The sequence below is a fragment of the Panthera tigris genome, chromosome D4 (assembly GCF_018350195.1).
Source record: "Panthera tigris isolate Pti1 chromosome D4, P.tigris_Pti1_mat1.1, whole genome shotgun sequence".
NCBI lineage: Eukaryota > Metazoa > Chordata > Mammalia > Carnivora > Felidae > Panthera > Panthera tigris.
The window spans coordinates 83,418,324-83,706,681 of NC_056672.1; the positions used below are offsets into that span (position 1 = coordinate 83,418,324).

At 43.5% G+C, this 288,358-nt stretch overlaps 7 protein-coding genes, 1 non-coding gene and 1 pseudogene across 30 annotated transcripts in view; 6 read left to right on the forward strand and 3 right to left on the reverse strand.

Moving 5' to 3' along the window:
• Positions 1-3,390: 3,390 nt before the first annotated feature.
• Positions 3,391-33,263, reverse strand: PPP6C (protein phosphatase 6 catalytic subunit). The gene is made up of 7 exons (XM_042963320.1): positions 33,094-33,263; positions 12,597-12,692; positions 8,300-8,365; positions 7,150-7,291; positions 5,643-5,722; positions 5,261-5,470; positions 3,391-4,381 (listed from the first exon to the last, which is right to left on the reverse strand). The coding sequence occupies exons 1-7, from the start codon at positions 33,166-33,168 to the stop codon at positions 4,133-4,135; spliced, it is 918 nt and encodes a 305-aa protein (XP_042819254.1). The 5' UTR covers positions 33,169-33,263; the 3' UTR covers positions 3,391-4,132.
• LOC122232924 (mitochondrial import inner membrane translocase subunit TIM14-like) lies at positions 19,221-20,259 on the forward strand. Its single transcript, XM_042963321.1, has one exon. The coding sequence runs from the start codon at positions 19,696-19,698 to the stop codon at positions 20,017-20,019; it is 324 nt and encodes a 107-aa protein (XP_042819255.1). The 5' UTR covers positions 19,221-19,695; the 3' UTR covers positions 20,020-20,259.
• Positions 33,264-33,329: 66 nt separating the features above from the next.
• RABEPK (Rab9 effector protein with kelch motifs) lies at positions 33,330-59,742 on the forward strand. 4 transcript variants are annotated; one of them, XM_042963319.1, is made up of 9 exons: positions 38,958-38,982; positions 40,953-41,011; positions 42,080-42,150; positions 43,432-43,589; positions 47,954-48,106; positions 52,916-53,077; positions 56,642-56,791; positions 58,681-58,830; positions 59,414-59,742. In XM_042963319.1, exons 2-9 carry the CDS (start codon positions 41,009-41,011, stop codon positions 59,704-59,706), a joined length of 1,140 nt encoding a protein of 379 aa, XP_042819253.1. In that variant the 5' UTR covers positions 38,958-38,982; positions 40,953-41,008; the 3' UTR covers positions 59,707-59,742. The 4 variants fall into 4 exon arrangements, with proteins under 4 accessions (XP_042819252.1, XP_007094461.2, XP_007094460.2 ...); XM_042963318.1 differs by lacking the exons at positions 38,958-38,982; positions 42,080-42,150 and adding an exon at positions 33,330-33,562; XM_007094399.3 differs by lacking the exons at positions 38,958-38,982; positions 42,080-42,150 and adding an exon at positions 33,566-33,641.
• Positions 59,743-60,978: 1,236 nt separating this feature from the next.
• On the reverse strand, positions 60,979-65,415 carry HSPA5 (heat shock protein family A (Hsp70) member 5). 2 transcript variants are annotated; one of them, XM_007094395.3, is made up of 9 exons: positions 65,315-65,415; positions 65,010-65,233; positions 64,676-64,907; positions 64,117-64,254; positions 63,679-63,791; positions 63,188-63,578; positions 62,824-63,061; positions 62,335-62,502; positions 60,979-61,885 (listed from the first exon to the last, which is right to left on the reverse strand). In XM_007094395.3, exons 2-9 carry the CDS (start codon positions 65,129-65,131, stop codon positions 61,323-61,325), a joined length of 1,965 nt encoding a protein of 654 aa, XP_007094457.1. In that variant the 5' UTR covers positions 65,132-65,233; positions 65,315-65,415; the 3' UTR covers positions 60,979-61,322. The 2 variants fall into 2 exon arrangements, with proteins under 2 accessions (XP_007094457.1, XP_007094459.1); XM_007094397.3 differs by having other exon boundaries at positions 65,010-65,204; positions 65,315-65,403.
• A 150-nt stretch (positions 65,416-65,565) lies between these two features.
• LOC102954897 (hypoxanthine-guanine phosphoribosyltransferase) lies at positions 65,566-72,367 on the forward strand. 5 transcript variants are annotated; one of them, XM_042965239.1, is made up of 4 exons: positions 65,566-65,678; positions 65,930-66,120; positions 67,473-67,498; positions 70,988-72,367. In XM_042965239.1, the coding sequence occupies exon 4, from the start codon at positions 71,081-71,083 to the stop codon at positions 71,735-71,737; it is 657 nt and encodes a 218-aa protein (XP_042821173.1). In that variant the 5' UTR covers positions 65,566-65,678; positions 65,930-66,120; positions 67,473-67,498; positions 70,988-71,080; the 3' UTR covers positions 71,738-72,367. The 5 variants fall into 5 exon arrangements, with proteins under 5 accessions (XP_042821173.1, XP_007094462.1, XP_042821174.1 ...); XM_015543115.2 differs by lacking the exon at positions 65,566-65,678 and adding an exon at positions 65,699-65,733; XM_007094400.2 differs by lacking the exon at positions 65,930-66,120.
• Positions 72,368-75,934: 3,567 nt separating this feature from the next.
• GAPVD1 (GTPase activating protein and VPS9 domains 1) lies at positions 75,935-147,276 on the forward strand. Of its 7 annotated transcripts, none has more exons than XM_042965232.1 (26): positions 75,944-76,028; positions 101,856-102,073; positions 103,884-104,727; positions 106,477-106,563; positions 108,358-108,492; positions 108,638-108,827; positions 112,956-113,116; positions 115,223-115,352; positions 116,490-116,615; positions 119,170-119,343; positions 120,986-121,126; positions 122,208-122,342; positions 122,815-122,934; positions 126,884-126,961; positions 127,097-127,467; positions 128,429-128,516; positions 129,521-129,601; positions 133,152-133,274; positions 134,830-134,959; positions 135,988-136,097; positions 136,297-136,456; positions 137,312-137,499; positions 138,198-138,411; positions 140,608-140,680; positions 141,615-141,812; positions 143,244-147,276. In XM_042965232.1, exons 2-26 carry the CDS (start codon positions 101,889-101,891, stop codon positions 143,382-143,384), a joined length of 4,383 nt encoding a protein of 1,460 aa, XP_042821166.1. In that variant the 5' UTR covers positions 75,944-76,028; positions 101,856-101,888; the 3' UTR covers positions 143,385-147,276. The 7 variants fall into 7 exon arrangements, with proteins under 7 accessions (XP_042821172.1, XP_042821166.1, XP_042821167.1 ...); XM_042965233.1 differs by having other exon boundaries at positions 115,223-115,289; XM_042965237.1 differs by lacking the exon at positions 141,615-141,812.
• Positions 146,283-149,413, forward strand: LOC102951452 (annotated as a pseudogene).
• Positions 149,414-189,466: 40,053 nt separating this feature from the next.
• Positions 189,467-189,579, forward strand: LOC122233362. Its single transcript, XR_006210911.1, has one exon. It is a non-coding gene; the product is annotated as a U5 spliceosomal RNA (small nuclear RNA).
• Positions 189,580-199,647: 10,068 nt separating this feature from the next.
• Positions 199,648-288,358, reverse strand: part of MAPKAP1 (MAPK associated protein 1) — a 272,555-nt gene continuing 183,844 nt past the window's right edge. For 6 of the 9 annotated variants that reach the window (XM_042964083.1, XM_042964082.1, XM_042964079.1 and 3 more), the window contains 6 exons: positions 274,705-274,863; positions 262,652-262,759; positions 243,609-243,749; positions 227,820-227,957; positions 206,280-206,377; positions 199,648-201,303 (listed from right to left, as the gene is read on the reverse strand). In XM_042964083.1, coding sequence (XP_042820017.1) covers positions 201,178-201,303; positions 206,280-206,377; positions 227,820-227,957; positions 243,609-243,749; positions 262,652-262,759; positions 274,705-274,863 — 770 coding nt within the window. In that variant the 3' untranslated portion in view covers positions 199,648-201,177. Of the gene's footprint in view, positions 201,304-206,279; positions 206,378-222,885; positions 223,132-224,406; positions 224,501-227,819; positions 227,958-243,608; positions 243,750-262,651; positions 262,760-274,704; positions 274,864-288,358 lie in introns of those variants that run through there. The other 3 variants (XM_042964084.1, XM_042964085.1, XM_042964086.1) reach the window with 3 other exon arrangements.

Sequence of the window (288,358 nt, forward strand, 5' to 3'; positions counted from 1 at the left end):
TAAATAGCAGCTTCGGGCCAGGGACCAGGTGCTTTATGCGTGCTGTTTTTAATCTGGAGGTTAACCCTGTATGGTATTATTTTAGACACAGAATTTTAGGATCTAGAGAACCCAACTCACTCAGGATCATACAGCTACAAAAACCAATAATGCTTCAGATGGCTTAAGAGGGTTTAAGATGTACTCTTGCATATCCTAAAGGAGTTGAAGTTCCAGCTCTCCTATGCAACCTTGGACAAGTTACCTATCCTAAGTCTGTTTCCTCATCTGAAGGGGCAGGGGGGCAGGGCACAGAAAGAGGTAATATAGTGATAGAACCATAGTAAAGGTAAACACAAAATAGGGCATGTACATCATTTAGCTAAGTTAGCTATTACTGCCTGGCAGAGCTGAGTTTTTACATAGATCTGATCCCAGAGCCTATATTCTTTATGCTATTCCATAACGCCTCCATGTATTCTTTTATATCTCATTCCCATTTATACCCAAAAGCAGAGTGCTGAGAATAGTGGATGTCCAGGGTTTGAGTGGAACATACTTAGGTAGTAAGTATTTTTGTTGATACACACAAAAAAATCTTCACAAATTTCATGCAGTTTTGAATAAAGAAAATATTTGAGTGATCCAAGTCAGAATAGTCTTACTCTCCTGAGGGTAAAAAAGGCAATCACCAACTGATTGGTAAGGAAATAGAAAATTAAGAAGAGGGGAATAAGGAACAAACAGTCCCCCAAGCATCTACTGTATCGGACACCATGCTAGGGGACTTTGCAAATGCTTCTGGGTGTTTTACTACTGTATACTTCATCAGCAGGAATACACACTGTAAACACACAATTGAAAGAGTTGTGACATCTCGTGATGCATGGTTCTGGGCATGGGGTCCAGGACATAACAATGACTACTTCCTTTAAAGAACTGGAACACTTAGCTCAAAGTCAAATGCAAAACAAGAAAAAGTTTCGCTTCTGTTTACTAGTCAAGCAACCAAGTGAAGGAATAAGCATTTTTTAGTTTAAATTGTGTTATATAAAATGCTAACTTTTGGTCGGGACATGCTACAGACTATGCATCAGATAAAATTTTCTGACAAACTTCCTATAATCTTTTTATTAATTTACACTGAGAGAATATAGCACCTTTCATCCAAGGAACTGAAGGTGCTTTACAAACATTAGCATTTAAAAAACAATTACAATGAAAAATCTGGATTCGTGCTGTTAAATCTCTTTGACTCCAGATACACAATTTTCTGGAGGCTGATGGAAAGCAATTCTATTTCTGACAACGAAAAAGGCTCAGAAAGAGTTCAGATTTGCTTTCACAATACAGGCATTTCCAAAACCTGGTGCTGGGCTCACAAAGCAAAAACACACAAATCTTAATGCAATGAACAGTATTTCAAACCTTATTTCAAAAGCAAAACCCAGGGCTTAAGACGTCACAATCTTCCAACAGTTCTAGTCATCCGGACGGAGTAGGAGCTGATGCATGTTGCATATGAGATGTGCTCTTGATCCAGGCTTTTTACGTTCACAGCCAAATGAACACATTTAAAGTGGTGACATGTTTCAGAAAAAAGCATTAACCTATAAAAAGCTAGCCAAGAGCGTATCAGGAAGAGGGGAAAGGGAGTCATTGGCAATTAAAAGTAGACAGTTCTCACTAGAGCCTAGGACACTTTATTAGAAACCAAGTATTATCATCAGCAAATAAAAATAGTTATCACCCCCATTAATACAACATAAAGGATTTTACATTCAGCCTAGATACAGGGAGTAACAGATCCTCCTGCCTACAAATCTATGACTTGCAAGTATCTTCCACTACATGATTACTCTATATCGTACATAGCCCTTATTTAGTAGAGGGATCCAAATATTCCTTTTAGGCTTACAAAGTCCAATACATTCACTCTCTCTTCCCTTTACATGTCTAATAGTAAAAACTATTTTTTTTTCATGCAAAAAAGCCGTTATTCAGCTGAAGAGAAAAAAATCAGACAAAATAGAGATGGCAATTAAGGAATGGACAGATTATTATTGGCACATGCCCAACTAGTGACAAACAAATGCAGTACACCATGACTTAAAAATAAAGGTCACATTACAGGGATAACTAAAACAACTACATCAATCTGAGCTAGGGAGTGTCAAATGGGAAGGGAGGGCTGAGGTTACCGATTTTATTGATACAACTTCAAAGCAGAGGAGCAAGCACTTAAATACAATTTATGGTAACAGAAAAAAATACTGCAGAGAGCTGTTCAAAGACCACACCAAGTTGTCTGTATCATTAATTTCCAGTGTTTCACAATTAGTAAAATACATAGCTACATATCCCTGTAAGATAAAAATACCTTTCCCCCTGAATTACACTGGGGTCAGGGCAGTAACACAAAGCTACTGACCCAACAGTTCAAGTGTGTGCAGCAAATGTCTGAGCCACTTCTTTCATATAGCTATACAATTAGAAACTAAACAAGGAGCTAGGTGGTTGTGGAAAAAAAAACAAAAAACAAAACATTATTGTGCTCATTTAATAAAAAGGAAAAAAAAAACCCTGATGAAAAATTATGTGCCAAGAAGCTTAGACTATAAAGATTTTTTATTGCATTTTTAGGTAACCTGGAAGTTCTTATCCTGAAGGGGAAAAGTTGGTTTTCAAAACTACCTGAACAGATACTAAAGTGCTTTATTAACTGGCTGGCTTCACAAAGATTTCCTGGAATGACAAAAATTAATTATAGTAGTAAAGGGATACCAACTATTTCACAAAATAGTAAATTCCGACATCACTTATGACCAGAGTCATAAGAGACACTGGAACACTTGTCCTTATTAAGTGGACAGTTGCATATAAAGAACTGATCATCACACCCTTTGGATATTCAAATTACTTACACAAAGCCGAAACATGGTATCACAGACCTTTACAAAAAAAGGACAATTTGTTTCTTCCTACACTTTTTTAAATTTTGCTTCCAATTACAGTTCACAAATACAAGAGTCCTGACTTTTCAACCTTTCCAGTTGCAGTTAAAAAATGAACACTTTCTAAAAGTTAAGGTCAAGTGTTACAACAAGAGAAGAATGATTCCCATCGAAAAGTACACAGATTTTACTTAATGATACTCATGATAGTTTGTAAACTGGATCGATCACATTCTACTCAACTGGTATCAAATGAACACATCAGCATTACAAGTATTAAATGTTTTTCTATTACTCTAGAGAATATAAACCAAAACATTAATATGGCAGTTATGTTCTTTAGGCACAGTTTAGTGATTTTTTTTTTTTTTAAATAAATAGTATTGAATTTCAGTTGAAGTTTTAAACTCAATAACCAAAGGGTCAAGAACTCTGATTAGGAGGGGGGGGGGGGAAGAATAACTTTAAACTAACAATGTAAGCTGTTTAAAATTTCTAACACTTTAACCTATCTGGGTTTTATTTAAGAGTACTTTATTAAAAAATACAAGGAATCTGAAAAAAGATCAATACAATTATCTTACTGTACAAAGTCGTATGCTGTAGCAGTTTTAACTAAAATTTAAAAACACAACAAGGAGGGCAGCCCTTTAGACCAATTTATTTTATATCCACTTAAAATATCATCCAACAAAGGACAATGACGTTTACATCTGGGACAGGTATACATAACTCGAGGCATCTGCAGTCCATCGTGCCCACTGAATAACAACTTTGCTGCTGAAATTTCTTAAAACTTACCAAACTAAAACAAAAGGCTGAATGATACAAAAGGAGGAGCATTTCGGTGTAGTCTGTTCTGTCAATTGGCTTTTTAAAAAGAGGAAACACATCCTGTTTCCCCCAGACCAGTAAATAAGCAAGAGCTACATGCAGCAGTGTGAGTATTAAGACATTTCTCAAGTCTTTTCAAATGAGTCCAAGGTGGGGATGGGATGGGAGAGAAAATTGATAGAAAAACATTGCTATAGACACCGTAACAAACAATAAATTTAGATAATTTAAAATTAAAAAAAAAAAGGCAAGAGGCAGCATTTCAGCAGCAAAGTGCTCGATAAAAAGTATATTGAAGAGGGTAATACACGAGAGTTGGGGTAAGAAGAGGGCAGAAAAATGGGTCAGCAGGATGGGCGAAGGCCTCAAAGGAAATACGGCGTCGTCGTTCTGGGAGGAATAACACGTTCTGAATCTGGAACTGCCCGGAATAACTTTGGTTCTCTTGTATTTACATCTTTGAAGACCATGATCGAAGCAATATTTCCACAACGATAGCAGTAATTAGGAGCTGACCATACTGTTACCAGCTTCTCATCAAACATAAATTTATAGCCTTCGTGCACTAGTTGGTGTGCTCTGCAGATGAGTTTTAAGTTGTTGATATGAACAAACTGCAATTTAGAAAGGTTTTGTTAAGTAACCAGCACACTAAAAAAAAATCATGCTACATCAATAAAAGAATAATATCTAATGAAGTATAAATCCTGTTACTACTAGAGTTCTCATGATTACAAAACCCATTCTACTAGTTATCCCCCAAAATTCCAGTAAGTTACACACAAATACACCTACTTTGGCCTAAGTTATGGAAATCATCCAGTCACGTGATTATTTAGAAGTTTCTGGACAAAAAAAAACATTCTATAAGTACTAGCAGATATGAAAAAAGTTTTTATGGTGTAATAATAAGTATATTGCTATTAATATCTATCATACTGAGGGTTTAGTATGATCCTTAAAAGAATTCTGAGATTTATCGTCCTTCTTTTGTAACTTAACAGAAGCTCAGAGAACATAAATAACTTACTTCAATTATGCTGAACCCAGCTCTTTCATTCCATTATGCTGGATTACTTCCTTATATAAGCTCATCCCTACATGTGTATGTAATGTGTGTGTATTTTTTTTAACTGAAAACAGCCTAACCTCAAAAGTTGGCTTTTCACTATAAATACACGTATCAAATCATCATGATGTACATCTAAAACTAATACAATGTTACACGTCAATTACATCTCAATTAAAAATATAGTAAAAATTGTTTACCTGTGTGTGTGTGTGTGTCTATCTTGCCCTTGCTATATTAATATTTAATTGCAATATTTGAAAGAAAAGAAACATTTATTTTATACATATTACCAAGTGGATACTGAGGAAGACATACATGATAAGCTAGATGAGAAACAGACGATTGTTATCTATAGCCACATAGTTCTTTAAGTAGTCTACTAGCAACCAACAAACCATTTTCTCAAAAAAACTGGCTTTACCTCATTTGTGACCTTTGCGCCAAAAAGCCAACCTGCTCCTCGGGGACTGATTGCCCAAGTATCCACATCTTCAGGATCTGACCAAACCAGATCACAAAATGCTCCTTTATGAGGAATTTCCTGATTCCGTTCAATGGTTCGAATTTGATCCAGTGTTTTGATATCAGGAGATAAACCACCATGAACACACAAAATCTGCTCATCTATTAACTAGCAAAAAGGATAACAGAGTTGAAAGTGTAATAATAAACCCAGTCATATCTAAATTCATCGATGAATGCTAATGATAACAATATAATTGAGATGGCAATTGGATGAAAGTATGCAAAGTGTTACTGGCAGGAAAATACTTAAGCTTTTACAAAGATTTCCATAAACTTACAGCTGCTACTGTGAGCATGTCGAAAACTTTGGTACAGTATCTCCAGGCATTAGCATTTCCATATTTGGTTTGGCACTCATCTATCAAAGAAACAGAAGAGTTCTCATTAATGAAGTTCTGAATCTGCTGATAAAAATAAAGAATACTTCCAATAATAAAGAAGTTTAGCTTAAACTAGGATGGCAAATTATGACACTTATTGAGCCCTGGTAGGTCTTCCATGTAGAGCCATGAAGGAGACGAGTGTTTAACTAGTCTAAGAATGTGGTCCTGCTTTTCATTCGAGAAGCAGCCCTACAAAGCAGCTGAAATCAACATGCTATAATCAGGGAGAGCTAAATATTAAATTCACATAACCCCAAACAAATGCTTTTATCTAGTATGTTATTCACACTGGACAATTCTATCAAGCTGAGTAATTTCTTTAATGTGAAGACCTTATTCTCCTAGGGTAAACTGATTAGAGGACCCTTAATTACAGGAGCATGGGTAATTCCTATCTCAACATTTCTCAGGCCTAGATTGTCTCCTCGGAGATTTCTGCAAATCATGCAATGAAATACTTGAGCTTCAGTAAGTACACCTGCAGTCATCACTGGGAGACAGACTGCCAATCAGGTCCTTACATATTCCTAGCTGAACACTTTCTATGCTGTCTACAACAGTTAATAGGATATTCATCTCTTCTTTCAATTAATACCATGGAAGTTCTGTTCTTTGACTTCTTCCTTAATTTTGAAAAAAAAAAAAAAGTAACATATCGTTATTACAATGATATAGAAGACTACAGGGTATGGTCCATCCTCATGATTCTCTAAATTACATGTCTGTGTGAAGCAGGATCCTTATGTAAACTCACCATGAGAGAGAGAGCCAAAGCATAAGAGACTCGTAAAAACTGAGAACAAACTGAGGGCTGATGGGGGGTGGGTGATGGGTACTGAAGAGGGCATCTTTTGGGATGAGCACTGGGTGTTGTATGGAAACCAATTTGACAATAAATTTCATATATTTAAAAAAAAAAAAAAAAAAGAGGGGCGCCTGGGTGGCTCAGTCGGTTAAGCGTCCAACTTCAGCTCAGGTCATGATCTCACAGTTTATGAGACTGAGCCCCACAATGGGCTCTGTGCTGACAGTGCAGAGTCTGCTTAGGATTCTCTCTCTCCCTCTCTCTCTACCCCTACCCCACTCTCATGCATGCTCATGCTCTTTCACTCTCTCAAAATAAATAAGCAAGCGCTTAAAAAAAAAAAAAAAAGAATAGTTCTCTCTCCATGGTAAGGTTCTTGATTGGGGAAAGAAGAGGATTTAAAGGTTGAGAAAGTAGGGGTGCCTACGTGGCTCAGTCAGTTGAGCCAAAGTCATGATGCCAAGGTTGTGGGATCGAGCCCCACATCAGGCTCCACACTGAATACAGAGTCTGCTTAGGACTCCGTTTCTCTCTCCCTCTGCCTCTCTTACTCTCAAAAAAAAAAAAAAAAAAGAATCAGAGAATAGAAAGTCTTACCATAAAATCCATACACCTGTGTTATCTGTCTACTCTCATGATTTCCTCGCAAAAGTGTAATACGATCAGGCCATTTAGCCTTTAGTGCAAGAAGGTAAGTGAAGGTCTCCAAACTATAGTAGCCTCTGTCTACAAAATCACCCTGTAAAATAAAAGTTTACAGTTAGAAACAATAGCAACAATATTTTTTTTAATTATACCAAAGTGTACAAACTCAGAGACCCAGTCAAAAATAACAAAAATGAAGAATCAAACATTGAATTATTTGAATATTGGATTTTAACAAAAAATTCAAATTGAAGTAAATAACTATTTCTACTAAATGTCTGTGCTAGTCTTAGGATTCAAGAGCAGTGCAGGAACCTGCTGTGCAATTCTCTCAAGGATCTTCCCTGGAAAATCACCATTTTTCCAATTCTCTATCGCCTACACTAGCAGATATTTCTAAAAGGTCATGTGTGAATCAAAAAATTTTAGATGAATTTCAAAAATCACTTTAACTGCATCAGAAAAGCTACCAAATTGAAGAAATAGTATTTTTGTAAAAGCAGATACCAAAATTATACTACTGTTCTGGGTTCAGCTTTGTATTTAACAACTGCATGTAAAGCCATACTAATTACACTTCTCATTAATGTCTTACTTGGGACAATATTAGAACAATAGGAAGACACCTAAAAGAATAGGAAAGTGACCCACAAACCTTTAGAAGGGAGGAAAATGACAGGATTCAGACAAAATTCAACAGTAACATTACATTCCAAAAGGAAACTAAGCAAATATCCACCTTAATACTAAATGTGTATATGCCTATATTCATCAATCCACAGATTAATAAACGATGAAATTGCTCAAAAAGTGTGATAAAACAACAGTAAAATTAAGATTTGTGTCTTAAATCTATGGTTCTGGGCTATATTTGTGCCAGTCACTACTTAGGGCTACAACCCAGTCCTATGCACACAGCAATTTACTAAAGCAATTATTTTCAACTAGATGACATGGCAAAATGTAAAAAAATACAGAATCACCTTTTCATATATTTAAATAGTGAATGTCACATGGCAATGAAATTATTACATAATTTACATGTAGCAAGTCAGATCCTTTCCATTTTAATAAATATTTGATATCATTGGGGTTTACGTACCATAAATATGTAGTTTGTGTCAGGAACCTGACCTCCAGTTCTGAATAGCTCACAAAGGTCATAAAACTATAAAAGAAAGGCAATATATGCTGATTACAAATTCCTGTGAAGGAGTAAAATAATAAAACTGAGAGCGAAATGTGTAAAGAAGCATTTAATTAAGACCTCAAATATTTACACTTACAAAAAGAAATTAAGTGTGAGCAAAACTGCCAAGCACACAGCTCTCAAGCTTAAAAAAAAGCACTAAAATAAATCTCACAATTACCATTAAAGTCATTCCTAGATCATTAATATTACAGGCCTTCCCCCTCAAATTTCTGTCATTTATCTCCCCATCTATCACTTGAGAATTTTTTTTTTAAGTAATTTCTATGCACAGCATGGGGCTTGAACTCACGACTCTGAGATTAAGACTTGCATGCTCTACAGACTGAGACAGCCAGGCATTCCATCACTTGAGTATTTGAAATAACTGATCATTTATCTAACTTGTCAATAAGCTAACCTAACCACCCCACCACATACTCAGTATCTATTTTAATGAGACAAAAGATAAGAAAACAAGTGGATAAGAATTTCTTTCAAAGAATAAATTTACATGATACTTCATAGTATCTTGAAGAGCAAATCAACCTACCTTCCTACACTCTACTTTGGAGATGTGTGTACCCTCAGGCTCTACAGCTATGGAGTGTCTTCTCAACAATTAGTAAAACAGAACTGTTTATTTCATCATATTCTATTTGACTGAAAATTGGAAACTGATAAATTGTCCATTTGGTAACTTCAGTCAACTAGATTATCTTAATCCTAATTTCTAAAGAAAACTTCACAGTTTTTCTAAGAAAGGATTTTGAATTAAAGGAATTGACTGTAATATACCAACTACAACTAATTATTTCCTATACAGTTATCTTCTACACTTGAAACTAAAAAATTATTACTTAAATTTCTAACACTTAAAACAGTACAGAAATCTTAATCACAGTGAAAAAAACTGAAATTTAAATGTTAACTACTAAAAGAAATAAAGCACTACTCTTTATAATGTTTCATAAATCTGAAGCGTTGTTACTTGCTTAGAGTTAAGAAAAACTTTAACAAGTTTACAATAAAATTTTCCTATCTTCTTAAAATTAGCAAGCAAATAAATGAAACAAATGTTCAACTCAGTCAAGTGGTAAACTTTTGTCCAAAGTATTTGCTGTCCATTTCTACTATGTAAAGACCTTCCCTTTGAAAGTATACTTCTCAATTCCCAACCCACAGATGTATATATGATATATATACATATCATTTGCATAGTATTTATATATACACACACACACACACACACACACACACACATAATATGAGCATGTGTGTGTGTGCGTGTGCACACACGTGTTACTCTGGCCTAATATTTCCACTTCTTTGACTATATCCTAAGGGCAAAAAGAAGGAAGGAAGGAAGGAAGGAAGGAAGGAAGGAAGGAAGGAAGGAAGGAAGGAAGGAAGGGAGGGAGGAAGGAAGGAAGGAAGGAAGGAAGGAAGGAAGGAAGGAAGGAAGGAAATATATGCTGTGTGAAAATACAGAAAATGTGTTACAACATCATTTATAACAACAAAAGAAACAACCTTCACGACTAACATAAGACACTATTTTAACAAAGTATGATCTACCAACTCAAAGGCCTGGACCAATCGTGAATAATGATTATAATGCCTGGGTGGCTTGTCAGTTGAACATCCAACTTCGGCTCTCATGGTTCATGAGTTCAAGCCCCATGTGAGGCTTTGCACTGACAGCATGGAGCCTGCTTCAGATTTTCTGTCTTCCTCTCTCTCTCTGCCCCTCAACTCACTCTCTTTTAAAAATAAATGTTAACATTTTTTTCTTTTAAATATTAATGGTTATGATGGAAACTATGTAGCAAAATAAAAAAAACAATTAGGGAAAAGAATGTAACACAAAAGTTTACCTATAATAAACTACACAATTTTGTTATGTAAAAATTGAGTATGTACACACAGAGAGTTAGAAAGGGAACATTTAAAAGTTTTATAAAACAGTTGCTTTTGTAAAGGTATGGTGGAAGTGTCCTTTAACTCCTATTCATGTTTATAGTTCTTATAGTTCTTATAGCTATATGTTCTTAAATAAAAACTTTTTAAGTTCCCATTTACCCTATATACATTTAAAAGATGATCAAATATTCTGCTTTAGGGACCCAACAGTTCCTGCCCCAGAATGGAAGTTTTGTCAGAATTAACGAACATAATAAACATTTACTGAGAACATGTGAAGACAACTAAGCTTGTCCTACATTACTGGAAGCTCACCTCATCATTTCACAAATAATCTCTAACGTGTATTATGTTTTCCACATCACAGAAACTCTATAAATGTTCTCATTTTAAAACACAAGCAATCCTGAAGTGGATTTTATTCCATTGTTTGAGGCAAGGAAACAGCTGGCTAGCTCAGTAGTTTTCAAACTTCTTAGCTTCAGGAACATTCATAATTCATATTCTTAAAAATCAGAGGTCCCCAAAAAGTTTTTTGCTTTTATCAACTGCTATTAACCATATTAGAAATTAAAACTAATCACTTTTTAATATTTCATTTTTTAAATCAGTAACAACTCATTAAATAGTAACATACACAGATTTCTAATGAAAAATAAACAATGTTTTCAAAAACAAAACAAATTTAATGTCTGGCTAAATAGAATATGGCTAGATTTTCATAACCTGACTCTACATTCAACCTGTTGGGATATTTTTATTTTACAAAAGAGTATTTTAAGAACTTTAAGAAATAACGGTACATATTCTTTTAATACATCAAAACTTGACAAGTGGTCTTTTCCTACTCTGTTAGTAACAAAGATAGACTGGTCTAACACTCTCAGTAGCTAACACACTGGTCATTTGGAAAACAGAAATGATATTTCATTATACATCACCAAAAATCATATTTGTTAATATCACACTAACAGAAAAGTAAGTAAGTATGTATGTATGTATGTATGTATGTATGATTTTCCAAAAAAGTCTTTAAGTATCAGAAGCTGATAGCCTCAGGGCACCCAAGTGGCTCAATCGGTCACCTCCAACTCTTGATTTCATCTCAGGTTATGATCTCACAATTTGTGGGTTCAAGCCCTGCATTGGGCTCTGCACTGTCAGAGCTTGCTTGGGATTCTCTCTCTCTCCCTCTCTCTGCCCCTCCCCTACTTGCTCACTTGCGCTCTTGTTCTCTCTCTCTCCCTGGCCCCTCTCAAAAAAAAAAAAAAAAAAGTGACAGCATAGGCCTGTCACAAGCTAAAGTAGCCTCTTTTTTTATGGAACACTATTTTTACTTGAGATAATGAAAGACATACTATGGGTATTTGGCAAACATCTTTGCAACAGTGAAGGAAGTGAGCCAGTCACTTCAAGGAAACAATTGACAGTATTTATTGCCAATGACAAAATTTGAGTTTTCAAATGAAAAAAATAGGATTGAAAATTTGAGTCCACAAAACTGTTACTGTATCATATGTCTTACAGCCACAATTCCATTGTATGTATACAGCAGACTGAGTGAGTGTTTTGTTCAGCTTTCACTCCCAGTTTAAAACCAAAAAACAAAAACCAAACCAAAAAAAAAAAAAAAAAAAAAAAAAAAAAACAAATACAAATACCTCTACAAAACACAGAGGGTTTCCAGCTAGGCTATATGGTGACAGTAAGAGTCTAAAGATGAGGTGTACTCCTCCTGCCACTGCTTTGAAACTCTTAAAAAACAAACAAAAACCTAGCAGATGAGAAAAGGAGACAAATCCTCCTCCTCCTATTCTAGCAGTGACTTGCTGTGAAATCACGCACCAACAATTTTATCTTTCTGAACTTTTGCTATCTCATTCCCACTAAGGAAATGATACATTAAAATATGACATGAATGAGTAAAGTGAATAAATAGAAATGAATAGAATAGAAAATTAGTGCCTAAAACCAAAGCACCTCCTGTTAATCACAATCACTGTGAACTGTCCACATTTATTTTCTCTCTTCCCCATTCCACAGAGCAATAATGCTACATTCTATCCACTTTGCAAGTATAATTTCAACAAATTCCATGAATAATTTGATCACTGCTTTTACTCACTGTATTAGTAACCAGGAATCATTAGTGTCACACAGACTGAGGCAATCTACCAAATGACCAGCTGTTTTTGTTGTTTTTCCGGTGGCTTTTTCGCAGCACAAATGGAAACACACATGGACTATGGACAGTACAAAAGCTAAAAATCTGCTCATGAAATTTTACCTGTCCGTGTATGTCTCCACACACTGTTACTGGTGTTGATACTGGCTGGACATTTGACTCTTCTAAGAGGAGGTCACAAACATAGTCACATAGCCGCTGTAGAAAGAGAAAATAGAACGCAACTTTTCACTACAATATTAAAACTAAAGATCAAATGCAAAAAAGACAAGAACTAATATGTATATTGTTTCATAGGAAAGGAAACTACCCTTTAATGATTCTATGATATGATTTCTGTCTGTTTTTTGCCTTCATCTCATAATGCCTGCGAACGATACAATGGCTATTCCAAAATACAAACTCCCTGGCTACACAGACAATAGGTTTAAGAAAACATCTTTAAAGAAACTGTAAAATGATGTTTGTCACCAAACAAATAAATGTAAGAGTAAATAATTTTAACATGAAAAGTTTTTTATCTACTAATTTCTATCTACTAATTTTTAAAGTAAATTGCAAACCATGCACTTACCATATGACCTAGCAACTGCACTCAGCAATGAAAATTTATGTCCACATAAAAATCTGTGCACAAGTGTCCACAGAAGCTTAATTCATAACAGCCAAAAACTGGAAACAAATCAGTGTCCTTCAACAAGTGAATAACTGAATTAACTGCTATATTCATTCCATGGAATACTATTCAATAATAAAAGAAACTACTGACACATAACAACATGGATGAATCTCAAGAGATTTATGTTGAGTGAGGAAAAAAAAAAAAAAACCCTATCCCAAAAGGTTACATAAGGTATGATTCCATTTATATAACACTCTTGAAGTAACAAATTTATAGAAATGGAGACCAGCTTAGTGATTGCCAGGGGTCCAGAAGTTAGGAGGAACAGGAGGGGAGTGGGTATGATTACAAAAAGACAAAATGAGGAATCCTTTTGGTAATGGAAATGTCTGTGTCTTGAATATGGGGTTGGATACATAAAACTACAGATGTATTAAGATTGCATAGAACTGAATACACACACACACACACACACACACACACACACACAACACAAATGAGTACAATAAAAACTGGTGAAATCTGAACAAGATCATGGGTTGTGTCAATGTCAATATCCTGGTTGTGGTACTGCTACCACAGTTCTACAAGACCTTACTCCTAGGGAAAACTGAGTAAAGGGTACATAGGATCTCTCAATATTATTTCTTTCAACTACAAATAAATCCAGTTATTTCGAAATAAAAATTAAAATTTAATTAATTACAAAATGTAAACCTAAAATTGAGGACTCACCCTACTTTTTAAAAAGAACTGTAGGGTCACTTGGATGGCTCAGTCGGGTGAGGGCCCAACTCTTGATTTCAGCTCAGGTCATGATCTAAGGCTTCATGAGTTCCAGCCCTGCATCAGGCTGTGTGCTGGCAGCACAGAGTCTGCTTGGGATTCTCTCTCTCCTGCCCCTCTCCCCACTTGCTCTCTCTCTCTCTCAAAATACACATTAAAAAAAAAAAAAAAAGAAAAACTATTTGTCTTCTGAAAACATATCAAAAGATTTTGTAGAAGGAAAATGATTCTCCCAACAGTGCTATGGAGAAGGAAGTATATCATCTTGCTCTCCATGGAGAACTGGAGGAGAACCTACTTTCCAAGACCAGTTTATACTACAGTCAGAGGCCCTACTGGATTTTATGATAGGTCTGCCAAGAAAGGAGAAATTAAACTACACAAGCATTAAAAAAGTATTTTATTATTTTTTTTAATGTTTTATTTATTTTTGAGACAGAGAGAGACAGAGCATGAACAGGGGAGGGTCAGAGAGAGGGAGACACAGAATCTGAAGCAGGCTCCAGACTCTGAGCTGTCAGCACAGAGCCGGACGTGGGGCTCGAACTCACGGACCGCGAGATCATGACCTGAGCCGAAGTCGGCCGCTTAACCGACTGAGTCACCCAGGTGCCCCTAAAAAAGTATTTTAAAAATTTTACTTACTTAATTAATTAAAAGGGGAGGAACCTCACTGGCTCAGTCAGTAGAGCATGAGACCCTTGATCTCAGGGTCATGAGTTCAAGCCCCAGGTTGGGTGTACAGCTTACTCTTAAAAAAAAAAAAAAAAAAAAAACCTATACAGGCATAATGAAATTATTTTAAACATTAAAAAATCTAAACGCAACAACTTACTTAAACATATGAGAGACACACTTTAACAGCTATAGCTACTGTATACAAAGCCAAGCATAGGAAAGAACTCACAATGAGAGGGCGGGGGGGTGGGAGGGGGGTGGGGGGCGGGGGAGGCCCCTTGAAAGAAAATGAGGGGAAATATAGCTGCTCAGAAAATTTCAAAATAAAATGGCTTTGTTATTATTCCTAGGGTAAGTTCATGATCTTCAAATACCACCTCAAAGGCAAGATCTTTCGTTTGGCCTAGAGTCCTTCTGGCCTTGGGTGTCTGTGTAGCTAGCTCCCTCTTGGGTTGAATTTCCCACAATCTTCAGATGCTTCACCGATCTTTACTCCTGCCAATAATCCATCCACTATTCATAACAGGAATAGACACCAGTGAGTAAAACAATGTTTCTGAACTCAGAGCCTTACCTTTTACAATAAAAGATGGTCTCTCAAGGTTCTTTCAGTTACACAATCCTGGCTTACATTTGTAAAGGAAAAAAAATCCAGCTTTTTCTTTCCTATGTAGGGAAAAACTCAGTCTTCCCTAGTGTGTGCTTCTTTCCTGTGTGTTTCCTTTACTAGTCACACAGAACATTCACATTCTGGTCACCAGATGTGCAGAGGTTTTTTTCCCCCCACAACAAGAAATTCTCTGTGACACCAGCTGGCTGTCCTACAATTTAACTCAATTCTGCCACTACCCATCCAGATCCCACAAGGGCTCAGTCCCACAAGACTGTGCCACCTCTTCCCCACCACAGACACATACTACAGACATCAATCACAAGTTCAGGTTATCACCTATGTTTCTGACCAACTGGCTACAGATCAAAGGTTATGGAGGTTACAAAGATCTCCTCCTTGGGTTTAATTAATTTGCTAGAGCAGCTCACAGACTCAGGAAAACATTTACTTACATTTATCAGTTTATTAAAGAATATGACAAAGAGAATGAATGAACATCAGATGGAATGTTCCCCCATACTTCGGGGATTTTATGGAGACTTCATCATGTAGACATGATCCATTATTAACTCCATTTTCAGCCCTTCTCTCTCTGAAAAGAATGGGGGGCAGGACTGAAAATGCTAAACTTCTAATCACGGTTTGGCCTTCCCGGTGACCAGCCTATATCCAGGAGCCATGTAGAAGCCCACCCAGGGTTACCTCATTAGAACAAGACATTCCTATCACCCAAGACATTATAAGGGTTTCTGTGATAGGAACTGGGGGCAGAGACCAATATACATTTTCTATTATATCACAGCATTAAAGACCACCTATGTCAGGGGGGCCTGGGTGGCTCAGGTCATGATATCACTGTTTGTGAGTTCGACCTGGCACCAGGCTCTCTGCTTTCAACTCAGAGCCTGCTTCAAATACTCTGTGGCCCTCTCTCCCACTCGCATGCTCTTTGTCTCTCTCTCTCTTAAAAATAAATAAACATTAGGGGCGCCTGGATGGTTTAGCAGGTTAAGTGGCCGACTTCCATTCAGGTCATAATGTCATGGTTTTTAAGTTCGAGCCCCAGGTTGGGCTCTAAGCTTTGCATTTTCTGCCCATCCCCCACTTGCATGTGCACCTTCACCCCCCCCCTCAAAAATACATAAACATTTAAAAAAAAAAAAACCCTCCTAAGTCAAATCTCTCACTGGACCCAGATGATAAGACTGAGACCCACAAGCATTCAGGTCACAATGTTACTTAATTTTTCCAACAGATCTGGGATCCTGGTTACCTACCTCTTTTCACTGTACTATCTTGAATATTCAGCTGTTCAACACAACAAATATTTAATGAGAGTCTAATATGATTACCAGTTATTATTCTAGAAACAAAGTAAATAAATAATAATGACCAAACAGAATAAAAGCCCTGATCTCAGGGGCTTATACTCTAATAAAGAGAGGTATAGAAAATAAACAAGTAAAAAATATATACATATTACTTTTTCAGATAGTAATAAGAGGGAAGGAAAAAAATGAAGCCCTGTAATAGGGATAAAAATGGCAGAGGTGGGAAGCAGGTACTGATATTTTAAATGGGGTGAGCACAGAAGCCTTACTGATAAGCAACTTCTGAGCAAAAATCTAAGAAAGGTAAGTTTATGGGGGAAACAGCACTGAAGCCAGAGAGAACAGTAAGTAAAAAATGCTCAGAGGTAAAAGCATGCTCGGTGTTTCAGAAACATCAAGGCTGGTGTAGTTGGTGGATTGAATGAGGAGAAAAACAGAAGTGCACCACAGAACACTTAGGTCCTTTGGGGTGAATGTAAGGACCTGGGCTTTTAATAGGAAGCCACTAGGAGGTCCTAAGCAGAAGAGTGATATGATCTTATGTCTGCTATGTTAAAAATGGTCTATGAGGAACATGGGAGTAGGGAAGAGGCAAAGGCAGAAACAGGGACACCAGTTAGGATGCTTCTACAATAATCTAGGTAAAAGTTAATACCGGCTTGGACTAACATCATGAAAATAGGAAATGATCACAAGTGAATGGATTCCAGATGTTTTCTGAATGTAGTATCCACTAGGTTTGAGAACAACTAGATAGAGTGTTGAAAGAAAGGAATCAAGCATGACTCAATGTTTTTGGCTTAAGTAACTACAAGGATGTTAATAGTCTTATCAAGATGGTTAAGACTCCAAGTAAAGATTTTCTTATTGTAGATTCTTTGGGAGAGAGAGAATCCCAATCAGGCTCCACGCTGTCAGGATGCAGTCCAATTAGGGGTTCGATCTCACAAACCCTGAGATCATGACCTGAGCTGAAATCCAGAGTCACACTCTTAAGTAACTGGGCCACTGAGGTGCCCCAGTTTTTTTTTCTTTTAAATAGATTTAATGTTTAGAGCAATTTTAGGTTCATAGTAAAATTGAACAGAAGATATAGAGAATTCCCATATATCTTCTGCTCACAAACACATACAGTTTCTTCCACTACCAACATCCCATATCAGAGTGGTACGTGTTACTAATGAACCTACATTGATACATCATTATTATACAGAGTCCACAGTTTACATTAGGGTTCACTCTTGGTGTTATACATTCTATGGGCTTTGACAAATGTCTAATGACATGTATACAGAATAGCAGTATCATACAGAATAGTTTCACTGCCCTAAAAATCCTCTGTGCTTCATCGATTCATCTTTCCCTTCCCCCAAACCCTGGAAACCACTGATCTTTTTTACTGTCACCAGTTTTGCCTTTTCCACAATGTCATACAGCTTGAATCATACCTTAGTCTCCAGATTTTCTTATTTCATTTAATGATATGCATTTAAGATTCCTTCATTTTTTTTAATGCTTATTTATTTTTGAGAAAGAGAGAGAGCATGCACGCACAGAGGACGGGTAGAGAGAGGGGAAGACAGAGCATCCGAAGCGGGCTCTGTGCTCACAGCAGAGAGCCTGATGAGGGGCTCAAACTCATGAAACCTGAGATCATGACCTGAGCCAAAGTCGGACGCCTAACTGAACCATCCAGGCACCCTTCCTTCATGTCTTTTAATGGCCTGATAGCTCATTTCTTTTTAGTGCTAAATAATATTCCATTGTTGGGGCACCTGGGTGGCTCATGAGGTTAAGCGACTGACTCCTGACTTCAGCTCAGGTCATGATCTCACAGTTCTTGAGTTTGAGCCCTGCATTGGGCTATGTGCTGACAGTGTGGAGCCTGCTTGCGATTCTCTCTCACCCTATCTCTCCGCCCCTCTGCTTTCTCTCTCAATCTCTCTCAAAATAAATAAATCAAATTAAAAATAATTTTAAAAATAATAATGATATTCCATTATCTTGGTGTACCTACTTATTTATCCATTCACCTAATAAAGACATGTTGGTTGCTTCCAAATTTTAGCAGTTATAAATAACACTTCCATAAACATCCATATATAGGTTTTTGGGTGAACATAAGTTTTCAATTAATTTGGGCAAATAGTAAGGAACATGACTGCTAGATCATATGGTAAGAGTTTGGTAAGAAACTGCCAATCTTCCAAAGTGGCTATATTATTTTGCATTCCCATTAAGCATGAATGAGAGTTCCTGCTGCTCCACAACTCTGCTAACATTTGGTGTTGTCAATGTTCTGGATTCTGGTCATTCCAATAGTCTTGTGGTGGTATTCCACTGTTGTTTCAATTTGTATTTCCCTAATGATGCATGATGAGGAGCACCTTTTCAGATGCTTATTTGTCATTTGTATATCTTCTTTGGTGAGGTGTCTGCTCCTGTCTTTGGCCCATTTATTAATGGAGCAGTTCTCTTATTATTGAATTTTAAGAGTTCTTTGATTTGCATATTTTTTAAAAAACTTTTTTTAAAATTTATTCATTTTTGAGAGACAGAGTGATCAGGGGAGGGGCAGAGAGAGAGGGAGACACAGAATCTGAAGCAGGTTCCAGGCTCCAAACTGTCAGCACAAAGCCCGACATCGGGCTCAAACCCACAAACTGTGAGATCATGACTTGCACCTAAGTCGGATGCTCAACTGACTGAGCCACCCAGACACCCCTGATTTGCATATTTTGGATGAAAGTCTGGTATCAGATGAGTGTTTTGCAAATATTTTTCTCCCAGTCTGTGGCTTATCTTCCCATTCTCTTGACAATGTCTTTCACAAAGTAAAAGTTTTTAATTTTAATGAAGTCTAATTTATCAATGATTTCTTTCATGAGCAGACTGTTTTGATTTGTTTGAGTTTAGTTTGAGGGATGGGGAATGAAGAATTCGATTTTCAACAATTTCATTGAGATATAATTCACATACCAAAAAATATCTCCAAAATTCAGTTGTTTTTTAGTATACTCAGTGTTGGGAAACCATCATTGTAATTAATTTTAGAACATTTTCGGTGCCTGCTGGTGGTGGCCTCATCACTGTGTGGGAACTGGTTGGTTGCAAACTCTGGGCAGGGAAGGACCACGCTCTCAGTGGAGGTGGGGGAACCAAGCCAAAGCCATGGCCAGTGCAGCGGCAGCAGTCAGACTGACTGTTGCTGCTGCAGGATTTGCAGGCCGTTATGCTTTGCAAGCCTTGAAACACAATATGGAACCTCAAGTAAAACAAGTTTTTCAAAGTCTACCAAATTCTGCCTTCAGTGATGGCTATTACAGAGGTGGGTTTGAATCCAAAATAACAAAACAAGCAGCAGCATTAATACTAGGTGTAAGCCCTACTGCCAATAAAGGAAAAATAAGAGATGCTCATCAACAAATTATGCTTTTAAATCACCCAGACAAGGAAGGATCTCCTTATATAGCAGCCAAAATCAATGAAAGCTAAAGATTTACTAGAAGGTCGAGCTAAAAAATGAAGTAAACGTGATGAATTTTAAGTTCTTGTTAGTTTATGTATACAAGTGCCAGCTTTTTAGAATAAAATGCCTCAAGCTACAAACTAAAAAAAAAATGTTCATCAGCCCTAAAAAACTATGTACCCAGTGGTAGTCACTTCCCACAACTCCACACCACCGCACTAGGCAATTACTAATCAATCTACTTTCTGTTTCCATGGATTTGTCCATTCTGGACATCTGGCCTTTTTTTTTTTTTTTTTTTTAATGTTTGTTTATTTCTGAGAGAGAGTGCAAGAGCACAAGCTGGGGAGGGCAGAGAGGGACAGAGGATCTGAAGTGAGCTCTGCACTGACAGCAGACAGCCTGATGAGGGGCTCAAACTCACAAACCATGAGATCATGACCTGAGCAGAAGTTGGACACTCAACCAACTGAGCCACCCAGGTGCTCCTGTCCATGTGGCCTTTTGTGGCCTTTTGGCTTCTTACACTTAATATAATGCTTTTCGGGTCCATCCATATTGTAACCTGTTATTATTTTGTTCTTTTTTATAAATAAATGATATTCCATTGTATGTATTTACCACATTTTGCTTATCCATTCACCAGTCGCTAGACATTTGGGTTGTTTCCACTATTTGGCTAGAAGAATCTGATTTTGACATATTAAGTCTGAGGTGCCTATCAGATTTCCAAGTGCCTCAGATGTGCTGTAAACAAGTGATCAAATGAGTTTTGAGTTCAAGGAAAAGGCTATGGGTCAGAGAGACCAATTTAGAGATTGTCAGGATATACGTACGTACATACGTACATACATACGTACATACATACATACATACATGAGACTAGAAGATATAACTAAAGTGGTAGCTACAAGCAGAGAAAAGGATAAGATCAATAAATGATCCTTCAGATATACCAATATTTAAAAGTTAGGCAAAAAAGAAGGAAAAAGCGAAAGAGACAGCTTGGTGAGACAGAAAGGCAACCATTACAATGTGGTATCCTGGAAGTCCAGTAAACAAATGGACTCAAAAGAGGAGTGATCAAGGGCGGGGACAAAAAAAAAAAAAGAAGAAGAAGAAAGAAAAAGAGGAGTGAGTGATCAACTATATTCAATGCCACTGCAAGGTCAAATTTTGGAGAAACAGCATAGGGCTGAGAGGCAATACTCCTTTATTCCTAATCAACAAGTACTAATCCCAGATTATTTTATCCTCTAAGATAGAAAAGGGGCACACCAATTAATGCCACAGCATAGTTCAGAGGTTAAGAGCACAGCCTTTGAAATAAAAAAAAGACCAGAGGCCAAACAATCAGCTCTATCTCTTACAGATTACTTAGCTTACTGTCCATTACTTAGCTGTGTGTCCCTGAGCAAGTTACTTGATTTCTGTGTCTCAGTTTCTTCATCCACAAAACAGAGACACCTACCTGGGGATATTCTAAGTATTAAATGAGACAGTGCATGCAAAGTGCTCTGCAGAGTTTTATACACATACATACACAGTTATATCCTCGATCTATACATAATAAGTGTACAATGAATTATATAACACATGACCCAGAAGGAGGGTGGTGCCTGGGTGGTTCAGTCGGTTAAGCACCTAACTCTTGGTGTCAGCTCAGGTCATGATCTCACAGTTCGTGAGATCAAGTCCCACATCAAGCTCTGCACTGACAGCATGGAACCTGCTTGGGATTCTCTCTCCCTCTCTCTCTGCCCCTCCCCACCCCTCTCAAAATAAATAAATAAACATAAAAAATTAATAATATATATTTTAAAAAGATTTTTAAAATTAAAAACTTAAAAATAAATAAACAAGGGCACCTGGCTAGCTCAGTCAGCAAGAACATGCGACTCAGCGTTGTGGGTTCAAACCCCATGATGGATGTAGATATTACATAAAAATACTTTTATAGGGACACCTAGGTGGCTCAGTCAGTTAACCATCCTACTTCAGCTCAGGTCATGATCTCACGGCTCATGAGTTCGAGCCCCATGTCGGGCTCTGAGCAGGCTCTGTGCTGACAGCTTGGAGCCTGGAGCCTGCTTCAGATTCTGTGCCTCCGACTCTGTCTGCCCCTCCCCCACTCACACTCTGTCTCTCCTTCTAAAATAAACATTAAAAAAAATTTTAATAACATCTTTATAAAGAAATAATCTTAAAAATAAATATAAAATATTTTAAAAATTAAAAAACTTTTACAAATAAATTAAATTTTATGATATAAATTACTCAATAAGTCTATTTTATATATATATATACATATATATATATGTCTTTATGTATATACATAACCTGTTACTGTAAAACAATAATAATAATAATTAGGGGTACCTGAGTGGCTCAGTCACGTGAGCATCTGACTCTTGATTTTGGCTCAGGTCATGATCTCACAGTTTGTGAGATCAAGCCCGCATCAGGCTCCGTGCTGACAATGTGGAGCGTGCTTGGGAGTCTCCCTCTCCCTCTTTCTGTGCTCCTTCCCAATGTGTATGCATGCACTCTCTCTCTCTCAAAAGTAAACAATAATAATAATAATAATAATAATAACCATCTTGATAAAAACCACTTAAAATCACTCCTTATGGAGATGGCTGCTCTTCCAATTTCAAACATTTCTGAAATGTTTTTTCTGATATTATACAATTTTTTTAAATAAGAGAATATAATGATTTTTAATTTTTTTTAATGTTTATTTTTGAGAGAGACAGAGCGTGAGCAGGGGAGGAGCAGAAAGAGAGGCACACAGAATCCAAAGCAAGCTCCAGGCTCTGCACAGAGTCCAGTATGGAGCTAGAACTCACAAACTGTGAGATCATGACCTGAGCTGAAGTCAGACACTTAACTGACTGAGCCACCAGGCACCCCTACAGTGATGTTTTAAAGTACCTATCTTGGGACCTCACCCACCTTATTTAGATATAATGCCTTGTCTAATTAATATTTGTACTATTTTTTCAAGTACACTCACCAAACCTTCTCAAAGAGAATTTCACCAATGTATTTATAGAAGTACTTTGCTGATCTGTATAAGACTGGGCAGAGTTTTCTGTGTGTTGCCCATGAGGCCTGCATCTTTTCAGGCATTTGCCTCATTCACACTCCCTTCTGGATTTTACACCTTTTAAGAAAAGGCCAAACTTCCATCTGTGAAGGTCGGAACCCATACCAGGAGTTTCAATGTTTCCCCCAATACATCCTCTGACACAAGCTGCCAAAGAAGCTACCTCCCATTCTTCTCTCCATAATGCATCTCTGGAAAAGTTCTCTATTTCCTACCATGTTGATCAGGCTACTTGCCCACTCTCACGAAACTGTTAGTTACTTGTAAATTTGGAGGCTCCACTGTGTACATCCCTTTGAGGATCAGTTACTAAAATGTTACCCAAACAAACCTACAAACCTACTACAAACTCCATCCTGAATTAAGCCAATCTGTCCTTCAAGGAGGCCTGTCCTCACCCTGCATTATACTACCCTCCTTTCCCAATTGCTTTTTCCCAAATTACAACACTCTCTCTATAGATAGATAGATATACATATACATATATATTTTATTTATTATTATTTTTTTAGTAGGCTCCACACCTGATGTGGATCCTAAAATGCAGGGCCTGAACTTATGACCCTGAGATGGAGACATAAGCTGAGATCAAGAGTCGGATGCTTAACCAACTGAGCCACCCAGGCGCACCTCCCAAATTTATACTCTAACATCATGCCATACAACTGTGGTAAGGGACATTCTAGGAAACAGAGCTGGTCACTGTGTAGACTATAAACAAGGTGCATAGGATGCTATTATTAAACAGTTACCTTCAAGGAGGACCCAATGGAGGAATGTCTCTTTGCTCCCTCTATCAGGGATAGGTGTGATTTCCCTGAGAAGATTGTGTTTGCACCTTTGAGACAAAGACAAATCTTTGGTGAATTTTTTAACTGATCAGTTTCTGTCTTTCAGTAGACTCCTAGAAAACTTAGGACTTAATCTCAAAGAAGTAATCTAGTCATCACAGCTTTTATTTTGTATACAATTCTTACTTTTACCACTGGCTCCATCTTGGTTTCCTATCTTTACATTCTTTGTCTCATTTTTCTTACTTATTCTAAATGTAATTTACCTTGCTATATTGAATGCGCTTCATAAGCCATTCTATATTCTTTTGGGAACAAGGTAAGATATCATTAACATTTTGAAACTAATGACAGCACAGATTCCTGAGAGACTCCATGATTCCCATGTTGAATGTGCCAGAATTTGCACCCACATATGTCTGGCTCTCTTACCCCATAATGCCCCCTTAACTGCTAGCCACCCCTAGTGACCGGCCCATACCCCTCAGGGCTCATCTGAAAGTGACAGTAGACCATAAACTCAAGAACATTACTGTGAAACCTTGCCAATCTTAAAAGCTGGTGAGTGTCTAGGGAACACATGTAAACTACTTAGGCAACATCTTCAACCCAAGGCCAGGCACACTACCTGGAGTAAAATAACAGCTGCCTCTTGTCACTGACACTTCTGTGGTTCCAAATGAGGACTTAAAGAGCTGAATCTCTAAGCCAAAGCTATTTCCTCTCATCTCTCCAGTTCAGCAGTAGCTTACAAGTTCAAACCAAGCACATACAAAGTAAGAAGTCTATGAAATCTCAGTACAAACTCTACATGAGTCAGCCAACTACACACACAGTGGCCTCAAGGAGTGTACCCTTGCCATGGGGAAGACACACGACCCTTTCTTCCAAAGCCCTTTACAGCTTTGTTCTACTGCTCAGTTTGTATGCAGTGTGGTTTCTCTTATTGCTCCAAAACAGTCACTGAGGCAGGATTCTCAATCTTCCCCAATCTTAGGGCAAACTACACCCATCTCTCCCCACAGTGCCCAATGAATTCCCAATCCTTGGACAAGTAAGGGTTCATAGCCCCCTTCTTAGATGAACCTATTTCCCTTCTCTACCTTTCCCTCAAGATAGTCCAGGTTCCATTCTGTTCTCTGCTCCTATCTTCCTGTTCCCTCTTGCCCCTCAAATTTAAAACACTGGGCTTTAAATTTTGTAATTCTATGTTTAGCTGCTCTTGTTAGCTAAAGCATACTATTTCCTTTAACATACTGGTATTTATAAAATCTCTTGGCTTAAGAAACAAATATCTATCTAAAATTATTTTTTATATAGCCTTTGTATAGAACTTCTACAAACCACTGGGAATGAGGAGCTGGAATCCAAAATGACAAGAACATTCACACCTTTACAATGCAGAAGGGAGTATCTGTATCTTCAACCTAAACCACAGTTTCTTAGCCATGGCACTATGGATAATTCTTTGTTGTGAGGGGCTGCTGTCCTGTGCATTATAAGATATTTAGCACCATCTCTAGCCTCTATACCCCCTAGATACCCACAGTAACTCCCTAGCTGTGACTATCAAAAACGTCTCCAGACACTGCCACATATCTTCTCAGGGGCAAAATCACCCCCAGTTCAGAACCACTGGTTTAGACTTTTCTCTTGAGTTAAAACTATTAGAACTATTAGTGTCTGAAAACACATTTGACAATCAATAAATATTTGTTACCTAACCAGCCTGTGTATCTAACAGTCTTCTGGCCATCTCTACCTCGATGTCTTGACTTGGCAGCATCTCAAACTCAGTATGGCCCAAACCAAACTCCCTTACATTCCTTAATCTAGTTTCAGTATTTACTAAGTAATCTATGCCAGAAACTGAGGTTACGTTGAACTCCTCTCTTTCTCGTAACCTAGACCTAACCTGTCAACAGGTCCTACTGTACCTTCTTCATCTCCTTTTATTTAGTTGTTTTTTTTGAAGTTTATTTTGTTTTAGTAATCTCTAAACCCAACATGGGACATGGGTTTGAATTTACTACCCACAGGTCAGAGTCGCATGCTCTTCTGACTGAGACAACCAGGCGCTCCCATCTCCTTTTAAACACCACAATCACTTGTCACTGTCTTACGTCAAAATCTCCTGTCATTCGGCCTACCGCTTCTGTGACATTTTTGTCCCATTCCAAACCATGGTCTACAAATGCTGCCAAACTATTTCTTTTCTTTTTTTTTAATTTTTTTTTTTTTTTACTGTTTTTATTTATTTTTGAAACAGAGAGAGACTGAGCATGAACGGGGGAGGGGCAGAAAGAGAGGGAGACACAGAATCGGAAGCAGACTCCAGGCTCTGAGCCATCAGCCCAGAGCCCGACGCGGCGCTCTAACTCATGGACCACGAGATCGTGACCTGAGCTGAAGTCAGACGCTTAACCGACTGAGCCACCCAGGCGCCCCGATTTCTAAAACCTACTGTCACAGTCCTCCTTAAAAATCTCTCAAAGGTACTCCTCTGTCTATGGCAGTGTTTCCAAAACTCTATTCAGGTAACATCTTCATGATTTTTGTCATATTCCCACCACATACAACAGTGTATGTTGTATACACTATAATACAGTGTATTCCTGTAACAGTTTTCTTTGAATCTACTTTTCTCTTTAGTTAGCTATATTTTAAACAACATCCCAAAGTCACAGTATGATTTGTTTTCCCCTAAAATATAAAAGCATTTCAAAGTGTTTATACATATACCACCTAAAAGACAAAAATCCAAGTTTATCAGCCTAATCTTCCATGATTTGGCCTCTGCCTGCCTTCCAAGCACCATCTCCAGCCAACCAAACCACTAGAAGTTCCCTGAACTGGTCATGTTCTTTCAGATTAAGCTATACCACTGCATATGGTATTTATTCTGCTTGAACATTCTTTCCTTCCTGTTTTGTCTACCTGAACAAACTCTGCTCATCCTCTCATTGTTCCTTCTGTGTGAAATCATCTCTGGCTCCAGTTAGATGCTGCTTTTAATATGCTCCTCAATATCCTGAACAGCCCTCTATTATATCACCTAACACACCATGCAATAATCATTTGTTTATCTATTTCTTTTACTATATTGAGAGCCCCTCAAAGGTAGAGAGAAGTATCAGATTCTATCTCTAGCACCCATAGGGAACAGTACTTGACAAAAGGAGACATCTGAAGAAATGTGTGTTTGTAAAACGGTATAAAATTACATTAAAAAAAATTTTTAATGTTTATTTTTGAGAGAGAGAGAGAGAGAGAATGTGGGGGGTGGGCAGGCAGAGGGAGAGATGGAGACAGAATCTGAAGCAGGCTCCAGGCTCTGAGCTGTCAGCACAGAGCCCGATGCGTGGCTTGAACTCACGAACACGAGATCATGACCTGAGCTGAAGTCAGACGCTTAACCGACTGAGCCACCCAGGTGCCCCTATACTTTACTTTATTTTTAAGTCTATTTATTTTGAAAGAAAGAACACGTGCACAAGCAGGGGAAGGGCAGAGAGAGAAGGAGAGAGAGAATCCTAAGCAGGCTCCGTGCTCTCAGCACAGAGCCTGATGCGGGGCTTGAACTCACAAACTACGAGATCATGACCTGAGCCGAAATCAAGAGCTGGACGCTTAACCAACTGAGCCACCCAGGCGCCCCCAAAAACCAGTATACAACTAAATTCAACGAACCTTAACTACCTGTCTATCACATACAATGCAGTGTTCTCTAAGACTATGGAGAATACAAAAATAAACATACGTGATCCTGGCCCTCAAGAAACTTGTAGTCTAGGGGCACCTGGATGGCTCAGTCAGTTGAGTGTTCAACTCTTGATTTCGGCTCAGGTCACGATCCCAGGGTCATGGGATCAAGATCCACATCAGGCCCCACGCTGAGTGTGGAGTCTGCTTAAGATTCTCTCTCCCTCTGCCTCTCTCCCCTGCTTGCACTTTCTCTAATTAAAAAAAAAAAAAAAGAAGAAGAAGAAGAAGAAAAAATATAAGCTTTGCAGTCTAGTAGAGACTGACATATCTCCTACCACAGAAGACAGAGTGGTAAAGTGGAACAATAAGGTGCTATGTGGCAAAGGTCAGTGCAGGAAAAAACAAACAAACAGGATTTCTAAAAAAATTTTATGGTAATTTATTCTTGAGAGAGACACACATACAGCGTGCAAGCGGGGGAGGGGAAGACAGAGAGAAGGAGACAGAATCCGAAGCAGGCTCTAGGCACAGAGACCAAAACAGGGCTTGAACCCACGAATTGCGAGATCATGACCTGAGCTGAAGTCAGATGTTTAACCGACTAAGCCACCCAGGCACCCCCCAAAACGGGAATTTTTAAGAGCAAATAAATTCAGGTATATACTCCGCTGAGTCACTATAGCAAAACCCACTTAAACCTCATCAAGTCTTGGCTCTGATATTTGTTTTGCCTTACACAACTGTGTAAATGATAAACATGAAGGTACCCTGAAAACTGTAAGCAGCGATGTACATTCTAATCATTGCTAATAATTCTGACTGTAGAATCCAGGAGCTCTGCATAGAGAAAGTGGCATCTGAGCTAGAGCCCAAAAGGGGCAAGGGGGGTACTGTACAGAAGAAATATAAGTGATAGTTATAGATGTGAACCCTGGACCCAGACTGCCTAGGTTTGAATCCTAGCTCCTCCACCTACTTCCCAGCTTTGTTAACTTTGGAAAGTTACTTAACCTGTCTGTGCTTCAATTACCTGTCTACAAAATGGAGCAAATATTATACATAACTCATAGAGTATTAAATGATTTAATATTTGTGTTATGTAAGTATTTAAAAAGTAGGTGATAGAAACAGACTGAGCAGAAGCAAAGGAGGAGGAAAGTACAGAGCATGTTGTCAGAAGAGAGCAGTCCAATGTGCTTAGAATGGGAAGTAAAAAGGAAAGTAAAGTGGAAGATGTACCTAGAAAAGCATACTATTTGTCATCCTAAAAAAGCTATTAACTGCATCAGAAAGAGCTCTGAATAGGGAGGCTTTCCAACCTAGTTCGTTGATTAGGTGTACATCCTTACGCAGATCATAAACTCTGTGGAGCTCAGTACCCCTCAGTAAAGTAAGAAGGGTACAGAACTAGAAGAACTCTGATTTACTCTTAGCTCTGAAATTCTAGAAAAGGGACTAGGGAGTCATTAGAGACATGCACTGTTCCATAGGACATCTACAGCTGCATGCCATTAGTCCAAATGTCGATGTGTCATAAACGTAAAATATACATATTTCATAGACAGTACCCCAAAAAGGATAAAATATTAAATTAATAATTCTATACTGATTACATGTTGAAATTGGGTTAAATAAAATATTACTAAGATTAAAAAAAGGGGGGGTACCTGGGTGGCTAGTAAATAAAATATTACTAAGATAAAAAAAAGGGGGGGGTACCTGGGGAGTCGGATGAGCATCCAACTCTTGATTTTGGCTCAGGTCATGATCTTACAGTTTGTCAATCGAGCCCTGCGATGGGCTCTGCACTGGCAGTGCAGAGCCTGCTTGGGATTCTTTCTCTCCCTCTCTGCCCCTCCCCTGCTCACTCTCTCAAAATAAATAAATAAACTTAAAAAAAAAAAGATTAGGGGCGCCTGGGTGGCTCAGTCGGTTAAGCGGCCGACTTCAGCTCAGGTCATGATCTCGCAGTCCGTGAGTTCGAGCCCCACGTCGGGCTCTGTGCTGACAGCTCAGAGCCTGGAGCCTGTTTCAGGTTCTGTGTCTCCCTCTCTCTGACCCTCCCCCGTTCATGCTCTGTCGCTCTCTGTCTCAAAAATAAATAAACATTAAAAAAAAAAAAAAAGATTAATTTCAACTATTCCCTTCTATTTTTTTTAAATTTGACCTTTCGAGGCTCATGTTTCTGACCATTTTATTTCTACCAGACAGCACTGTTGTAGACTATTTTCATAAGCCATAGAAGACTGATTCTGTGGCCAAAAAGATAAACAAAATGGCAGATATTACCAGAGAGGGTCTTGAAGACACTCTTCTAGCCCGATACAAAGCCATAATATATTCCTATCTGCCGCATTGGGTTTGATTTTCCTTACTTGAAAAAGATACAATGAAAAACCACTCAGGTAAACAGAATGATCAATAACACAAGCACTAAGGTGAGTGACTAAACTAATGGGTTGCATACCGTTTATGATGAGAATCTATAAAATCAGAGTTTGAAATGAGGAGGTGCAAAATCTCAGAAAAAATCCAGGCAGAATTTTTTGAAGCTTTATGGAAGCATTTCAAATAAAGATACAACTTTGCAGACCCAGGAGCCTTATATGAAAAACTCAGAGATGGCTCAAACTAAACACAAAAATGAGTTCCAAAAAGATTACATTAACTATTAATTCACAAAAGTGGTTATTATGGAATTGCACAGTTCCTTGTGCAATTTCTTTACTTGCATGTCATCTTTAAGAACAGTTCAAAAGATCAATCTACAAACTATAGAATCCCTACTCCCCAAAATTCTTCAGTATTCAGTAAACCTGCCTTTATCATTCGTTCTTCCACTTGGCCAGATATGGAATCTGTATCTCCTATGATCCTCTCTGAAATCTTTATTGTAGATGAGAACCACATGAGCTCTTTTTTAAGAAAGGTTATGTTTTGGCCCACTCACTTTCATATATTTCATCTTTATTCTTACAAAACAACTTTGTACATTCAATCCAGTACTAGTGATCTGACCACTTCCAATTCAGATATAGAGAAATCGTGATTAGATCTAAAACATCCTATGCATTTATTATTTTATTTAGTGCCTCCAACTTCTAATCAATTTGAAAATACAGGTGAATTGCTGTCTTTTCTACCAGAACAAACCATTAAGTAGCCCCAATGGTTTGTTTTTTTTCCTCTGACACAATCTTTTATTTTGGCTCTAAAGCCTCAGAAAAGGTACTCCTGAAATACTTTCTTGGCTTGTCTAATTTTAGTTTCTAATTCATGCCAAGAAATAGAAACAAAATTAAATTTCTTTAAAAATACTCCAGACAGGAACAGCACAAGGACATTAATCTGATCAAACCATTTCCAAGACAAAGAAGAAAAGCCTCCACTTACAGAGAAAAATTCAGAATTCTCTCTTCCCAGTAGTTGCCCAGAAGGTTTTAAAAAAAAATTGTTTTTATTAAGAAACAGATACATACTAAGCACAGTCCAATAGTGTTGCAAAGAGAAATGAAATGGTTTGATATCTATATTTCCTTAAGATGGGAAGGAAATCCAATGTTTATCAAACTAAAAGTTTACCTAAAGAAAATCCGGGGCGCCTGGGTGGCGCAGTCGGTTAAGCGTCCGACTTCAGCCAGGTCACGATCTCACGGTCCGTGAGTTCGAGCCCCGCGTCGGGCTCTGGGCTGATGGCTCAGAGCCTGGAGCCTGTTTCGGATTCTGTGTCTCCCTCTCTCTCTGTCCCTCCCCCGTTCATGCTCTGTCTCTCTCTGTCCCAAAAATAAAATAAAAAACGTTGAAAAAAAAAATTTAAAAAAAAAAGAAAAAAAAAAAGAAAATCCAACTGATCATCTTTCAAATAATTTCAACAGCCAATCTCAAATTAATATCAAGACATATTGTAATAAGCAACGTTTTATTAATTATAAACACAAAGCTTAAAACAGCTTTATATGCGCTAAAGAACAAAAAAGTCCACATCAAATCACTGGTATGAAAAAATCAACTTCATCTATGGAATTAACAACGCTACCACAAGACATCTGGTTAGTTTTCCACTAATTAGGTCCCAATGTTGGTTGTATCCTCACTTCCTTAAAAAAGCATATAACAGAAGGAAGCTACAAAACTCATGTCTGAAAGACTCAGATGAACATAAATAAAAGCTACATTTCTAGTACCGGCTTTGTCCTCGTTTTCATCAAATTATCCTATTAAAAAGGGGAAAATGCACACGAATGGCTCCCCCATCATACAGCACATATAATCAACAAGTACACTTAACTTCCATCCACCAGAGCTGATGTGACCTTAAACATTTTGCATACTTGTTGACTGATGTTAAATATCAACTTCCTGTATCAACAGAGCAAAAGAAAAAAAACAGTAATATCTTCCTTAAGAGAAAGAATTTACAAAGATAAACTGCTTTAAATCCACAGATGAAAGAAAAAAAAAAAAAAGGACTCAAAACCATCAACAGTTTACCCACTTACTACACAGCAAATCAAAGTTAACTGAACACGTAAAACGGGGACTAGGACTCACCGCTAAACACTGTCAGACATCTAAGCGCTGGTTTTAACAAACGCATGGGAACACTTGTCAGAAAAGCAGTAAACCCCAAACTGAATTCCTCTTCTCTTACATCCATTCTTTACCCACACATACACGCACTGTTGTTACTCGGACTAAGCAGTAGCAAGGAACGACTCGTCTCCTTTTGGAAACCAAGAAAATGAAATCTTGAGTTAAGAAGGGATTATGAGGAAACAACACTTAAGGAACAGAAAAGTATTTGCATGGAAGGCCTACTACTTTACACACTGAAATTAGCTCAACAACCTACTGGAAAACGGGTTCCTATCTGAATTAGCAGAAGGAAAGCAACGCTCCTACCAAGCAATTGGGACGCGGGGTATGGAAAGAGGGAAGACCTGGCGTTCTCTGACATCGCTACCCGACCGCCCTGGCCCACCGTCTTCTCACTCCGCCGAGACCTGAACACACTGGGGTCGCGTTCCGGGAGCCGGTGGCATCTCCTGTCAGACGCCGGCCACCCCACGCTCCTGTCACCACTTCTGAGGGATGACCCCATCCCGAGGGCACTGTCCGCTGGGACTCGGTCGGCCTCCGGGAGACCGGGGTCGGGGAGAGGGGAGAGGAGTCCTCCAAGCAAAGCTGTCAGGGCTCCGAGCCCTGGGGTAGTCCGAAGGCCAAGAGGGGCAACCCTGGGGCAGAGGCCGCGACATCCCTCGGGATCCCCTCCAAGGAAACTAGGACAGCATTTGGGGGACTTGGGCTCCCTCCCGCTCTCCGCGTGACGCCTGGTCTGACCCGGTCGCTTCGCCCCGCAATAGGCCCTCCACCGGAACGGGACCGGACGGGATGCCGGCGGGGGTCCCGCGGAGAGAGGAAGGGCGGGCCGGCGGGAGCCCCACTGCCGGAAGGGGCGAGCCCGCAAGCAGCGCTCCCGCCCCGGCTGGACTCACCTTCAGGTCGTTCTCCGGGAGGTACTTGCACAGCCGCGCTATCTCCACATACTTGTCCAAGTCTAGGGGCGCCATTTTAGAAATAACAAGCCCCGACGGCGACGGCGGCAGCGGCGGCGGCAGTAGTAGCGGCGGCGGCGGCAGCGGCGGAGGCCGAAGCCGGAACTCTTCCTACGTCACGTCCGGCCCGTGTGAGGCGTCTGCGCAGCGGCGTAAAGCTTGACCCGATTCTCCCCGCTACCTCCGCACGGCATACGCTCTCTTCAGCTGAACCCAGGCTGCAGGTTCCTAGAGGCGAACCCTAGTTCAGACCGTGAAACCTACTGGGACCCGTAGTTGTCTGCAGCCTGGGGTTCTGGGATTTGTAGTTTTTAGTAGTGGCCCGCTACTTCTCTTTTACTCCCCTTCCCTTCCTTTAGACTTTCACTTCTACCGGCCCAGAGAGACTTTTCCGATGCAAAAAGACAAAGTAGGTGACTCTAGCCATTCCTTGGTTTCTCAGTTCGAGCCTTTTAAGCATTCTGTCACCAAAACATCTTAAAAATTGGGTAAGCCTCGCCATAATTACCTGTTTGTACTTATCCAAGTCCTCGTGAAAACCTCGTCTAAGCCTGTCAGGGACATCAGGCTACCAATCTTGCAGCCTTGGAGAAAAGGAAACAGTGATTAAGCGTTTCTGATGCTAAATGATATATAAATGCTGTTTTTCCGTTTAATTCTCATAACAGTTGATAGGAAACCAAGGTTCAGAGAGGTTAAGTAACTTGCCCCCAAACACACAGGAACTAGGCATAGGAGCCGAGGTTGGAACATAGGTCTAACTGGTTTAAGTATGCTTCAGTGTGAGTCTGATGATGGCAGGGAGTCTTCTGTTCTACTCCCAGTGCAAAAAACAGAACCTGGCACTTAGTATAACCAACAATTGTTCATTTAGCAGCTATTTGTTGAACACCAACTGTATGCCAGGTACTGTTGTAGGCCTTTAGGATATTGAGCAAGCAAAATAGACAGAGATCTCTATCCTCTGTCTGTAAGTACATTCTAGAAGAGGAGACAGAACATAAACAACATAATAAATAACTACAGCATTTTAGAAAGTGCTAAGTGCCGGGGTGGGGGAGCAGTATAGGGAGATGGGGTGATGTATTTCTAAGAACCACCAGAGGTAGGGGAGTTAGCCAGTCAGACACTTGAGGGCAATTATAGGGAAGAGGTTGGCACAGAGAACTTAAGGTGGAAGCATATCTAGATGGAATTTTGGAAATGGGAAGATTAATGTGGTTGGAGCAAGAGGAGAGGAGATGAGAGAAAAGAATGGTTTTACTTTTAATCTAATAGGGAGTTACTTCAGGGTTTCGAGCAGAGGAGTAACATGTATAACTCATTTTAAAAGGATCACTCTCTGGGGTGCCTGGGTGGCTCAGTTGGTTGAGCGTCTGACTTCGGCTCAGATAATAATCTCGCTGGGTTTGTGAGTTCCAGCCCCGCGTCAGGCTCTGTGCTAACAGCTCAGAGCCTGGAGCCTCCTTCAGATTCTGTGTCTCCTCTCTCTGCCCCTTCCATGCTCATGCTCTGTCTCTCTCTGTCTCTCAATAATAAATAAACGTTAAAAAAAATTTTTTTAACAAAAAATAAAAGTATCACTCTGGTTGCTGTATGAGATTGTAGTAGGTAGTTGTTGCAGTTGGGAGACCACTTAGGAGACTTATAAAATCCAAAACTAGCAGGTGCTCGATATTTGTTCAAGTGACCCAGGACTGGATCTTCTTGCGCTAAAGTGTATTTGGGGGACATTTGACTAAACTTTAATGAGATCTCCGAGTGAAGTTCTTTCCAACTATTCTGTAATTGTGAAATTGTTTCAAAGTAAAATTATTTTTTTTTAAGATTTTCTTTTTAAGTAATCTCTACACCCGATGTGGGACTCACACCCACAACTCCGAGATCAAGAGGCACATGCTGTAGTGACAGCTCAGTAGTGACTGAGCCACCTGGGCACCCCTAAAATTAATTTTTAGTTTGTTGCAGAGTGCCCGGGTGGCTCATTTGGTTAAGCATCTGACTCTTGGTTTCGGCTGGGTCATGACCTCACAGTTCTTGAGTTTGAGCTCTGCATCTGGCTCTGCGCTGACAATGCAGAGTCTACTTGGGATTCTTTCTTTCTTCCTCTCTTTCTCTGCCCCTCCTTAAAAAAAATTTTAAGTGTGTTACAGAATGAATGATGCCCACAAGTATACATTTCTTCATTTATTCACTAAATAGTTATATAGCACTTATAATGTGAATGAGACAGATATGATCCTTCCTCTCATGGAGACAGAGGAGACAAATGATATAAATATAAATAAGCAAATACCTAATTGCAGTGTGTGATTAGTGCTAAAAAGGGAAAGGAGGGGTACTGTAAGTAAGAAAAATGGAGTGAAAGAAGCCTACTTTAGGTTGACGGTATATTTTTCTTTTAAGTTTACTTACTTAAACTTGGGGAGGTGCAGAGAGAGAAGGGGAGAGAGAGAACCCCAGGCAGGCTCCGCACTGTCAGTGTAGGGCTGACATGGGGATGGATGAGGCGGGGAGGGGACGGCAGGGCTTGAACTCACAAACCGTGAGATCATGACCTGAGCCAAAATCAAGTCAGATGCTTAACCGGCTGGTCCACCCAGGCACCCTAGGTTGGCAATATAGTAGAGGTAAAGTGTGCAGACTCCAGCACCAGATGGTCGAGTTCAAGTCTAGGCTCTACTACTCGTACCATGATTTTGGCAAGGTTATTTATCCTTTTGGTGCCTCAGTTTTCTTGGCTTCTCTATGGAGATAATAACTGCCATCATATCGTATGGAGATGATAAGCATAATACTTACTGTATAGACTTGTACTGAGGGTTAACAGAGTTAATATATAGAAAGGGCTTAAAATGATAACATGTACAGAGTGAGTGCAATGTGTTAGCTCTTAGTATTAGGTGAGCAGGAAAGGCCTTTCTGAAGAGGTAACATTTGAGATTTTAGGGGAAAAAAAACAACATAAGGATGGCATGCTCAGAATTTCTTGGAGAAAAAATTCCAAATGAGGAAAAGATGCTATTATTTTTGAGGTTTTAAAATTATTATTACAGTCCTCTTTAGAAAGATGGCAATTCACTTTTTTGGCTCTGAACCTCAGTAACTGGGAATTAGTCCTACTCAAGATACTTTCTCAGAACTGGGAAGGAAGGCAAGTAGGGGGATAGACATGACTGTTCTTTACAAACTATAATGTGCTTGAAAGGAAGGTGTCATCAGCATCATTGTTTCCCTCTCCGATACGTCAGTGAACAGGTAGGTAATGAAAGCAGATGGTATCCCCTTGCAGCGAAAGCAGGTGGCAGTTCCCACATTACCAAACCATCTGGCAAACTCCCTCCTGCAGCCCCACCTCATTCAGTGAACCTCACTCTTGACATCCACAGCAGAGAGAGATGAGGGAAGCATTCTTCAGAGTGTTTGGTGAGCTCTTAGAAGAGGTAATAGACACACCGGTCATTTACTTTGAAAACTGTACAGAACATGCTGACTGCCATGTGTTCTTTTTTTCTTTTTTTTTTTAAAGTAGACTCCTCCCCCAATGTGTGGTTCAAACTCAGGACCCTGAGGTCCAGAGTCGCATACTCTACTGACTGAGCCAGCCAGGCGCCCCCTGGAATGTGTTCTTAGTGTTCCTTGGCAAAGCAGTAAATCCAGGCTCCTGTTTCTGCCATTTATGTAGGCTAGTTATTTTGTAAGTTCTCTGGGCCTCAATTTCCATTTTTTAAAGTTTTGTTTAATGTTTATTTAATTTTGACACAGAGAGAGAGAGAGACAGAGACAGAGACAGAGTGCGAGTGGGGAAGGGGCAGAGAGAGAGGGAGACACAGAATCCGAAGCAGGCTTTAGGCTCTGAGCTGTCAGCACAGAGCCTGACGCAGGACTGGAACCTGAGCCAAAGCTGGTCACTTAACTGACTAAGCCACCCAGGTGCCCCTCAATTTCCATTTTAAAAATAGATCTCAAAATTTCCTTCCAGCAATTTCTGAAATGTGACTTCTAGTGTAAAGCATAGGTCTCACAATGAAAGTTGGTTGCCGTTTTGCCCACAGACCTCTTCCAATTTTTCTTATTTATGTGCAACTCCAGTTTGGAATCTTGAAATGGAGCTAGCCAAAAGACACAGGGCCCATCAGAGCATTCCACAGCTCTGAGCAGAAATCTCCATCAAGATGTACATGGACATATGGCAGAGCCAACTTAGCCTTGGTTTTCTTTCCTGAAGGAGAGCAGAATGACTGAATGTGGCAGACAGCAATGGAGATTTTTCCACTAATAATGGGAACTCATAAAGACTCCAGGTGTTTGAAATAAGATATTTGAGCAGTGAGGAGAGCTGCAGACCTCGAATTCCATTTTGTCAATAAATTCCTGTTATAGGGTAGCCTGAGTTGTTCAGTCGGTTAAGTGGTAGACTTTGGCTCAGGTCATGATCTCATGATTTGTGAGTTCAAGCCCTGCATTGGGCTCTCTGCTGTCAGCGCAGAGCCCACCTCAGATCCTCTGTCCTCCTCTCTCTGTACCTCCCTGCTATGCTCTACCTCCCTCTCTCTCAAAAATAAACATTAAAAAAAATTTTAATGTTAATAAATTCCTGTTATAATTTCAAGAATTGGTATTCAAGGTATTATGATCCTATTCAAGAGATGAGGAAAATAGGGCTCAGGAAGAATCACGAACTTGGTAAATGTCAGGGTTAGATGGTTAGTGCTGGAGCCTGGATTTGAACCCAAGCATGGCTGTCTGGTTCCCACTAGGCACTATACTTCAGGAGCTCCTGAGATCTCCTTCCTTAGCTTTTTCCTGTTTCCTATGACACAACAACTGGCCTCAGCCCTCCTAAGTGATTGTGGGATTCTCTGGAACATATACATAGGTGAGTCAGCTCTGCATTTTCAGGAAAGCTGCAGAGAACCTATGCTCATGGAGATCAGAGGTAATGCAGATGAGCAGTCTAGCTCAGGACTAGTGTCTAGAGTTTATTTATAGGAATAGCATTATACTTTGCAGAGGACCAGCTCTATGCCAGCGACTGTGAACTGAGCGTTTTATATTCATTAGCTCATTTATTCCCCGCCATAACCTTGTGACAGAAATCTTACCAGCTCGATTTTACGGATGGGTGACACTGAGGCCCAGAGAAAAGTAACTTCCCCCCAAATGCTCTCGTCGATGAACATTTTATTCCTTGCACTTTTTGCAAATGTACCTAATTATTTTTCTGTTTAATCTCGCTCTCTAGTTAGACTGTAAACTCCAGGAGGCCAGGGGCCACGTTTGGTTCAGCATAGTGCCTGCCATAGTTACAAACGCTAATTATGGAATGAGTCAGCTGCTTAAGACACCAAAGCTTGAACTGACCTAAGACCAAGCAGGGACATTTCACACCTAGGAAAGGGTCTTTGAAACCATTTCAAAAACCATTTATAACATCCGCTGGAACTGAAAACACCCTAGCTCCTTCAGGGGAGCCCAGCTGCGGAAGGAATTTGGGTCCTCTAAGCCGATGCCCAACCCCCTGCACTTCGCTTGTTAAGTCGTTTCCAAGGAGCCCTGGCTTATTTACTCCGCCGGGGAGGAAAGGCCCCAGGGACGGCCGGCCAGTTTGGCTCCCGAGACACGCACAGCCAGGCCGACATTCCTGGCGGGTAGGAGCCCTCCCGGTCCCCTTCCAAAGGGCGCGCCCTGGGGACCGGGCCAATGACGCGGGGAGACGGAGAGCGGTTGGCAGTCCCGCTCTTCCGGGCCTGGGGGAGGGGCGAAGGCACAACCCCCGCCCATGTTAGGGGCGGAGCCACAGTCCGGGACCATCCTAAGCTGCCGCAGGTAATGCGGTTCGGGTCTGGGGGTGTCCGGGCCGTGGGTTTGACGCGATCCTGGGCGGGAGCCGCCGCATCCTTTCGGGGAGTGGGCCCGGGCCGGGTGAAGAGCCCTGGGGAGGGCGTGCTCGGGTTCCGGCCCGGCCTCATTGACGGAAAGAAACCAGCCTGTTCTCTCCCGACACTGTGTCCTCTGTCGCTGCCACGCGGGGATGGAACTGGGGGATGGGACTGGCAGAGGTAGCTGCAATGAAGTCCCCGCTCATACGAAGTTTACCCACTGGGCTTTGGGGACCGCGGTCAGTGGCTTAGGCCAAAAGTTGGATTTGTTCTTTCATCTCCCAGAAATCTCATCTATGTTCTTTCTTCATTCACACATACCTCAATTCTACTCTAAGCCGGGGCCCATTGGTAGGTTCTTTGAAAGAATCTGAGAGGCCCAGCTCTGTTGGAATTTACTCTAGAATCTAACCTAGGGACTTTTAAATGGATAATCACATTCAGAGTGATCCCTGCAATGATGGTGACTTCATTGATAACCTTCAGAGGGAGAAGGAAGTAACTTGAGGATGTAAATGGAAAACAACAAATCAGGGAAGGTTATACTGAGGGAGGGACTTTTGAACTGGGCTTTGGAGGTTGGGAGTTTCCTAGTTGACCAGAAGGGAAGGGACATTTCAGGTACCAGAAGTAGCACGCAGATGCGAGATATGAAAGGGCCTGACATGTTAGAAACAACAAATATAGCAACAGTAGCCCACTATAGCAGTGAAGGTGAGTCCCTGGGAAAAAGGTTGAGTCCAGAAGGCTTTGAATGCCATGCTGAGGCATGGATTTATCCCAGAGATCAGTATTTCTCAACCTTTTAAGGTATTTTATCTTTTGGGGTGCCTGGCGGGCTCAGTCAGGAGAACATGTGAGTCTTGATCTTAGGGTTGTGAGTTCGAGCCCCGTGTTGGGTGCAGACATGACTAAAAGAAATTTTTTTTAATGTTTTTATTTTATTTTTGAGAGCAAGAGAGAGAGAGACAGAGCGTGAGTGGGGGAGCAGAGAGACACAGAATGTGAAGCAGGCTCCAGGCTCCGAGCTGTCAGCACAGAGCCTGATGATCTGAGTTTCGAACGCACAAACTGTGAGATCATGACCTGAGCCTAAGTCAGACACTCAACTGACTGAGCCACCCAGGTACCTCTAAAATAAATTAATAAAGCTTAAAAAAAAATAAAATATAAAATATTTTATCTTTTGATGAGTATAAACATCTTATGACCCTTGCAAATATTTTTTTAATGTTTATTTATTTTGAGAGAGAGTGCTAGAGCATGGGGGGGGGGGCAGAGATAGAGGAAGAGAGAGAGAATCCGAAGCAGGCTCTGTGCTGTCAGTGCAAAGCCTGACATGGGGCTTGATCCCCCCAACTGTGAGATCATGACCTCAGCCAAAATCAAGAGTCAGGCGCTTAACTCACTGAGCCACCCAGGCGCCCCACCCCTGAAAATATTTTGACATATGTCCCTTCTCCATGAAAATCACAGACACACAGAAAACTTTAGCCAAAAAACCTCTGTAATTGGGGGCCTCTGGGTAGCTTAGTCAGTTAGGCATCTGACTTTGGCTCAGGTCATAATCTCACAGTTTGTGAGTTGGAGTCCCACGTCATGCTCTTTGCTGATAGCTCAGAGCCTGGAGCCTGTTTCGGATTCTGTGTCTCCCTCTCTCTCTGCCCCTCCCCTGCTCACCCTCTGTCTCTCTTTCTCAAAAATAAATAAAACATAATAAAGAAAAACCCTGTAATTGTGTCAATAAAGTTGTGTTATATTTGCCTCCCAAATTTAAGTTTATATCAAAAGGTTGGTAATGCTTATTCAGATGAACCAAGCCCTAGAAATCGGCACATCAAAAGGAAAGGTTTTAAAGAAGGAAGTGACCTGATTTGTCCTGTGTGTCTAAAAAGTGCCTTTTTTTCTTATGCATAGGAAACCATGAAGCTGCTGCCAGTCTTGGGGCCTGGAGACAAGCCCAGGAAAGCAACATGGTCTGTAAGGAAGGATTCAGACAGAGAAAAACAAGAGTTTTTGTTTCATTTATAAGTAGTTTACTAACATATTTGATCATCTCTGTGAAAGGGTAGAGACGAAGCTGTCTGTAGTTGCTGGTAATTAGACTCAAACTGTCTGAAAAGGTCTTCAGAGGAAAGATAGTGGGGCAATAATTATCACAGAGCAGATGTTGATTTTATTAAAATCCATTTACTAGGAAGAATAAGGCACTGACCATCTGGCATCCACAGCTCCAACACTGTGTCTTCCCTCAAGCTGTGACTCATTTTTAAGATTCTCAGGGAATTGGATTTGGATTAAACTGGCCTTACTGCTTCTTGGTTGCTTGCTCAACCAACGCTTTATTCAACTAACAATGGCCTGACGGGCAGCTGCTGTGTAGGTGCTGAGGGTACAAAGGTGAATAGTCTCCTAGTAGTGGGGGTTACGGACTAAGCAGGTGATGGCGGTGAGTGTGATCAGTACTGAAGGAGGGCTCACAGAAGGCTGTAGAGAGGAGACAATGCTTCTGCAGGACCTTGGAGAGGAGGGTCTCCAGTTTGGCTTCCCCATGTCCCCTCCTGCTCTCTAGCCAACGTAAATCTGCTCCTGGCATTCCCTGGTTTAAAACCCTTTTGTGTCTCTTTGATCTTAAGATAAAAACCAGAGTCCTTAAAATGGCCCACCTGTCCCTGCCTGTCTTTTCCAACCTCAGGTACCCTTACTCATCCTTTGTTCTCTTTCTCTTCGTTAACATGCCTTGCACTGCCCACTCAGGTACTGTATGTGCTGATCTCTACCTGGGTCACTCTTTCCCTCCATCTTTTCATTCCTCTCTTTGTCCACCTAACTTCTCATAATTCAGAGCTCAGTTCAAATGGTGCTTCTTCAGGAAGCCTTCTCTGACCCCCTCCCTCTCACACCTCTCCTTACAGGCTGAGGTCCCCTTAGGATATGTTCTCATAGTATATATCCCTATATATATCCTGTACTCCTTTATAGCACAATTAAAATAAAATGGGTATTTGTGAAACTACCTGTTTAATGTTTCTCTTCCCAACTAGTCTGTGAGGGCTCTGAAGGCAGGGACTTTCTGTCGTATTCACCACGTATCTGGGTGGCTGTGTGCTCTTGGGTAAGTTATTTAACCTTTCTAAGTCTCGGGTTCTCAGTTGTAAAAATCAGATGGTGATAATAGTACCGTCCTCAAAGGGGTTTTGTACAGATTAAGGGAAACCAGGATTGTAACGAAGTTCACAGCCTACACGGTACATTGTTAGTAATCATCAGGTGATCATAGGGTATGTGAATCTGGTTATCAGAAGAGGGATCTGGAAAAGAAATTGAGACTGGAAATCGCTGATGAGTATGTAGATGGGTGGTAAATTGAGACCATCAGTGCAGATGAACTTGACAGGGTAAGTGAACACAGACTGAGAAGAGAATCCAAGGGTATTAAGGGTTAGGAGAAAGCTGGTAGGAAAGGAGTCAGAGCAAGAAAACAGAAAAGAGCAGCCAGAACAATGGGTAGAGAACCAAAAGGAAGGGATGTGGGGAAGCCAGGTGAGGAGAAAGGTACAAGAAAGAGGAAAGAGTCAGGAGTACCAGATGCCTGAGAGGTCTAATGAGCCAGTGCCTGAAAAATAGCTACCGAATTTTCTTTTCCAACCGGGAAGTTTGAATTATGTTTTTTGGTTGGCATTCAGAGTGACTTTAGAGAATGGGATGAATGGATCCTGTATTTGATTTTTTCAGAGTCCTAGCTCTGGCTTCTGAGTCAAGCTTTCTGAGTAATCTGGAAAAGCTCTTAAAATCTATACATTTTGGAGAATATTCCTTGACAGAGCATCATGGGTTAGCGGCAGGATCGTTGGGGCTGTAGGTTCCTACGTGAGAGGCCATATAGCTCTAGCCACCATTTACTGAGTCCTTCCCTGCACTGTTACAAGACTTCATCTTACCTTCACAGCAAAGAACTATTGCCAACCTCACTGTCCAAATGAGGAAACTAAGGTTCAGAAAGGTTAAATGACTTCTAAAAGGTCACACATCTCAAAAGCACCTGAGCTGGGAATTCACAAACCATGCTCACAGGTACCATCTCGTGCTGGGACACACCACTGAACTTCTCTGGGTGTCAGTTTCCCTGTCTGCCAAATGGGGACAATTACTAGTCCAGTGCAACCCCATTAGGTTAATGTGAGCTACAAGTGGGGACAAAATTGAAAAGTCAAAGGTTATGTGCAAATGTAGGGACAATTATCAATGAGGGAAATACTGCCTTGGTGGATACAACTTAAGGTGGGTGTATGTATAAGACTCTTCATTCTGGTGAGTATTTCATGAGGAGTGGAAAGAACACACGGCCCCGTTTATTCTCCGCTCAGGTCTCCTGAATACATCCTTCCTTTGGCAGGTACACCTTGACCCCCACTGGAGACAGCCCCTGTGCTCGGGTTGGCCACAGCTGTTCATATTTACCCCCAGTTGGTGATGCCAAGAGAGGGAAGGTCTTCATTGTTGGGGGAGCAGATCCAAGCAGGAGCTTCTCAGATGTGCACACCATGGATCTGGGTAAGACCAGCAGCTGCGGAGCCCGTGCCCTGTGGCCAGAGAGCAGGGCTTGTGCTACCGGCCATGACCAGACCATTCGTAAGAACACTGGTTGAGACCAGAGAGCAGGGTTTTCCTCTAAGAAAATGAACGTCACTGAGAGGCCCCTAACGTCTCAGCAGACGTCCACCAACCAATACCTCATTTTGGGGGGTGAAAGAGTCTCTATAGAGCCCCGGACATCCAACCATTGCTTCATCAGATATTTTTCTGGGAGATATTGATGGCTCCACCTCCTCTTCCATCCACATAATTCATTAATCACCAAGCCCTAAACGTCTCTATCTTCATCCACATCTGTCCATTTCCACTACTACGACTGCAGTCCAAGCATTTTTACTTCTCTCTCTTTTTGTTTTAAAGCCTGTCTGTTTTTTTAAAGAGTTTTTTTAATGTTGATTTATTTATTTTGAAAGAGAGCGAGCAAGCCAGGGAGAAGGGCCCAGAGAGAGAGGAGAGAAAATCCCAAGCAAGCTCCACATTGACAGTGCGGAGGCCTTTGCGGGGCTCAGTCTCAAGGACCGTGAGACCATGACTTGAACTGAAACCAAGAGTCAGACACTTAACCACCCAGGTGTCCCTGAAGTTGTTTGTTTATTTTTTTTTTAACTTTTATTTATTATTAAGAGACAGAGAGAGACAGAGCATGAGCATGGGAGGGGCAGAGAAAGGAGGAGACACAGAATCCGAAGCAGGCTCCAGGCTCTGAGCTGCCAGCACCGAGCCCGACGCAGGGCTCGAACTCACAAACCGCGAGATCATGACCTAAGCCGAAGTCAGATGCTTAACCGACTGAGCCACCCAGGCGCCCTTAAAGTTTGTTTGTTTGTTTGTTTGTTTGTTTGTTTGTTTGTTTTGGGGGGGGCGGGGACAGAGAGAGAGGGAGAGAGGGAGAAAATCCCAAGCAGGCTCTGCACTGTCAGCACAGAGCCCAGTGAGGGGCTCGAACCCACCAACAGCGAGATCATGACCTGAGCCAAAATCAAGAGTCAGACACTTAACCGACTGAGCCACCCAGGTACCCCTAAACATTATTATTACTCTTCAACTGGACATAACAACAGCCTCTTTTCTGGTCTCCCTGCTTCCAAGTTTACCCCGTAAATGCACCGTACGTGCATTTTCCATACCTAGACAGTATTGTCTAAAATACAAATCTGACCATGTCATTCCTACATTTCAAGCCTTTCCCAGCTCCTTTCTTGGCTCTCCCAAACCCATATTTGCTACCCTGAGTATCTTTCAGTTCCTTGAACATGTCTTAAATTCTGGCCTCCAAGCCTTTGCACCTATAGTTCCCTCTGCTTGGAAGGCTCTTCCCTTTCCTTATCACCTGGCTACTATTCCTCTTTCAGATCCCACATTAACTGCCACTTCCATCAGAAAGCTTTCCCTGATACTTCTGGGCTAGTTTAGGCAGTACCACTGGAAAGGAGAAATCCTGTTTTCCTTCTCTACTCCTGTCTATCCTCCCAGCACTAGTCTCAATACTTTATTTCTGGCCACCAAACGTCTGGGAGTCTTTCCCCATACCAAACAATTCTGCAACACCCGCTGGGTGTCCTACAACTCGATTCAGTTCTGACAAGATCCAGTTGGACTTAGCATCACATTCTCACAGGTTAAGGGCTCGGTCCCATAGAACTGTCCTGCCCCTATCCCACTGCAGATGCTAACCCCAAGTCCAGGCTGTTGCCTATGCTTCTGACCTACCAGCTATACATTGGAGAGTCCCATGATCCCTACGGTTCCATTAATTTGCTAGAGTGGCTTACAGAACTTAGGAAAATAGCTTACATATTAGATTACTGCTTTATTATAAAAGGATATAACTCAGGAACAGCCAGATAGAAGAGATGCATAGGGCAAGGTATGGGGAGAAGGGCACAGAGCATCCTTACTCTGAGGGTGCACAATCCTCCCAGTACCTCCTCATGGTTACCGACCTGGACGCTCACCAAATACCTGGTTTTTTCTGGAGGCTTCTTTATGCAGGCATGATTGATTAAATTACTGGCCATTGGTGATTGATTCAGCCTTTCGCAGAGGTGGATGTGGGAGGCTAGGTGAAAGTTCCAACCCTCTAATCATATGGTTGGTTCCCCTGGCAACCAGCCCCCATCCTTAGGGCTTTCCAGAAGTCACCTCGTAAACATAAATCCAGGTGTGGTTGACAGGGGCTTTTTATAAAAGACACCCTTTTCAATCTTATCACTTGGGAAATTCCAAGGGTTTTAAGAGCTCTGTGCCTGGAACTGACAGAGATCACATATATATTTCTTCCTTCCTCCCTTCCTTCCTTTCTTTCTTTCTTTCTTTCTTTCTTTTCTTTCTTTCTTTTTTATATTTTTTATTTATTTTGAGAGAGAGACGGGGAGAGGGAGAATCCCAAGCAGGCTCTGTGCTGACAACAGATGCGGGGCTCGATCTCACGAACCGTGAGATCATGACCTGAGCCAGAATCAAGAGTCAGATGTTTAACCGACTGAGCTACCCAGGTGCCCCAAGATCACATATATATTTCTTTTTTTTTTTTTTATTTTTTTTTAACGTTTATTCATTTTTGAGACAGAGAGAGACAGAGCATGAACGGGGGAGGGGCAGAGAGAGAGGGAGACACAGAATCGGAAACAGGCTCCAGGCTCTGAGCCATCAGCCCAGAGCCCGACGCGGGGCTCGAACTCACGGACCGCGAGATCATGACCTGAGCCGAAGTCGGACGCCCAACCGACTGAGCCACCCAGGCGCCCGAATTTCTTAATATAAATCACAATGTCACAACCACCCTCTATATTTCCATAGTATCCTGTACTTCCCCATCCTTATTCCACTTCACGGCTCTTACCACGTGTGATTATTTCTTATCCGTCTTCCCCACAGGAGTATAAGCTCTTTGGAAACAAGGAACATGGTTATATTACTCATCACTGTACCCCCAGCCACTACCATAGCACCTGGCACAGAGTAGGTGCTTTCTAAGTATTTGGATAGATGGATGATGAATGGAAAACGAACGGATGGTGACCACCATGTGCTTTACACGATGGCAGACCCCCATACGTGTTTTGTTAGGCCCATGCAAAGTCGCTATTATTGATTTAATCTAAGTTGTTTACCAACCAAATGTACAAGGGTCTACATATAAAAATTGAGATGGTTTGGCTTCTCTTGATGATTTTGGAAGCTCTGACATCAGTAGGCCTGTATGTCTACATGGCAACAGATTTTTGGCACTGAGCTGCCCCGCCTATCAAATGGGGTTCTCATCCCCCAACTTGCCACGTTCCCTCCTATGTAGGCACTTGAATTTCTACACCCTGCACTAGGAATTCAAAGGCAATTAAAATTTCTTCCAGCCCTCAAGAAACTCGCTGAGTAGTCCGCTTATATTTTTGGTGTGACCTATTATTACTAGCTTTGTGACTCTGGTTAACCTGTGTAAACCATTTGGGCTTCAGTGTCCTATAAAATGGGGCTACTGTCTTACTTCCCTGAGCAGTTGTGAGCTTGTTTTAGCCAGAAATCATTTAGCTGCAGGTAACAGAAACTCTCTTAAACCAGCAAAAAAAAGGGAAGAATCTAAACATAGGAGATAAAGCCTAGACTCAGGAGAGAGTAGAAGCAGGAATTGGAAAACTGTCAGAGATCATCTACCTCCTCCCTCATCTCTGAGGAGATCTTTTTTTTTTTTTTTTTGTAGTTATTTGGTATTTCTTTTCTTTTTTTTAAATTTTAACTTGTTTTATTTTTTATTTTTTTTAAATTTACATCCAAATTAGTTAGCATATAGTGCAACAATGATTTCAGGAGTAGATTCCTTAGTGCCCCTTACCCATTTCGCCCATCCCCCCTCCCACAACCCCAAGATCTTCTTTATGTAGATGTTTCTTTCTTTCTCTTCTCCATACTTTGGCTTTGGCTGCTTCTCCATACATGCAAGAAGAAATCCAGAAATCTGTTCGAATTCCAGATTCTCTGGAGGGAAGATCTGATTGACCCATTTGGGGTCAAGTAACTACCTTTGACCCAATGAGCTGAAGCTAGAAAGTCAAGGTGTAGTACAAACAGATCTTCTGGGATCTCTACCCCCCTGGTTGGGAGAATGGGGACAGTTTCCATAGAGGAGGGTTTATAGACTAGGCAGACAGCCCCCGAAATTCTATTATAGAACTTTTTGGAATTTGACCATATTCCCTGCCAGTGATCTGATGGTTGTGGTGGTTACGCTTTCGACTTTTTCTCCTCACTACTCTCCCCCAAGTTTGTCAACTGACATAAACTACAGTGGCAGTTCCAGTGCAGGAACTGAGTGAAATGTTTTCTAGGAACACACCGGTGGGATTTAGCCACCTCGGAGGGCCTCTTGCCCCGGTACGAGCATGCCAGCTTTGTTCCCTCTTGTGCTCCTCATACCATCTGGGTGTTTGGAGGTGCTGACCAGTCAGGAAATCGAAATTGCCTTCAAGTTCTAAATCCTGGTAAGTAGCCAAAGGTTCTTTTATTTACCTAAGGAAAGAAATCCAATTCCAATTCCTATAGCAAAACTCATTTGGATTGTACTGAATAATCTGTTTAACTTGCTGGCCTCATAGAAAACAGAAATTTTAACTTCTGGCAAAATCTGAAAAGAACAGAACTGCATTTCCTCCACCCCCTCATCTCATAACATTTGCAATTATCAATTTGTTAAAAGCCAAAACTGGAAGAAACTTCAGAGAACAGTTATGCCAAGTGGGCGACCCAGGTCCAGGGGAAGTGACTTTCCTAAAGTCCTAAGAGAGTCAGTGACTAAGCTAGCCTAGAACCTGTCAGCTAGATCAGGGGGTCTTAACTGGGGGCGATTGTGTCCCTCAGGGGACAATTGGCCATGTCTGGACACATTTTGGGTGATCAAACGTGGAGCATGGGCAGTTGCTACTCGCATCTAGTGGGCAGAGGACAGAGATGCTGCTGTCCCCCCTGCAATGCCCAGGACAGCCCCCCAGAATAGCGAATTATCTAGTCTCAAATGCCAATGGTGCCAAAGTTAAGAAACCCTGACCTAGATCCTCCGATTATGTTTCTTTTAGCCAAACAGTGCAAAGTTCCTACCCAGTCTCACTGGCAGTTTTCTCACTGACAAAGCAGTTTGGGAACATCTCTTCTAAGAGATTGTTGCTGAACCACCCATGGGAGGTAGACTTGTCTTTTGTTACAAATTATAATTAAAATTCTGTTGTTGTTTTCTCTTTATAAATATAATAAAGGGCGCCTGGGTGGCTTAGTCGGTTGAGTATCCGACCCTTGATTTTGGCTCAGGTCATGATCTCACGGTCGTGGGATTGAGCCTGCACATCAGGTTCTGTGCTGAGTATGGAGCCTGCTTAAGATTTTCTCTCTCTCCCCCCCCCCACCCCTCTCCCTCTCTAGCACAGGCTCTCTCTCTCTCTCTCTCTCTCTCTCTCTCAAAAAATAAATACATATATAAATAAATATAAGTAAGTAAATAATAAATAAATAAAATTCATTTTAAAATATTTGAAAAGTGGGGGCAGCTGGGTGGCTCAGTCAGTTGAGCGTCTGACTTCAGCTCAGGTCATGATCTCGCGGTCCATGAATTCGAGCCCCGCGTCGGGCTCTGTGCTGACAGCTCAGAGCCTGGAGCCTGTTTCGGATTTTGTGTCTCCCTCTCTCTCTCTGCCCCTCCCCCGCTCATGCTCCATCTCTCTCTCTCTCTCTCTCTGTCAAAAATAAATAAACACTAAAAAAAATTTAAAAATAAACATTGAAAACAAATTAAAAAAAATTTTTGGAAAGTGTAAATAAATGGACAAAAAGCATCCACAATCCTGTGACATTAAGGCTACTGAGAACATCTCAGTACTTCCTTTCTTTTATTTCTCTGCATTTTTGTAAGCCTGAGTTCATACTATTTCACCAGCACACTGTTGTACCTTTTTCCTTTTAAAATTCATAATTACTGCAGAAATTACTTCCTGCTGACATTGCTGTAACATCACCTTTAATGGCTGCATGATACTCCATTTTGTGACAATACCATCATTTGGTTGTCAGATTTACACCATTATAAATAACAAAGCAGTGAACATCTTTGCTCAGAAGTCACTGACAATTATTTGCTTAGAATTCATGCCTAGGAATAAAAAGACTATATAAAACATTGAGCCTGACAGCCTTTCCTCTGCTGTTCTGCCTGCCATTCCATTGTGGTATATTCAGTAAACTTCTATCTCCTTTGTTCTGCTAAAACAAAACAAAACACTGTGAACTTTAAGACTTTTGATACATGCTACCCAATTGCTCTCCAGAATTTTCCAACTGCTTCTCTCTCCAGCTGTGTTTAATAGTGCATTTTCACTCCTGGCTGACTTTGAATTTATCTTTTTTTAAAAAATATTTTATTTTTAAGTAATCTCTATGCCCAAGGTGGGGCTTGAACTCACAACCCCGAGATCAAGAGTTGCATGCCCCACTGACTGAGCCAGCCAGCCACCCTTGAATTTATCTTTTTTTTTTTTTTTTTTGAGAGAGAGAGAGACAGTGAACAGGGGAGAGGAAGGGGAGGGAGGAGAGAGAATCCCAAGCGGGCTCCATATCCAGCATGGAGCCCGACGTGGGGCTCTGTCTTACAACCATGAGATCATGACCTGAGCTGAAACCAAGAGCCAGATGATTAACTGACTGAGCCACCCAGGCGCCCCTGAATTTATCATTTTTAAACACTGCTAATTGGGGGCGCCTGGGTGGCTCAGTCGGTTAGGCATCCGGCTTCGGCTCAGGTCATGATCTCGCGGTCCGTGAGTTCAAGCCCCGCGTCGGGCTCTGTGCTGACAGCTCAGAGCCTGGAGCCTGTTTCAGATTCTGTGTCTCCCTCTCTCTCTGACCCTCCCCCGTTCATGCTGTGTCTCTCCCTGTCTCAAAAATAAATAAACGTTAAAAAAAAAATTTTTTTTTAATAAATTAAAAAAAAAATAAACACTGCTAATTGGATAGCCCAAAAAGCTTGTATCTAATTCTTTAACTATGCACTTTGTTAATGATTAGCAACCGGGACATTTTTCACATGCCAGTCAACTCTTGCCCAGTGCTCTATCACTAAGATGCTTGTTTGCAGACAGTTGGTCTTCTGTCATTTGGGGATAGTAATAGTTTCTACCTGGCTAAGTTTGGCAAGGATTCAAATAAACTCAGTATCTGGCACATGGTTAATGCTCAATAATTGTGGTGATGGCGGTTGACGTAACTGTGGCTTGGCAGATGGAAATCAGTTCTGGATCCCTGGGCTTCTGACTTTCAACGATGGCATCCATTTGAATAAAATACAGAGAATTTGGAAAGCGTCTGTCAGAGGAATTGATTTTCCACCAGATCCGTTTTCTCTCCTAGATAGTATAATTTGACACCATGCCCAAGATATAGGAAAAATGTGAGCGAATCATTAGCTGTTTTGTTACTAAGGCTAGTCCGCCAAATGGCTTAGGAGTCCTTTGAGATTATTTGTGCCAGCGTTTGACTTGGCAGCAACACAGTCCTAGGATCTTCTGGTCCTGGAGGTTGAGCATTGACTAACCCCCCACCCCCAAGATCCAAAAGCTCTCCAAGGTCTGTAGCTATAAAGATAATGACATTTTGCTTTAGATATAGGCTGAGACTTGTTTCATCTCAAGGTTCATGTTTGAGTCCAATACATATTCCAGATGCTTCCTGTGGTACTCTGTGTACTGAGTGAAGACCTTTACAAAAGACACAGAATTTCCTAGACAAGAAATAATCCCTGGTGTGTTGCAGTGCACGAGTGTGGGAGTCTTGACAGAACTGAGTTCAAACCTCTGCTCTGCTACTCACAAGCACTGTGACCTGGAGGAAAGAACTTGCATGTTCCGAGCTTCAGTTCCCTCATCTGCAAAATGAGGATACTTTCCAGCCACCTGCTAGAGTTGAGTGGATAATGACAAGACAGAAGGTTAAGGGCAATGATTCTGCACAAGGAAGATACTCAATGTAATGCATCTGTTTCTATAAAACTCATGCTTCACTCTAAAAAGAAATAAGCTTCTGTGCACCTCCCAAGGTGGTGAAATTTTATTCTCAAGTCAGACGAGTGGAAAACACCTAGATCTTGGTGTTATCAAGATGGAATTTGAATCCCAAGTCAGCCATTTATTAGCTATGTCCCTTTATTTTTTTTTATTTGTTTTTTTAAAAAATTTTTCAATGTTTATTTTATTTTATCATTTTTTTAAATTTAATTTTTTTATTTTTTTAAACTTACATCCAAATTAGTTAGCATATAGTGAAACAATGATTTCAGGAGTAGATTCCTTAATGCCCCTTACCCATTTAGCCCATCCCCCCTCCCACAACCCCTCCAGCAACCCTCAGTTTGTTCTCCATGTTTATGAGTCTCTTCTGTTTTGTCCCCCTTGTTTATTTTATTTGTGAGAGAGAGAGACAGAGCATGAGCAAGGGAGGGGCAGAGAGAGAGTGGGACACAGAATCTGAAGCAGGCTCCGAGCTGTCAGCACAGAGCCCGATGCGGGGCTCAAACCCACAAACCGTGAGATCACTACCTGAGCCAAAGTCGGACCCTTAACCAACTGAGCCACCCAGGCGCCCCAAGATTTTATTTTATTTTTTTAAGTAAATCTCTACACCCAACGTTGGGCTCAAACTCACAACCCCAAAATCAAAAGTCACACGCTCCACTGACTGAGCCAGCCAGGTGCCCCTAGCCATGTCATTTTAAACAAATGACTTCATATGTCTCCGCTTCAATTCTCTTATCTGTAAAATGGAGAACTACTATTTACTTAGCACTTACTATTTATAAGGAACTATTATTATTACTACTGAAACTGTGATAACTTTGTCTACTTTCTTTTAATGCCACATAGTCTGGGGTAATTTGGCACATTTAGTTCTCACCTCTAGTGGGTATGCATTTTAGCAGATGTTGGTCTCCTCTGAATGGGCACAGGGCAGGGTAGTCAGCAAAGCAGAAGAGCGTTCAGAGAGGACGTTTGAAGGAAGGCCTCCAAAATCAAATCGACCTCATTCTAATTGCATGTGTGACTTTTTCAATCTTGGGGATTTGCCTCTATCTGGGAAAATTCTAAGTATCACCCGCTACCCCTCCTTGACTTTGGTGGCACAAGAACCCTGCCTAGGCCTTTGCTGTCCCCCTTGGGGATAGGGGTATGAAAGGTAACCCTGCCTGGCCTCAGAGTCAAGATGAGAGGCCCATCAGCCTGGATATTTTAGGTGACTGCCTTCTCTCTCTAAACCAGAAACCAGGATTTGGACCATGCCGGAGGTGACCAGCCCCCCGCCATGCCCAAGAACATTCCACACATCGTCTGCAGCCATTGGAAACCAGCTGTATGTCTTCGGGGGCGGAGAGAGAGGCGCCCAGCCTGTGCAGGATGTGAAGCTGCATGTGTTTGACGCAAGTATGGACTGGAGGGCACCCCAGGGTTGCCACTTACCAGGTCAGAGCCACCCTGGCCTACAGCTTACCTGGTGTAGGAAGAAGAGGTTAGAAAATGACACTTTGTCTGAGTGTCTCTCTTCTAGATGTCTTCGGTGTATCCCTTAGCTAATATCTTCTTCCCACAGCAAAATTTGCATTTAAAAAGGTATAAATGATCACTTTAACATAAAGTGTCATTTATAAAGAAAATAGTATGAGTTTCCCCTTTAGCTTTTCCTTCCCACTACATAAACAGAGGTAAACATTGTTAGCAGTTCCTAATGTCTCCTTCCGGACATTCTTATGCGTTTATGAAGTTTCTATGAATTTTGAAGTTACATAAAAACTTTAAAACACATACATGGAATCAGATAATAAATACAGTTCTATAGCTTACTTTTGCAGGGGTGAGGCTAAATCTTAGTAGTTGAAAACATGCCCTTTGTAGCCACATAACCTGGACTCAGGACCAGATCTGACACATACTTTCTGTATTGCTTTTTTTTTTAAGTAGGCTTCACGCCCAGTGCTGAGCCCGACATGGGGCCCAACACGGGACTTGAACTCACAACCCTGAGATCAAGACCTGGGCTGAGATCAAGAGCCAGATGTTTAATCGACTGAGCCACCCAGGCACCCCTGTATTACTTGTGACTAGTTAATCTTTCTAGGTCTAGGTTTGTTGATCTGTAAAATAGAAATGGTAATAGTGCCCCTACTAAAAAGAACTGGGAAGATTAAATAAGATAATGTCATACAGTGCATAGCACAGTGCCTGGCATATAGGGGGCACCCAAGGGACATGAACTGTGTTATCATCCCTTCATTTAATCATCCATCATGGATGTCTTCTAAGTCACAACCGGTTTCCTTGTAGAGCATATCCTGTGGGTATTCCTTATTTATTCAGTCATTTTCTTACTGATTGACTTTTTGCTGACAGCGCCACAGTGAACATAAATTAATTTTTGTATGTGTTACAAACAAGGCTCCAGGCTCTGAGCCATCAGCCCAGAGCCCGACACGGGGCTCGAACTCACGGACCGCAAGATCGTGACCTGAGCCGAAGTCGGACACTCAACCGACTGAGCCACCCAGGCGCCCCTCGTGTGTGTTTTTTAAGAGAGATGTAGCCTTTTGTTGAGAAGATACAGTAAGCAAACTTTCAAACTTATAAAGTGAAATTGGAAGCCTGGAGACAGAGTATAGTATGACTTTTCTCTTTCCAGAAAGAATGGTGTTTGCAATTCTTTTAAAGCACTTTTTATTTCAAAAAAAGTTTCGTAAGTTTATTTATTTTGAGAGAGTGAGAGTAGGGCAGGGGCAAAAAGGGAGGGAAAGAGAGAATCTCAAGCAGGTTCCACACTTGTGAGTACAGAGCCTTATGTGCGGCTTAAACTCACAAACCGTGAGAACATAGTGACTCTTAATCTCAGGATCATGAGTTCAAGCCTCACATTGGGGGCAGAGCTTACTTAATTAAATTTTTTTTTTTACAAAATAGCAGAAATAGGGGCGCCTGGGTGGTTCAGTCGGTTGAGAGCCTGACTTTGGTTCGGGTCATGATCTCACAGTTTGTGGGTTCGAGCCCCGCATGGGGCTCTGTGCTGGCAGCTCGGAGCCTGGAGCCTGCTTCAGATTCTGGGGGCTCCCTCTCTCTCTGCCCCTCCCCTGCTGGTGGTCTGTCTGTCTCGCTCTCAAAAATAAGTAAACATGGGGCGCCTGGGTCGCGCAGTCGGTTAAGCGTCCGACTTCAGCCAGGTCACAATCTCGCGGTCCGTGAGTTTGATCCCCGCATCAGGCTCTGGGCTGATGGCTCGGAGCCTGGAGCCTGTTTCCGATTCTGTGTCTCCCTCTCTCTCTGCCCCTCCCCCGTTCATGCTCTGTCTCTCTCTGTCCCAAAAATAAATAAAAAACGTTGAAAAAAAATTAAAAAAAAAAATAAGTAAACATTAACAAATATTTTTAAAAATAAAAGTTAGGGGCGCCTGGGTGGCTCAGTCGGTTGAGCGTCCGACTTCAGCTCAGGTCACGATCTCGCGGTCGGTGAGTTCGAGCCCCGCTTTGGGCTCTGGGCTGAAGGCTCAGAGCCTGGAGCCTGTTTCCGATTCTGTGTCTCCGTCTCTCTCTGCCCCTCCCCCGTTCATGCTCTGTCTCTCTCTGTCTCAAAAATAAATAAACATTAAAAAAAAAAAATTAAAAAAAAAAAGTTAGAAAAAGCAGAAATAATTTCATATGTAATATTTGTGTCTTGTATTTTTCACTTAAGCACAGTTCTCCCGTGATCATGAAGTCTTCAACAATTTTATTTATTTATTTATTTGTTTGTTTGTTTATTTTAAGTAGGCTCCACACCCAACGTGGGGCTTGAACTCATGACCCTGAGATTAAGAGTCACATGCTCTACCAACGGAGCCAGCCAGGCGCCCCAATCTTCGACATTTTTTTTTTTGCTTTTTTTTTTTAAGTTTATTTATTTATTTGAGAGAGAGATAGAGGGAGAAAGATGGTGAGTGGGGGAGGGGAGAGAGAGAGAATCCCAAGCAGGCTCTGCACTACCAGCACAGAGCCTGACATGGGGCTCAAACTCGCAAACCTGTGAGAACATGACCTGAGAGGAAATCAAGAGCCAGAAGCTCAACCGGCTGAGCCACCCAGGGACCCCTCCACTCTTCAACATTTTAAATAAATGCACAGTATTCTATCACGACTGTAGCAATAACAACTATTCACTTGTCTGTGCACTTAAGCTATTTTCCATTCTTTATTACAAACAATGCCATGATGAACGTGTTTATGCATAAACCTTTTTCAGATTATTTCAGATTGTATTCCTTTGAAAGGTGGGGCTCCGTGCACAACCTTCAGGGGTACCACAAACAGTAATTCTCACACAAACTCTCACGTATTGAATACTTTGTGCTTATCTCATTTGATGCATACTTCAACCCTGAGAAGGAGGTATTATCTCTATCCCCATTTTACAACTGTAGAGGCTAGAGCTTAGAGAATTAACTGGTGCAAGGCCACGAAGTTATTCAGTGAAATGACCCAGTTTTCACTCCAACTTCCCTGGTCTGTTATCCTATACTGCGGCTCCAGCAGGCCCTGCTAACTTCAAAAGTAGCCTTATTTCCCCATGCTTCCAGCAAGTCAATTAAGGGTATTGTCTTGGGAAAGAAAAAAAAAAGACTCTGAGGCCTGTCACAGAAGAAGCAGACTATTCTTTTTAATTTTGCTGCAGTTCCAGGCTGAAGCTTAAAGGAGGTCTTTTTAAATTCAAAGCGAGGAATGGTTTCCCAAAGCCCAGTAGAATGGGCAGGCGTGGTAGGTAGTGAATTCTCCAGCCCTGAAAATGTCCAAGCAGAGGCTCTACAGGTTGTAGAAGGAAGGAGGTCTGGATTGAGTTGGCAAGTTGGAGTGAATGTCCCCAGGTCACTTTTTGCTTTCAGCGTCTCTGCTTGCTGGGGAGTGAAGCTTGGGTGTATTTCTCATGTTCTTGCTTCATAGCTTTTTCATCTGATGCCAATGACTGCTTTTCTAGACACTCTGACCTGGTCACAGCCAGAGACCCTTGGAAAACCTCCATCCCCCCGGCATGGTCATGTGATGGTGGCAGCAGAGACAAAGCTCTTCATCCATGGAGGCTTGGCAGGGGACAAATTCTATGATGATCTCCACTGCATTGATATAAGTAAGTAGGGTAGAGGGCATGGGCAGTTATCTGCTTAAAATAAAATAAAATATACTTTGATAGAATATAGCCTTGCTCTTAAGTGTGGGTAATTTGGCCAGCCAGTGGAATCTTGGCTAGATTTCTGGCAAATGTGGCCTAAATAATAATAAATAATAATACCAATGAAAGCAATAATTTTCTGAGTACTTGCTATGTACCAGCCATTAGTTATCTCTTATGCTTCCAACAACCCTGCTCTTTCATTAAAACTCATTATGCTTTGGGTTCCCTGACTGGATTCCCTGACTGCCATTAGCCATTAACCCTATGCCCGTGAGGGATATGTGTGTCCTCGGAGTATGTCTGGGCATTGGGGACCAGAATTGCCATGCTAAATGGTTAAAAACCCCTGGAAGAGGAAAGCTGGGGAGAATGTGAGAATCGTCTTTCAGTGTCTGAAGGGCTGACATGTCTTAGAGATCCTGGACTCATTCTGGGTTATTCGTTTAGATGATGAGCTCCCTTAGGGCAGAGGCTTTTTCTGTTTCCCCGGTATGTTTCCAGCACTTAACACAGTATCTGGCAGATTGCAGGTGATGAGTGTGTATCTTGGGTGGACAGACAAGCAAATGAACATGTTCTGCATTGCCCTAGACTATAAGAATTGGAGCTGTGGGCAGAAGGCATGAGAACTGCTGCTCAGTGTATTGGGCTGCCTTGCCCAACAATGAGTTCTCTGGCTTGGTGACATCTGAGGCCAAGTGACACTGGCTGGGATTCTTATATTGGCTAGAGTTTTGGCTGGGCTGAGTGATTCTCCCTTCCAACCCTGAGATGCTGGGCCCCTGCCTTGAAGTGACAAATGGAAAACATCTTCACGGAAGTGTTCCCTGCAGCGGTCAGCTGGGGTTGTAATGCTTATTTAGAAAAAAGAAAGTCCTGGGGTGCCTGGGTGGCTCAGTCAGTTAAGCGGTCCAACTCTGGATTTCAAGTCTTGATCTCACTGATCGTGGAATTGAACCCGTGGGATCGAACCCGCAGCGGACAGCAAATCACTATGCTTGCTTGGGTTTCTCTATTTCCCTCTGTCTCTGTGCCTCCCCTACTCACATGCACTCGTGCACCCCTGCGCTCTCTTTTCCAAAATAAACTTAAAAAAAGAAAGTCCTATTTCCTTGTGCTGAGGAGCTACTTCCTGGTTATTTCTCTTCCTTTCCTACTCTAGTAATTCTCTAAACCTAAAATCCAATACTATCTTGCCTCATTTCAATGCTTGTTTGAAAAGACACAAATATCCTTGCACAAATAGGTTGGGAGTAGGTGTTGGAGGCAGCACATTACGGTGGAGAGAACACAGGTTCTAGAGTCAGACCGGAGTATCATGGCTGTGCTTCTTGCTAGCTGTGGGATCTCGGACAAGCCTCGCCCTCTTTAATTCCATTTCCTCAAATGTAAGAACGAGGGTAGACAGAAGTAATAGCAGTTTCTTGGGGCTGTTAGGAGAATTAGGCGAGCAAAATATTTAGTGCCTAGCCAGCACTCACAGAGTTGCTAAGGAACTGCTAACATTTAAAATGCACACACGCAGACATGGAACTCCCCTCCTGTGGGCTCCAAAATAGTAAATGGTGAGTCACCAAAGACAGTATCACTCAGTGGGCTCCAAAGACCACTTACCTCAGAATTACCTGAGGTGCTTGTTAAAACTACAGATTCCGGAGCCTCTCCTCCCTCCCCGGACCACCCAAACAGAATCTCAAGCTCCCCCAAGTAATAAACCTTGTAATACTTCTCAGAGTGCTTGGTGAATGAGCTTCAGTGATCGGTCTGCCAACTACAAAAGTCTGACAAGTAAGGTTGAATCCATATTCTAGGCCATGTTGTACCCACTTTCTTTCTCTTGGCAGATGAGATGAAATGGCAGCAGCTAAGTCCCACTGGGGCATCTCCCGCCGCCTGTGCTGCCCACTCAGCTGTGGCTGTGGGGAAACACCTGTACATCTTTGGAGGGATGACTCCCACAGGAGCACTGGACACAATGCATCGGTATCACATAGGTGAGCAGGTGTTCACTGTGGATCTTTAAACTAATGCGACCATTCTTTGAAAAGTATCACAGCGCTTTAGTTTTTCATTTTGGTCCCTCCGCATCTAAATCTAAAGGAATCAGGGGTGCCTGGGTGGCTCAGTGGGTTAAGTGTCTGACTCTTGATTTTGGCTCTGGTCATGATCTCAAAGTTTGACGAGTTTGAGCCCCGTGTCAGGCTCTGCACAGACAGCACAGAGCCTGCTTGAGATTCTTCCTCTCTCCCTCTGCTCTTCCCCTGCTTGCAGTCTCTCTCAAAGTAAATAAATTTTTAAAAAACCCAAAACTTAAAAATAATTCTCCCTCTCCCTCTGCCCCTCCCCTGCACACATGCACACACTCTCCCCCGCTCTGTCAAAAATAATAACCCAAAGGAATGAAAACCAAACTTATAGGGAATGACATCATGAAAGCAGTAACACTGCCAATAGATTTTTTTTTTTTTCCTTTTATTTCTTATTTCTGCTAGTACTTAGTGATAACAGCAAATCACTGAGCATTTCTGGAAATTTTTTGACGCAGAGCCTTTGTGTATATTGTTTTTTCTAACACAGAAAAGCAGCATTGGACCTTGCTTAACTTTGATACTTCTCTCCCCCCTGGACGATTGGATCATTCCATGTGTGTCATTCCATGGCCAGTGATGTGTACTTCTGAGGAAGAAGATTCCAATTCTCTCACTCTGAACTGTGATGCTGAGAAAGGGGATTCCGCCAGCAAAGGAGTGACCCAAGGTGGTGACTCACATGAGGAAAGTCAGACTGACACACTGCTTTGTTTTGTGTTCGGCGGGATGAATACAGAAGGGGAAATCTATAGTGACTGTATTGTGACTGTAGTTGACTAATCCCACATTTTTATTAAATGACAATTTTTCAGGGAAGTTAAATGAAACCTTAGCTATTTTATACCTCCAAAATATTTTCTGCACTATATACCCCTCTAACTCTTACCTAATTTGGGAGGTGAAGAAATGGATAGCCCAGTGCAAAAACCTCTATTATATAGAGGTTTTACCAGCAATACAACCTAGGTGGTAAGTGTGATTGGTCAAGATGCTGATCACAAAAATGTTGGAGAATTAAGCTGTAGAAACCATAGTGTGGACATTTACAGGTTGAAGCCTATCTTTCTAGTATTCATCTAGTAGCTGCTCTCCAGAAAGAGGTGCAGCCTGTTGGCATGTGAGAGCCACTGGGGACAGGGATGAAGACTGGCCCTTGTCTTTCCTAACCACCTGCTAACCCCACAACATACAGCACTGCAGGTCACTTTTAACCGTTGTATTGAACTTGGCCTGAACACCCTTGGTATTATACTCCATGCTTGTCCAAATGCTTCTGGGGCACTGCAGAAGTGTGGGCCTCCGACTAAAAACAGTCATGCCATCAGGTTCCAGTTCTGACACGTTAGAAAATTAACCTTTTAGCCCATTGCCCACCCCATAAAATATCTACTATCCTTGGGCAGTATTGAGTTTCATATCAGCACCAGAGAGCCTGCCCTTTTTGATCATGTAAAATCATTTATCTAGATCATCCTTTTCCCTCAGGAAGCCAATCCAAGTAACCTTGAACCTCCCTTGATACAAATGACTACCTTTGATCCACAGTTGTAATAGGGCTTAAAGTAATTTCTCACCATCCTAGACCCCACTCCAGACAACTAGTAAGAAATTTCAGAGATGAAGATTCTGACATAGTGGAAGTTAAAATATACTTTTATAAAAAATAATAAAATACTTTATATCCTAAAATTATGAACTGAATCTCAGTGTATAAAGTTAACATCAGTGATCCATCACTCAGCAAGTCTCAACGAATTCTAGCAGCTACAAAGCATTATTAGTAAAAAAAGCCCCCAGAAAGTTTTAAAGGTAAGGGGAAATTGGAAATTTCGACTATGTTCAAGAAAATTCTGCTCTTGGGCATGTGAAATGACTCTTGCCTAGGTAAGAATGTTTCTTACCTTTCCCACCCCTTTCTTAAATTAACGTTAGGGCAAGATCCCTGAAACAACTAAATAAAAAGGTTTCTTTACCTCAAAACCCCACCAAGTAAGAATGTGACCTTGAAGCAACTGACTTAACTAGAAGCTTATCACAAAAATTAGACCAGTGTAAATAACAAACATTTATTGGTGTCACTTATGGTAGAAAAAGTTCCTACACCAGATGCGCATGACCCAATTGTTAAATAGAACATTTCCAAGATGAACACACGCCCTAACTCAGCTTTTTTACCCACTTTTTAAGATAGCCAATTCTTCCTCCCCCCCCACCCCCAAGACATGTGAGCAACTGCTAATGAAAAGCAGTAAACAGCCACTTGGGCTATAGCATTTTCAACTCCACTCCAAGGTGAAGATTCCAATTACATTCGAGACTTAAGTTCTCTCAATTTTCTCCTAACGAAAGTTCCTGAGTCCAGTATTTACAATATTACAGCACTAGCAGAGCAATGTCTACAACTCATCTTTATCTGCTGGTTCCTCATCACCAGTTGGGGGAGGGCCTGCACTTCCATAGAGTTTGCTGATAATTGGCTGAACAATTTCTTCTAGTTCCTTCTTTTTAGCTTTGAAATCTTCAATGTCAGCATCTTGGTGACTTTCTAGCCATTCAATCTTTTCCTCTACGGCTTTTTCCATGGTTTCCTTGTCTTCAGAGGAGAGTTTACCTCCCAGCTTTTCTTTATCTCCAATTTGATTCTTTAAAGAGTAGGCATAGCTTTCCAATTCATTTCTAGTATCAATGCGCTCCTTGAGCTTTTTGTCTTCCTCGGCAAACTTCTCAGCATCATTAACCATCCTTTCAATTTCTTCAGGTGTCAGGCGATTTTGGTCATTGGTAATGGTGATCTTATTTTTGTTGCCTGTACCTTTGTCTTCAGCTGTCACTCTAAGAATGCCATTCACATCGATTTCAAAGGTGACTTCAATCTGTGGGACCCCACGGGGAGCAGGAGGAATTCCAGTCAGATCAAAAGTTCCCAGAAGATGATTGTCTTTGGTCAGGGGTCGTTCACCTAGAAGGTATACACACACACAAAAAACTTGTTAGGAACAACTAACAACATTAGTATTATCTGGATCCTTACACTGTTAGAGCCTACAGTGGCAAGGGCGTGTTTATCAAGCTAGAAGGGGGTCAGTCAGTATTGCTCTACAAGGAATTTCAAGTGGGCCCAACTGTTACATTACTACTAAGTTTTAATTGAATTTCATCTACAGCATTATGAACTCTATTCTTATGGTATTCTAGGAGCCAGCTCAGAAGTTACTTCTAATGGCAAAGAATGCTAGATAGCTAGATGATAACTATTATTTTAGGACTGACTCTACCAAACTCAGCACCAGTTAAATTAGGGACCCCTGTCTGAAACCAGCAGATTCTTTCTTTCCCTTCTGTTTTCAATACAATATATTAAGAGATCACTTTCCACAAACATACCATGTCATTAACAAAGAGTATTACCTTCATAGACCTTGATTGTAACAGTGGGTTGATTATCGGAAGCTGTAGAAAAGATCTGAGACTTCTTGGTGGGCACCACAGTGTTCCTTGGAATCAGTTTGGTCATGACACCTCCCACAGTTTCAATACCAAGTGTAAGGGGACATACATCAAGCAGTACCAGATCACCTGCAAAGGTAAATTAACCAAGGTTAAGTTCTAATTTGAGTCACAGGAGCACTACCAAGCAGTCTCCCCATGAACTATGTAACTTTATCTTCTCCATCTTGCCATTTAATGAGAGGTTGTATGCAAAATCATTTCAGAAGTAGTAAATTAAATGTAATTGCTAAGGATCTTGAAACTGAGCCAGGTCTTGTCCTCACTTTACCCTTCACCAGCTGTATGACCTTGTTATACATACTCTCTTGCTTTCTAAAGCAACAGCTAATTGTACTCTTTCTATCAAGCTATTGAAATACTGTGGAAGATGCTGTGACACTGACTTACCTGTATCTTGATCACCAGAGAGTACCCCAGCCTGGACAGCAGCACCATATGCTACGGCCTCATCTGGGTTTATGCCACGGGATGGCTCCTTGCCATTGAAAAATTCTTTAACCAGTTGTTGAATCTTCGGGATTCGAGTAGAGCCACCAACAAGAACAATTTCATCAATATCAGACTTCTTTAAGTCAGAATCCTCCAGCACCTTCTGGACAGGCTTCATGGTAGAACGGAACAGGTCCTAGAATAGGAAACAATTACTGTGATGATGCCTATTATACCTAGATACTGTCTAAATAGCTAAATGCAGTGTCCCCAACAGAGTCTAACTAAATCTCGTTAGCAAAGCAAAAAACAAGGAACATACCATGTTTAGCTCTTCAAATTTGGCCCTGGTCAGAGTTTCAGAGAAGTCTTCTCCTTCATAGAAAGACTCAATTTCAATTCTTGCTTGATGTTGAGAAGACAGGGCCCGTTTGGCCTTTTCTACCTCACGTCGGAGTTTCTGCACAGCTCTGTTGTCTTTCCTGACATCTTTGCCTGTCTTCTTTTTGTAGAGCTTGATGAAGTGTTCCATGACACGTTGGTCAAAGTCTTCTCCACCCAGATGAGTGTCTCCATTAGTAGCCACAACTTCGAAGACACCATTATCAATGGTGAGGAGCGACACATCAAAAGTTCCACCACCGAGGTCAAACACCAGGATGTTCTTTTCCCCTTCCCTTTTATCCAAGCCATAAGCAATAGCAGCTGCTGTACTATTAAGAGAATGAAAAAGAAGAAAAAAAAAAAAAGTTTAGTCAAGTTTACATTATCCCTATTTGGCAAATACACCATACTTCTGAGTTTAACACTTACGGCTCATTGATGATTCTCATAACATTCAATCCAGCAATAGTTCCAGCATCTTTGGTTGCCTGGCGTTGGGCATCATTGAAATAGGCTGGTACAGTAACAACTGCATGGGTAACCTAAGAGAATAACAAAAGATAATTAAGTGTATTTTATCACATCGTTTAACTCATACGTTGCACTCCAACCTTCACTTTAGTTTCTGACACAGTTTGTTAGACACAACATACATAATCTTATACCACGGATTTGCAAGCATTAAGTGATAACACGTGAAAAGTGCCTAGTATTTTGTTTGGCCTACAGTAAGACATACAAACAACTAAAACTGAAATACACAGATATCATTCAGATTCTAATTATTAAACCAGTGAAGGCATCTACGCAACACAATCAATCAATAGTAAAAACAAAATTACTTAACACTGTTCTAGAAATATTTACCTTCTTTCCCAAATAAGCCTCAGCAGTTTCCTTCATTTTAGTGAGAACCATGGCAGAAATTTCTTCAGGAGCAAATGTCTTTGTCTGCCCACCTCCAATATCAACTTGAATATATGGTTTAGTTTTCTTTTCAACCACCTATTTTAAAGAATGAATTATTATTTTCAGACAGAAGAACATTCAAAACTCTAAATAAAGAGGATGGTCTGAGGCCCACTTCCTCCCCCATTATTTGGTTTACTTTGGTTGCCTGGAGCTAAATAGTGACCAGCAACACTTAAGGAGCATGAGGAGTGCCTTACAAAGGCAAGCATATTCAGTTTCAATCAGGCTATCAATACTAAACGATGCAGACGAATAGTTACTTGTGACATTTCTTCGTACGCCAAGCTTACTTTACCAGATTTTGTAACATACTAAGATTACTCAATAAAAATTATTACATATACACCACGTTCGCATCCTTTTTGTTATCTCAACAATTTTTCAGTAGCTTATTAATCCTAAATACTCCCACCACCACCCACTTTCTATCCGGGTGACAAAAACCCCGTCGGACCTTGAAAGGCAAGAACTTGATGTCCTGCTGCACAGATGGGTCGTTCCATGTGCGGCCGATGAGCCTCTTGGCGTCGAAGACCGTGTTCTCAGGGTTGGAGGTGAGCTGGTTCTTGGCTGCATCGCCGATCAGACGCTCCCCTTCAGGAGTGAAGGCCACATAAGACGGCGTGATGCGATTGCCCTGATCGTTGGCGATGATCTCCACGCGGCCGTTCTTGAACACCCCGACGCTGGCGGAAAAATCACCAAGAACGGAAAGAATCAGCACTGCGATCCTCACAGCAGCCCAGGAGACCACGCCCCATTCCCCCCTTTCCACAAACCCCACTTACCAGGAGTAGGTGGTCCCCAGGTCGATGCCGACCACCGTGCCCACGTCTTCCTTCTTGTCCTCCTCCTCGGCCCGCGCCGCGCCGAGCAACAGCAGCACCGCAGCCACCAGGGACAGCTTCATCTTGCCGGCGCCGTAGGCCAGTCAGTCGGTCAGCAGGCAGGCAGGACCTCAGAGGCAATCCAACGACAGGCCGCTGCACGGGGGCGCACCGAGGTTACTGATCTGAGGGTACAGGGCCCGGGGTGAGCAGGAGCAGCTGAAAACGCGAAGGGCAGGTCCGGAAAGGCAGGCCGCGGCGCTTACCTCTCGGATTCACGAAACCTCCCAAGCCGTTGAATCTGTGATGTCTCGGCCAGCGTCGACCGCGCCGTCGCCGACGCCGCTTATATACCCTCCCCCCAGCCCCGTCGTGGAGGCCACCGATTGGCGAAGGCCCTGCTCGTTGGAGGCCGCTGATTGGTCCAGGCCACCAAGCTGGCCGCAGCCGATTCGAAGCGGCCTCCTCCGCAGCTAACGTCACCGCTACGCCCCCCCGGCTGGCTCATTGGCTGCTGGTCGCGCCCAACAGTCACCAACGGAAGGCAACATCCTCCCCAAGCATAGGCCCCATTGGTTCAGCAGCTGCCTGTCCCTCATGCGACCTCTCACCCGGAGGCCGTTTCCGCCGGTAATTGCAGAAGTCCCGCCTTCAGGCTGGGCCCCGGGGGCCTGTCCAGTCTGGAGTGCGTGATTCCCCCGAGGCGGTGGGGTTTGAGTCCTTGCTTCTCCTTTTCCGCTGCCCTCTTGTCCATCCTTCGTCCCTCATTTCGAAGCGGGAAGCGTCTGTTCCTTCTTCCAGCCTCCATCCCATCCCAGGCAGGCAGGTCTCAGCGTAGATGCTGTGATTACCTCAGAAAAAAACTTTTCTGTCCTTTATAGCTACTACGGTTCTGGAGTGTCCGAGCCTCAGGGCCTTTTGTTGCTCTCCGGCCCGCAGCCCTCGAGCGGAGGCCTGTCCGGAGCACCGCCCAGCTGCGGATCGTGGCTCTTAGCCAGTTCTGTCGGCCCTGCTCTCCCTAGCCAGCTAGTTTTGTCTATACCAGGTTTTCTCCACATTGCCCTGCCCCACGGTAAGTGACAGGCCTGGCCAAAGTAACTGCCTCCTCGTCCTGAGTCCCCACCCCAGTGTGGCAACCCTGTCCTGAAGAGCTTACTAATGCCATCGCTCACACCCTGCGATGTATCATTTTTCTAGCTTGGCACCCCTTGCTTTCCCCTCCTCTGCCCATCTTTCTCCTTTGTGGCTTGGGTTATCGTTTGCAAGGCCTTCCTGAGCCTTTATTCTTGATGCCTTTCTAACTTCACTCTTCCTAGAGGAGGTCAGATTGTGCTTAAATCCATCTGATAGAGATGTCTTGATATTGCTTTACTCTTGTATAGCCATCCTGTAGCAAAAGATAATAGAGGCTACTGTTTACTTTAGGCTCACTATGTGCCAAGCATGGTTCTGTTTCCTGTGTCTTTCAGTTTAATACTTGGCATTTCCCATTTTCCAAATGAGAAAATTGAGACTGAAATATTAAATTATTAGCTTAAAGTTGTATAGCTGGTGAGTGATGGAGTTAGAATTGATATCCAAGTCAGCTTGGCGCTGTAGCCAATGCTCCTAACAATTTTTTTAAGTACTTAATTCATTCAACAAATCTTTTTGGAGGACCTGCTATCGACAGACCCGAAGGCCTGATACAAGATATTTTGAGGTGCTTACAGAAAACGCATGGGAGATTGTCACAGTCAGGAACTGATGGCTCCAGTATTTTTCCCACTAGATGTATTTTTGAGATTCATGGGTATGCACAATACCATGTTCACATAGCATTGAGACCTCTTACATACAGTTTCCTAAGATGCCTAGGAGTCAGTACTCAAGAATTTTCCTTTCTCCTTCAGTGCTTCTGAAAGGTTATGCTGGTGACTCAGAATTGACTATAGAAATTGCATCACCCTTCTTACAACAGGGCTTGTAATACTGCTGTGACACTGACCCTCTGTAGGTTGCATCAGTTCATTATCAGGATAGAAGTCACTATTCAGCCACATTACAGCTTCATACCATTTCAAACAAACTTTGTATGTATAACATCCATTTAAAACAAAGCTCCTAATTTCAGCCTTGTCCTTGATTGATGGGAGTAATCTTCTGCAACTCTGTCTTTTCTAAGATTTAGAGAAGTGATAGCTAACTAACTTCCAAAGGGAACGAGTATATTGGTGGTTGTAGTGTAGTATATCCAAACTGATCATTTATGGATTGAATAGAAAAGCACATAGGTAAATCTAGTTTCCTGAATGTTAATGCCAATAATCGTATTGGTGCCAAATTATATATATTTAAGTACCAGACACTGTGTTAAACACTTTATGTGCATTATCTCTTTTACTTTTTACGAAAGCATTTTTTTTTTTTTTATCCTTATTTTAGAGCTAAGGAATCTGAAGACCCAAGAGGTAAAGAAACTTGCCCAGGAGTTCACACAGCTGAGAAGATAGGGATCCGGGATTTGAGCTTTGGCAATTTGATTTTTAATTTCTGTAGTCTAGATTGTCATCCTGAGCTTTGGGTTTATAAGATTTGTATCTTTTTCTTACTCTTGGTTTATTTATTTTGAGAGAGAGAGAGAGAGAGTGAATGTGTGCATGAGCAGGGGCAGGACAGAGAGGCAGAGAGAGAATCCCAAACAGGCTCCATGCTGTCAGCACAGAGTCTCACTTGGGGCTCGATCCTACAAACTGTGAGATCACGACCTGGGCTGAAATCAAGAGTTGGGTGCTTAACTGACCGAGCCACCCAGGCACCCCAAGATTTGTATCTTGCTTAGGATATAGGGGAGTTACATAGTTTGCAAATATTTTGGTAATGAGTGATAGACAAATGTAGGTTTTTATCCAGTAGTTTAAACCAGCTCGCTTCACTTGTGCTCCTATGGATAAGAAAATAGATTTCTATTTCCCATCTGATCTCAGAAATCTAAGCAGAGCTAGGATTGATTAGGATTGGATGTCATTGTCATTTAGTTCCTAAATCTTCCTATCTGAAAGGGAATTAAAGGCACAGAACAGGAAGGAAGAGGAAAAGGCTTATATAACTGACAAATTGAATGTTTAGACCCTGGTAATTGAGAATTTTCCACATCTGTTGTTGGTGAGAATATTCAGCTAAGAGTTAAAGCACATAACCTTGGAAAAAACTAACCTACCAGAGTCTCAGTTTCTTCATCTATTGAATGTCAGGGATTTCTGTCCTGTCTTATTGGCTTGTTAGGATTAGATGAGATACTGTATGTGAAAGTGTTTGGAAAGTTGTAGAATAATAGGGAGGCTATTAATCATATGAATATACTGTGAGATGGGTTTGTGTTTTTTTTAAATATTTTTTAAGCTTATTTATTTAAGTAGTCTTTACCAAATGTGGGGCCTGAACTCATGACTCTGAGATCAAGAGTCACATGCTCTTCTGACTGAGCCAGCCAGGTACCCCTGTGAGAAGAAATTTTAGAAGCCCTTCAAGAAAACCACCTCCTGAGTGTCAGTTTTCAACGTTTCTTTCAATGGGAAATAATGTTTGGTGGTTTATGTTGAATTTGACAGATTTTTGGAAATGCTTTTAAAAGTGCTATATCTAATTACTTTCTTACATTGGCCACCCAGATGCCTTTTTTATAAAGGGAGTGGGAATAATTTCTCAACCTTCATTAAACAACTCAGGAGTAAAACAAAAGTATCTCCCTAACACCTGAGCCAGGAACAATACTAGGTATAAATCATGTAGCATTTTTTTGTGCTTTTGAAAGTGCAGTGTGCTATGCAATTAAGTCTCCCTCTTTGTATTGACTTTTTTTTTTTAAGAATTTTATAATTAATAGGGAACCTTCCCCACACAAAATGAAGTTACAAGCAGTGCATCTTCTACTCTTCACTTTTTTGTTTGTTTTAGTGGAAGGCATTTAGGAGGGCATGCAGTGTCAGATAGTATGATAGAAAAGCCCATGGAGTTTGAAAGCATAAAAACTAGAGTTCCAGTTCTGTCACTTAACTAGCTATGATTTAGGGCAAGTCATTTAATCTCTCTGAGGCTCTGTTTACTAATCTGTAAAATGTACTAATCTGTAAAATGTATATAATTTTGCCTCAACAACAAGGCTGTTGTTACGATAAAGGTATTTGATTAGTTGTAAAGCCTTTTGGTTTTATACAGAAAATCCTTTAATTCTTCTGTTTTAAATTGTCTTTTGAAGTAAAATAAGCTACTAAGTATAAAGAGCTACCTCTGTAGAATCTGAGTGGTAATATTCGATATGTATTCTAAATTTCTACATTTAAAAATTAGGAAATATAGGGGTGCCTGGCTAGCTCCATCAGAGGAACATGAGACTCTCGATCTCGCGCTTGTGAGTTCGAGCCCCACATCGGGTGTAGAGAGTACTTAAATAAATACTTAAATAAAAATAAAATCAGAAACATAAGTACATAGTATAAAATTAGAAGGGTACAACCTGTAATATACAATGAAAATAAGTCTGCCTACCACCCGATCCCCAGCCTTGTCCCTCTACACTGGTGAAGGTAACCACTGTCACCACTTTCTTGTGTAGTCTTCTAGTGCGATTTTATTCATATTCATATACAGGATGTATATCCCTGTTTTAAAACTAGTGATGGAGCATGCTACACATGTGGTTCTGCTTCCATGCAGTTAGCTGTATTTCTTGGAGATTGTCACAAATCCACTGCCTCTTTCTTTTTTTAAATGTCAATAGTAGCTACCTTTAATTGAGTATCTACTATGTGCTGGATGTTTTACATATTTTAAACCTTTTTTTTAATAAATTACTATGTGAATACAGAAAAGTTCATAAATGCAATTGTACAGTTTAATGAATAATCATAAAGTGAATCCCTAGGTATTCAAGTCAAGAAAAAGAATGTTGTCAGCACCCGGAAGTCCTCACTTTTTCACCTCAGCTGATCCTAATTCCCTCTTCCATAAAAAAGTTAACTTTTCTTTATTGTTACAGTCTTTAGAATTTTACCATTTATCATATTAGCTTCTGTCTTAATTACTATAGTTTGATATCCAGTAGAACAGGTCCTTCCACATTGTTCTTCTTCAGGAGTGTTTTTCGCTATTCTTGGCACTTGTATTTCCATAAAAATTTTAGAATTTGCTTGTCAAGTTGGCATAACAAACCTTTTATACATTAAGTAAGAAAAGTAGGTTATTCAACAATATGATAATACTATATCTTTATTTTTTTAAGTTTATTTATTTAGAGAGAGCATACATGCAAGCAGGGGAGGGGCAGGGAGTGAATGAGAGGGAGAATCCCAAGTAGGCTCAGCTGTCAGTGTGGAGCCCAACTTGGGGCTTGATCGCACAAACCCTGAGATCATGACTTGAGCTGAAATCCAGAGTTGGATGCTTAACCGACTGAGCCACCTAGGCACCCCTACTATACCATTATTTTTAAATAAGCTTTACAAAGTCTTACATCTCAATTTCTGTATTCTAGGATTTTTTTAAAAATTGCATGAGTTTAGCATTTAAAATTTATCAGGAATAAACAATTTTTATTTCAAAATCATAGATTGATACTTCAGTATGATGAAATATTATGTAGCTATTAAAATTGTTGGGGCGCCTGGGTGGCCAAATCCAATCTGATTTTGGCTCAAGTCATGATCTCCTGGTTTGTGAGTTCGAGCCCTGCAACGGGCTCTGTGTTGACAGCTCAGAGCCTGGAGCCTGCTTCAGATTCTGTGTCTCCCTCTCTCTCTGCCCTTCCCCTGCTAATGCTTTTTCGCTCGCTCTCTCAAAAATAAACATTAAAAAAATTAAACTTGTTGATATCTATGTTTTTCAAAGAGTAAATCATAAGTATGTTACTTTTTTAATCTACATTTTCTTGTTATTAAAAAAAATCCCTGTTTATCTATCAGGAACTTACCAAGCTTGAAAAACTTAAAGAACTTAAAAACTAAAAGTAATACAGAAGAGAACTGCCCTCAGTCCACACACCAGCCAGCTCCATTATGGCAACGCGGAGCCCCAGCATTGTGATTAGTGATGATGAATCGGGTTATGATCTAGATTTATTTTGTATACCTAATCATTATGCTCAGGATTTGGAAAAGGTGTTTATTCCTCATGGATTAATTATGGACAGGACGGAACGGCTTGCACGAGATGTGATGAAGGAAATGGGAAACCATCACATCGTAGCCCTCTGTGTGCTCAAGGGGGGCTATAAATTCTTTGCTGACCTGCTGGATTACATTAAAGCACTGAACAGAAATAGTGACAAATCCATTCCTATGACTGTAGATTTCATTAGACTGAAAAGCTACTGTAATGACCAGTCAACAGGGGATATAAAAGTAATTGGTGGAGATGATCTCTCAACTTTAACTGGAAAGAATGTCTTGATTGTTGAAGATATAATTGACACTGGCAAAACAATGCAAACCTTGCTTTCCTTGGTCAAGCAGTATAATCCAAAGATGGTCAGGGTTGCAAGCTTGCTGGTGAAAAGGACTCCTCGAAGTGTTGGATACAGACCAGACTTTGTTGGATTTGAAATTCCAGACAAGTTTGTTGTAGGTTATGCCCTTGACTATAATGAATATTTCAGGGATTTGAATCATGTTTGTGTCATTAGTGAAACTGGAAAAGCAAAATACAAAGCCTAAGATGAGTGTTCCAGTTGAGTTTGGAGACATCTAGAGTCCCCTTGAAATCACTAGTAAAATGATCAAATGTTCTACATCTGTGGCCAGCTGCTTAGTAGACCTTATTGCATATATCTTCTAAGAATTTTATCTGTTTGATATTTTTGTTAGAAATATCATTTGCTGTTTCCTAAAGTCTTTATTCGCACTGGGAGTCTATATAGATTATTGATTCCCTTTGGGTGCATTGTTATTTGACTTGTGAGTGAAAAATCTCTTAAACCACACCACTGTTGAATGAAAATATTGAAATTGTATCTGTAGGAAATATTTAAAGAGGAGATATATTCATTTTTAATTGGTATTCTAATTTTTATATATTCAGGAAAAAATAGTATTGAATATTGTTAATTATACCACTGTTTGTTTAGAAAAGCAGTCCATTTTTGTTTCAATGACAGGATTTAAGAAGTACTGTTTTGTCAGACAAACCGTGTAGGCTTGAATTATTTTACTGTTTCAGTAGTATTAACTGTATTTTCCTTCTTGTTCACATTATTTCTGGTGAATCTTTGTCAACGGTTTCTTTTAAAAACATTAATAAATCCTCCAAAAACCTTAAAATGTAAATAAATAAAAGTAATTTAAGAGAACAAAAAGGTTGTCAGTAAAAGATGTGTAAGATATAATTATGTTAAAGATATTTCATACATTATAATTAGTCATAGGTTAAATGAAATACAGATAACACACCAAAATTTTATGTTGCATTAACATGATGGTTCCCATCAGTGTGGACATCCTGATACTAATTTCACTTTGCTGAAGTGTGAGTTACATGATTTATGATGGTTCAATAGGAGTCATTTTCCTCCTTATTAAGTTCTAGGCTTTTATCTGTTGTCCTCAATTTAGCCAATAATTAAAATTTCTTTGGCAGATGTCACAAAACCATATTGACTGTGAATTGCTTGGGCCTTAGAAGGATCCCCAGGCAAGTGAGTGGCCCTAAATCACGCTTCATAGCAAATCCACCTCTGAGTACTGCTACTATTTCTGAGCCTGCCAGTGGGGGCCACTGTAGGACAACCAAGGGCCCAAAACACGAAGTAAGACTGTGACTAAAGTCTTGTCCTTTACTTTCAACTGGGATGTTCCAAAGAGCAAAAAGCATTTTATAAAGGAATACTTTCTGCCACCTGTGTATAGAACAGCTTCCATGCATGTCTTTCTGGATTTTTGTTTGCTTACAGATTTCCAGAGCTTTAGAAATTTTTTCCCTTAAAATTTTTTTTAACTATGTTAAAAAATATGTAGTTAATTCATGTGAATTTTTCGTTATTCAGAATATACAGTCAATCTAAATGTCCATCAATAGGGGATGCTAATCAGCTGTGGTAAGTGATTCTATGGAAATATTGTGCAAAGGTTCAAAACAATGAGGTGGCTTTTTATGTATTGATATGGAATAAAGCTCGGGATTTATTTTTTTTAATTTTTTAAATTTTAATTAGAGAGCAGGGGAGAGGGACAGTGGGGGGGAGAGGAAGAGAGGGGGGTGAGAGAGAATATATTAGGCAGGCTCCACGCTTAGCGCAGAGCCCAACCAGGGCTCGATCCCAGGACCCTGGGATCATGACCTGAGCTGAAATCAAGAGTCAACATTCAATTGACTGAGCCACCCAGGCATACCAGGATTTACTTTTATTGTATGTATGTATGTATGTTTGTATGTATGTTTATTTTTGAGAGAGAGAGAACATGAGCAGGGGAGAGGTGAAGAGAGAGAGAGAGACACAGAATCTGAAGTAGGCTCCAGGCTTTGAGCTGTGAGTACAGAACCCTCCACAGGGCTTGAACCCATGAACCGCAAGATTATGACCCGAGTCGAAGTCATATGCTCAGCCGACTGAGTCACCCAGGCGCCCCTCAAGATTTATTTTTAAATGAAAAGAACAAATTACAAAACACTGTATGTAGAACATAATCCTATCAGGGAAGGCTGAATGGTGTAGTGGAAAACAACGAGCTTTAGCCAGGGCTCACTGTTTATTCATCCCATTCGTTGAAAAGAAAACAGAAACAGAACAAATATGTATTACATCCTAGGCAGTATGCCAGGTTCCAGAGGGACAGTGGGGAACAAACGGGTTCTCTGCCCTCAGGGAGTACTATGTATTGATTTTGAGCATCTTTGCACCTCTTTTTAAAAAAAAAAAATTTTTTTTTTTATTTATTGAGAGAGAGTGTGTGTGTGTGTGAGAGAGAGACAGAGAGAGAGCAGGGGAGGGGCAGAGATGGAGGAGGGGCAAAGAGCAGGAGAGACAGAATTCCAAGCAGCCTGTCACTGTCAGTGCAGAGCCCAATGCAGGGCTCCATGAATCTCAGGGTTCGTGAGATCATGACCTGAGCCAAAGTCTGATGCTTAACTGACTAAGCCACTCAGGCACCCAGAGCATCTTTTCACCTCTTGCGTTCACTCCTCCATGTGTAAAAGGTGTTAAGAACACTACCTTCTACATATTCCACCAGAATTACTGTTGTAGTGATCCATTGTTCTAATGTGGGGGTTGTGTTCCTTGAGTGTGCTAGGTGGGAAAAAAGTTGAAAACCACACCTATTCAAGTTATTCATTTATAGATGACAGAGTAGGGCTCAAAACAATTGACAATCCCAGTGCTCTTTTCACGACCCTCAAGAACTTTTTGCAACTTTTGGGGTCCTTTTCTTCCTCTCCTCCATGGCGTGGGTGTGTGTGCTCCAGCCCATCTAGAGTACTCAGTGTTAAGGGAAAGCAAACAGTGAATGTGTTCATTTACACATTCATTTTGCTTAGGATGGGTTCTTCCTTAGCAATCCTCACATGCCATCTCCCTTCTTGAAATCCAGCCATCCAGTAACTCCCCAGTATCATCATCTTCTTACAGTCATGGCCCCTCAACTTGATGAAGCTTTTCTCAGGGATTCTCATAGAACTACCCTAGATTGTAAATTGTATCTAGTGGCTTTTTTTTTTTTTTTTTCTCATTCCCCTGAGGCTTTGGGCAATGCTTTAAAACAAAGTTGATATATGGTCTTTGGTTGAACTGAATTCTTGAATCAGTTGAATGGCAATATGACAGTGATAATAGCTGAGTAGCTAACTATAGAATGCTATCGTGGTAATAAAATGAGGCAATAAATACAAAGCAAATTTTGACAATTTTTAAGGGTAATACATCAAAGAGAATGACTAAGTGGAAAGCAGTCTCAGAGCTGATTCATATTTGAAATGGTTGGAAAACTATTATTACTTTTTTTTTTTTTTTGACTGGAGACTCTCAGTGTTGGAGGATATAATCATCGTTTTCAATTTTTTGAAAGGCTGTCAAGTGGAAAACATTCTAAATTGTTCCAGGCATCATAACTACTAGCAGCGGAAGGAAGTAAAAGGGAAGCCGGTTTCAGTTCACACAAGGCAGAACTTTCTAACTTTTAGAGCTGTCCAACAGTGGAGCAGGCTGTCCTAAGATTTTGAGGTCCCTGAAATTCGGATTGTTGAAATAGAAGTTGGAAGACCATCTGGCTGCCATGTACAAGAGCGAATTCCTGCCTGGGCGGGAGTTGGACTAATGACCTTTAGGGTGTCTTCTGATTCTAAAGTTTCTATGACTGCGGCTAGGTTAACTTCACATTTGAATGTATCTGAATTGTTTTTGTAAAATGATAAGTCAGTCAACTCAAACTGCATGGTCAAATTTACAAAGTAAAACGATAAAACGAGGACTGGGAAATCAGGTTTAAAACCGGAAATCCAGATACCACTGAAGGCAATTTGCGACACTTTTAACAGAAAGGGAGAGGTGGTGTGTGTGTGTGTCTGTGTCCTGGGCAAGTGACACTTGTTAACGAAAATGTAAAAGCTCTAAATTGTCTTACTTTACACGTATCTCTTCCTGAGGGTTTTTCACATTTAGCAGCACCGTATGCGCCAGCAAGTGCCCGCGTCTCCTGAGGAACGACTTTCGGGAAGGCGCTTCTCGGTACCGCAGGTGCCCACGACCACTCACGCCAGGGGCGGACCGGGCTGGCTAAAGCGGAAGGACTCGGCGGGTCGTGCGCAAGAACCACCAGTCCCAGGGGCCCCCGCGGCGCCGCGCACGCGCGATGGCGTGGCGGCAGCGCCGCCGCAGGACGCAGGGAAGCCAACTAGCGAGTAGTGGCGGCGGAGGCGGCGGCAGCGGCGGTGGCAGTTCGCGGCGAGGGCGACGGTTCCGAGACCGAGTGGCGGTTCGGCGGAGGCCTGGGTGCCCTCCTCCGTGTGATCCTCTTGGTGAGTGCGTGTCGCCGGTTAACCATCGCGGAGTGCGCGGCTCGCTGCCTGGCGGCCGGGCTGCTCTGGCCTAGGGCCTCAGCCTGCGCCTAATGGCCGGACCGCCCAGTTCAGCTGACCCCTAGGCCCCGGGCCTTTCCCTCCCGCGTCGGGAGACGTGGGGGTCGGGAGACACACGGTTAGACCCAGGGGAGAGATTCGGCGGCGCGCAGGGGCCAGGGCGCCCTGGGGCAGATGGGAGGGAGGGACGCGTGGGGGATGGGATGGGAAGGGACCGGAGAACCGCGGGGCGGCTTCGGGTGGGAGCCACAGGCGAGCGACCTGGAAGGTAGAGAACTGAGTATAGGGGGCGAGAAAGAGGTGGAATGTCTTCTGGGTGCCGCTGGTGAAGATGTCATGCTTCCGGGACTCTTGACAAGCTGGACTCACGGATCTGGGGGTAGCCCACCTCTGAAACACACACACACACACACACACACACACACACACACACTCTCTCTCTCTCTCTCTCTCTCTCTCTCTCTCTCTCTCGGCATCTTTTCACTTGCTGTTGGATGTCTTGGAAGTGAGGGACTGTTGGTTGCCTCCATCTCCTTTCCTTTAACTTCACCTTTTATTGACTGTCAAAATGTAAATGAGTGCTGCTTAGGCAAACCATAGAAATTGGGTTCTGTGTATAAGTCTGCGGAAAAACAGGCATGGTGATAACGTTCAGATGAGAGGTCAAAGGAAGAATCATTATTTTTATATTAAAATTTGTGGCAGAAGTCAGTTTGCGCACGCTTTGCACTAGAAAGGATTTCTAACCTGGGATTTCACCATTTGGTGGGTAGAGTATAGGGGATCTTTGAAGTAGAATGGGGATAAAATCACATCTGTTGTTATTATCTGATAACTAATTTATTAGTTCTTTCAATTATAAATGTAGGCATTAAACCATAGTAGAATTAGCAGTGCCTGTGACTTTGTCACCAATAAAAATTACCACTATTTTTGTATCATGTTTGCAGTTTTTGCAGATATCTTAAAATTTCATTTATGCTTATTTCTTCGAATTTATGGCATTATTAGACACACTGTTAGATCTTGTTATTTAATGTGATGTTAAAGCTGCACATACATTACCGAATTACGATTTTTAAATTGGTTTGCTAATAGTTCAGTATAATTGGTTTCTTTTGTAATTTTGAATATTTAATTATGCATTTAAAAGCAATCTGAGGGGCACCTGGCTGGCTCAGTCAGTAGAGCATGCGACTCTTGATCTTGGGGTCATGAGTTCAAACCCCATGTTGGGTCTAGAGATTCCTTAAGAATAAATTAACTAAAATAAAATAAAAATAAAAGCAATCTGAGAGAGAGTCCATAGCCTTCAGCAGACAGATACATGGTACATAAAGACTAATAATTCCTGAAGTAGAAGTAAGTGTTTGGGGATCTATAAGTCTGCCTGGAAGGATATTTGAATTACTATTTTTTTATTTTTTTACTTTTATTTTTTTTAAACATTTTTTTCTTTTTTACATTTATTTATTTTTGAGAGACAGACAGAGTATGAGCAGGGGAGGGGCAGAGAGAGAGGAAGACTCAGAATCCGAAGCAGGGTCTAGGCTCTGAGCTGTCAGCACAGAGTCCGATGTGGGGCTCAAACCCATGAACCATGAGATCATGACCTGAGCCGAAGTCGGACGCTTAACTGACTGAGCTACCCAGGCACCCACCCCACCCCTTTTTTTTTTCTAAGATAGAAGACAAGGCAGAGATGCCAGGGTGGTTCAGTCAGTTAAGTGACCGACTTTGGCTCCGGTCTTGATCTCGTGGATTTTAGCCCCGTGTCGGGCCCTGTGCTGACAGCTCAGAGCCTGGAGCCTGCTTCAGATTCTGTGTCTCCCTCTCTCTCTGCCCCACCCCTGCTCACACACACACTCTCTCTCTCTCTCTCTCTCAAAAATAAATAAGCATTGAAAAAAATTGTTTGACAAAAAAAGACAAGGCAGATAGTATTATAGTTTAGATGAAAGGGAATTTTGTAAATAGGGAAGTAAAAGAAAAGATTTGACTGGGTCAGGGTATAATTTTGAAAAATAGACTGCAGATATTTCATTCAGGGTACTGGGGAATCAGCAAAATAAACTTAGGAAAAAAGGGAAGTGAACACTTTGGCCCTTCGATTTTTTTCTAGTAAGGCACCTCCTTGTTCTAAGTGGTTGAAGCCTTCTAAGCTCTTGTGTAAGCCCGTGGAAGGAAATTTTAATGCGTGCTGGTTTTCTTTAAATCGTGTAGGTAGGTAGTGTGGCTTTTGAAAGAGGGGTATACTCCAAATCTTTTACCCTTAAGTAAAAACTACAAGATCTGTCTTCCAATACATTTTCCTATTGCTATTATTCTTTTCATGTATGATAGGAAGTAAATGTGCAGGTGATAGAGTTGGAGAATTGGTAAGTCATTTTCTTGAAATTCTATTTTATTTATTTATTTAAAACAGTTTTTTTGTTTTGAAAATTTTTAATGTTTATTTTTGAGAGAGGGAGAGAGAGAGAGAGACAGAGTGCAAATGGGGGAGGGACAGAGAGAGAGAAACAGAATCCAAAGCAGGTTCCAGCCTCTGAGCTGTCAGCACAGAGCCCGACTCGGGGTTGAACTCACAAAGTGTGGGATCATGACCTCAGCTGAAGTCAGACACCCAACCCACTGAGCCACCCAGGTGCCCCTTGAAATTCTATTTTAAATTCTGCAGTTCAGCTCCATTTTGGCATCAAACTCCTTACTGACAAATCAGTTGTAACATTTCTAAAAAAAATTTTTTTAACATTTATTTATTTTTGAGAGAGAGGGGTGGGGGAGGGGCAGAGAGACAGAGACAGAATTCGGAGCAAGCTCCAGGCTTTGAGCTGTCAGCACAGAGTCCAAAGCAGGGCTCAGACTTAAGAACTGCGAGATCATGATATGAGCCGAAGTCGGATGCTTAACCGACTGAGCCACCCAGGCACCCTGTGTAACATTTCTTTAGAATATGTGTGACTTGAGGGGCGCCTGGGTGGCTCAGTTGTTTAAGAGTCTGACTTCAGCTCAGGTCATGATCTCATGGTTGGTGGATTCGAGCCCCACATGGGGCTCTGTGCTGTCAGTGGGGAGTCCGCTTGAGATTCTTTGTCCCTCTCTCTCTGCCCCTCCTGCACTGTCTCTCTGTCTCTCTCAAAATAAATAAATAAACTTAAAAAAAAAAGTTTCTTCTAGAATATGTGTGACTTGAAACTTGAATCTGTTTGTGACGCACCTGTCAATATCTTGTGTGAATTTTTTTTTCCTCTAAGATAATAGCAATAATGGAAAAGCCAGTGCAGCAAACTGTTTTGGGTTTTTTTTGGAAAAAATAAAGGGGAGTAAAGGAGAGTATTTTATGAAACGATGTTGGTGCTGAAATACTTCATGTTGAATTAAACACACCATGTTACAAAATCACTGCCTTGGAGGGATCTTGTCTTGCAGGGGTCTTGCCTGGTGTTTTTTTGTGTCCTTAGGCTGCCTCCTTTGTCATTCTTCGCCCCGTCCCTTCATTTTTTTATAGAATGTATTTATCTGATCTTATGTTATTTGTAGGTATTTTTGTCTCCCCATTAGAATGTTAGCTCTGTGAGAATAGGGACTTTGTCTTCTCCATGGTGCTGGAATGGTGGCTGGCCTGTAACAGGTATTCAGTAAATAGTTGCTGAATAAGTAAATAAATCAGTTAATTTATAATAGCTAGGTTATTTCTGGGAATAAAACCTATTTATTTTTTAAATCTTCCAAGGAGTATTATGTATGCTGGGTTGGTTGAATTTGAATCTTTTCTTCTTACACTTAAAAAAAAACAATTTTTTTAAGTTTATTTATTTTTGACAGAGAGAGAGAGAGAGAGAGAGAGAGAGAGAGATAATGAGCAAGGAAGGGGCAGAGAGAGACACACAGAATCTGAAGCAGGCTCCAGGCTCCAAGCTGACAGCACAGAGTCCGATGCTGGACTCAAACTCACAAACTGTGAGATCGTGACCTGGGCCGAAGTCAGATGCTTAACTGCCTGAGTCACCCAGGCACCCCACTTCTTACATTTTTAAAAAGACAGATTATTTCCCAAACATTATGTGGGAGTTTTTGTGGGCATTTGGTTCATGTGGGGACTAATCGTTCTTAATACATGTTGCCATGTTTGATTATTTTTAACTTTCTGCAGTGATGTGATGAAAGGAAGGGTCTGTGGATGAAGGTCTTTTTTTTTTTTTAAGTTTATTTATTTATTTTGAGAGGGAGAGTACGAGCAGGAGAGGGGCAGAGAGAGAATTTCAAGCAGGCTTTGTGCTGTCAGTGAAGAGCCCAACATGGGGCTCGATCTCACAAACCATGAGATGACCTAAGCCAAAATCAAGACTGGGATGCTTAATTGACTGAGCCACCCAGACACCCCTGTTGATGAAGTTCTTATTTTGCTAATGCTCTTTTACTTTGCGATCCTAGATTGTTATAAATGACACCGAATTGTTCACATCAAACTGATAAAAAATTTTAATGTCTGACAGTATCAAATATTAGTGAAGAGGTCGCTGAACATGGTAATTTAGAAATTGCTGGTGGAGTTTAAATTGGTACAGCTGCCTTGAGAGACAGTGTTTGCAGTATTTAGTAAAGTTGAAAATGGGCATACCCTACCTATAATTTCCCAGCTTCTGGCAGGCAATAAGAATGGGTGGGGCAAAGGGGATGATCCTGTAATTTTTTTTGAAAGACTGAAAGCAACTATGGCGATGTTAACAGTTAATTCTGGGAGGCAGAATACAAGTACTAAATCATCTTTGCACCTTTCCCTATTTTCTGTTGATTTTGTTGTTTTGAATCCGTAATTTTTTTTTTTTTTTTTTTTTTTTTTTTTTTTTTTTTTTTTTTTAAGTAATCTCTACACCCACTGTGAGGCTTGAACTCATGACCCTGAGATCAGGAGTTGCATGTTCTCACTGAGCCTTCCAAGCACCCCTAAATCCATAACTTTTAAATATTGTTTTCCAACTCTTTGAAAAATCCTAAGCCTACAGAAGGGTTGCCACAGTAGTGTCATAACAACACCTTTGTACTCCTTACGTAGATTCGATAGTTGTTAGTTTTGCTCTGCTTGCTTTATGCACTAGTAGACACAATTTTTTGCTGAAGTATTTGTGAGTTACTTTCACAACACTTTACCCCTAAATACTTTTAGCATGTATTTCCCTAGAACAGACACTTTCTTCTGCATATCTGCAATTAGTAATCACCCTCAAGAAATTTAATGTGGATATTATTTTTTAATGTATAGTACATATTCAAAATTCCCCAGTTGTCCCAATACTGTCTTTAGATGTTTGATTTTGTGTTTGCCCCAAGATTCACTTAAGGAGCTTACATTGCATTTAGTTGCCTGCTTGAATCTGGACTGGTTTTCTAGCCTTTTTTTTTTTTTTTTTTTTTTTTTGTGGGGGAGGGGAGGGGTCTTTCATAACAGTAAGTATCTAGACCAGTTGTATTGTAGGATGTCCCTCAATTTGGATTTGTCAGAATATTTATGATCACATTATGTTAAACATTTTTGGTTGGAATGCTGTGTAGTTGATTTTATGTCTCAGTGTATCACATCAGAGGTGATGCAAATATTTCAGTATTTCATTATTGATGTAAATTTGATCATTTGAATAAAGTAATATCTAATAGACTTATATTGTAAAGGCACTCTTTTCCTTTGTAATTAATAAGTAATCAGGGGGGTGATTATTTTAAAACTTTCTCAAACTCATGAGTTGTTAATACAGGTTCCAGTACAAAGAGTCAAGAAGATTTAGACTGGAGATACTACTGAATGGGAGAGTGGAAGATTAGGGAATGCTGTGTGAAAGACATGACATTTGAACTGGACCAACTATCATAGATGTAATTGGCACTAGGGCTATCGGAGAAAGGCCCGAGGTGTAGGGAACAACTTGAACAAAGAAGAGGAATTTGTAAATTAGAATATCCAAGTCTCCTCCCCCCCCCCCTTTTTTCTTTTTTTCTGGCTAGTGTGTTAGGTCTGTGAAATGGAAAAATGGGAGGAAAGATTGTAAAGATAGCTTGGGATGAAGAAATACTGGAAAATGGGGCTACCCAGATGATAGTATGTGATCATTTGCCTACAGGTATATCACTTCCTTCCTAGTGCTCACTGTGGTGAAACTTCTCACTGAGAGCTTGAAGTCAATAAAGAGCCAGAGAGGCAGCACAGGGAAGTGAAAAGAGTGTGGGCTGTGAAATCAAACAAATCTAGTTTTGAATTCTCTGCTGCATGATAGCTGAATGATTTGTCAGTAAGTTATTTGACTTTTCTAAACCTGATTCCTCATCTGTAAAGTGGAGGTGATAGGATTGACTAATAACAATACCATATGAAAAGCATCAGGAACGTGGCTTTCATTCAGTAGTTGCTAGTTAATCTTTTGATGCTTCAGCTCTCAATCTTTCACTTTCCCTCTTTGGCACCATATCCCTGACTTTAAAACAAGCCTTACTCTTCTCGTGCATTCTTGGACACTGTCACATTGCTGTCACTTCTCAGTTGACTCAGTTGGCTCCACTGTGAGTTTGTGAGCTGCTTTCCAGTGATGGCACAGAGCACTTCCCACCTTAGAGGTGATGCCTGATAATGGCATTCTGAAAATTGCAGCAGGTTAATTTATTTGGAAAAATTACCCCTAATTTTTATAGAAAATTGAAGAGGGAAAGTGGTTATATTTCCAATACTAAGACATTTCACATTATTTAAAAAAAATTTGCGGGCGCCTGGATGGCCCAATCATTTAAGCATCCAATTCTTGATTTCAGCTCAGGTTGTGGTCTCATGGTTGTGAGATTGAGCCCCTCCCCCATGCATGCACTCAATCTCTCTCAAAATTAATAAATAAACTTTTTTTTTTTTTTTAGAGTTGTATTAGGCAAAGTTGGTTACTTGTTACTCTAGGATTCTCTAAGGTAAAATGTAATTTTTTTGTTTGTTTTTTTGGTAAAAGTCTTATATAAATGGAATCCCTTTTATTTACTATGGAAAGACCAGTACTTGAAAAAGAATTTCTCAAATGGTTAATTAATTTTTTTTCCCTTGCAGTTTTCTGTTTTTTCACCACATGGAATTCCTTCTCTGGAATTAATTTTTTCATAGGCATGAAGGATTTTAGTCATGTACTTTTTACATTTGAACTGCTCAAACTTTTATTTTCATAGAATTATTGTGACTTTGGGGCACCTGGGTGGCTCAGTTGGTTGAGCGTCTGGCTCTTGATTTCATCTTAGGTCATGATCCCAGGATGGTTGGATCAGGCCCCGAGTTGGGCTCCATGCTCAGCATGGAGCCTTCTTGAGATTCTTTCTCTATCTGCCCCTCTCCCATGCTTGTGCTCTTTTCCTTTCTCTTAAAAAAAAAAAAAATTATTTGTGGATTTAACTCTGTAAGTAATCCTAATCAAGGTATTTTCATTTTTAAAGGAACTAAGCCCAATAATTTCTGTATCATGTATACATTTTAGAAGAGGCTTTAGGGACTGAGCTGTTTGATTTCTTGTTTTTAAATTATAGTTTGTTAAAATTTCTTTATACTTAACCTATATTTTCCAATTTGGGGGAGTATGTTTCAATATGTATTACGATTTTTTAAAAAGTTTTCTTTCTTTTTTTTTTTAACGTTTGAGAGAGAGTGCCAGTGGGGAAGGACAGAGAGATGGGGGAGAGAGGATGCGAAGTGAGCTCCAAGCTGACAGCTGTGATGCAGGGTTTGAACTCATGAACTGTGAGATCCTGACCTGAGCCGAAGTCAGGATGCTCCCCCCCCATTTTTTTTTAGTTTTAAAAGCATTTCCAGTAGGGCAGTTTTTCACTGCTCCTAAGCTGAAACCCAGTTTTGTTTTGTTTTAAAGCTTTATTTATTTATTTAAAGTTTATTTGAGAGAGAGACTGTGAGCACACACAGGTTGGGGAAGGCCAGAGAGAGAGGAGGAGAGAGAGAATCCCAAGCAGGCTCTGCACTGTCAGCACTGAGCCAAACTCGGGGCTTGAACCCACAAACCAACTGTGAGATCATGACCTGAGTCAAAATCAAGAGCTGGACACTTAACCGACTAAGCCACCCAGGCACCTCTTGTTTTGTTTTTTAAGTTTTTTTGTTCAATCTCTACACCCAACATGGGGCTCGAACTGGACCAAGAGATTAAAAGTTGTATGCTCTTGCACCTGAGTCAGCCAGGTGCCCCTGAAATCCAGTTTTGAACTCTGCAATGTAGTAGTCAGAAGTGGTGAGTATCTGTTGATACTACAAGTTCTCATATTCACTATATATAAATAAAAGGTTAAACAAATGTTTAAACAAATGCTAACAGTGTAATTTTATATATGTGTATATATGTGTGCATGTGTGTATGTGTATATAGACAGATATAAATCAAGCCAAAATTATCTTTGTATATACCTTTTCATATGCCATTTTTAAAATATAAGGCTTTAAGCATAATGTAACTGTAAAAGCAGCGAGATATCTGCTCATTAATCTTTGTGTCTGAAAAGATGCTTGCTTGGTCTTGCTCCCATGTAATGCTGGTACACCCACCCTAGAGATTAGTGGGAAGCATGTCATCAAACATGTTCAGCTCGTCTTCCTTTTTTTTTACTTACTAATTTATGTTTTCAGTTTATTTTCTGTGAATCTTTGATTAAAATTGGAAAATTTTAAGGAAAAAAATGTTAGTCAAGGGATATTAGCCTGTTTCTCTTTTTATAGGATCAGAGTCAAATTATCTTCCCAAGCAGTCTGAATTTTACCCAAATACATTCATTTTTAAAGTTTTAAGGACTTAGGCTAACCTCACCTATTTTTAACCCACTCTGAACTGTCTTCTTTCACTTTCTAATGCAAAACTGACCCATCTCTTGATTTTACTTTCATTACTTATAAATCATGACTAGCTGATAAAAAATACATTTGGTCTAAAAATCGTAACGCAGAATTGCAAAATGTTTACAAATACAGATTTTTGTACTAGAAGAGCTTAAGAAAGCATAGGTGAATTATTTTTGCAGAATTTGTTTCATCTTTATCACCTCCTTTAGAACCCAAGGAATTTTTGAGTCCTCTAAAACCAAGTATTTTTTGATAAATAACTATTCAAGGTTGTGATGGGCCAGCTTGGATTCTGAGAAAGTGACCTATTAAGTGTCCTTATGAGTAAATTTCTGTTCCATCATTAATGATAATAGTAATTGGCATTTATTGAGTTCTTTCTCTCTTTGTAGACATTAGGTAAACTAGTTAAAATTATGAATTCCATAATTCTGTGGAGGGATCTTAATGATTGATTTCTTTTTGAAAAGCTATTTTAGGCAACTAGATTTATTTATTATTTATTTTTATTTATTTATTTTTTGTGGTCCAGGAGGTTCCTTTTAGGTAAAACATAGTCAATGGTAATAAATAATGCTGCTTGAAGTTTGATAATATTTATAAATTTATGGGGTGTCTGGGTGGCTCAGTTGGTTAAGTGTCCGACCAACTCTTGATCTCGGCTCAGGTCATGATATCAGTTTGTGGGTTCGAGCCCTGCATAGGGCTCCATGCTGACGGTGCAGAGTCTGCTTGAGATTGTATCTGTCTCCCTCTCTCTCTGCCCCTCCCCTGCTTGCTCTCCATCTCTCAAAATAAAAATAAACTTTAAAAAATATTCATAATTTTATGAGATACCATTCTGGTAAATTTGATGAAATGGACTGACAGCCTGCTGTTTATTATACCTTCCCTAATTTTGAGGGTGGACTCTTGGATCTTGAAACAGGCTTTACCAGTATTACAGCTCAGCAAAAAATGCAGCTGAAGCTCACAGTTCTCTTTCTGTTTGGTTGTTTTGTACACCCACTGTACTTATGGAGGAAGCTAAGTTTATGCAGGGACCAAAGCTTCCTCAAAGCATGTGAGGTGGTGAAATCATTCTCTCCAAAATTCTCAAAGGGCTCTTAAGGACTTTAGGTTTTTTTTAATTTAAATTATGTAGTTTATCTTGAGCTCCAGCTTTATGTATGTCTAGTGAGTTGTCATTAGAGATTGTTGAATTGGAAGAAATTAGATTTGGTGGTATTTAATTTCAGACTAATAAAATTAATGGAGATTTATCTAATTGTGAAAGTTCCTGATATCCATTTCTAGATTGGTGCCATTGCAGTTCTGCTTATTAGTGTATAGCTTGTTATTGTTGAACTGTGTCCATAAGTACTGTCCTTTTTGTTGCACTTGAAATTTTTCACACTTATGGGGCACCTGGGTGGCTCAGTCAGTTGAGACGTCCGACTTTGACCCAGGTCATGATCTCACAGCTTATGGGTTTGAGCCCCGCTTTGGGCTCTGTGCTGACAGCTCGGAGCCTGGAGCCTGCTTCTGATTCTGTGTCTGTCTGTGTGTGTGTGTCTCTCTCTCTTTCTCTGCCCCTCCCCTCCTCACACACACACACACACACACACACTCTCTCTCTCAAAAATAAATAAAACATTAAGAAAAAAAAAAAGCATCTGATTTCAGTCCAGGTCATGATCCCATGGTTTGTGGGTTCGACCCCTGTGTCAGTCTGTATGCTGACAGCTCAGAGCCTGGACCCTGCTTCGGATTCTGTCTCTTCCTCTCTCTCTGCCCCTTCCCCACTCATGCTTTGTCTCTCTCTCTCTCTCTCCCTCTCAAAAATAATAAATGTTAAAAAAAAATAAATAAAAATTGCCCATGTGTAATATATTATTATTCACAGAATTTGTCTGGTCCTGAGTGTTTAAGTAATTGCACTAACAGATCATTTAGCGGAGGAATCTTAGTCCCAAGTTTTTATTTAAAAAAAAAAAAAAAAATTTTTTTTTTTTTTAGTTTATTTATTTTTGAGAGAGAGAGAGACAGAGCATGAATGGGGGAGGGTCAGAGACAGAGGGAGACACAGAATCTGAAGCAGGCTCCAGGCTCTGAGCCATCAGCACAGAGCCCGACACGGGGCTCAAACTCACGGACCATGAGATCATGACCTGAGCCAAAGTTGGAATTTCAACTGACTGAGCCACCCAGGCGCCCCATGTCCCAAGTTTTTATTATGTTTTCTTTTTTTTTTAATTATGAAAGTAACGTTCTTTGTTTAAAAAAAACCTAAAAATACAAAAAAATGGAAGCTTTTCTTCCCCACATATATATGCACATGCTATATGTTTTCAGTTTTTCTTTTCTTCCCCCAGAAATTGTCAATACTTGTAGTGCTTTACATATATTAACTTGTTAAACTTTTACAGCCCATGAACATACCTTATGAAGTAGATTCTATTTTATATCCTTTTGTAGATGAAGAAAGCAAGGCGAGGAGAATTATCAAAGGTTGCACAACTAGTGAGTGGCCAAGCTGATATTGGAGCACAGGGAGCCTTGCTCAAGGGTTTGTGGTTTAGCTGCCTCTTGGGTCTTACCTTGGGTATCATTCTTCAGTGTGCTTTTTTCCTGTAATGGTACACCATGGACAACTTTCTGTGTACCTCTCTCAATAATTATGTATTGCTTCTCAATAATTATGTAGTACTCAGTGACAGAGATGTACCATAACAATGTTTTTCAAAATTAATCTTGTTTAATATTGTCAGTTACATTAGTAATGATTTCAAGTAATACTTTTTTTAGGGGTGTCTGGGTAGCTCAGTTGGTTAAATGTCCAACTCTTTTTTTTTTTTTTTTAATTTCATGTTTATTTTTGCGAGAGAGAGACAGAGCGTCATCGGGGGAGTGGCAGAGTGAGAGGGAGACACAGAATCCGAAGCAGGCTCTAGGCTGTGAGCTGTTAGCACAAAGCCAGATGAGGGGCCCAAAGTCACAAGCCTTGAGATTATGACCTGAGCTGAAGTCTGATGCTTAACCGAGTGAGCCACCCAGGTGCCCCCCAACTCTTATTTATTTATTTATTTATTTATTTATTTATTTTGAGAGAGAGAGAGAGCACACGTACAAATGTGAGTGGGGGAGGGGCAGAGAGAGAGGGAGAGATTCCCAAGCAGGCTCTGCACTGTCAGCCTGGAGCCAGACTCAGGGCTCAATCCCACAAACTGTGAGTTCATGAGCTGAGCTGAAATCAAGAGTCAGACACTTAATGGACTGAGCCACACAGGCACCCCAAGCACCTGCTTGGGACTCTCTATCTCCCTGCCCCGCCCCCACTGTGTGCACGTGTGTGCACTTGCTCTCTCAAAATAAGTAAATACATTAAATAAATAAAAAGTCAAGGTTTTCGAACTGGAATAAGTGAGGATACATTAGTATTTACTAAGTAATGCATATTTGCTGTCCAGGGATTTTGATATTCTCTCAGTTGGGTTGTGTAATAAAATCTGAGCTTAACCCACGAGCCATTTGGTATGCATGAATTCATTATTTTTGTGGTTAGTCTGTCTTCTTTAATTCTCGAAAATTAGTAGTGTATTGGGGGCAAAAAAAATCGACATCTGTTTGGATTTTATTTATTTTTGGCAGGCTGTAGAATTTTGGTGTCATAGCAAGAAGTCTGGTTTGGTGTTAATTTGAGATGTGAATACTGTCTGGCTTTATATGACTTGCATCTTCAAAGTAGTGTGCCTTTCAGTTCCTTGTACTTGTGCCAGGAATAGTTGGTACTAAGTCCTTTTTTTCCCCCTACAGTGTTTCACTGTTTTTTCAAATATACCAACTAAAGATAATTAAAGTATGATTTGCTTCCATTTTTTTTCCTCATTGACGGTTATTTTTTATTTTTATTTCTTTGAAAGTTTATTTATTAATTTTGAGAGAGAAAGTACGAGCAGGTGAGGGGCAGAGAGAGAAGAGAGAGCAAGAATCCCAAGCAGGCTTTGCACTGCCAGCGTGGAGCCCGGTGTAGGGCTCGAACTCACAAAATGTTCAGTCATGACCTGAGCCAATTTCGGACACTTAACCAATTGAACCACCCAGGCACCCCAATAGCTATTTTTTAATTGTGAAGAAACACGTCATTCAGTCATTTGTGTAATAATTTTTTATAAATTCAGATGTTAAACGAGTACCTGCTAAGTGCCAGCCTGTCTGCTAAGAAAATGGGGATACCAAGATGACTATGTCACTCCTTCAGGTAACTTGGAGTTTTGTTGAGAAAACAACACTTTGTTGCAAACAGTATAAAATATGGAAAGCTATGATAGAGATGAGCCCAAAGGAGAAAGTATGAGAATGGCCAGGAAAGACTCCTTGGTTTGAGCTGGGCTCTGATGCTTAAGTGAGATTTAACTGGCCAGTGACAAGCATGGGTCAAGAATTCCAGAGGGTATGTAGAAATCTGGTCTGTGGAATCTATTCAGATTTGTTATGATCACATATCCCTGTGAGAATGAGGGCCCCTCAAGAGCAGACTTTGCCTGTCTTGTTCATTAGTGCCTAGCACATTGTAGATCTTTAACAAACATTTGTTGAATGAGTGAGTGGAGGAAGTGTGTTAAAGTTTACTGTGCTTGTCCTTTTTTTAGAAAGAGATGAACTCATTATTTTTAATACCTGACGATTTTTAGATCATGTAATTTAACAAAACATAAAATGAGTAATAAACTGTTCCACACTGAAGGAGGTTAAGTTTTATAAAAGGAAACACATGTAGACAAATCCTTGTAATTCAAAATGGTTATTTATGAAAAATATTTGCAAAAGATGTCCATCTCTTGTATGGATTGGTTAGATCCCTGAAAAGTGGTGGGTAATTAAAATAAATCCTCAAGGGGTGCCTGGGTGGCTCAGTCAGTTGAGCTTCTGACTTCTGCTGGGGTCATGGTCTCGTGGTTTGTGGGTTTGGGCCCCATGTTGAGCTTTGTGCTGACAGTGCAGAGTCTGCTTTGGACTCTCTGTCTCCCTCTCTTTGCTCCTTCCCCGCTCACTCTCTCTCAAAAATAAAGAATAAACATTAAAAAAAATTTTTTAACAAATCCTCAAATTTAAATTATTTGATTGATAAACCATGGAAGCTAACATTGTGGTAGGTCATTAAAAATTGGCAGTCATGTCCTTTTTGCCGTATTGGGTTAATACGGTATCAGTGAGAGAGTGAATCTTTTTTTTTTTTTTTAATGTTGATTTATTTATTGTTTTGAGAGAGAGTGTGTGTGTCAGCCGGGAGGGGCAGAAAGAGAGGGAGAGAGAGAATCCCAAGCAGGCTGTGCACTGTCAGCACACACCACACCCTGACATGGAGCCCGATCCCATGAACCATGAGATCATGACCTGGCTGAAATCAAAAGTTGGACGCTTAACCGACTGAGCCACCCAAGCACCCCAATTAAAAAAAAATAATGCTTATTATTTTAATAATAAACACACACATTTTTTACTGTTTACTTATTTTTGAGAGAGAGAGAGAGCATGAAAGGGAAAGGGCAGAGAGAGAGAGGAAGTCATAGGATCCGAACTGCTGACAGCAGAGAGCCTGACGAGGGTCTCGAACCCACGAACTGCAAGATTATGACTTTAGCCAAAGTCAGACGCTTAACTGACTGAGCCACCCAGACACCCTGACAGTTTGAAACTTTCAAAGAAAAAGGGACTTGTCCAGATACTGACTCACCAATGAATAGTTGTTGAAAGACTGGGGCGATTAGAAGTGGCCTTGACTTATGAATTACAGCACTCACAGATGGTGTAGTGGTAAGAGCTCAGTGAGTCACATGTACTTGGATTCTGGTTTCATCTTTGCCAGTTACTAATTTGACCTTGGGCAAATTAATTTCCTCAGTTTCCTCACCTGTAAAACATGGATAAGAATGCCTGCCTTTCAGGGATGTTATACAGATTAAATGAGAATATTCATTTAAAACACCTGGTTGGTGCCTAGTACATGACAAGCCTGAAATATATGGTAGTTATTATTTGTATTTACTGAACACTGATACATTTTACTATGACCAGTTAATTAAAATTCTTTTCAAGCTCAACCATTACTATTTATATAAAATTTTTTAATGTTTATTTATTTTTGAGAGAGAGCACGAGTGCAAGTGTTGGGGGCGGCAGAGAGAGAGGGAGACACAGAATCCCGAAGCACGTTTCAGGCTCTGAGCTGTTAGCACAGAGCCTGGTGCAGGGCTTGAACTCATGAACTGCGAGATCATGACCTAAGCTGGAGTCGAATGCTTAACCAACTAAGCTACCCAGGTGCCCCTCAACCATTACTGTTTATAATGCAGTTTTTAAAAGTTTGCTGTTATATGGAAATTGATAGGGGCACCTGGGTGGCTCAGTCGGTTGAGCATCTGACTCTTGTTTCGGCTCAGGTCATCATCTCGTTCATGGTCTGTGGGTTCAAGCCCTGCATCAGGCTCTGCTGACAGCGTGGAGCCTGCTTGGGATTCTCTCTGCCCCTCCTGTGTATGCTCTCTCTTTGTCTCAAAGATAAATAAATGAACTTTTAAAAACTTTAAAAATTTATATATTTTTAGAACAGTTTAAGTTTTACGGAAAAATTGAGAGAATAGTATAAGGAGTTCCCATGTACCTAGCACCAAGTTGCCCCTATCATTTACATCTTACCCTTAGCATGGTATATTTGTTACACTTAGTGAATATATATATATATATATATATATATGTATATATATGTTTTTTTAAACGTTTTTATTTCTGAGAGCAAGTGGGGGAGGGGCAGAGAGCGAGGAGGACAGAGGATCTGAAGCAGGCTCCACACTGACAGCAGAAAGCTTGATGCGGGACTCGAATTCACAAACTGAACCATGAGATCGTGACCTGAGCTGAAGTTGGATGCTTAACCAACTGAGCCAGCCAGGGGCCCCACTGAACCAATATATTGACACATTATTATTAAAGTTCATATGTTATTTAGATTTCCTTAGTTTTCACCTGATGTCCTTTTCCTGTTCTAGGATCCCACTTTATATGTAGTTGTCATTATCTCTGTAATATTTTTGAAGTTTTTTTATTTTTATTTTTAATGTTTATTTTATTTTTGAGAGAGAGAGAGAGACAGAGCACAAGTGGAGGAGGGGCAGGGAGCGAGGGAGACACAGAATCCGAAGCAAGCTCCAGGCTCCAGTCTGTCAGCACAGAGCCTGACGTGGGGCTGAGACTCATGAACCACGAGATCATGACCAGAGCTGAAGTCAGATGCTTAACCAACTGAGCCACTCAGGCGCCCCTATTTATTTACTTTTAGAGAGAGAGAGAGGGAGACGATCCCAACCAGGCTCAGCATTGTCAGCACAGAGCCTGACCTGGGGGTCGAACTCACAAACCGTGAGATCATGACCAGAACCAAGATCAAGAGTCAGACACTTAACCAACTGAACCACCCAGGTGTTCTGAGAGGTTGTTTAACATAGTGTTGGATGTTCTTGCATCAGCAATCAGACAACAAAAGGAAATCAAAGGCATCAAAATTGGCAAAGATGAAGTCAAGCTTTTACTTTTTGCAGGTGACATGATACTATACATGGAAAACCCTATAGACTCCACCAAAAGTCTGCTAGAACTGATACATGAATTCAACAAAGTCACAGGATGCAAAATTAATGTACAGAAATCAGTTGCGTTCTTATACACTAATAACGAAGCAACAGAAAAAGAAACTGATCCCATTCACATTTGCACCAAGAATCATAAAATACCTAGAAATAAACCTAACCAACGATGTAAAAGATCTGTATGCTGAAAACTATAGAAAGATTATGAAGGAAATTGAAGAAGATACAAAGAAATGGAAAAACATTCCGTGCTTATGGATTGGAAGAATAAATATTGTTAAAATGTCAATACTACCCAAAGCAATCTACACATTCAATGCAATCCCAATCAAAATTGCACCAGCATTCTTCTCGGAGCTAGAACAAGCAGTCCTAAAACTTGTATGGAACCACAAAAGACCCCTGAATAGCCAAAGTAATATTGAAGAAGAAGACCAAAGCAGGAGGCATCACAATCCCAGACTTTAGCCTCTACTACAAAGCTGTAATCATCAAGACAGCATGGTATTGGCCCAAAAACAGACACATAGACCAATGGAATAGAATAGAGACTCCAGAATTAGACCCACAAGAGTATGGCCAACTAATCTTTGACAAAGCAGGAAAGAATATCCAATGGAAAAAAAGACAGTCTCTTTAACAAATGGTGCTGGGAGAACTGGACAGCAACATGCAGAAGGTTGAAACTAGACCACTTTCTTACACCATTCACAAAAATAAACTCAAAATGGATAAAGGACCTGAATGTGAGACAGGAATCCATCAAAACCCTAGAGGAGAAAGCAGGAAAAAACCTCTGTGACCTCAGCCGCAGCAATTTCTTACTTGACACATCTCCAAAGGTAAGGGAATTAAAAGCAAAAATGAACTATTGGGACCTCATGAAGATAAAAAGCTTCCTTTGCACTGCAAAGGAAACAATCAACAAAACTAAAGGCAACCGATGGAATGGGAAAAGATATTTGCAAATGACATATCAGACAAACGACTAGTATCCAAACTCTATAAAGAACTCACCAAACTCCACACCCGAGAAACAAATAATCCAGTGAAGAAATGGGCAGAAAACATGAATAGATGCTTCTTTAAAGAAGATATCCAGATGGCCAACAGGCACATGAAAGGATGCTCAATGTCACTCCTCTTCAGGGAAATACAAATCAAAACCACACTGAGATACCACCTCACGCCAGTCAGAGTGGCTAAAATGAACAAATCAGGAGACTGTAGGCGCTGGGGAGGATGTGGAGAAACGGGAACTCTCTTGCACTGTTGGTGGGAATGCAAACTGGTGCAGCCTCTCGAGAAAACAGTGTGGAGGTTCCTCAAAAAATTAAAAATAGATCTACCCTATGACCCGGCAATAGCACTGCTACGAATTTACCCAAGGGATACAGGAGTGCTGATGCATAGGGGCACTTGTACCCCAATGTTTATAGCAGCACTTTCAACAATAGCCAAATTATGGAAAGAGCCTAAATGTCCATCAACTGATGAATGGATAAAGAAATTATGGTTTATATACACAATGGAATACTACTTGGCAATGAGAAAGAATGAAATATGGCCTTTTGTAGCAACGTGGATGGAACTGGAGAGTGTGATGCTAAGTGAAATAAGTCATACAGAGAAAGACAGGTACCATATGTTTTCACTCTTATGTGGATCCTGAGAAACTTAACAGAAGACCATGGGGGAGGGAAAGAAAAAAAAAAGGTTAGGGAGGGCGGAAGCCAAACCATAAGAGACTCCTAAAAACTGAGAATACACTGAGGGTTGATGGGGGGTGGAAGGGAGGGGAAAGGGGTGATGGACATTGAGGAGGGCACCTGTTGCGATGAGCGATGGGTGTTGTATGGAAACCAATTTGACAATAAATTTCATATTAAAAAAAGATGAAAAATAATAGCATGTTTATATATTGGTGAGAATATCCAGTAGAGAGCGAAATATGGATGGGGGGATGGGGTAGTTGTGATTACTGCAGTAATATTCTTGAGTAGATAGATGTGAAGGGAGGAAATTAGCATAAAAGTGAGGGTTGGCTTTGATCATGAGAAAGGCAGTCCATTCAAAATAAAAGGTAGAGCATGTGTGTGTGTGTACACACACACACATATATATATATATATATATATATATATATATATATATATACTTGTAGTTACTTGTAGTTTAGTTGTTCCTGGCGTCGAAGTTGACTAAACTTTATGAGGACGGAGGCTTTGTGTGTTCTGTCTTGTACTATTAGTGCCTGGTACAATGAAGACATTCAGAAAATATTTGTTGAATTGAATTAAGTTGGAGAAGATGGCTTTTAACAGCCTTACCAATTCTAAGATTCTTTTTTTTATTTTTCTTTAATGCTTTTTATTTTTGAGAGAGAGACAGTGCATGAGTGGGGGAGGGGCAGAGAGAGAGAGGGAGACACGGAATCTGAAGCAGGCTCCGGGCTCTGAGCTATTGGCACAGAGCCTGAAGCAGGGCTCAAACTCCTGAACCATGAGATCATGACTTGAGTGTAAGCCGGACGCTTTACCGACTGAGCCACCCAGGTGCCCGCCCTTTAATTTTTTTGTTAATGTTTATTTAAAATTTTTTTTAAATTTTTTTAAACGTTTATTTGTTATTGAGAGACAGAGAGAGACAGAGCTTGAGCAGGGGAGGGACAGAGAGAGAGGGAGACACAGAATTGGAAGCAGGCTCCAGGCTCTGAGCTGTCAGCACAGAGCCCGACGCGGGGCCCAAACTCACAAACTGCAAGATCATGACCTGAGCCGAAGTCGGACGCCTAACTGACTGAGCCACCCAGGCACCCCTGTTAATGTTTAGTTTTGAGAGACAGAGAGAGAGACACAGAGCACGAGCAGGGGAAGGGCAGAAAGAGAGAGGGAGACACAAGGAACCTGAAGCAGGCTCCAGGCTCTCAGCTGTCAACACAGAGCCCGATGCAGGGCTCAAACCCATGAACCGTGAGGTCATGACTTGAGCCGAAGTCAGACGCTTAACCAACTGAGCCTCCCAGGCACCCTCACTTTTTTTTTTTTTTAATTTTTTTTTATTTTTTTAAATTTTTTTTTTTTCAACATTTATTTATTTTTGGGACAGAGAGAGACAGAGCATGAACGGGGGAGGGGCAGAGAGAGAGGGAGACACAGAATCGGAAACAGGCTCCAGGCTCTGAGCCATCAGCCCAGAGCCTGACGCGGGGCTCGAACTCACGGAGTGCGAGATCGTGACCTGGCTGAAGTCGGACGCCCAACCGACTGCACCACCCAGGCGCCCCTTTTTTTTTTTTTAAAGAGAGAGCACGAGTAGATGAGAGCACGATAATGAGTGATAATTGAGCATTTTTTCATGTGTTGGTTGGCCGTCTGGATGTCTTCTTTGGAGAAGTGTCTATTCATGTCTTTTGCCCATTTCTTTACTGGATTATTTGCTTTTGGGGTGTTGAGTTTGATAAGTTCTTTATAGATTTTGGATACTAACCCTTTATCTGATGTGTCAATTGCAAATATCTTCTCCCATTCTGTTGGTTGCCTTTTAGTTGTGCTGATTGTTTCTTTTGCTGTGCAGAAGCTTTTTATTTCGATGAGTTCCTGATAGGTCATTTTTGCTTTTGTTTCCCTTGCCTGTGGAGGCGTGTTGAGTAAGAAGTTGCTGCGGCCAAGGTCAAAGAGGTTTTTGCCTGCTTTCTCCTAGAGGATTTTGATGGCTTCCTGTCTTACATTTAGGTCTTTCATCCACTTTGAGTTTATTTTTGTGTATGGTGTAAGAAAGTGGTCCAGGTTCATTTTTTTGCATGTTGCTGTCCAGTTTTCCTAGCACTACTTGCTGAAGAGACTGTCTTTATTCCATTGGATATTCTTTCCTGCTTTGTCAAAGATTAATTGGCCATAAGTTTGTGGGTCCATTTCTGGGTTCTCTGTTCTGTTCTGTTGATTTAAGTGTCTGTTTTGGGGCCATTATCCACCTGTATTTTAAATGAGTGTAAACTCAGATGAAGTAGATATCACTAGAAGCCAGTTGAAGTAAAAACCAATAGATAAAAGGAACTTTAAGGAGTCAATTATTAACAGAACTGAAAATTAAGGTAGATGTGAGTGACAAAATGTTTAGGTTAGTCTGTTGAGAGCAAGGGCTGTTTTTGAATCAGAACTGAGTCAGTGTGAATTTTGATGTAGCTACTTGCTAGATACATCAACACTTTTCTCAACTGTTAAATGAAGTTAATGAGAGCACAGTCATCATAGGGTTTTAAGGATTCAATGAGGAAAAAATAGCAGTGCCTGGAATAATAAAGTTCTAAATAAATGTTAGCTTGATAGAGTATTATTGTTTGTTTGATATTGACAATGTTGTTACTTTTCAGGATACTAACTTATTTGCAGATGTTTGTACTTTCCTGTTGTCTTCAGTATGGTAAAATTTCCCACTTTTAGTTGTTTCTGCCTATATTTTATTTAAGCTATTTCCCGGTAGCTGTTAACTCCTCTTGTGTTATAGGGTGCCTTAGAAGAGCAGAACAATTTTATAGACTTTACTTTTTACATTCTCCAACCCTCTTTTGGCAACTGTGGGTTTTTTTTTTTTTTGCTTTTTTTAATGTTTATTTACTTTTGAGAGAGAGAGAGAGAGAGACAGCGCAACAGGGGAGGGGCAGAGAGAGAGAGAGAGAAAGGGGACACAGAATCCGAAGCAGGCTCCAGGGTCCTAGCTGTCAGCACAGAGCCCGATTCAGGGCTCGAACCCATGAACTGTGAGATCACGACCTGAGATGAAGTCGGATGCTTAACCGACTGAGCCACCCATGTACCCTGGCAACTATTGTTTTTAAGCAGTGACCTGTTAGGTATTATTATTTGTGTGTGTTTTGGGGGGGGGGGGAGTATTTTTTTTTCAGAATGTGTGAGCTAATAATAATCTTGGTGCTGTACCTGATTTGAGTTCACTTAACATGATTGAGCTCCTCCTACCTGCCATGAGGTATGTTAGGACACAAAGTTGAATTCTCTCCCTCAGTGTTTACAGTCTAAGAGGAGAGATAGAGATGTAATATCATTATACTCCAGTGTGTGGTACATGTTGTATAAAATAGTATTCAGCATATGAATTCAATTTAGGTAAACTGGACATAAATATAGGTCAGAGTTAATATTTTTAACCTCTTAACATTTTACCCAGTGGTTTACTGACATTTTCTTTTTTTTTTTTTTAATTTAATTCAATTTTTAAAATTTACATCCAAGTTAGTTAGCTTATAGTGCAACAATGATTTTAGGGGTACATTCCTTAATGCCCCTTACCCATGTAGCTCATCCCCCCTCCCACAATCCTTCCAGTAACCCTCTGTTCTCCATATTTAAGAGTCTCTTATGTTTTGTCCCCCTCCCTGTTTTTATATTATTTTTGCTTCCCTTGTGTTTATCTGTTCTATGTCTTAAAGTCCTCATATGAGTGAAGTCCTATGATATTTGTCTTTCTCTGACTAATTTCGCTTAGCGTAATACCCTCTAGTTCCATCAATGTAGTTGCAAATGGCAAGATTTCATTGGTTTGATTGCCATTTACTGACATTTTCTTATGTTTATATGGTAATGAGAAGATTATGGATTTATACAATAATATTTTATTTTATTTATAATTTTTATTTTTATTTTTTTATATAATAATGTTTTAAAAAGTATCATCTTGTATGGTAACCTATTAACCTGTTTTTTTGCCACCACTCAGACCAGCTAATTATAGAAAGAAAAAGTACTGAAACATACAATTCTTGAACTTGATGAAAGGAAAAAAAATGCTTAGCAAGTTTGTCTAGACTTACCTAAAATATCTTTGATTTGGAGCTATTGAGGGATTTAGAAGGTGAATTCTTGTTTAGATTAGGTGGAGCATTACTTGCATGTGTTAAATTTTTTTTAAGTGAAGCTATATTTGAAGGTTTTAATTTCTAAATTGCATAAATTGGTTCATATTTTGCTATGTCACTGGAAACATTTTATGTGTCCTCTCTATCTTGAACAGTATTTTGGTTATAATTAGACTGTGAGCTCCTTGAGATTAGGGGACCTGGCTAAGCTCCAGAAAAGCTCAGTAATATATTTGTTGAATTAAATTGTATTAAAGCAGCAAGAATGGCACAGTTTGAGAATTTCTAAAATATTTTTTCCTATTTTTTATTATGAAAAATTTCTAACATAACTGAAATTGTTGAAGGATAGTATAGTGATCATCAACTACCCTTCACCTAGATTCAACAATTGTTTACATTTTGCTGCATTTAAAAAATCTCCTGGGGCACCTGGGTAGCTCTGTTGGTTAAGCGTCTGACTTTAGCTCAGGTCGTGGTCTTGTAGTCTGTGGGTTTGAGCCCCACGTCGGGCTCTGTGCTAACAGCTTGGAACCTGGAGCCTGTTTCAGAGTCTGTTATCTCCCTCTCTCTCTGAGCCTCCCCTACTCATGCTCTGGCTCGCTCGCTGTCTGTCAAAAATAAAGAAAAAATTGTTTTTAATCTCTTATTTTTTTGCTGAACCATATACAAGGAAGTTGCAGACATCCTTAACACTATACTTTTATATACTTGAGCATGCATCTCTTAAAAATAAGATATTCTCCTGAGTAACCACAGGATTTTTGCATCATTCTTGTAGGGATCAGGGTAATAATAATGGCGTACTGGCTGTATCATCTATCTACCACTTGTGTGGCCCTGAGCAAATTACTCAGCATCCCCGAGCCTCAGTTTCCTGGGCTTCAGAGCCCTTGTTTCAGAGGGATATTATGAAGAGGGAATGTTTAAAGTTCCTAGAAGCACACCAGGCACCATTTTCAGTTTATAACCTGTTTCTCCATATGATACTCAACTGTGGTGAATAATACCATACCTACTCTTGTTCCTAGAGTTGGAAACTTTTACCTTATTTTCCCCAATTGTGATGAACAAATCTTGTGTTTCTGCCTCGTAACATGTCCCAAACTTGTCCTGTTCTTTCTATTGCTACTGCATTTCCTGCCTACCAACAACTTTGTTGTCTCTCTTCATCTAGTCTTATCCCCGTGTCCTCATTTTTTTCCTTACTGCTGGAGTTTATGTTCTCAAATATAAATATTATCATAATAGGAGCTTAAACTCCTATTTAAAACTTTTCCCAACACCTACAGTGCAAAGTCTAAGTTTCTTGACTCTGGCTTTTGTGTACCTTTTGTCTCTGCAGCCTTATCTCTCATTTTACCCATTCTCCACCTCTCCCCACCTCACTGAACACACAGACACAGTCCCCCAGACTGTAGGAAGCCATGAGTAACTCTCTAAATGTACTCTTCGTTATACGCCTCTGTGCCTTTGCTTGGTTCTATCTGGAACTCCACCCCACCCACCATCCTCTTTATGTCTGGCAAATACTCGTCTCTCCCCTCCCCAGCCCCTCAACTTGCCTTTCAAGACTAGGTGCAGGTATCTAACTCCTCAATCGTTTCTTCTCTTTTTGTCCCCCCGTCCACATTGTACAGTCTTCTAGCATAACACCCATTACATTTTCGGACAGCCATTTGCTTGCGCGTCTGCTTCATTCTGCTAGGTTAGGAAGTTCTTGAGGGTACACATTAGATTTTATTCCTTTTGTATTTCTGGTACCTAATGTGTTGCTTGTACCAGGATGATAAATGTAGATATTGTGTCCACTTTTTATGGGTGAAAAAAATCTGAGGTTCAGAGAATATGCTTTATGTGCCCAAGTAATAGCACTAATTAATGAAGTATTCAGGTCTTTAAGAGCCCATTTCAGTACTGTTTTCATTAACTGTAATACTTCTTACAATTGCAATCATTTATTCAGTGATTCTGTTCTTAGTCTATGAACCTAGAGCCCCCTAGAGGATGTTAGAGTTCCCACATGGAAGTCTACAAATTGTCTGTAAACTGAGTTAATATGATTTTATAAGTATATGTCTGTATGTCACCAGTTATTTTTTGAATGTACCCAGATACTTTTGTTATTAACAATGAATCATCTTAGTGGACATACTTACATCTTTTGAGAAGAGAGCAATATGAAGGCCTTCATGATACAGGAGATTTAGAATAACAGCTTCGTGTGGTTTGCTGGGGAATTGATAAAGTATAAGAGAGTGGTCTTTGGAAGCAATAAGATTCAGGTTAGATGGTAATATCTGAAATTTTCCTAGTTTTCAGTAGTTCATTAAAATAAGAAAGTTAAAAAAATTCCTGAAATGAAAATTATTAATTGCTAAACCTGTTTGTGTCAGGCAGCTTTAAAAAAACATTTCTAGCTGCTACCATAATGTTTAATTCTGTTTTTTTGGTCTTAGCACGAAAAAAAAAAATTTCAATATATGAGCAGTTTTTTTTTTTTAATTTTTTAATGTTTATTTTTGACAGAGAGAGAGAGCGAGCAAGCATGAGCGGGGGAGGGGCAGAGAGAGAGGGAGACACAGAATCCGAAGCAGGCTCCAGGCCCTGAGCTGTCAGCACAGAGCCTGACGCGGGGCCTGAACTCACAGACTGCGAGATCATGACATGAGCTGAAGTCAGTTGCTCAACCGACTGAGCCACCCGGGCGCCCCATATGTGAACAGTTTTTAATGGATCTGTAAACATATTGAGAGCTTTGAGGTCTGGGTTGTCATCTCCGTTAAAATGTGAATTCACTACAAACGTATTGTTTGTAGGAAAAGTTTTCAATTCCAAATCCATTAAGGTCACTCATGAATCTGATTGGCTGGGACAACTTTTTTCCTAGCTTTATTGAGATATAATTGACATATAACATTGTGTAAGTTTAAGGTACATAATGTGATGATTTGATACACAAACGTATTGCAAAGGTTAATAAGGTTAATTAACACCTCCTTTACCTCATATAATTACCGTTTTGTTGTTGTAGTTATGGTAAGGACATTGAAGCTATACTGTCATAGTAATTTTCAAGTGTACAATCGTAATGTTAATTCTTTTTTTTTTTTAAGTTTACTTATTATTCGAGAGAGAGAGTGAGAGAGAGCATGAGCAGGGGGAGGGCAGAGAGAGAGGGAGAGAGAGCAAGCCCCAGGCAGGCTCTGTGCTGTCAGTGCTGAGCCCTACTTGGGCCTCAGTCTCATGAACTGTGAGATCATGACCGGAGCTGGAATCAAGAGTCGGACACTCAACTGACTAAATGCCCCTAAATGTAGCCTAATTCTTAATGTATTCTCCTACCCCTTTTGATTTTGGAAAACAATTTAAGTGACATCAAATTTTTAAATTTGTCTTTTTCCTCTTAGTGATTAGCCTTTGTACCTGCCCTGCATTTGAAGATGGTGAAGCTGGATATTCATACTCTGGCCCATCACCTCAAGCAGGAACGCTTGTATGTAAACTCTGAGAAACAGCTCATTCAGAGGCTAAATGCAGATGTACTTAAGACGGCTGAAAAGTTGTATCGGACAGCATGGATTGCTAAGCAGCAGAGAATTAATTTGGACCGGCTTATCATAACCAGGTAAAGAAAAAGTTTTATGAACCACTGGAGTTCTGTGCTCACTGGTAACTGTAAATCTATTTCCTACAAAGTGCATGGTTTCAGACAGTTTGAGTCAACATTAAGGTGAGTTTTTGTCTATTAATTAAGCACTGTTACAGAGAATTATACCTTTAGTGTTAATATTTTATACCACATCAATTAATTTTGTCTCTTTATATATGTAACATTTTATTGTTGCTGAGAGTAAATTATCTTGTGTTCCACTTTTTCATTTTTTTAAGTAGGCTCCATACCCATCATGGGGCTTGAACTCATGACCTGAGATCAAGAGTTTCATGCTCTACCAAGTGAGGAAGCTAGGCACCTCTCTGCTTTCCTAATATTACAGTTATTTTAGAGATGAAAAAAAATTTTTTTAAGTTTATTTATTTATTTTGAGAGAGAGAGAGAGAGAGAGAGAGAGTGCGTGCGTGCTTGTGCGTGCAGGCAGGGGAGAGGCAAAAAGGGAGAGAGAGAGAATCCCAAGCAGCTCAGAGCCCAAGGGGCTTGATCTCAAGAACCTGTGAAATTATGACCTGAGCTGAAATCAAGGGACACTTAACCGACTGAGCCATCCAGGCGAGTGACCCAGTTTTTAAGTAATCTCTACACCCAACGTGGGGCTTGAACTCATAACCCTGAGATGAAGAGTTGAGTGTTCCACTGGCCAGCCAGACATGCCCTTTTTTCCTAATATTATTTAACATATAGTTGGCTCTTGAACAACAAATAGGTTTGACCTTGGCGGGTCAACTTATATGTGGATTTTTTAGAGTAAAGTACTGTAAATGTATTTTTGTCTTATGATTTTCTTATGACATTTTCTTTTCTCTAGCTTACTTTATTGTAAGAATACAGTATATAATACTTATACAAAATATGTGTTAATCGACTTTATGTTATCTGTAAGGCTTTCTTCTGGTCAACAGTAGACTATTAGTAGTTAAGTGTTTGAGGAGTCAGAAGTTAGACGTGGATTTTCCACTGCACCCGGGGTCAGTGCCCCTGATGCCTGCATTGTTCAAGGGCCAACTGTATACATTTCCATGTTTTGATACTATTTGTCTACTTCTTCGTTTAGAAATGTTTTTCACTGTGTTAATACCTTATTGTTCTATTGTTCTAAGAAGCAGTTTTTAACTGTAAGAAGAGTGGTGCTGAGGTATAACGTTGAGAAAAGCGAGACACAGAAAAGTACATACTGTATGATTCCATTTATGTGACATTGAAAAAAAATAGGACCAATCTTTGATGGGAGAAATCAGAATAATGGTGGGGCGCCTGGGTGGCTCAGTTGTTTGAGCATCCGACTTCGGCTCACGTGTTGATCTCACGGTTTGTGGGTTTGAGCCCCGCGTTGGGCTCTGTGCTGACAGCTCAGAGCCTGCAGCCTACTTCGGATTCTGTGTCTCCTTCTCTCTCTGCCCCTCCCCTGCTTGCACTGTTTCACTCTGTCTCTCAAAAATAAATAAATGTAAAAAATAGAAATATAATTAAAAAAAGAAATCAGAATGGTTATTTTTTTGATACTTTTCATTGGACCTGATTTAATATGAGGAATTTGTCCTCCTTTGTACTTTTGGTTTTGCCTTTCTTTACACATTGAGATGCTGGTGGGCTGAAAGATTTGAGCACTTTGGAGTGATCTCATTGCTGGGACTATAATCAGTCTACGTTTCAGTGGAGTTTTAGTGGAGTTTCAGTGGAGTTTCAGTGGAGTTTCAATGGAGTATATGTGTTATATTATTGTTGTTGATTTTGTTGTTTTGCTTGTCTGCTCATTTTTTAGTGCTGAAGCTTCCCCTGCTGAATGTTGCCAGCATGCCAAGATTTTGGAAGATACACAGTTTGTTGATGGATATAAGCAATTAGGATTTCAGGAGACTGCTTATGGAGAATTCTTGAGTCGGTTAAGGGAAAATCCTCGTCTTATTGCCTCCTCTTTGGTTGCTGGGGAGAAACTTAATCAGGAGAACACACAAAGTGTTATTTACACAGTTTTTACCTCCCTCTATGGCAACTGCATTATGCAAGAAGATGAAAGCTACCTCCTTCAGGTTTTGAGATACTTGATTGAATTTGAACTTAAAGAAAGTGACAACCCCAGGCGACTTTTGAGGAGAGGAACTTGTGCCTTCAGCATCTTATTTAAACTTTTTTCTGAAGGACTGTTTTCTGCCAAACTTTTTCTCACAGCTACTTTACATGAGCCAATCATGCAACTACTTGTTGAAGACGAAGATCACCTGGAAACAGATCCAAACAAGCTAATCGAGAGGTTCTCCCCATCTCAACAGGAAAAACTCTTCGGAGAGAAAGGCTCAGATAGATTCAGGCAAAAGGTTCAAGAGATGGTGGATTCCAATGAAGCCAAACTGGTGGCTTTGGTGAACAAATTCATTGGTTATCTCAAACAGAACACATACTGCTTTCCACATAGTTTGAGGTGGATTGTGTCACAGATGTACAAAACCCTCTCCTGTGTAGATAGACTGGAAGTTGGGGAAGTCAGGGCAATGTGTACTGATCTCCTTTTGGCCTGCTTCATCTGTCCTGCAGTTGTCAATCCAGAACAGTATGGAATAATTTCTGATGCTCCTATTAATGAGGTGGCAAGATTTAATCTGATGCAGGTATGCTTTTGCTATTATTATTAGTGTGGCGTTCAGTTGAAAATCATTTGATTAGGTAGATGCGAATAGAAAATACGATGATAATATTTATATATTCTTACCATTCCTTTGCCTCAAACTGCCTTAAATGTTTTCTTCTTAAGAAATGGAAGCAGTTATTATATTGGGATTTAAAAATATTGTCAAATATTTTAGTCATAAAATATTTTGTGTTAGTTTTTAAATAGAGTCCTCAGATTTGAATGTATAGTTGGTTAGATTGTCTAGAACAGGGCCACCGTCCCTTTCCCATGATTTCAAAACCTAGCATGATTGAAAATCTTTATACATCATTTTCTTTCTTTTTTTTTTAATGTTTATTTATTTTTGAGACAGAGAGAGACAGAGCATGAACGGGGGAGGCTCAGAGAGAGAGGGAGACAGAATCTGAAACAGGCTCCAGGCTCTGAGCAGTCAGAGCCCGACGCGGGGCTTGAACTCACGGACCGCGAGATCGTGACCTGAGCCGAAGTCGGACGCTTAACAGACTGAGCCACCCAGGCGCCCCTATACATCATTTTCTATACATTGTTTAGTAGCAAAACTTAACTTGAACTCACATGAGGCTGTTTATCATCGTTACTCCATTTGCTGCTAATGAATATTCCTGTTTTGCTGCAGAAATGTTAATACATTTGATTACAGAATGCCACCCTTAATACTGGCTGTGTTACATCTATGCACTGATCAGCCTTTCAAAAATTACAAATTTTGAAATCTGAAACTCTTCAGGACCTAAGAGTTTTAGAAAGAGGAGTTCTGTGTGTGTATTAGCATTCCTTACCGCCCCCCCCCCCCCCCCCCCCCCCCCCCCCCGCCAATCATCTGAACTACTGAAATCATGTTACTTCTTAAGACAATCTTTTAATCATATCCTATCCCACAGAAATACTGTGAAGAAGAGATTGAGTTTATTTGGAATAGATTATATCTTTGGATGATTTTATTTTTAAACGATAAGCTTTTTTTTCATGGTTAGTTCTATTATATTGGTATGTTTAGCAATTAACTATAAAGAATCCCCAAAATAAAATTAAAAAATTTTTATTACCTGTGAAACACTAAATTTATTCTAAGATAGTGTAGTTGTAGTTTTTATTTTTGTCGTTCCAATAAAGATTGAGTCACTTATTTTCAAAATGAGCAAAAAGGGGAATTGTCCCAGATATTAAGATAATGCTATATTAGTTTTCTCCAAAGTGTCTTTAAAGAGAGTAGATTAACAGTTCTCTCTTACCAGTAAGAAACTTGCTCTGTGAATTAATATTTACCTTCCAAGCAGCTATGTTCTGTAGGATTTTTAAATCTAGAAAAAAAAATTCTACCTTGAGTATTTTATGAACTATATAAGGGAAAAGTACTTCATATTAACTTGAAGTAGTTTGAATTTTTGCAAATGAATTTTAAGATTTCTAAATGTATGAAAAGTATAATATCAGAAACAAAGGTGTTGCATTTTTATTTCATATTGTCAGTATAATGTATAAAGCAAAATTTTCTGTTTATTGTCCATAACTCTTAATCTAAATATAGTAAAAGCTGATGTAGAGAAGATACACGTTTTATTTGGGACCCTCTTTTGCATGCTTGGTCAGATTGTGTGAATATTACTATGAAACAGATGTTTAGACTAGAATGAAAGTGCTTTCATAGAGAAGAATCTGTAAGTATCTATAGCCTGTGTCTCCCTGCCACTGCTTTGGGTTGCAGGTTGGCCGCCTTTTGCAGCAATTGGCAATGACTGGCTCTGAAGAGGGAGACCCCCGGACAAAGAGCAGCCTTGGAAAATTTGACAAAGTAAGAATGAATACTGTCTCGTGTGAAATACTATTTATAGACAATTTTGCCAGAGTATTAGTGAACTTAACTACTGTCTTTATTGTCTTTCGGTGGTGTATAAATTAAATATTCATTTCAATTACCCTTGGTATAGCCATAGAAGGATACAATATTGGATCGGCAGCATTCATTTTTTTCATTTTAGAGAGAGAGAGCGTGTGCACGTGTGAGCGGGAGAGAGAGGTGGGAAGGAGGGTGGGGAAGGGAGGGAATGGAATCTCAAGCAGGCTCCACGCTCAGGGAGGAGCCCGATGCAGGGCTCAATTCCATGACCCTGGGATCATGACCTGAGCTGAAATCAAGAGCTGGACACTCAACTGACTGAGCCACCCAGGCACCCTGGATAAGCAATATTTAAAGGAAGATGTCATGGGGCACCTGGGTAGCTCACGCTGAGCATGGAGCCTACTTGAGATTCTCTCCTTCACTCCCTCTGCCCCTCTCTCCTGCTCTTGTGTATGTGCACACACACTCTCTCTTTCTCTCTCTAAAATACAAAAAGTTTAAAAATGATGATGTCACTAGAGATTACTTATTCTCAATTAATGAAGTGTTGAGGAGATGCCATAAGAGAGCCAAAGAGCTATTATTTTAAAAAGTTTAATTTAAGGCATCTGGCTGGCTTAGTTGGGTAGAGCATGTAACTCAGTCTCAGGGTTGTGAGTTCAAGCCCCATGTTGGGTGTAGAGATTACTTTAAAAAAATTGAAAATGTTTAAGTAAATAAGTAGTTTAATTTTTTAAAAAGTCACTAAAGTTGGGAGCCTGGGTGGCTCAATTGGTTAAGCATCTGACTTTGACTCAGGTCATAATCTCACAGTTCGTGAGTTAGAGCCCCATGTTGGATTCTCTGCTATCAGTGGAGGGCCCACTTTGGATCCTCTGTCCCCTTCTCTCTCTGCCCTTCCCCTGCTCACGTTCTCTCTCAAAAATAAAAACTAAAACTTTTTTTAATAAGTTACTAAAGCAAACAAGAGATAATTGTATAGTTTTAAGTGTATTTCATAAATATGTTTTATGGCATTGTTCACTTTAATTAAGTTAGATTTTAATTAATCATAGTCAAGTAGGCTATACATTCTACTTTGTTTAAAATTCAGAGGTTATATAGTCAAATTCTCCTTCCACCTCTGATTTCTAGCCTTTATTTCCTCCCCAAAAGATTCTTCTTCTTTTTTTCTTTTTTAATGTTTATTTATTTATTTTGAGAGAGAGGGAGAAAGCACATGCATGTGTGCAGTAGGGGCAGAGGGAGAGGAGAGAGAGGATCCCAAGCAGGCTCCATGCCGCCAGTGCAGAGCTGGATGCAGGGCTCAGTCTCATGAACTTGTGAGATCATGACCTGAGCCAGAATCAAGACTCGGATGCCTAACCAACTGAGCCGAGCCACCCAGGCACCCTTCCTCCCCAGAAGGTTCTTGATGTTCTCAGTCTTTTATGTTTTCTTCAAGAGGTCTATATGTAAACAAGCAAACTCTTACATATATTTTCCTAGGCACCCCATCCCTCCCTTTTCACAAATGGTGGTGTAGTGTGCACTGTTCTGTGTCATGTTTGTTTCACTTACCAGAATTTTGTGTAGACAATGCTATATTAATTCATGAAGAGTTTAATTTGAAACAAATTGAAACAATGTTGGGTTTAATATAATTTTCAAGAATAACTTTTTGCATGCTTGTCCCCCTTGATTAGACATTTTGTTCCCTTCTTTTAAAGGGGAAATATTTCACTTTGATTTTTCCCTGTTTAACAGAGCTGTGTTGCTGCTTTCCTTGATGTTGTGATTGGGGGCCGCGCAGTGGAGACCCCTCCAATGTCCTCCGTTAATCTTCTGGAAGGATTGAGCAGAACTGTGGTTTATATAACCTACAGTCAGCTTATTACTCTGGTAATGGCTTTATTCTTTAATAGGATTTTCTCAAAAGTCATTTATCTAAGCATGGGCAGAGTCATAGATGAGTACATTGTGTGAGAAATATATATTGTATTTGAAAAATTGATCTCACTAGCTAATGTCCTTTTACTTTTGCCAGGTGAATTTTATGAAGAGTGTAATGTCTGGAGATCAACTAAGAGAAGATAGGATGGCTCTTGACAATTTATTGGCAAACCTGCCCCAGGCAAAGCCAGGAAAAAGTAGCAGTTTAGAAATGACTCCCTATAATACTCCTCAGCTGTCTCCAGCAACCACTCCAGCAAATAAGAAGAATCGATTGCCTATAGGTAAAGAGAATTTCTCATATTCAGGCTCTCCTTAATTTAGTATATATATATTTTTTTGGCTTTTGTTTCTGTTCAGTGTTTTGCAATATGGTTTTGAATAATTTGGGAAAGCCTTTCTCTTTATGTTTACTGATACTAATGCAATTTTTAAAAATTGCACCAATTAGTTATGGTTTATGAGTAAGTTCTAGCTTTATCTAGACCTACTTTTCATAATTAATTGAGATCATGCACCAACAGTATACTTTGATTATATTTTAGTAACTTTTCTTGGAAATCTGGATGTGCCATTTGTTATAAGTAGTCAGTATTTGGATTATGTAGCCCTGTCCTTTGTTCAAAGTTCTAAATAATAAAATAATAACTTAGTAGTTTCTGTCAGTAAAGTGGGAAATACACAGTTACTATTTCCCCAATATTGTTTTTTTTTTTTAACATTTATTTATTTTTGAGACAGAGAGAGAGCATGAATGGGGGAGGGTCAGAGAGAGAGGGAGACACAGAATCCAAAACAGGCTCCAGGCTCTGAGCTGTCAGCACAGAGCCCAATGCGGGGCTCGAACTCACAGACTGCGAGATCATGACCTGAGCTGAAGTCGGACGTTTAACCAACTGAGCCACCCAGGCGCCCCCCCAATATTGTTAATAATGTTTTATCAAGTGAGCTAAGATACCTGTATTTTATAAAATAAAGTTTCTTTTTATTTAGTCAAGCTTATTTAAAACAATTGGGTTTAATTAAGTTCTATTCACCTAGTAAACTTCTATTATCTATCTATAAACACACTCACACAAATTGATTCAGAATTACCATGTACCAGACTCTGGATGAGCACTTTATAGATGTAGTTTCATTTAATCATGCAAAAAGTCCCCACAAAAAGAGTAGGTATAATCACTATCCTGCGGGGCAGGGGTGGGGGCACTGTGTTGGACACTGGGAATGCAGAGAGCATTAGGATAGGCTGCTACTCTCTAGTTGCTGATAGTCTATTGGGGAGAATAAGAGGAGACCATTTCCCTTCATTATACTAAGTGTCTGATGGAGATAAGCATGCATGGAGGTTTATGGGGCACCCATGTTGTCCAAGTGGTGATAATGTCAGGAGATGATCCTAGAACAGGTGAAGCTAATACTTCCTCTTGAAGGATGAATGGAAGTGAGACAAAATAGCCAAGACAGGGAGGGAAAGAGTGTTTAGGCCAAGAGAGCAGTATTTTAGTGCCATTTTTTTAATGAAAATGAGGAGGAGCTCAGCAAGTTAGTGAACATGAATAGGTACTTTATTTTATACATTTTACAGAATGGGATTTCATTTTTAAACTTCCATGAGCTGATTTGTTATGAACTGTTGATTTCTTTTTAATTTTTTTAAATGTTTATTTTTGAGAGAGAGAGACAGATTGCAAGCAGGGTAGGGGCAGAGAGAGGGAGACACAGAATCTGAGGCAGGCTCCAGGCTCTGAGCTGTCAGCACAGAGCTCAGTGTGGGACTTGAACTCATGAACTGTGATCACTACCTGAGCTGAAGTTGGACGCTTAACCGACTGAGCCACCCAGGCGCCCCAAGAATTGTCAGTTTCTTAAAATTAATCCATCTTACATTTAATAGAATAATATCAACAAGAATATGATATCATATTCTTCAAGTCTTTGGCTTTCATCATCCTGAAATGTCAGTTTTCAGAATTAAAAATAGAAAAAAGATGAATTTTGACACTGGGTGATTTTTTTTTTGACACTTGGGGATTTTTAATATTATAGCCTATTTGCACTTTTTTAACAAGAAATGAATGATTTTTGGTAAATCAGAGATTTTTTTCCTCCATTATTCACTCCTGCACATGAGTTCTTTCATTTCTTGTCATCTAGAAGTGTCATTAAATATGGGTATAACGGAAAGTAAATATTCAGATGTTTGCCCCATATACTTTGTATAGTCGTATGACCTGGTCACTGAATTTATTTCATATTTTTAAAAAATGTGCCCATTATTCAGAGGGTTGATTTTCTTTCTGTTTAATGCTTTTGCAACCCAGGACAACAGTTAGCAGCCATCACTCTCTGGGATTCCTCAGCCACTAATCTAACTGCTCATATTACTCTAGTAACCCCATTTTGTGCGTAATAGGCTGTTCTTCCTCTTCTTATATAACTTTCATTTAAGAAATAGTTTATGAAGCTGTGCTCTGTGTGGATGTTGCTTTTGCTTTATGTAAATTGCTATATGGATTTTTGTTACTTGCATTTTTATAAATTATAAAGTTTGTTGCTTAAGATTCATAAGTTGTTCATGAAGTTGAATTTAATTTCACAGTTCGTTAGAAAACAGTGAGTGAGGGTCAGCACATAAAGGTGGGAGTGAACCTGGGTTACACTTTGGGAAATTGATGTGTGCTCTGAATTTTGAAAGTAAGAGTGATTAATGAACACATCTACAGCATTGTGTAGAGAGGATTCTTTATAATTCTGTCTTCAAGTAGGTCAACTTTCATTCAAAGTGAGGTTGAAAGACCTGTTGCTACAGAGCGTTTTTGCTTTATGTCTGTACTTTTGATTATTTTGCACTGAAATAGAATTTCTGTTTAGTATTCTAGTTGTACCAAATTTTATTGCCCTCTGAAAGAAAATTGAATTTATCACAGGAGACTTAAACTTGTAGAGAAATTGTCAAACTAAGTCTTTCAGTGTCTAAAAGTTCTTGTAAGATGTGTGGGATGGATTATTTGTTGTATTTTTTTTTTTAAGTTTATTTATTTTGAGAGAGAGAGAGAGAAGAGTGTGTGCAAGCAGGGGAGGGGCAGAGAGAGAGAGAGACAGACAGACAGAGAATCCCAAGCAGGCTCTGCCCTGCCAGTGCGGAACCCTACCTACGGCTTGAACCCACGAACCTGAGAGATCATCACCTGAGCCAAAAACGAGTCAGATGCCCAACCAACTCAGCCACCCAGGCGCCCTGACAGATTATTTTAGAAAAAAGTATTACTTGTGTACTTATAGGTAGGAGGAAGAAAAATCCCAAAATAATTAGATTTTTTACTAATTTAGAATGTTTCCATAAAGCAGAGGAGAAACTTCTACTCAAACATAGGGAAATCTTTTTTTCTGCATCTTTGAAAAGAAGTTCATACTTTTCAGGAAAATCAATGTGTTTTCAAAAACTGATTCTGATTTTGTCAACGATTGTCTAATTAGTATACGTTATATGGCTAGCAGATTTCTATATGAAATTTTCTTTTTGATGTTTATTCATTTTTGAGAGAGAGAGCGAGAGTGAGAGTGAGCACGGGGGAGGGGCAGAGAGAGAGACACACACACAGAATCTGAACCAGGCTCCAGGCTCCCAGCTGTCAGCATAGAGCCCAGTGTGGGCCTAGAACTCATGTATCATGAGGTCATGACCTGAGCCGAAGTCAGACGCTTAACCGACTGAGCCACTCAGGCGCCCCTCTATATGAAATTTTCAAATGATTGTAAGTTCAGTTATTAGTATGGGAGACCTGTGGCAGTTCAGTCATTTTCCAGGAGAAAGAGTTGAAGGTACACTGATAAGAAATAAGGTAATGCTTTTTTTGTCACCCCAAGTCTTCAGTTGAGAGATGTGTTTGCTGTTTTGCAGGTGCGCTCATCTCTGTGTCACTTCCTGGTAGGTGCACACAGATCAATGTTTCTATCAGTTTTGTTTTAAATCTTTTTTTTTCTAATTTTTTTTTAATGTTTATTTATTTTTTGAGACAGAGACAGAGCATGAACAGGGGAGGGTCAGAGAGAGAGGGAGACACAGAATCCGAAGCAGGCTCCAGGCTCTGAACTGTCAGCACAGAGCCTGACGCGGGGCTTGAACTCACAGACGGTGAGATCATGACCTGAGCTGAAGTCGGACACTTAACCGACTGAGCCACCCAGGCGCCCCTGTTTCTATCAGTTTTGAAGGAGGATCTGTGTTAGTTATCAGCAGAGAACTGGGAAGGTGGAGGGTTTTGTTTTAATTCATATTCTCACCACCCTTTTTTTGTGCATATGCAAAAGTCCTACATTAATAGAAAATATATTTTTGTGTTTAGTGTACCATTTTCTTTGTTTTGTCTTGTTCTCTAAATTATTGTATTTGAAAATCTTTTTATTAGCAACTCGGAGTAGAAGCCGCACCAATGTGCTAATGGACTTACATATGGACCATGAAGGGTCATCTCAAGAAACCATCCAGGAAGTGCAGCCTGAAGAGGTGTTGGTCATTTCCTTAGGGACAGGTCCCCAGCTCACTCCAGGGATGATGTCGGAAAATGAGGTATGAACGTATTGTTACATTTAACTTATAGCCATCAGTGTTAAGAAACTTACTTCTTTTTTCTAATTAATGGTCTCTTATGTATAAGTCAGTATGTGTTTAATGAATGCATTAAATGCCAAATTCCCTATGAACGTTTCAGGGGCCTTTCACATTAACATATCAATAGCACTGTCATTGGTGATTAGGTCCACACCAGGAGGAATTTTCCTAATAGTATAGAAGAGATAGGAAGCTGGGAAATTGTGGTATGGACATTGACCTGTAGGAAATTTTTTTTCTTTTCTTTTTAATGATAAACTAGTGGTATTGCTGCTTTAAAGAGCCAGACATTCTTTAGAAATATTTTCTGTTCTTTGGTTTGTTAGGAAGAAATGGAAGAGATAACTGAAAAGAAAACTAAGAAAGTAAAATATTTTAAAGAAATGGACTTGGGGTGTGGGCATCACTTTTAAGATATTTGTAAACAGAAGAGCTTGGGACAGAGGCAAAAGGAAAGAAGAAATATAAAAGAAGCATCATTTTATATTCAACAGTGACTGCTTATTAGTCAAGAAAAATTCCTGGCCTGGGACAAAGGGACCAGTTATAGTGGTTGATAAAGTGACGATGGTGGTTGGTAAGGCGGTGTTTGGAACTGTGTGTGGCATGACCCATACGAAAGAATTCTGTCAAACTCCAGAACTCTGTCCACACACACACACACACACACACACACACAGACACACACACAAATGAGCTGGCAAAAACTGTCAGAATCAACTTTTTAGGAACTCCAGAATGTAATAAAAGCCTTACCAGAACCAGGGGAATGCTGAATGAGGAAAAACAACCACTGAATTTCAGCCAGGGAACTCTGTGGCACTCTGCCTTCCCTGTTAGCCTTCCCCCAGCTCACAGTTCTGGCATCCTCGTGGACAGCAGCCTGTATCCCCTTGCAGGGCAGTCTCTCCACTGTGGTAGGAGGAGCCTTTTGTTTGCCGTTAATCAAATCGCTCTCTAGACCTTTGGATAGATTTTTCCTGAAGATTCTTTACACATTGCTCACTAGGAGTTTAAAGATCCAAGTTATCTTAAAAATACAAAATGTGAAAGTTTTATGTCCACGTTTAATTTCCAGCAAGTAGGAAAAAAATTCTATTTTTAAATGACTTTAAAAGCATCACCTGAGTCAACGTATAGAGTCGTTAAAAACCCTTTAATTTACTCATTTAAATGCAGGGCCAAAAGCACCTAGAGCGGTTGTTTGTTTTTCCTTTTCATGGGAGGATACTATTCTTCCTTCATGTTTTACCAGTAGCCTAGGAGCACGGTGGCTGTGATTTTGAGTTCCGGGTGTGCTTAAAACATGCTGACTTCCAGCAAAGCCCTCAATTCTTCATTCAGTTGAAGATACACATATAAAGCTGAGTTACGAGGCTTGTGGGGATTGAAAAGTAATTATGTTATTTGGGAGTCATCTAACAAATAGAAAACATTTTTAAAAGGCCATCAGCTCTAAGCTAGAGATGGCTCTGAAAACACTGTAGCTTCTGGTATGGACTTTTGTGGCTGTGTATATGGTGATCAAGGCAAGGTTCAAACTAGACTGATTGAATTCTGATGCCTACAGAAAACAGGATGTTCCTATGTTTTCTTTCTGTTGAATTAGTTTATTAACTTTTGAAAAAATGTACTGCAAATTTAATGTCATTTTACCGTGCAAAATGATTTCTGTGCATTTTTTTATTTAACCCTCAACAACTCCATGGCATGCATACTGTTACTATTGCTGTTTTAGAAATCAAGAAACTGAGGTTTAGGGTAAATAAATTTACCCAAGATTACATAGTTGGTATATGGCAGAACCAGACAGACCCCACTGCTGATTCCGAAGCCTTTTGATTTTTATGATCCTACCCACCAGTCACTGATACCTGATTGTTCAATCTCTGACACTGGGTGATGGAAAGGCATAGGTTCAGGTTTTTTTTAAGTGATAAACTTTTATTCTAGGGGTACTTAAAAGCTTGATCAGAATCTCGTAATATGCATTTGTTGCGGTCTGTTTTCATATCAGTAATCTGTCTTTCAGTTGTGATAAACCAAAGGCATTTTATTTTTCAGGTCCTAAACATGCAACTTTCGGATGGAGGACAAGGAGATGTCCCTGTCGATGAAAACAAACTCCACGGTAAACCTGATAAAACCTTGCGCTTTTCCCTCTGCAGTGATAATCTGGAAGGAATATCTGAAGGTGAAGGGTTACTTCATTCAAAGAGTTGTGTGATTCAAGTAATACTTTGTTTTGCGATCTTTAAAGGAGCCTTATAAATTATAATTATACCATCTGTTTCTCTCCCTGGGGAGAGTAATGAAGTTTTCTTCTAATGATCTTGAACAGTTGGCTATAAAGATTGTTTCTAGAATAAATTAAGATTTTAAGAAAAAAATTTAAAAAAGAAAAAGATTGCAAGAGACCTTTGATCGTATACAATGGAGAAGATATGTCTTTATTGAGGCTTGAATAATACCAAGTTTCTGTAGTATTGATATATACCAATGCTTATAGAGCTCCTTTAGAGGATAATGCATGTCTAAGTGGGAAATAAATGGACTCACTAGTATTTCAGGATGTTGTGTATACTTTTAATGTTCTGTATTTCTTTATTCACACACTCATACCTTGATAAAGCAGGAAGATAGAATGGAAGTAGGAATAAAATAGAAAGTTGAAAGCTAAGATTGAGAATTCATCATTTCATGGACAAGGACAAACTTTTTTAATGAAAAAAGCCCAAGTTTACTATCATTTCAAACATAAAATAATAACTTCTTTTTCTCTAACTTTTCAGAATAGGTAGTATATAGTCATTCTAGAAAATGCAGAACATAAATGGAATCATCTGTAATTTTACCATTCTATTAGTAACAGCAATTTGGTTTATTTATAGCCAAATTAGGTTTATGTTTTTTTGTAACCATTTTTTGTCTAACAGTATAGCAGTGATATTTCTCTTTGTAATTTAACATTCTTAAATAGCCTAGGTTTTTAATTTTTTTTCTTTAACTTCAAATTGGCATAATTTACTTAAACGTTCTTCTGTGGTTAAACATATAGGTTGCTTCCACTTTTCAAGAATTATAAAAAGCCCTTCAACAAGCAACCTTACATGAATTTTTGAATTGTTTTCTTAGGATAAATTCTTAGAAGCACAATTGCTGGCTTAAAGGGCATTTATATTTTTAAGGTACAAATGCAGTATTAAAAACACCTTAATAAAAACAAACAAATGAAAGCATCTTAATCTGTTGTCTGTTATCAAGGCATGAAAAGTTGCATGGTGGCTCACGAGTATTAAAAAGCTCACTCACAGTTGAAACATTTCTCTAGGTCCTTCAAATCGCTCCAATTCGGTATCTTCTCTAGACCTGGAAGGAGAGTCTGTATCAGAACTTGGAGCAGGACCTTCTGGGAGCAATGGAGTCGAAGCTCTACAGCTATTGGAGCATGAGCAAGGTAAAGTTAAGTTGAACACAGTTGCTCAAGTAGCAGAGAATTTACCTGGTTGCGAGATAAACTGTGTTTCCATGTAGGCTAGCTGTGTTCAGTAAAAGAATAAATTTAAGCTGATTATATAATGACCGTTAAACCTGCATTTATACATGGTTCTTTGAGTTCCTAAAAATGTTTGGATGGTAAATGAATTTTTTAGGCTTAAATTACATAGAATAATTAAAATGAATTGCTTGAATTCTATAATATTTGGCATTTTAGTTCTGTAGTACTGACATTTTAAAGGATATGAAGATAAATACTTAGGGCTTAAGGAACTTAAGATAGGGAGAGGATGGTACACAAATAATTAACAGTATCATAAAAGTGCTTTAGCAGTTCTGAGTTAGAGATACATGTGGCTTAAAGTGTAGGGAAAAGCTTAGTGGGAAAAAATGCTAGCCTTAAAGTCTGGCTGGCATTGTGTTGGCAGAAACGAAAGACAGGGCATTCTAGGTGAAGGAATAGAGTAGTATAAGCAAGTCGTAGAGGTGGGAAACCATAGTACTTACTCAGGAACTAGCAGGTAGGGGAATAATGCGGGGTAAGGACTGAGAAGTAGATGGATCCCTTTTGTGCTCTAGGAAGATTAGTTTGAAAAAGTTGTTTGGATTTGTCCATTTAAAGATCATGGGGAGCCTGGGTGGCTCAGTCAGTTAAGCATCCGATTCTTGATTTAGGCTCAGGTCATGATCTCACAGTTCGTGGGATCGAGCCCCACCTGGGGCTCTGCACTGGCATTGTGGAGCCTGTTTGGGATTCTCTCTCTCCCCCTTTGTCTCTGTCCCTGCCCTGTTCATTCTTTCTTTCTCTCTCTCTCTCTAATAAGAAATAAATAAACTTAAAAAAAAGATCACTGATGGCCTTCAAAGGAGTGTTGACGGCAGATGCAGATCAACTGGGTCTGAGGCAATGATTCTGAGACCTGAGTGAGCATAAAAATTACCTGGGAAATAAAAAAAAAAAAAAAAGGCCATTTCCCATATCTCATTTCCAGAAATCCTGGTGCAGTCCATTTTTAGAAAGGAAAAGAGCGTTGCTAGTTGGGATATGTGTGGCTTGAATAAATGTGATGTTAAATTTTACTGAATTAGTTTGTCCTTGTGTCAATTAGGTTTAAATTTTCTGCAAATAAGAGAGAAACCTAGGGGCGCCTGGGTGGCTCAGTCGGTTAAGCGTTTGACTTCGGCTCAGGTCATGATCTCACAGTTTGTGGGTTCGAGCCCCGCGTCGGGCTCTGTGCTGATAGCTCAGAGCCTGGAGCCTGCTTCACATTCTGTGTCTCCCTGTCTCTCTGCCCCTTCCCTGCTCATGCTGTGTCTCTCTCTGTCTCAAAAATAAATAAACATTAAAAAAAAAAAATAAAAAAAGAGAGAAACCTAAAATAGTAGCTTAAGACAGAAGTTGAAAGAATATTACCTTTTTTTTTTTTTTTAAGTTTATTTATTTTGAGAGAGAGCATGAACAGGAGAGGGGCAGAGAGAGAGAGAGGGAGAGAGAGAATCCCAAGCAGGCTTCGCACTGCCAGTGTAGATCCCAATGTGGGGCTCAAACCCACAAACCAGGAGATCATGACCTGAGCCAAAAGCAAGAGTCGACGCTTAATCGACTGAGCCCCAGGCGCCCCCAAGAATATCACTTTTTTAACAAGCCCTCTAGGTGATTGATCTTGTAAGTGGTTGGTGGACTACATTTTGTGAACACTAGGTTAAGAAGTAAATTGAGGCAAATTATAGACTGCTTGTCATTAGTCAAGGGAAGAGAGAAAACTAGTATCAGGTGGATGTATTCAAGTCAAACAAAAGTTTTTTTTTTTTAGTATGGATTTATCAGTTGATTATCGCCAGAGTAATGCTACATACCAAACCACCTCAAAACTTAGTGACTTTACAACAATAAACATTTATTTGTGCTCTCAAGTCTGTGGGTCAGCTGGGAGGTTCTGATTTGGACTGGGCAAACTCATGTATCTGTATAGTCACCAGTAGGGAGCTCTGCTAATCTTAGCTGGGGGACAGTTGGCCCGTGAGGAGCTGCTCTAGGATGACCTTTGCTGTGTTTTGTGTGGTCCCTCATCCTCCAGCAGATTAATTTAAGCTTATTCTCATGGGAGAAGCAAGGGTGAAAAGAGAGCAGAAGTTTATAAGGACTTTTAAGGCCTAGCCTTGAAACTGGTACACTTCCTCCTTACTCTTTTGGCCAAAGCAAGTAACAAGGCCTTTGCAAAGACAAAGAGGGGAATGTTTCCCGTTTTTTTTTTTGTTTTTGTTTTTGTTTTTGTTTTTGTTTTTGTTTTTTATCAAAGTCACACTGCAGAAATTACCCCAGTTAATCTACCAGAAGTGGGGGTACATATTGCTGAAAGTTCAGAAGGTGAAAGAGTACATTTATAGGGCAATGATGCAGTGTTTTGGTACTGCATGCTCTGTGTTAATGATAAAATATGTATCTTTAAAGTTGATTTAAAAAATTATAGCTGTGCTACCATTTTTAAAGTGCTTAATTTTGTTTTTGATAGCTACAACACAAGATAATCTTGATGATAAGCTAAGAAAGTTTGAAATACGTGACATGATGGGACTGACAGATGATAGAGATATATCAGAAACAGTGAGTGAGACGTGGAGTACAGATGTCTTAGGAAGTGATTTCGACCCTAACATTGATGAAGATCGCTTACAAGAAATTGCAGGTAACTACTGTTAAATTTCTCTGGAAGATTGGTATTTAGTTATTCATATCCACCTGCCCTTCATGGGTGGGAACTTCAGCCTCTGACAGACATGGTGTGTGTGTTCGCACTAACTGGGGAACTGAGAAAAGTGTATGTAACCAGGCACTTGTGTATTTTTTTTCTTTGCCTAAATGTAGGTAGTGTTTTCCCTGCCTGCACTTAACTCCCCCTCCCCCACCAAAAAAGAAACTAATCTTCTGAATTAGCTTCTTGTTTTCAGGACATAGTACATATTCTTAGGATATTCTTTTGAAACTAAGCACATTACGTGAAGATGGAAATTCTTAACAGATTATAGCCCTAAAACTTTCAGAATAATATAATATTGAGATTCTCCAAAAATTGAATTTAATGTGGCACCTGACTGGCTCATTCAGTAAAACATGTGACTCGTGATATCAAGTTCATGAGTTCAAGTCATAGAGCTTACTTAAAAAAAAAAAAAAAAAAAAAAAAAAAAAAATTCCCGGAAGGATTAATTCAGTTCCAAAGAGTAACTACTTTTTTCTTTTTTTTAGTACCAAGTTTATTGAGGTACAACGTCCATACTTTAAAATTCACCCTTTTTAGGATACCGTTTTGTGAGCTCTGAAAGGTTTCATACAGTCTCATAAGCACCATCTTCGTTTTCTCTTTAAATCATGGAACCTCTCAGGCAGATACAAGAGAGAATAAGGAACTCTGTGCACATCACTCGTTTTCAACTATTACACAGACACAGGTGGCTGGTTTTGTTTCATCTCTTCTCTCACCCACTACCCTTTTATCCTCTCCCCAACCCAACCCAGTTCTGTTTACGCAAGTTCCAGACATTATTTTATTTGTAATTATTTCACGATGTATCTTTAAAAATGTAACTTTTACCAGTAACCGTTTGCCAAAAGTTTTTTCAGGCACTGAAGTAGCATTGTTCTTTTATTAGGCGTAATCAGAAGTAGTGGAGCATTCTGAACTTGAGTATTTTTAACACAGGTGTATTATAATGTTCAGTCCTTTCTATTGGTATTTTTCAGTGGTGTAAATAGACTTGTTAATTGGTTCTGCATTACTTTGCTTCTGGTGCCAAAGTAGTATTTTTTCTGGCAATAAGCTCTCTTTGAGCAATGAGCTATATTTGCAGTGGAGTGAGCGTTCCAGAAGATGTGTATTTTCCTGCAAATATATTTTATTGCTCTGAATATGTGGCTGATGTGCCAGAAGAAAACGTATCTGGCCAGTATACCTTTCTGTGGTTAAGTGTCTCTGTTTGAGAGGTTTTAATCCCTGTTAGGACTGTACATTTTAGATACTCAGGGACACATGTAAAAATTTGCTAAAAAACCAAGATGAAAGCTAGCTGAAATGATCTAATGTGTGTTTTCTCTATGAAGAGTCCAAGGTGAACAGGAGGAAACTGAGGAAAAGGAGCATGTACCTTTGTGACCAAAGTGGGAAATTTGTGATTTTAGTGGTGTTATTGATTGAAATCACACTTACCTTGGCTTCCTTCTTGTGGGTAGAGTAGAGATTATGTGTTGGTTTAGCGTTTGGTCCTTCTCCATGATCACTGCTCTTTCCATCAGGATCTTCGTTAACCCTTTGCTCCCCACTGGTTATACAGGTGCAGCAGCAGAGAACATGTTAGGCAGTTTACTGTGCCTGCCAGGTTCAGGGTCAGTGCTTCTTGACCCCTGCACTGGTTCTACCATATCAGAGACAACAAGCGAAGCTTGGAGTGTAGAGGTATTGCCAAGTGACTCAGGTTAGTATGCCGTCATTGTTTGCTTTCTGATTTGCACAGAAGTTTTAAATGTAAGGTATCTTAATTTCTGTATCATGTACATTTTGTTAAGTGTGAGGCAATCACATTGCTAAGAATTTCAAATGGACAGTTAGGTTAAGGCATTTTCTGTCCATCAAGAAAAAATGCAGTGTTGCGGGACATAGGCAAAGATGGCAGGTGCTTTTTGACTCTGTGTGTAGTTACTTGTAAGCATTTGTTAGCAACTCACCGGAGTTCTGTGTGGGACATTGAGTTTGGTATCTCCCACTAACTCGTCACGAAATAGGAATAGCAGTACAACTTGGACCCTGAGCGGTTGGGTGTCTGGTAAGCATGCCTAGATTTATCCTGGGGAGAACTTGACTCTTTAAAAGGTATCTAGTATATTTTTGAAATGTACTGAAATTGAGACTCTGGAGTCCTGAGAATTATTTTGTGCAGGATTATCATAAATGCATATAAAGTGTTTTGTACTTTCTCTTTTCTTACGTATTGCATTTCTGCTTTGCTGATTATGAAGATAAATCTTTGCTTTCAATGAAATGTCAACTACCAAAATGCAGATTTAAGTAACTGTATGTCTGAATTACATTCTTTGTGATCTGCTCGGCTCAAGAATAGTTAAGTGATTCTGATGTGTGTTTTATAATATTAATGCATTCAGACGTGCTAACCTTTAGATAAGGAGACAGTAGGATTAGCTTACCATCTATTGAGCATCCATAGGAGTTATTTTTTAGAAAATAGTTGGTTTAATGCTAAGCTATTCTGTATTTTCTTGTTGAGTTTACTTGTTAACCAACAGCATACTTTATGAGATTAGTGATCTGCAGGCGGAGTTTTCACTTTTGCACGATAGACTGGCTCATATTGGGATGAAAATCACAACCTCAACTTCTTTAACACTCGATCTGATCAGCTGTGCTAACTGGCCCAGACTTAGAAATCTGTTTACAATGATTTCATTCATGCTCTGGTAGCTTTCCTCATCTGGGTCACAAGCTGAAACTGTGGCATACTAACAGAATCACTAATGTGGCGCCTCATGTCTTCTATTTAGAGGCCCCGGATCTAAAGCAGGAGGAACGTCTACAAGAACTGGAGAGCTGTTCTGGACTGGGCAGCACATCTGATGATACGGATGTCAGGGAGGTCAGTTCCCGCCCCAGCACACCAGGCCTCAGTGTTGTGTCGGGTATGTCTGTCTTGTTTTAAGGAATAAGGATTGCAAGGTGTGTTCCCACCTCCCCATTTATAAAATTGCTAACAGAGAGAGATGTTTTATTTACGAGTTGAGGAATTTTCTGGAAACAGAATTGTTTCTGAGGGACCTTAAATCTCTGAGAACTTAATACGTGGCTCTATGGAGTCTGTTGAAGTAATTGGCCAACGGTCTGTGCGTGTTCTCTCTCTAATTCTATCTGTTCTTGGTGGCCTCTGCTACTGTATTTAGATACCACATGATACTTGTGATTATGTTGTACAAATCAAGGTAAACATATTTAGGCAGTAGTACAATAAAAAGGATATGATACCCAATGTCTCACATGTATAAAACTGGGACACAAAAAATTTGAGAATATTTACATTTCTCCAAACTTCATATACTTTTTGTGTGGTTATTTTGTTCTTCTTGCTATTTATTTTTTACTTTATTTATTTTAAAGGCATAAGTGCAACCTCCGAGGATATTCCCAATAAGATTGAAGACCTGAGATCTGAGTGCAGCTCTGATTTTGGGGGTAAAGATTCTGTCACTAGTCCAGACATGGATGAAGTAACTCATGGTAAGAAGTAGAAATGAGAGTGACCTAAAAATGATCCCATTCATGGGTGACATTGGCAGTCTTCCGTGTCTGTTGGTGATAGTACCAGTTGTTCTAGCACTTTGGGGCATGATTTGGCAGCAGGATAGAAGGCCTTGAAAATCCAAAACTCAATGTGGTTCAGTTAGTCCACTTTAGGAATGAATCGTAAGGAAACAGTTCCATGTATGCAGAAAGTCTTGTGCTTCTAATAGCATTTATACTGGTGTTGTCCATAACATTTATACCGGTGTTCTCCATAACATTGATTCGGCAGAAAACAAGAAACAACCTGAGAATTGGAAACTAGAATTCCTACATGCATTTTGATGCAACCACTCAGAATTTATGCAACTGGATTTTAAATCCTCTAAAGCATGTGAAATAACATGGAAAATTTTGGAAAATTTATCCTAAAGAACTTCCACATATAAGATAATGAAACATTACAAAACCGATCATAGAGAAAGTTCAGGAAAGAACTACCAAAATGCTAGCAGTAGTTTTTTGTACTGAGTACTGGGTGTTTAGATTCTTTTTCTTTTTTATAAAAAAATTCTTTGTTTTTTCTGAACCAAGGTTTCTGATCCTCCACACTATTGGCATTTGGGGCCAGGTAACTCTTTTGTTACGCAAGCCCGTTCTGTGCATTATAGGATGTTTAGTGGCATCTCTGGCCTCTACCAGGAGCACAGCACCCCTCTTCTTCCGCTCTGGTTGTGACAACCAAAAATGTCTCCAGATAGTGCCAAATGATCCCTTGGGGCACAAAGTAGCCTGATTTGAGAAGTACTGTTCTAAATGAGCAATTTTCAGAGTATAGTCTTCATGGACCACTAAGGGCTCTTAAGGCCCTTTTGGGGGCTGCAGGGTATGATGTCAGAACTGTTTTCATAATAGTAAAAGGTTGTTGTCTTTTCTCTGTGTCGACATTGACACTGATGGTGCACAGGCCAAGGTGGGTAAATTTGCTGGAGCCTTAGCATGAAGCAGAGCAGTGATAGCAAAGTCTTAGTGGTCACTGTATACTCCGTTAGTTAGAAAGCTTTACTTAGAGTGTCTTTCATGAAGCAGTAAAAATTATTTAATTACATCTCAACCCTGAGTACACATCTGTCTAAAATTCTGAGGAAATATGAAATACCCCTAACGCATTTCTCCTGCATTCTGAAATGTGGTGAAGTGTCTCAAGGAAAAGCACTTGTATGGTTATTGGAGCTGTGAGCTTAACTAGCTGTTTCTTTTCTTGTTTGTTCTTCACAAAACACCATTTTTGCTTGAAAGAATGACTGACAAAAACTGTAGTTATTCAGATTTGGGTATTTGGCAGGCATTTCTTGAAAATTTACAGAGTGAGCCTATCGCTTCAAGGAAAACAACTGACAATAGACTTTATTGCCAATGATAAAATTCACGCTTTCATATAAAAATCAGAATTTCGGAAAACTTGTATCCACCTCCATGACCTTGACAGCTTTCTGATACGTAAAGACTTTTCTGGGGAGATTGGTGGTATTATTAAGATTGTGGTTTTTTAATATTATGTATTGAAATGTGTCAACCTGTGGAAGATCTGTGTATCTAATTACACCAATATTTTCCAGGTGATGAATACATGATGTTACAAAAATCATTTAAAGTGCAAGAAAGACAGACCAACTAATTTTAATGTAACAGAGTACAAAAAGTTCATTGATTTGGTGTCACATTCCAAATTGTAGCTTACCTTTAAAATACTCCTTGTCAAGATTTGGTGTGGTAGCACAGAGGAATGTCCCCAGTTATCTGAAAAGGCTGTTATATTAAAATATCTTCCCATTTCCAACTACATGTCTGCGTGAGGCCAGCTTTATATACTTCAACCAGAATACATACCGCAACAGATTGAAAGTAGAAGCATATGAGAATCCAGAGGTGTTCTGTTAAGCCACATGTTAAAGGAATTCGTAAAAATGTCAAACAGTGTCACTCTACTTGTTTTTTACTTTGGGAAATACTTTTTCATTAAAAAAGAGTTATTTGTGTTACCATTTAATGGATATGTTTAAATGAATTAATATATAAATATTTATGTTTGTTTTCAGATGTAATTTATGATCTGGTAACTATCAATAGGCACAACCAACATAAACAGGCTCTGAGGGGCAATAGTTTTTAAGAATGTCAAAGTGTCCTAACAACAACAACAAAAGAATGTGAGAGAGTCCTAAGACCAAAATGTTAGAACTGATATTCTAAGCTGCCTTTCATAACAATACACTATTTTTATAATTTTAATAAAGGAAGGTGAATATAAGACCTAGAACAAAAGAAGAATCAAAAGGCTTAAAATCCAAGTACTAGCATTCATTATCATGAAAGAGCTCAGACTCAAAAAGTTTAGAGTAATAGTTTCTTTTATATATTTAAAAATTTTAGCCTCTACATACTTAATTAGCTGTTTCAATATTTCTGATTTTGGCTGTGTAGACATATGCTTAGAGGAGTCATTTTTACTCTGTAGCTGAAAATACTTCGAGTTTGTTTTGTGGTGTAATGTAGTATTATTATTCATTTTTGTTATGAGTTCTTTTATAAATTGTCATTTGCTGAGAACAATATCAGAATTTCAAATTTTACAACTTTCTATTTATACTCCTTCTAGGTAATATTGCCCTTACTTTTATAGGTAGAAGGAAGATGAGACTCAGGGAAGTTGTGACATTCTGAAGATTTTGATGTGATTTACATTTTTTGGCTCTACTCTTTACATTAAATATAATACAGTTTGGCCATTAAAAGTAATCAACATGAGGATGCTAGACCACTTAAATGTCATTAAAATCCATGTAGGTAGATAAAAACATACCATGAATTTGAAGTAATCAGAATATATTAGGTTCTTTTTTTGTTTGTTTGTTTATTATTAAAAAAAATTTTTTTTAACGTTTATTTTTGAGAGACAGAGACAGAGCACAAGCGGGAGAGGGGCAGAGAGAGAAGGAGCCACAGAGTCCGAAGCAGGCTCCAGGCTCTGAGCCGTCAGCACAAAGCCCGATTTGGGGCCTGAACTCACAAACTGTGAGATCATGACCTGAGCTGAAGTTGGATGCTTAACCAACTGAGCCACCTAGGTGCCCCCTAAATGTTTATTTATTCCATTTGAAAGTGTGCACGAGCAGGGGAGAGTCACAGAGAGGGAGAGAGAGAGAATCGCAAGCAGGCTCGGCACTATCAGCTTAGAGCCCAACGTGAGGCTCAATCTCACAAACTGCAAGTCCATGCCCTGAGCTGAAATCAAAAGCCAGATACTTAACCAACTGAGCCACCCAGGTGCCTTGTTTTCTCCCTCCCTCCCTCCCTCCCTCCCTCCTTTCCTTTTCTTTCTTTCTTTCTTTCTTTCTTTCTTTCTTTCTTTCTTTCTTCTTTCTTCTTTTCTTTCCTTCTTTCTTTCTCTTTCTTTTCCTTCCTTCCTTCCTTCCTTTCTTCCTTCCTTCTTTTCTTTCTTTCTTTCTTTCTTTCTTTCTCTTTCTTTTCCTTCTTTTCTTTCTTTCTTTCTTTCTTTCTTTCTTTCTTTCTTTCTTTCTTTCTTTCTTTCTTTCTTTCTTTCTTTCTATGTTTATTTATTTATTTATTTTGAGAGAGAGTAAAGAGGACCAAGCAAACAAGGGAGGGGCAGAGAGAGAATCCCAAGCAGGCTCCTCCCTGTCAGGGCAGAGCCCGAAGGGGGCTCGAACTCCCGAACCATGAGATCATGACCATCTGAAATCCAGAGTTGGATGCTTAACTGACCAAACCACCCAGGCACCCCACATTCTTTTTTTTTCCTGATATGCCCCTCAAGTTTTATTGATCAGAAAAGGAAAACCTTGGAAGAATGCTAGAACCTTTTTCACTGTGTAGGAACTGAGTGATGAGTTCTGATTTCTTACAGTTTGCCTGTTTGTTTTAGGCGCCCACCAGCTGACCTCTCCTCCTTCTCAGTCAGAGTCTCTACTTGCCATGTTTGATCCACTGTCTTCACATGAAGGTAAACTAGTCAAATGAGCTTTTTGACTCTTACCCTGGGCAGGAGAACAGAGCCAAAATCCTTTGTTAATGCCTTTTTTGGCATTAAAATGCCTAGTTCTGTCTCAGTTGCAAACTTTTTTTCCTCTTGTTCCAGGGGCTTCTGCTGTGGTAAGGCCAAAGGTTCACTATGCCAGGCCGTCGCATCCACCACCAGATCCCCCAATCCTGGAAGGAGCTGTGGGAGGAAACGAGGCCAGGTTGCCAAATTTTGGTTCCCATGTTTTAACTCCAGCTGAGATGGAAGCATTCAAGCAAAGGCATTCATACCCTGAAAGATTAGTTCGCAGCAGGAGCTCTGATATAGTCTCATCTGTCCGGCGACCTATGAGCGATCCCAGCTGGAACCGACGTCCAGGGAACGAAGAACGAGAACTCCCTCCAGCTGCAGCCATTGGTGCTACTTCTTTGGTGGCTGCACCTCATTCATCATCTTCATCCCCGAGTAAGGACTCCTCAAGAGGAGAGGTATGGGACACAGGCCATATCGAAGAATTGTGCTGATTGTGGTCAGCTTTAGTGTTCTGCCTGGCTGTCTTGTTATCTGAAATTAACATGGCATATATAAATCTAAGAGGAAGGACAGACAGTAGTCATGATTAAGGGTGATCTGTCCATCTAGTTTGTTCACAACTGTGGTCCATGGGAAACCTGTACTGTTTTGCTTTTGTAGTAATATGTTATGCATTTTTGTGACACTTTCAACTTTTCTGCAAGCAATTTTTTATTTAATTTCATTTAAACTTTACAGTTTCCTTCTGAGTTGAGAAAGTAAATGATTTGTCTGAGGCCACATGATAGGCCAGTAAAGGAATTACAGTTTCTGCTCTTTGACATGTGATCTTAATAACTCATTATAATTGGTGATCAAAACAAGAACTCTGAAGTTGGTTGGATCTGGGTTTGAGTCCCAGCTATGCCACAGGCAGACTATGTAACTTTGGGGAAGATGGGGAGATAACCTTTTTTAGCCCCTTATTTCTCATCTATAAAAAGTTTAATAGTAGTATTTATCTCCTAAGGTGACTGTGAGGTTTAAGTGGGACTATATATATCCTTACACTCAATATTTGTCACGCAGTGCATACTCAGTTTTATTAGTACTACTGCTGCTGTCGTCTCTGCTACCCCTCTAGACTTTATTTGCATTACGCTTACACCTTCCCTAAGTATTTATTGAGTGCCTGCTGTATGCTAGGCTCTGTATTAAGGTTTCAGTTTATTAACAGTAATGAGATAGTGCCTGCCCTCAAGCAGATCATAGTCTGGTGCTTAAAAGGTGTACTTCCATATTTCAGAAGCGATAAGAACAGTTTGCTTTTAAGACAAACAAGAGTGGTTTTTGTATTTCACAGACAAACTGAAATCCTTTTCATAGTAATTTATCCTGCTGTCCAACTCCAAATAAAGCATCAAACTTTTTCTACAGACTGAAGAACGCAAAGATAGCGATGATGAGAAATCAGACAGGAACAGACCTTGGTGGAGAAAACGTTTTGTTTCTGCCATGCCTAAAGGTAATTTTATAAAATATTAGAATTATATTAGCAACAAGAAGCAAAGCCCCCAAATCTCTTCCAGAGAGCCAGTATGTCAACTTCTCTGTGAGGCTTGCTGGGCCTAAGTTTCTAGCTGTTTTGAGGGTATAGAAAATGGTTTCACTCAGGTGAATGCTAAGACAGACCTTTAGAAATGATAGTTCTTGTTCATTGCATGAAGTGGTAGTGGTTTCATACATGGAAGTCAGGCAGGTGACGGTTGTTTAAATATCATATATTGTTGAAGTTAAAGATAGGACTTTTGACATATGTATTGCTAATAATTATTGCAGGAAAAAGGGGTGCTATTGGTAATAAAACATTGAAAATTTATCCTTTACATTCCTGGAATAACTTAAGCTTTTTATGGTTATGTTCGTTGAGAATGTTTATATCCTGAATATTAGTGAGTATTTTGGAAGGCAGTTGTATAAAATCGTTTTATTTGCTTTCTCTTTTTTTTTTTTCCTTGTGAATAGCCTGGCATTGTACCAGTAGATATTGAGAATTGAGTTGACAAAAGCGTCTCTTCCTGCAAGGAGAGATCGTCCAGGATTAAAGCTAGGGACTTCTTCTGAAGGCCTCTTCTCGGCACTGTGGCACTCAGGAGCTGAGGAACACTGCTTTCACGCCGCACTCAAGCCCACTTGATGAGGAGAGAATGAGACTGAGAGCTTTGAGTGTGTTGTTTTTGAGCAGAGGTTAAGAGGCAGTGGTTTTGATTTAGTCCCAATAGATCCGAATTAAATCATTCTTCCTGTGGCAGATGACCCCAAAGCAGATTCTGCAAGCTTCTGTAAGAACCTTCAATGCTATCTTAAGAACGATGATCAGTTGACACTCGGGATTTCTTAGCTTTTAAACTTTTCACGTTCCTTTCACTTAGAAATGTTGGCACACCAGTTAATACTCCAAAATGACTGCTGTCTTCCGAGTAGTGCAGTATGTTATATGTCACACTACTGACTTTATTTAATTTCCAGCTCCTATACCATTTAGAAAGAAAGAAAAACAAGAAAAAGACAAAGATGATCTGGGGCCTGACAGATTCTCAACACTCACAGGTTTGTAGACCATGGACTTCCTGGCTCCTTCATTCCCAGAGCACATATTTCATAACACTTTTTCTTGGGTGCCATAAGCGTTGCCTTTCTAGAAGAATGTGTTTGTGTGTGTACAGTGGGGAGTATGTTCTTCATAGCTCTGTGGTATCCAGTTGGTGGCCACAGTGAATCTCAGTGTGCTCTTCCTGCAGACCGCCACCACCATCATCATCCTCATTATCATAACTTCTGTTTATGAGGAGGCTCCTGATCCTGGGCCTCTAGGCATTCCCTACAACTCGACATGTCAGTGGGATGATGACACGCAGTGCCTTTTAGGAGAGTGTGGTGATGGTTCTAGTGCGATGCATGCCACATCTTTGGAACGTTGATTGTATAGTTTTCGCTAATGTTGATCAGAGAATTCTAAATTTATTTCCATCTATAGTTCTTGATTATTCGGGATCACAGGGAAATTCTGCTTGACCTAATCATTTCCTTTTTGTGTGATAAAATGTTCAAACAATATCATAAATTTATGAACTTTGCCAGTTTTTTACAGCTTGAATCCTTTTAACATTGCTGTCTGGCCCAAGGAAAAGACACCTAGGGGTTGGGTTTTACTTTATTCAGCATTTGTATTTTTGCAGCTTTCTGTTTGGCATATTATGAATGAGCACCCTAAAAGGAATGAGTTTGAGGAGTAGTGTTAATGACCCAAGCTTGAGTCTGATAGCTTTGTACTGTTTCCAAGGACTGTCGAGCATCTAGAGGGAAATTAATTTCTCACCTCCTTTTTTTCTTACCTTGGTTTTCAATTATGTTATCCCACTAAGTTAAAATGAAGATTTTTATTAAAAAATGGCATAGGTTTCCAAAGAACATCCTCCTCAGAGAGCTCAGTATAGTACAGGTAGAATCCCATTTTAATGCATGTTATTCTAATATCTGGCTCTTTCTAATTGGATGTATTTCCATGGTCTAGCATACCGTCTGGTGAGGTGACTTTGTGGGAATGAAGGGCTTTGGAGAGCAGGCGCTGGGCTTCCAGGCCATGGTTCTGTGCGAGAGCCAGCAAGCCTCTCTTATTCAATCAGCAAATACTTTCTGAACATCTGACTCGTGCCAGGCACTGTGCTGAGTGTTGTAGTTATTAAGTCAAATCACATGTCCCGTCTTCTTCAGGAATTACAGTCTGATTGAGAAGAATTGGAAACATTTGTTTCCTGTCCATGTTCCTAGTATTAGAACACCACCAGCATTTATGGAGGGAAATTCTTATAATGAAATCTGTTTTTAAAATGTCGAATCAGTCATTGGAGAAGTTATAAGTTATTTTTTACTTGTGTCTTTGGGCAAACATATTTCTTGGTTCTTGGTGCCTAATCTAGAAGCTAAGTAGGGTAAGTTTTTTTTCCATAAGATACTTCATTTTCTTTGTATTTGATTCAAGCAACTTAGATTCCCTACTAATGTAGAAATATTTCTACCCAGTTCTAATTAGTTACCTGTTGAAAATTATCGTTAAAACAATTTTTAAATGTTATGAAAGGATATTTCTTAACAGTCTGTCCATAATCCAGTCACCCTAACTGTTCTTTTTTTTTTTTTTTTTTCCCCGTGTTGTTTCCCAGTCTTTCCATATCTGTATGTGGCTTTTTCATGACGGAATCAGATTATGTGTGTAACTTTGCATCCTTCTTTCACCAAATGTGATTTCATAAACCCTCTCCAGTTTCTACTAGACATGGTTGGTTTTTAATAATTTGTAGTGACTCACAGATAATCTGTCATATCATTTTATGGCCTCCTGAATGTTCTCTTACTTTTGGATACTTAAATGGTATCCAGTTTTTTACTGTAAAAATAATGCTCACAGCTTCGTATATACAGCATTTTTTGTTTATTTCCATTATTTTCCTGGGATAAAATTCTTTTTTTTTTAATTGCTAATGTTTATTTGAGAGAGAGAGGAAGAGAGAGAATCCCAAGCAGGCTCTGTACTGTCTGCACCAAGCCCAGTGTGGGGCTCGATCCCACCAACTGTGAGATGATGACCTGAGCTGAGGTCAAGTCAGATGCTTAACCTACTGAGCCACCCAGGTACCCCTTCCTGGAAAAAAATTCTTAAGAATGGCATAGAATTAGAGGTTATAAGTGACATTATGGCTATACGATTAGCCAAATTTTATTCCCTTTTTCAGAGCCCTCAACAGCACTCAAAACCAATAGCAAAAAGGTACTCGCCTTCCAAAGAAAGATTTTGTAATGATAGATGTTTTATCAGTTTACATTTTGAAGATCAGATTTTATTAGAACTCTTTTCTCATGAATTCAAATACCATTACAGCAGAAAGATTCAATTACTTTGGAAATCCTCTTTTTCTGTAATTTACTGCAATTATACAGAGACATGGATACTAAATTTTATTTTCCATGGAAACGGAAGAGCCCATGAGCATATACTGCTTAACCTTTCTATACCTGATTTCCTCCTCTCGAGAGTGAAGGTGATAAAAGTACCTCCCTGTAGGGTTGTTGTGATGATTGAGATTGTTCGTAAAAGGTGCTTAGCACAGTTTCTGGCATGTGGTAAGTGCTCAAGAAATGTTAGCTGCTGTTATTATTAGCTGCTATTACGCACCCACATATATAATCTAGTGATTTTTTATGTGTTGTTAGACTTCTTGAAAAATGGGATTCTACCAGAATATGGACATTTGTGGTTACCTGCTTGGTCTGGATCTATCTCAGGAGTTTGCATTTCACTATAGAACTTTATTTTGTCCCATAGATCTGTAGCAGCTCTTTGCTTTGATGACTGTTAATTAATGACTCTGGCATCTTAGGCTCCAGGAACACATTTCAGTGTGCTGATTTTGCTGACAGGATAATGGTCCTGAAAGTAAACAGTGCTACATCTGTGATTGTGATAAGCTTTTTCTCCCTGTACCCCGGGTACATTTCCAGCACTCTCCAGCAGTGGCTAGATTCACAAAAGTGCTCTCTTCCAGCAGCTTCACTGTCGTGGTCAGATTTAGTGAGACGGAATATTAATATCTAAAGGTTTGAAATGTGTAGAGAGAGAAAGTCATACAGCAAGAATGGAAGAAGGCATTTTTTTTTTTATTTAAAAGGGATTAATTCTAAATTTGATACTTTTTTTTACCCTTCAGCATGGAGATGTCTGAATAAATGAATCTGCCTATAACAATGCATTGTTGGAAGTTCTGTTAGCATGCATTGCTAATAACAGTGACTTGAGTTATAAGCACTTTAGAAACCCATCATCCATTTAGTCTGCACTGAATTTCTTAACACCATCATGCAGAATTTTGGCGATGATGAGAAAGTGGAGCTAATCCTCCCAATTGCGTGCTTTGGCAAGGCTCTCAGACCTAGAAATGGGACGAGCAGGCAGCTGCATGGTGCCTCTTAACATTGAGATATGTGCTCTTTTTAAGTCTCACCTCCTAATCCGTCTTTGGGATTATGCTACTGGTATCATACTAACATCAGAGTTGGTGCAAACCAAGGGAAGCTAATTCTCTCACTCTCCTTTCCCCTGCAGATGATCCCAGCCCTAGACTCAGTGCACAAGCTCAGGTCGCTGAGGATATTCTGGACAAATACAGGAATGCCATTAAACGAACCAGCCCCAGTGAAGGAGCAATGGCAAACTATGAAAGTACAGGTGATAATCATGATAAAGATTTGAATATAGTTAACCCTAAACAGTGTGGGGGTGGCGGGTGGGAAAGGGGGTAGGGGCACCAACCTCCTGCATAGTTAAAAATTTATATGTGACTTTTGACTCCCCCAAAACTTAACTGCTAATAGCCTGCTGTTGACTGGAAACCTTAACAGTAACAAATAGTTAACACATATCTATGTTACACGTTTAATACACTGTATTCTTACCGTAAAGTAAGCTAGAGGAAAGACAGTGTTGTTAAGGAAATCATTGTTAAGGAAATACAGTCACAGTACCGTATGTATTTATTGAAAAAAATCCATGTAGGGGTGCCTGACTGGCTCAGTCGGAAGAGCCTATGACTCTTGATCTTGGGGTTGTGAGTTTGAGCCCCCGCTTTGGGTGTAGACATTGCTTAAAAATAAAATTAAAAAAAAATAAGGAAAACAAATCCATATATATGTGGACCCATGCATTTCAAACCTGTGTTGTTCAAGGGTCAACTGTACTAACTTTGGTATCACAGTGAAAAAAGTGATCTGAATAAAAAGTAGCTTTTTAATAGCTACTTTGAATAGTGTTCAGAAAAATATGGTATGATCCCCATGATGAAGAGGAGAGGAAAAGTATATAAAAGCATAAATTGTATGCACATGTGTTTATGCTTGTATGTGCACAGTGTCTCTGGAAGAATCTGACAAACCTGTAATGTGAGCTGACTCAAGGGAAATTCATAGGGAGCGCAGTGGGAAGCCGGAGTAGAGGAGAACTTCCCATACTTACTATTTTGAAAAAATAAGTAACAAAAGATTTGAAAGAATAGTACAGTGGAGGTCCATATTCCCTCTACCTTTATCAGGTGTTAACATTTTGCCACCTTCTCTCCATGTATTTTTTCCTGAAGCATTTGAAATTATCTCCTAGTAAACATATTTGCTCTATGTAAGGGCAGGATCTTTATTATACTAATGAATTTTTATTCCTTTTGATTTTGTACATGAACATATTCTCTAAATTGGTTAATTAGAAACATAAAAACCGCTGCGGGAACCACAGATCGGTCCTGGCTGCATTTGTGAGTTCGTCCCAGCTCATTCTTGGGCAGTGGGAAGGGCGCTCAGGTCTCCCAGCCTCCTTACTAGGGCGCGTGGTTCACCTCAGCAGCCAGCTAGCCCAGGGCTTTACAGCAAGCCGCTTTCTGATTGGGCAAGACCCCATGTCTATAAAAGAGGGTTTTATGTAGAATGATTTTTGAGGCTCCTCTTGGTTCTGTGGTTCAGTGAATCTGATTAGAGCATTATCTGTTTAGTCACAGACGTTTGTTGTTTTGAGTTAAGATTGGTACAGGAAGTAAAAATCATTCACTTCTCAACAACTGCTCCCTTGATTTATTGTCATTGCTATCAGCTTGTTTAAATGAATGCTTTTCCTTCTTTCTCCAAGCACTCCGGCTGAAAAGCACAGTGCAAATTTATTGTTGAGTTGCTCTGAACACGTACTAGTGCTAGACCCCCAGGTTAACCTGCTTATCCTCTCTGGGGGTGGGTTTGTGTAGAGGTCATGGGTGATGGTGAGAGTGCACAGGACTCTCCTCGTGAGGAAACACTGCAGAACATGTCGGCTGATGATCTCCCGGACTCCGCGAGCCAAGCGGCCCACCCTCAGGACTCCGCTTTTTCGTACAGGTATTTCTTTGAGAGGATTGCGAATTTGTGGGTTTGGACTTTCCATCAGCACTGCTGTCACTGCAAGTCAGGATTCATTGAGCCATCTAGTAAATGTATAAAGCAGGGGAGTTGTCTGGGTGGCTTGTTTTCAGTTGAGCATCTGAATCTTGATTTCGGCTCAGGTCCTGATCCCATGGTTGTGGGATCGAACCCAACATCAGGCTCTGTGCTGAGTGTGGAGCCTGCTCAAGATTATCCCTCTGGCCTTCTCCTTCGTTTGTGCTCTCTCTCTTAAGAGAAAAAAACCAAACCAAAAAAAAAAAAAAAAAAAAAAATGTATAAAGCAGAGAGAATGAATGAAATGCAGTTTCCTGAGAAAACCTTGCTTCACTTTGGATTCCATACATCAAACACTGTAATTCAGGAGTGAAGAAACATCCACCTCGTGTGCTCATAGGGACCACATACGTCCTTTAAATGAAACAAGTGGCAGTGCCTTTGCAGACCCCAAGCTCTCTGCCCACGTGGGAAATGCTGGGGGAGACCAAGTGGGTGGTAGGGTGAGCCGCAGTTTCAAGCAGTAGAGTGATAGAAAGGGCTTCTTGTCGAGTGGTGAGCTTGTCTTGTGTCAAGATCAACTTTTCTCAGGAGACCTGGTGGACAGTGTCCTTAGTTTGGATGGTGAGATGGTTCTGGTGACTTCTGTGGTCCCTCCTGACCCTGGCATCATGGCGCTTTCTCATTCTCCTCCCAGTGGCCATTGTGGGATTTGGTTTATGTTACAGGGTCCAAAAGGATTTGTTTGATTCTGGTGACTTTACAGAATAGTCCTTGCCCAGAGCATTTTTATATAGCCTTGCTCCTCGGGTAACAAGTAAAGCCTGTTCCTTTAAGTGAGCTGTCAGTAAATTAAAAATTAATTTTTTATTTATTTCTGCTCGAAACATCTGAGTCCTGAGGTAGCATATTAGTTTGTATAGTGAGTGTTCATAAAATATGACCATCTCTGGATAAAGAAATTAATGTACTTTTGGTTCATTCTTCAGAGATGCAAAAAAGAAACTGAGACTTGCTCTTTGCTCTGCGGATTCCGTTGCTTTCCCAGTGCTAACCCATTCAACAAGGAATGGTCTACCAGACCACACAGACCCAGAAGGTAAGTTTTTCCTGTATTTATAGGTTGGATCATATGAAACCGCCTGTATTCCACTGTATTTAAGCTGTGTAACAATTCCATGTGGTTTAGTTCTGCTGATCCATGGTAGAGCAGAATGGGATATCCCAAAGGCTGAGGGATGGTATACAATGGAAATTCTCAACAATAACAGAATTCTTTTGTTTGTTTGTTTGTTTAGACAATGAAATTGTTTGCTTCCTAAAAGTTCAAATAGCTGAAGCAATTAACTTACAAGATAAGAACTTAATGGCTCAACTTCAAGAAACTATGCGCTGTGTGTGCCGCTTTGATAACAGAACTTGTAGGAAACTGCTGGCCTCTATTGCCGAGGACTACAGGTAATTGCCCAGCTTGCTTCACTTGTCAGCCTATTTTCAGCTCCACGTGTCTTTTTTTATTTCACAAGTGAATCTGGGCTTACTGCAATGTGCTTGGCTGTGTTTACCCGGATGACGAACACGTTTGGATATTTATCTGGAAGTGTAGTTGTAAATGAGCAGTTCTGACTAACAGAGAAATTCAGTTTCCTTCAGCTTTGCACAGAAGCCGTGCTAGCAGAGGTGAGGCCAGAATAGCTAGGATATCCTTCTCCTTTTTTTCGGGGTGATAGGAAAAACTATTTCCTGGAGTAGGGAAGGAGTAGGCCTAAAAATTGCTGCCCTCTGTCTGCTGCTAGCCCTTTGCTAACAGTTCAGGAGAAGAATGTAATAGAGATCCTTGGGAAATGAAGAGGCCCCTGGGCTTAGGGAATGGGCACTTTAGTGATTGTTACAATTAGACTATAAGCAAATAATTGATGATACGTTTAATGGTCTAGTGGTGTATTAACCTATATTTTGTAATTATTTTAGTCTTCTATAGCTATCAATTTCCTGTGAAGTATGAGGTCCTATCCTACCAACATGGAGACTGTGGGCCAAGATAAAATAGACCAACGATGCCAAGGGACTTAGCAACATTTAGTGAGTTGGGTAGCTAAGTGTTCAGCCCAGTAGACGTTATTCTTCACAAATACGCACAATGGTTCTGTTTCTTAAGCAGGCAGCATTATTAGTCCTCAAGACAGTTGTCTGTAGCCTGACGTGGCTAATTGGTAAAACCAAAGTCTATGAGAGAAAAAATTAAGACTCTTAGTCTCCAAAAAAGTGTGCACTGTACGTATGTGATGTCCTGCAAAGCATATTTCCTTTTAGGAAAAGGGCCCCCTATATCGCTTATCTCACTCGCTGTCGGCAAGGACTGCAGACCACGCAGGCTCACCTGGAAAGGCTACTGCAAAGGGTCTTGCGGGACAAAGAGGTGGCCAATCGATACTTTACCACCGTCTGTGTAAGGTTGCTGCTTGAGAGCAAAGAAAAGAAGATCAGGGAATTCATTCAAGGTAACTAAAGACCTTTAGCTGAAGCATCTCTTCAGCCATGGATTCGTGGGGAGATTTGGAAATTTTTGTTTTGCTGATTTGAGTATCTGCATGTCTACAAGTAGTCCCTTAAATTCCCACGTGTTTTATGGATTCTTAATTAAACCTTAATGTCCAACCAATACATTCCATTTTTATCCTGGATCGAATATCTGTAGTTTATACAAAATTGGGAAAATTGGTTAGAGTTTTGGATCCTGTGTATGTTTTTCTCACATTTAAAAATAAAGCATATCATTTTTAAAAAGCTTTTAACTTTTTAATTTTTTAAATTCCACTATAATTAATATATATATGGTGTTCTATTAGTTTTAGGTGTACAGTGTAGAGATTCAGTAAGTCTATACATTAGTGAAAGTATGTCATTTTTATATCGTTTTTAAATTTTTATTTTTTTTCTTAAAGTCAAAAAAACCTTTTTTTTTCAAAGTATGTCATTTTTATGACAAACCCCTTGCTTTTAAACTTTTGCATATCTCTTACCTATCTTCTGATTTTAATGATCTGACCACATTCTCCTAAAATAAGCCATATCCACATACACTTTTGGCTTTAAGAACATAATATCTGCAGAGCTAGTGGTTAAAATGATTTCTGTAATTTCCTTTTTAAGATTATTCAGATAGTATATTATAAAAAATTATTATTTTGCATTGGAGACTTTCAGAAACTCACAGCAGCTGATGATAAAACTGCTCAGGTAGAGGATTTTCTGCAGTTCCTTTATGGTGCAATGGCCCAGGACGTCATATGGCAGAACGCGAGTGAGGAGCAGCTTCAGGATGCTCAGCTGGCCATTGAACGAAGTGTGATGAATCGGATTTTCAAGCTTGCTTTCTACCCTAACCAGGATGGGGACATACTTCGTGACCAGTGAGCACTCCCATGTTTACCGCACCTGTGTTGACCACGTAGGGGTACATCAGCCAGTCCCGTGTTTTACACAAGCTGTGCATGAGACTTAGTGATGCCAGTAAAGGCAGTGCGTGCTATCGTTTTCCCCCATCTGAGTGACAAGGGAGAAAGAAGGCTAGCACTCTGTTTTCAGGGAGTGGGGAATTGGGCCGGAGGGCATATCAATCAGTATGGCCTTCCTGGAAGACCCTGCTGCTATTCTGCCTTAGCTGTTCTCCCCTTCTTTCCTCTTCCTGCTCTTCCTTATCCTTCACATCTTGACTGCAGCACCACTCTTCTGACCTTTCTGACCAGGGTCAGTCCCTGGCAGGGCTCTCTCGGACCTGCGTACCTTTCTTTAGCACTTGCCACTGTTGGGGTTTCACATCTGGTAGAGTCACAGTTCCTCGGCCTGGCACTACTGGCACGTGGGGCAGGTAACTCCTTGGTGTGGGAGGCTGCTGTGTGCCTTGCAGGATGTTTGGCAGCATCTCTGGTCTGTACACAGGAGATGCTGGTAGTTCCCCACCAGTTGTAAGAACCAGAATGTCTCCAGACATTGCCAGATGTCCCTCGGGAGGAGGGGAGGTGCAGAATCACCCCCTTAGTGATCCCTGCTGTGTGTGGTCATCTGGTGAACGCTTCTCTCCTCCACTGGATTGTCGTCTCCGTGAGAGCAGGAACATAACGCTGTTAGTTACCACTCTGTCCCAGCATCAAGCACAGGGCTTGACTTCTGTATGCTCATTATTTATTTATTAAGAATGAAAAGCTGTATGTTTGAATATCAAAAAATATCTGGAAATCTATGATGTATGAGTCATGTCTCGATAAAGCTGGTTTTAAAAAGTAATCCTAAAAAAAATTTATCCTGGGGAAAAAAAAAAAAAAAAAGAAACCTGGAGTGGTAACAGTGGTTATATTTGGGGTAATGAGACTATGGGTGATTTCTCATTTTCATTTTCCCTCTCTTGCACTTTCTTGAACACTGCTTCACAACCCTGTTTCTGCCCCAGGCATGTTGAGGTGACTACTCTGTCCCCAGCAGTAACACCAGCTTACTGTGCCAGTGACTCTCAAGGGGTCCATGTGATAGGACCTCAGGATGAGTCATGAGTGGTTAATAGAAGCTTTCTTTCACAGAAATGCTAAGGTCTTACATGTATGTTTGAGAGCACTCACTCTTCTGTGAATGGGTTAGGGTTGTTCTAGCCTGCCTCTCCCGCTCTTCATAGTCTAAGAGGCACACCCCATGGGGCGCCTGGGGGGCTCAGTCAGTTGAGCATCCGACTTCAGCTCGGGTCATCTCACGGTTCGTGGGTTCGAGCCCCACGTCGGGCTCTGTTCTGACAGCTTGGAACCTGGACTGCGCTTTGGATTCTGTGTCTCCCTCTCTCTCTGCCCCTCCCCCGCTCACGCTCTGTCTCTCTCTCTCTCAAAAATAAATAAACGTTAAAAGGCACACCCCGGCTTCTGTGCCTCATTCACCAAATGGGACATATTTTCTTTCCGGAGACCAGTTTTTAGCTTCCAGAATGGGATAAATGGGAGTAGGGGCATTCAAACTGTATTTCCTGCAAAGAGCAGTATTAGGTACCCTCTCCTCCGTGGCATGTCTTCAGGTTTTATAGAGTGCACAGTTAACCAGTGCTCCGGAAAAAACAGTAGAAGCCAGGAAGGCTGGGTTTAGCCCCTGCTGCTAACCCTTGTGTGACCTCAGGCAAGCCTTTCACCTGTCTAAGCCTGATTATTTTCATCTATGAAATAGAGAGGTTGAGTGTTCTCAGAGTCCCTTCTCTGTCTGAGCTTCTGTGGTCTTTGGTTTCTGGCTTTTAATCCCTCTACTTCCTCTGTGCTTTTTACTAATGAGTGTGTCCAGGTGGCTTCTGGGCTAGGGCTCCTCCCCTTTCTCCTTTGGAATGCTGAACTGGGCTGGGAAGGAAGGACGTCCCTACTCTCCTTGCCTCCCCTCAGCCCACTCAGCATTTCTAAGGAGATCCTAAGTGTGAGACACTTTTGACAAGAGGGAATACTTACAGCTAAGCGTCTCAACTGTAATTGTAATCTGTCTCTCGAAAGAAGTCTTTAATGTTTTAAATGTTTTGAAAAAGAACATTTTTTATGTGCCTTTTTTTCTGAAATATGTATTTACATATGTGTTTTTGGGGTTTTCAGAGTCCTTCATGAACATATTCAGAGATTGTCTAAAGTAGTGACTGCGAATCACAGAGCTCTACAGATACCAGAGGTAATACAGTTTTATGTAGTATTAGTAGTTGCTTGATAACGCCGTATGCACGTTCAGAACATAATAAATTATAAAACACAATTTGCATTCAAGGTATTTCTAACTTTAAAGTTCTCAGAGGTCCTAGGATTAACATATCCTGGCATGGAAGGGGCCTTGGGGAGAGGAGGAGGAGGGCTGCACTGAGGGGCCCCTGCCCAGATGCCCGTACTCAGCGTGCGGGCGGGGCTTCTGCCTACACCTGCTCCGCCTGCAGCAGCCTTGCTCTCCAGGGATGTTTTTATAGCCAGGTTTCTGCAGAAATGTCCCATTCCAGTAAGGGATCTGGTGGCACTCCACAGAATGTGACAGCTATTCCAGGGGAACAAATTGAATCTGAATGTGACATCAAAGTTACCTGTTAGTGTCATACAACGTCTACAAAATAATGGAAAATTTCAGGTATTTGACTTTTCTGGTTGTTTTATTAGTGTCCCCACTAATGAAGTGTCAGTATAAGTTTATAAATTACCTTGGTTTTTTTTAATCTGTTCTTTCTAGAACTACTGCAACAAAGGTAACATATTTTTACGATATTTTCCTTCAGAAGTAGCTTGTTTGTACTTTTAGAATCAGCTGCTCCTTGTAGATAAGTTCCATTCTAGCTCTTTAAGAAAGATAATTGTTTGGCATTTTATGAGGTCTAGGTTGGTGTTATCATATGTCCTTTCCTCCATTAATGGAGGATTGATTCATTTGAAAATGCAAAGCAAATTATTTAAAAATTTACTAAACTTCAGTCTTAGTGGAAGGGAGGGAACCACAATCTGGTTTTACAGAAGAAAGGAAAAGGCACCAAGCTTACCCTTCTGCTTCCTGACATGGAGGTTGTCCTGGTCGCTTCCTGTAGTTGCTGTTGAATTCAAGATTCGGGTCTGTTTGTGATCTCGCTTAGGTTTATCTTCGGGAGGCACCATGGCCATCCGCACAGTCGGAAATCAGGACAATAAGTGCTTACAAGACGCCCCGGGACAAAGTGCAGTGCATCCTGCGAATGTGCTCCACGATCATGAACCTCCTGAGTCTGGCCAATGAGGACTCCGTCCCCGGAGCAGATGACTTTGTCCCTGTTTTGGTATTTGTGTTGATAAAGGTGGGCCCCTCACTACTATTAATGAAGAGAGTTTATTTGGCGGTTCCAAGCAGGTTGGTGCGGGGCTTCACGTGCTCTTCCCAGTCTCAAGCTCTGTGTTACCCAGAAAGAGTCTAATGTGAAGTCTTGTTCTGTCCAAAAGTTAAGATTTTCGAAAGAAAGGATAGGAGGACCAGATTCCTAGATGAACATTTTCAACTTTTACATGCCTGAGGTTCTTGGTTGGGGCTCGGTATGTAATTATTGAGTGAGTGAATGAGGGAAAATTCTTTTTATTGTGCTCTTACCATCTTCTTCCACACTGAATTCCTCATAGTCCTTGTCACCTGAACCGTCAAATCTACCAAACACCTGTCTCCATGTTATCTTTTTAAAGGTTTGTTTATTTATTTTGAGAGAGGGAGAGAGAGCAAGCAGGGAAGGGATAGAGGGAGGGAGAGAGAGAATCCCAAGCAGGTTCTGGGCTGTCAGCACAGAGCCTGACGTGGGGCTTGATCCCATGAACTGTGAGATCATGACCTGAGCCGAAATCAGGAGTCAGATGCTTAACCTACTGGGCCACCCAGGCGCCCCTGTGCCATATTATCTTAAAATGTACTGGTGTCTCTTGTGTTTTTTTTTTTTACTTTAAAATTGAAATGTCATCGTTTAAATGGTTTATTGTGAACATTTTCAGGGGAACCATGCAGTTTGAGCGCACACAGCTGCCAAGTGACTGTGTCACTTATGTGTTCCAGTTAGCTCAGACCACCTGTTGACGTCTAAAGTATATCTGACATATGTTTTACTAATTCTTGATATTGCGGTATTTCTGCAATCTGAATTCTTAGCTCAGTCGACAGCCTATAGGATCAGTGTGCGGTCAGCCTTCCCGACTCCTGCTGTCGGCCGTCGTCCTTGTATCTTCCAGGTGTGATGTGTCTCGTTCTTTGCAGAGCCAGTGCGAGCTCGTTCTGGGGCACAGGCCTTAGTGTGTCCTCCCAACCACTTACAACGCCTGTGTCTTTTCTGTCTATGTGAAGAAAGTGAAAAAGCAGGCAGCTCACCATATTATCTTTTTAGTTTTTTTTCTTTCTCAATTGGTGTACAGCCTTTATTTCCTTATCTAACATTCTGGAATCCTGGGATGTGTTGAGTAAAGTCCACTAGGATTAGTTCAGCCTCCATAAGGACCAGCAAGCTTCATTGACTTACAAGGATAGAAAGGTCTAGATAGTTCAGCTGGCATTAGAACCTGAGTTGCCTTTCCAGTATACCGTTGTTACTCATAGTGGCTAAGGTTTATAAATTGCTCCCGAAGAAGACTTTGGGGATTATTTTCAAAAGGACTGGTGTCTCTTTCATAGGAAGACATTGGAAGATGTGAGCTTAGAGGGTTTTCGCAGAGTTGTACATCTGAGTAATTGACTCTCTTCGTTTTCACTTCTCTAGGCAAATCCACCCTGTTTGCTGTCTACCGTCCAGTATATCAGTAGCTTTTATGCCAGCTGTCTGTCTGGAGAGGAGTCCTACTGGTGGATGCAGTTCACGGCAGCGGTGGAATTCATTAAAACGATTGATGACCGGAAGTGACCAAGACCAAGGCCCACCGAGGCAGCAGACTGTTAGGCGGGCAAACAGCTCTCTTAGAAAATGTACCAGCTGCTTTGAAGGCTGAAGATTGTTTTTGTATAATATTGTACAGCGTTCAGACATTTTAAAACAGATCTTTACTAAACAGATTAATGAGCTAACAAGCAGGTTCTCTTTTCTTTGGGCTCTTTTCTTTTCTGTTGCATATTTGGTTATTTTCTTGTCCCAAGTAGAGACTAGTACTGCAAAAAGGGACCACATTTTTCAGGTATTTTGAAATATTAAAAAACAGAACAAAATCTAGAAAATTCCTAGATCTCCATTCACGAATACCCATTCTTTCCTTTTATTTAAAAAAACAAAAAAGAAAAAGAAAAGAACAGTACACCTCTTTTTAGATGCTGCGTAATCTTCTATGCATCTAATGGAAGGAAAATAGCAGTTGCACTGAGGATTATAATAGTGGTGACATTAGTGGCATTATATAAATACACTCACCTAGATCGAAAAGCTAAGAAGGAAATGTAAATATAATATATATTTATATTTGATGTAATATGGACATCTTCAGATTCTAATAAACAAGGAATATTGCTGATAGTAGGTTGTGACGTACCCTCTTGTGAAATGGTTTCCTTGACAAAGTTTAAGCTGAGCTTAAAAGCAACAAACAAATACACAGAAATATTTATTAAAGTGTAAAACAGTTTCTTGAACTTTCTAGGTGTGGAGTTTGATGCCCAAGGCTGCCTTTGATGAGGGGTATAACAATCACTTAGACATTCCTCACCACAGACGTCTTTGAGCCTGCAGGAGGAGCGAGGTAGACTGTTTAATCGCCATGCGTTACATACAGAGGAACAGTAGATACCTAACATGTTACTGTGGTACATACTAAATACAGTGTAGAAACCCCAAACAGAACTCCTTTTAAACCTTTCATTGTAATATATTTTTGATGATTATTCACATTGAATGACAGACCAGGAATTCAGTGAATGTCATTTTTTTAAAAACTAATTTGTATTGTCTGCTCTAGTGACACAAGTTTTACTAGTGATAAACTATTTTAATCAACCATATTATTCTTATGGAAAAAAATCTATTTTGGCAGGTTTCTGTGCCTTTATTTCCCTCTTCTGAACAAAAGTCTGGGTTTCAGTATTTTGGTTTGATTGTATATTGATAATTAATCAGGAATGGGTGTTGGTGTGTGAGAAATTGGCTAGGGAGGCACACCAGAGCTTCAAGCACAAGTCTGGGGTGTAAGTCATCCCCGACTGCTCTCACTCTGTATGTTTCCTAAACTTGGTTAGCTTCTTTTATAACAAACTCAGTCCCATACTTTGAGTCCCTTGTTGCTAGCAGCATTTCTAGGCATTTTTAAGGGAACTGTGACAAACAGCGGTGAGCAGATGAATCCGGAGGCCATCTTCTTCTCTCCGAGACCTCTGTGTTTAATTGTGCCTAAAGAAGCTGGATTTTCTTTATGCTCCCATCTCTTCTCATTCATTTATTTTAGAATACCGAGATAAGTTACATAGGAGTGTGGGATGTGGTTTCTGCCTTTTAGGGAGAGATCAAAATTAAACTAGTACTACAAAATGTCCTTTTGAATGTTAGGTCAAGAAATCTGTGTAGAGTCCTGTGCTTCGTGGGCTGTGACTGTCAAACCTGCCTACGTATTAGAAGTCAGATCCTGTCATTAAATACTTTACAAGACAAACAGTCTGACACGATTTCTAAGACCTAGGGCGAGTCCATTTATTTCAGTATTTGATTCAATAAATGTTAAGTCAATAGAAGACTTGGAATAGTTGAAATTCATTTTTATGGGCTTTAACGGATTTTTTTTCCTCTCCAAATGGTTGCTAAATCCATTCTGTGTTATCACTATAGAAATAAATACGAAGCTGTGAACATTGCACAGGGCTCTTTTCTGTGGAGAAGGTGGTGAGTTGTGGGTGTAGGGCTGTGCTGGAGGCAGGAGGTAAGAGCCATGCAGTGCTGGGGCCAGGGGTGAGGGTGGAACCCCAGGGAGCTGGCATCCGATTACACCTCTGAGACAGAGGCCGGGGCCTGGGGCTTAACTCCGGAGCTGGCGGAGAAGCACAGCCCGGCTCTTTAAGGAGTAGCTACATCTCCCTCTGCAAACCCTTTTAGGAGCAAGAACCAATCAGCATCAGCCATTTTGCTGGCTTGATTTCATGGCATGATTTTCTTATAGTGTTGATTTCTGAATTTAGGAGTTGGTGACTATCTGCGTGGCAGCGGTAGGGTGGGAGACAGGGAGTAATTTGACTTTGCTCCTTTGGGAAGGAGGGATAGTTGTTCTTTGGTTCTTACTACATTTCCTCCCAGCACTTATTTTATATGAGGGATTAGTGCAAAAGTATAAAATCACCCATAGGAAACAGTAGCCGCTGAGTATTATGTGGAATTTGCAATGATGTTGTTAAATGGAGAGAGAGTGGCTCAGTTCACTGAAATATTCTACAGTTAACTTCTCTAGTGAAAAATCAGTTTATGTTTTGTGTTAATATTCTGCTTCCTGAAAGTTAAGCAGGAGAAACACAGACTGAGGATTGTCTTCATAAAATTACTATTTTTTTTTAAACCTGGTAAACGTTTTTGTTTTCTTTCTCCGCTTTAGTTTACGTCTCAGCCCCAGGAATTGCTGGCTTCTGCTTTTTCTTTTTAAAACCTGCTTATGAAAGCCTTTTTTTATACAGATATTAAATTGCTGTAGTAAGAGAATTAGGCTTCGTGAGGGATTGAAAATAGATGTGATGCATGGTTTTCCCTTTTCCTGTTGCGTCCTGGAAGCCTTTGTTTAATCCAGACTTTCAATATACACGTTGCTGAGGTGCTAAGCCAGAGAACAGGAACCTGGCCCAAATGGTAGTGAGGCTGCGCTCTCGTCAGACCCAGCAGCTGAGCGCGCGTGCCCATCCAGCACCATCTTTGTGTAACCTGCCTTGCGGATTCCAGTTTGAGCCAAGTAAAGGTCAACTTCATGTTTTAAATGGGTGAGGCTTTAAAGACCCCGTTCTCTGATGTGATTGGGTGTGGAAAGGGAAAAGGAGGACCACACTTGCTCAAAATCATTAGTGGGTTGCATGGGAGGGATAGAAATGTAGCGGGGTTAGCTTCTTAAACGTTTTCCTCCTGCTTCTCCGTTCCTGCTTTATTTCTTTAAGGAAAAGCCTATATTTGCCCTCTTTCTAGTTCTTTTAAATCTAGTGAATTTATTCTGTATTTGATTGCCATAATTCGGGGGGTGGGGGGAAATCAGAAACCATCTTGAAGCTCAAAGAATTTTTAGTAAGTAGATTAACAGTGACGAGGTATTTTAGATATTTTGAATGCCAAAATGCTTGAGAATTTCCCAGGTTAATACTTAATATACCTTAGAATGTAGGTTACCCAAGAAGTAAGATGACCAGGAACGGCTTTATTACCCTGGAGAACACTTAGAGAAAGGGAAACATAGTTTGCGCATTGTCACGGTTGGTGTGGTTGAGCTATGGAGTCACGGTGGAGCTCATGTGTCCCACAGGCCTGCGCTCAGCAATGGTTAAGTTCGAGAGTGGGGAGGTCCTCTCCACTTGGTTAATGGCAGACAGTGTGGGCAGGGGCCACACGCCTTAAAAATTCACCCCTGCTGAGTTGATACTCTCTGTCTTGTTTACCGTATTCTTGTGCTTCTCCTGTACTAAAAAGCTTTGTACTGCCTCTCCTCTCGAAACTGATAAAACCTTACCTAAGCCTCAGTTAATGAGCTTGCACAATCTTGTATATGTACAGGAGACTCATCCTGTCTTCTAATGTGATCACTAATGTACAGTCTCATTCTGTAAAACTGATTAAAAAGGGAGAGCAGTTGAATTCACTGCGTTTTATGTTTCCATCATCTATTTTGTACGCAGAAGCATTTCTGAAAGTTTCTTTCACTCCAAATATTACTAATGTTCTCCAAGACTTCACACTTGCCTTTTTTTCATCTGAACATCTAAGGATATTTGTTAAATGTGGTCCAGGAAGGAATTAGAATGAGCTAGCGGTTACTAACGAGATTGTGAACGTTTACTGTTTTAACACAGTTTGTATCTGGCCCTTGTATTTGGTAGCGATTCATCAGCCTTAGTTCTGAGAGCAAAAGTCCTAATCACAGTATTCCCTGAAGCCTTTATTAACCTTTTCGGCCCAGGGGAGGTGCTATTAGACAAGGAGCCCTTGTCACAAGCTCACTCTGCAGGCTTCCCTTGCTGGTGGAAAGGTGCTTTCCCTGTATTGATTGCTCCTTATTTAGAAGGAAATATTAAAAAAATTTGATTAGGGCTCAGTGTTCATTCGGTCGTTCAGTATTAAAGTTCATGCTATCACTGGCCTAAAACTGGACATAGAATTCGACTCTACTTGCCAACTTGGCATTACCTGTGTGCTTGGACTCCTGTTACATTTGTACCCACTCAACCCTTCTCTCCAAAGAAGTGGCTCTGTAGCTTTTCCCAAAGGAGGCTGAGCCAGTGGCACTGTTTAGCTAGGCCTCCATGCAGCACTGCCTGTAAAACGTGTCATGATCCTGAAAAGGGAAATCCTTTCTCAGAAGCTCCTCTTGGCTGTAAACTAGAGATTTCAGTTTTCATCGGAGAGCTTTTGCTTCGGTCATTTCATTCCAGGAGAATCCTTTTCCATCTTCTTGGTGGTACCAAAATGCAGTACATAGACTTTTTAGAAAATTGACCAAAGAGGCTGGAAAATCTCTGGTTGCGAGAATCCTGAAAACATCTTCCGCATTTGGGAATAGTGCTCAGTTCCAAGTCATTGAACCTGTTGTGGATGCTGAACATGAAAACCACAGTAAACCTAATTCTGTTAACTAGGAATTCAGCATGTTGCTGGCCAAAACCATTAAATTTTATGTTCCTGTGAAAAGAGTATCTGATGTGATTTTTTAAAGTAAGCTCTGTGCCTAACGTGGGGCCTGAACTCACGACCTCGAGATCAGGATTAGCCCGCTCCACTGACTGAACCAGCCAGGTGCCCCTTTTAATGTGATTTTTAAAAATATAGGACATTTTCACTTCAGCTTTCCTTACTGCTCTTAATTTGTAGGCTTGACAAAAGTTTTTTAACCAGGGCTGTTGATTAATATACATAGCCGCTGATGTTTCTTAATCATTCCTGATGAATTGAGTCAAGGGCTCTGTTCCGACTCACTCTGGTCAAAGGAATTATAATCTCTGGGGTTGGGACCTAAAATTGTGCCCCAGGGAGTTCTGTAAACCATGCTTTTCCAAACTTCCCTGTTGAGAATCACCTGGTACTCTTGTTTGTAAATCTGAATTTATTGAGGATGGAACCAGGAATCTTTACATGCTCAAGTGGTCCTAGAGAGTCAGGAAAAGGCTAACAATTAAATTGTAGAAAAAAAGAAAATAGAAGCCATATTTCAAAGAACTGTATTACAGGTACTTGATCAGTTTTTAAGAGCAGAGTCTGAAATTGCGAGCAGTTTCGTTCTTGAAAGATCTCTGAATCGTGTGCATTTACTAGGGCAAGTGGGTCAGGACCCTGTCATGACACAGGTGGAAGAAAAACACCCAGTCACAGTATTTTCTCCAGCAGCAAATGAGATGTGGCAATAAGAGAAAAGTGAAGCATACCAAGTGGGTGATGTCAGTCAAATGACAATGTGGCACAGTATGTCATTATTCCAGGCAAGTTTCAGAGACGTGGCCTATTGGTATATGAAGAAGGGTCTCGAATTTATATGGAAAGGGAAATAGACTATGGTGAATTCACGGACAAAAATAATGGAAGGTGACAAGGAACAACAGCAGTAGCTGATAACATTTTATTTCTGAGTGACCAAGTGACCAAACGAAGGCATGGAATGGACAGTTCTTATTTGGCCATTGTTTGGTAGTCTTATTTCCAAATCATGTATAGTCCTTATAATTAAGACAATTTTTTTTTAGTGTTTATTTATTTTTGACACAGAGACAGAGCGTGACTGGGGGAGAGGCAGAGAGAGACACGCACAGAATCTGAAGCAGGCTCCAGGCTCCGAGCCATCAGCACAGAACCTGAGATGAGGCTCAAACTCACAAACCGTGAGATCATGACCTGAGCCAAAGTCAGACACCTGAGTCACCCCGGTGCCCCTAGTCTTTATAATTTTTAAGGGCAAGCATTCAAAGTTTTCTTTTATATAAAAACAAAAGTAAGTCCTCCAGGTGGCATCCTCAGGGAAGTTTGAGAAGTGCCATGACAGCCAGCCTTTCACCAAGTATGAACCAGTGGACCACGTGCACTGCCTAACTGGCGACATCCATAAACTTGTGATCTCACCCCGCAGCCATTGAGTCAGATTTCTGGGGGAAAGTCCAGGAATCTACATTCCTAGCGAGCTCCCCATCTGACTCTGATGCTTGTTAAAATTCAGGATCCACTGCAGAAGTTCAATTTTTAAAGGCTTGGCCCCACATCCTATAAGGATGACAGGTGTGAGGAAGGCAGACCCTTACACAGGGGTGCCTGGGTGGCTCAGTCAGTTGAGTGTCTGACTTCAGCTCGGGTCATGATCTCATGGTTTGTGGGTTCAAGCCCCACAGAGGGCTTGATCTTCTGTCCCCCTCTCCCTCTGCACCTCCCCTGCTTGTCTCTCTCAAAAACAAATAAATATTAAAAAAAAAAAAAAAAAAAACCCACAACTTTCACCAGATGGCCAGTCCAGTTTATCCTGTAAGGATAGCTCTTTTTATTTGCTTAAATACAAGTGTTTTCTTTACTCATAACCAGGGTGGTTATGTAAAAACTATCTTTTCCCCAAATCTCAAATGCCTGAACATCTCCAGAGGATCGCAGTGTTCAAATTTCTGTATGAAAAAAATATTTGTCTAATCTTCTTCCTCATAATCCTCACTATTTCGCTTTCAAAATGTCTGATTTCTGTTGTGTTTTGTTTCTGCTTACAATTGGCGTCCCATTAGTTCTCGCAGCCCCTGGCTTCTGACTTGACTTTCCTCTCTTTCCAAGCCCCTCAATCCATGGAATCCAACTCCTGGATTTATTTACCTCCTTCCTGCCCACTCATTTCTTTAAAAAAATTTTTTTTTCAACGTTTTTTATTTATTTTGGGGACAGAGAGAGACAGAGCATGAACGGGGGAGGGGCAGAGAGAGAGAGGGAGACACAGAATCGGAAACAGGCTCCAGGCTCCGAGCCATCAGCCCAGAGCCTGACGCGGGGCTGGAACTCACGGACCACGAGATCGTGACCTGGCTGAAGTCGGACGCTTAACCGACTGCGCCACCCAGCTGCCCCTAATTTCTTGATCACCAACAACCCTGTGTCCCTTCTCTTGTGGCTGTTGCTAATGACTAATGAGGCCCTGGGGCCGAGTGGGGAGTGAGCCCGCTCCAGAAGAGGAAGGGGAAGGAGGGAAGAGCATAAAAAAGTGACAGATGACAGAAAGGGAAGGTGGTAAGGGCCTCCCCCTAGCACTTCCTCCACTGCAAAACTGGACCACACCCACCAGCCTGAAGTGTCTTCCCTCCCTGGAAGGTTCCTGCCACCTGAAAAGCCATGGTTTTGAGTTGTGTGTGGCTGTAGCACCGGAAGACGGTTCTAAGCTTCGCCACGAACCAGACCTAAGGCAAGTGACAACTTCGAAGGGCTGTTTCCGGTTGGGCTCTATTATCTCAATGACCCTTCCAGTATCTGATTTTTTCATATGTATATTAGGATTATATATATCATCTTGAAATATTTCTCCTGCCCTATCGTTTGAGGGATGTAGCTAAAGCGCACTGACACCGTGGAGGTCACCCTAGACGGGCAGCAGTGGCTATGCCCCTAGACATTCCAGGCACACATGAACAACCCGTGAGCACAGAAACCACTCGAAAGGAACCCATTTTTAACTGAAAGGCTCTGTAGTGAACCTACGTCTTTTGTGCTGTGGTCATGAATACTAACTAGAGTGGAACAATTTCTGAAGCTTTCCTTTTTACCCTTCTGGATTTGGATACTTCAGTCCATAAGCATCCTGCCCCATCCTGCCTCTGGCGCTTTGCTTCACTGCCCCCATCTCTGGGTCACCCAAACCTCCTGATGTCTCCCGAGCAACTTCTCCTGAATGTACGTCCACTACCACAGCCGTTTTCCCCCACCTCCGTTCCCGCAACCACCTTCCGACTCCCTCCAGGCCCTTTCTCCTAGGTGCTCTTACAATTAGGTCTAATCAGATTCCCCTTCTGCCTAAAATTCTCTCTTCTATTTTGGTTCCAACCTACTTTTCAGCTATATGCCTCTCCCTGTCCCGTCTCCTTCTCCAGCTCCACCTGGGGCCTCAAAGCTCTCACCTCTACCCTGAGGGTCATGCTTTGCTGCCTATAAGCCTTGGCCTTTGCTGGGTCCTTCTGGCTTCAATACCTCTCCCTAAACACTCCTCCAACTTCAAATGTCCCTTCCGGAGGAAGTCTTCCCAGACGCCCCCATCCTTCCCTGCGTCCACAGTGAGGCCACATCCCCTGTACACTTCTCTACAAAGCAATGATCTCCCTGGAGTCTGTGCTCTCCTAGGGGACTGTCCCATCCCAAATTGCAGGTGTCCCCAAATGTCTGCAGATGGGGATGGAGGAGAGGACAGACAGTAGCTCCTCAGCAAAGGGGGTTCCTCCTTCTTTCCCCACCTTCGCATCCTCTGGGAAGGCACCCTGCCCCAAGCCCGTGGCCTCCACCTGGTAGGCACGTAGGTGGGGGGACACTCCTCTGCAGCCCCATCTAGTGGAGGAAGTGATGAGGAGCCTTGCACCCACCAAAGTGCCAGCACAGCTATGCCAAGTCTGTGACAAGTCTGCGAAGAACTTAGGCTGCACACTGGGCCCCTGGGCCAGGGTCAAGTTCTGCGGGCCCTGTGGGTCAGGATGGGGGCCCAGAACACCTGGGTTCTTCACCTGCAGCTGGTCCTCGGGTCTGGAGACACCAGGGCACTGGCTGGGCCTCGACAACTCCTGCTGCGTGCCCTGGCTGGGCAGGGGGTCCCCGGACTCCAGACTGTGGGCTGCCCACCATTGGGGTGGTTCACTTGGGGCTGCCCCGGGGACTCCAGGGCCGGAGTCATACCCTTGCTCCCCATCTTCCCCGTTCTGGATCCAGGCACCAGGTGGTTGCCACACAAAGAATTGGTACGGGTCCTGCTGGGCCACGTGGAGCTGAACAACCAGGAAGGTGGAGTCATCAGAAGAGGGAGCCTGGGGGTGCAGAGGATGTGCTCTCAGTGTGTGCTCCCCACACCTTAGCAAGCACGGGGCAGGGATGGACGCTGTCAGGTACCCTGCTGAGCGCCTGCCCCAAATGTAGCCCAGTCACACCAAAGTGTGGGTGTTGTCGCCTCCTTCCTCCCCACCCTTGTTCCCCGGGCACTATTTACTCCTGCTCTGTGAGGTGGGAATTATCATATCTACTTATTAATTCGGTGGGGGGGGTCTATACAAACTAGTGTTCACTGGGGCAACAGGGTCACATCCTGCTGGAAGTCTGGGACCTGAACTCACTGCAGCACGTCCAATTCGCGGGCTCTACCCCTGAGGCTTCCCAGGGGGGGCGGTCCTGTGAGAAGGGCTGGGATTTGCCATTTCCTGGGCTGGCTTTGGGCTAGCCGGTTTCCTCCCAGGTCCCTGCTTTGCTGTTCCTTGGGTGACATCTTGTGGCCAAGGACAGGTACAGACAATTGGCTGAAAGGGCTTCCTGGTGAAGGTTCCCTACCACCCCCTCCCACCCCACCCCACCGGGCCCCTTTGGAGGAGGGGTCAGTGTGCCCAGGAGAGCGAGAGGCTCCTGGACACAGAAGGGACCAGCCCCCTTCATCGGGTCTTTCACCAAACTGGACAGCTCTAGATGGACCCCGGGACTCCTTCATGCCCCCCCCCCCCAACTAGGCACACCACAGTCCTCTTTGCCCGCCCTATGTTCTAGCAAACAGTAACCATTATACCCGATCTAGAAAGTATTTCTGTAGCAAGGTTATTATTCCCATTTCACAGATGAGGCAGCAGCCCTCAGTCACATAGCCAATGAGTAACCCAGTCAGGACTTGAGCCCAGCTCTGACAGGTTCCAAAGCGAGATGATCTTGCTGGACACAGTCCAGTTCTCAAACTGTGAGGACCCTCGCACCCTGTCCTTCAGGGAGGTGCTACCGAGGGTGCACATACTGTTCGTCACAATAATGCCTCGGGTTCTGGGACCATCTTCATGTGCCTGGCACAGCGTTGAGTGCTTTATACACGATACGTCACAGAGCCCTCACCTGTGAACTGGGTAGTATTATGAGCCCCATTTGACAGATGAGGAAGCTGAGGTTCAGAGAGGTGAGGTGGTTTATCCAAAGCCATGTAGAAAATAAATGGCAAGGCTCGGATCTGATCCAGGTCTAGAGGATTTCCAAGTCCTTGTTTTTTAGCTGCTTGGGGGTCCTGCCTGGCCCTCTGCAAAATATCAGCCCGACAGGATGGGGTCGGGGGCAGCTCCCATGAGGTGGGAGCAGAAGGAGCTTCGCAAACTGTACAGGATGGTACCCATGATGGGTCATTATCCTGACCCTGGGTGCACTCCTGCGCAGACGATCCTTTGGAGGACAGGGCTAGACACTAGTCGCCTCCCCGGTGCCCAGCATGAAGCCTGCCACCCAGCGGGCACCAGCAGATCAGGCTGAATAGGATTCTTTGGGGCAGGGACAGCCTACTTCCCCCTTCCCCACACACAACCCGGTCCACTTTGCCAGTGTCAAGGCCACGCCAAGGACAGACGGAGCGTCTCCACCTCCTGATTCGCCTTGTTCAGAAGAAGGGGTGACCTTCGCCTTTGTTGTGACAGGCTGGCACCTGGACTCCCGTGCAGGGACCGGTGGGGGGAGGGGGCCTGGTTGCTGGGGACCCCTCGCAGACCCCTGAGGAAACAGCAGGGCAGGCGGAATATAAATGCGGCTGTGAACGCAGAGGAACAGATGAGAGAGAGCCTCCAGGTGACTGGGTGGAGAGGACCCACCAGGGCAGCGCCTCCTCTCTGCGCACAGATTGAGCCCATGATGAAGATGAATGGAAACCCCTTTGCTGGAAAATGTGGAGGCAATCAAGACAGCTACCTGTGCCGAGGGGCCCTCCCACCAGCTCTGAGCAGGGAAATGTTAGGATTCGGAATTTCAGCCGCGGCCACGTGGTTAGCCCAGAAACCAGGCGAAACTCGTGACAAGCGGCCCCAATTACAGGATAAATGATACAGGACGCCCGTTAGCTTGGCAGGAGTCAGCGGACTCAAACAGCGGCTGCGGGCGGGTCCGGGGCGGATGACAGCTCGCACAAAAGAAAGGCAGCCCAGATTGGTGAGGACCGCTGGCCCCCGCCTCGGGCCCCTCTGTGAGGTGGCCTTAATGACCAGAAGCCTCTGGAGCCGGTGGCTGTGGGGATTTTAAAGGCTGGGTGGGTGAGGGGGAAGGTGGGAGATTGTTTTGCGGGTTATCTAGCGTTTGCTGATGAAAACAAACCCAACTTGTCGCTTCCAAATCCCACACTGGGAGGCAGAACTGATGAGGACACTGTGTCTTCATCTTTCCAGGCCGAAAAATCCCAATTTTTCTCAATATGTCCACTGCAGAGCAATATGTGATCATTCGGTCGCATGCACAGTGGATCAGGAAGAAAGGTTTGCTGAGCGAATTAATATTGTCGACGAGATTGCAGGGGGCATGTTTAACTCACTTCAGGTGCTCTAGAAGATTCGCACAATGGATAAGCTAATTACAAATCATGCCTATTTATTCATTAAAAAGGGCCTGGGGGAAATTCAAAGAGGCAACACTGTCTTAACTTCATTCAATTTGCAGTCTGTGATTAAACGGAACACAGCTGCAAGACTCCAGAAATGTTGCCTGATCCCCGCCTTTTCCCTGGTTGAGACTGACCTCTTCTCTGGGGGCCATTTCTACCCTCAAGCAGGGTCTTGTCACCCTTCTTCAGCCCTTCAGACACTCGCTGGCTACTTGTGACTTTGGGCAGGTCCCTTTACCAGCCCACGTCTCAGTTTCCTCATCTGTATAGTGGGTCCCTTTTCCTCTGGCTCTCTGGGTTCCCAAGGAATAAGGAGGTGATGGATGTTCAGTGGCCGTTCCAGAACTCAGACAGTGGCTGCGTGTGAAGATTCCTTGTCTGCCTTCCCATTCCACCTCTGTACAGTGGGCTGCCTGCCCAGTGCTGGATGGAACTGGCCTGATGTCTCCTACCCATGACCCTGGGAGTCCAGGTGTCCCTCTGGGGCGGGGTGACCAGCTGTCTCAATTTACCCAGGGCTGAGGTGTTTCCTGGGGTGTGGGATTTTCGGGACTAAAACCTAGACAGTTCCAGGCAAACCCGGACAGTTAGTCACCCTGTGCTCAGAGTCCCCAAAACCCCTCCTTATCTATGTGCCCTAAAATTAAAGTGGAAAATAGAGCTAACTTGATCTTCAGTCCTTGTAAATGTCTGGGAGGCCCATGGGTTGTTTATTATCATCAATAAATTATAAGAACTGAACAGCCAACATTTGCTTAGCATTTTCCGATTCACAAAGTGCTTTTAATTTACCGGATGGGTGTTTTGGGGCTTCCTTTCCATTTACTCAGCACCCACTGGCTGAGCCCCCAGAGCTGATGTGGGAAATAGGAATCCAGGGGCTGTAGCAGAAGCACTGGGTTCTTGTCCCTGGTCCCCTGTGAAGCCTCAGAGCTGGCAGCCCCTTGGAGCAGACTCAGCTGCACGGTTTCTGTCCCTCTCTCTGCCTTTTTCAGAGGCTTCCATATCTTAGGAAGGGACCCTAGCCACAAAGTAAAATACTAGCCTGATCCATCTGAAATTACTCTTTTTATGGGTCCCGGTCAAATATGGGCAGCTTCATATGGTTCAACCTAATACAGTAGTGGTGAAGTTCAGGCCACGATGCAACCTGAGACTGTTAATTTCTCTGAGCCTCAGTTTCTCATCTGAGAAATGGGGATATTAATAGTTTCTCTGTCCCAGTGTTGCTGTTGGAATTAAATGAGATCATCCATGTATGGCATTTCAGTGATGCCATATGTGGCACATAGTAGGTGCTCTATGAATTAGAGCTCTTATGTTTGGCTTGTATCGGTGTGTGTCCTTCATCTTTCTGAGTTGTCTGTGGTCAGCCACGTGGCAGGCAACTGACAGGGTTGAATGAAGGAGCGGAAGTAAATGCATGCTTGTTTCCCAAATGACCTTGAACTCAGATAGGCTGCTTCCCCCTCTGCCAACCAAAGGGCTCTCCTTCTGCCCCCCTTCACTTGGAGACCTCTCGGTAAAACACCCCATTTCCCATGGCTCCCCTCAGGGGGCCTGATGGGTTGTGAGACATGTTTCCATCCCCCCTATGGTTTCTAAAACATACAAATCATTCTGGCTGCACTTCTGTGTTTCATTACTAGGAATGCACATTTGAAAACAACAGAGGGTGAGGTTTAAAAGCAACATGCAATTTTTATTACATATATCTCCAAATCTGCCATTAGGCCCGTCCCCGTGGTGTTATTGACCTTGATTCTTTCTCATTTGCATCCTGCATTTTTCATCCTTTGGAATATGGTGTTTTGGGACTTCTCCATCATTAAGTGGATTTACAGCAATTTCCCTGTGTGTTTTCTCCAAGGGATTCTGTTATGAGATGCACATTAAATCTCCATTAATACCTCATTATCCGACTGATAAGATTACCATGATAATGAGGCAGAAATTCTAATTGTTTCACTTCTTATTGTGCCTTCCATTTAATCCTTTACTCTACCTGGAAGTTGGTCACGAGCTGGTGAGCACCAGGCTGAAAAAGACTTTCCAAACAGAGGACCCGAGACTGGGGTTGTTGTGATCAATAGTGATGGGTTGGGGGTGGGGGGAAAGGAGGTGGAATAGTGTTTAAATTAATTACATTTCCTGGGCAAAAAGTTTGGGGATGGAAAGCCATCTTAAGTGGGCCTAGTTGGCTTATGGAGCTCCCCTGCTCCTGTCTGAACCACACACACACACACACACACACACACACACGTGCACATGTGTCCATGTGCACACACAGGCATGTATATCAATGCACGGGCACATATCCTCACAGCATTCACACATGTGACCATGAGGCACATGTCTGAACTCCAAGTTCAAGAGAGCCTGGCCTCTTGACCTCATGCTGTTTTCCCACTAGCCTGGACTCTCTTCCTATCTCTGGAACTCTCCATGAACCTACGTTCCAGATTGATGAACTCATTTGACAAAGAGTCAGAGGCACCGAGCCAGAAGACATTGTGGGGCAGGGAAGGGAGGGATAGAGACAGCGGGAGAAGAGGCCTCTTCAGGGCAGAGCCTGCGCAGGACTGTCTGTGAGGACTGCTCCCACCAGGGCATGTCCATCCCCCCTGAGTGTGCTCATCTGTGCCAGGTCAGCTCCCTCCATCTGCTGGGGAGGGAAGTCCCCTGCGACCGTCCTGGTGACACCGCCCCCCCACCCCCCCGCCCCAGCTGTACATCACCAGGAATCTCCCCTGAGACTCCTAACCTGGGCAGGAGCCCTCCCTTGTGGCAGAAAGAGCATTTCCAAAGATTCTGCAGGGATTTGGAAGCGGCCAGCAGGACGGTGGCCACCAGTGGCAGCGGGTGGGTGGCTGGAGAAACGGTGCGTCAGTGGGCCCAGTTCTTCAGGCATCCCGAGGCCTGGCCCAGGCGGCAGACCTGCTTCCACAGACGGGATGGGCAGTGTAGCTGCCAGGGCTGGTGGGGCCCAGACATTGTAGATGTCTTAGATTTAATGGCAGACTAGTGCTGATTTTCCCGTTGCCTTCTGTGTTTCCTAGGGCTCCTGTAAGAAAACACCACAAACTGGGGGGCTTAAAACAAAAGAAACTAATGTTCTCACGTTTCTGGAGGCCAAGGTCTGAGATCAGGGTGTCAGCAGGGCCGTGCTCCCTCTGAGACTCTGGGTAGAACCCTTCCTGCCTCCTAGCCTCTGGCGGCAGTGGCAGCCCTTGGGGTCCTTGGCTTGTGGCCGCACCCCTCCAGCCCCTGCCTCTGTCGTCACACGGCCGTCTCCTGGCCATGCATCTCCCTCCTTTTCTTATGAGGATACCAGTCCTGTTGAATTAGGACCCGCGCTAATGACCTCACATTAACTCAATTGCATCTGCAAGGACTCTCCCGAAATGAGGCCACATCCTCAGGTATTGGGGGTTGGGACTTTAACATATCTTTTGGGGGGGGGACACAATTCAAACCATAACACCTTCTGAAATATTAATATTAGCCATATCATTAGGCAAATACTAGTACAATTGGCAGGATTTGTGAATGGGTTTTCAGATGTTGAAGTTCGGGCCTTACTGTAATGATGTGTCCAAGGCTGGACTCTATTATAGACGGTCCTTGAGGTCCCAGTTTCCAAGGCAGTTGTAGAACCACAGATTGGCAGAACTGGGAACACTTCCTGAGACCAGTTCGACCCCATCATCTTCTTTATTTGTATTTTTTTTTTAATTTTTAAAACATTTTTTAACATTTAGTTATTTTTGAGAGAGAGCGAGAAGGGAGGGGCAGAGAGAGGGAAGGAGAGAGAAAATCCCAAGCAGGCTATGTGCTGTCAGCACACAGCCCAATGTGGGGGTGTCTTATGATCTGTGAGATCATGACCTGAGCCTAGATCAAGAGTTGGACACTTAACCAACTGAGCCACCCAGGCACTCCTTTATTTGTATCTTAATTACTCTAAAAGCAAACACATTTTTCCCCTAAAAGCAGTTTTTCCCCTAAAAGCAAACAAATACCAAGTTTAAAAAATCCAAATGGTACCAAAAGCTCCTAATGAAAGCCTGCTGGCCCTTGACCCATCCCTACCTCCTTGTATGTATACACCCCACCTTGCTTGCCTATTCATCCATCGGTGGACACTTAGCTTGTTTCCACATTTTAGCTGCTGTGAATAATGCTGCTATGAGTATGGGTGAGCAAATATCTCTTCAAGTCCCTACTTTAAGTTCTTTTGAGTATACCCCAAAGTGGAGTTGTTGGATCCTATGGTAATTCCATGTTTAATTTTTTGAGGAACCACCATACCGTCTCCATAATGGCTGCACCATTTTCCATTTTCACCAGGGAGGCACAAGTGTTCTGATTTCTTGAACACTTCCTTGAACAACGCTTGTTTTTTTCTGTTTTGATTGTTCATTTGTTTATTTCAAATAATAGCTGTTCTAATGCGTGTGAGGTGGTATCTCATAGTAATTTTGATTTGTATTTCCCTAATGATTAATGATATTGAACATCTTTCCACGTGCTTATCGGTCATGTGTATATCTTCTTGGGAGAATTGTCTATTCAAGTCTTTTGCCCATTTTTGACTTGGGTGTTTGGTTTTCTGTTATTGAGTTGATATATATATATATATATATACACACACACACACATTCTTGATATTAATCCCTTATTAGATGTATATCTTCTCCAGGTTGCCATTTCACTTTCTAATGTCCAGAGCCCAAGATTTATTTCTTTCATTTATTTATTTATTTATTTATTTATTATTTTAAGTAAACTCTACACCCATCGTGGGGCTGGAACTCATGACCTGGAGATTAAGAGTTGCACTCTCCACAGACTGAGCCCACCACGCACCCCTCCCAGGATGTATTTCTATTCCTCCCCCAGAGTAGGAGGGTGTTTCTGTTTGATTCCCATAACTGCAATGGGTCTGAGGGCTTTCTCTGACCAGCTCTCGGCTACTTGAGGCTCTTGTTCCATAGTGGAGAGGGCGGAAAAGGCTTCATACCTTTCCCACAGGGATCAGTGATCTAGGAGGCCTCTTGCCCCGCCCTCAATCTTTCTTACGAGCACCGGGTGAGGTACTTGGAGGCGAGCTTGTGAGTGGGTAGGGACTCCTCTGTGTCTGCAGCTCCCAGGATTCTGTACCTCACACTATCTCACACTACACCTTTAGCAAGTTACCCACATTTTACCTGAATTCTTAACAGCTTGCATGGCGTCTGAAGTCTGTACCATGGGTCCTGTCTCTCCTTGGAGTTTAGTTAGTGGTCCCATAACCTTAGCTTAGAAAAGCTGTGATTTTGTTAATTATCCACCTTTATAGAAGCTGCAAGTCTACTGTTGTGCTTGTACTAAGTGCCAGGCTGGGCCCAAAAGGGGATAACACAGGTGCCGGCCCCGCCCTGATGGACACTTAGCTGTCCTAGTGGATCTTGTTGGAGCCCTGCAGCATCCTGAATCATTGGGAATTACTATCTCTACTGTACAATGGCAGAGCTGAGCTCTGGAGGGGAAGCCAGCCCACCAAAGCTGGGGAGGCAGTTCTGGTCCTGGTCTAACTCCTCCCCAGGTCCAGGTGGCAGCTGGGTCCTGCCTGGGGCTGGTGTCCCGGGCTTTGGTCACTGGACCTGGGTCTCCTCTTCCCTTCCCCCTTGCTCACCGGTCCATGCCCTCAGCCCCACAGGAGGTAGACTGGGCCCTGTATCCATTTCTGAGGCTGAGTGTGAGGGGTGGGAGGCCAGGCTCGGGAGGTGGATTGTCAGGCTTTGAATCTGGCTCTGTCACTCATCAGCTGTGACACCGGGCAGGTGAATTCTCTCCTCTGAGCCTCAGTTTCCTCCTCTGTAAAATGGGAGTAGTGTATCCTTACCTTGCAGGTGGTTGTGAGGCCCACATGAAAGAATATGTGAGGTGCCCACCATACCAGGCCCCTGGCAAGGACAGAGCTGGGTGGGGAGGAGGCTGCTCTGCCCAGAAGCTGCTTAACTGGTTTATCGGACCGTCCAGGATGGCATCTGCTGTCGGCCACCATGCTCTACCCAGACATGCTCCAAAGGGGCAGCCTGCCAGTCTGCCTTCTGAATGAACTCAGACCAGCCTGTTGTGAATTTAACAATGAAGCCATCCAGGGAAGATTTAGGGCAGCCCAGGACCCAGGTAGCAAATCTGGGCTTTCGGCCACAGTTAGGAGTTGAATTTATCTTTGATATCCCCCTCCCCATTCCTATGTTGAAATCCTTACCCCCAGTACCTCAGAACATGACCTGATTTGGAGACAGGGTCTTTACCGTGGTAATCAAGTTAAAATCTTTTTTTAAAGTTTTATTTATTTTGAGAGAGAGATCACACATGAGTGCAAAGGGGGGAGGGGCAGAGAGAGAGAGAGAGAGAAAAAGAGAGAGAATCCGGAGCAGGTCCCGGGCTGTCAGCACAGAGCCCGACGTGGGACTCGATCCCATGAACTGTGAGATCATGACCTGAGCCAAAACCGAGAGTCAGACGCCTAACCGACCGAGCCACCAGGCACCCCTTAAAATTTTTACTTTTATGTTGTAGGAGGAAGTGCAGGTTTTGATGGAGGGGCTGGAGGAGGTGGGGCTGGGATGGACTGAGCATCGGGGGCAGCTTAGAGAATGGGGTCTCCGGTTGGAGGCCTTGCAGCCCTAACTACTCTTCCCAGAGGAAGCCTGATGTGCAGAATCTTGGATGATCTACGGGTTGACAGGAGAGTCCTGGGATGAGAAACACTTGGGTGCTCTGGATGCTGGAGGCCCCCCGACCCAGGCTCATCCATGGAGGGGTGTGGCTCACACCATCTATCACACAAACCCCAGTTCTCAGCACGCCTCACCGCCCTCCCCCAGAGTCAGTGCAATGGTTACAACACTTGATTACCTCTGTAAAGACCCTGTCTTCAAGTAAGGAAGTCATTCGTCATTGGGCCCTAATCCGGTATGACTGGTGGAGACTAGTGTCCTCTATAAAGGGGGAATGTGGGCCCAGAGAGCACACAGGGAGAGCACCATGTGAAGTTACAGCACAGAAAGGATAGCCAAGGGACACAAAAATTACGACCACCAGAAACTGGGAAAAGGTCCTCCCCCAGAAGGAATCAACCTGGCTCACACCTGGATTTCAGTCTTCTGGCCTCCACGACTATGGGACAGTAAGTGTCAGCCATTCCTCCACCCAGGCTATGGGATTTTGCTGCGGTGGCCCTAGAACACTCCTACAGCCACTAAACCACACTGTCTTCACTGGACAGGGCTTGGGGGCCAGGTTGACTCCGGCTCCTTCAGCCTTCACTTCCTGTGGTGCCTTGGAGTTATTTCCCTCCCTGAACCTGGCTTTCCTCATCCGTGCTGGGGGGCGAGCGTCCCCGCCAAGCCATCCCACCAGAGTTATTTCCAGTATCACTGGGCCACGTGCTCTCGGTTTTGGAGGGGAAGTGTCCCCTTTCTGCATAGCCTGGACCCTGCTGCCCTCCAGCTAGAGAACATCCATCAAGCAGAGATGATGTGGGTCACCAGACTCCGCTTTCTGTCCGACCTCAGACATGGCCCAGGGTCTGGGTCCTGCTGCAGGGCTGGCCCAGGGCTGGGGCTATGCTCTCCAAGATGTGAGTCAGGTCTAGTGGGGCAGGAATACTCTGTTCTCCCAAACCAGATACTTCCCAGAGGAGACTCAGCAAGTTTGGAAGCTGGAAATGCTTTCATGGATGACTCTTTCTCTTTGCGTACAGGTGGGGAAACAGACACAGGAAAGGCAGGGCCTGGCCCAAGGCCCCGCAGAAGGGCAGGGAGGGGACTTTGGTGGTGTGGGGCCATGTCCCACAAGCTTCCTCGAGCAGAAAACTCTATCTGGCAGAGGGACCAAGGCCCTCCTCTCCACCCCCTCCCCCAGAGCTGCTTCCTACTGTCCTTCTCCACTCGAGGACCGGACAGAATTTGTCTCCATGCTCTCTCACCTCCCAGCCCTGACACAGGTGTCTCTGGTGCCCAGCAGGGTCCCTCCTGGGCCACCGAGAGTGTTATGGGATAACGGTCTATATACCGTTAGGCCTGACATGGTGTGGAAGGGCTTGGGAAAGTGATGCCCCTGAAGGAGAAATTGGGGGACCTGGGGAAGTCTTACTGGCCGGCCAGTCCAAAGCCTGGCCAGCCACCCAGCTGTTGGCTGTAAAGGGGGCGCTCAGGGAGAAGTCTATGCGGGGCAGTTGCTGATGTGGGGCTCCCCTCGGGGGGTCTGCAGCTGTGGGTTACACAAGGCACACACAGTCCCCTTGATGTCAGGGTGATGGTTATCTCCCTTCCAACTGTGTCACACTCGCCTTCCGATATCCTAGACTGGAGCACGATACCTGCCTCCGTGCACTTCACATTCTCTAATGAGGTGATGGGAGAGGGAGAGAAAGAAAAAGAATTGATTCTATATAAATACATCTCTATGGAGACAAGGAAGAAATACAAGTGACTACAGGGGCACCTGTGTGGCTCAGTCAAACATCTGACTTCGGCTCAGGTCATGATCTCACGGTCCGTGAGTTTGAGCCCCGCATCGGGCTCTGTGCCGACAGCTCAGAGCCTGGAGCCTGCTTCGGATTCTGTGTCTCCCTCTGTCTCTCTGTCCCTCTTCCACTCGTGCTCTGTCTCTGTCTCTGTCTCTCTCAAAAATAAATAAACGTCAAAAAATTAAAAAAAAAATACAAGTGACTACAGTCCTTGCTTCTACCACAGGCCACACGGCAGGAGCTGGAATGAATTCCTCTTCCGCTACCGTTTCACATGCTCTTTGTCCACGTCAAGCAGCCGCCGGTGTGGTTCCTTGCCTGCTGGGGTGACCCAGACCTTCATTCCTGAAGGGTCTATGTCACTAATGCTCCTGCCCGTTTTCCGTTCCAACCATACCCGTCCAAACCCCCACTGTATATTTAGCAACCCTATTTCACTGTATAAAGAACCCAGTGTGGCCAGATGGCAGGCTCAGCTTCCAGCTTTAGTGGAACTATTGTTGTGTCCCTGGTAGGAATTTTCCTCCCTTGGGAACTCAGAATTGCAGAATGGGAAACAAAATTTTGCTAGTGGGTCACTAGGGATGATAAGGAGACGGGCTAGGCCTTTTCTATCCTTCGACCCCCGGACCCATGCATTCTGGCCGTGGGCGCAATAGCAACCCGTGTTGCCTACTCATTCAGATCACGTGCCCATCCTGGGGGACACTGCCCCAGCCCTGCAGTGTATCTTCAAAAAGCCGTTCCACCATTCCATAAAGCCACCTGCTTTAGCACGATAGGGATTCCACAGGCCCTTTACTTTGGTGCAAAATGAGTTCCTTGGTCAGAAGCCAAGCTTGTCGGCACACCACAATGGTGGCCGAGGCATTCTGTAGGTGTAGTGGTTTTGGCAGGGAAATGCACGCTCGGGATAAGCGTCTATACCAAGGAGGACAGAGTACTGCTCCTTCTATGATGGGAGTGGCTCACTGTAATCCACCTGCTGCAGGTAGCTGTCTGATGTCCCTGGGGAGTGGTCATCGGGGGGCTCAGGACACTAGTGTGATGGCCTGTGGAAGAGGAGGAGTCTCGAGGCCCCCGTGGTCTAGCCTGTGAGAGACGGCTGGATAGTTGACACAGCCCTGAAGTAGGATGGGGAGGGTCTATTGCCCACCCTACCAACTGAAAGTTAACTGCTTTGATCAGGGAAGGGGTACCAGATGCACTGGTCAGCTCCAGCCAAAGAAACCACATCTGGAACAGCAGCTGCAATTGGGATCCCCACCTGAATGAGTTTACGATGTCTCCTGCCTTTCTGCAAGCTCCATCAGTCTTCTGTACAGACCCGATCTCGGTGAGTTGAATGGGGACATCATGGGAATCACCACCCCCACATCCTGCATGTCCTTGGGGGGGGTGCACACTCTCCCTGCAATCCCTTTGGGAATGCGGTTTGCTTCTGGCTTACCCTTTTGGTGGGGGGCTTTCTTTTGGCCTTGCCTCCAGTAAGAGCCCTCACTGCACAGGTAGGGGAACCACCGGTTGTTCAAGATGTCAACTCCAACTGTGCTTTCCAAAACTGGGAAAACAACCCTGAGCTGTGTTCAGGGACCTACTGCGTCCACATGACCTGGCGCTCAGCCAGCTTATCCTAATTACCTGAGGTGATTTCCTGCAGTATTCTTAACACATGGCCATGCATGCTTTGACGTTTCCCCCATCAAGAGGTGGGGTCTGTGTCCTCTTCCCTTGACTGCGGGTGGGCTTGTGGCTGCTTCAATAGACTGTAAAGGAAGTGACGCTGTGTGACATCTGAGGCCAGGTCACACAAGGTGAGGCACTTTCTACCTTGTTTTTTGGCACACTTGCTCAGGGAAGTCAGACTCCTCCCAGACCGTCACCGGTCTCAGCTGAGGCCTGCCTACCAGCCAACCTTGCCAGGGAACCAGATATGTGAGCGAAAGGACCTCAGACCCCCCAGAGCAGCCCCTTGCCAGTGATCTCAGTTGACCGCACAAGGAATGAGAGAATCCCACTGAGCCCCATCCGCACTCCTGATTTACAAGATAAGAAGATGGTTGTGGTTTGTTACACAGCAGTAGATAGCCAGAATACCTCCAGAAGCCCTGACTCTGAGTGGACCGTGGCGGCATTTTGGGTCTTCTGGAACTAATGTTGGCTCCGAACCAGCCTCCAATAATCCCTAAAATATCTTGTAGTTCCTTCTCTCCAATGCACACTCTGGTAAGTGGCCTCAGGGCCCTTTGGAGGAAAATCAGGAGGAAATTTTACAGCATACAACGTGGCTGTGTGGCAGGGTCCTTCCTCAAGCGGATCCGGACTCCTCTTTCACTCAAGGGGCTCTGCGTCCGTGAACGGCCCAGTCTGGAGGGGCCGCCATTTTCTACTTTGTTGCTTCAGTTAGATTTCTATTTACCAGACCTGCAGTTTTCTGCTTATACAAATCAAGATTTTATTAGGCTGCCCACTTATTTCAGTCTTGGGAGCACTGTGATTGACTGATTGATCAATTAATTAATCCCATTCCCCTGCCCACCCCCCAAACTTAGGGGATGGTTGAACAGGTATTAAATAATAAGCCCACTTCTGCATTTGGGCACTCTCTTGAATTATTGAATACTTTCTTCTACACTAAAGAAATTCTAGGGGCGCCTGGGTGGCTCAGTCGGTTAAGCCACCGACTTCGGCTCAGGTCATGATCTTGCGGTCTGTGAGTTCGAGCCCCGCGTCGGGCTCTGTGCTGACCGCTCAGAGCCTGGAGCCTGTTTCAGATTCTGTGTCTCCCTCTCTCTGACCCTCCCCCGTTCATGCTCTGTCTCTCTCTGTCTCAAAAATAAATAAACGTTAAAAAAAATAATAAAAAAAAATAAAAAAGAAATTCTAGAATCTCAGCTACACTCAGGGTAGGCTGCACTTGGGGTCCAGGTTTCAAGAACCAACTGAGCAAACCTTTAGAGCCACTTCTAGTTGCTTGAGCTAACACAAGGAATCCAGGATCGGATTGGGTGCTTAGCGCACCCACCCACATCAATAAATTCCCCCAGATGCAACATTGCATTCCTTCTGTTAGGATGTGCCACACTTGGGGTCCATTGCCATACACGTTTCCCTGTTGATATGAGCTGGCAACATCTTGTAATGCTTTGGTGTGTCCCACGCCTCCTCATGGGTCACACCTTATACCTGACCTGAAACTTCCAGGTCTTGAGTCTGGTTATAAATCTAGAAGCAACGAGAAGTGGGGTGGGGGCGGGGGGAGGTGGTCTTGAGGAAGGTCATTTTTCCCCTGCAAGGACACCACCTCAGGACAGGCCACCAGAGATTCTCCAGGTATAGAGAGGACCTCTGGCTCTTCAGTCAGACTTTGATTTGGAAAGCCCTGAGCTCATCTTTGTTTTCCAAAGTTTCCAGTGCACTTAGAAGCAACCAAGCAGCCCACAGTCCCTATTTATTTCCACTGACTCATGCTATGCCAGCTGCTGCTTGGTCACCCAGAGCCTGCCAGAGGCCTTGACTGCAGGGGTCTAAAGGTGATAATTTAAGTGACTACTTCACTGTTGCATGCCATGGACCAGCAGTGTCCCCGGCACCCCCAGGCACCCCAATAGCAGGTATTTAACACCTCCAGATCTACCCAGAACAGAGAACCAATGCCAGATTCCCATCCTGAAGGTTCTCTGTTCCGGATGCATTGCCAATGCCAATAGCTATCCGGCAAGGTGGCGGTCGGGAAGCAGAGCCACTGTGAGTGTTACAGGACAGGGACTCATCATGTGTATATTATTTTTAGAAAAAGTTTTAATGTTGATTTATTCTTGAGAGAGTGAGAGAGACAGAGCATGAGTGGGGGAGGGACAGAGAGAGAGAGAGGGAGACACAGAATCTGAAGCAGGTGCCAGGCTCTGAGCTGTCAGCCCAGAGCCCGACGTGGGGCTCGAACTCACAGGCTGTGAGATCGTGACCCGAGCCGAAGTCGGACGCTTAACTGACTGAGCCACCTGGGGGGCCCCCCATGTGTATACTATATTAGACCTGACATGATTGTGGGAGGGGCTGGGGATGCAAAGGGGGACTTGGGGTCAGAGAAAGATTCTCCCCCAGGGCAGCCTGAGAAGCCAGGGATGTCTGCGGCCGCTGGAAGCTGCCACCCCTGTGGGTTCTCGGCCTGGTGCTACTGTTGCTCATGTTTAAGCGAGGGGCTCTTAAGTAAATGATGGAAATTGTGCTGCTTTTACTTATGTCACTCTCGTGTCGTCCTCGCAAACTCTGGGCTAAGTCCAGTCATTATCCCCACTTTTCCGACAAAAGAACAAAGGCTCAGAGAAGGGCACATGACTGCCTCTGGGCCAGATGGCATGCTCAGCTTGGTCTGATTCCAGGGACCAATAAACACATGAAGCCATGCACCTGGGTAAGAAGAAAGGAAGTCAGGGGAAGATTCCTGTGAGTTACTCATTTTTAAATTGTTTTTTACTGAGCACGTGCAGCCCTTACTGCCCAGTGCTCACAATGGCAGTGACCCTGCTGTTATCATTATTTGTTTAATTTTCCTGAAAGGGGACAGAGCAAGCCTCCCAGGACCCAACCCAGAGGCCACATTGGAGTCGAGGGGGCCTCTCAGGGCAAGCCTCACCCTCACAGTGGTCATAAAGATGCTTCTGGAACAGCGTGCCCGGGCTCAAATCCCAACTCCACCTTCACCACGTATTAGTGGCATGATTTGGGGCAGGTTTCCTCTCTTGGCCTCAGTCATCCCATCTGTAAAATGGGGATAATAATAGAACCCACCTCACAGGGTTGTTTGAAGATCAAGCAAATTAATATTTGCAAAGAACATACAACAGCGACTGGCACATAGTTAAGTCCCGTAACAGCATTTGCTTAAACACACAGGCACAAATACACATACACACATAATTGCTAGAAAACGTTTGAGAGTGATCTGAGCAGTACGTGTCACATTTTTTAAAAAGTAGGCTCCACACCCAGCGTGGAGCCCAACACAGGGCTTGAACTTACCACCCTGAGATCAAGACCTGGACTGAGATCAAGGGTCAGATGCCTGAGCGACCGAGCCACCCAGGCGCCCCTACATATCAAAGTTTTAAATGAGCAGCGCCGATTCAGCAGTGCCACTGTGTGGACTCTATCTGGCAGACACATCCATACAAATTCATCATGATAAATAATGAAGAATGTCTACTGCAGTGTTATTTGTGAGGTCAAAAAAATGGAAACGATACAGATGTTTAATCAAAAGGGGAGTGGTTAAATAAATTAAGGTACTTCAGCAAGTGGGGGACTACCCACAGGGGAAAAGAATAAGTTTCGTGTATTGGGTTGAGTCATCTGAACTTGCTAACATTTGACCATTTTTGATTTACGAAGTGGTAACGTGGCAATTGCAGATGACGTAATCCAATACGGCGCACTTGGGTTAGCGCTGACTGAGCTACGGTAACAAACAAACCCAACGTGTTTGTTGCTACAGTAACAGACCCCGGCTACAGAGGCGTGATCAGTGAAGGAGAGGGGGCTCTCTTCCCTTAGGTGCTTCTGGGACCCGGGCTGAAGGAAGAGTCTGACATCTTCAGCGGGTGTGTTGTGTTGTGTTTCCTTGTTGGCCTGAAGGGAAGGAGCATAGAGGAGCACGTGACCCAGGCCTAGAAGGGGCACCTCTGACCTGGGCTCCCATTCGGCTGCCAGAGAACTCAGTCATGTGTCAAACAGAGCTGCAAGGAGGCTGGAAAATGTCTAGCCGTGAGTCTGGGAAGAGGAAAAGTTGGGTTTTGGTGGATGGATGGGATGTCTCTGCCCCAGTACATTCTAAGCCTTTAGAATGGGGGCAATAACAGTAGCCACTGCACAGGAAATGGCATAAGGTCTGTGTCCTTATCACAGCCCCGGCCTATTGTGAATGCTCAATAAATTTTAGTGTGGCAGCTACCTCCCAGTGGCTCCCAGTGGAATTGAGTTCCAAGCGCGCACTAGGGTAACTTGCCTGGTAACTGTGGCTAATTGTATCTCCCCACATACAATGGGTTATTGACATTCCACCCAATCTGAACCCGGGCAGAAACTTCCTGACTGGTGGCAGAAGTGATGCTGCATGACGTCTGAGGCCGGTGGTGACAGGACCCATGGTTTCCACCTGACGTTTTCTGTATGTGTGTTGGCGGGGCGGGGCGGGGGGGGGGGTGATTGCTCTTGGAACCTGGCCACATGTTTCAGGAACCCAGGCCACCTGGAGAGAGTACCTGTGGGGGTCTCAGGTGACAGCCTCAGCTAGGTCCCCCAGTGGGCAGCCAGCATCAGCTACCCCACGTGTAAGCAAGAGACTTTCCGAGGATTCCAGCCCCAGCCTTGGAGTCTTCCAGCGGAGGCTTCACTATGGAGGAGAGAGAATTCGTCCCTGCAGTCTGCTTTCCTAACCCACAGAAATCTTGAGAAGTAGCAAATCATCGTTGCTGTTTTAAGCTACTAGCTTTTGGAGCTGTTTGTTGCATAGCAATAAGTGACCAGGACAGTCCCTTCCCTTTCCTCACCTGATTTCCCCACTTTCCTCTTCTCGCTTTTCCTGGGTCACCTCCTAGACCATCCACCTGCCTTCTGGTTCTCGTCTCAGGGTCTGTTCTGGGGGAGCCAGCAAAGGCACACATTATCTGGAAAAGATACACGCAGGAAAGTGGCAAATGGAAAATTATTGAGTACTTTCTCTAGGTGGGCTTGAGAACCAGAAACTTTACGTTTTAGTCAATGTATCTGAATAAGTGACTTTTTTTTGTTTTATTATTTTAATTTTAAATAATTTACATTTTAAACAATTCTTCATTATAATTTCTAAAAATACAAAAATTGTGAGTTTGAGCCTGTGACAGCTCAGAGCCTAGAGCCTGCTTCAGATTCTGTCTCCCTCTTTCTCTGCCCCTCCCCTACTTGTGCTCTGTCTCTCTCTCAAAAATAAATAAACATTAAAAAATATTTTTTAAAAATACAAAAATTGTCCATAAAACCAGAGGCAGTTCTCATAAGACACAATGGATAGAATGGGTTGACTTGAGGAGGACAGCTTCTGTCGTCAGCACCCGTCCAGCAGCTAAGTGGGATGGGATGAGTCCTTCCCCCTCCCCCTTCTTCTTTACACTTTACCTATCATTAAAAAAAAATATTTTATTTATTATTTATTATTTATTTATTATTTTAGAGAAAGAGAGCACAAGTTGGGGAGAGGGGCAGAGGGAAAGGAAGAATCCTGAGCAGGTTCCACACTTAGCGTGGAGCCCGATATGGGGCTCGATCCCATGACCCTGGTATCATGACCTGAGCTGAAATCGAGAGTCAGTCATTCAACTGACTTAGCCACCCAGGCTCCCCTTTTTTAAGCTTTACATAAACTAAGAAAATTGAGCTTCATACACATAACATAATGGCACGAAGCACATTCACACTGTTGTACAACCCTCACCATCATCCATCCACAGAACTTCTTCATCTCCCCAAGCTGAGGCTCTGTACCCCTTAAACACGAACTCCCCATTCCCTCCTCCCCCAGCCCCTGGCAGCCGCCTATTTTCCGTCGCTATGAACTTGACTGCTCTGGGGACCTCATCTAAGAGGAATCACACACTATCTGCCCTTTTGCATCTGGCTTATTTCACATAGGGTGATGGTTTCTGAAGATGTCCCAGGATCACGGCCCATGGTCACGGCCACTGGTGGCCATGCTTCCTGGCATGAGACCTGCAGGTGCGGCTGGTGGACGAGGCTGGCGGATGCGGCAGGCAGACGTGGCTGGCCCAGACACTTTGTTCCGGACCAGCTCACGGCGCCTCTCCTTCCCCAGTTCCGAACAGAATCGCCGGGCGAGGGTTAATCAACATTCAGTCATGTTTCCAAGTTTAAATGGAGCATTTGTTTAATTATGTGTAAGTAGCAATACATTGTGGCCATTATCTAAATCACTATTTTATTTCCTGGATGTGGTTTCATAATGCAGGGTTTCTGCTCTAGCCTAGCATCATTAACAGAGAAGAGTTAATGAATATAAAAGCGTAAAGGCTAATTACACTTTAATTTACAATCATGGTCTCATTTTGGGACCACATGAAATCTGTTTTGAAAACAATTAAAAAAAAAAACCCGCTCTTGCCCTGGTAAGTGGAGGGACCCCGGCCAGGAGCCCGGCTCTGGCTGCCACATCCAGCATGGGCTGGCACGGATCCCCTCTCTGGTGCCATTACTGGGAGGCTGCTGAGGCCAAGTTCAGCGCCCTGTGACTCTGTCTTTTGTTTCCAGCAATTTTCCTCTTGCCTTCAGTGTCTGCCCTTGTGGCTGCTGGGGAGAGTTGGGGGAGCCCCATCAGGAGCACTGGAGGCCTGTGCACGCTGCTCTGACGTGGCCTCACATTGAGAGGCAAGCTGGTCAGAATTACCGTGTTTTCAAAGGTGGTGGTGATGGAAGTTCGTCTATTAAGTTTACTAAGTTCCTATCGTATTTAGACACTAGGCTGGGTACTTTTACACATATTATTTATTCCTTGGGGCGCTGGGGTGGTTCAGTCGGTTAAGCATCGAATCTTGATCTCAGCTCAGGTCTTGATCTGAGTCATTAGTTCAAGTCCTGCATTGGGCTCTATTCTGGGAGTGGAGACTACTGAAAAAAACCCCTGCTTATCAAAGGCAATTAGTCTCCCTGAATTTTGAACTGATCCCTCTGAAATGCTTAACGGAATGATGGAATATTTTTTAATTTTTGTGGGCATAATAATGGCATTGTTGTTATACAGAAGAATGTTTTTATCTTAGTAGAGGAAAAGAAGTTTGGGGATGAAGGGTCATGATGTCTGCCACTTTCTTCTAAATGGCTCAGGAAAAAAAAATATATATATATATACAGAGAGTGATAACTGGACAAAGTATGAATCATTGTTGAATCCAGATAGAGGGTATACAAGTGTTCATTGGCCAATTCTTTCAACTTTCCTGTGTTTTGAAATTTTTATAATGGAATAATTATAATATATCATATTATAAATATATAAGTTATAATAATTATAATAAAAATCGGGGGAAAAAAACCATCATCCCTCTGGCTTCCACAAATTATTTTGCCTTCTTTTCTTGTTAAGTAAACTCCTTTTCCCCCAACAGAGGTCAAAGTTCCATTTAATTAAGCCCAGACTTTGTCTGTATAATTTTGATTAATGGATTACTGAGGTCTGGAATAATAACTAATCAGATAATCAAATAATAATTAATCAAATAAATATGTACAAACCAAAAAAACAAAAGAAAGCCACAGGGAGGGTAAGTGAGCCGTCATACCTAACTTGCCTTTTTTTGCTTCTGAAACCCTCAATTCGGGCTCCCCTTGCAAGGAAAAATCATTCGTGAGAAAATACCAGCAGCTCTTACCCACTGATGGCCGGCGTCGGGGGGAGGGGGGGGGGGGGGAGGGGCAGTAAAGGGACCCTTTCAGCCAGGCTGGTGGGCTGGTGCTGTGTAGTTGACTGTCACTTCTGGGAATTCATCCCTAGGAGACATGGTGGGGGGGAAGGCTGTTGGCTGCAAGATCGTTTATGTTAAAAATAACGGTAGGACCAACCAAAATAGAAAAATCTCAAAAGAAAAGTCAAAAATTTCTTTATAATTCCAACAATAAGGTGCATTTTAACACTTTCTGTTTGTCTCAACAGATTTTGCAGTGCGGGCTCACAAATCCGTGGGCCATACTCCCCACCTACGGTGGGCAAAGTGACTGGCAGCCTGTGACTCCACCCCCTTGGCTATAGCTGATTGGACGAGGATGGGCACTGGTACCCAAGCCAGGCCAATCAGAAGGCCTTCTCCAGGAATTTGGAAAGGTGACTAAGGAATCCCAGACTCCGCGGGAAATCTGGGAGCTATCAGGGGCCTTCCTGCTGCCATGGGGGCTCAGGCCCTTGAGTGCCACCACAAGCATGAAGCAGACACAAGGAGAGAAGCAGCGGGAGAGCGCTGGGGAGACCAGACCTTTCCTGGTCCTGGGTCAAGGCCACGGTCCTGCCTTTGGTTTTAGAGACTCCCCTGCAGCATTTTATTAAATTCGCTTTTTTTCATGTTTAACCTGGCTTGGGTGGGTTTCTGCTACAACCAAAGCAGTTTTAATATATCGAGCCTGCATTTTAATAGTAGAAAGGAAAAGAATAGGAATTACAGCCATTCACTGACTGCGCTGGGTACTTTGTGCTGTGCCGCCTGTCACCTGGATGAGTCCTCCCTGGTTCCAGCTTCCACCAGGTGGCCCCTGGAAACCCCATGTCCTCCCTTTGTGCCCAGAGGGAAAGTGGCTTCCCGCTACAATCGTCTCTGGGTCACTGCCCTATCCAATTTGGCTTCTCAGCTCTTCTGTCTCCTGTGTGGTTAATTCCTTGGATCACATTCCCTGTTTAAATACCGTGTTCCTGGCTGGACATTAACTGATACACATACGTTATCTCATTTTGTCCTCAAAATGCCCCTCTGCGGGAGGTGTTAGGATTCCTACTTTGCAGATGAGGAAGCTCATGCTCAGAGAAGCTGAGTAATGTGCCCCAAAGCCACACAGCTTGTCACAAGCTGTGTGAGCTTGTATCACTGTATTGTACTAGGCTGCTTTTTAGAATCACCTTTATTAAAAACTAAAACCAAAACAAATCCTGACTTCCAGGCCCTTCCAGCCCTGCCCAGCTGTGCAAGAGCAAGGCTCTGCGGAGATCCTGCAGGCCCGTGAAACTTCCTCAGGCAAGCCCAGCTTCTCTCTGCTCAGTGTGGGAGCTGATTCTGGAAGCCCCCTGTTCAGTGTGCCAGCCAAGAACCCTCGGGCATGTGCACTTAACCTCTGAGCTTCTGTCTCGCCCCTGTCACGACAGAAGTTGTGTCTAGAAGGTGAACTCCTCCCTGTCCCTGGCTTCCCACAGACTTGGCACGAAGGGGCCGTGGGAAGTCATTGATGCTTAGTGACTGCACACTGGCCAGAGTGCCCACACGCAGCCTGGCATGGACTTACACCCAATAGCCTGCTCAGGTTTTCTGCTCCTGTCCCTTCACCAGGGGGCCGCAGTCGCCTGTGTGCAAATGGAGAGGGAGGAAGTGGTATCTGCCTCTCCAAACATGGACGTGGAGTCCTTCTGTGACGTGGTCTCCAGCTGCCTCAGTTTCTTCCACTGTGTCCTGCTGCGGGGTCCAGTGAGGATTCATGGTGGTGTCGGTCACTCTACTGATTCTTCTGTATCCACAGATAGATTCTTCTGAGTCTATAGTGTTTTGGGGGATGGAGCATGTCCATCTCATGTCACCCCTGAGGACCGTCCCCTTGCACTCCTCTGCTGGCAGGAGGACTCTGTGCTCCTCCCTCTGTTCCTCTCAAGGTTGCTGGGATGGGCAGCTCCTTGCCCTTTCTGGCTTGATTCTCCTAGAGCTACAGTGCAGTTGTGGAAGTTGTACACTGCACAATCCCAGGGGCATTCACTGTTCATGTCGAAGACATGGCAGGTTTTCTAAAGTTAGGACAATTTCCTGAAAGATGGGAGTAAAGAGGAAGAAAGGGTGTCTTTTACGAATTCTCACAGAGATGCCAATGTGAACGGGAACCATTTCTATTTTGGGAGAATGACATCTCGACCCAGTGAACTCCATTCGACTTTCAAAGCATAGTTCCAACGATTCCTCCCCGGACAGCCTCTGCTCTCTATGTAGGAATCACTGCCCATTTCCCCATCCAGGGCTCCCTCAGCTCCTCCCTTCCCTCTGCCAGGCTCTGGGCTCCTGGGTGCAATAATGGTTGCACTGGATGGGACTCCACCCACCCTCTGGCCTTTGCCTGCCCAAGGAGAGAGTCCATGGCATTCTAGAAGGCCAGCCTGGGCCTGAACTGGAAGGCTGATGGAGTTTCACAGGTGCCAGTAATGTTGGAGCTGGGAGGGCTGGCCAAACTCCCATCCACCTCCATTTTACAGATAAAAACACTGAGGGCCAAAGCAGGGAAGTACTTGGACAAGGTCCCAACAGTGAGTTGGGAGCCAAAGCCTCTCGACTCCCACTGAGGCTGTCTGCACCTGCTTCCCGCTATGTGGTAGAGAAGCCCCCCAGGGGTGCGGGATGGGTGGTGTTGAGGATAACGTGGAGATATTCAGGCCACCACTCCCAACCACCGCCCCGGAAGTCATTTCCAAGCAGCTTCCCAGGGAGAGTTCTCGACACGAAGCCAGAATGTCTGGACACCTTGGTGACCGATTCTCTGGCACAGCTGTAGAGGTCTGGGCTCGGGGTCTGAGGGCTGCGCAAAAGACCCCGTCTGCAGCTGCCTGGACGCAGAGTGACCCTCTGTCCTGCCTGGCTGCTCCGGCCCCCCATCTCCAGCTCCCCTCCTCGTCTGATCCACTTCTTCCTTCCGAGATTTATTCCTGGGCCTCAGAGCCTGGAAATAATTTGCTGACAAAGCCCCATCCCAGGCAGGTGCTTTAATTGGTTTTGTGGGAGCAGGTCTGGGAGCATCTATTTAGAAGGAAATAGAAATTATGGCGGCACCGCCTGTCCTTTCTCTGTAATGGGGACTTCGGAGTGTCTCTGTGTGGTGGGGGGCAGGGCAGCTCTGAGGAAGGCAGAGGCCTGGTCACCAGGAACCCTGGGTCTTTCTCTGGGATGCAGGTGCTTGGGCCTGAGGTGTCTGGGGCCGTAGCTGCAGGCTGGCCCCACCCCAGCCCCGCTCAGCCTCAGAATCGGGTAGGGCGGTGTCTCTACCTCACAGAGCTGAGGATGAGAAGCATCGGGGCCGAGGGGGCAGAGGGGCAAGGACACGGCTGGGGTTAGAGCTCAGGGCCCTTTTCTCCATCCTTCTTCGGGGACACCCTCGCCTTTGCTCCGTGGGCACCCTCTAAAACATAAATCCCATTTGTAACCCCTTGACTCAAAGCCCTTCCACGCCCTCCCACTGCCTTCAGCAGGAAGCCAAATTCCTTAGCTTGACTTTCAAGGTCCCTCGCTATCTGATCTCTGATGACCTCCTCAGCCACATCATTCATTGTTCCTATCCGGTCCCCACCAATAGCCTTTAGTCTTTTCTACTGGGTACCTGTGTGTTCCCCTCTGTGCGTCCCACCCTGTGCTAACACTGCAATTGCCCCGTGACTGAAGAGATCATCATGGCTTTCATTTTACAGACGAGGAAATGCAAACTCAAAAGGTTAAGTCACCCGCCACGGGTCACACAACAGGACTGGGACCCCAATCCAGGCCTATCTAGTCCATACTCTTAACTACCAAGGTATAGATGGAACTGGCCATGCTCCCTCAGGCCTTGAAATCCCCGGGTCCCCTGAAATATCCCTGCCTGCATTTTTTCCACTGGCAAACTCCTACTCATCCTTTAAAACCCACTGGATGTCACTTGCTTGGGACTCCTTCCCTGACGGGCCCCTCCCACATCTAGTCTCTTCCCTGGGCTTCTCCAAGCCCCAGCCAAGACTTCACGTCAACTCTGACCTCTGAGTTTGTTATTGCTTGTGTCAATGTCTGTCCCCCCCCTTCCCAGACAAAGAGCTGCAGCTGAGCTGTTGACCCTACACAGTGGGGGTTGTGACCCTGGAGGCCCAGCTGGGCCCTAGACTCTTGTCTTGCCTGGGTTTTGAGCAGCCTAGGCCACAGCAGCTCTGTGTGATCCTGAGCCAGGCCCCGGATCTCTGTGGACTCATTCTGCCCGCATGTAAACCTGGAGGGTCAGCCTGGAGGCATCTGCCATGCTGGGGACATTGAGGGCCAGGCTTGGGCTGGAATCTCACACACGTGACCAGTATTATTGTGACTCTTGTGATGTATATATGAGTGAGCGGGTCGTGCCAGAGTGGGTCACGTCACCAGGCCAATCTCAACTCTGCCCCTCACCTGCTACATGTGAGCTCCGGCGAGCCTCCTGATTCTCAGTTCAGTACAGAATAGTAATAATACTCCCACACGGGTTGATTCGGAGTGAGGATTTCAGGGCCTGGCCCAGAGCATGTGCTCCAAAGGTTCTCACCACTGTCATCACCCTGTCCCTGCAGGCCACAGTAGGTGGTGGCAGACAGAGGGGCCTGAGGATCTCAGTCTAGACAGACAATCTGACTCACAGAGGCCAGGCCAGGGCAAAGGAGACTGCACAGGTCTTGGTTTTCTGGGCCCAAGGTGAGTAGTGAGGCTGGGTTTCCAAGCTTCTTGTTTCCTGGTGTGACTTTTCTAAGACTCCAGGACAGTGTTAGGTGGGAGCAGTTCCCGAGGATGAGGGGCAGGCTGTGGGTGGGGGGCTCAGGGGGAGGCTGGGGGCTCAGAGGAGGACTGGAGGCAGATGGATCTTCTCGGATGAGGCCGGTGGGTACAGGTGAGCATGGTCAGTGGCCAGGGGGGTGGCAGGCCAGCTTCAGCTGTCCCGATTCCACAAGCCCCAGAGTCAAGGTCCCGGCCTGGTCTCTCCACTTCCGGGTTGTGGCCGAGCCTCCGTGTCCCCTTCTGTAACCGGGAAGGGGGGGGGGGGCAGCAGAGCAGAGGGGCAGGTGAGGTCGCAGCTGCGGGCTCCGGGGCCTCTCTGCACGTGACGCGGTGGCAGCGCCCGCGCCAACCCCAACCCCGGGGCTGAATCCGGGAGGGGCGGCGGGGCCACCCTGAGACTCGGAGACGGGCTGCAGGACCGAGCCGCGGGCGCCGGGGGCCGGGAAGCCGCCGCAGTGCGGACCATAGGTGGCGCCACGAGGCTGCAGTTGGGCCTCCCCGGCGGCTCCCGCGGCCGCGCGTCTCGGCCGTTCTCGGTCCCGCGTGGCCGTCCCCGCCGCCATCGGCCCGTCGGTCCGCGGAGACCCCCGTATGTGTTTGGGGCGCTAGGGGTCGCACCCCCGCCGGCGGAAGCCAAGGCCAAGGCCCAGACGGACGCGCGGGCAGGGGACAGGCGGACCTGCGAGCGGCCGATCCCCCACCTCATACACTGTCCCTGCAGCTGCCACCCAGGCCTGGGCGACCGAGGCTCCGGAGACGCGGGCCCTACACCCTCGGGCTTTCCTGGGCCTGCGGGGTGGATGGACCGGCTCTCTGCAGCGGCTGTGCTCTGGTGGGGGGGGCTGGGGAGGGTCCTGGTGGCTGTGCGACAGCGAGTGGAGTCCACCCGTGTGGTGAGGGTAGTCATGAGTGGGAACAGGGACGTGTTCCGGCCTTGAGAGTCCATGGGGAGGCCTGCGTGTGCTGTGCACGGGTTTGGGTGCCTGGGGTGGGTGCTGGGCACGTGCGTCCAGCCCGGGGAATTCTTTCTTTGTTCTTAGCGGAGGTCCCCGCAGGGGCAGAGAGATGGGGTGTCTCTTCCTCCCCCTTAAATCCCCATCTCCGGGTTCCTGGGCTGCTTCCCCAAAGGGAAGACTTGAGTGGGAGATGGTCACCATCCCTTTTTGAAGGAAACAGCTGGGGTGCTATGGTGTGTGAGTGTGTGTGTGTGCATGCATCTAAGTGTGTGTCTTTGTAGGGCATCCTCTTGAGTATACGCTGGGCCCAAAGAAAACTTTTGATCTCCCAGAGAAGGCCTGGAGGCGAAGCCCCGAAGGCAGGTGAGCTGGGGGGGGGGCAGCTTGAGGGGGGGGGGGTGGGACTGACTTGCCCCAAATCAGCAGCAGCAGCAGATTTGTATGGCCTTGGAGGTGGTGAGCTGACTGTGTGGAGGTTTTTGACCTGAGGACCGTTGTATCCTTTCCAGCTTATTCCAGAATCCACACATTTCATAAGTAGCTGCCCTGAGCTCTGAGCCTGGAGTCGGGGAAGTAGGGTTGGGAGAGGGGGTTTAGAGAGGAGTAAGGCCCCACCCCTGTCAGACATACCTAGTCCAGCAGAGCAGGTAGGACACATCTTTGGGGGCTGCACATGTTGGGGGGCGGTGGTGATCAGAAGGGGACGTGGGGAGAGAGACGGCCTAGCAGGAGCCAGAGGTTGGAGGACCTCAGTGCCAGAAAAAAGGAAATTTGAACTTTCTCCCATAGAAGCTGGGAGAATCTCTCTCCTAAACTACTGTGTCACCACCCTCACCCCACCTAGACATAGACACACACACACACACACACACACACACACACGGATTCAGGGCATGCTGTGTGATCTGGGAGAGTTGCTTAATCTCTCTGAGCTGTATTTTCTTCCCTTCCCTCTTGGTAGCAAGCCCTGTGCCCACTACTGAGGACAGCAAAGGAGGCATGATCCAGGCCTGGCCAATCAGAGTGCCCCATCCTGGTGCTGTGGTTGGTTCAGAGATGGGCATGTGACCCCCTTGGCCAGAAGCTTTTCTGCTGGAACGGCTTTGGAACCTTCACTACCACGTTCTTTCTTTGGCTTTTGAGCCATAAATCCCTTATCGACCTTAGCTGGTTTGCATTTTCACTGTTCTGCGATTGGGAGAGCCCTGAGCAGATCAGAAATAATAAAGTACTTCCTGTGCGGCAGGTTCATTGACGCTGTGTGTGGCGTGCCCTTCTTTATGGGAGCTGCTTTGGGTAGGGGGAAAGAGCTGAGATTGAGAGACAGACAGATCTCAGGGACCCCATCTCTTCATTTCCTCCCTGAGTGACCCTGGACAGGTCACTGCCCCCTCCCGAGCCTTAGTTTCCTTGTGTGTAAAATAGACACATAGTTCCTCTCTCGGGGCAGCTGCCAGGGCTCGGTCATGGCAGTGGTGGGCCTGCTGGAGGGGGCAGGAATGGCTGTCCTGGGCCTCCTGAGTGAGAGGGTTCAGAAGAGGGGCGGCCAGGGGGCGAAGGCTCCCTGACTGAAGAGGGCTGGGGCTGTGTGGCCACAGTGGGGACTGCAGGAGTGAGGGAGTGCAGTGGCGGGGGCCGGGGGACCCCCATTCTTGCCTTGCCCAGATCAAAGGTAGGAGGCTGCAGTTTTGCTGGTGGGCTCAGAACCCCCTCCTCCAGCTGGGGACAAGGAACCAGGAAGAGCCAGCAGGAGAGAGAGAGGAGGCAGACTAGCTGCTGGCTGGAGCCAGAGGGTGGAGACGCTGTGACAGGTGGTAGAGATGCTCTGACAGGTGCGCGAGCCTCTGAGCCCGGACACCTGGAGCCCCACCAGCTCTGCTCACCAAGCAGAGATGTCTGCGACAATAGTGCTCCCATCCCTGAGCTCTCTGGCCCACTGTCCCTCCTCACCCCTTCTCTCTCTCTGGCCACCGCTGCCCCTTCTTGCCCTCCAGTCTCTCTCTCACCTACTCGCCACAGGACAGCCCGGTGACCTCAAGACCTCCGTCTTGCTGTACCGTGTCCACATGTGCTGGGTGAACTGTGTTCTCGAGGGCCTCCTGACCCTGCACGTGGGCCTGTCCTCTGTCCTATCTGCGTGACACCGGCGAACCCCACCATCTGTGCGCTAAGGTCCTGAACCTATAGGTGATTGCGTGAGCGCAGGCTGCACTAGGCCTCTAGGGCAGCCAGTGTTCCACCCGGGGCCAGACCCGGGGACCTGTGATTCGTCGTCATCGTCAATGCCGGTCTGAGGAAGCCCCATCCAGGCTCTTAGCCCAGCCCCCTAAGAGCTCTTGCTGGCCACCCACCCAGACCCTCGCCCCCTTCTCTCATTCCTCAAGGCTTTGTTCCCACCAGGGTGGCAGGATGAGTCTTTGGGGTGGGGCCATTGTCACCCTCTGCTTGTGTCCCCAGCTACTCTTCCCAGGAACTCAGACCCAAATCCAGGGACAGGGGGACACCTGGCCCTATGGCCAGTGGAGAGCCCCCAGAGGGACCTGGAGAATAAAGAGACACGGCAAATCATTCTGGCAAACTAGGAAGACTCCACGTCGTGTCCTGAGCAAGGCAAAACTTGAGCTGAGCACACTGGCTCGGGCAGGGTGCTGAGCGCATCACTAGCTGGAAAGGTGACACACTTCAAGGGCCATGGCCAACTAAGTTCTTTCCAAATGCTTGGTTTTGCTTTGTTTTTGTTGTCTAGGCTGATGAAAAATGTACTCTTTCCCCGCCATCAGAGAACTCAGAGGATGACGACTTCTTTTTACCACGCACTGGTTTTGCGTCCCCCTGTCTGTGATCCCGACACGGACAACTGTCAGGTGTTCCTGCTTCTGGGAAGTTACGGAGGCACGTGGAGGGAGGGGCATGACCCCGCCCCCTTCCCGAGCCTTCCCCTCTTTCCCGCCTGCTTCACCCCACCCTCCATGCGATCTGGACTCCTTAGGGGCAGGGTCCATCTGGCTCTTCCCCCAGCCCTCCTCCCCCAGCAGGGCTGGGCACTGGGGAGGGTTCGAGGGATGCTGAAGGGCTGGGGGCTGCTGCTTTTCTTTACGAAACAGTAGTCATTTATTGAGCACTTACTGTTTGCCAGAGTCCATGCTGAGCATCGAGAGCCCTGCCTCCCTGGGTTCCAGGTCTATCAAGGGCTGGACACTAATTATACATTATTTGATTTCAAGGAGGACACGAACTCATAGCAGGGCTTGGTCTCCACTGGGGGTGGTGGGAGCTGGGACCTCAAAGGTGACAGAATGAAGGGCCCAAAGGGCAAGTTTGGATGGAGGGGCCAGCCAGCCAGGTGCAGGTCCTGAAGCAGGAGGGACGGCATTTTTTGAGGACAGGAAGGCAAGCCATGGAGCCAGGGCTCTGAGAGGGGGTGAGTAGTGAGGGCTGAGGTAGGTGAGGCCTGTGGAAAACAAGCACGTCAGAACCCAGACGTGGCAAAGACCCTGGGCGCGGTCCACAGCCTGTGGGGAGCAGCCACTGGAGGGTTTTATTTTCTTATTTTATTTTTTTTAGTATTTATTTTTGAGAGAGAGAGAGAGAGCAAGCAGGGGAGGGGCAGAGAGAGAGGGAGACACAGAATCCGAAGCAGGCTCCAGGCTCTGAGCTGTCAGCACAGAGCCCTACGCAGGGCTGGAGCCCACGAACAGCGAGATCGTGGCCTGAGCTGAAGTCGGGTGCCTGACGCCCGTTGAGGCGTTTTAAAACAAAATGAGGTGGGAAGGTGGAGGGACCCGACTGGATCTGGGTTTCTAAAGGATCTTCCTTAGTCTGTGGAGGGGAGGATGGGTGGGAGTCGTGGAGGGGGAGGGATGGGGGTGCTGGGCCAAGGGAGGTGGTGAGGTGGGCCGGAAGGAGCGGTTGGTTTGGGGATGTGCTTTGTGATGGGGGTACCGGCACTTGCTGAGGGATGGGGTGGGGAGTGATAGGCAGGAGACCGGAGGGCCCTCCCAGGTTTCTGGCTCGTGCAGCCTAGTGGATGGAGGTGCCATGGCCAGGAGAAGGAGCAGGTCAGGGACTCCCAGCCAGGCCTGATGGGAGCCCTGGCGAGCCTTTGGCTCTGATCCATGCCAGGCTCTGGGACTCAGGAGCCTTGAGTGGCCATACATTGGATGTCAAGCCATATGGCCTCCAGATGTTTCCTGATCATTGAAGAATGTGAGTCCTGGGCAAGTGGGCCCATGGCCATGGGCATGGTGAGCTGCTCGGCTCCATCAGAAGGGGCCCTGGGCTCCCTAGTGTCTTACTCAGGGGAATGGACCTGGATGCAAAGCCTGCTGGTCCTCCACAGCTGGGCCAGCAGGAGAAGCCTGGATCTCGTTGGGGGGTGGGGTGGGGTAGTGAATGGTGGGGGCAACGAGCACTGTCTCTGGAGTCAGGCAGACCTGGGTTCAAATTCTGGCTCTCCCACATACTGGCTTGATGTTGGGCAACGGGGCCTCTCTGAGCCTCAGTCTCCCCATCTGTGAATGGAAATAATGATAATTCCTACCTCCTTATAGGCTTGTTGGAAAGGCTAAAATTAGGGAACATGCATGAAATAGCTCAGCACATAGTAAATTCTCAAGAAATTTTAAGTGTTGTTGTTGGTATTATTATTATTACTATTATTATAGATCTTGCACACAACGGTAAATATTCTACTTCCAGACCTTTGCAAATGCTGTTTTCCCCCCTCAGAATGTCCTGGTCCCGTTGGTTTACTCAGTGTCCACGTCAGGGATCTTATCTTGGAAGCCCCTCCAGGCTCACCCCGGCACCCAGCCGACTTGATTCATCAGTCTGTGTACCGCCCTATGCCTGGTGTGCCCTCTTCACGGCACAGGCTCACCAATGGCTGTCTCTCCTCTCCTAGACTGGCCACCAGGGGTGCTGGGTCTGACTTTTCTCTGTGTCTCCAGGGCCCAGCCAGAGGCCCCAGAAACCCCCATATCATGCTTTCTGGCTCCTTACTTGAACTCTGGCTCTCTCTACCCTCAGATGCTGAACCCTCTGGGCTCAGCATTGGGAGGCCTGGGCAGGGCCCGGCAGTGAGGTGTGGGATGTCAGCTGAAGAGGGCAGGATCCAGGATCCACACTGGCCTGGGCTGGGCTAGGTGTGAGGAAGGGGGCCGGAAGGCCCAAGAAGAGCTGACGTACCTATGATGGAGGAGACGGAGGTTGAGCCCACATGAGCGAGAGAGGTGGTGGCCATCTTGCTCGTGGCCCCCTTGAACGCAAATACAAGTAAGAGGGAGCAAGAAATGTGGGGATCTTTGTCAGGGGCCAAGGCCCAGGCAGGCAGGTGGCCTAGGTCTGGAGGCATGGACAGTCCTGCTGCTCCATTGGCCCTGGGCTGAGGTCAATTCCAGGCCTCTCTCCTCAGCCTGAACGGGAGACCCAGTTGGCTTGATGTTGGGTTTTGAGTGGAGAGGAGGGATTTTATGGCCTTGGTGAGGGGAAGTGGCAGAAAGGCAGGGGGTAGATGGCTTTCCCGGAATCCCAGATCGCGCTTTCATAATTTGTTTCAGAATTAATGTCCATTCACGCCATCTTCACTGTTCCAGCTCATTGGAAGATTAAATAAAAACCCGCGCCACCCCCCCCACCCCCCCACCCCCCACATAGAGGGAGACCAGCCCTGTTCTTTCCGGCTGGGCTGGCTGCCTGAAGCCAGCGCGGGAAATAAATCTCTCAGAGAAAACCACTTTGCTCACACGATTTCAATCCAACAGGGCATAGTGGCCCCAGTCACTTCTTGTTTTATTTAGCTGATAATCTTTTATTGTATCAGGAGACCCTCCCAGAAGCACCATGTCTCTACAGATCCGAGGCCTCCCCAGACCGCTGGGCCAGGCCTCCTGAGTGGAGCACATGCTCCCCCCATCTCCCGAGTGTCTTTCCCTTTCTGCACGCCACAGTGCCAAGGACCCCGAAGGGTGGATTCTCGGGTCCCAGGGCACCAGGGAAGGGACGGGCAGTGGCCGCCTCCGGCTCCAGTGCACAGACCCAGGCCTCTATGGACCTCTGGGCCTCCAATGGCAGCATTTTGTGTTCTGGGTACCAACCCAAGGAGGCTCATCCGCCAGTGAGGCTGGGGGCAAAGTCCAACCGAGGCGTCACTCACTCACTCACTCAGCAAATATTTATCGTGGGCCTTCTCTGTGCCAGACTCCGGGAATAAGAAGTGACGAGACAGACAGGTTCCAGCCGTCTGTAGTTATGGCCTTTCCTGGAGTAAAGCCTTTGTTTTACTGTATTATCTGATTACACTTTCCTCCTCGTGTGCCATTTTCTCTGACTCAGGCGTATTCTTTTTCTCTGTTTGTTTTTTTTTTATTTCATATGGGCTATTAAGGACAGAAGCTAAGATATTAATAATATTTAGAAGTATTAGGAGTTGATAGAGTCTTCCAAAGATGAGTAAAAGCAAATCTTCACATCAAAGGGGCACATGATTGGATAATGATCACAAAAAAATCCAATAACCTTGGGGTCAGGAGAGAAAATCAGACAGCATTAAGATACTAGAGTTCTACTTCATCCAATGTTTATGAATTTTTTACTATCATTCTTTTTAGTGTGCCTCTTTATGCTAGTATCAGCCAAGCTTTGTTATGTATTAATAAACTTTCCCACACAAAATTCTTTGTGTTTATAAGTCATATCTATCATATCTTTCATAGCTCAACCCGGGCTCACTAGACTCTTTTTAATTCTCCCTAGGGCTTCATAAATGTTATGTAAATAAAAATTTGGTTCTGATTTCAATACATTTCTCATTTTTAAATTTTCCATTTTTTTTCTTTTTGAGAGAGAGGGCGCAAGTGAGTGAGGGACAGAGAGAGAGAGAGAGAGAGAGAGAGAGAGATTGAGGGAAAGAAGCGGGGCTCACACGAAGCAGGGCTCGAGCTCACCCGATGTGGGACTTGAACTCATGAACTGGGAAAGCATGACCTGAACCGAAGCAGATGCTTAACGACTGAGCCCCTCAAGCGCTCGTGTTTTTAAATTTTCTAAAATACTTTTTAGGGACACCTGGGTGGCTCGGTTAAGTGCCCGACTTTGGCTCAGGTCATGATCTCACAGTTCGTGGGTCCAAGTCCTGTGTTGGGCTCTGTGCTGACACTTCAGAGCCTGGAGTCTGCTTTAGATTGTGTGTCTCCCTCTCTGCCCCTCCCCTGCTCATAACTCTGTCTCTCTCTCTCTCAAAAATAAACATTAAACAATTTTTTTAACTTTTTATTTTATCGTTAATTATGTAGACTTAACGAAAGTTGCAAAAATAGTCATGAGAGTCCAGGATACCCTTCCCCCAGCTTCCCACAAAGGTAGTATCTTGCAGAGCTGTGAGACGTTACCAAAACCAGGAAAATCAGGGGGGCCGCCTGAGTGGCTCAGTTGGTTGTCTGACTTCGGCTCAGGTCATGATCTCACGGTTCGTGAGTTCGAGCCCCGCTTCGGGCTCGCTGCTTTCAGCGCAGAACCCACTTTGGGTTCAGTGTCTCCCTCTCTCTCGGCCCCTCCTCCACTTGCGCTCTCTCAAAAATAAACATTAAAAAAGGTTATTAAGAAAAAAAAAAAAAGAAACACAGCCTAACACAAATTTCTCCAGATTTCGCATGATTTCATTTCTGTGTTTCCATGCAGTTTGTATGACTCAGATGCATTTGACATTATGTTTATTTCCCCTAACTTTTGAACCGAGGTACAACTTTCACAGTGCAAGGTGCACAGAGCGTAAGTGTGTACGTGTGTGACCGCGCTCTGGACTGTAGGGCCACTGTGGGAACTGGCAGCATGGAGGAGTTTTGACTGTTCTTGAACTTCAAGGCACAGTTTGTGCTCTCAGAGCCCGGTTCTTTTGGAGGGTTGAGGGGGGCGTGTTCTGGGAGGTTCTCGCGGACACCTTTTGTCAGGGGTATAGTGTGGTGATTTCATCGCTGGCATTAACCATGGTTAGGGAAATCTGTGTTGACGCCATTCGTTCAGTAAATATCTATGGGCTGTGTTTTGGGCAGAGCCGGAAGAGCCTCTAGTGTGGAAACGAACGGGCGAGGCCACATAGGCACGTTTGAACCGGTTCAGGATTGGATAGTTTGGATACTTTCCAATTGCCTTCATTTGCCCCTGTGCCTCTCTGGGCCTCGTTCCTGCCCAGGAACTCCTGCACTCCTTGACCGATCATACCTGCCCCGCGGGGCCCTCGGGGACCGCTCAGCATCTCCACGCACAATGGCGAGGTCAGGTGACAGTGCGGAGGACATCTGACGGCCCCGATCACATTCCCTGCGGCCCTGCTCTGAGCCAGGTGCGGGTGCTGGGGAGCCAGCGGTGGCCAGACGCGCAGGGTTCTTGTCTTCACGGGGTGGCTGGTCAGTACGCCTTCGACTCTGACTTGCCGCGGGAGGTGGTTAGATCCATCTCTTGCAAGGGGAGGGCCTGGCCGGGTACCGGGAACTGGAGGCCATCGAACTGAAGCTGTGGGCCATGGAGCGGGCCCAGGGGCTGAAGCAGCCCGGGGCGCAGGGCCAGGCCGGGGAGGAGGAGGGCACAGGGACCTCGAGGGCCAGGGATGAGCCCTGGGACCCCCACGGAGAAGGTGGAGTAGGACCGAAGACCAGTCTACGTGGACAACGTGGACAAGGGGGCAGGGCCCAGGAGCTGGAGGCCTACTTCATTTCCTGTGGGGACGCCCACTGGGTCACCAGGCTGTGTGACAAGTTCCCCGGACACCCCGAGGGCTATGCCTACATGGAGTTTGCCTCCGAGAGCTCAGCCTAGGCCGCCGTGGAGCTGGACGAGAGTGTCTTCCAAGGCCGGGCCGTCAAGGTGCTGCCCTAAAGGACCAGCTCCACGGGGATCAGCTCCGTGCACCTCGGGGGCTCGTGGGGATAGCCGGGCGCCAGCGGAGGACCATTCCCCCCACCCCACGCCAGCAGGGTGAGGCCCGTGTCAGGCCACGAGGACAGAAGTTTCTCACCATGGTATTCCCGGACTTTGAGAGTGGGGGGCTGGGTGGGTCAGGAGTAAACAGCTGTGCTCCAGGCAGGACTATTTATTCGGCACAGAACTGCCCTGCCCCCTTCACTCTCTGGGACCTCTTGTTGGGAGCTTCAACGTGTCCCCTCCCACATTTGTATGTTGAAGTCCTAACCCCTGTACCTCAGAATGAGACAGTATTTGGAGATAGGGTCTTCGGGGAATTAATGAGGTTGAAATGAAGTCATGAGGGTGAGTTCTGATCCAGAATGACTGGTGTCCTTATGAAAAGAGGAAATTAGGACACAGAGGGATCCAGGGAGAAGTCAGCCATCTGCAAGCCAAGGAGAGAGACTTCGGGAGAAACCAACCCTGCCGATACCTTGATCTTACACTTCCGGCTTTCAGAACTGCAAGAAAGCTCGGTGCCTGGGGGGCTCAGTCGGTTAAGCATCTGACTTTGGCTGAGGTCACGATCTCATGGTTTGTGAATCTGAGCCCCGTGTCAGGCTCTGTGCTGACAGCTTGGAGCCTGGAGCCTGCTTCGTTCGGCTCAGGTCATGATCTCACAGTTTGTGAGTTCAAGCCTCACGTCAGGCTCTGTGCTGACAGCTCAGTGCCTGGAGCCTGCTTCAGATTCTGTGTCTCCCTCTCTCTGCCCGTTCCCCGGTTGTGCTCTGTCTCTCAAAATTAAACATATATATAAAAAAAAAAGTACTGCAAGAAAGTAAATTTCTTTTGTTTAAGCCGGTGGTGGTACAGTGTTATGGGAGCCCTCATCAAGGAATCCACTCTCCAGTGGATTAACCTACACTCAGGGGAGGGAGCATGGTGGCCCCCAGGAGCCGAGATCAGATGAAACATAAGATACTCAGTCCAATTAGAATCACAGATAAACAACAAACACTTTTTTTTTTTTTTTTTTTTAGCATAAATTGAGTGGGATACACTTCCACTAAAAGTAAAAAAAAGTCATCGTTCACCTGAAATTCAAATGTAACCGGCTGGCCTGCATTTTCGTTTGCTCGATCTGGATCTGGCCACCGGCCTGAGACCTGAGGCAGAGAGGCTCCCAGCAGGACAGTGGCTCAAGGACACACGGGCCAGTCCTGCTGCCCAGACCCCGGTGAGAGCCGGAGGCTGCTTCCCAGGCCTGGGCCACCCTCCCCAAATGGTTCCGTCTCCCGCACAAACATATTTATTGGGCTTGATGGCAAACAGATTATGCTTGTCCCGGGAAGGGCAGCTCGAAAGAGAAAACCTTGAAGTCCGGGAAATAATGATGGGGGGAGTTAAATTAAAGTGCATAAAACCCTCCCGAGAGATAATGTCAGGGTGAGTTACAGGCCCGATAAGGGACTGGGGGCTCACAGAGGGGGCTCAGAAAGGTCGCCTGGCGGCGTGCAGAGGACCAGGAATCATAAATATGGGGCAAGATGCCCAGCCGGGGTCGCCGGGGTGAAAATATTGGGGTCATTCCAAAAACAATTATCCTGCTTGGTTTGCTCTTCGGGTCTTGTAAATCTTTCACCTTTTATAAAAGATTTCTGGGGGAAGAAGCACTTTGGAAGCTTTAACTGATTTTTGCAGCCGCTTCCTGGTGGTTCTGCTAAAAGAAAACAAAAAGACAAAGGGGAAAAAGTAATTACCCAGCATTCTCAGGGGCACAGGGAAGGGCTAACGGGTTTCTTCTTATTCCTTGGAGTGTGTAGGCTGCCCTGGGTTTTGACTCACTCCATTTGGAGTCTGGTCACAGTTTAACAATTAATGTGTTCCGTTTCAAGTCCAGTCTCAGCGGGGCTCAGCTTTTGGGGGGCAGATGTGGCAGCTGTGTGGCGGCCATCTTGACAAACGTGGTGGCCATTCTGACTGAAGAGGCGGTGCCTTGGCCTATGTGGCGGTCCTCTTGGCTCATGTGCACCACATTCAGGGTCTTGAGGCTGCAGTGTGGGTCTAGACTGTGCCTGGCCTCAAACTCACTGCTCTGCTGTATCCCCTGTTTTCCCATTGTCTGTCCAAGGGGAACCCCGGTTCAAACTCTGTGCCTCTGTGTCTCTGTGTTCTGGGACAATCTGCAGCACCAGCAGAAGATGATAATTCATTCTGCATCACTTTATTGAGAGCGGTTATATGCCAGCCACCCTGTGGTCCCTGCTGCCTCAGGCTCAGCTGAGGGCTTCCTTTGGGAGGCAGGCATTTCCTAGGTTTCCCTGTCCTCTGGCCACAAAATTGGTGCTGCCTCAGAAATCTCTTTCCCATCTACTAGCTCATTTAATCCTCACGACCCTGTAAGAAGAGGGATTATTAGCCCTATGTTACAGATAAGGAAACTGAGGCTCCGAGAGAGGAAATGATTGGCTTAGTGCCACACAAATAGGGGATAAAGGAGAGAGGTAGGATTTCAATCCAGACTCCAGAACTGTGTTCTTCCTTGTGTCCATGCCTTTCGGTCAAGAACAATGGAGGGTTAAGACTGCTGGGTCGGGAGTCAGATGAAACCTGGGTCGAAACTGCTGCCCTGCTTCCTCCTAGCTGTGTGATCGATCTTGGGCGAGTCACTGAGCACTCTGAACCTCACTCTCTTCATCTGTCTAATGGGCACAGTGCTATAGCTCTGCCCACGCCCCTCCCCCTGCTGTGTGTGCTGTGGAGTCGAGAGGCTTATGCACCCAGAGTGTGGAGCCCAGGCCTGGAGCCTCTACTGCCCTCTAGAGGTGGAGGCCGTGGTTTATTCGTGAATATCTGTGTATGGGATTTCTCCCAGTCATCTTTCTGGTCAACCAGCTCCCAAAAGGGTATACTTATTCCAATTGAATAAATGTTTGCTGAGTGGGCCATAGACTTCCTTCAGGTTCAAGCCAGACTGAGGTGCAAAAGAAGGGTAGGCGGAGGATCAGAGAGGGGGGTGGCCATGCCCGCCCCAAACTAAACCCAGAGTGTTCACATAGGAATATTGTTCATTGATTCATTGATTCATTCGTTGATTCATTCATTCCACAAATGTTATTGTGTGGAGGGCCTGCTCTGCTAGGTGCTGGGAATACAGTGAACGGGGACCAAGAGGACCTGAGTCCCCCGGGCTCAGAAATCATATCCAAGGCTGAGAGGCAGATGGGAGCCAAAGAAGCCAGGGAGGAGGCCACTGTTGTGTGGTACAGAATGGTGAAGATGGGAGTCTGGACAAAGATGGAGTGATGATCCCCATGGAAGCCTATGGGATAACTGAGGCTCAGAGAGGCAAAGTGATTTGCCCAAGGTCACATAGTTAGTAGGCGACACAGCTGGTTTGCCTGACTCTGGAGGCCACGCTCTCAGCTGGTCCCTGACACGGTTTCCCTTGGATTGCCTGAAAGAGCATTACCAGCCTGAGTTCTGACTTACCCCAGTTCTAGAAACATGTACACACACTTTGGCAAAAGGGTGCTTGGGAAATGCTGCCTGCGTCAGCCCCTTCCCAGAGCACAGTAAACGGTGGTTAGTTAAATGCTCTGAGAAGTCCTGCAGGAGAAGAGCCTGCTGAACAGGTACAACACAGCATTTCCCATCTATGTCCATGGAACCCTTTCTGGGGCCGGGACACCTTCTGGCTTCGTTCCATTCATTCGCAAACCTTTGTTGGGCACATACTACATGCCAGGCACTGACCCCTGTAGTCCCCGCCCCCAGGTTGCAGACAGTTAGTGTAAGTCACTTCCCCGGGGCTTCACCCTAAGACAGTGCACCTGGGCAGGAGGAGGGTGTAGAAGATTGTCACCCACCTGCACATTCCTGAGTTCCTGTGGACAGATACCTGCCTGCACGACCCCCTCCTTGGCCCAGCTGCTGGTCCCACCGGGGCCCTCTGACGCCCCCACAGTCTCCCCCTGGGAGTTGGTGCTCAGAGGTGAAGGAGTGACAGGGTGGTGGCCGTGCAGATGGGGAGCATGCGGTCTTGGGGGCTGGTGCTTATGGGTATCTTCACCACCAGGATGCCCAAAAGGAGCCAGAGAGAGGGAGAGGTGACCCACAGCCCAGGCCTCTGAGAAGGGGAGTGTGGCCCGGTCCTCGAGGGCCCCGCTTGGTTCCCACAGTGCCTGGCTGTGCTGAGGCCTGTGGGTTTGTATGGGGCTCCCGTTGCCTGCGTTCTCGTGGGCTTCTGTTCCTTGCAGTCAAAATGCCTTGGCTAAGAGGATGCCTTCGGGGGTCAAAGCCACCCAGCTCTGGCGGGGCCCTCCCTGGATGCCCTGGAAACCAGAAACTCCAGTCAGCAGCGGAAGGAGCAGAGCAGCAGAGGCGGGCCTTGCCAGCTCAGGCAGGCTTCCTAGAGGAGGAGGAGGTGTTGGAGTCAGGCCAGCCGGACAGCCCAGTTCAGGCATCTGCTGGAAGGCTGTGGATATGACGTGAGGAGCAGGGGCTTGGGCAGCTGGAACGGCCCTGTTCAAATCCCAGTTCCGCCCTCAGCAGCCGTGTGACCTTGGGAAAGCGAAGGACTCCTGTGAGCCTCGACTTCCTCATCTGTCAAATGGGATAATGACAGAGCCTCAAGGTGATCTTTAAGGCCGTAGCCCAGAGTGGCCCAGAGGAAGATTCCACTGGTGGGAGTGTTGGCCCCGCAACATGGACAGGGTTCTTTTCTTGGTCTTCACATTCTTTTTCTCCTCTGAAGAACCAGAGACTCTCTGGAAAGTACTCTTTGACCTGAAAAAGCCCCCAACTGGACGCTCCTGTGGGTCTGTTCCAGACATGACTTTGCAAATCAGATGTGACAGGGAAACGTGTGCCAAGATGGTGGCCAGCTGTTCGGCTGTGGGGAAGGGGCTGCTTGGAGACGTGTTCGGCCTCCTCGGAGAGCAGACGGCCGTCAGCTTCGGCTGTGCCCGGAGCACAGGTGTGTGAGGGTGGGCGCCCCTGCCTGGGAGGGGAGGGAGGGTTAGCGGGCTGCTGGTGGATGAAGCTCACACACACACACACACACACACACACACCACTATTCCCCGGGGGCGCTGTGGTCGAAGCGAGGATTCCACCTCCACTGTGCCCGTATGGAGGAGGGAGCCCTATAGGTGGGGACATTCGGGACTGGAGTCAGAGGCAGGTCCAGGTCCCACGAACGCCCCTTTCCTTGCTGGGCAAACTCCTTCACCCTTTAGGCCTTGTTATCGTGGAAGGATGCTGTGGACCCCCACTTCCCGCTGAGTTTGAAAAAATTAAAAAAAAAAAAAGGTATTTAGCAGAGTGGTTGGCACATAATAACTGCTAAAGAGGTGCCCCGATTTTACCTGCCCCCTCCCCTGCTCTGGTAAATGGGGCCCCTTCCCCCGAGCCCCAAAGTCATGGACCTGCTGCCCATCATGGTAGCTCAGCCCCTAGCCCCAGGGATTGGCCCAGGGATGGACATGTGATCCCTGTGGGGCCAATCAGAGACCTGGCCTGGGATGTGTATATGGTATTTGGGAGAGAGATCCTTCTGAGGCTTGGAAATCTTGTCTAGGTCATTCTTGCCATGTGGAGGATGCCTTCTTTCTTCTTTCTTCTTCTTCTTCTTCTTCTTCTTTTTTTTTAAGTTTATTTATTCACTTATTTAAGTAATGTCTACACCCAGGGTGGGGCTTGAACTCATAACCCTGAGATCAAGGGTTGCATGCTCTACCAACTGAGCCAGCCAGGTGCCCCAAGGACGTCCTTCTCAGGAACAGAAAATGAAGCCCAGAAACGGGACAGTAGAGCTGAGGGGCATCAAGGTGACACAGGGCACTGGTGACACTTACGTTGACCAAAGGCTGGTCTCCCGCGTTGGGAGGTGCGAGTATCAGCTGGGAGGGGCTCTGTGGCAGCCTAGGAAGGACATCTGGTCCCTGCTCCCCAGGGAGATAAGTCCCTCCCCTGAGCCCAAAAGTCTCCTTTTCCAGCACGGGAGAAATCCCATCCGGGAGTAGCCGCCGGGAGGCCCCCTCTCCATAGAAGTGGAGGATTTCTTGGCTAAGCATGAAGACAACCATCTGTGAGCTCTAGGCCCCTGTGGCACCGCGGCCGTGGGTCCCACAGCAAGGCTGCCTGAGCTCAGAGGGAGGCCGAGGAGTCACCTCTTGCTAACAGCTCTCCCCACGGACGGGCTGGACTTGAAAGGCACTGGCCTTTCTCCTCCTTGGAGAGTTCCCCTTGCAGTTCTCTGCCTTGGAACCTGTCCTCCCCCGGCATTCACCACTTGTCGTCCTCCAACTAGATCATTCTGAGCCACCCGGAGCCTTTACCAGGAGCCCCTGGCCGCGAACAGAAGAGGGCTGTGTCTGCTTCTACTCCCCAGGCCCAGCAGCTTCTGTTACAGACATCTGGCCACCTGAGCACTTAGAGACAGGGTCATGGCCTCATGGACCAGGAGTTCCCAAGGGCAGGCTCTACATCAGATCATTTCCACACATTCAGGGCCTGTTTGGGCAGACTCCAAGGTAGGCACTGGTGGATGCTTGTTGAATGAATGCTGAATGCTTACATTCTGCCAGAGTTGAGGAACTCACTCCTCATCAGGAAACTGCTCTCACCTTATAGTAGCTGCCTTGGAAGGATTCCTTGGGTTTCTTCTGGGGTGGGTTAGACGGGGGTCCCTACCTGGCTCCCGGGTCCCCCAGCCTCCCACAATGGCAGCAGCTCCCTCTCCCCATGCCTTCCTCTTGCCAGGATGGAGACAGTCTTTGTAAATCTAAGTTAACACGGCGGCTGCTTTAGTCGCAGACCCTGGTTGGAGTCTAAACTGTGGCTTGTCTCTGTCAGTCAAGGCATTCTATCTTCCCCTGAAAGCCATTAGAAAGCAGAGCTGCCCTCTCACCGGATTTCAGGTCTCCGCGCTAAATTTGTAATTCTGGTTAGTGATTGCTTGGACAGAGGCCTTTCCTCCACATTGCCTCGATCATGGCGGCTCCTACGGCCCCGGGGCCTCCCTGGGCGTGACCTCACCGGATCCCCTCAGCAGCCCATGAGGGACGTCTTATTATTTCTGCCTGTGTCTCACAGATGGGCCGTCAGGCAGATGGAAGGATTCACTCCAAGACCCTGGCACGGTGACTCCGGCAGGAGGGTGTGGGCCCCGGTCAGTGCAGCCCCCGACCCCAGAGTGCCAGCTGTGTGTGGGGAGAGTGTTCATGCAGGCCCCAGGCCCTGACCTTGGATGCCCCGGGGGACATGAAGCCCCCACCCTATTTGCCCCTAAAGGTAACTGTGGACCCCCCTCCCCGCCATTATCAGAGCCTTCCCCTGGCTCTTCAAGGCCTACCCCCCGGGAGGGGGAGTCCTAGGAGGCCGCAGCCGGTGGGCCAATCATGAGGCTTCACAAAGACAGCTTTGGGGGGCCCTGCATTGTGGGGTGATTGAGGACTCACTCTAGGGGCTGGAGCCAGGTACAGATCAACCAAAACGATCTACTGGAGTTTGCACACATGTCATCATCGTGGACCCCTCAGCAAGGCCAGCCAGTTCACCCTGGAGGTCACCTACTCTGTGGAGCCGATGACAGCCCCCTTTCATGTGTATTCTCTCAAACATCACCTGTGCACAAGCTGACCTTGGCCCTGTTTGGGAGCCAGGAAACAGGCACAGAAAGCACACCAAAGTCACCTGCTGGCAAGTGGCAGAACTAGCACTTGACCCCATCCTGACCGCAGCGCCCATGCCCTTGGCCCCGGGCCATCCTGGCTCCCCAGACCGGGGCTGCTCTAGTGAATTCTCCCCATAGCCACAAAGCAGCTGTGACTTTCCAGTAAGGAAACGAGACTTCTGACACCTCCCCAGGATCCCAGGGTTTGGCTCAGATGCTCCCCAGTCCAGAGGAGTAACCCCCAAGATGAGGTGGGTGCAGAGGTTTGGGGGCCACCTTGATCTAGAACTTTCCTTCTCTCCTAATTTACAGCCTCCGCCATCCTTTTTCTCCAATGTACATCAGCTAAACCCTTAAAAGAGTCAAGGGCTTGAAGAATGCTAAAAATTTAATGTATGTTAAAAGGGTATTAAATTCTAAACTAAAATTTACATGGGAATATGACATTAAAATATTTTTAGCTTTCAGGAAGCTGGGGGCTGGAATGCTATAACACAGACGAATTTTATCATTTTAAAAAGAATTAGCCTCACAGTATTTCTTACGTATTCATGGAGGGAATGCATACAGATGGGAGCTCTGTCTGGAGTTTCTCTGCAGAGGCAGGCAGGGGGGGTGGGCGTGGGGTGGAAGGGGGCGGGTGGGCACTGAGAGGGGGGCGGGGAGGGGGGCTCAGAGACCTTCCCTAGGGGCCTGGGTTCACGCCCTGAGGCCTGAAGTCCTGCTGGCCGGGAAGAGCTTGGCCAGGGTGTTCCCAGTGAGTATGTGACCTGGGCACCCTTGTCTCATGGCTGCCCATCCCCCACTGTGCACCAGGCCTGCGACATTATCTTATTTATGCCTCGTGCAACTGCCATAGGGCTCCCTCCAGCCGGTGGCGCAGCTCAGGAGCAGTGTCCTGCTTCTGAATTAGGAGCGGGGAGCCCCAGGGACGGGCAGAGCTGGGTCCCTGACACAGCTGCCTCTCCCCAGCCCACCCCTGCTCCAGGTATCGTCACAGGGCAGAGAGCCAGAGGGGCTCCTCTGCCCACCTGCTCTGGGACCCTGTGACCCAGCAAGGGTCCCCAAAGGCCTATTACACTAGAGGTCATGGTCAAGGGAGGGCCCCGCACTTGGTGGCCCATTCAGTCCTTGTCACAGCCTGGGGGACGCTGACTGGGGACGGTTGTCCTAGGCAGCCCAGAGTGGGAGCTGAGTGCATACCAGCCCAGGCTGGGTCACTAACCCCTTATCACTGAGATGAGCTCTCTCTAAGCAGTTTATTCAAAAAAACATTTTTTTTTTTAAGTTTATTTATTTTGAGAGAGAGAGAAAGAGAGCACGCATGTGTGTGGGTGAGGGGCAGAGAGAGAGAGGGAGAGAATCTCAAGCAGGCTCTGCACTGTCAGCACAGACCCCGACTCGGGGCTCGATCTCACGAACCGTGAGGTCACGACCTGAGCCAAAATCCAGAGTCAGACACTTATCTGACCGAGCCACCCAGGCACCCCTGAGAGGAGTTCTACTTTCTCCATTTTACAGATGGGGAAACTGAGGCTCCCCAATCACCTGGCTGGACAAGGGCAGGCCGGGGCTTCCTACCTGGGGCTTTGACTTTAGGCCACGGCTGTATCCTGGAGGAGGCCCCTGAACCCCTGGGGTTGGTGACAGCGGAAAGGCCCAGCAGACAGCCCTCCCCACCCTGGCTGAGGGCACCTGCAGTCGGCCGGGACGGGGAGGGGAGAGCGGCTCAGACTGGCAGCCAGCTCTGGTCCCAGGAGGAATCCCGGCCAGGACAGGGGCCGGCACGGGCAGAAATGACCACTCGCTGCCTGGCGGGCGCCTCCCCAGCCGCCGCACCTCCGGGAGGTCACTCATTGGCAGTTAAAAATCTATTGTGACTTGTCAGAAAAATGAATAAATGGGCACATTATTTTTTCATTCCAGACCTCAGCATCTGTTTGTCTAATCAGGAAGGAGAGTGGGGAAGTCGGCAAGGGCTGCCGTGCACGTTTCATGTAAGTTTTCCTCTGTCAGAGGAGTTTAAATGGGTAATGAACAGGCTGTGGTGATTTGAAATATAATCCCATTACGCTGACGAGATTACAGGGCTTCGAGACTTCACAAATCACTCTTAGGGCTTTTATAGCAAACACCACCCTGTTGGGACTTTGCATTTAAGCAGAGGTGTTTGGTGGGAACGGAACATGACAGGCTTAACTCTTTCCCCCTCCTGGGCTGCTCTGTGAACAGCAGGGCCCTCCCCGTGGGGCCTTGGTGGTGCCTGCAGGATGTGGGGCGTTTAGGCCTCATCGGCCATCGGGGGCCAAGACGGAGGCCGGTCGGGAGGCTGGAGGCCGACCTAGCCACTTCCCAGGGGAGGGACTCTGCTACTTTGCCTGCTACCGCATCTGCAGAAGGAGGATTAGGGGGCCAGGGGCCATCACGCCGGGCCCTTCCCAGCCCGGTTGGTGGGAACGGTTCCAGCTTCCTGACACACTCCTGCACGCTGTGTAACCTACCCCTCAGGGAGCCCCAGGACACCCGTGACACCTGGAACTGGCCGCCGCACCACATACCTCAGGCCTCCAGGCCCACGCTGGTCCCCCCAGAGTTTCCATGGCAGCCACTCCGGGGTAGCCTGGGGATCACTTGTCCATCTCCTGGCCTCACCAGACCGTGAGCGCCTTGACCGCTACGTCAGAACCTCACTCCCCTCCCACCGCTGATGTTTGGCAACCTGACCCGGGGAACGGAAGCAGCTGGCGGGTTTTCAGGGGCACAACAGGGGTTTTCAGGGCACAACAGTCTTTGAGCCCCTGCTTGCACACCTCCACCAGTGGAGCACGCGCCCCCGTGCGGCTCAGTGCTTTTCCTGGTTGGCCCATTTGGTCACCCTAGGCTGACCTTCCCTAGTGGCCTGCCAGAACCACCCAGCGCGCCTCAGCCTCTGCACGTCAGATCCCTTTTCCACCCTGAGCGGCAGCTGCCTCTCAGCACCCCCTACCGCGGCCCCAGGACCGGTGTCCACACTGACCCCCACCCTGAGTCTTCTCTTCATGGTGAAGAGAACACGACTTGCCGCCCCAAGAGAGGAGGATGGACTAAACGGCCGCGAGTCTTTCTCGGAATTCTTGTTCAGAAGCAGAAAGGCTCCTGCAAGTTTTGGCAAACAGAAACCGCCGGAAAGAAGGCTGGGCTCACTGATTCCGAGACATGTAAGACACTCTCTAGAAAGCTCCGCAGAGGTCACCTACTCCAGCATCTCTATTTACGGATGAGGAAACCGAGGCCCCGTGGAGGCAGTGCCCACCTCAAGGCCGCAAAGCCACCAGCTGTGGCTGCGGGTGTCGGTCGTGGTGTGTCCCAATGGGAGGTGAGACCCTTCCACGCCCCAAGTCCTCACCTCTGGAACGGAGGTAATGCCAGGACCTGCCACAAGTCGGCTGTGGGAGTTACAGGGGCCCAGGCGTATGGGTCGGGGCCCAGCACACAGCCCGCCTGGTGTGCTGTAGGCCAACAGGCCGGGGTGGGGGGCGGGGGGCTGCGGTTCCCAGCGGGCAGCTGAGGCCAAGGCTCCAGGGAGTGGGGCTGCCCGCACTGTCATGTGGGGTGGGGGCGGGCCGCCCCGGAGCCAGGTCAGGGGTGCTGCTGGGAGAGCAAGTGGGGCCCGGGGGGACCTTACCTTGGCTCTGCTGAGCTCCTGCTTTGTCAGGTGTATCCCCGAGGAGCTCCTGGTCCTCTTAAAATCCAGGTGTGGGGTGTGAGAGAGGGGCCGAGGAAAAACTGAATTTAAATGGTTCTGATATCTGGTCGGCCTGGGTGGTTTTACGGTGTTCCCCCTTCAATTCTTGCATCAGCTGGACGGACGAGCTTTACGTAAACTGTGCGCGGGCCATACTTCCCGATACGAGAACTGGGTGGATCTCGTACTGGAGGGAGGTCAAGATCTCGATGTCACCCCCGAGTGAAGAGGGTCATCCTGTCTTGCTCAGTATGTGAGGAGGCCCGCGGTGCATTTCAGAGACCTTCGGCACATCAGCTGCCGCGAATGCCCCTCCCCAGAGTGACGCGCAAGTCTGGATAATGTGCTCGAGACTTCGAGAATTCAAAGCAATACGCAAAAGATGGTATTTATATGACTTTTATTTTAATATCGTTTTAATATTGAATATGTCACAAGATTTAATGACCAAATTAGTCATTTACATTTTTCAAAGGTATCTAAATATAAAATTGCTAAAAATCCAAATACAGATAGCAAGCTACAAATAATATTTCTTTTGTTTCTGGGGTGGGTAGGAATGGAAGACGTTAGAAAAGGATGCTTCTGTTGGCTGAACAAAGATCAGAATGAAAGAGGAATTCATTAAAATGCCCCCAGTGCAAAGAAACACACTCGACTTCGAGATGCTGTTTTCGTCACATCTCTTCCTGTACAATTTAAAAAACTGTTTGAAACGCGGGTCCTCAGTGAAACATCCGGTCCTCGACCCTGGCGGGGGACCGTGCGAAAGGACGTCACCCTGGGAGGGACCCTGGAGTGGCTGGTGAGGACCGCAGAGGCATCTGGTGTGGCCAGAGGTGTGGTGTCAGCGATGCTCGATCCTTGCCCGCCCCCCACCCGCGCAGTCGGACCCGGGGGAGCAGGTGTCCCTCTGCCCTGCCATCTCTGCTCACCGCGCCCTGACAGAGTGAGACAAAGCAGCATCCCGCCTGCTCAGACAAGAAGGCAGGCACTGTGTGGACAGGAGGAAGGAGAGCGGGGGCCCTTCTGAGTCAGTAGAGCAGAGACTCTCCCAATTCCAGGAGAAGTCCACATGCAGGTCTAATTGCTAGCTGAAACGGACACTTGCTATTCAAGAAATGGAAAGGCCCGCTTGTGCCGGGAGCTCAGCGTGACCCGAAGACCAGCCGTCACCCCATTCTCCCGGCGCCCCGGGCATAAACTGCACGCAGTGCCGCGTCTCGAAAACCAAGAGGTTCTGGGATGAGCGGGCGAGAGGTGACGCCTGAAGGGGCACAGCCTGGGACACACATCGCCGGCTCCCCTTCCTAACTTTAGTAAGATACTATCCTCAAAGCAATGCACTCATTTAAACAAATGGCGTAGTTAAAACTATTGACTAAGCCCTAAACATTTCTTCTGAGAAATCGAGCCATAGCTTTTCCAATCTGCTTGTTCAATATGGGAACAGATTTTAAAGAGAATGACATGATCAATCCTCTGCCCCAAAGAATGGCCTGTCATACCAACCGTGGTAAAGAGTACACCTGTTTATTAAAAGGAAAAAAAAAAAAAAAAAAGAAATGTACATTTTTGTTCTTCGTTTGTTTTAAGAAATTTGATCAAGTTGCAAGGAAATGTCTGGGCATGGCTATGTACATCCTCAGCAGGGCCGTCGGGCAGTGAAGACGGCTGGGCGGGGTGTCTGTGTTCTGGCCCCTGGCACTGCTCATCAAAGCCACTGCCGCTCAGGCTTCGGTCCCGTGGAGATGTCCCCGGCTCCGTTCCCCAAGAGCCCCCCAGCCTTGTGGCCGTGAGCCAGGGGCTGGCCTGCCCCTGAGGACTGCGGGACACGGGGTGGGCTCTAGGGCCACCTGGCCCCGGCAGGCAGGCTCTGAGCTACGGCGACAGATTGGGGTTGGAGGCCGGTGTCATTGCTGCCCTGATTTCTTCTCCTTCTGGAAGCTGAAGCTTGTACGTCTGTTCAGTTTTCTTTGTTTTTGAGCAAAATAGTCAGCCCGGGCAGTGCTTGCTCGTGATTCCAGGATGTAGTTCACCTAGAAAGCAAGAGGACACAGTCCAGTCACTCGGCAGCCTCTCCGTTCGCCCAGGGCGAAGAAGGGACGGGCCCTGACCCAGGCTGGGAGCCCAGGTGCTCTCTCGTGCCCGGAGCCGAGTCACCACAGCAACCTGGCAGGCTGGGACGGAGCCCGCTTTACGCCGGAAGATGGAGGCCTGGAGGGGACAAGTGGCTGCTGCGGGCCTTTCAGCCACCGGTGGTGGAGCTTTTCTGATTGCAGAGCCTGTGCTCCCTCCTCAGCACATGCTGCCTTCCAGAAGGCCGTGCGCCAGGCTTCCTGGTTCTGTCCGCCTGCTGTGCAGTCCTGGGCCCGCACAGGACTTCCTTGAGCCCCGCTTTCCTCGTCTGAAAGACGAGGACATTGCCGGGATGAGAAACCAACTGAACCGAGGCTCTGAACGCAGCCTCCCCCCACCCCGCCCCCGAAGGTACAGAGCTTCTACTTACGGGATTTCCTCTACTGCCCACGAGCACCCTGCCCACCTGGGCTCATCTGATAAAAAGGAGTGAGCCTCAGGGAAGGGCACCTCGCTGACCAGGATCACCCAGAGGCGAGGGTCAGAGCTTGGAGGGTCCTCTGTGGGGAGCACACAGCTGGGACGCGCCCGGGTGGCGGCTGCGCACGGTCAACGTCCGCAGCACCTCCGGCACCCAAGCACCTCCGTGTCTGAGCCTGGCCCCATGCCTGGTTCAAGAGACTGAGGGAAAAGTAAGACATGGTCCCTGCTCCGAGGCACTCACAGCCTGGTGAGTACCCAAGAGCATGACAAGTGTGACACCCGAGACAGAAGGAGCACGAAAGAATGGGGTAATGATCAGGGAGACGTGGGGCAGGGACGTCTTGCAGAGGGAATGAGCCAGTTGGGTTCTGAGAGAGAAATAGGGGTCTGGGGTGTACAAGGGGCAGGGGAGAACCGGCACGCGTCCCAGCGCAGCAGCGGAAGACAGCGAGGGATCCGTGGAACCGAACAACTTAGTGGCCAGTCCAGGTGGGCCGGGAGGAGCCAGCGAGGGCAGTGGTGCCGGGATCAGGCCTGTGCCACAGTGTGGACCGTGAACTCCAGGCTGGGCAGCGTGGTGGTGGCGCTGCTGGGGTGCTCTGCAAGGACCAACTCATGGAACCTTCACAAAAGCCCGCGACATCGATGCCGTCATCATCCCCTTGTGCAGATGAGAAAAAATCAAGGCACAGAATGGCGGTGCGTTTACTCAAGGCCACAAAGCCAGCAAGTGTCTGCGCCGGGATTGCCCTTGATTAACATGCTTCTAGTCTCCCAGGCCCCTGGCCTCCAGAGAGGCGTGCCCCCCCACCCCGCCCAGATACCATTCCTCCCACTGCCCCTGCCGCCCTCTGGCTGGGGCTTTTTTTTGAACAAACACCTTTCTCTTCACTCTCGAGTATCTAAAAGTTATGCTAGGGAACCCAAGTATTTTGACTCCATCGACCAGCCACCACGTCCGTTGATTCCCCTCTGAGGGCCCCGCGTCCCACACCCTAAGCGGGCGAGGGCCGCGCTGACTGTGAGAAAGGAGTCGGGGGTGTCGTGGGGAAGCGGTGCGGGACGGATGCCTCACAGACACGGTGTCCCCCTCCAAACTTCCTGCTCTGACAGTCGCCAGCAGCAGCAGGCGTTAAGGACTGGTGTGTGAGTACAGAAGGCCTGACATGCTTGGCCCACTGCCTCACTGAGCTACCAGCTGAGAGCAATAAATCATGAGGACCGCGGGGCCGGGCTGACGATGTGGGACACTACAATGCATGGAAATAAGAGGTTTTATCATTCTTAATAAGAGCAATCTTTGGATTATACTGTTTGCACACTCAGCCAACCTAGTGTTTTCAGTGTATTTTTGGCACACATAACTTGACAAAAGCATTTAAAAATGATCCTTAACTAGCCAACTATCTCCTAAATTTATTATCTTCAGTGCTTTGTGATAATCACATAGATAATTTTAATGGAAGATTAATGTAATAATCAAAAGATAAAAACGCCCTTTGGTCTGCCATTAGTTGGTTAATATGCTGTGGCTTAAAACTGGCACAATTTTATGCACTATAGAGTGTTTCACTTTCAATGCATTTTACAGCTTACGGCATAAAAATATAGGGAGTTTTCATGGTCAATAAAGCCACAGCCTCCATCACTCGATCACAAGAAGAACCCAATTTGAAGAGACCAATGATTCCTCTGAGATTCATCTCGAAGCCTGCAGAATTAGGGACCACACATGGCTTAGCTCAGTTACAGCTCGGGGTTGAAGGGACAGGCCTGGGACTCCTTCGGGCTGGCGTTCAAGCAGAGGCTCCAACCGTAGCACATTCTCTGGCTTTGGGCCTCTATTTCCTCATCTCCAAAATGGGGATGATAATGTCTACACTCTGCAGGGCAGTCGTGAAGATTAAATAATTACATACAATGTCTTGTATGCCGTTAGCGTTCAAGAAATGAGAGACATTAATGTTTCCACACGAGAGAAAAACATGACGGGATAAAATCACTGGACGGAGACTGCCTGTTCATAACATCTTCCTTCACACTGGCCTCTGGCCCTTATCTCCTCCCTTCAGTTTCCATCAAAAGCTCTCATTTTATGTAAAACTTCTGAATTCTAGAACCACCACATGCAGCACTTGAGTCTAGGCCTGACACCTGGAAGAGCCTCCGATGGAAACATTTCTGGCAAATTCTGGGACACGGGGCCGGGGCCTCAGTCACTCGGTGCCGGTGCAAAGCCCGCAGTCACTGTGGGGATGGCAGAGAAGGCTAAGTATTTAAATTGCTATAAAAATCAGAGACAGAAAACATGAAATTTAATCTTCCATCAGGATCATGACCATTAGCTCTCTAAGTAAATCAGGTCTGGGCTCGCTGTGACTCTCCTGGAGTCTCGGGCGTGATGCAATATTTCTGCAAACATTTTCATATGAAAACAGACATTTCAGGAGAGGCGACAGGCCTCAGGGATTTTGCAGAAAAGCATCTGCTTCGAGGGAGCATTTGGTCCTGGAAAATGATTTCTCTGCACTTGCTCTCGCAGAGCCTCGGACTGAAGTCATAAACCCGTGTTTCTGTCATCAATCTGCTGTTGTGAAAATTATTTTGATGTCAAACACAGGATTATAATTTTACTAGAATCCTTCTCAAGTCTTGAATATTTTAATGCTGGCTATAAAAAAAGGCCAGCCCCTGATGGGGTAATGGAATATTTCTTTACCTGGTCCCCGAACACTGCACAAGTTCCCTGTGCTGTCTGGTGACAATCTGGCAAGTTAACTATTAGCTTGCTGGTTTCAGGCACCGCAGCACGCCCCGTGTCCCCACCACCTGGTCCAAGGTGGGCCCTGGTCCCGACTGTCCCCCCCACCAGCTTTATCCTTCCATGTCCATCTACTACTTTTGGAAATGTTTGGCAGCCATGAGGACGTGGCCTCGAAATGGCTCTGCAAAACAATGCCATTTCATGGAAACCTCTCCTTCAACTCCTCAAGGGTGCACACATCCGGGGGGTTAGGAGCCCAAGTTCTGGAAGCTGCCAAACCTGCGGTCAGGTCCAGTTCTGCCATTCATGGCCCTGGCTAAGATCTGTTTCTGAGTCTCAGTTTTCATCTAGGAAATGGGATGAAGTGGGAAAGATTTTTACAGTACTGTCTTGCAGAACCATGGAGATTCTGTGAAAGAAGGTAGATAGTGCTTAGCTCAGGTCCTGTATTCTGCAAGCCCTCAAGTACAGCTTAGCTACTTTTATTATTATTACTCGACGGCTTCCACTCTCAAGAGGAGAATGAACACTGACTTAGGTAGGTTTACACGACCTCATTCGACCCCTGTTCCAGGAGCCCTTTGCTGCCGTGGGGCAGGGTACCTACCATTATCTCCATTTTACAGGCAGACAGACTGAGGCCCTGAGAGGTGATGTGACCAGCCAGAGTCACACAGAGTTACCAGAGTCACCCTCTGGCTGTAAGCCCTGCTCCCCGAACTAAGCAGCTCTGTTGTTGCTATCTGTTCCGTCTGTGGAAGATTTGGCTTGAAGAAAGCACTTTTGGTTTCGAGAAGTCTGAAAACCACTAGTCCAGGGCGACTCAGAGTGTGGTGCACAGACCAACGGCCTGGGCAGGACCTGGGAACCTCTTAGAGATGCACTGTCTCGGGCCCTACCCCAGCCCTCCCAAGACCCCAGGGGAGCTCTTCTCAGCCCGTCTCCATTTTGCAAGGTTCTGCGTGACCTGACCTTTCTGCCCCGCTCTGCTCCAGCCATATGGGCCTGGGTGCCACCCCCCAGCCTCACACGCTTGCCCTGCTTCTCCGCCCTTCACAGGCTGCTCCCGGAGATGCGTTTTCTCTCTCCCCACCTGGTAAAATCTGTGCCTTTCATCTAGCCGTCAGGGTTCAGCTCTCCACCCGTCCCCTCTACCCCTGTCAGTTTACCTTTTCCACATCCACGTGGTACCTTTGTGACTGTTTAACAATCTGTGTAATCTAATGTTTAACGTGTGTCTGCTCTGACAGAGGAAGAGCTTTCTGGGGGCAGGGCCGGGTCCGTCACCGCAGCATCCTGAATGCTAGCCTGGCACACAGAAAGTGCTCAGTGGGCACGGCTGAGGTCCAGTAACATACGATTGTACCGTCAAGTTGAACATGTTTATGACAGGTTGCTAAAATTACCTTGAATACATTAAGTGTCTCCACACAAGAACAACAGTCTCCTTGGAGCCCGTTCCTGGAGCCTCAAGGAGCTCCCGACAATGGATGGGAGGAGAAAAATGGTGCATAAAAAGGATAAATACGCGAAGAAGCAGGATTACTGGAGGAGGAAGCCCCAGGGGCTCCGCTTTGGCTGAAGCGGGTGTGGAGCCCTGTCCAGTGCGGGGAGGAGGGGGCTGCCGCTGGCCTGAGAACCGGCCGTGCAGAAGCCCACCCCGCACACGGGCCGAGGAGGAACACTCACCTTGAGTACGATTTCGTTGACGGTAGCAGCGTCAGATTCAAAGTAGAGGTGTTTATAGTCATGATTGCTTAGATACGTGAGTTTAAATATTGCATGACCTGGAGAGAGAGAGAGAGAGAGAAAAGGCAATGAGGGGGTTCTGGCGACTTCTCTTTGGGGAGGCCCTCACATATTCTCCCCTTGTATTCCAGTTCAAGCAAGAGCAAGGGGAGGCGGTGAGGCCGAATGCTCCCAGGAGCAGTTCATTTTTCTCATCACAGGCTGGGGAGAAAATGGACAGGTAAAAAAAAAAAAAAGAAATCAAATGGCTAGTTAGGTCTCCTTCCACTCTGGAGCGTGTTCAGGGCATGCCACATTAGGAAGGCTGTGCAGAACTATGTCTATACGGTGAGTACATGGAAAAGGTGGCAGTTCTAAGGTACACGACCAGTTAACCCCAAACGATTACCGTGAAAATAAAACTGTGCTTAAAGCCAAACGAGCAACAGGAAGGACAGAGGCTGCCGGCAATGCCATCGCAAGGCTTTTCTGTGGCTCTGGCTACAGCAGGGAAGGGCAGTCCTGGTCTTGCGACCCTGAGTGGAAGCTGCTCCTGGACCTCTGGTCACTTCGATCCTAGAAGGACGGCACTTCACCCAGCTGTCTGACCTTGGGGGGCCAGACCCTCTGAACACACAACTCTTCCCCAAAATCAAGTTCCTGCACGCTCCTTTCCTACCACCTTCAGGATAACCTTGTCATTTCTGGGACTGCTTCCTGTCCAGCCTCCCCTCATGCTGTCCTCCTGTGCACAGGCCAGCCCCGTGGCACTGCACACGCCCACCAGCCAAGGCCTGGGGCATCGTCTCTCACTGACCAGTCCGGAAAAGACCTGCTGACCCTGGGTCACACGGCTCACCTGCTCCCTCCTGGGGCGAATCTTCTTAGCTATACTCCTAGATACCCTTCTCATGCAGGCCTCCTATAATACATGCGGCCTATATCGTCCATGACACCTGCAGACAGGGGTGATGTGCCTGTCCTTCGGGCCAGATGTGCCACATTCCCTCCTCTAAATAGAGATGCCAGCCTGTTTCAGTCCCAAGTGAAGCCCTCCCTGGCCCATCAGCACGTGCTGTCCTTGAGTTGTGGGAGACCCTGTGGCACTCTAAGAAAGTCCTCTTGCTCCTTAAGCTATTTTGAAGTCGGTTTCCATTACTGGCAACCCAATGAGCATTGCTTCCGAGAGACATGCAGTCAGCGCTCAGCAAAGTTCCCAGACTCAGGAGCGGCCGGCGACCTCCTCCTGCAGACAGCCTCAGAAACAACCTTCCCTGGTCTGCTCTGTAGACCTCAGTGCTGGTGAGATTAAGCATATCCTTTCTAATAGGCCTTCTCATCCGTTTTGCTTTTAATTGAAACAGCCCTGGTCATAGTTATTAATTAATAATATATCACCCATATTACTGTAAGTTCACTTCTTTCCCGGAGAAATCTTCTTGGGGACTTTATTTACAGTAGCTAATTCTTCAGATCTCCAAAAATAAACTGATATATGTTGTACATTTGTGGCCAGGAAAGTTGAGCTGCTGGTATTTTATCCTGGAAACATCATTATGATATACTAATTGTGACTATAAATTCTATATTGAAAAAAATTAGCTAATAATTTCTGAAAAACCTCACTTTCGGTCACTTGACAAATTTAGCCTGATTCTAAATCATGGTACTAAAATGTTAGAATTCCTAGCCAGAAGCTAATCATTCCGTTAATATGTAAATGACTTGTTTCTGATAAGAAAGTGAATCTCACATAAAAAGATGTATCTGTATGTATGGTGTGTGTTTCTTTATCTTCACAGGACCTGCTTTGGAAGAGTAGTCTTGATGGTGATATCACTGTGTGGAAGAACAATGCAGTTAACCGTTGGCCACGCTGTGATCAAGTAGGGACATCCATGAAGGTCACAGGGCTGTGAAGGACAAACAGAGACACGCCCTCCAGGAGGCCTTACCGCTGACACCTGGCCATGACAGACACAGACACCAGGGCCTGGGGCTAAAAAGGACCAGAAGGTCTTGGGGAGGCCTGTAGACCTGAAGCTTCAGGGTTCACTGACCACTTTGATAAGGGATCTCATGGACGGTCTACACCACCTGCTCCCACTCATCACTGGCAAAACCAAACCAAACCTCAAGATGCTAGACCATGTTTTGCCCCAAAACTGAAACGCTATAAAAACCTTTTCTGCACTGTTTAGGGAGAGCCAAATCTATACATGGCAATATGTGATATGCAGTCTGCACCGGCCTGCGGGAGCCTCTAGAAACCCGGACCCTGTCCTCTTGGGATCACACTGCCTGTGGAGCGTATCGACTGCGGGCTGATAGAGGGGAGGTCTGCAGCTCATCTGTACAACGGTCACATGAAAAACAAAAAGAAAACATCCCAAGTCTCCTGAAAGGCTGCGTATTTGGGCCAGGTGAACACAAGCACACTAACATCTGTATTTTGCTGTACTGGGGGGCTGCGTGCGTTCCCTGCTTGTTCCCGGTGCTCATTCCAGAGCTCCAAGGAAAAGTGAAACCGACAGGAATGATGAAGAGTCCGCCACTCACCGCCTCTCTGAAGCCTCTGATTTATTTGTCCTTTCCAGGGAAAGCATTCACATCACAGAGAGAAGAGAACACTGAGAATGTTATCTAGAGTACTTGTATTTGAATTTCAACGAATCAGCCCTTTTATGATTATTACAGAGCCACAGATGTTAATAACCGGGATGAGGTGTGGGGAGACAGTGACAGCACAGCCCCTTCTTACTCTGTGGGAGAAATCCTGAGGGACAGCTCTAGTGTATAAGCTCAGGTTAAAATCAGCAGCCATGGTTTCACTTATACCGGAGCCATGGGCTATGGGGTCAGCTCAATCCAAGTGAGAGTTTTTGCTGTGAGGACTGTTTTGTTTGGTGGCCGGTTTTACTCAGTTCAGGACCTGCCAGCAGCACAGACTTGTGCAAGAGCCAGAGGAATGAACAGAGAGCCGAGAATAATGAGCGCCAAGAGGGTGCTGGGTGCAGGTTGCTGCTGTGGAGACCCCAGATGGAGGTGGGTGGCCCAGGCAGGGAAGGGTCATCAGAGTTTCTTGGAGGAGCGGATACTGGAGCAGTCTTAAAGGAAGATGGGGAGTCGGCTGGGTAAAGGCAGGGGTGGGGAAAGAAGCACCGGGGTCAGGACAGAGGTACGGGGGCCAGAGGCAGTACACCTCCGGGAGACCCGAGCAAGCTCACGAGCAGCGGGGCAGGCAGGAGATGACACACAGCAGACACCAAGTGCTGGAAATGCTGGACTGGCCAGCTCAGGGAGCCCCTAGTGGGCTGCAAAGCTGGGCAGTGAAGTAAATGGTCAAACTGTGCTTTTGGGTGTTCACCCTGGCTCCCAGGGCCAGGAGGCAGGGAGACCAGCAGCCAGTCACCCAGGTAGGAGTGTATGCGGTTTTGAGCTGCACAGGGGGCAAAAAGGATGCCGAGAAAGGGACTCACTTGAGAACTGTAGAGAAGATAACACTGGCAGGATTTGGGGATTGTTTTATGACAGAGTAACAGTTAATAAGCAGGATTCACACTTGTGTAATTTCTTGGAGTCCAAAACCTATATATTAAGGTATAACAAGTTCGTTGACCTCTTGCTGGAAACAAATCCATCAATAGACACGAGTTATACATACTACATGGTAAATTTCCACCAGAGGCAGAAGGGAAGAAGGAATCACTGGCATTTCAATACCAATTGAACAGGTGTTCAATTAAAAACAGAATAAGAAAAGTCTGTTATCAAATCTTTATCAGCCTCAGGCACCTCCAGGCTCACCTTAGGTAAGGGAGGAAGGGGGCGGATGACCTCCTGAGCTGCAGCCTACCGGGACATCTGTCCTGGGATGTTGGTGGGAATCTGAGCTGGGTAGGTCATCTACATCCTTGAACACTCAAAGAGCATCCGCTTTCATGGGGCGGGGGTGGGGGGGGGTGGGGGGGGTGGTAAGCCAGAGGGGCAAACAGTCTTTGTAAAAATGTCAGCTGAGAAAAAATTATCTATCAGCATGATTGAAAAGAAAATGCAAAATCTAATACTTTAATCAGTCTGAATTATTTTGCTTGGATTGCTAAATTCTGGTTGGAAACTAAGGCATGACAAAAAGCCTGGGACACAGAGGGGAAAGTGTGAGCTCTGGATTCAGACGGGCGAGGGAGTTCCAGCGGCAGGACCGGGGCAAGGCACCATCCCTCCAGGTGCCCAGGTCTGCCCCGAGGCATCTCGTGTGGCGCCCGGATATAGTGGGGCTCCGTGGGCGGTGGCGACTGTTCTTACAAATGTGATGGAATCGATATCTGAAGAGAAAATCCTCATTATTTTGAAGACTGTGTTTTTAATTGGGCCGCCTCTGAGATTTGCTTTTAGTGTTGTAGAAAGAAAATGAAATATAATGGGGCATAAAATGGGCACCTAAGCTATGGTCACATGCTCAGGGCAGACACTGGAACTATACACATGCTTCTGAACACTGAAAGGGAAATCTGGATATGTAAAAATGTATTTACATTATACATTTTTTCTCAAGTAAAACAGAGAAGATGGAATGGAACGCCAAACAGAAACTAATTAGCAGCACAAATGTCAGAAGTGGAAACGCTGGAGATTTCGTGCTCTAATTTCCCTTCTGTGTTATGAATTTTAACTTAAACAAGAGGCGGTGCCAGAAAAACAGGTTCCTCTGGTCGTTCAGAGGGTAATGACCAGAAATCATTCCCAAAAAGCTGATGTCACACGAAGGTCGGTGTAAGGGCAGAGGGACAGGAGCTTCTATAGTTTGCTAGAAGCGCTCCCAGATTTCCTCTGCAAATGGGATGGAGATTACTATTTGAAAGGAGCCCCCTTCTAACATAACCTGCTGGCATGGACTGTGGTTGGCAATAACTGGGCAGAGCTGCCTTTTCAATCCGAGCCTGCAGTCCACCTTTGTGTAAAACACCCCAGGTGTCACCAATGGTCAGGAAAGCCAAAAACAAACATTCCTTCTTCTCCTTTTCAATTAAAAACATATACAATGTATTTTAAAACTATTAAAAATTTAGGGTGATTGGCATTGAGGGCACCTGTTGGGATGAGCACTGGGTGCTGTATGGAAACCAATTTGACAATAGATTACATATAAAAAAAAACTACTAAAAATTTAGAAGAGAGGAAAAACCTCCACACTCTGCCCCCCACTAATACCAATACCCAGCGTGATTTCTATGGTCTTTTTTTTTTTTTTTTTTTTTTATCATTCCCACATGTCTGTTTTCACATAGCTGTAATCTGACAGGATCCCACAATTTGGGACCTTTTTAAATTTTTTTTTTTATTTTTTAGTTAACATTTTACCATAACCCTTTCCCTGTTGCTACATTGTCTCTACAACCATGTTTTTCAATAGCTGCATTTTATTGCCACAGGTAGATGTGTATCAGGGTTCATGCTCTCTCTCATGGGCATTTAAGATACTTATAAAATTGCCAGTATTATAAACAAAACATTGAGGATTTGGATTCTTTCTCCATTCCTTTACATCAGGCATGGATTTTTTTTTTTTTAAGAGGATAGATAATTCTAATTTTACTCAGAAGGAGACAGTTTCTTTTTTAAATTGTGGTAAAATTTACCATTCAACCACTTTTAAATGTAAAATTAAATTGTATTAAGTACATTTGCAATGTTCTGCAACCACCACTATCCATTTCCAGAAATTTTTCATCATCCCCAACAGACACACTGTACTTACTAAATAGTAACATCCTTTCTCCCTTCTCACCATCTCCTGGTAACCTCTATTCTCTATTCCACTTTCCGCATCTTAAGAGATTGCTTATTCTAGGTGACACAGAGCAGGGGAATCATAGTGTTTGTCCTTTTGGTTTGGCTTATTTAGCACTTTTCAAGGTTCATCCATGTTGTGTACCATGTATCAGAGTTTCATTCTTTTCAAGGCTGAGTAATATTCCAGTTTATGTACACACCACATTTTTCTCCATTTACCTGGAGATGGGACATTCGCATTGTTTCTACCCTTCAGCTACTGTGAATAGTACTGCGATGAACACTGATGTGTATCTATTTGAGCCTCTGCTTTCAATTCTTCTGGGTCTATACATAGAAGTGGGACTGGTGGATCATATGGTAAGTCTGTGTTCAACTTTCTGAGCCAAACTGTTTTGTGCTGCACCATTTTACATTCCCCCCAGGATTGCACAAAGGTTCTAATTTCTCCACATCCTCACATTTGTTCTTTTCTTTTTTTCTTTAATATCGGCCATCCCAATGGGTAGTGACTAGTGATGTTAAACATCTTTTCATGTGCTTATTGGCCATCTGTATACCTTCTTTGGAGAAATGTCTATTCGAGTTCTTAGCTCACTTTTGAATTGGATTGTTTTTGAGGAAACTGAGTTTTAGGCATTTGTAATTTGTATTGCCCAAGATTATCCAATATGTAAGTGGCAGAAATAGCATTCAAACATCTACGGGGTGGGGTCCCAACCCCTTGCTGTCTTTATAATTCTAAAAGGCCTCCTTGCAAATCAGTGCATCCTAGCCAAAATTTATTCTCCCCACCTGTGGACCCAGAGAAGGAAGACAAACATTTATAAATTATAACAGCTGCTGCAGCATGGATACTTTTTAAAACTGGGTTTCCAGGGTCTGCTCGTTTCTGGTTCATCCGACCTGGAAGGAAGTAGGAAGCTCTTACTGGATTTCTTGGGGAGAAACAAATGGGAACACACTGTTCTTTTAGGTAAAGCTGTACCTTTCTATAGGTCCTGGGGGAAAGGATGGGCTGGGATTCTTTGGTTTCTGGGTGCAAACCCCTTCTGGATCCAGGCTCCACTGTAAGCAGCAGTTCTGAGCTGCTTGTGGGAACTTCAGGTCAATGTAATTCAACTGGCAAAGGCTGGTGCCTCTTCCCCAGCACTCCTACAGTGGCAGAGGACCAGGGACTATAATGACCTCTTTGACCTCTAGAGCAGGGATCTTGTCTGACCTACTTACACTTCTGCCTGCATCTTTCAAACCTTCTCTCTCTTTGGCTCCTTCCTATAAACATAATTAAAGCTCTCTGATTATAAAAACTCCCATGGCAATGTGATTCCCCTCCTTCCTCTAATTTATTGAAAACACTCTTGCTAAGGTCACTGTGACCTTTATGTTGAGAGGTCCAGTAGATACTTCTCAGCTTTTAGCTTGCTTGGCTTCTCAGCTGTATTTGATACTTCTCCCTGAACTCCTCTCTTCCCTGGGCTTCCACGGAACCACAGTCAGCAGATTCCTCAGTAGCCTTCTCCAGCCAATCTTCTTCATTCTTATTTTGTGATCTTGTCCTTCACCTGTCCTTTAAATGGTAGTCTTCCCAGTCCTATGCTTGACCCTCGTTCCTTCTGACTGCATTCCTCCTCTTTCAGGTTTGCTCCTTAGGTTTTAATTACTACTCATGTTGATGACCTTGAAGCAGAAATATGACCTAGACTTTTCTCCAGAGTTTCAGAGTCAGCTGGTGAGGAGAGCTGTCACCTTCCCATGGCCTACAGTGCAGCATGTCCTGAATCAATGTCAACATTTCCCTTTAAACCAAAAACTGTTCCAGGCATCCGGTCTCCTAAATAGCTCTCTCACATAGTCACCTTCCACCCCCTTCCATCCTGTGGTCATCAGTCTTCACCCAGGTCCTGACCATCAGTTGCCTCCTCTCTGGTTTTTGTACTTTCGATCATGTCTTCTTCAGATTCAAACACCCAGCCACAGGAGTCATCCTTTTGTAACACACATAACGGCCCTAAAACACTGCGCAGCTCCATTTCCTGTTGTCCTTACAGTGAAGTCCAAACTTAAGATGATTTTCAAGACCCTAGATCGGCAGTTCTCAAACTTTGGTCTCAGAATCCCTTTACGTCATAAACATTATCGAGGAACCCAAAAAGCTTTGTTTGTGTGAATTACATCGATATTTATCACATTTGAAATTCAAACCAAGAAATTTAAAAAATATTTAATTCATTAAAAATAACAAACCCATTACAAGTTAATATAAACAATGTATTTTTCTTAAATGCAAAAACCCTGGTGTTTCCCCAAACAAAAAAACTCTAATGAGTGGCATTAGTTTATAGTTTTGAAGTCTCTTTAATATTAACAGAAAACAGTGGGATTATCCTATCTGCTCCTGCATTTTGTCTGCTGTCATATACTGTTTTGGTTGAAGCATGTGAAAAAAAGCCAGCCTCACACAATGTTTTTGGAAAATATAAAAATATTCTTTTTTGCAATATTTTAATATTCTTCTTTGCAAATATTCTTCTTTGATACTATACCAAATTTGATAAATGGTAGTTTCTTAGAGTGGCCGCAATGTGGAATTTAAAACCACATTAATAAGCCTGTATTCTCTTACATTAAAATCCACTGGTCTGTCTGACACTTTGGTTTTTGGTCTGGCACTTTCTGGAAAATACTGGTTCATGGAGTTATGCAGGTCTTCCAAATGTTGACATGTTTCATTATACAAAAAATATCACAAGAAAATTCCAGTTTTTCACATTCACCACTGATCCCATCAGAAAAGTCTTTAAGCTCTGAGAAACGAAGCCCAGTGACAGATACAAGTTTCCCAAAATTCTGAATTTTGTCAGAAATTGTCACCTGAAATCTCGAATTTCATCATTGCAATAAAATATTATCACTTACTTTCTTTGAAGTGAAGGGCCTCTCTCCTTCATTTTCAGGAAAATGTCTGCTAAATACTCAAATTTGAATAAGCATGGTTTGTCAGTCTTTCTTTCATGAAAAGATGGTGTTCCGTGAGATCAATGGCTAGTTCAGCTTGCAACTCAAACAACCGTATGAATGTTTTCCTTGAAACAAGTATTCTACTCCCACATGCAACAGAAATGCCTTTGTGTACGTTAGGAAATGAATTCACAACAATGGTTTATGGAGTCTTTGGATTCTTCATGTGCAAGTTGTTCTAACAAAATATATGGCATTTCAGTAATCAAGTACTGGCTGAGTTTTACCCTTTAGCTTTTAGAAAGGTAGATAGGCAAGAAACAAGTTTTGTATCTGGGCTTTCTTCCACAGTTTGCAACAAGTCTGAGTTTCCAAGTACTCTTGGGAGCTAAATTATAACAAACACATGAAATACCTTCTATCCAGGATCCTTAGAGCAGACAGCTAGGGTGACCTTTGTGCAAAAAAAACCTTTTCTAATTTTTAGCATTAAAATTCCACATTACAAAATTTCCTTCTGTATTAGAGTATAGGGAAAATAAATTCCTGTGTTATGTTCATCTTTATAGGTATGGAATATTATGATTTTTTCAGGATTCAAAAGGCTCTAAGTCTGGCACAAAATAGTAGCATGCTGCCATACTACTCTGCTTACTGAGTTTTTGGACTGCTTTTTAATAGTTTTTCTTTTGTTTCATTTTTGGTCAACTCTTGTAAGTTTTCACTTCCCACGGTCTTCATTAAGTTGTCATTCTTTCTCCTCCTCTTCCAATTTTCTGCATTTAATATTCTTTAGGAATAAAACCCATAAAATCAAGCATGGTTGAAATGTGCTAAAAAATAAGACTTTATATAGGGTCTGAGTTGGGGCTACGGATATACCCTTCCACGAAAGCAGCCCAGAAGTTTAGGTGCCTTGGCTTTGTGTCAGTGGCAGAGAGAAGAATATAAACCTCTATTACTATTTGTACAGTTGACCACTCAACAGCGTGGGTTTGAACTGTGTAGGTTCACTTATGGCTAGAGTTTTTTCAGTGAATCTATACACTTATGGTATCAACAAATACAGTACAGTATTATAAATGCTATTTTCACAAGCAATCCTTGTGATTTTCTTAACATTTTCTTTTCTCTAGCTTACTTTATTGCGAGAATACAGTATATAATACATACAACATACAAAATGTGTTGATGGACTGTTTATGTTATCGGTAACACTTCTGGTCAACTGTAAGCTATTAGTAGTTAAGTTATGGGGGAGTTAAAAGCTATACATAGATTTTTGACTACGTGGGGGTCAGTGCCCCTAATGCCCCATGTTGTTCAAGGGTCAACTGTATATAACTTTGGAGAAGTTAAATAAATTCTCTGAGCCCCAGTTTCCTCAGTATTATAAAATGGGAATAATATCAGCTTCACAGTGTTGATGCTAGGATAAAATCAGCTCGAATTATATAATAAATGTATATAAAACCTCATAGAGCTGTTATACAAATTAAATAGTGCTTTATATATAAAGTACATGGGGACACTGCCTTTACATGGTAGTTTCCCTCTGTTTTTTACTTCCATTCTCTAAGACCAGCAAACTTTACCTGAAAAGGAAATAGTAAATATTTTAGGTTTTTCAGGCCAAGAGGCAAAATTAAGGATATTCTGTAGATACTTAATGAGGAAAAAAATTTCCAAATTTGTTTCTTATTGTCAAAATGTGAAATATAATGATCAAATATAATGATCAAATCAAATTTTTGGGGGGTGTAATACAGTCTACCAAAGAGAAGGATAGAACTTTTTGAGGGTGGTGAATAACTTTCCTTAAATGGAAATTCAACGTCAGTATTCCCTATCATCAAATCAATTGCAAATGTTCACCTATAAAAACCATGCTTAGCTCACAAGTGGTAGGCTGGATTTACCTTTGGGCCATAGTTTGCCAATCCCTGCTCAAACAGGTCTCTCTTGTTTATTTCCTTTTTCTTGGCTCATTCCATGCAGTTGCTAATAATGACATTCTGAGGGCAACTTGTGTAGATCTGAGTTTTTATCTGGCATTTTCCCCCACTCCAGCCTTAACCTTTCTTGCAGGAAAGGCTTAACAGCAACACATTCCTTCATCTTTTGAGTGTCTGAAAATGTCTTTATTTCACCTTTATTTCTGAAGGATCCTTTCACTGAATATAGATAGAATTCTAGATTGACAGGTTTTCTTTTAGCACTTTAAAAGATGTCACTCCATTGTCTTCTGAATTGCATTAGTTCTGATGAGAAGTCAGCAATCATTCTTGGTTTCTCTGGCTGCTCTTAAAATTTTTCTCTTTATCACTGGTTTTCAGCAATTGGATTATGATGTGCCTTGATGCGGTTTTCTCTGTATTTATCCTGTGTGGCCTTCACTGGTCTTCCAAGATTGGTGGATGATATTTTAAATCAAATCTGGAATAGTTTTGCCTTTCATTCCCGAGACCTAAATTACCTATATGTTGGAACACTTGATATTATCCCATAGTTTGTTCTTCTCATCAATTTTTGGTCTTCATGTTCCAGGCTGAATAGTTTTATTGTCCTGTCTTAAAGTTTACTGATTGTGGGAGGCAGATTCTGAAATGGCCCCCAATGATCCTGTCTCCTGCATTTCATATCGTGTCGTCTCCTTGTCTTGTGTGCGGGCTAGACCGTGTGACTTACTTCTGATGAGTAAGATACAACAAAAGTGTATTTCCTTTTTTTTTTTTTTTTTTAAGCAAAAGTGTATTGCTAAGCCACTTCTAAGATTAGGTTGTAAATGATTGTGACTTCTTCCTTGCTAGTAGTACTCTTGTGTTCTTAGTTATTTTGATGAAGCCAGCTGCCATCTTGTGAGCTCCTCTACGGAGAGTACCGTGTGGCAAGGAACTGAAGGTGTTCACAGAGAAATGAACTCTGCCAGCAACTGCTCAGTGAGCTTGGATGCAGATCCTGCCCCAACTGAATCTTAAGAGGATTGTGGCCCTGGTTGACACCTTGACTACAACCTTGTGAGAGACTCTTAGCAATAGGACTCAGCTAAGCTGTGCCGGATTCCTGACCACAACCCTGCGAGGTAATACATGTTCTTGCTGTTTTAAGCCACCAAGTTTTCGGGCAATTTGTTATACGGCAATAGACAACTAACACACGGACCTTTTAAGCAAATTTCCTAATCTAACTGCATCAGTTTTGACTCAGGTATTGTATTTCTCAGCTCTAGAATTTTCATTAGGTTCTTTTTAAGTAGTTTACATTTCTTTTTGAGTTCTTGTTTTTCTTTAAATCTTTAAACACATTTCTAATAGCTGTTTTAAAGTACTCTATTTTAAAGTGCTCACTTGCTAGTTCTGTGATCCCTGCCACTTCTTGCTGTTTCTATTGATTGACTTTTCTCCTGGTTATAGGACACATTTTCCTGCTTCTTTGCATATCTAGTAATTTTTTATTGAATGCTGGACACTATAAACATTACATTGTGGGTTTTTTGCATTCTGTCATCATCCTTTAGAGAATACCGGATTTTATTCTAGCAGCTAGTTAATTTACTTGTGGATCATCTTCACCCTTTTAGGACTCGTTTTAAAGCTTTATTGGGCAATCACTAAATATTGTACACGTGAAACTAATATAACACTGTGTTAACTTACTAAAATTAAAATAAAAACTAAAAAAAAAAAAAAAGCTTTATTAGGCAAGGATTAGAGCAGTCTTTAATCTAGGGGTAGTTTAGCCTTACTCCTAAGCCATGGTCTTTCTGGAGTCACTGCTACAAGTCCTGTAAGCTACAAGTCCTGGAAGCTCCCCTCTCGTTGGTCAGAACTCCAGATGGTAACGCCCAGTGGTCGTGCTTTACCAGGCTTGTGAGGTCCCACCACAGGCACGCACAGCTTCGTATACAACAAAAGATTCCAAGGTGTCTTTCTGGATCTTTTTCTCAATGTAGCTTCCTCCTGTCCACATTTAATTTATTGTAAATTTCAGCCTCCTCCAACTCCGATTTCTGTCTCCAAGCTTGGTGAGCCTGTTATACTCTCCTTGGGAAACCCTGAAGAAAGCTGAAGTGATAGTAAGTCTCACCTCATTTGTTTCCCTTCTCCCAGGGCTCATAGTCCTGTACTGCCTGTTTTCCAGTGTCTGAAAACAGTTTCTTATATTTTGTACAGTTTTCCGGTCATTTATGATAGAAAGGCTAATCTGGCAGCAGTCACCCTATCCTGGAAGTTGCCTGTGGGAATCTTGTATGCCATACATACTTTGATTTTAATGAACGAATGGCTTACTTTTTCCATGTCTATGAGAATAACTTAAAACCTAAGCACCCCATTTATTTATTATGAAACACAATTTGGAGCTTGGCAGGAGGCAAGGGAAACAGATTTTTCCTATCATTTATCCAGCTGAGAAATCTTTCACATAGTTTTTCAGTAGGGAACAGTCTCTACCCTTACCCTCTTCTCAATTAGGAGCTCTTCTGAAGTTAAAAATCAAGAAAGAAAAAATCTGAAGAAATGGTAATCAAAATATAGGAAAGTGGAAAATGTAAATGTATGCAAATTTCCTATTATACCTGTTTTGTTCTTATGGGTCCATAACACCCGAGTCAACAACTAAGCAAAAACTTAATAGCAAAAGGAAGGCTTTTCCCGGGAGGGAAAAAAGTTGATACCCCAAACTGTTTTCTACTCTAACAAATATCAATATTCCAACTGACACAAACATATTCTTTGTTCATCAATAAGTCCTAGGGAAAAAACGAAGTAAGTTTACAAAGAAGATAATGAAAACCCACTGGATAGCTCAGCACCAGCCAATTTTCCTCAGAAACACAATCTTACACATTATGTAGTTAGCAAACACGCCCCCAATAGCTCCTATGAGCAACTGTGGTACACGATAATGAATATGGGAGACGTGTTGTTCTTATCACCTGTCTGGGGCTCAGAGCAGAATCTCCTGCCTCCTAAATTCGTAGAGCGTTGACCTTCCAGAGACCACACACTGTACCAAAGCACCTCTTTTCCAGGAACTACAGAGACAAGCACACTGGTCCCATCTATCATATGCTGAGGGCAAACTGCAATAGTAGGTTAAGAACAAGACATTGGGTTTGCCTTTTCACTACAACCTTGAGAAGTTCTCCGTTATGCTTCCATATCTCTTTGTTGAATGGCCACACTTGCTCTTGACTGATTCCAAATTCTAGAAGCAACTTTTAAATGCTTAAGGTGCCAGACGGAGTTAGACAGTCATTGAGCACTGACGTTAGCCCCTGGACAGCAGCTGCTGGATCTCTAAAGGATGCAGATGGGAGCACACACAGGCACGCTTAAGTGCAAACATCAGGTGTCAGTTAATGACCAGGTCAATGGCACACACGCTGGGTTGGTTCCCACTGGCTGAGTTCTCAGGGGCCTGGCCAATGTTATCCAGCCCCAGAGAACCATTCCCTGAAGTATAGTGATGGCCTATTTAAAAGCAGATCACAGCTTGAGGTTACTGGAAACCAAACTGGGTCAGAGAACCTAAGAATACAGCCTGGCAGTAGATGATGCACGCTGGCCCCACACTTAAGAGTTTTCCCCCACCTTTATTCTCTGGCACACCTCGGGTCCTTCCCTCCCACACCCTTGGAAAATGGAGGTGGTCCCCCTGGTTGCCTAAACCCATCTCCCCAGCAGCTTCCTTGTTTTGGAAGGAGATGATAAATAAATCAAAATGCACTAAGCAGCACTTCCACAGGCACTCGCCTCCTCCACTGAACGTGCACCTCATCAATCACACTATTGTCTGCTTGAAAGGCGAGCCTTGTAAATGTCATATCCACTCAGGCCCAAGGAGAGGCGCATCCAAATGCAGCAAGGAGTTTTAATTGGATAGTGTAATTAAACTAAAAAACCCCAGCAGACTCCCTTTGACAGGATAGATGAAGACCCCTTTTAATAGGGCTAGGAAACATATCTGTTAAAAGGATGAGGCACTGCCTGCTCCTGATTGTGCTCCAGAGTACTCTTATGAAAAGGCAATTCAATAACTGGGGCATTTACTATGTTAGAGTCCATTGTGTTCTGTAATCTAGCAGTACTTACCGTATTTGATCTGGAACTTATGAAATAAGCCCTCGTCAGAGAGTAAAAACACTACATGGCCCATCCACCTGATGCCTGGAATGCCCGGGCCTCCTGGGAATCAACAGAGCCTCAGGACAGCCTGTGGTCTTCCTGGGCTACAGGTCCGTGTGAGTATAAAGGCCAGTGCCTTACTTACTGGGGCCTACAGCACGCGGTGCGGTCAAGGCCATCCACCCACTCATTCAGGGGCTGCAGCTCTTTCATCCAGGGGTGGCTAACGTCCTCCTCACTTCTCTTTCATTCTCATGAGCAACTAAAGAATGACAAAATCCTTGGGTATCTCCTGCCATAGGAACTGCAATGCCTGTCACATCAGCGTGTGCGTGCGTGTGCACACGCGTGTGTGCATGTGTGCATGTGCATGCTTGTTCTCTGCTAGCATGACTACCCCTGTCAAATAGGAAGAAAAGAAATCAGCGGATCAGAGGATTCAACATATGGACTGGGGTGTACCCAAGTGGATTTTAGCAACAAAACCCGAATCCTTCTGTCACTCTCCCTGTTCTCTCTCCTTTGTTGGGACAGGGGGTGGGGGATGCACACACAAGCGCATTCAAAGACACACACACACACACACACACTAAAGGCCTGCAGCTCCACAAGCAAGGTCACAGAATTAGTGGGGACACATGAAGATGTTTGTATCTGTGCGGGGCCGTCTTACAAGCAGACCAGAACAATCCCTTTCCGAAGGAATGCTAGTGTCCCAAGGGCAAGGTCAGGGAACTCAGCATTTGGGTGGATCAGGAGAGCCTCTGAGCTGGGGCTGAGGTGGGGTACCGAGAGATTTCAGACTTCCCCATCTGTAGCTTTCCAGAAACAGTGAGATGCTTTACTTTATGTACAAAACCTGGGCCCTCAGACTGATTTTTCTTTTTTAAGGATGGTGAAGGTTTGTTTGATGACTGCTTTTACTCCTCCATAAAGCCTGCTTGGAGCTCTGTTTGCAAACCTCTGAACAGTCTCAATACTGGTGTTTCACTATGAGTTGATGAACCCATTAAGGACATATAAGCGAATGCTTATAATCTATGAAAACTGGATACTGAATTAAACCATCAAATACCTTTAGGTTTAAATGAAAACTACATAAAAGCATTTCAGCCATCAATTTGGCTATCACTTCTGGCCAGTATGAATTCTGCTGGAAAAGCTATTTTCGTGCAGATGTGGAATTCAATGGGAAAGACTGACTCGTGTACCAACATCAATCAAAATGTCGACTTCCCTGGCAGCTCTCAACAGTAAGGCAGGTTCAAAGGTCACAGGATAAAGAAAAAAGCCAAGCTCTGGTTCAGCTCTAATATCTCCTCGGTAGAAGTCTTGCAAAAGTACCCCCTTCTGTATTAGCCTTGCTTTCATTAATCTTCTTGCCATCTTCTTTAACTAGTCATGCAGAACCGCTCGATAGCAAGACGTATAATGGGGAAGGCCCTGTGCCTATTACCGCGTTAACATTCTCTTAAGCCCCAGTGTAACAATGGAACGAGAAGGCAAAGGGAATCTGCAACTGCAGGGTGCGGTGCAGGCAATTCAATTACAGCCTGGGCTTACCTACGTACTTCGGACCTATAAAACACGAGAGGCCTTTGTGTCTAACTGGCCTGGTCATTAAGGTGGCTGAAGATCACAACAATGCTGATCTTTTCTATTTAAGCTAAATCAATGTGGACAAATCATTATTCAGTAGCTTTAATTTAATTAGTAAATTAAATACACTACTTTACAGATCTTGTCAAGTACTTATGAAAAGAAAGATTCATTTAAGCGGGAGGTCACCAATAAGCCCAGCTAATTTAACTCATAACCTTAACTGAGTCTCATCTCAAACATCCAGCAGGTTCTATTCACGAGGGCTTGACAGTCTCTCGCAGTTGTGGTTAACTCATGATGCCAAAGAGTTCCTATCCTGTATCCACACACTGTTTTGGACAAACAAAACAAAACAAAAACAAAAAACAACAATAAAAAAAACCAAACAAGCAATCCCCCACCAGCATCAACAGAATCAGATTTCCTTTAAATTATACTATTGCAAGAGAACATAATCAGGTTACCTCTATTATGTTGCTTCCTTAAGATTTTCTATTATCTATACTTAATTGAGATACAGCGCTCTTTTCAGCTATAAAGACGACAGCTACTTTATTAAGGTTTAAATCTGATTTCTTAATGATAGGCTGCTTCCTTTGAAGCCTGGAAACCTGCACAACCTTCTCATGATAAACGCAGACCTGGCACGGTGGAGGCTGGTACTTCATTTAAATCCAGCCTGAGAGTCTCTGAAGGGCGCTAGTTTAAAAAAAAAAAGGTGCCTTGCTTTTGTTTCAGTGTTGGAGTTTGAGGCTGGCACTTAAAAAGAGAGCCCACTGCATCTAAAGCCTAGGTTTGGACCTGTAGAAGGATGGAGAATTATTTCTCTGAGATAATTTAGCCATGGTAGTTTCTGATACGGAGACATTCTCCCCTCCTATGTGCCATATACATATCTGTTCACTTACGATGAATTAAAATTAATTCATCTTTTAGAGGTTTGCGACATCCTTCAAAACAGCAAAAGGTATCCTAAGGAGTGGCAAAACCAGACTAAGAAGTCACTGATTGCAATGATAATGACAGCGTGCAGCCTTTCTTCCCCCCTCCCAACCTGGAAAGGCAGAATTTATTCTCAATTTCTCTGGGCTTTTGATACACAGATTTTCTCAACTAACTGGTGAGAGTCTATATTTATACGTACAAATTTCTTCTAAGGCATGTATCTATTTAGTCATTAAGTTCCAGATCCTTAAACACTCACAGGGACAGAGCAATAAATCTTCCCTCTGAGAACACAGCCTAAGACGGAGAAGTTAGGAGAAGGAAAGAGAGCCACAGAACTGCTATTCATGGAGCACGGCTGCAGAGTCCGGGTCTTTCTGACCCACGGTATGTGTAATTACGGGTCTCACTGCGGGCGCTCCGTTGCTCAGTCCCTTTGCCAAGTCCTCTATTCACATACTTTTTGGATATGGTGTCAATTAAACTTGAGCTGCGTTCCTTATGACGACCAAATTAATGGTTTGACAGAGGCTTTCTCAATAAACACTGCAAACTGGCCATATTCGAAGGTTTTAAAAACCATTTCTTTTCTGCTCAGAATTCTGACAAACATGTCTCAAGACAGACCAGGACAACTTCATTATCCTTCCAACACTTACTGCCTTTTTGTAAAGAGGCTGTTTAATAACACGTCTGCTGTTTTCACAACTACATTATTCCAGTTGGTCACACGTTCCAGTCTTCGGCAGGACGCTTGTGTTACGAGAGATAAAAACATGAAAAAGGAAATATATTGCAGAAATCAAAAACCTTATCTACTTCTAGACTCTCTCTCTTTGCCATAATTCATTCAAGAAGGCCCCCAGAATAATTTTTGATGTAAACTCAGCTACAAACATATATCACTATGCTGATAAAAATCACAGGCTAAACTTGGGAAATATAGTGACTTTCATTTCTTGAGTGCTGTTAAAATAACTTTTTTTCTAAGGTTCAACAGACACAAAAGATAAAAAGGGTTACCATTAATCCTTTAAAAAAAGAAGAGGAAGAAACAGCCCCATAGATTAATTCTGTGGTCTGATGATGGTCTTGAAGATGAACTTTTTAGATTAAGTCACTGAATTAATTTGATGAAGATACTGGGAATCATAAAAAAAAAAAAAAATAACACAGCATCAAGCTGATTCAGTTAGTACACCTTTGTTTGGGTACTTTACAACATAAATTATGCTGAGTAACTTTTGGTTTCTAAATTCTGGCCACATTAAGTTCAATTCGAAGATAGCAAACATTCATGGAGGACAACTCTGTGGGCACTGTGCTGCAGACTGAGGACACAGAAAGCAGTTCCTGGGTCAATTAGTACAGCAAGGAGAGGGGGGTGGGAGAAAGGGACAGACTTGAAGTCGATACATATGGCACAGCGTGAGAGCTACTGTACCACAGGCGTGTGCAAGCTCCTGGAGACAAAGTCGTGGAGAGAGCCTGACCCTAGAAAGATGAATGAGCCAGGCCTGAGGAAGCAGAGGTGCCTGTCAGTTAGAGGGAGAATCAGGGTGGAGGCGTACTCCAGGTGATGGGAACAGCAGAAGCACAGAATTCGAGGTGTGTTCGTGTACGAGCAGTTCACAGTTGACTGCAGCTCAAGTTCAGAATGGGAAATTATGGGCTGTGAACCTCAAGTGGTCAATGTCTTTAAGGGCTATGCTGAGGAATCTGGATTTTACTTGGTGAGCCTGTAACTTTCAAAAAAATTTTTTTTAAGTAGCAAAATCCTTTTTATCGGTTGACTTTTTTTTTTTTAAAGTAGGCTTCACACCTAGTGCAGAGCCCAACACGGAGCTTGAATTCCCAACCCTGAGATCAAGACCTGAGCTGAGATCAAGAGTCAGACGCTTAACCGACTGAGCCACCCCCGACAGACTTTTTAAATGCAGAATCCCCAAAGAGAAAATAGTAGAGCTCTACTGGTTGAAGGGGAGTCCTTATGCCCAAACCTGCCCCCTCCCCCATCCCCAGACCTCTGAGGAACATGGTTTGGAAAGCACTGACAGGGCACAGGGACATAGGAAGTGTTTGACTGGGCCAGTGCGCTCCTTTGTTCAGGCAAGTGTCACAATTTTTAGACCTCGGGAGCCAGAGTGAGAGAGAAGGAAACCTCTTTACGACCCACATGTGCGGTTTTTACACAGAACCATCCAGTAGGTCTGCAAACACGACAAAAGACTCTCTTGCTGGATTGTCAATATTGCAAAGGTGGGCCCCACGTCTGCTCTGCATCCCCCAGGCTTGGAACTTGTGGTCACTGTCACAGACGTCTGCTAATCACTTCCTGACTGACTGATGGCCAGAGGCAACCGGGAGGTGCTGTCTGTGCATCCTTTCTTCCTTCCCTCTCACACTGGCTGTGCTACACCCTTCACCTTTCGGTGCCCGAAGCACACTCCTTGGCAAGTGAGTGTCTTGGTATGAGTGTTAAGGGAAATCTGAATCCCATTTCTAGTTCTTTCCCTAACCTTTCTACTCCAGCTTATCCCTCTATGCAACATGTGATTGCCTTTCATTTTTCAGAGACACGGAGAATTTATAAAATGTTACTTTTCAAAGCATCCTGAGTTCTTGGGAAGAAAGATGCTAGAACAATGACATCTTTATTGGCTGATAAGCTGCAGTGAGAGGGATTAGGAAGATGTTTATCTAAAGGCAGAGGCAAGGGCCCCAGAGCAGCAAGCAATTTTCTCACCAGCCCCTTCTGGCAGCCATCTTGCAGGATCTCCTCACTGGGATGACAGGAATGGCAGCAAGCTGGGGGGAGAGGGGGGTGGGTGGGCCCGGCCTGCCTCCTTCCCCTCGGTACCACTAGGTTCTCCCTTCTTGCCCAGCTGGAGCCTCACAGGTTGAAAGGAGGAGATTGCGTAGCCCAGCATAGCTGGATCTGACCAAAAAAACCCCACCCATAAAGGAGGCAGTGTGGCAGGTGCTCTGTCTGTACGCCTCCCTCGGGTTTTTTTTTTTGCTTTTTAGGTCCCAGTTTAGTCAGTATTATCTCAAAAACTTGAACCATATGATAAACACTTGCTGGCCTTTACATTTCTTATTGTTCCTTTTGAGTACGTCATTCCTTATAACACTTGTTCCCCAATTCAGCAGGCACTGGAGTAAAGGGATTAACAAAAATCATGTCATTCTCCAAAGTTACTGAATCAGAACCCGCTGGGGATGGGCCCTTGGATAACTGCATTTTAAACAGGCTCTACAGGCGATACCGATACGTACCAGGCTCTGACAATAACTGTCTTGTAGCCTTTCCCAGGCAGCTAACAAATTCTTGTCTACTTTAAACTTTTTTCTCCCATGGAGGAACTTCAGTGTGATCTGTGTCCTTTCTGCCTCTCGATGGGAATGAAGTCTTAAAAATGATTAATCTAAATGCTACACTCAATTACTTAACTGCAAAAATATAATATGCCAAAATATACAACCAGACTGTATCTACTTTGATAATTTAAGCAGAGGAGTGCCAGCCCAGCAGTGATCTCTTCTGCAGGACCAGGCAGGAGTTTAATTACGAGCTGGTAGGTCATGCAGCTGCCAATAATCTGGAGGCTGTTGACACTTCCGGCTTGATGGATATCTAAATCTAGTCTTAGGCTGCCACAGGAAATCTCCCAGCCTCCCTCGATCTGGAAGGAAGGCAGGTCCAGGTCCGACTGCCCAAGTCCCCCAAATGGGAAGAGGAAGGGAGCACAAAGTGAAATGAGGGCTCTGGGGAGTCCAATTCTCAGCAGGAACCTGCCCCCAGGCCCCTAGTCCCCAGGGCGGGGCTCTGGAGGTCAGGAGCCAGGGCTGTGAGGTTCTCTGCTGCCATCAAGACGGAACAGGATGGGGGCCCATGTCAGGCTCTGGGCACCATAATACAATCCTGTCTGATTAAAAGAAATTTCTGGTAATGAATTAAACAGACCCAAGGAAAAAAGGACACGGTGGCAATATATTCTCCCGGCACCCAGCACACAGAGGGGAAGAGGGGGAAGAGAGAAAGGAGACATAAATAAAAGGGACTACTCACTGGGGCTTTTTTCTTCAGCAAGGTCACAGGCACAGAGCAGGTCAGAATCGATTGAGATGGGTTTCTGCTTAATCCAAAACTTAGTGCTGGCTTTCTGATTCGTAACAGGGTCTATCTCTACTTTGTCTCCAGAGATACCTGTAAGGCCGGGGTGGGGGTGGGGGGTGGGGGGGGGAGGGAAGGACAAAAAAGAAGCCACAAAAAGTGGAAGGTGTAAGTGATTTCGGTGTAATCATTTGACCTGTTTTGTATATTTTAAATTAGATGAACAAGAGCTCTTCCTTAGGGCTTTGGGGAATGCCACTGGCTTAAGACAGCCATAAGGAGATTCCAAAGGGCATACAGAAGATGCACAGCTTGGTTTCCCGCGTGGGTGAGTTGAGGGGAGAAACCACCAAGAAGCATATAGAAAGGTTAAAAAAACATGCCATCCTAGATGCACTACAGATACAACGCAGGGTTCACCTGCATAGTTAACCCTACATTATACCTCCGTATGGTAATGAAATAAACCATAACATAAAGTTCGTTAAGAAAAACATTTTGATCAGTGGTCTTCTTTTTTTTTTAATACACTAAAAATAGGAAAAATCTATCTTTGCCCTTCTCTGACACTAAATAATTATCCAAGCTATATTGATTGAGAGAAGTCACAGGAGGATCAAAGGTCCTTTAGATAAAACCTTCCAAGTTCAAGTCTTGGAGCTTTGCTTCAGTCTGCGGAGGTCACTGCTTCTCCAGCGTAGGGAGAAACAGCACTGGGTGTGAGATTTATGCAACAAAGACTTTATAACAGGAATGCAGCAGGTTAAATACTGGCACTGTGGGCTTCATTTTCAGAGCTGTGAAAGACATAACATACTGTACAGTCACCGGGAGCAAAGGTGTTGGGAGAACAAAGGTGATGCCTGGGATGAAAGGTGTCCTAGGATAACTGTGGCGACGCACAGCAATCGCTCTCCCAGGGTCACTGAGCAGCGTATGCTCGGCCCGACACACACGATCTAGACTAGATGCTCTCTTTTTCCTCTTTTGCTGAAAATTGAGGAATCTGTTCATGAAGTGAGACAAAAACCTTCAATATGCCTTCCAGAGTGGGCCCCAGATAGAATCTTGAAAGTAACTAATATTTCAGGCCATGGTTTAAAGGTCAGGGGCAAAGTGGAAAAAAAGCAAAATCAAGCAAAGATATAAGAGATAATTAAAGCCATCAAATGTACATACTGTAACAAAAAGACAATCAGAATTAACTCGTTTTGTTCCATGGATCACCTCAGAAATTTTTCAGTACGACGTTGAGAAAACTTAGTAGGCCAAAAGGAAAAGCAGATAAAAGAAACAGCTCAATTAAAAACAAACAAACAAAAAACCCCCCAAAACACAATGACCATAGTCTGTGAGCAAATTTAAAATTAAGCAAACGAACAAAAAATATATATATATATATATATATATATATATATATATATATATATTAAAAAAACCATTCTAGTGATGAGGTCTGCCACACACTCCATTTCTATTTTATTTTCTGACTAAAGAAATCCCAAAGAGCGGTCAGACAAAGGCAGGAGACCATACAGACAACACCGGTCTCGTCTGCGGTCTTCACGGGAGACGATGCGGCACAGTTGCTTAACCCTGGTCATTACTGTGTGGTCTTTGGAAAAGATGAACAACTGGTATATTTTTATTAATTGAACGCTGGAATTTGTCATTAGACATATTTCAGGAATTCCATATTTCAATCAGGCATAATGTCATAAGTCCAATGGACTCCGGCCGTTCAGGTCTAGATGATTTCAGGAGGGTGAGAATGTATCAGGAGACCAGTTTCATTACATTTCACTTAAAATAGATTACGACTACCCAGTTACACTCCTCCCTCCAATTTGGCCATTAATTGTTAAAGATCTGGACATTTCTATAGTTCCCTGAGAGAAGAAAAGTACTTACGCCATGGCTGCTGGTAGCAAGTGCGTTGGTTTTTTTTTGTTTTTGTTTTTGTCCCTCCTCCTCCTTCTTCTTATTTTGACATTTATAACAGTCAAAACTGAGCAGAGCAAAATAAATGTGCATATCTCATATGTGGAATAAACCCTGCCCCACATTCCTTTCCCAGAAAGGGGGGGGGGGGAATCATCACCAGAGAGACATAGCTTTAAAATTTTGTTCTACGGCCCTGCGACTCCTGAAGCCGTAGTCAGTCAATATTGTTAATGTACCTTGTTAATTTGATAGGATTTGTCAGGTAACTCCACTGGAAAATTATATAAAACTGTTCCAGATGAAAAGATGATAGTGACATGAATTAAAGTGATAGAACAATAGTGGAATATAAACCAGAAATGACACCCAAAGTGGCTGTTGATTTATTGCCGTACTGAGTTTGGTTCTGGGCTCCCATGTATATTAGTGCTACAAATCTGGGTCCATTTAGCAGAGGGATGCTCATACATACATCACCAGCTCCTGCTCCAAGCCAAGGTCACTCCCCATGGCATCAATCTTTTCAACAGAGCCTACTTCACAAAGCAGGACTTTTGTAACCATCTCAGATGTAACGGACTCTCGTCCTCTTTCATCTTTCTTTTATCATGTAAAGTACACTTTAACTTCTATTATTTTTATCTGCAAATTGTTACTGTATAGTTCATCCATTTCGGGCTGTATCTCTGCATCAATTGCCTACTCTCTGCATGGCCACAAAAACACTTTCCCAATGACGCCCTTTCTGGGGGTTATTGTGCAGTCACTGTTCGCAGAGGGGAACCCCAATTCTGGCGTTTGGGGATGAAGATGTGGGAGACTGAATGCATTAGGTTCAAGATGGGCAGGCAGGTGGAACACCATTTAAACAACTGGTGTGTTCCAAAAAAGTTGTCTGTAAATCAGATTTTTTCCGAATCAAATCACATTTTCCCACTGACTTCTAGTTCCAGAGATACTTTATATTCATTTTGGATTGATCTGTAATTGGCAGGGGCTCCCAACACTTTAGTCTGAAGTTTCTCTGCCCTGCAGGCTTTCAGTCAAGTAGTTAATGATCTGTAAAACACTCGCCTGCCTGGAGGAGTCACTATTTAAAGGAACCTGTAGGGGGATCTTTCCTGATGGGAAAAATCCTTTTGTACATTAAATAATCTCACTGTACTTGAGATGTGTGTGAGTCTCAGCTTCATAACACAGGGCACACAGCCCACAGGAGCTGATCTGTGCTTGCTGGACAAGTGACAACCCTCTGCTTCCAGTTTGGCAGGCCCTGGGGCGGTGTAGCCTTGGAGCCCATTCTCCTGGGCAGACCCAGAACCCACTGCTGAGGACAGTCTGCAGAATCTAGCCTGGAAGCAAACACAGACCTCTTCTGTCCCTGCCTTGGGGGTCCAAGGTCTCCTTCTTGGCTGGAAGGAGGAGGCAGCCTGGTGGAGAGGAGACCAGTTAGGAGGCTGGCACCACAGTCCACGCCAGGGGCAAAGAGGGGTGAATATTACCTGGCACCAAATATATGTTAGCATGGTTAGAAATCCTGTGTGCACGAATTCAAATCTCACAACGCCCGGATCAAATTGGTTACTGTATTTATTCCTATTTTATAGATGAGAAAATGGAAACCCAGGGCGGTTAAGTAACTTGCCCAAGATCACACAGCTAAAATGGGGCAAAGCTAGAATTTGGAGAAAGTCAGAAAATTTGGTCCCAAAATCTGTCCTCTCAGCCACTATGCTATTCTGCAAAAAACCATGCTTGGTATTTTCTATAACATGCACTAGGAGAGGTGAAGGTACGTGTCCAAGGTTGGGAAGCTTTTAAGTGGAAAAGCCATTTCATGCCCAGAGCGATCTTGTTCCTAAGTATGGCACTTCCCACTGCTCTGCATGGACGCATTCAGTTGAGTTCCAGATGTAATGAGAAATTCTGCTCAGCTAGACTTTAGTATCCTCTTTCAATGTTTTTTTGTTTTTGTTTTTTTGTTTTTAAAGCGGGGATGGACAGGAAGAGAAGGAGAGAGAGAGAGAGAGAGGGAGAGAAACCCAAGCAGGCTCCACGCCATCAGGACAGGGTCCAATGTGGGGCTTGAACCCATGAACTATGAGATCATGACCTGAGCTGAAATCAAGAGTCGGACTCTTAACTGACTGAGCTCCCCAGTGTCCTTTTTAAATTTTTACAAAGGAAAAAATAAACATTCAAATGTGCCAATAAATGCACACTTATTTTTGTTCAGACATGACAAACTGGAGCATGAAATCCTAGCAATATTCTTCTTTATGACCAATGAGCGTGGTTTTAATTTCCTTGGCTAAAGTTTTTGTGTAAAGTCACCGAAGGAAAGGCAGAGGCATTCCTTAAAGTGTCACTTACACAGTATGTGTAAGTATTTCAAATTATAAACACATGTCTATGAAAACAAGGGAAGTTGGCTTTTGTGAAGTTTCCATTTCTCCAACTTAAATGGCCAACAAAGGAACAGTTAATCCAACTACGATGGACTACAACACAACCACGAAAAATTCTGTATGAGATAAGCTTGGACTTGGAAAAATTCTTCTGAAGCTAAGTGAAAAGAGCAGGAAAAATATTTATAGAAAAGAGATCAAAAGGATATGTTCCCAACGGGAACAGTGTCAATTCTGGCTAGTAGGATTAGGTCCTTTCCTTTTCTGTGTTTTTACAAAACAAAAAATTCACCCGAAATAAAAACAAACATCATTTTAGGAGCTGACATTTTCTTGGTTTCTACTCAGAATTCAGTACCCTTTCCCAACTTTTATGGTGTGGGGAAGGCAGTATGCTGAATCCGGTAACTGATAGTCATGAAGGCAAATCCTACATAAAGACCTACTTCCATCTAGCAGTTCTCAAGCACCCACGTGGCTGGGCTGCTGGGAAGGGCTCCCGTGGCTACATTATGGCCACCCTGGGGCCACTCTCACAAAACGCTGCCTGGCAGGGCTTCACCTGACCAGCTGTGGTAGGTGAGGAAGAGAGCATGAGGGCTGGCCCAAAGCGGACAGGGTCAGCCCCTTCCCTCAGAAATAAGTGAGGCCAACTGTCTCCTTTAACCAGCTCTCCCCCTACCCACTTATCCATAGCCATCCGTCATGACCTTTTCATGCTCCCACTTCTGACAGCTTCCAGATAGTGAGTCAAACCTCACTGGAAGCAAACTATCACGCCAACTGTCAAAGGTGGAAAACAATGCCTGATTGCTGTCCTGTCAATGCCAGCATATAAATCCTTCCCTAACAAGACAGCTCAAAATAAACAAAAATGCAACTCTAATGTATATACAACTCTCTGGGGGAAACTATTTGTCCAAGGCTTTAGAGTTATCACAAGGAGACCCTTGTCTGTTTTAACTACACAAAAGATGTCCATAAGAGGAAATTAGCATGTATATCATCTTCTGCTAACAGACTGAATATCTACTTTGGGCAGCTCTGTGCTGGGTCCTTTTGTGTTGACCAACTTACTGAGAGCTTACCCACTTCTATCTGGAAGGCAGTAGAGCCCATTTTATATTTAAAGGCAGTAGTGCAGAGAGATTAGGCATAGAGACTTCAGAGTCAGAGAGTCCTGAGTTTGAATATCAGTTTCCTTAATTCCTAACTATGTGACTTTGGGCAAGGTGCTGTAAAATGGTGATGATAACAGAATCTACCTTCTGGGCTTTTGTGAGGATTAAATAAGACTTGTAAAGTGCTTGGAAATAGGGCTTCATATATCGCTGTGACCTACGCCACTATTTCTCATGACTATCATTAACAGGAGTTAGGCACTGGGTTAAGGGATGTGACACAGACCCTGTGCTGAAAGTCTGGACAGGGAGCACAAGGAGAGCTGGGAGGGATGTGAACAAGGGATCTGCTTGGCCCTAGTCTGGGGGCATTATCTCTGGGACCTGCTCTACATCACAGCCTTGGAAGAACCAGGATCCAGAATGACTGTCTGCCTGGGGAGACCAACATTCTTGCCCTCACGCATCCTTGCAATAACCTCCCAAGTGTCATTGGCCATACTTCTCTGCAACCTAGAGTCCATATTCGACACCAGGAAAACCGTTGTCACAGCTGGAGCAGTGGGACCACTCTTGCTAGGGGAACCCCCGGCACCTCCCAGACACCTCCTAGGTCTCTAGATCTTGATTTTGCCAGCACATCCCCATTGTTGTCCTGGGTTAAGGTGCTTCTCCCTGGGTAAGCCTGAGCTTCCTCCTCTGTGAAAGGGGGTAACAAACAGTACCAGCTCCCAGGATGCCATGAAGATGGGGTGGCCTAAGCATGTAAAACACTCAGCAGAATGCCTGGCACATAATAAGCCTCCAGGTGCCTGGGTGGCTCAGTCGGTTAAGTGTCCGACTTTGGCTTAGGTCATGATCTCGTGGTCCGTGAGTTAGAGCCTTGTGTTGGGCTCTGTGCTGACAGCTCAGAGCCTGGAGCCTGCTTCAGATTCTGCGTCTCCTACTCTCTCTCTGCACCCTCGCCCCGTCCCCCCCCCCCACCCCCGTCTCAAAAGTAAATAAACATTAAAACAAATTTTTAAAAAATAATAAGGGCTCAGGTTTTAGTAAGATTATTACTGAGATGAACTGCAGAAAGGTGAAATGATGTACTTAGGCAGGGTGTATCAAGTCAGTAAATGGCAAAGCTGGGTTGAAAACCAGGTCTATCTGACCAACTCTGGGTTGTTTCCCAACCAGCTTGCCGCTTCCTACTGTCTCAGAGGCGCATGCTTGACTCCCAGGAGGCACAATCTCCCCTAAGGCACGCTTAAAATGCCCTTCTAAGAACCTAAAACACCAGTTTGGCAAAAATTAGGGCATTTAATATTCCATGCCTCAGTGTATTTCCTCAGTTGTTATTTATTTGTTCAGACATCACGAGCTGTGGTTCATTCATCAATTTCCTACAACTTTGAACCTAAGACTAGAAAAGCTCCACTGTTGTTAAATCCTGGAGTAGTTTTTTATACAATTCTACAATCCTCTTGTCTTCGGGTTACCTAGAGCCTGTGAAAGCCTGGAAAAGCCCCTGGGAGCGCCAATGAACAACTCTTTGCTGGAGTGGATTGTGCTGAATCCACACAGCCAATCGATAGCATCCACAGAGCATTCAGGGAAGTCTTTGAAACTTGCCTGAATTTACACACAGGATCAGACACAAAGGCTGTTTGGGCTTAATGAGACCTCAGAGATCACCCAGTCTGGGGCTTTCATTCTCCATATGAAGAAATTGAGGCTCAGGGTGGGGATATGACTTGTCTGATGTCACCCATTAATGACAGCGCTGTACCCGTAATTCACATCCCCAGACTATCAGGCCAGGGTTTAAACAGACCACCTCTCCTGTCTCAATGCATCAAGTTTATATAGTGGGTATATTCACATCATGAGCAAATGCAATACAGTATAAAAAGCACTGTCTCCCTAAGGGACCCCAAATAGGTAACAATACAATATTTTAGCCACAACTATAATGATACCCAGTGGAGCCTTACATTCTTGAGATCAAGTGGGGGTACTGGGCCCCAGAATCACTGGTTCCATTCAAGGGCTAATCATCTGAAACCTTTTGGGAACCATAGCTAAGAGCTACCAATTCCAATGTGTGGTCAGTTAGGGACTCGGTAACAAGTGTGAGTATACTTGACTAGACCTTTATCCTTGGAATGAAAACTAAGCAGTGGCCTGAACAGGAATGAGTCCATGAATACACAGCTGTACACAGCACCGCATGGGCACAAGGGTGGAGCTGACTGGATGAGACCCGAGACTGTTCCACCCAGTAACACCTGTCCCTGGATGAGGACTAAGCTCTCTCTGTAACAAGGCGTTTACAAAGATTTTGTACTGAGGGAATTAGATTCCCAAACTAAACATTCTCCTGGCAAGTAGATGCTTCAGGTGAGCTTTCAGCGTCAGTTAGGAAGCAGTATGTCATTTCCTAAGAGCATTTGTGATTATCACCTACAGAGGGTGGAAAGACCAGATCTTTCTCATGTTCAGGCCCTGGTATCATGTTGGAGCTCAAGTGCCAAGGTTGAGGGCAGGGTAAAAGGAATACAGAAGCTGGATGGACACTCCATTATCCTATTCCCATTAATTTCATTATGCCAATGGCTCTCCACTTTTCCCAGTTCTCAAGGCTTTCTCAACCATCTGAGGAACCTCATACATTGTCATTAGTAGCCCTGGAATACTCAACAGGTATTCTCAAAAGGGCAGATCTGGGAGCAAGGAATTAGAGGAAGGTACACAGTGAGAAAAAACCCCGAGAGCTTCTGACATTTCCTATCAGGGGATCTTCCCTCAACCCAAGTACTGCAGTAAGCACTAATCTGGTAAAAAATTTTTTTTCTGGAGGCAGTCTTGATAGTATTTGTCCTGCTATTTCATAAGCTCATTAGTACTTGTTAAACTCTATTCCAAATTTTGGTTCAGAAAATGTTGTCACAACAGGGACAGAATAATCATGTGATACTAGAATTGCCATCCTCAAATTACTCAATGGACCCAGGGATTTTGGAGCTAAGTGTGATGAATGTCTCTCATGATCATTTTCATGTGTCTGAATGGAGGAGGAGATCTCCTTAGTACTCAGTAAGAAAATGAAACAGAAATAGGAGGGAAAATCAACTCACTTGCTAAGAACCTACATTTCCAGATTATGTAATTACTCGAACTATACTCCACAGGTGCCCCAAGTGGAAAATAACAGGGGCAAATATTTTATTCATAGAGCCACACAGCACCAGAGTGAGCCCAAGGAGTAAAAAAAAAAAAAAAAAAAAAAAAAAAAAAAAAAAAAAAAAAAAAAAAGTGCAGGCCACAGCTGCTTGCTTTCACTCAGTCTTGTGTTATTAATGTGCTTCTTAAGTTTGCATGCTGTATATTAAAAAATAGCAATGTAATGAAGTCCTCCTTGAGTGCTGGCTTGTAGGTATTGACCAGGGGGTTAAATGGTAAGTGCAACAGGACAGATAAACCAGGTTAGACAATAGATGGCAAATATGCTGCCTCTCATCATGCTCAGGCTCAGGGCAGGCATTTTTAATCAATCACAGAGTTTCTTTATGTTGCCCTCAGACGCAGCTCCAGATGCTGCCTCAGCATAATGCTCTGGGCAGCCATTACAAACTTGATTGGAGTCAGTTTATGAGATGAAACCTCTCTGCCTTCTCTATGATATGTGCTATTGTACTTGATACTTTTGATAAATAACTACCATGATCACAAGTGTTACGATTATACATATGGATTGTTTTATGAAGAGATAGTGGAGGCGACCACGAAACCTTTCAGAGAGATTTTATGAAACAGTCTTTATCTGTAAATCCTATACAGAATCTGTACATCTTACACAGAATGATGTTAGGTTATATATGCAATTATGACGCAGATGGGATTCACGGTATATTACAGATTCAGTGACCTATACCTTTGGTGCCATGGGGATAGGTCTATACTGACAAATGATAAAGGGAAGGGATCAAGTTAGCACAGTGGCACAACTGTCAAGGCACTTCTCAGCCTCAGACCCTATATCAGGGACTCCAAGCCAACCTTCCCAGTAAAAACGAGCCTTGGACCAAGAGATAAGGGGCAAGAAAGTCCTCTGGATGCCGAGATGCTGCATTTCCCAAATCCCATAATTACGGGGAGATTCTGACTAGCAGGCCCGGGATGAGATCAGGGACTCGGCGACTCTGATATACAGTCAGGGTCACAATCGCTGCTCTGAGGTACTACGTAATTAAGAGGTACCCAACGGTGGTATCTTGGCCTTCTCTGCTCCGTTTCTTACGTGGATTTCTGGCAGCCTCTTGGCTGGTGCATCACAATCCGGCTTCTACCAGGCGGCCAACAAATACTTACTGACAGAACGCTATGGGTGTCCTAGATCCTGGTTGGCATCCATACTTGACCCTTTGAGTTTAATTTTCTCCAAACCCATTTCAAGCTCTCAGCCTTGGCATTTTTGGCCACACACGTCCTAGTGCCTGATCCTATGGTCAGGCACCCAGCATCAGACATATGGGTAGATCACATTAATGGAAATGACCTCAACGTGGTATAAGCTCAAGCAAGGGCTACACTTAAGGGCATCTGTACTTTTAGGCCCAACACAGAGAGGAAGCAGACAAGATGAAATATTCCAAGGATGTTTTCAAGGAATACACGAATGGTTGGGCATGACGGTTTTGTGTGGTAAACCTTCCAGGCTGGCACAGCAGGGATGGTGAATAGATTTCAACTTAAGAACCAACTTCAGGGGCGCCTGGGTGGCTTGGTCAGTTAAGTGTCCGACTCTTGGTTTCAGCTCAGGTCATGATCTCATGGTTTGTGGGCCTGAGCCCCTGTCGGGTTCTGTACTGACAGTGCAGAGCCTGCTTGGGATTCTCTCCCTCTCCCCCTTCCGCCCTCTCTCTCAAAATAAATAAATAAACATTTAAAAAAAAAAAAAAAAAGAACCAACTTGAACTGACCGCGAGGGCTCGCTTATAGGGTTGTGTTAGAAACGATTCTGGGCCCAGAGGGAAGAAGGGCAGTGACTGACTGACAATGTGAACAGAGGATGGAACAGCGGCGTGCACGCTATGCTGACCCTGACCCCCAGATGCTAGGGCAGGGGGAAGAGTGAGGATGTGCAGAATCTCTGGAACTGGCCAACTAGAAGTAATCACTTCCTTCGTGAAGGAAACCATGAAACCTTTCAGAGAGATTATTTGAGACATCCATGGCTTGATGGATTGGGTTCGCCGTATGGGACTGGGCTTCAGTCCCAGTTCTGTTACTGGGACTGGATACCCCCCTGTCTATCCTGATGGCTGGGGGGCGGGGGAGGGGGAGGGAAGGAAAGTTAGTGCTTATTAAGTAATAGCTATGTGCCAGTCAACACTAAATTCTCTATGTGCATCACATTACTTCATTTACTCCTCCAAGCCTTGGTTTTTTGTTATGAAATGGGAATAACATCATCACTGTTCTGTGTGGATTAAATAAGGTGATGGGGGGAAAGTTCACAGTACACTGAAAATTGTCCTAGAGCTAAAGAGTATTAGTGTGATGACAATTTGCATTCAAGGCATAATATAGTAGTTAGGTGCAGGACGAAGCTTTAGACAGTCTGGATTCTGATCTCAGCTTCATTACTTGATGAGTAATTGTTCCCTATACCCTAGTTTCCTGATATAAAAAATGGAGATAATATCAGTACTATCCAGTAATAGTGATATAATTATAGGAGACAATGAATATAAGAGTGATCAGCGAAGTGCCTGGCACATAGCAAGCACTTGATAAATAACTGCCTTTAAAAACTGTAATTCTGGGGCACCTGGGTGGCTCAATCGTTAAGCATCTGACTTCAGCTCAGGTCATGATCTCACGGTTTGTGGGTTCGAGCCCCGCATCAGGCTCTGTGCTGACAGTGCAGAGCCTGCTTGGGATTCTTTCTCCTCTCTCTCTCTCTCTCTCTCTCTGCCCTTCCCCCACTTGTGCTTTTTTTCTCAAAAGAAATAAATAAACTGAAGAAAATTGTAATTCTTCTTAATATTATTTACAAAGATCAGGTCTTTGCCGCAGGTTTCACTACAGGACTCCAATAAAATTTTTCAATCACAGAAAAGTCTGGTGGAAAATCAGTTTAAGTTAGGGTCTTGCAGATCCAAATTTGCGTCCCTCCTCGCCTTTCTCAGAAGCAGATGGCAGATGGCAAAAACGGGAGCACGGGCCACGACTACCCGATCGGGAGACAAGCAGCTGTGATGATGCCGCGGAGCTGGGGAATTCTGATCGCTGCTGCGTGCTCCTGCGTACCACTGACTCAGAGTGGACGGGGAGTTTTCTGTGGAATCAGCAGGGCTACTGGGGAAATGCTGCACACAGACACTTACCACTTAGAAGAACTTGCCACAGGGGGCAAGTGAAATCTCTGCTCTGACACAGGATGGATGAGCAGAGGAGACCATCCATCAGTGTCAGGAAAGATCTGAAGCACCTGGCTAGTCAGTTGAAATAAAATAAATTATTTACTGATCTCAGAATCCAGCTGCTCACTCAAATGCTCATAAAAGTGCGTTGTTTGCTGCCCTATCCTTTACAGTAGAGTCAGTTTTGGAAAGAAGGAATTCCTGGATTATTCTGCCGGTTTTTATTGTCGTTACTGTTAAAATGAAAGGGTGTCACCTGCTTCGCGAGGGAAAGGGGATCTGAAGTTATAGAACTCATCTACATGGCAACAGGAAATGAGCTTATTTATTAATCACATGGTATAGTACTCACAGGCAGAGTTTATGTAATTGTCACAAAATTCCTTAGGACTAATATATGAAGTTTCTGTTCATAATGCTCTGTTTGTAAGACTGAATGTAGATTCGTAACTGAAACAGATATTCTGACAGTTGACCGTTCAGAAGCTCCTTGGAGCCATGACTCACCACCAGAGGGTGCCATGTGTACCACTGGAAACTTCCAGAGGTGACTGGGACCTGGCCTCTAGTCACACTTCTGAGAACCACTGCTCCAGGGAGAGATATCCTCGCCACCATCATCATCCACTTCTACCTGACAAGTGTCCTCCACTGTGGCTACAAGTGAAACTCTGCCAACAGAGCCACTACCTAATCTAAGTGATCAGGCTAATTTCAAGATGGTAGGCTTGGACAGAAAGCCATGGGCAAAATAAGTAACAGTGACAATAGTAACAACAACTAAGATGAGCCTCCTTTCAGAATACAGCTGCTCTGGGCCAAACACTTTATTTTATTCTACCTTGAAAGGTAAACATTAGAGTTCCCATTTTACAGATGACAAAAACTAAGCCTGAAAAGGGACTTGTCCAAGGAGACACTGGGGATAAGTGGTAATACTGGGATTTAAACCCAATCCTGACTACAGAGTTGGGCTCTTCCCACAGATCCTTTTGTGGACTTCTTCCTTTAAATGAATATACATGTCAGAATCTAATGAATTAAAGTTTGGCTTTTTTGCCTTTGGAAAAAAAAAAACAGGGAAAGAAGCTCACGATCTTGGTAATCTTTCCAAAGCACTGCTTTTTTACCTTGGGGATGGGTGGATTTACTGATTGTGCTCCCTGGGAAAATCCCTGCCTTGTAGCCTGGACCTCTGTCTTGGCTGCAGTCCGGCTACTTACTGGGCTCCTTAAAACCAGAGCCACTCCTTTGTTACTGGGAAGGTACTGTAGGCCAACCCAAACTAGATGTCTGAGTAGCATTCTTATTTTAGTAAACTTTTAATTGAAAATATATCAACAGAAAATGCATGAGTTGTAAGAGTATCTATAACTTGATTTTTTCTTAAAAAAATTTTTTTTTGATGTTTTTATTTATTTTTGAAAGAGAGAGAGAGAGAGAGAGAGAGAGAGTGCAAGCGAGAGAGTGAGCCGAGCTAGGGAGGGGCAGAGAGAAAGGGAGACACAGAATCCAAAGCAGGCTCCAGGCTCTGAGCTGCAGTGGGGCTCGAACTCATGAACCACGAGATCATGACCTGAGCCAAAGTTGGAAACTCAACTGACTGAGCCACCCAGGAGCCCCGTGTAACTTGATTTTTTTCACAAAGTCTACATACCCATGTATCGGTACCCAGATCAAGAAGCAGAACCTTACCAGCATCCCAAGTCTCCCCTGCAGTCACTACAGCCTCCTCTCCCAGCAGGATGACCACCTTCATTACTCCTGCACAGCAGATGACTGTATTTTTGGAAGGCAGCTACGCTCACCACTATAGCACCAACGCTATTTTTGTGTATTTTTGAATGGTACGTAGTGGAATAATAAAGTACGTACTTCTACCCTCCCCCCCCCCCCTTTCTTGAATCTGGCTTCTTTTTGAGTAGCCTCATTATTTTTATTTCTATAAGTACCAGGAAAAGCAGCTCCAGGAAGAAAAACACCAAAGAATTTTATGTTTAAGAATCGACATTAAATAAGCAATTTTTTTTTTTACAATTTAGATATTTAGCTTCCTCCCTCTTTCTCTTTCTGTCTTTCTTTGTTTCTTTCTCTTTCTTTTTCCTTCCTTCCTTCCCTCCTTCTTTCCTTCTTTTTTAAGGAGGCAGAAACAGGTCCAGAAAGAGGAAAAAAAGGTGGGTTCTGTGTTTTGGTTCAAAGTTACTGGGTGCTAATCCATCTAGTTAGTCTGTTCGAATCATCATCATCTTAGCAGCTGGTGTTTACTGAGGACTTGCTATGTGCCAGGTGCCTTTCTGAGTAGTGTGCGTGTGTGGTGTCATTTCATCCCTGTAAGGACATCTGTGAGACAGGGATTATTATCCTCACTTTACAAATGAGGAAACAGAGGCTCTGAGTCATTTGCCTGTGGTGATACAGCGGACGAACGAGCCAGGGTTTGAACCCAGGCCTCTAGCTCCAGAGTCTGTCCAAAGCCCTGCCTCTCCACCACAAGTTCTCCTTTACAGGGGGTCCACCACCCGTCGGGCCCTGTACTAAGTGCTTCACATGGCCTAACTTGCTCCCCAAGGCAATCCTAAGAAGTTGGTGCTACTGATATTCCCAGTTAGAATGGAATTGAGGCTCTGAAAGATGAAGGCACTTGCCTGACACAGCTGGTTACCGACAGAGCCACGATTCAGAGCTTTGTACATCCGAGGGTCCCCTCTTACCTACTAAGCTGTGCTGTCAGCGTGTTTCAAGCTCCAGTCAGTGAGGCTGGGAAGGAGTATTTGAAGAGATTTTTGAGGCTTATTACAAATTAGCCAGACTAACACCAGCATTACAAAAGACTTTACTATGAGACACATACGGAGCATTTGTGAGAAACCCAGAATCGGTGGGCCTCGACGTTGGAGCGCAAACCTCCTCCCTTCACACACAAGCAAACGAGGTCCGGGAAGGGGTGGCGTGGCAGAGGCAGGTGGCAGAGCCAGGTCCGCTCCCTGACTAAGCCTGGCACCCACACCTGCTCCCTGCTCCCCCCGGTGTACTTTCGGAGGGAGCAGGTGCACTTCAGTTGGCCAAACCAGGGTTCTGCTCCTCACACTACCTGCTGTGTGAGCTTGGCCACAGACGTCACCTCTCTGCACCTCATTTACCTTCTTTGTTAGATGGGGAAGATACAAATATCCACCTTCTAGGTAGTTTTGCAGAGTATGTAAAGCACTTAGCACAGTGTTTAACACACAGCAGACACCTATAAATGACAGCCGTGATGATGATGATATTATGTTGACTACTACGAGACTTCTACTCTTGTTACATGTAAGTCAAAACAGAAATGTAGCCTTAATTGGAACAGATTAATCCCAAATATTTGAGTATATGTGCTGCCGAAGCGAGCACAGATTAATCCCAAATATTAATTGAAAGGTCTGGATTATTCGGTGAGGATCCAAATATAACTTCTGAGATCATTAAAAAGCTTCCTGAATAAAGTCATGAATGAATAAGCAATGAATTCACCTGAGTTAAAAAAGGCAAGTGGCAATGCTACAAAGCGGTTCTAAGGATAGCATGTAGAAAATTACAGAACGAAAAGATTTATGGAACTTCACAGAAGTCAATCAGTTTGAAAAGAGTCTCAGGTTAGTTCTATTTCTAATCTTCTGCTTCATAAAAAAAGAAGACAAGACAGAGCACTCAGGTGGGAAAAAGGAGGTACTTTATATTTCACTGTTTAAACATTTTCTCTGAAAACAAATTACCGTCAGTCATTCAGGTCACATAAAAGTCAGATGTTGTTTCTCTCCCTGTTTCTACACTGACCACTGATACGAAGGGTTCAGTCCATCATCGGTTCATGTACTTACTTACCTAACTGGACATCGGTGGTGAATCGCAGTCTGTGGATCATGCTGACTTTGAATGACTTGTAATGGTGACTGCTCAGCATATCCTGTACTGTAGCTATGTCAATTTGTGAATCCTCCTCAAAAACCCCGTCTGCCCTTGAACCTGGGGAAGAAAAAGCAGTTTAACACATAAAGATACATGAGGCTTGGAAAATGGTGTCTGCTTAAAATGCTCTGGGATAAATTAAAATAATATGGGCTATTTAATTTAGAGAAGAAAAGGCTGAGCGATGACTCAATAATGCCATTCCAGTAAACAGAGAATGGTAACATATTCATCATTCAACAATTAATACCACAAGCACTGCCTATTCTATGGCAGGCCCTTGGCTGGGCAGCAGGGATTCACAGGGATAGAAAAACTGCTGCTCGCCAGAAGCTCTCCATCTCCACGAGAGTTAAGTTACAACCACAAAAGCATGGGTGGTCATCCTTCTTGCTTCTTTTCTGAATAATTTTTCCGATCATAAAAGTAATCCGTGCTCTTGGAGAAATCTTGTGCTTTCCAAGATTCTCAAACTGTGTGTTCATCAGTTTCCCGTCTTGCATCCCAGTCTCCACTGGTGTGGGCACGAGCCTGCTCACTCTCAGATGGGTGTAACAGTGTCCTCATGGGCCTTCCAGCCACCGAGCTCTCCCTGCGATCCAGCCACCATAGGACTGTCTGATTCATAAAGCTTTCTAAAGCCTAGATCATTTATTCACTCGTCAAATGTTTAGTGAGAGCTTCGTGCATGCCCAGTACCCTGAGAGGTGTACTGGGGACAAGTAAGAAGGCCAGTGCTCAAAAATCTTGCCTGGCTTCCCATGGCCTTCTGAACGAGGCACTGTTTTCAGCCAAGCAATCAAGGCTGTCCATAGTCTGCCTAACATGTAATTTTTCAATTTTACTTGTTATTTCTCAGCCATACCTTCTCTCAGCTCTTCCCAAACTCCTCAGACTGCACACAAGTCTAGATTTTTCTACTGCCGGCCCTTTGTTCATGTGGTAGCCTTCCAAGCTTACCCTGGACTTGTCAAAACTCCACTCAAGGCGGCTCAAAGTCTATCTCCTCTTGAATTCCACAGCAGTTGGAATTTGTGAATCTGGGTTATACTGGACTCTGGGGCCAGACAGCCCTGGGCTTAATTCCTGTGCCTCTAACTTGCTATATGATCTAAGGTCAAGTGACTTTAAACTCTCTGAGCCCGTTTTTACCATGCACAGAATGTCAAAATGTATTTAAAGAATCTAACCATAATACACTTAGTAAACAGCAGTCATGATTGTTTTTATTCTACCGTCAGAGAGGACCACATTCAATCTTGCAATGGAATTGTTGACTGGTCACTCTGGCCTAATTTGGAAGCTTTTTGATGGTCGGTAAAGCTTCTCATTCATCTCTGTATCATTTACAAGCAGTGCAGGCAACTGGTATGCCCTCACTAAATTGTGCTAAGTAAATAAATAAAAAATACATAAAGAACCAGTGCGTTTGAGTGCTCACTAGACATCAGGCATGGCGCTAAGCTCTTTACACATGCACTTAAGCCTCATGCCAACCTGGTGGGTACTCATTTTCTCTATTGTACAGATGAGGAATCTGAGGCTTTGAGAGGTAAAGTCATGTGCCTGAGCCACACTAAGCAAAGCTAAATTATTTCCCGTTCCCCAGCTTAAAATGTGGTCTTCTGCAGGTGCAGCTACTGGTACCGTTCACCAGTGGGAGGGAAGCACCTGTATGGCAGAGGCCAACCAGAACAGGGTGCCCAAGCCTTGTGTTGAATACTCAGAGATGGCTTCACAGGGAAACCCAAAGAGAACTCCTTGGGACAGAGTTGGAGGAACGGAAAACTCTAGATTTGGGTATAAAATGGGAAAATTCTGTTACATAACTGGCAGCCTGACAATTAACAGGCTTTTCCTTCCCACAGTTATTGCCTACAGGGTAAGCTTTTAAGTCAAAGTTGGTTTCTGATGCCTTCACATTGAACTCCTTTATTAGGAACGGTGCATTTGATTTCCAAACACTTTCCCAGTTTGGACCACTCTAGTACCCACAATAATGCTCCCTGCTCAGGGAGGATGCAGCCTCTCCCTTAAGGGACCATTCACTGCATGCCTGTGATACAGTCCCATCTTTGAGCATCTGCATATATTATACTGTCCTCTCTGCCCAGGTCCCCTTCTCCCCACTTCATTCTCTCCTGACCTATTCCTCCAGGTGTCCTACCTATTTTTCCTGAAGAGCCTAGCTCAAGTGACATTGCAGGGAAACTTCCCTGACCCCTGGCCCCCAAGTGTAGCTCAGCTCCCTTTGCCACTGCACCCAGCATTTTTCTGCAGAATGCTGTCACAGCTAGTCATTGTCTGTCTCTGCCACTGGACTGCAAACCCTAATAGAGCAGGCAGAGTGACTGCTTTACTCACCATTATAGCCTAAACCCTGCTAGTGCTACCATGCCCAGGATAAAGCAAGTGCTCAATAAAAATGTACTGATAAATGCCAGCTGCCACGGCCACAGGAGAATCAGAGGGGCTGAGCGACTTAGCCAACATCACATCACGAGGACCAGAAGAGTTGCACTCAACATCTATGAGGATCATTAGGTAAGTTCACTACCTTTCTTTAGGACATGTGTAATTTTGGACAGAAATGGCATCATTGTGAGCATGACTGTCTTCTGGGTAATGTCCATATTTTAAACCAAGAGAGTGGCTAGAATTTATAGAGTTTCAAATAATCAATCACTTTCCCCAATATACACTTTCCTGAAACAGAACCGAGAAGATGTGTTTATTTCTATTTTTAGAACCTTTTATATATGAGAGCTGTGGAGAATTTTTGGTAAAATGTTAAAATCCTTTCATGTTTTAAAAACCAGTTAAAGTCATCTTATCTGAGAAAATGCCATTATTAGATACAGCTTAGCTCAAGAACTTCTGCTTTCTTTACTAATTAGTATTTTCTAAATATTGCAGGTATTTGATTTGGAAAGAGGTAACAGCTCATTATGCTAAAATGCCAATTACTAAAAAAAAAAAAAAAACCACACTTAAGAGTTTTACATTTTATGATGTTGGATTAAAACCAATTTAAAAATTACTATAACGTGACATATAATTTTTTACTGAGCAATTTCAATGCCAGCTGCTAATAAAGCATCTTAGCTGTAAATGATAATTCAGATGCTTTTAGATAAAGTGGTGCATAAATATGGCTGGAAATTGATTTAGCTTCTTACAGAAGCTACTGAAGAATGACATATTTTGTTTAATACACCAGCTAATGTAGTCCTAAAAGCTCAAACAAGTGCCAGTTTTCACTCCTAAATTTGCTGTGGGAGATTAATGAAAACTTTATATTTTGCTGAAATGTTAATAATGGGCAGATGAGATGATAGGATTTTAGTAGAGGTCTTAAAGCTATGGAATAACCAGCAAGGCTTGTCAATTTCCTTATATTAATTTTGTTCAAGACTTATATAGCTGGAGCTGGCTCAACACACTAATGCTTCTTGCATTGACCTTCTACTCTCTAACAGTGTAAATTCATATCCCATTTGAGGATTTAGGCCCCCCTGTTACTCGGGTAAGTTCTGAGCCTTGCCCCAGATGATAAGGGGTGTGTTTGCTTTTATGATTAGAAGGGCAACAGCTCCTGGGGGAGTAGGAAAGGACAACAGCCCTGCACTCGCCTCCAGTACACGCTGCTCACCCCCAAGCAGGTCATCTGCCGAACACGAACAACTTCCGGTCTTCGGAGTTATAGAGCCATTTTTTGACAGAGGCTCAGGAGTGTCGCTGCTCGGAGGGGGCACGTCTGTGTGTACGGATCAGTCAGCCATATAACCTGCAACTACTGTCCCCATGCCAGCAGTATGCTCGCCTATGGAGGCACACTGGTAAGGATAAGGCAGGGTTCCTGATCTTCAGGAGCTTACAAACTTGCTACAGAACACAAAGAAAGTATTACAAGGCAGAAAGAAGCACCCAATAAATGGTGCGTACGAGAGACATTTTACATCTAAAGACAAACATCCAAAGCAGAGCATTATACCAAAAGCATGTTTTGGGACCAGAAAAGTTCAAAGACTTTGTATGTATACCTTTACTGTTTGTATCCTTCTAGAAAGGAGTGAATCCAACCATACGCAGGCACTGTATGATTTGCATATTAGAATTATTACTATATATCAACTTCACATTTAAAAACCCACTTCTGTTCAAGAGAAGACATTTTTATCTACTCCAAGTAAAAAGCAGAGAGAGCCAGAATGTCTTAAAAATAAACATATATTAAAAAAACCACTCCCAAAGTGTTAATTTAATTGAAGCGTAACCCTTTGGTATTTTGTTAAATTAGCAATTAAAAAGGTCATAAGCAATTAAATGAAACAAAAGCCACACTGTGTTCATCTACATTAATGCTGAACTGGGTCTCCTCCTGAATGACAAGATAAATTGTAATGGTGCCTTCAAAGACTTCACAATGTATTTTGTCAAAGTCGGGAGTGTTAATGTCTCTATGTGCTATGGATTACCGTAATGTATCGTGTCAAAATGCCCGAGCTGCAATAACTCAAAGATGTATTGTGATAGATCAAATTTTGGGGTGGGACCTAAAAGTGACTTGAGCACCGGAGCTCAGATGGACTGACACCAGGGTCTGGAAGAATGGCAGAGAGCCCATATGCAATTGGTAAAGGTTTGAAGGGCAAAATCTACAAGGGGAAGGAGCCTAGCTATGTGGGGGAAGGAATCAGGAAGGAGGAAACAGGAATGGGTATCTACCTTACTGGCAAAACCAGGCCAGGGCAAGAGGGGTCAGAGGGAAGCAGAGAAGAGAGGAAGGTGGGGGCAGGCAAAGTCTAGGGCCTGCAGCAAAGAAAGAGAAGGTGCTGAGAGAGTCAAGTGCTGGGAAGTGGCCTTGAGGCTTAAAAACACTGGAAAGAACCCAGAACGTAGAGTTCAGAGACGCAGGTTCAAATCCTAACTCTGACATCAAAGGTCAAGAGTGGGTCAAAACCTTGCCCGAGACACCATTTTTGGGAAGAGGCAGAGCTGGGACGGCTCTATTAAACCCGATCCATGTTCTTCCTGCTGTGCTTCTCCTTCTCCTCCCACCTCACCGCATTCCTACAAGCAGCAGCAAGCAGAGACGCTGGGTAGGTGGTAGCTGCAAACCCCAAACCAGTGGTTCTCGGAGAGGAGTCCAGGACCCACTGGAGGGAGTGACCCCCAAGAACCAGTCCAGGCGGCCATAATCTCAATACTATTTTCATAATATTAACAGTAAGAGATTATTTGCCCCTTTCATGCCTGTTATCTTATAAGAGCACAAAGTAATAATAATTAGTACACAAGTTTATAGATACGGTTCTGATTCCACACTGCGACTACCCTTTAAGAATCAATCACTTGAGTTGTGGCATATTAATGAAAATTAATACCCACTATTGTCTGAAAAGGCTACTGAAATACTCCTCCCTTTTCCAACCACGTATCTATGTTAGGCCAAATTTTCTTCACCTACTACAACTGGAACAATATATTATAGCAGACTGAATGCAACAGACATGGAGATCAAGATGTTTTCTCTAAAGCCAGATATTCTAGAAATTTGCAAAAATATAAAACGGTGCCCTCTATAGTATTCAGGTGATTAGCCAACAATTCATCTTCCTGATGGAACAAAAATAAATGCTCTTCAGAGAAAGAAAATGGAAAACAAATAAAAAAGAACAAAAGAAAATATAGCTATTTTCATAAAAACTTAACATGTAATGGATTTATTATTACTTTTTAATAAATTTGTAAATATTTAAAAATTTCTCAGTTTTGATTCCTAATAAATAGATATAGCTCAATAAATAAAAGCTCTTTGGGGTTCTCAATAATTTTTTTTAATTTTTTTTTTTTTTAATGTTTATTTTTGAGAGAGAGACACAGTGTGAGTGGGGAGGGGCAGAGAGAGACAGGAAACACAGAACCCCAAGCAGGCTTCAGGCTCTGAACTGTCAGCACAGAGCCCAACATGGGCTTGAACTCACGGACTGCGAGATCGTGACCTGAGCCAAAGCAGGACGCTTAACCAACTGAGCCACCCAGCCAACCTCCTCAATAATTTTTAAGAGTGTAAAGGGGTCTAAGACCAAGAAGCTTGAGAGCCATGACACTGCCTTTATTGGTTCTTATGCCATGTTTTCAGTCCCTGGATATCCTTTGGACAATCACGATGAGACGTGAAAGTGCGATTACAGCTGTGTATGTGTTACATATCTGACAACAAACACAAATAGAAAGCGTGGACACACATTACAAGAGTAACAGGCTTGTTGTCAGGTGATCAGATCAAGGTGAATTATAACTAATGCTGTTTTACATTTAAAATATGTTTTCATACACATGATTTCACTGAAACTTAGAGGTACATACGGGACTTCCTTTCTGACAAATGGGCACTGATCAACAAATCAAAGCTCAGATGAACTCACTGTATGCTACTGGCAGATGTCTTATGTTTATAGATACAAACTACACAGGAGTTTACACTTCATTTTATGGTTCGAGTCTTAGGCCAAGTCAAAAAGCTTGAGTCCAGTTTATGAGTTAAAACAACTTCAATCTTTCTTCTCCAAAAAGATCAATGTGAACTCTAGAACTCAACCAGAAGACGATGATGGCCTTTGTTACATCCTCTCCTTTAAACTCTCTGTAGCAAGTTGATCCTGTTGACTGATCGTATCAAGTTCACAAATAGGCCAGCACCAACCACAGCTGTGGGACTATGCTAGTGCTTCAGGAACACAGGAGGATGGCAGGAGACCCAGACGATGGGAGGGGACAGGCAGTCCACAGAGGGAATAGTATGGGGAAAACATGAAGTCCACCAAGTGTGAGCACTTATATAGGGATCAGCAAATGTTTGCATTTGGCTGGAGCAAAGAGTGTATGAAGGGGAGTGGTGGAAAATAAAACAGTCAGGGTTGGAGGGGGATAAGTTCTTCAAAGGCAGAGACAGTATCCATGGCAGGACCTGGCACACAGTAAAATACTGCTGCACAAATAACTGACTAAATTAAGAGGAGATAAACCATCTTCTGCCCTACTCTCCTCCCTCCCTCCCCCAACACAGGGCTTGAACTCATGACCCTGAGATCACGCTCTACCAACTGCGCCATCCAGGTACCCCTGCCCTACTCTATCTTGATGCCTTATTGCTATTCCCCACATAGAACAATCACTGCATTTTGGCTAAAATGGACTTTGCTCAGGTTATACCATTTGGCAGAATATCCTCCCCACTCTTTAAAATGTATACACTTCAGTGTGCCTGGGTGGCTTAGTTGAGTAATCGACTCGATTTTGGCTCAGGTCATAGTCCCAGGGTTGTGGGATCAAGTCCTGTGTCGGTCCTGTACTGAGCGTGGAGCCTGCTTGGGGTTCTTTCTCTCTCTCTCTCTCTCTCTTCCTCTTCCCCTCTCCCCCACTCACACTCTCTCTAAAAAATAAAATAAAATATGTACACTTCCAGGTCTAGTCTAGAATCTTTCCTGATCTCTCTCCCGGAACCCTGTCATTCTGAAGGCTCTTGTAAACCTCTTATGTGATAAACATCTATATTCTGTTTCTACACAATGAGTTCCTTTGAGGGCAGGAACATTCTATCCTACAGAGCACAAAGTCGATGTTCAATAAGTGCCGTTGGGGGCATGAGTGAAGTTTGCTGAACCACAGGTTAACCGTAACAGTATACCTGAGTTTGTATACCACCCCCCATATTTATCTCAGTTAATAGAACCTAACACACCATTCCTAGTCTTCCATTCAGGCAACCCACCAAACTGGGATGCTGCCTCAACAACAACCACAACAGAGGTTAACATTTACTGAGTGTTTACTATATGCCAGACATTATGCTCAGCAATTTATTTTTTTTTAAAGGCGAAATTTATTTCGTGAGAGAGAAAGAGTATGTGGGAGAGGGGGCAGAGGAAGGGGAGGATCCCAAGCAGGCTCTGCACTGTCAGCACAGAGACCAACGTGGGGCTTGAACTCACGTACCATGAAATCATGACCTGAGCCAAAGTCAGGAGCTTAACCGAATGAGCCACCCAACCCAGGTGCCCCACATGTTCAGCACTTTAAATACGTTATCTCATTTAATTTTCCCAATACCCTCATTTAATTTTCCCCAAAGTTGTAGTTTATTATCCACTTTTCACAGGTGAGAAAAATGAAGCTTAGGATGTCATCCGGCTGGTATAGCCATGCAACTCGTATAAGCTGGAGCTAGGAACCGAACCCACGTCTGTCTAATTCTAAAAATGTGCCGTTACCCACCACATAACCCTTTGGGTAAAAATGTTCCTTAGATGGGCTGTGCATGTACAAATCCTTGGGCCATAACAGTATCTAAGGAGAACACAATTATGCCTGGCCTTGCCAGAACAAAGAATCAGGGATAAAACCTAATTCTCTTCACTCTTTCTGTAAGACTCCAAGCTGGCTGCATAAGTGAGTCAAGGAGAAAAACTCTCCCTTGCTTTCTACATCCATCACATTTTTTTTTTTTCCAAAGGCCTTTTAAGTCCCTAAAGCCTCATAAGCCCCAAACTTCTCTTCTATTAAACACTTCCCTTTGGCTACTAGTCATTTTTGCTGGTCTCTAAAAAAGAATCAATAGGTGATATACTATAACACACACATGTGTGCAGGCATGCCCCTCTGTAGTAATCTCTCCAAAGCCGTCAGGATCACATAGTAGGATATGCCCTTCACTGAATGTTCCATGCAACAATCAGGGTAGGGATCCTTGCTGTCAGGGCCTAATTGATTAAACTCTTGGAGTCAGAGCCTTTCCACAGGGAGATTTCAGACCTTCAAATAAATCAGGGTAATCTTGTTTTATGAGGTGATCAGAAAGAAACAGTTTCCGGTTTGCAGAACTTCTAAAAAGAGTAGGACCTTTGGGCTCTGCTTTCTAGATCCTGCGCAGCCCTCCGTCTTAACTCCCAGCACTCTCACCCTTGCTCATTTCCTGCCCCCTCCATTCATTCATTCCCGAACAGGTCAAGCTCCTTCTCAAGGCCTTCAGATGAGCTGTCCCTTGCACTGAAACATTCCTCCCTTACTCACTAACAAACTCCTTTTATTCTTCCACAGGGAAGCTTTCTCCTTTTCTCACGGCCCCAGTCACCTGCTAGCTACTCTTTTATACTTTTTGTCGCACCTATCACAACTGTGGGCTCCATGATGTGCAACTCCTTTCCACCGCCTCAGCGTAGTGGCTGGCCTGGAGGAGGATGCCATCAAGGTTCTGGGGAGGAATAAAAGAATGTGTGCTCAGAATGAAACTAACCACCTTTTACAGGTTAAAGCATGACTATCCAAGGGTCCTGACCATTGGTTCATTACAGGTTTGCTTGGATGTTAGGTTGATGACAGAATTCCTATCGTTTCCTCTTCCTCCAATGTGTCTTTGTTACTGTTGAAAACACAGGAAAAGAAGCCTGGGCATTTTTTGACAACTGACATGACCAAATACCTAACAACTGTAATATCTGATCAACACTGAGGCCCTCTCACTCTATTTCTCTCTCTCTGACTCCAGAGTCAGAAACTGAGGTCACACATACTGGAAGAACCCCACCTCCCATCTGGGAATCACTACAGAAATGTCACCTGATGCATTACCTAACCTTTAGTCAGGGGCTGCAGGGTGGTCTCTGGGGCCAGGAGCTTACCAAAGGGATGCAAATCCCTGTGCCCTCACTTAGAGCCCATACAGGGTTTGTGGCTCGTCAAACATGTTTCCTTACTGCTCTAATGTACCAGTGTATCGCTTAATGAAAGTTCTTAATTGTAATTCAATTAATTACATACACAGAGTCCCCAATTACATTTTCCAATAAGACATTGGCTGTGGTACAGGTCTAAATGCACTTAACCAATTTCAATATATTAAGACCAATTTCCCTTGAATACTAATTACTACCTAATGATAAAATGAAAAGGGGGGAACTTTCAAGAAAGGGGGAGAGCGAAAAATGCAATTCATGTGGAATTTCTCAGCCCACATAGTACAATTCAGAGATTCATTACTGAAGAAGTAGGTGTGGACAGGGCACAAGTCTGCTTCTAGTATAGGTTAGCACTGTCTTTTGCCCTAGGTACCATCTACCCTTGGTGCTGGCCATTGCCAAAAGGGCCTGTGGGAAGTCTAAGAGCTAGTGGGAAACCAGGAATAACAGGGAAGGAAGAGGCCATCACACACAAGCAATGGACTAGCTGTGGTGTCTGGGCACAGGTGCTCGCCCTATGTCTCAGGCACACAGCAGACAAACACTGGAATGGTCAACGCTTGCCCTGTGCATTACACATCACTATGTGCTTTTAGTACACACAAATTCGCTTAATCCTCCCAATATCGCCAAAGGATAGGGATTACCATCACATTTTACAGATGGGAAAACGAAGTTGGCAGAGAAGGACTTGCCCAAGGTCACACAGTACCTGTAAACATCTTGCGTTTCCCACTACAACACATTACCAACCCGCCCACATTAACTAGAAAGCAAGAGGTGCAGACACACAGGTATTCTTACACTGGGGATAACGTTTTTGTTTCATTTAAATTCTGTTAGCGTGCAGCAAGCAGGGAGTTATTATCCAATATATATGTGCAAAAACCTTCACCCGTACAAAAACTCCTTATGGTGAATGCTTTTCCCCCAACCAAAGCCAGACACATAACTGGCTTTCAGCAGCAACTGAACCTAAAATCCGTACCATGAACACCACAGGTCATTTCTATTTGTAAATAGAGTTTATTTGCACAATCACATTTCCTTTTGCGTTTAAAGACTGCTGTTGTGGTATAATAAAAGAGGCTTACAGCCTTGGCATTTAAGTCACATGACAGAAATTGGAGAGATTAGTAATTTGTAGCTGAAGAAAGCAAAGCCTCCAGAAGCCAAATGGAACCACCGGGGAGTCTCCAGGGCTGGCACAGAGCACACACAGGAGGAGGGATCAGCCCACTATGAATAAGCACCATGAAGAGGAGCTGGAAACACATCATGATTAACAAACATTCACTGCCTATGGCTGCTTCCTGCCTTCTTTTCTTATTTAGTAGTATTGGGCAGCGGCAGGGAGTGGGGCGGGGGGCAGCCCAAGTACCAGCATGAAGAAACACAGGCTTAGATACTTACCTAAATCCCCAATGGTCTTTAAAAGCGATCATGTACTTGTCCCCTGGAGCCCTACTGAGAGGCCTGGTGATGCCAGGGACTCAGGATGCTCACTCCATCCAGGGGAATAAACTGTACCTGGCCGCAGCACCCGATGGTCCCTGCCCTGGGCGAGGGGTGGTGGTGGTCACAGTCCAGTGTAATCCATCCAGTGGAATCAGTGATTAGACTGGGGTAGGGAGAGACTCTTCCGGAGTCCAGGGAGTGGTCTGGGAGGCTTTTTAGGCAGAGCTGCCTCCTCTTTCAGTCTTCAAGGGCAAACTAACAAAGCTGAAAGAGGCTTCCCACAGACTAAGACCCAGAGACACTGTCCTGCCACAGTCCACTTATCTAGGTGACTGTCCACCTTGAGTTGAGGCCTTCCTCAGTATAGCCTTAACCTAAGGAAATTAAGGATTTCAGTAAGGCACTGAAATAATAGAAGGTCTCCTTTAAAGATCAAAGGAGGATGAGCTGGCATTTAGAGAACAACTGAAACCTCTGGATGGCAACTTCTACTTAGGAAATAAAATAATCAGATTCAACCGTTGTTCTAGACTTACTGGACAGAAAAGTTTTCCAGCCTCCCATCCCCACCCCCCATCATTATTCATGTGATCATGAGCAAATCATCCCGTAAAGCTTCAGTTTCTTCTATAAATTAAGGATGATGAGCACAGTGGCCTAAAAGGCTGTTATTATGGCAGCACTTGTATCTCATTTAATCCTCAAAAAACCCTTATAAAACAGATTCAACGACCTCCATTTATATAGGAAACTGAGGCTCAGAGAGGGAACATGATTTGTCTAATGTCAGAGGCTGCAGAGGCATAGTGCTTTCAAAACACTATGCTGAACTACTAGAAGGACAGACTACTGAGTGATCAAACAGTAAAGACAGTGTCTGACATTTTGTTGGTACTCCGTTAAGCCAGTTTAATTTCAAGCCTAGTTTAGCTCTGACGGTGGAGAATTCCCAAGTTTCTCTCTTAAAAGTTGTGCAAAGAATAAGTTGGTTCACACTGTGTCTTTCTTCTAAGGACCTGGATGGGCTACCTATGTGTGATCAGTGGGTAAGTGAAAAGGTCACCGGCAACATGTGGCACAAAAAGAAACTGAGGCTCAAGTTTGGTGCCAGGATTTATATAGATGCTTGGACAAGAATGGAAGTCTTCTAATGTTACATCCTCTCCAAAATGTACTCATGTCTCCTTCTGGTCTGATTCCAGCTTCTGGCAGACAGTTGGCTGAAGGATGTAGTAGATTATCAGACAAGAATCCAAACTGGAAAGCTCAAGGACTTTGGCTTGTCATTTTCTTATTTAAGCCAAGATCCAAGCACAAATGTTAGCTCTCAGTCCCCAGGCAGACACTCTTGTCATATTAGCTTCATTAGCAAGCTTCTCTCTCAGAGTGTGTAAGACAATGGTCATCACAATTCTTAGGATTGAAAATTTAGGTTATTTTATCAACAATCTCAGGGTGGGCTTTGGAATCAGACAGCTGACTGAGGATTCTGGTTCTGACATTTGTTGGCTAGCTAACTTTGGGTAAGTCACAACTTCTCTCCACAATTAGAACAGTATCTTATAGGGTGGTTATGAAAACTACAAGAGCATTTGTAGGGGCACCTGGATGGCTCAGTTGGTTAAACATCCAACTCTTGATTTCGGCTCAGGTCACCATCTCATGGTTTGTGTGATCAAGTCCCGAGCTGGGCTCCGTGCTGACTGCACAGAGCCTGCTTGGGATTCTGTCCTTCCCCGCTTGCACATGCATGCTTGCACACTTTTTCTCTTTGAAGATAAATAAACTTTAAAAAGAGAGAGAAAAAGAGAGCATTTGCAAAATGTCTAGCACAATGCCTTACAATAAGGCCTAAATAAATCATTAAAAAAAAATCCTTTGATGTGGTTGATACAAAGGTATGCCCATCCCACTTGGAAGAAAAACTGAAAGGCTTATATCTACCTTTACGGTCGTGTGCTTTACTTATAAGGTATGCATCTCTTCTGGAACCCCAAAGCATATATGCTGGAAAGTACCCTGCTTCCAAGTTCTCTCATCTTATGACACAGATTACAGACATGCCTGCCCTCCACTCCCCTTCCTCACTCCATTCTGTATCACTTCCTTCTCCCATCACACACCTCCTTGTGGGCCCCGACAGGTCTATGATTCCAGATCTCCACATCTGTGGCCCATCTGCTCTGTCAGCCACAGAATGCTGCTTTCATTATTTATTAATTACAGTTAACATTTATTGAGTATTTATTATGTGCCAGGCACCATTCTAAGAACGTTATCATTATTGAAACTCACTGAATTCTATCAACCTTATGAGGGCAGATAAACTACTCAATAAAGGTTAGGTAAATTGTTCAAGGTCACACAGCCAGTAAGTGGTAGGGCCAGAACGTAAACTGCCTTTACTTAGTCTGGCTCAACAGCATAGTCCCTTAAACAATGCATAATAGATGTTCACAATTTAGCTCACTTCTATAATGGCTTTATGGGGGTGCCTGGGTGGCTTAATCAGTTAAGCATCGGATTCTTGATTTCGGCTCGGGTCATGAGCTCATGGTTTATGGGATTGAGCCCTGCATTGGGCTCAACACTGACAACGTGGAGCCTGCTTGATACTCTCTTTCTCCCCCTCTCTCTGCCTGTCCCCCACTCACGCATGGTCTCTCAAAATAAACAAATAAATGTAAAAAAAAAAAAAAAGGCTTTATGGACAGCAAGCTTGTCCTGATCAAACATACCAACAGAAGCAAAAAATCCATTTTTGAAATATTTACGTCTCAACCTAAATTTTTAATACACAGCTATTAAGCTATTCTTAATACTGGAAGAACAATATGTCTTTCCTCATTGGAATTTCTATTTAAAATAAAGCAAAGATTGGGGCACTTGGGTGGCTCAGTCAGTTGAGTGTCTGACTCTTGATCTCATCTCAGGTCTTGATCTCAGGGTTTTGAGTTCAAGTTCTGCATTGGGCTCCACACTGGAGCTACTTAAAATAAAAATAAATTAAATAAATTAAAAAAGATTTAAAAAAAACAACCCTTCTCTAGAAAAGGAGTAAATTGTTTTTATTTACTTCCATTTTATGAAGAGTAGTTATAATATTCCACTTTTTCAAACCACTGACTGCCTTGTGCCCTTTGTAAATGCTGGTGAGGGCTTCTTTCGTGAACACAGTGATTTTGACTCAGAGCGAGACAATTGGAATTTCTTGCAAATCCTTTAAGATGCTGAGGCTCACAGATATCACACAAGTTATTTAAGACTGTGCTCATGCTTAGAAGTGGAGTGAGAATAAGAGCCCAGATTTCAAAGCTTTATCTAACAATCCTCAGTGTCTCTTTCCTAGGATGAGCGATAGGCCTCATCTTCAAAACAAAGCAAAGCAAAGCAAAGCAAAACAAAACAGATTTGAAATTATGTACACTTTGAAATACTGTGGCGCAGTTAAAAAAAGAGGTGAAAAAAAGATTTTAAAAAAAGAGAAAAAACAGAAAGAGGTGAATTTGTATGTGGAACAGCATGTGGATTAACATGAAAAAGCTCTACAATGTCTTGTTAAAATGAAAAGAGAAAGATGAGAACATTAATGGTAAGTTTGCTATCATTTGTTTCTAAAAAGAGGAAGAACAAATGTACGTGTACATTGCATACATGTCAGCATATAAATGTACGTAGGGGGTACAGTCACATCCGTAATCAGAACATGCTTGCGTGTATACAGACAATGCCTGGAAAGACACCAAAGAAACTGGAAACGACTGTGGTCTCTGGAAGGAGAACTAGGGGAGAGGAGAGAGGCGAAGTTTTCACTAGAGACACTTTGTTACCTGAGGAATTTTTTTTTACGTGAATAAGTACTACATATCCAAAAAATTTACCAAGATGCTAACAAATGATATTTCCTCTTAATCATTTAACAAGGAGTCAATATTCTGAAACAGAATCCACTACAGAACTCCTGTGAATCAGTTTCCCCAGTTTGTTTTAGACTAGATTCTTTAAAGATGAAAGAAAATGACAGGGGGGAAGGATTACCCACTTACATAAGGTTAAAAAAAATTAGTTAAGCAAGTTACAAAGGGGTGTGCTATTCTAATTCCCCCTTTGGTGAGCCATGGTGTGGCACTGTACATGGTTTGAGATTTCAAATGTCACAAGGACTATTAAACTAAGAGCTACTCTCATTACATAATCTTTATCTATATCAACTTGACCTTATTGTTTGTTTGCATTTTCTTCTTAGAAAGTCATGGATGCTCATTATGGAAACTCCAGAAAGTATAAATGAAGTATAAAGAGGAACAAAAATGAACTACACAAAATCTTGCCAACCAGAGACCACTATTAATATTTTGACACTTTCCTTCTATTCTTTTTAACATAGTTGATATTACTCCATATAGCTTGTTTTGTATCCTTGACATTCTTCCTCCTTAATATTACATCAAAGTTATTTCTCCTGTTATGAAAACTCTTGGTAAACACAACTTACAATGGTTGAATATTCCACATATTCTGAAATGACTGTTCCTTTTTTAAAAAAATTTTTAAATGTTTATTTTTGAGAGAGAGAGAGAGAGTGCGCGCGCGCGCGCGCATGAGTGGGGGAGGGGCAAAGAGAAGGAGACACAGAACCCGAAGCAGGCTCCAGGCTCTGAGCTGTCAGCACAGAGCCTGATGTGGGGCTCAATCCCATGAACCATGAGATCATGACCTGAGCTAAAAAGTCAGATGCTCAACCAACTGAACCACCCAGGTGCCCCGATGATTGTTCTTTTAATCTGCTATTGTGGCAAATTATCCTGACTGGGTTTTTCTAATGTTAAACTAACCTTGAATTCTTTGAATAAACCCACCGTGGGAATGCTATATTATTCCCTTAATATAATACTGAATTCAGTTTAATATTGTTTAGGATATTTGCATCTATTTAAATTTTCTGTGTTGTATGGTCTTATTAGGGTTTGGTAACAAGACTGAGACAGTTTCTTAAAATGAATCAGAGAGTGTCACTTCTTTTTCTTTTCTTTGGAATAGTTGATGTAAGATGGGAGTTATTTCTTCCTGAAGTATCTGGCAGAACTAGCTAGCAAAATCACCCAGATGTGAGTTTTCTTTGTGGACAGATTTTTAATCGTGAACTCAATTTTCAAAATAGTTACAGGAATATTCCAGTTTCCTATTTCTTCTTCTGTCAATTTTGGTAAGCTGTCTTTTTTTTTTTTTTCCTTTTTCTTTTTAGGGATTTGTCATTTCATACACATTTTCACAATTTTTGGTATGGAGGTTTTCAAACTAATTTCCTACTATCTGTTAATAACTGCTGGATCTGTAGTTATTAAACAGATAATAAACCTCCTTTTCATTTTTATTACTATTTGTTTCTGTTATTTCTTGTGTTTGATCCATTTTATCAGAGGTTTAGTAATTTATTAGTGTTTTCTAAGAACTTTGATTTTGATGTCCCTAAATATTCTATTTCATTAATTTATGCTCTTTATTGCTTCTTTCTTTTTATTTTCTTTATGTTTATTTGGTTTCTTTTCTAACTTCTTGAGCTGAATGCTTAGCTTATTACTTCTTGGAATTTCTTCTTTTGTAATATATGAATTTGAAGGTGGTAAAATTTCCTTTAAATATTGTAGTCCTCAAATTCAGATGATGTCAGGACAAAATTGTTCCTAGGTATTGATCTCCCTTCTTTAGGTTCAATCTTCTTCCAGATATAGAGCATTAATTATTTTATTTCTCATGTTTTCTGATGACGTTAGGGTGAGGATTTATGTATTTTAATCAGCTTTTTAAAAAAATCAGCTTTTTAAGTTACCTTCAGTGGGGGAATTTGTCCAAGCTACTTAGTCTGCCTTTACCAAAAGGTGATGCCTGCACAATTTTCCAATATAGATATACCTTATTTGACTACTCTTCTAGTGTTAGACATCATAAATATCTAACAACTATCATTACACATAAATATTTTTTGCATTTTAGATTTTTTCTCCTTAAGATAGATTCCCAAAAGCAGAAATGCCAGGGAGGGGGTACCTGGGTGGCTCAGTTGGTTGGGCATCCGACTTTGGCTCAGGTCATGATCTTATGGTTTGTGGGTTCGGACCCTGCATCAGGCTCTGTGTGCTGACGGCTCAGAGCCTGGAGCCTGCTTTGGATTCTGTGTTTCCCTCTCTCTCTGCCCCTCCCCTGCTTGTGTCCTGTCTCTCAAAAATACATAAATGTTAAAAAAAAAATTAAAAAGGAGAAAAAAAAAAACACGACGGGGAAAACATCTTTAGGTCTCTTGATACTTTCAGTTACATTAACTTGCCTTAACTTAGGTATTTGAATATGCCTATTTCTCCCTAACAATAAGGACTCTTTCGGAAACACCTAGCTTATTTAATTGGGGAAAAGAGTTACATTGTTGCTTTAAAATGTTTCTATCTTAGATTGTTGACAGGGATAAACTTTTTTTTTTTTTTTTTTTTTACTATTTATTTGAATTTTTGGAGCATTTGGGAATCCAATTAATTTTTATTTCTTTGCATATTTATATAAGATACTTACAACCGGCGGCAGTCTGTGGGGATACCAACCTTCTGCCTTTGAGAATTTGTTGCTAAGGGCAAGATCGTGTTTCACTATTCTGGTGAAATTTGTGCATGCCTCTCCAGCAGAGGCTGCCAGGGCCCCTAGTCAATGAGAAGTAGGCTGGTCTTGCTTAGAGGGCCAGTGGCATGACTAAAAACTGACATTCATTCATTCATTGATTCATTCATTCTTTATTTACTAAGTTCCACAGTATCGGCCTAGAGTGAATGATGAACAAGTATTTGCTGAAATAATGAGGGACAACCTGGTATGAGCCAAAGATGTGCTCAGAGACTTGACAATCTAGTGGGGGAGATAATCAAACAATCATTGAGAAAAATATATAATTATAAACAGAAATATATATATAATGAAGAAAAAGTAGTATGCTCTGAGACAGAACCTAACAGGGCACCCAAATGAGGAACGGATTAGGTTTAGGTGACAGGGGACAGGGAGATCACAGGTGGCCTTTTTGAAGATGTGACATTTGAACAGAGACAAAGGGTGAGAAACAGTTAACTGGAGTGGGGGAAAGTGTGTTCCTCACAGAAGAAACAGCCTCTGTAAATGCCCCAAAGCAGGAATAACTGCAGAGAATTGGCTGCCATAATCTCAGTTTTCATGTCACCTGCCCCGTAAGTCAGCGGGAGTATAGAGGAGGGAATGGCAAAGATTCACAACTTGGAAACTAAAGAAAAAAATGAAAGAAATTAACCAAAGTTTTAAAAGGGTTTACAGCATAGCTCTGGGAAACACTACATTGCCTCCTACTAAGAAATATGCAAACAGAATTTTCTAAAACTGGAACTCTGAACAGTGACACTGACAGGGGCCAGTTGTTTTATGTACAAAATAGTCTTTCCTCAGAAAAGGCCTCATATTTATTTCTAAGCTGCTTCCAGGGCTGCTCCTAACTTAGGAAGATACAGTTCAACAGAAAAATATTAATCACAGAGTGCTAAACAGGATGCAGACTTCTTACCAAAATGCATAAAATCAATCATTTCATTTTGGGACACACTTTTGGCACGGAGGCTGAGCTCTGCCTTGGGAAAAAAAGTCATCTCAAAGCTGCCAAGGGAAGCCAGACCACTGAGTGTTCCCAAACACAGGACTCCTAAGCATGTTTGCAACGGACAAAGCGGGCATGGAGCGAGGAGGCCAACGTACTGTTCTCGCGGACCAGGCAGAACTCCCATGCGCTCTGGCTCTCCAAAGTGCTTTCCAGGTCCACGGCGACATTGGGCTCACTCTGCTTCTCCAGGCGGTACTGAGGGCCTGGAAGATCAAAGGGGCAGGAGGAGGGGAGGAAGTCTGAAACAGTGAATTTAATATCGAAAAAAACACAACAAAACACCCAAATACTGGCAAAAAGCTGATTTAAGCATTAGGAAAATGCTGGTCTGTCTGAGGGCTCTAGCTATCCAAGAAGGAAGAGTTTGGGTTTTGTTTTTTTTTTTTTCCCCCACAAGGTTCCACACACGTGTTTGTTCTATTATCAGCTCCGTTTCTGCTCAGCTCCCCCAGAAAGGCAGATGGCTTCTGAGTCAGACTGACCTGGAATCACAACAGGGTTACCTGGTTTCTCAGGTAGGAGGCAGGTAACCTACCCCCTCGGAGCCTCTGTTCCCTAATATGTGATGGGGGAAATGCTTATACCTTAAAGATTACTGTGACGATTACAGATGATTCAGGAAAAATACTTAGTAATGCACCTGCCTCATAGGAAGCACTCCTACAGAAGTACTTATTAATAATCACTATATAATAATGCATAATCAATTATAAGCAGGGATAAAGTATGTGTAGAATTCTAATATGATGACAGCCCCAAAATTCAAAAACATTTTAAAAAGCAGGTGAGGTTAAAAAAAATTCTCTGCTTTCAGGGTTACAGTGATAGACAGTGGCTGCTGATTCATGTTTTTGTTGAAACATTCATGAAAACACAAAGACACAGGTTCAATAATACTGAAAACCAGGAATACTAGCCATCCTGTGTCACACAGGGGGTTCTGGCAGATCTTAATAAAACACTGGGCATTTTATACATTTATTCATGTATTTCTTTGTCAAGCCAAATGACAATCTTGTTCTTCTCAGATAACACCTAACGGGTCCAATGATCAGATTCAAAAGACTACTCCTGTTGTTAATGGCTATTGAAAAGATTCGAGGTGTAAGAAACTGTCTTCTTATTTTGACTCTGAAAGGCATGTTTGGTCAGACAGAGGAGGGCTGTAAGGGATCTGAGGAAAGCATCAGAGGCCTTCCAGGGCTCCCGGGCAGAACACATATTTTTAGATATGTTCTTCAGCTGTTGTCAGCTTGCTGTTATTCACACCCAGTACTTCTCCCTCAGCAATTGAAGGCATTTCGCTCACCTCCTCCGTGTCATTCTCCTCGCCTATGTTCTATGTTCACTGAGAGCACTGCAGTTTCATGGGATAGTCCCTCTTTCCTCTAATTGGTATTTCATCAGCAATTCTCAGAGTTATTACACACGTTCAGTCTTTTTTACACTCCAGATAGCTCTTAAATTTTTACTAAGTAAACAATGCTCAAAATACTTATACAACTGTTTATGCAAATACATGCTCAGAAGCCTACATGATTCCTATAAACTCTAATATGCTACATTCAGGTCAACATTATACACCAGTTATACTTTCATTTCAAAAAGATTTAGCAAATAAAGGTATGGAAACACAGGTAATTCCTAGTATTCAATACCTGTCACTTGCCACTGATATCTGTCAATTACCAGGCATGTTTGCTGTTGATTCCTGATGTCACTGGTGGACGTAATCACAGAAAAATCATGCCCAGCTGAACTTTCAGAAAACTTAGTTGGCGAGAAGATTCCCATCCACCCTCTCCTTTCCCCTCCCTAACACCTACCTTTCATAGCTGTGGGCCTTTCAGCCCACTAGGAAGGGAGTCACTGCTGAACCTAGATGGCTACTTTCTAAGACGCTGGCCTGTCAAACAATCTTGGGCGGCCCCACCCCCAGTACCTCCCAGCAACACAATGGGCAAGACACTGACATCCACCTCTATGGATTTACAGTGAAATCAGGTACACAGTTTAGCTATAATAATTCATTTTTTTAATGACAGCCGAAATTTGGGAACACTCTAGATACAACAACAGGGGACTGATTAAACAAAATATTGTGAAATGCCACAGAGATATTAAAAGTGATGCTGCAAAAATACTTAATTTTATAAAACATGTTTATAATATGCTATTTTATGAAAATGGCAAACTATAACACAATATATGCAGGATGATTGCAATTGTGAAAAAATATAGGTAAAGTCACAGAGGGGAAAAGAGACTGCAAAGTTATTTCTAAAATGTGAATAGTGCTGGGGCGCCTGGGTGGCTCAGTCAGTTAAGCTTCTGAATTTGGCTCAGGTCATGATCTCAAGGTTCATGCCTGGAGCCTACTTCAGATTCGATGTATCCCTCTCTCTCTCTGCCCCTCCCCCAGCTCATGCTCTGACTCTGTCTCTCTCTCTCAAAAATAAATAAACATTAAAAAATGTGAATAGTGTTTGTACTGGATAGTGGGATAAAGAGTGTTTTTATTTTTCCTTAGTGTTTTTCTGTATTTTTTACATTTCCTATAATAAAGGCTACTTTTATCATTTAAAATAGGTCATATATACTTATAAGTCTTCTGATCTCTTACTACACCATTTTTCTGAGGATACCATAATCACCACACGTTGTGGCATCTCTAATGGGCCTTTCACATGCGATAATTTAATCAAAACCAGACATTCGTCTGTTTATGTAGATCGCTATTTTCATCTTAAGTAACCCTGTAACCTAGGCTTGCGTAGTCTGACTCTGAGCCCAGGGTACAGGGGGTTGGGCTTCTGGAGCCATGTGCCTGACAGCTGGACTGTAAACGAGCCACCCCTTTCCCAATCGCTGGGAGCCAAGGCCTGGGTGCATCAGGGTTATTTCAGGCTGGTCTCCTTTGCACTCTTTTCCTTCCAGTCTCTGCAGCTGTCTGGGAAACATGATGAGGGAAATTGCGGGGGGAGGGGAGGACAGGGGGTACTAGGAAAGGTTCCTTGTCCCCAAACATGAGCCCCTGCACCCCTCTCAAAGTCATAACTGCCATCATTCAACATGTACTCTCTTGTTTCTTAGGTCTTGCAGATATTTCTATTAAGACAGTTTCTTTCGTGAAAGTAGCTTTAGGACTTTCTCCCTGAAGCCTAATATGATGATGACTCTTACTTACTGAACGGCTATTATATGCCAAGCACTCTCCACATGTTACCTTAGTGTATGCTCACAGCAACTCTAAGAGGCAGATACTATTATCCCCATTTGACAGATTGGGACCCTGAAGGTTGGCAGGGTGAAGTAACTTGCCCAAGATCACAAAGGTAGGAAGTAGGACAGGGGAAATAAAACCCAAGGGTCTTAAGCTCTGAAGCCTGTGTGTTCTGAACCTTTCTTTCTCTAGTGAACTATAAATTACTGGCCAATTATAAAGAGGCCATAGTTTATACCATACTATAGATTTTTGTAGATTTGTTGTTTTGTTTGGGTTCTGAATCACTTAACTTGTGGTTTTCTATAAATTCAAACTGAAAATGATCTGAAATAATTTATTTTAATGAAATCCATACATACTAAATATCCTGTCCAATGGCTGTATCCTGGGTCCTTATGAAGACAGGATCACCTTATTTTTCCATCCATCCAGGAAGACTCTCTCCTTCCATCTTTCCTTAAGAATGTGCCTATGTGTGCCCAGTTTTGTCAGTAACTGAAATTCTGAGCGTCATCTTCTGCCCTGGGTACTCCCTCCACTCTTCCATAAAAGCTAAAGACCAACTTGGAAACCTATTTATGAACTTAGCAAAAGACTGATAGGTCTTGACTTTAGGGAAAGCAGGGTGGTTAAGCTCTAGATGAGACTTGAGATCAAAACCCAAATGGAAAATTGCCTCTTACAAATATCAACTTCTCTCCTAATTCTTGCCTGAACAGTGGAGAAGACCCCTCACATGGAAAGCCTGTCATATACACTTTCCCCTGAAAAGGCCAGACTGATAACTTCAAGCCGTATGTGTAATGAGAGGCAGGGTGTGTATGAGAAGCAACTTAAGCTGGTGGCTAAGGGTATGGGCTTGGGGCCAGATTGCCTTGGTCTAGTCCTGGCTGAGCAGCTTAGCTGTATGGCTCTGGGGCAATTCAACCTCGCTCCGTTTATTCATCTGTAAGACGGGGAAAATAATAATACCTCATGGGCCTATCTGAGGATTTAATGAGTTAATAGTTGTAAAGCAGAGCAGTGTTGGATACATGAATAGTGCTACCTAGTGTCAATTGTCATCCACATCCTCAACACAGGACTGTAACAAAACTAAGAGATCATAACATTAACAGGGACTACTATGTGCCAGATACTCTACCAGACCTTTTATAGAGATCGCCTGATTTGTCACCGTAGGATGTAAAGAATACGAATTCCATTTTATAGGGGAAGAAACTGGGGCTTACAAAGGCTAAATAACTGGCTCAAGGTCCCAGAGAAAGTGGTGAGATTAGGATTCATAGCCAGGGCTGCACTCTGCAACATGTACGAACCACATCGCCTCCCTCATAACAAGTTTTTAATAAAAGTCTGGTAATGATAATCAAGATTATGACAACCCAGACCTACTAGATCTATCAACTTACAGTTTCTATCAAATGCTTAATTTTCAGGCAGCTGACATGGGAGAAAAGAAAAAAACAGCAGCCAAAACCATTTTAAAAAGACAAGCTGTGAGGTCAGTTTCTATTAATAAATTTTTGCTAAGGAAATGATTTTATAAAATATAAAAGTCTCTTTCACAAGGCACAGGACATAGCTCTCAAGGCAACATCCACCTTTGGAAAGAGGCTTTAAAATGTCACAGCTGCGCATGAAGCCACATGCCTTCTACCTCACAGTCGATGTGGATACAAAAGGAAGATTCCGCAAAGCAGTTACTATGCAGCGACAAGGAAGCCTGCTTGGGCATTCCAATGATGTATTTATTGCAGTAACACCATGTCACTGGACAGTCTAGGAACAATATACTGCTCTGGGCACTTTGGGAGGGTTCCAAGTTATAATACCCAGGCAAGATTTTTATAGGATTTTGTAAACCTGAGGCAAACATCTCAGCACATAAGTTTCAAAGAAAATCTGTAGTATCTGTTGGACGGTGGATACATACATGGTCAGTCCAGCTTCCTCTATCCCTTCAATCCTTGGCTGAAACATAAAAGGTTTTAGCACACAATTCCTCAACAGCTGAGAGCCAGCTGAGAGTTGAAATTCAACGGGAGGCAAGTGCAGAAGCCCCAAGAGAGAGACCATAGCCTCAACCATTCTGCATCTTATTTCTAAAGAAATAAGGGGAGAAACTTCCTTCAGACCTCTCCGTAAAAGCTGTACTTTCTTGGGGCAACTGGCTTGCTCTTTTGTATCTTTAGACAGTTTAACATAAATCCTGTAACTGATAGCGTCCCTTTCTCCTTTGCCCGTTAGGAAGCTCAGCATTAAACACGTGACCCAACTGTGCTGACTGGGCACGCATTTCCAGGACAATGAACCCTCTGGATCTTTATTTTCCTTTTCCTTTCATGTAGTTGTTCAATACGTGTATCTTTATCCTATTGTAAGGGTGTATATGTTCCAAATGCTCTTTGGATTGAAGTCATAAATAAATGAATGAACCTATCGTTATTATTGCTGAGCATGAGAACAAGTTTGAGGGTCTGAAGAAACCTGTCTGGAGAAAAATGAGGAAGTCGAAGGTGGAATACTTCCGCGGATGTGCCTTCATGTCAATTATTTTTCATTCACCAGCTTCAAGAGCTGCTTTAATCTGAAAGAGCTTCTTGTAGCCAGAAAAAGATGAAGTATGAGCCAGTAAGAGGAAACGCTGGATTCTGAGCAGGAAACTCCAGGTGCTTGCACCCTCTCAGGGAGTAACACAACCAGATATGCATTCTGGGGAAGTTACTTGATCTCTGTGTATTTTCTCATCTGTAAAATGAGGATAACAGAACCTCCTCAGAAGGCTGCTGTGAGGATTAGAAGAGACGATCCTTAACTCCTTAGCACAGTGCTCAGTGCTGGCGGCTGTTCCTGCTAGCACAGGCTGGAACAGAGATGGCTGTGGGGAGGTGCCAGTATACCCCCTAGGCCAAGAGTCCCAACAGGCTAACAGCCCTATTAAGGGACGATACATGGTGGCGGGGAATGCTGCGTCAAAGCAGACGTCCTATCCTTTCTCATGTGTGTCCCAGGCAGGGGTGTAGGGTGGGAGAGGGTACGTATCTGTTTAAACAGGTTTGCTTTTAAGCTACAAGATGAGAGACTTGTTTGGCAGCCAGGATTCCTAAGGTTCCCTAGGCTTAGGTTCTACAAAAATAGTCAAAAAATGATGAGTAAAGGTCACAGAGCTGAGCATGGCAGCACAGATATCAAAGGAGAGGCGAAGTTACGATGCCTTCCGCATGTCCATAGAACAAACATATTCTAAGCATCAACAATGTCCCAGCCACAGACATGAATAATTAGTGATTCCTGCCTTCAGGCAGGCTGGGGGAGGTGGCGAGACCCAGGAGCAGCTATTATCCAAAGAGCCCAATCAGTGCTCCCCTTCAGGCAGGGACCGGTAAGGTGCTGTGGAAACAGAGAAGAGGGAAGCACCGAACTTCCACTTCCCCAAGATGGAAACATCTGAGCAGAGTCTTGAAGGAGGACTCAGAGCCAGATGACCCAGGGGAAACAGTGCATTTCTACAGAGGGAATACCATGTCCAAAAGCAAGGAGGGACTGAAGAGCCCACACGGACTGAAGGAAATTCAGTGTGGACAAGGCCTAGGCTCGTGTTGGGGTGCGAGGGGAAGTGGGTCGGCAGGCTTGGCCCAGACTGTCGGTCAAGATTTGGATTCTCTGTTATAAGCAACAGATGCTACCAGAGCAGGGAAGTGACATAATCAGCTTTACACTGTGGTAAGATTCTTCCGGTGACACTGTGGGTAATGGGCTGGAGGAGACTGGTGGCAGGGAGGTCCATTCGAGGCAAACTGTGCCAAGCCTTGCCTGCTCTACGGCAGGGGCTGGCTGAATCCCGAGTTCCTCACTGAGCCAAAGCCACCCCTGACAAGCTGACGCTGTCAATATCAGAGCCCAGACCCAACATCAGCTATTCTAAAATATCTGCATTTAGTGTCAGTGCCATCACTTACAACTCTTCCTCTAGGGGAGACTATAATCATTTTCTGCTTGATCTTAATGTAAGCACTGAATTATATTCAAGTGATAGCCACTGTAGCTTATACCCCCTCTGAGGCTCAGATTGGATAATTTGGAATTTAAATAATAAAAAAGGAACAAGCTGACATGACAATAAGGTCACACTTTAGCCTCTTCTGAGCCAATACACAATTTGCTCTCAGTGAAACAGCCGAATATAATCAAATTAAATACAATTCCTATTACAAAAGAAGAAAGACCAAGGCTGTTCCAATAAACCAATTCTCCTGCCTAGTTAAACTGCAAAACCTTCAGGAAAGGTTTTGAAAGCATGACCCATCAGTTCTAATTTTTAAAACTTATCCTTTCAGTCAAGACTAGAAAAAGGCCCATTCCAACTTTTATCTTTACTACAAAGTGCTGTTATCTTGGCCTGATGTCAGGAGCTCTATCTCTCTTTCTGCTGACAAGCAGAGACGAGAAAGATAAGATTGGAAACGAATCTCACTTCTCTGAGTAAATAAATAATCAATACTCATCTAAATGTAAATGAGAAGGGAGCCCCCTCTGATAACAGCACTCTTATCAGAGAGCCAATTTTCTTCAGACATTTGGCCTCAACCAAATCACCATCATTCAGCCCCAGCCTAATGGCAAAAAATCGTAACTAAATTGAACCGATCACCAGAGATCAACTAAGTTCGGCCCTGGCCACTTCAGGTTCAAATGTTTGGGAATGCAATTTTGCCCCCATTAACTTTCAATAGCAATGAAGAACAGACTGGTCAAGGGGCCAGTCTGTGCAATAAACAAACCCCAGTAAGGGGGCCAGCCGGCGGATGAGGAGGAGTGGGCTTAAGTGTTTAAACAAGGCCATAACTGGCAAACCCCTAAACTCTGCAGGGAAGGTCACTCCTGTGGGGTGGGCAGAGGGTACTCTTTCCTATTCTCACAGGCTTGGCTGAAACTGAGAAGACATTTAATATGCCTGATGATGATGGTTAAAGTTTATTAAAACAGATGTAAATAAAGGAAATAAAGAGATATTAAAAAGCTACAGTAGTTAAAAATAACCTAACGTTCAAATGATCAATTTCCTCCAAGTAATTTGTATCAGACTTACATCTGACCCAGCAGTGCCGCACTGACCTGATTTTACTGAAATAAGACGCCGTCTACAAGACAAATCACTTTAAAACCACTGCACTGGGGTTTCCATTTCTTTGCTGCAAGACTCAATTCACTGCTGATGAGAGTATTGGGGAAATTATGACCATTATTGATAGGACAGCAAAACCACTTTTACACAGTAGTCTTCAAGTTGACAGAAAGCTTGTACTGGACCATTAATGAAGGTGTCAGCTAGAATCAGAAATTAAAGACAAAGGCTGGAAAGGCCTAATTTTTAGAGCATGTTAAGGACACCGGACAACCAGAAAAAGCAGACCTTCATTCTCTGAAGAGTCACAGGCCCTAAACAAGGACCAGCTGAGAAGCAGGCTGCTCTGCCTGCAGTTAGGAAAGGAAACGCCTTTTTTTTTTTCTTCTGCCTGACCGTGGAGTTCTTAGAGCATAGTTTCTCAACACTATCTGCTCCAGAATCTTTGTTAGCCAAAGGAGGCCATGGCTGTGTAAGACAGAACTACTTTTGAGGAGTTTTAACCGGTTTTACCATCTCTGCTCCTGTTGAGTATCTAATCCTAGCAGGTGGACATGTGGCGGTTGGACAATGGTTTTGGAGTCAGAAAGACCTTGATTAAAATATTGGCTTTTTTGCAAGCCATGTGATGCTGGGCACATTAGCTGATCTAAACCTTTGTGGGGTAACTGAGTAACTGGAGTAAACACAGTGCCTACGACGTAATAAGCACTCAATAAATGTTGGTGGTTGTACTGCTTTGCAAATTTAATAAAATCATCAATTTGCCCTTTTTTTTAAATACAACAGTAAGTGACACTGAGGACTCCTGGCCCTTAACAAAGCACTTTACATGCATTAGCACTCTGAATCATAAAACTCTATGAGGGAGGCCCCATTATCATCCTCCTTTTACAGAGGAGAAAAAAAATGTGGAGTGGTTAAGTCATGTGCCCACAGTGTGTCCAGGACAAGAATCCAGGTGTGTGATTCCAGAGCCCGTGCTCTTAACCACACTACCACACTGTATTCCAGAAAGAGCGTACTAGAATCTTCTTGATTTGGGGGTTGAAAAAAAGAATTGTAAGGTTGAGATGATTTACTGGTTCAGAAAGGAGCAGAGCTGTTGGGTGGGAAACTAGGTGGGAAGACAGAGAGTAGTTGGGTCTTATGGGGGTCAAAACTGGAGGCTCCCCCAGCCCGCATAGCAGGCATCTATCCAATGAGCACTCAGAGTGAACACCAGCTGCTTGCCCTGAGTTTTTTGGGGTGGAGGGGACCTTTCTCTAAGTTAAATGATTTACAGAGTTACTGCCTCAATCCACAGTTCTGAAAGTATGATTTCTTTAGGGTTTAACTATACCCATTTCTAGTCTTGTTACAACTTTTTTATTGCGATAGAAAACATTTACTGGAAATATGTTACTGCTATTACCAGGTCATAAAATAAAAAGAAAAATAGTTTATGTATTGCCATCATTTCCAATCATCAATCAGAAAGTGCCAAGAGGAGGAAAGGAAAGGGCGTACAGCCGAGATTTCCTTCTTTGTGTAGGAGAAAATGCAGGAGCATCATAATTCTTTAGAACAAATTTCTTCTTGAACACCCAGCCTCACAGATGGGCTCCCGGGAGGGGTAGGGAGGCACACCTTTTGGCATCCCCCCTCCTCTCTGCAGCCCTGCCCGAATCCCTGTCAGAATCGAGGGCTCTTTCATTGCAACTTCCTTGGGGCCTTGCTTCTCCGGGTGTGCGGAGGATGCTGGATTAGAAGCATTTCTGCCTATTTGTCATTGTTTACCCCCCCCACTCCTGCAAATCTTTGAAGATGAGGGTGAAGGGGCTTTTTAATAAAACCAACTCTATTCCCAAGAGCTCCAGCACAGCAACAGGCTCTCTGGTGGTGCTCAATAATCTTTGTTCAATAGAATGACTTCAACAAGGTGGCGTTTAAAATTGAACAACCTTGACTCTTGACCCAACAAAGGAATCTATCCTGAGGAGCATTACTCCCAAGTACACAATGATATATGTTCAAAGATGTTCACTGCAGCACTGTTGTAAAATCAAAAATTGCACACAGCCTAAATATTCTCCAGCAGGAAATGATTAAATAAATTACAGTCTATCTGTACACTGGGATGTTATGTACCTGAGGAAAAAAATAAACTAAGTTAATAAGACACGGGAAGATTTCCATGATACATTATTAAATTAAAAAAGATAGAGAATGTACAGAGTATGCACCATATTAATAAAATAAAACTCTAGCTATTATGTAAGTGCATTTATATGTGTGTGCGAAGCGTTGTTGTTGAAAATACACACCCACACACAATCTGGAAAGATGTCAGCCAGATTGTTCTCACAGTTACTCAGTTAACCAGAATCACCTTTGTGTGTAGGATGGGGTGGTAGCAAAGACAAAGGCTTTTGCTTTTTTACTTTATGGATTTCTATCTTGTTTGGATTTTTGACATGCATTGGTATCACTTCTGTCATTAAAAATCCAATTAAAAAAATGAGGTTAAATAATTTTAGAGGTGATTCCAGCTAGAATCGCTATGGACTCTGGCCTCTGGAGCCTCCTCTCATCATCTCTGGCTCCTCACAGATTATGGGGGCTCAGGGGCTACTGGAGAGACATGTAAGCAGCTGGGCGGCCAGGAACTAAAATGGCACAGAGCGTTTTCACGGGTTCCCATGGTCCAGAGTCAGGCCACAGGGGGGACCACAGAGCTATCTAGAGCTGCCCAAAGGAGCTGGGCAGGAAAGGTGAAAATCACTGGAATACCTGAGGCCAGGCTGTTCACAAAGAGAGGCCATGACTGCAGACCAAGGGTCAGACTGCCCATGTGCTTCTCTTATCACCACAGTCTAGACAACTATGCCTGCCCTGTCTGCCTCCTGGATTCTAGATGGGCTGTGGAAAGCAACGGGCGACTCCCTACTGTCTCCGTCCGGCCTATTCAGCCTCCTTCTGGGATTGTCCTGATGCCTCCACTCAGGCTTTGAGACAAGAGACGGTGTGATAGGGGTCTATCCCTGCACCTTGGGAGGACAGGAAGAAGGTGTGGACTTGATCCCTGCCCTAAACTCAGTAGTTTGAGTGTGCGTGTGTTCTAGGGAGTGCCCTGCAGCACCCGCTGACCTCATTATCAGCCAGACTGCTTGGGTTCGAATTCCCAGTCCCACCACTTACTAGCTATGTGACCCTGGGAAAGTTACTTAAACTGTCTATGCCTTGCTTTCCCACCTGTAAAAGAGGAATAATAACAGTATCTCCCTCTTAGAGTTGTTCCAAGGACTCCATAGATCACAAGTCTGGGTTTCTGCTTCTGCTTTCCAGACTTCACTGGGCGGGGAGTGGGGTATGGTTCTTCAGCAGAGGCTGGAACCTCTAAAGGTCTGCCACACTGATGGCAGATGTGATCTCCTCTCAACTCCCACCTAATTACACAATAATCCAGAAATATCCCCCAAACCATGCAGTTTCAACCCCTGTGGTCTGCTCATCATAGTCCCTCTGTCTGAAGTCATCTTCCTGCTTCTTCAGGTCTCTGGTGCTCGCTCCCTCCTACTCAACAAGTCCAAACTGCCTAAGTGCCACTGCCTCTGGACTGCTCTGTGCGACTCAGCTAAACAGATCTCTGGCTGGACCTGGCTCTTGTGCTAACTGTATGCAAACTGAGGTTGGAGTGCACATTTCAGTATCTCTGCATTCCTGGGACAGTCACAGCAAAAGGTGGATTTCAGTGTATATTTCGGTGACTAAGTGGGAACACAGCTTGCTTGGCTACCACCTTGACTACCTACCTCCTCCTCCAAAGCAGACTGGGAGGTCCACCTCCAACTGACTCCATGTGTCCCCACTGCTTCGATAATCACAAGACAGCTCCATCTCTGGGTTGGGGTTGGTTGGGTTTCCTGGGGATGGACGGGGCTGGCGTGGATCGGTGCTGTTTTGGGCACTGGCTGGAGAATGGAAGACCACCACTGTCAGGGGCCAATCCTGCCTCCCCATCAGCTCAGTTCCCTCAGCCAGGCCTCTCTTCTCTCCCCACAGCAACCTGTCCCACTGAGCTTCCTGCCAGTGATCTCTGAACTACAACACACAGGCCTGGGAATCCACTCAACGTCAGAACAAGAAGAGGTAAGGCATGGACAAGCCAAAACTTGGAGAAGGCTGGAAGCCACTGGACAGGAGCCTCTTCCACACCACCCCAGGCAGAGAGAGTGCTGAAGGGGCAGAGGAATGCTCACAGTCCCTATCCTGTTCCTATCCAGCTGGCATGAATGCACTTCCCTTTGGAGAAAGGAGGCCTGATATTACTTTTAAAAGAGAAACATTTTTTTCCCTTCCTTTAAATCCAGATATCACTTGTTAGAGAGGATGGAAACCTTTAACACTGTCCCTTAGCATCCAATTTTTCAATCTAATCTGTTTCTCTTAACTTGAGTCACTGTGACATTACCAAATTTTACGTACAGTTATCTGCTACTCTGTAAAGAAATACAGATGGTTTTTGTGGAAATAAACAGTCATTTATTTTAAACAATTGTAAAATAGTTTATGGAAACCAGTGGGGTAATGCATTCAAATAAATGCCAAAACTGGTTGATGGGGAGCCAGGGTGCTAAATCACACTGCTGAGGAATTCAGCTGTGGGGAGCAGATAGTAAATCCAGAGTGACAGAATTTCCCGTGATGGCAAAGGTTTCTGACATCCAGTCCAGTACTCAAAAACCGCAGCAGTTCAAACCCATTTTCCTTAACACAGCCTTGACAGCCAGCAAAATTAGTGAATTTAGTCACAAACACCTAAGGACAAAAACAACAGAAACAACCAGAAGGAGACTTTGTCTGTAGCCTTTTCTGAGCTATATAAAAGTGGTGACTCCAGCCTAAGTCAATGGAGAGAGGGCTTAGGGCCAACTGTTTTCAATCATGAGACTTTGTTACGATGCAGTGGAATCTGAAGACTTCTATTCAAATCTGCTTATGGCAGAGAGTGGCTTGGGTAAACCATGTCCTCTCTGAACCTCAGTCTCCTCCCCTGAAAATGGAGATAATAATTGTATATACTAGACAGGCTACTGAACAGATTCCAGGTACCAGGAATGACAGCATTTTATAAACAGCTGGGGGCCAGTGGCCCTGGTGGAAGGGGTTCTAACCCTGGGCAGGACAAAAGGCTGCAGGGCCTCTTAGGGACATCCACCAACTCTCCAAGGAAGTACTGCTGACAATAAGTGACTCAGGCCTGTCTTTGCAGGAATGAAGAGAACTCCAAGCACCTATTTGATTCTAATTGTACAGGATAATCAACTACAAACTCATGAACCTTCTCTACTCAAACCAGCTCTTTTTCCTTGTAACTGGGTTTCCAATGATGACACCACAAGTCTCCAATGGATTATCTCAGTTGTTCATCAAACATTTACTGAACCTACCGTGTGCCAAGTCCCAGGCTATGCACTACAGATGCAGAGATCATGAAGGTTGATTCTGGCCTCTAAGGATTCAGAGTCGTGAATGAGGAGGCACTCGCAAGTCTGGAATACTTCTTACACAGCCTTCCTCCTTGTTGACGTGAAGTCAACTCCCAAGTTCCACAGACTCTACCCACTTAACGCATCTCCTCCGCACTGCTTATCGTCCAGCCCTCAGTAATGGTTTCCCAACTCATCTCCTGGCCTCCAGCTATCCATTCTTCCTCCAACTGTCAGAGGGGGATCTCTGGAGTCCAACTCTTAAGGCTATCACTTTTATGCTTAAAATCCTTTCACAACTTCCTTACCCTACTCTCCAGACCTTCTATTCATCCTAATTTCTTGCCCATCTATGTCCTCTATGAGCCAGCAGAACTGGTCTCCTTTCTGTTCAGTGCATAGTATCATGGCTCCCTTTATCCACACCGCCTGCTGGCAGTCTGTCAAACCACATCCCTTTTATGGTCATTCCCTAAGTCTTATCTGGCCTCCACAACTCTTTGCATATGCTTTTCTCTGACTGACTCCTATAACAACATCAGGGCCTGACAAGACTCCCAGAATGGCCCGCTTTCTTTTCCCACAATAGGGAAAATTGCATCACCTAACATTCCTCTCGCTGCAGGCTCGGCTCTAAGGCAAGAGGATTTCTGCACTTTTAGGCCAACCCAAAAAAGATTTCCTTTCTTGAAATCTGATCTTGACCTTAACGTCTCATTCAGGTAACTGCCCTTGCCCCCAGCCCAGTCCTGCCCAGAACCCTGCCCTGGGTCTAGTACCCTGCTAGGTCCTCAGCGTGCCTCTCAGGAAACTGGGCCTGTTCTTGATGTCGCCTACTGCCTGGATCTCTTTGTATACAAGCCACACATTTAATTTATCTGAATTCACCTGTACTTGTTTGGTAAAAAACGAGGAAAAAGAGAGAGTGAGGAATGACCAAGAGAACAATTTAAATAGTTTGGAGAATCCCACTTACCATGTCTTCCTGGTGATTCAATAAACCACAAGAAGGTGAATGGGAGGTGGGAGCCTTAGTCATCGTTGCAACTACAGAGCTTGGTAAACGTCTGATGAATGACTTACTGAATTAATTGGGTGGATGCTGGTGTCTGTTGCGTAGCTCCTCTCATAGTGTGAGCATCTTTCTGTGCCAAGTTTGATTTTAGCATTTAAAGATATGTACTTTTAGTTTTCATTGGTTCTCATGCTAGAAAAACAAAAGCTCGCTGCATTGGAGTTAATGAGAAAACCTACAGTGTGCTGGCCTCTCACAGGCATTTTTAAAGGGATTTTTTTTCCAGAGGTAATCTTGACAATAGGAGTTCTGCTCACCTGTTGCCTTTGTGACCTGACCCTGCACAGGACACGGCTCTTTGTGATGCCGAGCATCATCTGTTTCCCTGGTCCTTGCTGCCACGACCTGCCGTTCCCCCTCATTCCTTGTGGTCCTCAGGGATCAACTGCCCATCTGCCCTGCTCCCTGCTTTGGGGGATCAGGCCCTTCAGATGTCATCTCCGCCTGCTAACTCGGCTCCCCTCTGCCTGCCCATCTTCCTTCTAACCACCACTGTCCCAGTTAGCACTGCCATTTCAGGACTCAGTAAGCACTTTTCTTATTGCCAGTACCCCGTCTGGCCCCATAATAGCCATTTGGGCTCTTGCTCACTTTCCACTGGACTGGTAGGACCTTAATGGCACGGTTCAAATCCCAGCTCCACTAAGCTTTAAGACCTTGGGAAATTACCTAAGTGCTCTAAGCATTGTTTCTTTATCTCTAACTTGGGGATGATGATCATTTCTAAAGCATGAAGTTGTTATATGGGTTAAATGAGATAATAACACATGTAAAGCACTTAGTCTGGCACATGGTAAGTCCTCAATAAATGGCAACTTCTTAATACTATATCAACACAATTTTACACATTTCACCATGTTCAACTATGAATCTATCAAGCCAGTACGAAGCTGAATTATAGATCCTGTTTTACTTTAAACCAGCTGTGACTTATAACCTAAGATGCTAAAGTATGCTTCTCCTTGTGCTAAAGGAGAAGGTAACAAAACAAAACAAAACAAAAAGGTAAAAGCAATGGAAAGAAATGGCAGCAGAGGAGGTAGAGGAGTCGTGGCTGCCAGCCATCTTCCTTCCTGGGAGCTTTCCTTCTTGTTACATCTATTATCTGGGAGCGGGGCTGCCCTGCTGGCTTTCCATTTGCCTTGCTAATAACAGTAAATCCAGCAGCTTCCACTGCAGCTCCTGTCTCCTTCAGCTGACTCCGAGGCCAATCAGCATTTCCTCTCTCCTAATGTCAGATGTTCCCTGGGAAGTCCTGCTGAAGAGGAAATTTATGACAAAAGTTTCTCCAGCTTTTAACCCTTCTGCATATCCAGCCCCAGATGCAGAGTGCTCCAGAGGAATGCCAGGTCACTCTTACATGTGCATACCTATGTTCTCACTGATGCTTTGCTGCTCTGACAAGGGGCCTCAGACCCCTGGAAAAGCTCAAATGAGCAGCTGGGCAGACAGATGCACACATTCTGGGCCGTACGTAATGTGGACTAAATCCGAGCTGGGTCCCTTCGCGGCTAGGGTCTCTGTTGAATCATGACTCAAAGCAGTCACACTCATAAAAAACAAAGTGTTAGATCACAAAACGGTGAGTATGACTGGGTCTCATAACAATGAAATTGAAGGGAGGGGGCAGGACTACCATTTAGTGAGTAATAAAATAGTAATAGCTAAGTGTTTGGTGTTTCACCTGGATTTCTATTTAATTCTCACAACAATGCCATAAAGAAGATAATATTATTCTCATTTATAGATGAGGAAAATGAAGTTCAAACAGGTAAAGAAACTCATCAAAGAGCTAGAAAGAGTGTAACAGGAACAAGAGCAGAGCCGGGGAGATGGTTCTTGAACTCAGGGATTAAGCTCTCCCACAGTTACAACTACCAACCAGTAGTCCGTGATCTAGTTGTGCTTTTATTTTACTGAAGAGCAAAACAAAGCAAGCAACTCAGAGAGGGCGAATGACCGGACCAAGGTCACCTAGCTGGTAGTGGCAGGGCCAGCTTTAAGCCAACAGAGGGAGTACGGTCTTCTGATCCACAACAGCAGCCCCTGAAATAAACCCTCCAAGGGCTGCAGAAGATGAGACAGCACAAATTCAGGCTTTCCGGAGACAAGGGGGTGGTGCTCCACATCTCTCCAGCCAGAGAGAGAACAATGGGTGTCCACCGAGGTGCAGGTTCTCTGGCAAGGGCAGCAGTGGTGCGGCAGCCACCGCCAGGCCCTTACGGACCTTATGTCCTTGGCACAGAGGGGTCTCATCAGAGGGTTTTTATGTTAAATAAACTTGAGTCTTTGGAGATGGCTACATTCTAGCTCGAGAGGTTTTTCTGTGACCTCCTCTCCACCTTTCCACAGAAGTTAGATGATATACTTAACCAGATTAGTAGATTCAGTAAACGAACTTTTGTCCCAATTTGGAAAAAAGAAAAAAAAAAAAAAGAATGTCAAAATGTACACGTGACAGCTGTTTGGAACTCTAATGTTATGGAAAAGCAGCTGTTTTCGTTTATATTTGAGATATTAGTCATTCTTAGAATGGGACAGGAGTACTCAGCTAATAGCCTGTGCTTTAACCTACGGAAAATACAGGTCACAGAGACAAGATGTTGGCAAAATCACAATATAATGGTTATACTCATATAACATTTTGGTTTTGAAAGGTTTGGAGATGTTTGTAATGGGAAGCAACTATTTAATAACAGTGTTCTCACAGAAAACTGACATCCAACACAATAAAATGGATTGTGGCTTTTAAGAGAAAGGAAGTTACCAAATGAAGAAAGTCCATGTAAGCAAGGGAAAGAAAGAAATCTTTCTCAGCTCTAGATTTTGAAAATAAGCAGTCTTCTTTTTATAAGTTAAAAAAAAAAATTACTTTTATCGAAGGAACACGTAGAGTTGACCTTTGACCAACGCCAGGGTTAGGGGCGCTAATCCCCACACAGCCGAAAATCTACATATAACTTTTTGACTCTCCAAAAACTTTACTAATAGCCTACTGTTCACTGGAAGCCTTACCAATAACATAAACAGTCGATTAACACATATTTTGTATAGTGTATGTATCACATACTGTATTCTTATACAATATAGCAAGCTAAAGAAGATGCTAATAATAAGGAAAATACATTTACAGTACGGTACAGTAAAAAAATCCACACAAGCGGATCCATGCACTTCAAACCCATGTTGGTCAAGGATCACCGGTACATACAGTTTTAAAAGTAAATCATACCACAGTCCTATAATGAAAAAGTTGACTCCCTGCACATCCCTGAATCCCTTCTTACAGGAGATTACCTTAAAAAGTTTTTGCTATTTCTCCTTGTATTCATCTTCCTATTTTTTATTAGCATTCTTGCTCAGCTGTTTTAAAAATGATTATAAGTATCAGACAGTATGTATTAACTTCTGCTATGGAAGATGAGGAATTGGCGCGTGCTCTACCTTTCACGCATCCACACCCTGCTTTGGAAAGTGAATTTGCTTTAATTTTCTTTTTCTGTAGTACAGTGTATGCAATAGCTTCTTCCTGTTGGGCACCCTTACTTGATTATCAATGCTTAAAATGTCTGTTATTGTGATATTCCACTGGCTCCCCAAGGACTCATTACAGATTCATGTCATTAAGGGAACCTGGGAGGCAACACTAATTTCAACTGATGTGCATTGCGTCTCATTTCTAAGACATTTACATTTTCATTCGATGATTTAATTCTTGGAGGAAGTTTGATCTCCAATAATCAAAGTGCAATGAATCTATTCTTGACTAGAAAGTGGGTGGCCCTGGGCCTGGGCTGGCAGGGAGTGAGGCAGCTATGGGCTGCAGATCGGCTTTCACTGCTTCTCCTTAGCTCGTTCCACAAAACATGCTGGTCACCAACTCCAGGCCAGCTACAGTGGTGGCAAACACAAAGGAACCTGTTCTCCACAAAGCACTCTCATTTCACTCAAATGAAAGCTCAATCGCCCCATCCGAAAGGAAAATGGAGGGTCCTCGTCCCTTTACTTGGTAAGGTACTCACCAACATCTGGCAAGATCAATGTATTAGGAACTCACTGCGGCAGACCCATGGGTCCTCTGATGCAGAGCTAAGTGGCTGAGGGACAGTGTTCTCTCCAGCAGTTTCCAAAGCTGAGATACAGCCTGTACCTCTTTCTTTACACTGTTGATCTGGACACAGCAAGTCACTGACTGCTCATGAATTGACCCGGCCACTGCTGTCCTGTCCACATCTCTCTAAATCAGGGAGTGGTGTTGGTAGTCAACTAGCAGATGCATGGAAACTTGCTAAAGAGGTAATGCCTGATCATGAGGGCAAGGGGGACTCCTTTCAGGAGGGGCCCTCACAAAACTGGAGACCCAAAGAAGTCCTTTTTGTCAAAAAACGGACAGGCAAAAGCCAGAAACGAGTCTATCAAATGTATCTTGGTTGGTCTGTTTTTATTGACCATCTACCCTACTAAAAGGAGAGCTGAGAACAGGCCATCCTTGTTCGCTGCCTAAAATGGAGCAGACTCCATAAATATTTACTGAGTGCTGAGTCTGGATTTGGACACACTGTGTTTGAGAGATCTTCGTGACCCTCAGGATTCTTTAGACTTAAGTCATAGTTTGTCTTAATTGTATCTTAATTCACATTGTTCTACTAAATGTATTGTACAAAAAAATAAAATAAAACAAAAAAGGAAAGCTGGCATTCGTTATGATTTGGTATTTCTCTGATCCTGTGACAGCTTTGGGGAAGACTGAGGAGCTCCAATAGACCGGCTTGTATCTTCTGCAGCACCTGGGCTTTAATCACATCTCACTGACTTTCCATTTGAAAAATTGGTTTGATGGCACAGTACAATCTATCCACTTTGCTGACGGTCCCACTGTGATCAGTAGCAGGGTAATGAGAAGTAGGTGCTGATACGTCCTCTCCCCAGACCTGCCTCATAGTGCCACTCCAATGCCGTTTCCTGATTTTAAGTCCTCTTTGTCTCTGGGTACTGTCATTGTAAGGCAGAAAAAGAAATGCCCTGATTGGCGAGCAATTTTTCTTCTTCTTTTTTTCTTAATGCATTTAAAGGTCTTATAGAAAGTACCGGTATTTGTAACATACTCAAAAAGGAAAAACTCATTGTGGAAAGGTGTCATGGCAATTGGTAAAACTGCCTTTTAAACTGCTTATGGGGGAAGACCAGCTCTCGTGTCAGGCCTCTAAAAGCAGTGAGATAGAAGCTGGGGGTGTCAGGTCTCTGGGCTGGTCTGAAAGCGGTCTTCTGTGGGGACATAGCCCATATAAAGCGATGATTTTTCACTGCAAGTGGCTCAACTCCCTAAAGAAAGGGATCTTCTGTTTCCTCTGGGGGAGACAAAGACTCTTGACTGAGGCTGTAAGGGGCAGACACAGCACTCCAGACCTCTATGTAACTTCTAGAATCATTCCTCAAAAATCATTCTGGTGTTTCATTATATTTCCTCTTTTAAATGTTTTCTTGGAAGAAGCAACAGGCTCTGTGAACTCTTCGGCTGTACATACAAAGGCTTTTTATAATCACCTGTAAACATGTTTGTTACAGGTAACTGTAATTTGTTCCCTTTCTCTCTAGACTCTTTGTTGTAGCAAATTAAATTTGCTGATGTAAGCTACTTGACAAATGAGCCTTGTGACCATTAGGACCCCCTACATGCCTGATCTGGGTTTTCTTGTTAGTCAAAAATCATTACAACTTGCTCTCTGGATCTAGCTTTCTACTTGTTCAAAATACAGGGTGTTTCCAGCAGACCCATATCCAAACACAATTCACAGTCTGGTTCTATCACTGGTATAAGCTTTCTGTAGACTTCATTCATTGCAAACAAAAGCTGCAGGCAAAGGCCAAGTCATATGGGTAGAAAAGGAAGTAAATCAAAACCTAAAAAGCCAGATTTTATGATGTGCCTGGTGTGGCAGTAGCAATAGGGACAAAGGCAGTTGACATCCAGTGAACACTTGCTATCAACTGTTTTCTATGCAACTAGTCAAAACAGCAGCCCTGCCAGGTAGGTATTATTACCCCGTTGACAGAAAAGATAACCGAGGTGACAAAGGTTTGATGACTTGTCTAACCTTGCACAAGGTTAGACTGGACCGAAGGGCACAGCCAGGGTGGAGACTCGGGCTGCTTTGGGTCCAAAGCCTGTACTCTTTCCACTGAATCATGCCGCCACGTCCACATGAAGAAGGTGCACTTGGTCTCTCTAGGGAGAAAAGTGAACCTGCCTCCACTGACGTGTGAACCCTGGGACCTTAGCCAGTGGGAGGAAGTACAGCCTAGCAGTTAGGAATACAAACTTTGGAGGCACCTGGGTGGCTCAATCAGTTGAGCATCTGACTTTGGCTCAGGTCTTGATCTTGATGTTCGTGAGTTTGAGCTCCGCACTGGGCTTGGGGATGTCAGCACCAAAGCTGTCAGCGCAGTCTGCTTCGGATCCTCTGTCCTTCTCACTCTGCCCGTCCCCTGCTTGTGCATTCTCTCTCAAAAAATAAATAAACATTAAAAAGAAAAAAAAGGGAGGTGTGCCTGGGTGGCTCAGTCGGTTGAGTGTGCAACTTCGGCTCAGGTCATGATCTCGCAGTTTGTGAGTTTGAGCCCCACACTGAGCTTACCACTGTCAGTGCAGAGCCTGCTTCAGATCCTCTGTCTCCTTCTCTTTCTGCCCCTTCCCCACTCATGCTCTTTCTCTCTCAAAGATAAACAAACATTAAAAAAATAACTAAAAAATTTTAAAAAAGGAATACAAACTTTGACATCGTATCTTTGGGTTTGAATCCCAGTTCTCCAACTTACTAGCTGTGTGACCCTGGACAAGTCTTACAGATTCTCTGAGCTTTAGTTCCCTCTCTCTCTCTCTCTTTTTAAAAGTTTATTTATTTTGAGAGGGAGAAAGAGAGAGAGAGAGAGAACACGAGCAGGGGAGGGGTAAAGAGAGAGAGGGAGAGAGAGAATCCTAAGCAGGCTCCGCACTGTCAGCACAGAGCTTGACGTGGGGCTCAATCTCACAAACTGTGAGATCACGACCTGAGCCAAGATCAAGAGTTAGACGTTTAACCGAATGAGCCACCCAGGTGCCCCTAGTTTTCTCTTTTATAAAACAAAAATAACAACCAATTCAAATAGTTGTTTTAAGAATTAAATGAGATCATTTAAAAGTGTTTGGCAGACTGCCTGGCCTATTTTTAATATTCAGTAAGTGGTAACAACAATCATATCCACAATTCTATATGCTGCTGAAAACCACAGGCCCACGGAAGAAACTGTGATCTCAAAGATGTCATTTCATATATGAGGTAATGAAAGATAAAATATCCTATAGGAAGTAAAGATTAGTGCTTTCTATGCCACAAAGACATCTATCTGTAACTTCAGAAATTTAATTAATATAAGCAGAGTCTAAATTATATACTTTTAATTTTTATGAGCTCTTTCCGAGTTTCTATGAACATTTTTAAACTACAGAAAAATTGATCCTAGATCCTACCACTGGCATTTTACTACATTTGCTTTATCACATATCTACCACCAATGCATCTTTTTTTTTTTTTTTAATGCATTTCAAAGAGCAGACATCAGTACATTCAGTGAGCAGAACCTTAACTGGTGTCCAATATTTGTCTGAGATTCTCTTTGTACTTTTAGGTAAAATTTTCATACAATGATATGCACGGATTTTATGAGTGCCACGTGACAGTTCCAACAAATGCATACATACACCTGTCCGACACCGGCTCCTGTCAATATACAGCTTACTTTTATTCCAGAAAGTTCTTTCATCTGCATTACATTTTAAGTGGGGAAGTTGTAGTACAGAGAAAAACACTGGGCTTAAAAATCAAGGGGTACAGGTCCAAATCTCACCTGTGTCAGTCATGAGCAACCCACACAAGAATGCACACACATATACACAATACACAGCCTGTTTTCTCAACCATAAAAAATAGATAATGCCCATTTCACAAGGTCTTTGTAAGGGTTAAATACAAAAATACAGTAAGTGTTCAGTCGATGTACCAAGGGTACTTTCTCTCCTACTCCCCTCCCAGTTCCCCTGAGTCTGAGGCTGTCGTCTTCAAAAAGAGACAGTAAGGACAAAACCAAAACCCAACCAGGTAATGAGAGATGAGGGAACGAGGCGTCTCTCTGCATAGGCAGTCCTCTCCCAATTTATCCACTCTGACTTCAGCTAATTAAACATCTGTCTCAACGGTCTCCTCAGCAAATTAGTCATCCCCACTTTGTGACACTGATTGTTGGTTGCAGCCTTTTCCCCACTTGCTGCCATTCCCAGAAACTTCTAGGAGTTAACTCACCAGGCACATGGCAAGGAATGATGCAGGGTCCCCATTAACCCCCTACAGTTGCCCTTGGTGCCAGTGCTGTTCATAATGCTGCCAGACGTGTCCTTAGATGTGCCTCCCCAAAATAAACCTGTTAAGGGGTGACAACTTTTTTGTCTACATTTCTGATTTCCAGATTACAATGTATCTTCTAAGTACTATATACACGTACCAGACTTAAATAAACTATTTAACAGAAAATCTGTTTTTTCAAATAGTTCTGTGACAAAGCAGGCAACATAAGGTCCTAAATGAGGTGAACTGGAATCTAGTGAATTACCAGCTAACTTTCTCCAAACACATGAACAAAAGCTTTGCTGGTGAATGAAGGGTCAGAAGGCAAACAAAGTAAAATGGTCTGGACTGGATGTATGCCTTTTCTCTACATACTGGTGTGTGTGTGTGTGTGTGTGTGTGTGTGTGTGTGTGTGTGTGTGTACACCTGCTGGAGCAGGAAAGGGGGTGGTGGGCTGAAGTGTACTTTAAACTAAAGGATACTTCTTAAAAATAGTTTTGTGAAATTAGACTTCTCAATCTTTCTTCTCACTAAAACAACTGCCTTAAAAACTATCTTTTAGAAAGATAAATGGCTAATAAAAACATTTTTAAAATGCTTAACTTTACACTAAAAACCCAGAAATACAAATTCAAATGAGATATTAACTGCTAGCCATCAGTTTGGCAAAAATGAAAGATTGATAACATCAGTGTTAGTAAGGGGGTGGGGAAAGAGGTGGTCTCCTAGATTCTTAGAGTGTCAGAGAATGGGTATACATTTTTTAAAAGGCAATTTGCTTTTCTCAACATTTGAAGTAAGTGAACCTCTGACAAGTAATCCCATGTTTAACATCTACCACAAACATGCAACGAATATTCATACAAAATTGTTCACTGTACGTTTACATGTTAAACTAAAAATTTGGAAATGATCTAAATGTCCAACAACAGAAATCTAAGTTACATAAATTTAGCTAGAAAGCTAAAACTGCAGGGGTCACTCTAATAGAGTGCTTATGACGTGACGGTGAAAAACAAGTGCAAAATCATGTAACATTATATGGTATCATTTTTTAAAACTGTTATGTGGATACATTCTTCATGAGTTCATTTAACAAACATTTGTTGAGTTTCTTCTATTTGACACTCTGTTAGATGTTAGGTATATAGTGATTTAAAAAACCCAAAAACCGGAAAACAGGGTCCTGCCCACATGAAACTTAGAGCCCGTATGTGTATCTGCATGTGAATTGACTAAAAACAAAAAAAACAAAAAAACAAGGTTCGTATCAAATAAAGTCAGAGGAAACCCTCACAGACTTTTTACTTCACACACTTCCTAAATGTTTGATTTTCTTCCAACAAGCATTTAATTTTATTAAAAAGAAATCTTTAAAGCCTATCTTTTACCAACACCCAGTTTTCATATGAACACCAGAACTGGAAGCGGCTCCAGGGTATTTCAATTCTCCCCAAAGCGTGCACTCAGCTCAAATGAAAGAGATCAGACTTTACTAAGGCGTCCCTCCCTCCACTTCCTGAACTGAGCTCCATTCGCTTCTCTCCATGCCTTAAGTCAGGGCTCATCAGCTGTTGGACAGAGTCCTCAAAAGCTTCTCACCAGTGTCTCTGCCTCCTGTTTTACGTCCTCTCATCGATTTTTATCAGGCAGACGGTGTGCTTTCTAAAAGAAATTCTGACTCTATCACTGTCCTTTCAATGGTTCCCCTCTGCCACAGAAAAAAGTTCAAATTCAGCAGGGTTTATAAACATGACCTACGCCCAAATGACCAGTTCAACCTCACCACGCCCCACCCTCCTAACTCCTACTCTACTGCTTTATTATACTGAGTTACATTGTGATTTCCCGAAGGCATCAAACTCTCTCACTTCATTCCTTCAGCCTGAATGCTCTTTCCCAGCCCTCTTTATCTGGCCACCATCTTTTCCGCCATCTTCAGGTCTCAGCTGGAGGATCTGCTCAGGACAGTTCTCCCTGACTCTCTGAGACTGGACGAGGGCACCCATCCCGCGATGTGTGTACCCAGGCCCCTACACTTATTTCCAATTACCACATGCATGGTATTAAAACTGCCTGTCTGTCTCCCTAACTACACAGTAAGCTCCTTGAAGGTAAGGACCACTTCTTGGCTTCAATAATTTCCTAAGTTTCTCCATAATGTCTGCTGCATAATAAGCATAATAAATAAGGTCACAATAAATGAACGCGGCCCTTCGGGTTTCCAGTACATCAGGCCTTGCCCGATCAGATCTGGCCCCTGCCTGGCTTCTGCAGCTTATCCTCTGCCCTGTTCTTGCTCCAGTAATTTGGGATATCTATGGTTTGTTACTCTATCTCACAACATCTCTGCCTGGAATGTCCTTCCTCTTACCCATTTAGCAAAATTCTAATTAATCTCCAAAAAAGTCAAATCATTTACTCCAGAGCATCTTTTCTCAGCCCCCTGCCTCACCAAGTAGTTTTAAGTACTCCCTTATCTGTGCTGCTTTAGTAGCTTATGTACTTCTGCTTGAGAATTTA

Excerpts from the sequence above, each read along its gene's own strand:
- PPP6C (XM_042963320.1), bottom strand. The coding sequence starts at position 33,168 with ATGGCGCCCCTAGACTTGGACAAGTATGTGGAGATAGCGCGGCTGTGC. Across the intron at positions 5,471-5,642 it reads ACATGCTCACAGTAGCAGCT|TTAATAGATGAGCAGATTTT; the intron begins GTAAGTTTATGG and ends CCTTTTTGCTAG. Across the intron at positions 4,382-5,260 it reads GCGCAAAGGTCACAAATGAG|TTTGTTCATATCAACAACTT; the intron begins GTAAAGCCAGTT and ends TCTAAATTGCAG.
- LOC122232924 (XM_042963321.1), top strand. The coding sequence starts at position 19,696 with ATGGCCAGTGCAGCGGCAGCAGTCAGACTGACTGTTGCTGCTGCAGGA.
- GAPVD1 (XM_042965232.1), top strand. The coding sequence starts at position 101,889 with ATGGTGAAGCTGGATATTCATACTCTGGCCCATCACCTCAAGCAGGAA. Across the intron at positions 127,468-128,428 it reads AGGACTCCTCAAGAGGAGAG|ACTGAAGAACGCAAAGATAG; the intron begins GTATGGGACACA and ends CTTTTTCTACAG. Across the intron at positions 138,412-140,607 it reads GGGGACATACTTCGTGACCA|AGTCCTTCATGAACATATTC; the intron begins GTGAGCACTCCC and ends TGGGGTTTTCAG.
- LOC102954897 (XM_042965239.1), top strand. The coding sequence starts at position 71,081 with ATGGCAACGCGGAGCCCCAGCATTGTGATTAGTGATGATGAATCGGGT.
- RABEPK (XM_042963318.1), top strand. Across the intron at positions 43,590-47,953 it reads TGTGCACACCATGGATCTGG|GAACACACCGGTGGGATTTA; the intron begins GTAAGACCAGCA and ends AATGTTTTCTAG. Across the intron at positions 53,078-56,641 it reads GCTGCATGTGTTTGACGCAA|ACACTCTGACCTGGTCACAG; the intron begins GTATGGACTGGA and ends CTGCTTTTCTAG.
- HSPA5 (XM_007094395.3), bottom strand. The coding sequence starts at position 65,131 with ATGAAGCTGTCCCTGGTGGCTGCGGTGCTGCTGTTGCTCGGCGCGGCG. Across the intron at positions 64,908-65,009 it reads CTGGGGACCACCTACTCCTG|CGTCGGGGTGTTCAAGAACG; the intron begins GTAAGTGGGGTT and ends TTTTTCCGCCAG. Across the intron at positions 62,503-62,823 it reads CTCTGGTGATCAAGATACAG|GTGATCTGGTACTGCTTGAT; the intron begins GTAAGTCAGTGT and ends TTACCTTTGCAG.